Raw genomic sequence first — 212371 nt, 5'->3', positions numbered from 1 at the left:
CGAGCACTCCGGGTGCGATCTATTTCCCGAGGACGACCCCACCAATCTTCAAAACAACAAATAAATCATGGCCCTCAGCGCACACGAGATATCACAGTTACGGGCTGCACTTCAAGATGCCGTGGTCAAATGCTCGGAAAGATGCCTGTATCAATCGTCGAAGTGGTATGGTAACTTATCAACTGGTCACTCCAGCGCATAAACTGATAGAATCAGGGCCGCCGAGCTATTGAATGCGCTTCCCGAACCCGACGATGACGAAGAAAATATCAATCCAGCAGATCCCAGTCATATCTCTCCCGTATTCGCCGCGAATAGCGACCCAGAAGAAGCACTGCTCGAGGCTAAAGAACTGAGCAAGTATCTCTTGGCCAAATCCCTATTCGACTGTCGAGAATACGATCGCTGCGCCGCCGTTTTTCTTCCAGACTCGCTCCTCTCCAGTGTCCTTGCCTCGCGAGTCGACAATGCTTCCGCATCTTCTGCGGCCGGAAGGGGGAAAGGAAAATCATCCGAGGCATCGACCGCGATACCCCTCCCCAAGCTCAGCCAGAAGAGTTTGTTCTTAGCACTCTACGCCAAGTTCATGTCAGGGGAGAAGCGCAGGAACGAAGATTCTGAAATGGTTATGGGCCCTCAAGATCTTGGAACAGTGTCCAATAAGCAGTTACTCGTCATAGGCCATTTTCTAGCAACTTGGTTCGAAGAGAGAACGACTGAAGACGATGAGGTTTTGGGCAGTCAGGGGTGGCTTGAATATTTGTGAGTACTGAAATTATTGTTTCTATTTTTACTCGACTAACCTCCGTTTGGCAGATATGGAATGGTTCTCGCCAAGGAAAAGAACGACGATAAAGCATTGGAATACTTCATCCGAAGCGTGCACAAGTACACCATGAACTGGGGATGCTGGCTGGAAATGACGTCGTTAATATCTCGAGTCGAGGATGTAAGTCATACATGTGACTGTCTAACGGGCTTTTTGAGTTACTAACCTCCTCGCAGTTGAACCGAATATCCAGGCATTGTCCTCAAAACATTGTCTCTTATATGTTCCACTTGCACACCTCTCTCGAGCTCTACCAGCAAGGCCCTGGCCTCGCCAACTCTCTTGAACAGCTTCTCTCGATATTCCCTACGTCGTCTTTTCTCCTCACTTGTAATGCATTGCTAGCTTATCACGCCAAGGACTTGATGGCTGCTGAACAGCATTTTACTCGACTGCTGGCACTCCACCCCCATAGGCTGGATTCTCTAGACCACTACTCCAATATTCTCTATGTCCTCAATCTTCGACCAAAGCTGGCATTTCTGGCACATCTTTGCTCCAGCGTCGACAAATTTAGACCCGAGTCCTGTGTGGTTATTGGAAATTACTATTCTCTGCTCTCGATGCATGAGAAAGCTGTCCAGTATTTCAGACGTGCTCTGACACTTGATCGCTCATGTCTCTCGGCGTGGACCCTCATGGGTCATGAGTATGTTGAACTCAAAAATACTCACGCAGCAATTGAGTCGTACCGCCGGGCTGTTGACGTGAACCGACGAGACTACCGGGCCTGGTACGGCTTAGGCCAGACTTATGAGATGCTTGAAATGCATACGTACTCATTATGGTACTACAAGAAAGCCGCCGGCCTTCGGCCATGGGATGGTAAAATGTGGATGGCTGTAGGCTCGTGTCTGCAGAAGATGGGCCGAGAACGCGATGGTATCAAAGCACTAAAACGAGCATTGCTCGCTGATGCATATTATGATGTGGGTAGCAGTTTTGGTAGCGGAGATCTGCTCGGTAGTCGCAGCGCCACTGGCCATATGGATCCCGATATCCTCCTACAGATTGCGGTCATGTATGATCAATTGGGCGAAGAGGAGGAGGCCAGATCCTACATGGAATTGTGCGTGGCTCAGGAAGATGGTGGTGGAGCTGCAGAAGCCGACCCAGCAGAGTCAATTGCTATTCACAACGACTCTCCAGCAGGCTCTGACAATGGCGCCGAGAACGACGAGAATTCGGGCAATGAAGGAACAGGAGTTACAGCAGCCACGAGCAAGGCGCGCATGTGGCTTGCGAAATTCTCGATGCGCACGGGAGATTACATGACAGCATCTCGTCTTGCAGGCGAATTGTGTCAGGACGGTGTCGAAGTAGAGGAAGCAAAGGCCCTTGTGCGAGAGGTCCGATCACGCATGGAGGCAACCGGGATGCTTGACCCGCTGAGCTAGGAGTATCGGCGAAGACGAGTAAATGCTTTATCATGATGCCAATAAGCAACGGATGAGAGGCATATTCGACTTACGAGAAAATGTATTACGCAACTAATGAACTGTATTGGTCAGTGTGGCTCAGGAGTGGCTGTTTGTCTTGTTTTGTGGATGGAAGCATCACCCAACTAATCACACCAAGCGGTTCGGCCAGCGGGTATAACATGGGACTAACTAAATTACCTAGTCTGTTTGACAGGTGAGAGCAGGAGCAGAGCCTCCAAAACTCGTCAATTCCAGCATCGGATAAGATCGACAGGCGACTCTTCCGGATCTACTGCTGATCACATCCTGGATCATCCATTCTGATGCCGGCGAGCGGCACTTTTGACAGGAAAGATGGAGTTGGCCCGAAGATGAAAGCTTGAACTGACATCGTTAACACGATATCATTCGAAGATGTACGAATAGTTTATACCCAACAATGTAAAAAGAAATGAAGCAATGTTTGTCACCGGTCACCCAGTGACCCCGTCAGAAAACCAAGTTTGAATCCAGAACCAGTGTTTCAATTGTAGTATCACTAATGAACGACACGTGGCAGTGTTCTACCTCGTTGCATACACATATTTTGATAGAGTTCCTTCATCAATATCCAACAGACTCAGCTCTGCTGTCAACTCTTGGCTCCCATGCGTAGCAGTATTTAGAACGCATGCTCACCACATTCCTACGTCGTTCAGAGTGCCAGAGCAACAGCTCCTGCCATGACGAGAGCTCCTAGGCTCCAGGTAGCCTTGTTACCAGCCGCAACCGGCACGGCGGGAGGTCCAACTGGGGTCTCTGAAGGTCCGGAAGGAGGAGGAACGATAGGTTCCTCGGGCGTGGTAGGAGGAGCTGTTTCCTCAGGGGGGGGAGGGGATTCTCCACCAGCGGGAGGAGGAGGAGACTCGCCGCCAGCAGGAGGAGGAGGAGACTCTCCACCAGCGGGAGGGGGGGAAGACTCGCCGCCAGCAGTGGGAGGAGTAGGACCTCCAGTAGGAGGAGCTACTGGGCACTCTATCATCACCAAGTGTCAGCATAAAACATCACCAAATGGAATAAGTACTACTATGCAGCAGACATATCCGGTATATACGATTCACTTACCAGTAACAGTAATGTAAACTGGCTCTGTGACTGTGACAGGCACCTAGGACGGGTCAAGTCAGAATGGTTTCAAGTAGAATAGTAGTTTTTAACTCACAGCTGGAGGGCAGTTGGCGCCCATGCCACTACCCATGCCACCCATAGCAGTAGAAGGAGGTGGTTTGGTAGGGGCAGACATTCCCTCGCCCTTCATGCCGGGCATAGATGGGAACTCCTCACCAGCGATGACGCCTGAGAGCATCATGGCTACGGGAAGGGTCTGGATGGTCTTCATCTTGATTTATAACGAGTGAATAAGTTTGTAGGCTGACCTTGGCTCGTAGAGGAAACTTTGTCAGGTTGATTGTAAGATATCAAAGCTCACTGAGGGTGAATCGACATCTTTTATAGTTGATGAGAGCTTCATAAAGTATCTTGGAGAAGAGATGACGCCTGAAACAAGCCATGGCGGTAGAGCTTCTATGGTCAGTATAGACATCGCGGAGGAAGCCGCACGGTTGACATGTGTTTGTTCAAGCCATGAAAGTTACGATGCAGAAGTACGAGCTATGAGGCGCTGACCAGGTCGACTCTCGTCGTCATGAAGCACTTCTGAGCGCAGCAGGGGATTGTGGCAGAATACTGCAAGAAATCATAAACTTCTATTGGGTATTAGGTTTCAATATGCTTAGAATTAAGCTCAGGGGCGACAGGTACCCAGATATTGGTGTCATATGATAGGTCGATGAACAGGAGGTTGGTGATGGGGACGCCGATTGAAGATTGCGGGCAAATGCGATGGCTTTCTGGCTCTTGATTCTAATATGGATATCTCTAGTGTTTCTTTCTTGTGAATTGGGACCCAGTTGGCATATGCTACAAAGAAATCATCTTACCTCTTGGTGTAAACCATCGTTGTTTCTGGATGTAAATTGCTAGGAGGATCCGGTTTGGGGTTATGTCACTTCATCCCGTTCGATATTTCCTACTAGGTAATTGGGTAACAGAAATAAACTCCAGTAATCATCGTTAGTCGATAGAATCATATAACAGAACGATGAGATCCAAGAAGAATGTAGTTACATGTACGATGGTTGGTGCATGCATGCAACTCACTTCAAACTCAGTTTTCATCCATGGCTGATGTGTCGTTTTGATAAACTTGTCTAGAGAAGATTAAAAACTATCAATATCTTTACGTAAATCACTACAGCTCCCTTCCCACATGTCCAGTGGCGGCGCTTCAATATGTCATATAGGATCAATCAACCACTTGACAGCAATAGGGTAGATATCTTTACAGTAAAAGCACAATGCCACGTCTCATTTCAAAATCCATGCAATGAATTGGTATAGACATTTTCCGATACTCTCAGCAGGTCTTATATTATTTTCAACGTTAGCGGTCTTGAAAGCTGTTGGTGTTATACTTGTGTCAGTGAGTCGTGTGAGTGGTGACGATATTCTTGTCCTGGACATCATTCATGTTGGCAGCCAGGCACCCTACGGAGCAAAATATGCTGTAGAAATTGGGGGAAAGGGAGAGGTTTTGGTAATTTCTGACTGACAACATCAATAATGTCAGGGAGGCACCTTCCCAAACAAATGAAGCAAAAGATGTTCGTCCCTCTAAGGTAAGGAAGTCGCAACCTGATCGGCTGTACAGTCACGTGACAATTCAAGGTAGATCGGAAGGAGTCATGATCACGCGGCACTCGCCCCTCAACACAAGGGATTTGCATTTCTCTTGACCGTGACCTCAATGTTTTCCAAAACTGGATTCTTCCAAGCACGCTGCGCTTTTTGACAAGATGACCCCCCGTTATCTCTTCATGTCCCCTTTCCAGGTCCAACACGTCAAATCTTAAATCACAAAAGACGCTGCCACCACGTTTTGGCATATCCATTTCTTTTGCTCAAGCATCAGTCACTTCTACCGAGTCACCCAACACTCGGTCTCTACTTCTTCTCACCTTGAAACCAGCCTGTGCACTACCGGATCGCATGCAAAACGTGAACGTCAAGTGACGAAGTATGAATCAGCTTGTGGAAGAACGACCGCTTTCTTCAGGCTTCCGCCCGATCATGAACACACCATCTCTATCTGGCTGCAGTAACCTAGCGTTGGATGCAACGTCCGTACAAAGTAGATTTTCTGGTGATTGACCTTGATGCAGGAAGCCCGTCCTTAGACCCTACCATCCAGCCATTTATCCGGACATGAGAAAACTTACTGCATTCTTGATATCTTACCCCAACCGGTCAAGTACCATTGCACTACGGTACGACATTTGAAGCCGACTATCCTGGTGTTAGAGCTAGCACATCAGCCCGACTCGAGATGACAGATTACGGTTTATACAGTCCGAATTCTTCTGCTATGGAAGAGCCAACCACTCGCTCTACTTTCTTGACCACGAACCTTGTCCACAAGTCTGAGCGATACGTTATTGCATCACAATGGAGGGGCTATTCTTGCCCGAAGTGTGCCGGCAACTTGACCCTGAGCGGGGCTGTTTTCTTCGGTGACGGATCAGACCCAGCTCTCGGCCACACGTCACAACCGCCGGGTGGCCGGTCGGTCTTTTGAAGCTGTGGATCTTTCCTATTACTGCCTACTTTTGGATCACAGCCACTGGCACGCTCTGCGCACAACTTCAGGCAAAAGTAGCGCACCGCATAGAACTAGAGTATCTGACCAGCCAGTCCTTCAATTGTGGAACTTGCTGGATAGCCTCTCAATCGCTCTCTACCAGTCATATACGATTCATTGGCGACCTCGAATCCGAACTTGGCTAAGAGAAGAAAACTTTGCTCTGCATTTTCCGCCACGATAGCCTAAGCAAATTGGACGACAAGACCTAGACTCTGATAACATGCACGTCCTGGTATAGTACTGCATCGAGAGAATCGTCGACACCAAGCTTAGAACACATTGGACAGTACCGACGCTGAGTCTAGCCCTTCTCTTCATGCGGGCGAGTTATGAAATCGCTCACCTTCTGGCAACCGCGATGACTCGCAACGACGAACCTTTGACGGACATCACTGGCGATGGAACTAAAAAAGACTTGGTTCATGTTTGGCGGACGTGCCATCAACTGTACAATCCGCTGCAGTATGAGGTAAGATGCAATCGATCGTGCCTGATTGAACAAGCAAATTCGGTGCAAGCTCAACACAGATCGAGGAAGCTTTGGCACAATCCTTGTTCAAAGACAATGATCGACACATCAACAACAAGGCAGTTCGTGATATGAACGTCAGACTTTGCAACTGAACTCGACAAAACCTATGGCAACCAATTGCCCTAAGGAATAATACTGGATAATAGCAACAGACTAATAATCAGCACACACACAAACAAGCACACTTGGTGCTTGGCTGCAGAACGTGCAGAACGGAGCACTCTCCGGGCTGGGCCGACGATTCGAGAACGATACTAAAGCCGCGCGGCGCTGGCACCGTTCATGACAGTTTCATACTGTGTCCGACGGCCTCGACGACCAAGATGGAAGAAAGTCCGCAACGTTTTTAACGCACCAAGAAAGCGTTTTTTTCTTCTGTTCCCACTCCGTTTATACGAATCCGTTAGTTCCTTGCCTTAGTGTCGACGCCTCAGGCAAACATCTCGGCCCATCCTGCCTTGTCTCATCGGCCAACGCAATTAGCAAGGCGTAATTGTCAACAAAACAGCACTTCAAGGAAGCCCGAGCAATAATAACGCCAATATAATGACTGTATTTGCGGACCAATCCCCCACTTACCATTCTCGTACCTTATCTCCAATGTTTCTGCAGCTACTTCGCTTGGACATGTTAATGAATCAACGACCCAGCATCGATTGCAGGGATGTGAGCTTTTTTAGCAGCTGCCTTAGCTGATGATTGGTGACGCGGCAGCTTTACCCTGGTTCCCGACCAGATGCTTAGTTTTTCTCTCAAGAAGCGTGGCATTTGGAGACAATTGATCGCCAGGCACAGTCAACGGTCTGGAAGACCCGTCTGACTATGCTTAACTGGCATCGCAACGTGTCAGCATACGTATAGACCGAGTCGGGTCACTCTCGCCATGGGTGGTCAATTATTAAGGTCTGAATCATTTACTTAGGGTCTTGGCCCTCTGAAGTGGCTGTCGCCCAATTTTGAGTTTTGAAAGGACGAGCTTGTTAACGACGGCATTGCAACGGGGCCACAGTCAGGAATGCTCGACTGTTAGTGCCTGTAAAATGAAAAGTCTGTTTTGATTTTTCAGATTCAGAAAAGACGCAATAGCTCCAATTCATTGATTCAGTATCCACGTGTCACTGACAGAGGAGAAAGCCACACTGTCGTCAGTGGTTAGCCGTGACCAGGCTATTCAGAGTTTTCACCAAGTCTCAGGTTGTTGGTAATGCCAGCAAGCGTTGCGCACTACGTAGTAAGTGCTTGCATGGGACCAGACTATTCCCGGCACGAGTAGCGAAGTAGGAGAAAAGTCCTACGTTATTATTGCTGACGCGCACCTCAAGCTTGCAGTCAACCCTGCTCACTGTTTCTGGGTCCTGCGCGTTCCCTACCATTCTCACACCCATTCGGCGCTGAGCAGTCTTCGAACCAAGCCTTCCACAGTCCGACCACATGGACGCTGTCAGGTACCAGGCACTGGTGGCAAACAGACAGCCAATAAGACGACAGAAGTGGCCGAGGGAACCAAGTCAATATGCAGCTAGAAGAAAAATTAGAGCGTTTTTGTGGGTGCCCTTGCGGTAGTCGCCCGCTTGGCCACACCCTTGCAGCTTACTCTACCGGTACTGTACCCAGCCGCGGAACTGGGAGCGGCTACGCTGAATCGCTGACAGACGCCTTTTTTCTACCGGTTTGTTGGCCTAGGCTGGCAGGGGAAGCGTTGCCCTGGTTCCATTCGAAGAGGGCCCGAGAAGCTTGTATCTCGCAGAGCTGGATCCCTCTACTCGGGCAGTCTGGCAGGCTTTTGGGGGGCTCCCGTTCTGGGTTCATACTGTACGGGTAGTATTACTGTTCCGCCCTTCACATTTTGTTGTCGCGCGCTTATTATAGACCAGTGTCCAGGGTGCGAAGTCATGTCTGAAATGAGGCTCTAGATGGACAAATTGTTTCATTTCGAGACGACCAATAAGCACAACCAACCGAGTATTTCATAAAGAACAGACAAGATGAACGAAACCTTGAAGGGGACGTTGAAACAACGGCCTGACCTCCCTTTGTTCGTAAAGCTTATAGAACCGGGCCGCAGTCAACAGGCATCTCACGGGCCACTCAGCAACAGTCAAAATGAGCCCACACCACCACCACCAGCAACAGGACAGGTACCGCGGTGTATGTACACGCTGCATACGTATACGTATAGCAGTCAACACTGCAGCACATGCCATGGAAAGGACTTGCCGCCTTGGATAATTGGGAAGCGTTGGGAATAACACAGTGACTGCTCATGCGGGGGATCGAGCAGAGCCACCGGTATCACCAAGCCTGCAGATTTTGAGTGCACTGTACAGTGTTGCCGTACATATGTACTTCGCTGTGTTGGCCGATGAAGTGGTTCTCATCACATTTGTGCCTACCACCCCACAACACCACCGGGAAGTCTTTTTGTAGGGTCCGTCGGGTCAAGACACTAGGACACCCTCCTCGTGTCTGGTCTCCACTGAGGCGCCGAGCGTTTTCCTTGACAAATCTGATCTCGAGTACCTGGCTCTCAAGCAAAGAGGTGAGGTGCCAGGTCTCTGGGTGCAGTTACTCGCGTTCAGATCTCGTTTATAAAACGGGCCTCTTTCCCCCTTCTCCAGATGTTTGTTCTGATCAACACAACACAGTCCTTCCGTTTCAGATTACCTTTTTGTCTCCGGACGATCATTCCTTTGATTCAACGCTTCTCATTCCTTTTGAAGTCGAATCTACACAATCCCTGAACAATTCCACGAGCTAGTTCTCGATCATCACCAAGTTACTCTATCATTCTGAGTAACATTGACTATCACGTCCTGATTCAGTCTTTCATCAGACACTGCACAACATCAACACTCTTGTCTTGACGACAATCGAGAAAACTCCACAACCCCATTCTCACTCCAATCCACAAAAACAGCCAAAATGAAGTTCGCTACCGCTTTCGTTGGCCTCGTTGCCTCTGCTACCTACGCTGCTGCTGCCACCGTCACCTTTGTTACCCTCGATGACAAGGAGCGCACCATCATCTTCACCCCTGACCCTGGATTTGAGGGCCCCGAGTCCGTCACTGTCAGCAGTGCTAAGGAGGTTACCGTTGATTTCCCTGACAAGTACATCGGTAACTTCTACGCTGTCCAGAAGGGCCACGAGGACAAGCCTGGCATGCTCGGCGAGGTCACCTTCGGTGGCTGGAACGGCAAGACCTACTTCGACGTCTCTGCCATTGTCGACCCTAACGATAAGGACAACGTCAAGCAGATGTGGCCCAAGACTGGTGCCTCTCCCATGTCGGGTTGTGAGCAGTTCCCTTGCGACAACGCCTACTGGCTCCCCGATGATGTTCAGACCAAGGTTACTGAGGAGGTTGACCTCATCACTACTCTTGGTTCTGGCTCCAGCCCTTACAAGGCCAAGCGTGCTTAAGCGTCCCTACTGCCATTGCCCGGACGGTTCTTGATTTTCACTTCTTCACCTACCCCCTTTCTTCACCTTTACACGCCGCGGCGTTGAACACCGCATTGACGATGTCATGAATCCCTTTCTACACTACACGATTCTCGTTTTACATACCCTGAAAGATACCCCTCGTTTGTTGCAAAACCGAGGCCTTTCTTATAGACCTTTGGGCTGGAGCAGTTGGCGCTTATGGATGGATAGATTACCCAGGCAAGACAAGACAAGGACAAAACAGGACATGAGTTCCTCCAAACAATGCAGAGCGTCGTCACTCCCTTTCGCGCTTTTGCATCATCACAGGCTTGATGCCTCTTGTGTTAGCAAGAGGGTTGAGGCTGGCACTCGTTCTACATTCTACACACATTCTTACATTCGTTGAAAGACTTTTTACATAAAATTCTTTGTACATACTTGACTTGGAGCGCAAAAGCTCCCTTACAAAATGATGGGAATTATCCCTTTTTTGGACACGACCTTTAGACTTTAGACTTGGACATAGAAAACTGAACATAGATGATTGATCTTGACTCATTCGATGCCTTGAAAGAAACTTGACCAGTGAAGAACTTAGTGAAAACCATCAGACAAATTGAGTTGACTCGTGTGGTGTCACTCGGTGACAAAGGATAAGCCACATGCACGCTTGAAACAAACCCCTCCCCCTGAACGTTTCTTTTGCTAGCACACCTTGAACTGCGTTGTTTTCTCCTTATTGAGCAAACAAAGCACTGTTAGTTACAATGCATTACCAACCTTCAGCCTCCTGCTTACTCGGCACTCGGCCAACTGTCGAATCAAATCATTGTTTCTGCTTTTCGATCCTGACCGAGTTGAGGGAGACACGTCAGGTCAGCATCACGGCCTGATGTCGTGTCTGCAGGTACAAGGTTGATCCCCTGCCCGGGATGTAACGTCGTCACCAATACGTCTCTGCTGTAAATTTAGTACTTAGGTGTAGATAGCACAGAAAACCAGGATGGTACTGTATGTATTTGTTGAATAAATTCTCACAGGACGACCACTGTTGAATTGCAGGGCTTGTTGGTCCTGTACTATGAATTCTCCCTAGGGATGGGCAGGATATGCCAAGATGCTCTAAGAATAAACCCCCTTTGAGTTACAACAGATCGATAAATTGATTGATCAACACGATTGCAGATCACTACCTCATTGTCTCTCATCCCAACTTTCTTTTTTAAGGTTTACCCGTCAAAGTCTTCCCCTTGGCAATGATACAGCACAGTACATACATAGTTTCTTTCTTTGTACGACGGAAAAGCACATGTGATATCGAGATGATAAACATGGCCTCTCGACGCGGGATTGTCAATGTTTCCGCGCCCCTTGTCTGTACAACTTCGGAACGATTCTATTGACATGTGAATTTCATAGGAACTGCCTCATCCTTAGCTCCTTGGCCCGTGCTCTCGGGAAGGATCTCCAAGACCGCACTCGACTAAAGGAAGCGGCAAGATTCACGTATAGGCTGAATAGATGATCCAAATCGAAGTTGAATTACCTGAATTGATTGTATCGTTTCAGTATGTTTTGAAAATTCTGAACTATAAAAAGCAAAAAGTCATCGTCAATGACAGAAACGCCCTTGCCGGAAGGCGCAGCGCCAGAAGACCCTGCCGAGCTCTCGGAACCCGACCAAGCGGTTCCCGCCCAGATGAGACGGTTTCTCCCCGTGTACACATTCGAATTTTGCGCTGGTTGGAAGCAGGCGTCCGGTTGAGGCTTGAGACCTGGAATGCTGTGTGCTCTGGAATGCGGGTCGCGGGAAAAACACGATAAGCTTGACGCCAGCCGCCGTGTTTAGCGTACAGTAGTATAACTCTGAACTGTGGGAATAGACCCGTGGTGTACTCGTCAAATTCTGCGCAATATACAAGTTCGAGCCTATGACAGGACGGTGGAAGCCGGAAGCAGTTCCCAGTAACTGACTGAGTTGGGTAAAGCATCAACGTAAGGCGCACTTTGCACAATTGTGGTATGGTTCTTGGCCCAACAGTGGCACGATTATTCAAGTCGTCGCCATAACTAACTCTATTCCTTCTTCTCGGCAGGCTCTGTAGACTCTGCAGCCTCTGCGGAAGGACCTGTTTCGTTCTCTTTGGATTCATCATCCTTCTTTTCTGATGTGGGTTCGATAGCTGGTTCCACCGTCTTGACCTGCTTTGACTTGATGATCTTCTGAAGATATTCTCCCGTATCCCCGAACCCGTCCAGTTTGCCAAGTTTCATTGTCAGAAACTCAATATCATTATTCATACTAAGAGAGTGATTAGTGGATAGCCCGGTGGTGGACTGCATATTACATACCTCTTGAGGCCAGCTTCGGTCTTGGGATCTGCATCCCTGAGGCTTGACCCAAGCTGATCTCTGTAGCTGGAAAACACAGGAAGCATAATCATCTGGATCGATGTCTCAGGAAGATGCTTAGTCAAAACACGATGAAGAGTCGTCGTTTCCTTAGCCAATGTTTCCATGTATGAATGGACGCTCTTGCCTCCATCTGCTTCCCAATCGATTGTTTTCATCGTACGCGAATGAATGGCTGCTCGACCGCTCATAATCTCAACAAGCTTCTGGTAGATGCTGTCTTGATGCTCTTGCAACAGCCGCCTGATTTTGTCGAATTCACCCATGACATTCGACACGTTCGCTCCTGATCCAGCATGCCTTCGCACAAATTCTCTGACATGTGGAATGAGGGTAGCCGTGAAGGAGAGCGCTTGGGAGGCCAACGCTAGATGTTTGGTTGTGATGTTCTTTAGGCCAGCTGATCGAGTCGCTCCAGCACCCAGAATAAGTTGCGTGCATCTCGAGTTGAAAAGTTGAAGATACGCGATCAAGGACGTTGCAATATCAAGGGTCATTGATGGAATTCCATTAATGAGGTGAGAGAATTTGGCAATGCCTTCCAAGCACAGAATGGCCGATTTCGGTAGCATAAAGCTTTCCGAATCGATTGTGGCGGTTCTGGTCTTCTCTTTGCCGGTGCCATTCGTCTCGATATTCTCTTCTTCATTATGATGTTCCAACTCGGAATTGGAAATCCAAATCTTGGTGCTGTCGGTCCACTCTTGGGGATCGTGAGTACTGCTCCCCAGAATGATATTCAGCAAGTCCGTGTTCTTCTCATCGAAATCTTTGGCATTCCACTGGTCCGATTCCATGCCTTGAGCCAGCTTCTGCATCTCAGCGTCGCGATTCCTTTGCACGAAGTCTTTGATGTGTCCATTAACCACATTTTTCAGAGACGTGCCGCTTCGGCCGGATATCGACTCGCATTCGTTGGCAAAATAGAGATTGAGCGTGAAGTAACGCAGGAAAAGAGTTAGTGGCAGTTGCGCAGTCTGCTCTGCCCGAACCTTCAACACCTTGACAATCTTTTCAATCGCCACATCCACTGCTTGGCCAAGGAGGTTGGTAATATCCAAGCTCTTGTGCAGCTCCTCTTGAACTTCAAACACTGCGTTGTTCATCGGGTTGCTTGCGAATCTGTCTGGTCTTGGGCTAGAGATAGGCGACCTCACTGTAGGGGATTTTAGAGTGTCGCCCTGTGCACTCTCGGTGAGGGAGCTTGTGATCTCCAACAAGACCTTGACCTGAGTTGTAAGTCTCCTGAGTGTCTCCGTGACTCCGATATAGATTTTGACTAAAAGATCTTCGCCGTCTTCTGGGTCTAAAGCCCGCAGATTCCGTGCCAGAATAGACGACTTTTCTTGATTCGACAGATGGCGGCCACCGCTTGCAGTAGAGACCGACATCATTGACTCATTATCATCATCCGTGGAGCTGGGTAAAGGTCGTCTAATCAAGTTCCTGATCTCACGCAAGACAGCCTCTCGGTAAGCGATGGTTGCAGCCGCGATATGCTTCGCTCGGTGCAACCCAACCATGTTAGGCAACAGTGCAGCCTTTAATTCATCGGTATTCGTCAGATACGTTGGGAAAACTGAAGGAGACCTGACATGACCAGCCTTGGATCTATTTGCCGAAGCATCCCATCTAAGAAGAATCTCTGGAGATGACACTGATTCGACATGTCGACGCAAATCACGGATCAAAATATCCTGGAAGTTGGTCTCGTACGCCTTTCCAATGCGCGAACGTAAAAGGGCCAAATCCGCATTAACGCCTTGCAGAGCCGAAGCTGATCGCAGGTCCAGCAATTGGATTTTCGGTTGGTTGTCAGAAGTAGTGTCCCTTTCACCAGCAATAAGCTTTTCGAGCGAGTCGATGCTCGCAAGGGCCTTGTCGATTTCTCCCTCATTCACAAGCGTCTCACAGCCTGCAACACCATCCGCGATTTGCTTGAGCTGAAGCACGGCGTCGTTGAGCTGGCGCAAGTTTTCCTGCCGTCTTCGCTGGTGAACAATCTGCAAACCCTTGGTCGCAATCTCCTCGTCGAGCGCTTCGAGCTCTTTTCTGAGCGTCTTGATCCTCTCAACAGATTCCGCAGCTTCTGAGTGGAGCTCCTTCAAGGATCCTAATGCTGTGAAGAATGTTGTTGAAGCGGTCGAGATAGAATTGATGAGATGAACCTCAATAGTGTCCATGTACCACGACAGCTTTTCTTGTAGGATTGCGTTGGTTGCGAGAGCCTTCCGCGGCGCCGCAGCGCTTCCGTTGAGCGCACCTTTCGCATCTTCGGCATTGGCAGGTCGGATAACCTCGGATCGTTCGCTCACAATGTCGAATGTACGGGGATTTTCAAGATGGAACTCGTCGTCAAAGTATACAGTTGGGATGGTTGATAGCGGAGGTGGCCCTTGCGTAGATCTTCGAATAAAGCCAGCGCTTGGTCTTCGAACTGGACCCTGGCCATCATTTGAATTCATCGATGAAAGCGATGCAGTCGAGCCCTTGCGAGTTGGGCGAGGCTTTGGACCCGGTCGCAAATATCCATCACCACTCGAATCAGTTGGAGTATCTTGCCGATCGGAACGCTGCTCTTTGTTGTCCTCTTCGTCGCTTTCTTTCAATCGTTGCAGCTGGTCGTATAGTGCTCCAACCTTGGATAAGTATGGGCTAAATTCTTGAACGTCGACTTTTGTGATATTTGTCAAGGTGACCGGAGGAATATCTCGAGCAGTCGGAGGCTTATGCGCAGTCGAAGCTGGTGCGGAGGTGTGAGGCTGAAGGCCGGTTCGAACAATCGGGGGCTGAAGCAGGGTCGAGATAGCTTCCAGCGGTTAGCCATTGCGATGGAGGATTCCAAGAACAAGACAAACCATTTTGGCTTGATTCATACACCGAGGCAGCCAAACTGCTAGGAGCGCTGTCAAGCACGCCTCCTACTGAATGAATGGAGCTCGCTGTAGAGCCACGTCGCGCTGACGGGTGGGGATGCATTTGAGGATGTCTATGGTTGCTACTGCATCACATGTCAGATTCATAGCTTGAAAGCTTCTGAGAAGTATTTATGACTACCTATGAAATGGAAGCTCGCCATGGCCTATAGGGGATAAGGCCGCGAGGTTATCGGCAGACTTGGCTGCGTTGGGAGAGCTGGAAAACATGATGGGCGAAGCTCTAGATGGAGTGAGGCACAGGCCTGGGTGACGGATGAAGTTGGTAGATTATTAGGGTATCATCGCTGGAAAGATGGGAGCCAAACAGAAATACGTCAGTCAGCAGGTATTTGGACAAGATGGAAATGACAATTAAGTGAAGAGAAGAGAGGGACTGAAGGAAGAATCAAGAATGCGCCGTCATCACCAAAAAGGGTCTCGAGTAAGTTAAGTCAAGTTACTGCACCTGGGGTAGGTACCTTGTCCATCTAGACACCTTGTAAGTCGCAGCTTCCCCCCCTAGAACGATGATTGCCGTCACGTGATGAAGACCGTTTGAAGTTACGTACCCTGCAATTCTACGCGTCGCGCTTTCCAGGTCGTTAATTGATTTAGCTAAGGTTGCCCCTTGCAACTAGACCAAGCCCCTCATATCTCCCCTGTCTGAAAGTCAATTTCGGGCTTCACAACGACCAAGCAGAGGAGAAGAAGGGATACGATACGATACCTTATCATTCACAACCACAAACAACAAGATGGATCGCGGATCAGTTTACTCGACTCACGTCTATGAGCCGTCTTTCGGTGAAAACGGAGATACGCGACTTCAACGTCAGACGCAGCTTGAAACCTTCATCCTCGACTTCCGTATCGACAACAATTTCGTTTACAGGTTTGTGCTGCCCTGAGCATCATTCATGCATACACAAGACAATCACATGTGCTGACAATATTATAGAGATCAACTACGAGAGAATGCGCTACTCAAGAGATACTTCTGCGACGTCAACATTAACGATTTGATCAGCTTCAACGAAGATCTGGCACATCAATTGACCTCTGAGCCTGCCGAGATCATCCCTCTGGTAAGGAGCAAATCACAGCATCGCACATTGCACACAGCATATGTCTGACCAATACTAGTTCGAGAATGCGCTAAAGAAATGCACACACCGCATTGTCTTCCCCCACGAACCCAAGGTCGAGCTTCCTGAGCACCAGCTTCTTCTTCACTCAAACGCCGACGATGTCTCAATCCGAAACCTCGACTCCGAAACCATCTCACGACTGGTACGTGTGCCAGGTATTGTCATTGGTGCCTCTGTCATGTCATCAAAGGCAACAGAGCTCCATATACAATGTCGCAACTGTGGGCATACTCAGAATATTCCTGTCTTTGGTGGCTTCACAGGTGTCACTCTTCCCCGACAATGCAGTCGAAGCCGAGTTCCGAATGACCCAACGCCAAAATGTCCCATGGACCCCTATTTCGTCGCCCATGAGAAGTCTCGTTTCGTCGACCAACAAATTATCAAGCTTCAGGAAGCGCCCGATCAAGTTCCCGTAGGAGAACTGCCCAGACACGTTCTTATCTCAGCCGACAGATACTTGACAAATAGAGTTGTCCCAGGCTCAAGGTGTACTGTCACAGGCATCTTCTCCATCTACCAAAATAAGGCTTCCAAGAACTCCTCCACCGGCGGTGCTGTGGCTATTCGTACCCCCTATTTGAGGGCGGTTGGAATCCAGTCAGATATCGATCAAGCAGCCAAGGGAAATGCAACTTTCAGTGAAGAAGAAGAGCAAGAATTCCTGGAAATGAGCAGACGCCCGGACCTTTACGACGTCATGACTGACTGCATCGCCCCCTCTATCTACGGAAACCGTGATATCAAGAAGTCAATTCTCTGCTTGCTATTAGGTGGCTCAAAGAAGATTCTGCCTGACGGAATGAAGCTAAGAGGAGACATCAACGTGTTGCTTCTTGGTGACCCTGGTACAGCCAAATCTCAGCTGCTGAAGTTTGTCGAAAAGGCAGCTCCGATCTCCATCTATACCTCCGGAAAGGGCTCATCTGCAGCAGGTCTCACAGCGTCTGTTCAGCGTGATCAGTCCACTCGTGAATTCTACCTCGAAGGTGGTGCGATGGTCTTGGCTGATGGTGGAGTGGTGTGTATCGATGAATTCGATAAGATGAGGGACGAGGACCGAGTGGCAATCCACGAAGCTATGGAACAGCAAACTATTTCTATCGCCAAAGCTGGTATCACTACCATTCTTAATGCGCGGACATCAGTTTTGGCCGCTGCCAACCCTATTTTCGGTCGATATGATGATATGAAGACTCCTGGAGAGAATATCGACTTCCAGACCACCATCCTTTCACGTTTCGATATGATTTACATTGTCAAGGATGAACATAGCCGTGAAAAGGACGAGACCATGGCCAAGCACGTTCTTGGTATTCAGATGAACGGTCGAGGCGCCGAGGACATGACCGAGTCTGAAATCCCGATTGACAAGATGCGAAGATACATCACCTACTGCAAGACGTAAGCTATTCCCTCCTCTATCCTCTCTGCCTATACTAACCCTTAATAGTCGATGTGCCCCTCGACTTAGCAATGAGGCTGCTGAGAAGCTTTCTTCTCACTTTGTTTCCATCCGTCGCCAGGTCCATGCCGCTGAGATGGAGGCCAACACTCGCTCTTCTATCCCTATCACTGTCCGTCAGCTCGAAGCTATCGTTCGTATTACTGAGTCCCTTGCTAAGCTCACCCTCTCTCCCATCGCCACCGAAACGCACGTGGACGAAGCCATCCGTCTCTTCTTGTGTTCTACCATGGATGCTGTCAACCAGGGCAGTAACCAGGGCAGTCGCGAGCTGAACGATGAGGTCAACCGCCTTGAGGCAGAGCTGAAGCGTCGTCTTCCGATCGGATGGAGTACCAGTCTGTCCACACTCCGCAGGGAGATGGTTGAGGGTAAGGGATACAGTGAGCAGGGACTCAACCGAGCCCTGATGGTTCTGCAACGGAGAGACACAATCATGTTCAGAAACCAGGGAGCGCAAGTTTACAGGAATGGAGCTTAACGTGGAATCGATCTCAGTGTAATATTGGAAGGGTTCGTTTGCTATTTTTTCAGTAAAGGTCTTGGTGATAGACGGTGTTTACGAGTAATGAGGCGAAATCACAACCATTGTGGATGGACAAAATTTCAAAGATACCAACTCTTATCTGCATTATATATCTGCTCAAGTTTTAACGCTTGCCTCCTTTTCTATCTCCTATGTTAATATTGCTATACCATGACTTCCCAGTGATTGTCTTCCCAATCGTCCTACAATCGTCAAAAATGGCCACAGCTGTTAATGCCATATTCCATGACATTTTGTCCACCGTGTATTCAAATGATGGAAAACGAACACTAAAATTCATCGACGTTAAACAAACAGATCCAACATAGAAACCCAATGTTGCTATATCCTATTGTCATCTGGAGAACGACACAAACTCCTCGACTTCGATGAGGCCACTCAACTGATAGATCCATTCTAATGCGACTTAGTCAAGCTCCGTCGAAGCGCGTTACTTGCTCGGCGCTCCAACTCGGCCTCGTGCGCCTCTTCAGCGGCCTGGTCTTCGGTGATAACCTCATGTTTAGTGCGCATCCGCTCTAACACATTGGCCGCTTCCGATGCAAACTCGCATCTCATCCTGATAGTTTCGCCATATGTGTAGAATAGAAACGGAAAGGGAACGCAGGCGACGGCTAGAAATGCGGGGATGGAACTGGCCCAGTGAATACCGAGATCGTCGTACATGTACGTTGTGAAGAGCGGGAAGGCGGCACCAAAGAGCGAGCGAAGGACCGAATTCGCGGCCAATACGGAGGCGGCGAAGATGACATCTAAAGAGATTAGGTCGGGTCTTGTTTGGTATCTGAGGGCTACACGAGAGAACTTACATGAGTCGACGAGATAGTTTAACAATGAGAGGAAAACCAAAACCAGGCCAGTCGCAAAGAAGACCGACCCGATGATGGACACGATCCAGTGAACATCAGGCCCATTGGTCCAGGCAAACCAAAACAGTCCTACTGGGATAAGTATCGACCCAACCAGAGTAGGCGGAAGTCTGGCTTCGGGAGGTGCAGCACCGCCATTGGCCTCGACAACACGCATATATCGTTTCTGGTCCAGTATTGTACCGACAACTGCAAACACCATACCTACAGCAATGCCAATAAAGGCAAGTCCTCCGACCCCTGGGCTCCAACCGCGCCCCTGTTGGAACACGATCGGGAAAGCCGCAAAGCAAAGGTACAGTGTACCATAGATAATGGCCATATAGATCGAGGTGAGTAGAACGATAGGTTCTTTGAACAATAAAACCCATGGGCGTAGTAAAGCGATTTTAAACTGTTCCGTAACAGTATGGCGAGGTCTCCCGGCGTCGACTTTGGAGATATAGATCTTTCCAGTTTTCTTAGAAAGGGCAGCTGCTCGGCGCCGTAGTAAGTAGGGGGCGTAGGTCTCGGGGATCACCAATGAATTGATTATCCAGACAATGCCTGTGAAGATGGCCATCATGCCTTCAACCCAGCGCCAGCCTTCACTCTCTCCTAGAAACCCACCCGCAATAGGACCTATCCGAGGTGGTTAACAACGTCTATTGAGCTCTCTGTGATCAAGAGAACGATGGAAGTACCAGTGCAGTAGCCGACATACCAATAGTAGGGCCTAGGAAGGGAGCCATAGCAAAGAGAGCAGTGGCAAGACCGCGCTCACGAGCTTCGAACATGTCGGCAATGACACCGCCAGCATTAGTTAAAGGTGAAGACCCGAAGGAACCGGCAAAAAAGCGAAGTACAATTAATGCTGCCATCGTGGGGGCTCCTGCAGCTCCAGCATTGAACGCGGTCAAGGCCAGGTAAGAGAAGAAGAATGGGATCTGGCGACCATAGAGCTCGGATAGAGGTGCCCAGAATAAAGGTCCAATAGCAAACCCGAGCACGAACATCGAGATACCTAGAATGACAACCTCAGTTGATACATTGAATTCCGTGATGATAGATGTGAGACCTCCTGAATAGGCTGTACTGGCGAAAGCAACAGCGAGTGTGGCTATAGCCTGGAGGATAGTGATTATCCATTTCTTTGACCGGGGAAAATTCAACGCATTTCGTGGATCATTTGGGAGAAACTCGACAAGGTAAGGCGACTCTGGCGTTCCATTTCCAGCGTAGTTGTACTTCAGTACAGCCTCTGTGATGCCTGTTTGATCGAGTATAAAACTGAAGTGAGAAGCTTTCGTCTCGGTCCGTTGGGACTCGATGTCTGCTCCGTTGGCTGTTGTTGATGAGGCTGAAGATTCTAGGGGTGGTATTTGAGTAGCAGCAGTCATATTAACGCTGTGCAATGCATTCGTAGAGTGCCGGTATTTCGCAGAGAGTTGGCTAGGATTTCGAGCAGCAGTGGACGGGCAGATAGAACCACTATTTTCCCTGACCTTTCTGATCCAGCAGGCTGGCATAAAAGGAACTTAGAACGGCGGCCACCAAGGATTTATATAGTTCTCAGCGATATCAGCTGCCAGGGTTTATATCCGGCAGGAAAGATTAACGGCCCGTTATCACAACATCCGAGGTCAGAACCTGTGTGGGTGTGTGTAAGATATTGGACGATGTGACGCGGACCAGCACATCTGTCAATCCTCCGTGGACCTAGAGTGCCTCAAAACTTCCAGCGAACTCTGTCGTCGTCACCGCCCCCACGGGAAATTCAATTCCGTTTGAGTCCATGTCTGGTGTTGTACTCGCTCATATTGCATCCAGTCTACTACATGAGGCAGTCTTGTAAAGTGAAACGTGGAGGCTCCAGCAGCTCTGTATGGCGATGCGGCTCGGCGCTTCTTATCGCTTACAGACGAGCGGGCAGATAGGACGGATACTTCTGCTCGGGACATTTTCCTCTCTTAGAGAGAGGACAGCACAATGTCCGCGACACTGTTGCCCTGAAGGTACCCCAATGCTTATGGAGAGTAAAAGAGTGTGTGAATTGCTCCGAAGCTCCGGTTTACATGTTGTATTATCAAAAGCTTAAAGTATTGTCTGGTCGGCGATCGGTATCATCAACCCCGACATCTTTAGACCGGTGGTCCGGTTCGGGTCCGAACGTCCGGCTCTTTTCAAATCGTCTTATTGCGCATCAACATCCAAAAGCCAACAGGATTCCAAGCTCGACTTTGATAGGGCTCTTTGGTTGATACTGTTGTCTGGTCTTGCCATAGGTAAGCAAGTCAGATATAAGTCAATGTCTTCATTGGTCCGAATTGGATCAGTGCCAGATCATCCGCATCTTCCACTTGCGGGAAAAGATGCAATGATGCCATCTTACCCAATCCGTATCTTATGATATGGGATGGAAATTACGGGGTTCGGTCGCATTAAATCAACCGGCTACCGATTAGTCAGATAGTAGTCCGGCTCTGCCGTTGCATCGATCACGTAGGTTGCATAAAATCACCTGATACCACACGATCTTGATTCCCAACGTGCTGGACCCCCTAGTCCATGGTGAGCCTCCAAATTGTCGGAATGGTTCCGTCGTCCTCTGTTCGGTATTTTATTAACTCTCGGCGTGGTGTTTCTACTCATCAAAAATGGTGTTGTCGGCTCTGGCTGGCATGTTGAATCAATCTTCGAAACCATCCCATTCGTCCTCGTCACTGCTCTCATCCTCACTTGCAGACTCGTCCTCTTCGCTGCTCTCCTTCTCTTCCTTCTTGGTATTTCTCTTTTCCTCTTTTGGAGATAAGGTAACAGGCTCGCCAGTTGACTTCAGAACAGGCATGCCAATCATATCACGAACGATAGCACCACTATCGTCTCGCACGTAAGGACCTTCGTCGTCAGCAGCAGCTTCGTCTTGTTCGCCAGACCTCACGAAACCAGCGACAAAGAATCCCATGACGCCTTGTCCATCATCCTTGAAAGAGCGAATGCAGGCTTCTGCTATATCTTCATCGCCTTCACATGCTTCAGGCAATCCACGAACAGGCCATTCTCTCATGCCGGAAACTTGATCTTGTCGTAAAAGAGCGCGCCAACCTCTTCGCTTGGCAACATCGGACTGAAGAGCTTTCATAACAACACTCTCGTTTTCTTGCTTGTGAATAGAACAAGTTGAGTATGTGATCTTCTTTGCCGAAGGGAAGCGGAAAGCGTGCAAAAGGAGTGTCAGTTGGAAGGATGACAACGCTTCAAGGCGTGCTTCTAGGTCCTTTTCCGATTTGATCGCTGTTTCGTTACCATCGTCATCTATCATGACATTCTCAGGAGCGGGCTCGACCTTCTCATGTTTCCTTTTGCGATTGTTTGGTTTTGTTGACGGCGTTTTCCCGTTACCGCTGTAGGGTTCCGGTAAATGAAGATCGGGCATCGAATCCAGTCCCACAATGCCACTTCCTGAACAACTAGGATCCAAGAGCAATGCTCCGACTGACTTGTATTTACCATCTGTAGGGTTCACCTGCAAGAAGTCTTGACCAAAGCCAATCTGTGTCACAGGTTGAGAGCCTGCTATCTTGACCATCTTGTGAAGAACCTGCGCTCGTCTAGAATCTTTCTCAAATGCATAGATAGTTTGCTTTGGTGAATCAAATTCGGGCGTGTGTTCCTTGACAATAGCTGCCAGATGTGTTGTTTTATTGCCGGGAGCGGAGCATGCGTCGATCAAATCCCCGTCTTCTGATCTCGGATCCAAAAGGTAGGCGGGGAAGCAAGAAGCTTTATCTTGAAGAATGATTTTGCCAGAGGTATAGGCTTCTGTTTTAGTAAGATTGATCCCTGGAGTGATCGCAACAAGGTTTGGCACGTGAGGATCAATGTAGATATTTCTCCCAGCATTGGTGACGATCTCCTTGATGGATCCAGCTCTGGTGTATCTCGAGAAAGTGGTTTCAAGCTGTTCTTCCAGAGTACTCAGAACAGCATTGACGCGAACCCATCTAGGATAGTTTGCCTCCTCGCCTGCACATTGCCTCTCAACTTGCTCCGTGAGAGCCTCCAGAGTCGGCACCTTTCTGCGAAGTCGCGCAAGCTTAAATTCTGAGCTGATCCGTGCTTTGTGCCTTTCAATGGATGCACGCAGCCCATGGTTTTGTGCAAGCGCAATACCCTTCTTAGCCAGTAGAAGGTCATGAACAAGAAGCAATGCCAATGTCGGAGTAAGCTACTCATATATTAGTATATGGAACTCAATAATTAGTTTAGGAAATTGACACTCACCTTTCGCTCCAATTTGAGAAGTTCTGATTTCTCAATCACTTCTTTTAGAATGGGACTCCATTTGCAGCTTTCCAGTACTAAGGCGTAGACCTGGTTTGGGGGAGATTTGAGGCCCTTCTTCTTAAAGACACGGGACTTGAGACTTCCTCCTTCGGACGAAGATCCTGTCAGAATCTCAGCCGCTTCATGATAAAGAGACATAATTGAGATGATTTGTAAGGTTGTGGTTGACCAAGTCGTTGTTGGCGAGGAAGAAAATTAAAGTATGAAGTACTGGTGAAATAATTTAGCCGGGACTTAGCCGATACTATAATCGTGTAAGTCGGCAGGTGTTTTGGTCTGCGACCTCCACGGAAACGCATGTCAGTCGCATTCAAAAGTTGCTAATAAAATATTTCTGACATAAGATATACCTAGTCGGTCTTATGAATGAGGTTGTTCCTCATGTTGAGTGACATTGGTAGAGAATTCGAAGTACGTACGTTCTGTTGACCCATAACTTCAGCAGCTCATATTTAACAAACAGCGCCGTCGCTCCTGGAACACAGACCCAACACATGGCTGGTATAGAGCAAAGTACTATTTCAAAGGTGGCAGTTTATGGTCACTTGCATATGCTCTTGCTGGTCGCATGATATGAAATGGGTATATGCCCTTGATTCATAATGGGCGAAAGAAGTTGCGCCTAGCGCAATTGGATCCTCGTCAAGCAAGGTATGTCCTCCATAAATATACATGTAAAGAATCGAATCGAATCGAATTGAACCATCCAACATATTTTTCTCCCCCGTTAACTTGCCAAATTCCATTGCACCACGCAAACTTTGATCGAAAAAAAAATTGCCTTGCCATCAAATCGCCATCCTTATATTCTCCAGTCCAAAGTAAAAGGGGGGTTGGTTGAAACACCCCTTTTATACGAGATGCTTTATAACGATGCACCGTTGCGTACTCTAGTAAGAACGCTTAGTTTAGTGACGGTGGCTGCGGCGGCGGAGATGGCTGTATCCGCCATGCTGGTGAGCATGTCGTCGGACAGGATCTCTCTTGTAAGCAGGAGCAGCAGCATCCTCAGTCTGGGCGGGAACGCTGGCTGTCTGAGTGACAGTGACAGTGTTCCAGACAGTGTGGACTCTGGTGGACTTGCACTTCTTGGCCGTCTCAGGCTTGCCGAAGATGTCAGTTGGCTTGGGGGCGTTGGTGAGAACGTCAGTGGCACCAGCAGCAGCCTCGGAAACAACTTCAGGGACGGAAGGCAGAGTAGGCTTGGGGGCGGCAGTGGACTCCTCAGGCTTGTCGGCGGGCTTGGTGTACTTGGGTGCCTCGGCAGCGGTGGACTCCTCGGCAGCTGGCTTGGTAGCAGAAGGCTTCTCGGAAGGCTTGCTGGGCTTGTCGTCACCGGAAGAAGGCATCTTGGGAACATCGTCGCCGTAGGAGAAACCACTGAGAGGGTTGTTTCCGGGCAGCTTGTCCAAGGTACCAGTGATCTTCTCATCGACCTCAGGTTCGATAGTGCAGTCGTCCTTGTTGAGACCGTAGAAGAGACCAGGGCAGTTGTCCATACCAAGAGTACCAGCGTTGCAAGTGTCGATGATGTGCTTCAGGAGCTTCTCGTCCCAGCCAGCCATGAAGTCAGCGTGGCTGCTGTAGCCAGTAACGTCACCGTTGGAGAAGACGAAAGGCTGCTCGCCCTGACCCTCAGTCCAGCGGCCCTGGAATTTGTTAGTGTTCCAGTAGGCCTCGTAGAAGAGATGAGGAACGTGGATCCAGCCCTTGGGGCAGTCGAGGTAGCCGTCGTTGTCCTCGGGGTAGGCCATGTTGTTCTTGAAGTCGGTAAGGCCAGCCTTGGGGTTGTAACAAGATGGAAAGTGAACATCAGCTCGGAGAGGAGAGTAGCGACCGTCACAGGTTCGGTCAGGGAATCCAACGCCCTCGTTCTTGGTGACAGGGTCACCGACACCAGCTGTGGTACCGTCAGACTTGGCATCCCAAGAGGGGACAGTGTAATCGTTGTTGGCGCGAGGGCAGGTCATTCTCGCGGGGTTGACGGGACCCTTGGAAGGGTCGAGGTTGGGCTTAGCACCAGCCTTGGGCATGGTGCGGGTCATGGCGTCACCAGCAACAATCTGAAGACCGGCAGGGAAAGGCTTGATCTCATCGTGAGTCTTCTCGAAGCTGTCGGATGTATTAGTAACATGAGCAAAACGGTCATGGAGGTGAGATGAGACATGGGGGAGGGTTTTGTCGCAGATTGACGAGGAAATAGGGAAATTACACTTACAAGTAGTAGGCGTTGAAGTAATCGAACTCGACGTCCTCAAACTTTCCAGACTTGGGGTCATGGAAGTAGAGAGTGGGAAACCAGTAGGCGCTGTTGTCACCCTTGATCATGGCGTTACTGCACTTTGACTCCATGAGATCCTTTCCAGTGGCGCTCTTGCTGAAACCGCTTCCACCCATGATGTTGTGAACGTGAGTGGAAGTCTCGCCAGGGAAGAGAATGGGATCCACGCGACCTCTGGTGAGCTGCTTGTTGGTGAAGCGCAAGACAGCGAAAGTACCCTCCTCCTTGGTGGCGGAAGCAGCACCGGCGAGAAGCGCCGCGGCGGCAACGAAAGTAGACTTCATGATGATGATGTTGAAAATTGATGAACGATATTCAAGTATGTTGAGTTGAACAGATGGTTGAAAAAGCTGGCGTAAAAAGAAGTCTCTAGGACTCTGAGCACTGGGACGGAAACTTGCTAATTCTTCAAGAAGAAGCAGAAGAGAGAAGAGCCAGTGTAAGGCGGGGGGAAACACGCAGGTGATACCGGAACACCTGTGAGAACCTAGAATGAATGTTTCGTTTCGCAAACGTCTGGACTCGTTCAATCACTGCCGTTGAAAGGTACGTGAATCAGAGAGCGAGCGAGAGGGTTGAAGCCGAAAAATGAGGGTAAGAAGCAGTTCAGGGAAAATGAAGGTGCCTGAAACTGCTCTGCAGATACAGAATGAGTGAGTGAGTGGTATAAAGAATGAAAGAGAGGACGTGCCCAGCAGTTCAGTAGCAGTGTACAGAGTACGAGAGAAGGAGTGGAAAAATAAGAAAAATAAAAGGAGCGTGTGGAGGGGAGGGGATTCAAGAAGAAGAAGTATGTTGGACGAGGATTAGAGGTGAAGGGCCTTTGTGGGAACTGGGGGGTGACCTTGACCGAATCCTTGGAGTATCCGCCTGCTACTTGCTACTCCTACTCCGAAGGTACTCCGGCGCAACACACAGTAAAGCCAAGCACCTAAAAGTACAGCACTCCAACTAAAGCGCCCAGGCCTGCCTGACAGCTGGCCAACACTGCAAGGCCACTGTAAAACACCTAAAATCAGTAACTGCCTAGTCTGATGCCTGACCAATCCAATACGCGAAATGCCCTCAAGTGCACGTTCATTCTTAGAATCATCAATTTGATCAAAGGATATTGGCGATGGAGCCTCTAACGCTCCACCGTTGAAGGCTTGGCCTGGCTTGGCTCTATTCAGGGGCTGTCCAATCCTAAACCACCAGCCCAGGACGTTTTTTCGAACTTTCTACCGAATAGCTCTAGAACTGTGAAAGAGGATTGGCTACAGTTCTGGCGCCACATCTCACCCTAAGGCTGAAGGGGGGACGACCAACCCTTAGTCTTTGTCCTGGTTATGACAGATGACAGATGACAGAGAAAAAGGGCAATAAGATATGGATGAAACGAACGACAACAATGAGCGGTAAAAGTAAACGACACTATTGGTTATGGTTTCTTCTTTCTTCCAGACCTGAAAGCGTACCTGCATACGAAAAAACTGGGTTGCCTCACCCTCGGCCTTAGCCGCTACAGTTACCGCCCGAGCTACCAGAAGAAAGGGTGGGAATTGACAGGGGGCCCTGGCCCTGGAGGGGGCTTCTAGGGCTCAAGGAGAAAAGGGATATCCCCGTCATTTTGAGGCTATTCGTGGTAACAACACGGATAACAGCTGACATCAATTTGCAGCGCCGAGTACAGCAGAAAAGAGAAGCCAGGCGATGCGCTGGCAGTCACACCGGCTGCATACCGCCAGTAATTGAAACTCTCTGCATAAGGTGCGAGGCCTAGGCTGCGAGTTAAAGCCGCAGTCCGTTCCCGCCTTATCTCTGGTACCACAACGATCGTTGGCAGTATATTGGACCTTGCAATGCGTTTCTGCAGTACTGTACCGTACTGTACTCTGTTACACTGTGATGGTTGCTTGTATTGCACAAAGAGGATAAGGCAAGCAAGAAAGAAAGAACAAAGCCAAAGGAACAAAGAATGGAACGTTGAGACCCAAAGTCTTCCCGTAACAGATAGAGATTACAGGGTCGCCTTGTAGAGTAAAGTGCCTGCAGATCGTGACATGGCCTGAAACAACAGGGGTCTTGTTGGTGTAGCAGGGGTCGGGTCGGGGACTAAGGTAAGGTAAGCCCAGGAGTCACTCAGCTAGTCATGGGCTTAATCTAGACGATCGAGATGGTTTTTCCTAAGAGATCAACAAGAGATCTGATCTAACCCAGGTCTAGTCTATAGTTTAGTTGCTCAAGTCGGTTTTCGAATTATCGATTCTAGTTTGAGATATGCAGTCAAGTTTATAGTAGTTCCCTCTCTCTCGCACAACAGCATGATCATAGTCATAGTCATAGCACAGACAGGTCACATTAAAAACGTCAGACTCTGATCCTTGTCCTTGTACCCTCTTGAATGGACCGGGTGTTTCCAACCCTTGCAACTCAAAAGAAACAAACAAGACAATTTTCCTTTTGCAACGGTCCAACATTTGATGACCCATCAAGCCAATGGAGATGTTTTCACAATGACTATTTTCTCTGATACTGATCAATTAGTCAGGGGAAGAGGACGTTGTAATTAAAGATAAAATCACGTGGCATTTGCCTTTTCTTCGGACTTGACTTCCTGATTTCCACTGCAGAGGTTCTGAAACGCGCTAGCAAGCAACCCCTTGATTAGGTAACTCCACCTGTCAGCAAACGGTCGGTTACCTCTACTCTACTGTATGCTCTGCTTTGACAAAGGCTATGCTCAGCTTCAGCTTTGTTCAGTTATTATTAGTACTAACAGTACAGAAATCTTCACCATTTATGGTCCAGCTGTCAACACTCTTTGTTCGTATCTTTATTAAATATTCGACTCGAAACAACCATCGATAATCTTTGTGAGTAACCAATAGGTCGGTTTTGATACCCATGATATAATACCAGCAACTATATCATCTTTCCTACCACCATTAAATCTTGGGATGAACCCAATGCTCGCTTCTATCTAGTTTCAGATTCAAATCTTAAGCGACGTCATAAAGCCATTCTTTGTTCAATTAAGCTTTCCGGTGTTTCCGTTTATATTGTTCCTTGTCGTTGTATCATGTCGTCTTATCCTAGACTTCATCAACTACACCAGATATCTTCTTCCATCCTACATGAGGATGCACTCCCGAGAACTTGACTCCCTGTACCTGAACCCATCAGTGATTTGGCTTATAATGATGGGATAAATAGACTTACATTGGGGTGATATATGGCGAGTCTGCATCGTCTTCTCTTAATGCTTAACGTACTCTGCTTTCACCATAGCAACCAATACATGTAGCCCGATTCGCACTCATCTATTTCGTAATGTAACTGTTCGATTCCAAGGCTAAAGCATATAAACACACTCTACAAATAGAATGTGTAAGAGTTCCTGACCAGGTAATGCATGTCACATACACCAAACTCACCCACAACTTCCAATATACCGTCCAGCCGTTCGTATATACGGCCATGCAACGTAAACCAACCTTGGCCAGTCCTGTTCCGTGATCAGTGCGTCAATATACGCATCGCCCTCATCCCTGAGCAACGACGTCTTCGATGAAGCACTCACCCGCTTCTATATCGTCGGCATGCCGCATCTCCCTCCGATTGATTACTACGACAGCTCAGCTACGCTGCCAGAACCCGTCTGTATCTATTTTCATCCGTCCTTTCGGCCAGATACGATCGGATCTAATACACATAGGGCAACTCTAGCCGTGAACTCACCGTTGTGGTGTAAGAGACTCGAGTTATACAAGAATCACACGTGCCATGCGACTGCATGCAAGTATCCGTGCTCCAATTCATACACTTCACTGAAGAATGCCGTGTTCTCGATGTTGATACTCAAGATCGTTTTATTGGCTATAGGGTATGTAGTTGACATTGGATCACTGAGTTATTGCGTATTCTGATATTTGATTCAACTTACACAAGTTGAGTGGAAATGTATTTGGTAACTGTATTTAATTAAGATAAACTACAGTTCTCTGTGAGTAATAAGTTGGACAGGGTGGTTTGTTATGCAGCTTATTGATGCCCAATACCCTGGAGCGCATGGAAAGCCTAATGCTCAAGCAGTCACTTCGCAATTTGATGTCGAACGCACACGTAGACGAGAAAGAGACATTATCATAGAGATAGAAGCTACTACCCCTCTATACTTTAGTTAAGAGTATGCTGTCTGGAGTCCAAATACATAAGAGGGCCTCGATACATGGCTTGTGTCCTCGTATAAAATCGACACAATCTCATAAAATGGGATAACAGCTATTCTGAACTCGAGCACCATAGTCATAGATGAACATAGAAACCACGAAGATCTTCATGTCTTGCATTGTAGGAATAGTAACGTCTAGAAATAACGTGAAAGTCAACATAGTGCACCAGCTGCGTCCAAAGAGAAGTATCGTATCAACAGCCACACAGCACCACGTTTACGGCTCACGCACTCCCATACACTGAGATAATCAAAGACTGGAATCCTTAGTATTGCCACAAGGTTCATTCTGATTACATTCTATCTCAATACGTTGCTTGTGAATGAGATCCAGTATCACAGAGCACTCCATTGCTGAGCTATCACCATACTCATGTCATATCGTGGGAGGAGCAAAAGCTCAAACAGGGACGGCAACAGCACATAGACTAAACCATGGGAAAGAGCCTCAATGTGTTATGTTTCATTGATTTGCTTTACTGTAGTACATTTGTAGGTTTCTCCTAACCTAGAACACCACACAAAGCGAAGTAGACAAACCGGCATATCTTGAACACGGAATGGCATCACTTGTTGCCTTCATACGGGAAAAGAGGCTTAATATAGATGCGTTTACAGCTTCTTCTACTTCTTCTTATTAACCAGTATAGGCACGTCACTGGAATGAGAAACCATAATTTAGAACACCACTCGCATATATCATGAACATAAGTATCTACGCAACTAACTAAGTACTGACCCCATCCTATCATGTGTAATTAACGAGCTACAGGAGCATCAAAAGATAAGCCAACCTACAAATTTGAGCATGTTAAAGCACTGATAGTGACTAGGCAGTGAGAGTTACCACTATTGCAGTATACATAGCATCTGGAGTTTATAAGTGCAAACAGCTCACAAAGAAGCGACGTCGAGAGCGGCGATTGAACTCGGCTGCTCTGATCACACTCTAGACTATCCCCTACCACACAATACTTTCCGTCAAGGATCTCACCCAAACTGTCTTCCGTTTACCCGGCATATCTCCAACCGAAGCTTGGTAAGGGTGACTATTTGTCTCGATGCCCTCGTGTTGATCCTTGCAGAAACAATTCGGTCAATAGCAGAGCCCGGAGCGATACCACGACAGCGAAGTAGTCTTTCTGTCGCATTCTTAATTGTATCGTCATCTTACATAAAATCCTTGGTGATTGTTAGATCCTACTGCATGTACGTCGGCTGGGCAAGCGGCATCAAGGACGCCACCAACGGGCCAAGACTATACCGCCGTTCTAGAGTAGTATCCTAGGCACTAATGCATATGTACTGTACCTATAAGGATAGGTGAGAGCACATGATCCAGCCACTGATAGGCCTCTAAGAAGTTTCGTGCATGCGCGTGTCAATTAATGCGCAGATAGCCACATCCAGCCTCTTGTTACTGTACCCAACATCTTGCCCCACGATTCAAGCTGCACGGGGGAAAGCCTCTTATGGATACTCATGCAGACATGATCTGATGGGAGGAGATCTTTCCAGTTTTGACAACACTCCCTCAGCTCTTGTCTCGGAAAGGGATCCTTGCTTTTTCCATATCCGTTATCTCCGGAGATGGGAGATCGACAAGCTTCGGCAACGCAACCAATACTTTGACACAACTTTCTGATGTATACATACATACATCCTGTCCAAGTGTAGAAAAAGAATATTTCCGTAGGAAGATGAGGAGGCTGTGAGCCAAGAAGTAAACACAAGATGCTAAGCAGTGCGCTGAGACGATCATCGTGAAAGAGAGCAACACACGATGTGGCAGGATTGTTATCAGATCTGCTCTCGAAAGGCATGCAAGGCACATAGCTTTACCATCCCGACATATGGAGAACTGAATTTCCCTTGCCAGATGAGTGCCACGTTAGGTACTCTATGTACATGAGGCCCAAGGAGCTCATCTCCTTGAACCGCCAGGGACCAACACTTCTTCTTGACCTGTGATCCAACAGAAACAAATTCCCATGCCTTTATTGACAACTCATCTAGAGAATGAAACAAAACTGGGAGGAAACGGCTCTGCAAGGGTGATTGAGTACCTAGATCCAGTTGAAGCTAGACTTGTGACTGAGCAGCTTAGATGATCAGCCGATATAGCGTCGGATGCCCCAGTGTTCTATCTTGCATGAGAATGATGCCATCTGGAAGCTGGCGGCCTTGCATCAGGGCGCCTCAGCGGCATAAAAGGTCCTTCAACACCAGAATGTCTCAGAACACTTCAACTTTCTCCGGCCTTTGTTTGACATGGCCAACAACGAGTGCAGCCAGTGCGATTCAAGTTGACGAGGAACTATGCCAGCTCAGTCGCTCCCTTGTATCTGGATGTCGCTTCTGTATCAACATAGGTTGACTGCCATAACTGGTCCTGCTGGTCTAGGTTGGGTTGGAATGTTGCAGCATGGCATGATTTTTGGAATCCCGGCCTTGTTCCCCGGAACCGACCGAGGGCTGACCTCTGAATCAAGAACAATCACCTCGCAAGAAGCGCCTCCTTTTGACAGTTAACGGGGCCGGATCGCCACCAGGGAAGAGCCTGTCGCTTGATCTGGTATAATCTGCAGATCTCGGAGATCTACAATTCAAAAGCGACGCCATAAACCATGCCAACTTATTGACTTCCTCTCTAGTAGCCTGAAAATTGGATTTCGAGAAGATTCGAGACATTCCTGGGAGTTTTCATCCTCCCTCAATATGTGCCTCTGCTCGCATCTGTCGACGTCAGTTAATAAGACTGGCAAGTGTTGGTCCAGGGTACCGTCAAGCGGTACTGTATCCAACTGTTGTGACGTTAAAAAGGTCAGAATAGAGTAGCTCAGTTGTCTTGCCAATTGATTTAGGTAGTAGATTAGTATTGTAGAAACAGGCGTCGTGTATGCACATTAATACTGTTACTGTACCGGCGGACGTCCGGATAACGTAGATTCGCGGCCTTGTCATGTCTTGTAGAGGGGACCCTTGCTTCTCTGACCGCTGACTTACTTACCTTTCCCCTGGGGCGAAACCATCCCATCTCAGCGCTAGGTTAGTTACCGATCAACTCGAGGTAGGGTAGTATTGGGGTGCCGGCCACCAGGATATCCTCCCTACCTTTCTACAGTAGTCGTCTTTGATGGGTAACATCAATAAGTTTCAGTAACGTTGGAGATATGGCCTTTGTTGACTGACAAAAGCCACCCTTGCCACCAGATCTGTTTCTGTCATTAGCCATGGGTCAGTAGACTCGACATGTCATATCCAGCAAGTTTTGATGCATATCGTCATGTGTCCCGGATACAGTCTATTCGCAGATGTACGAGGAAGTCGACTCTATGGGTGTTCTGTAGCAGCACCCAGCTGGAATGCAACTCTAATTTGTAACCACATATTATGAGCCTTGGTTTTTGCTTCTGCATCACCAAACCCATGCTTGCCTTCCACTGCTTCATATTAGACATCTGCGGAGGGTCTGCTGGAACGTATCGGACCCAGTCCGATGAAGGTATTAATGGCACCTGGATTCGGAGTAAGTTGCAGATGTCTCAACCATGGTATAATTATACGAGTATCTTCTGTGTTAGCTGTTGCTTTGCAGTCCGTCTACGGCATGCCGATCTCTTGTTGTGATTAGCTGCCCTGCAGGCTCTCCGGACCGAGTATCTATTTGAGCATTCACATACTAGACATGGCAGTCTATATGTGAGCCGATCAAAGTTGGTACTGATTTCAATCTAATAGCCCAAGGTCCACTCATGGCACCTGCATGCATGTATACAGCATGTACAATACTTAGAGAAATGATGGGTATCCCCGCACTCTCCCTGTGGATGTACAAGACATGGATCGTATGGTCCGAGCAGTTCGTTCAATGAGGTTGCTGAGAGTGTCAAGTGACAAAAGCCCTCAGTAAAGTAACAAGCAGATTCTGTTGGTCGTGGACCGAATATAGCAAATTTCGTCAGCCGCTTGCCTTATATTGAGCCTTTTTGGTGTTAAAACGCCCTGTAGGGCTAGATTGAAATAAAGCAGAAAAGCCACCCCTGCAGGTTCAAATAGGTATTCAGGGACTAGAGTTGCAAGAGTAAACGAAGAATTCAGGAGATAGGTTGCCAATGTAATCGTCTTTTTCTTCATTCGAAGCCGTGACATGGCCACGGCCCTTCCCAGCATATAAAATAACATTATTTTATCAGAGAAGTGCCTTGCTGGTACAAAGTGAATCCATGGTATGGTCAGCGCACCGGTTTCATTGCATTTCTGGAACAAAACGCAGAAACATCAGGGCCGCATCCTTAACCTAAACAACGCCATATTTCCCAACCTTGGTCGTATGTTCCCCGTATGTGCATGCCTATAATATCAAAAAACGCCATATGTATCCTCGTGTACTTATTGTCGTGTTGAACGTCGCCGTCTCTTGCCTTGCGCGGCGACGTCTCCATCGTCTTGATCTCCGTCACTTGAATCGTCATGACCCCTAGCATTCTTGGACCGATCATTTCCTTTCTTAATGGATATGATACAGCCTTGCTCTTTGAGCCGTTTGGTAAGCTTCGTGCTTGCTTGCATGCCCGGGAAGTCCTTCGCTGTATAAACTGTGAAAACTGCACTTTGCGCTTCAGCAAGATCCGGGAAACGCTTCACTTCCTTCGCACGAGCAGGATCGAGTTTGACCATGCTGAATTTGAGCCGAAAAGATCCTGGTGTTCTGCAGGATAAGTCTGGAAAACAAAAGAATGAGCCTTCTTCACCATGCTCGTCTTTCCCAACAAAGGGAGCGCTGACTAGCGAGCCCATGAGTCGGCGCTGTTGCCGATACTCCTCAGGCATGAATGAAGCATCGCGGGCTCCTGTCTCGTCGACAATAGAACAACTCATAACATAATGGCTATAACGTAGATGCTTGGCGACGTCTTCTTTGGTAAAGTTTGGGCCCTCGATAAGAAGCTGGACGATTGGCGGGGGGTCAATTACCCTCCGGTCTCTCTCTCCAAAACCGCACGACCTAGCTGCAATCGGTTGTTGCCGTATCTTCAGGCTATATCTGATGCCATCTGGTTGCGTGCTGGACATATGACTATTGCTCTGGGTAGAAGTGACAAGATCCGAAATTCTCATGGGATCGGGTCGTTGCTCGGTTGGAGATACCATAGGGCTGGCTGATTCATGCGGTGGATTGGTACTTGTAGTAGTCCTTGGATCGTAGCGATGACCAGGGTAACGCGGAGTGCGCATATCCGTTGGTGGCCCAGGCTGCGAGTTTACCAGCGAAGGCGGTTGCTCTCCTGATACTGAGTGCAGTTGTGAAGGGTGTGTCATTCGACGACCTTGTCCGTTGTCTACTCTTTCGTGATAACCTGCCAGATTGCCAGCAGCATGATGATGGTGTAGCCCAGGTGGAGGAGGGGGGTGTGGATGCTGCGGAACAGAGCTCGACATATCGGCTAGTTGGTAGACATGGCCAGTCCTTGGGTGTTGTACGGACTGTAGTTGTGAGGGGCGGCGGTTTTCAGGTGTCGCACTGTAATAACCTGCCGGAGGATGCACTTGATGTTCATATTGAGGAAGCGATTGAGAATGTGCTGGGCCCCGAGCGCCGTGATATGCATCTGGGGTCCAGCTCGGGGCAGTCGTCGTATATGGGAGAGGCATAGCTTCCGACATATTCTGTAAGATTATGGTGGGTGAGTGAAGTGAGATCTAGGTGATAACCACAAATTGAAAAACGCATAGATGTCGTGGAAGTCGAAGAGGAACACCATAAAATTGCATGTATGTCAAGGAAGAGCGCTGACCGTCGAACTTATTAGCTTCTTGGAGGGTCAGTGGCGGCTCAGATCGGTTGCGTCGATAATGAACTTACATAGACTAGGTACCCCGTACAAGCCCTTCCGTAATGTCCAATCAGGGAGTAGGATCGTCCAAGCCAGACAGAACAAAAAGACGGGAGCGACCCAGTAGCCCACCACTTCCAGGGAGACGGCTGTAAGACGGAATGCGGATGGTTCCACTGCGTGAGCAATGGAGGGGAGGGTAGGTAAATTAGTACCAGAGTCAGAAAGAAGTATAAGGTGTATATAAGAAGAAAATATCCCGGAGGCTGATCTGCTCGAATAGTCGCTATTAACGGATGAAAGAGGACAAAGTCTTTGTGTAAGACAGACACATCAGATAGAGACTGGGGGCGATGGAAACGATGATAAGCCCAGCGGCCAAAATAAAAAGAAAGAAAGAGAGGCGACAGGATACACGCTACGGTGCAGTAAGCGCCTGATGGGAATAGTGATGTAGGATTGAGATGCCGTAGGCAACCGGTCTTTTGCGGTGTATGAGATGGAGAGAAAAACGAGGAAAGTGGGCGAGTCGTGGCCACACACCCACAGAGAGCCGGATTTGGTCTATGCCGAGCCTGAGCCTGCAGCGGAGATATGATAGCCCAGAATAGCTCCTCTGCAAAAGAACGTCCTGTACCGATAAATCGAACAGTGACAAGAGACTTGCAGCAAACGAAAATGCGTGAAAACCGATGGAACAAGATTACGCAACGGCTCCTGAAGATAAAGACGCGATGAGATGGCCGGTGAGATTATGTTAAGAGCGATGCCGTAAAGATTGTAGCCGCGAACGAGATGGGTCGAAGCCGAGAGTTTGAGACGGCTGAGGCGGACACCACACGAGAGCAAGTGAACCTTAAATCTAATCGATACTGTTTCGTGGTCGAATAAAGCCAGTGGTGGAGCTGAGTTTGTTGAGCTTTGTTGATGAAAGGTATAAGGGTGAGGAAGAGCTGAGATGGAGCCAAGAATGCACGGGTATCATTTGTGAGTCCGATTACAAGATATGATTCGATATGTGGGTTGGGGGGCAGGAGTTTATTGTACTCTGTCAAAAGATGATGTTAATTGGGAACCGTACCTTCAAGGAAGGAATAACGACAGGGGAAAAAAACTCGAGCTGGACAGTCGTAGGGAGAGTGGGATTATTAACCAATTTCCATGACCCAACCAGCCTGGGTAGAGAGGCTTGCACTGGGGCATAAAGCGTACCACTTGCTTCGTCTTAGCTTGCTTCACCTCGCATCGTAACCAATGTCAAGGACTGGTAGGTAACGGGACATACCTGCGTACGTCGCTAGGGAAGGCAATAAAACAGGTGAGTCGCTGAATAGAGTAAAGCAGGATATGTAAGTCAAGCACCTAGGCCATGACACAGACTGAATCACAAAGTACCGTACAGTACCTATGATAGATGCGCTAAGACTGCAGCAACTGGGTGGGTAGTCGTAGTCTAGCCTGCAGCTCGCCCAGGATCTTTCACCTCCTGGAAGAAGCGGCGCAAATGCAAGGCGAGTGCTGTAAGGATGGGTATCTGTGGACCCTGGCGGGTCGATCATCGAAAAGTAACTAGGCTAAGGCATCTCGACATTCAGAGACATAAGAGAGGGTTGGGACCATGATGAGAAGTTTATCGTGGTTGTGGATTAATTAAAGAACCCACAGATCTGAATCAGTTGATTCGGATGGGAAAAGTGAAAAATGAGATGAGATGGAATGGGCAAAGCACAAGCAGATGCGTACCTATCCGTACCTACCTTCCCTTCCTTCTTACTTGTCTGAGTCTGAAGGAATTGGTTGAGTTCTGTGCTTTCCTGAGTGCTCGTCAAGACCTAAGCGTGCTAAGGTAAGGTAGGTACTAAGGTAGCTGTACCTGCCTTCACGGTTCACGGGCAGGCAATCGCTAGTGTGGTATTCCTTCCATTCTTAGACCTACCAGGTAATCGAGAAGGGAAGATCTCATCACCTCTTACCTTAGTGAGATCGATAACTTGCATCTTTCATCGAAGCTACTGTACTTGGGTACAGATAGCACCTGCCAATCTGTTATAGTATCAACTCAATCTGGCAGTAGCTTCTTCCCATGTGTCCCGTCTGTACCTACTACCCAATTAAGGTCAGAAGGCTATCGCCCTCATACCTTCTGTACAGTACTGGCCCAGATTAACTTAAATCTTCCGTCGTCTAAACTTAGCCATCGACAGAAACTAAGTTCACTAAGACGACGGTAGCTGTCAACTGTCATCTGTCACGCGTCCACACCATCAGACCCGAGTTTGACTTTGATATTGGTCTCAGATCTGCATTGAACACGGATTGTTTACTCCAGCTTCACCGAGCAAGGCACTGCAGGGTTCCCAATACCGTACTGTACTCAGCGCTAACACTGACCTCCTCTAGCCGAACCGACCCCACGTATAGATCTAGTCTGCTGTACTGTACCGAAATGGACAGTACAACTCTTGTCTTGTCTAGTCGCGTTGTGCCACGATCCTACTACAGTACTGTATGCACATTCTCGCATTGAAAGTTTAGTCTAGGGACTCCTTGGCTGTCGGGTGCCCAGAACTGGCGCCAACGCCATCGCGTTTCTGTGCTATGAGATTCAGATACACGCACTCGCTGTAGGTACAGTAACTGCGTTCAATCCTGGTTACTCTACTTTGTCTTGCGTTCCGTGCCGTTTCCTCAACGGGAGAAACGCTGATTGGCTGATTTAGATACGGGAGATTCCCCGGTTGACCTTGATTCGCTACTGCACCTGCAAATACTTACTTTTTCTGGCATGCGCCAATTGGACATGAGGGAGGCTAACGTCTGATTGTGGCAGACCGTAAATTCCAAGACAGAAACGGCATTGCGTATTATGTCAACATTGCACTACAACCTCAGGATCTGGAGCAGAAAGTCCTTGCTCATGGGTCCAACATTCAATCACGATTACAGACACATAACGTCCCTCCGAGTCATCTTAAACCCTTCGATATACGTACGTCTGCAATATACGTACGTCTGCACCATTCACCCTCCCATATCGCTCTGGGCACAGCTGCAGTGCCACAACTTTTCGCTCGGACACCCTCTTCAGCCCTTTGTAATTAGTCCGGGTCTAAGTCGTTACAAGTCTACCCGCGTCAAGAGACTTGTCACTTGTCAGCCTTTTTAGCACGGACACCACTGAAGCCTAGGCTTCGAGTAAGTACTCTACATGGGTGGGATGCAGTGGTGTAGTGATGTTCACTCGATTCAGAAAGATGGTCCCCATGGACCCGGAGCGTGGGTGAACAATCAAGCTAGTATATATCGAGTAATTCGTCACTTATCCCGTCTCAGTCTTCGATTCATTATCCAAACAATCTGCGATATAATTTGCTCAAATACGGGAGCCAAGGCCCCATTCCATACGCTCTGTCATCGCCGACAAACGACTCGGGCTCAAGCTACCTAGTATGACACCCATGATGGAGTTTTACGCCCTGATAATGACAACCCAGATATAAGTGATAAAACAAGGAGTTTGCCTGCAAGGCCCTATTGGTCTGGTCACATGTACTTTGTCTGTTCCCGCTCGCCCTGAGTTATACTCCAGAATTGTGGCATGATGATATGCCAGCTGGCCAGGCATTACTTCTGCATGTGTCAGGTAAGCAGGATCTTACTGCTTGTATAGTCGGTGGCACTGTATTCATTAAGACTGGTCGTTTAATACCGCCATACGGATAAGGACAATTTCTGGACAATGGAGTGAGCACAAATTCATGTGCTACGGATCTGAAGCTAGGTCGATACACAGTGTATTGCCATTTCACCTGCATTATCAGCCAAGAAGCCGCATCAGCCATTGGACTCCGACGACTTTTCTTGCATGAGTGCGCCATCCAGTTCCATGGCCTTGGATCAGTTGTACTGGGCGTCGGTGCCATGTGGTTTCTGCGGCTCTCTCTGAGCCTTGGCTACGTTCCACGACAGGTCGGGATGCCGCTTTGACCCAATCTGCTGGTATATGCTACCTATTGCATGTACATGTTGGAGGCTTGCGCAACAACCAACGAACAGCAGCCGACTAATCTTTGATCGCAACAAACTTACGGCCGCTAGTTCTAGCGGCGAATGCTTTGCAAGCTTCACTAGAGGTCTACCGACTGATAGATGAAGTCAATACTCGATAGCTCTTGGAGCTTTGGTCACTAAGACGTCGTTGGGCTATTTTTATTTCCGACTGACACAAACTCTAGAACTCAATTCTGAGCTCCGGTTACTTTGTTGTAGGAGTGGAAAAGCTTTGATGCTGATTTCCCCGGATTAAATGCTACTCGTCAAAGTATCAGAGGATTTGACCACTGAGAGTCCAAGGGACGAAATAATTCGAGTCACTGTGTGCCAATCTTGACTTGCACCTTGGCTGCTTTATTTTGACACCCTAAGTCTGTGAGAACAACTCTTTCGCTACTTAGATAGTGGTTGTTCCATATCATCTCGGAGTCTGGGGCAATCCCATCATTATAGTGGATGCAGACAGAAACTGTCTGATCAAATCTTTTGATATCGTTCTTCTACATCATCTGGCTATGCTCTATTGCAATGCTTTCTCTGGGCATCATGGGCGCGATGAATCATGCTTGCTGTACAGACAATCGGCCACTGATACGCTCAGTCGTCACCCTTTCCCCTCTCCATCAAGAGAAAACCTGATCCTCCTCTATCCCACCAACTCCCCGTTGGTACCTCTGCCATGCATCTAAGGCTCCCAGTCTATCTATCCACCATATCCCAACCACACTGGTCACCCAAAAACCCGCTATAACCAACCAATGCCGCTGTGAAGAAACTCCGGGCTGTGCTCGCTTTTATGTTTCTAAAATGAAAACCAATCCTTTCTAGAACCCAGTGAAAGAAGATGCCAAGTCGACTATGGCAAGAAAAAAAGGGGAGTGGAAGGCGAATATCCAACTCCCGTAAACTTTTATTATAGTTGTGATATCGCAGACCGGGTCTGCTTCTGTGTCTATGGCTTAATAGATTGAGCCATGTCGGAGAAAGAGAATAAAATTAAAAGAGTTGAGGGTATCAAGTCATAAAATATGCCAAGTTGCGATCGTGAGAAGAAGGCACAAATTCCAGGCATGTAGAATTCGCAGTCGTAACGTATTAAAACAAAATTGGACGAAAATCGGCCGAAAAGAATAGATGTGGTTAAAATGTCGTTGCACAGGACCATTGTTCTATAACACGGCATTGAATAACGCGACACTGGCGAGTGTGAGTACCAAGCCGACCCAAGATGGAGCAAATGCATGTGCGACGTTGGTTTCCTCTGGAGGCAGGGTGCTGTTGACAAAATCCGGACCGCAAAGAGTGTTAACTTGTCGAGCTGCAGACTCGTAAGTGAGAGCAATAGGTTGTGAACGGTCTTCGGAGGCGGCGTGGTAGATGTTCATGGTTTCTTGAGTACAGAAACCGCATGAAGGGTTGGTACTGCCAGGCAGGGTAAGATTGTACGGGAGATAATAGAAGTAGGCGTTGGCGGCGGTTGAGGTGTTGGTGACCGCGTTGGCGTAGCAGTACATATCGTCCTTGGGAGTTTGAAGGCAGGTGGCCTTGTACATGACCTCGTATGTTTTCAAGCCCCTCATAAACTGCTTGACGATGCTGTTGCCCGAATCCAGCTCGCTCTTGCAGTTCTCAGATGTTGTGAGATTGCGCGCTGCAGAAGAGAAGAAGTCGGTACAGTACGTCACGTTGGCACTGCAGGTTGCGTCAAGAACTCGCACGATGCTAAGAAGTTGTCTTTGGGCTTCAAAGAAGCCTCGAGATGTCTATGGGGGCTTGTCAGAACTCAAGGAATCCTAAGCTTCAACCAACTATAAACTTACCTGGAGCATCATGGAAAGAGGGTAGCAAGTTTCATAAGAAGGGTCACGGAGGATGCCATTGAGAAATGCGGGACAGTTGCTGTCCGCCGAGGTTGAAAGTTCAGCAGCCAAGTTTCCGTCGAAAGCTTGAGGCAAAGGTGTGGAAGTTGAGGCAGCGGTTTTGGCGGTTCGCTGGACGGTAACAGTGGTAGGCTTGGACCCGCTCGCTGTCCTGGTAGGAATTATTGACTGGATAATCTCGACTTCTTCGTCCTCATCTTTGCTTGATTCCTTGCGGCGGTGTAATTCATATCGGTTGGTCGGAGGTATGCGATGTCGGTGTCGGAGTGAGAATGACGATGTCTCAGTACTCGCTAGGACTGTGGAGGTAAGACATGCCAGCAATAACAGTAATGACAAGGTTATCGGTAAGCGAGACGCGCGGGAGTGTGAGGATCTTGGTCGATTTTGGGCCACTGAGGCAGGTCGAGATGTCGAGGCCATTATAACGAACGAAGAGGCGGCGTCCGCCAAGAACGAGTCTGGATGGAATTCGTTTATGTACAAAAACTGCGTCTGGGGTGCTGGCGACGAGGCTGTACAAGGTTCAAGTGAATTGGCAGCACAGACAATAACAAGATTGAATGTGTTTCACTTGAATGGGACCCGGAAAGACAAAACAAGGAAGCGAGGCGTCGGACCAGAATTCGATGATGAAGCACAAACTGTAGCGGGTGCAACGATCGACGGTGACAGCGACAGCGACAGTATTAAGTAAGTTGAGTAGAACAGAGCAGAGTAACGTAGCGAGCGACTTGGTTGGTTGGTATTTGTTTTATTAGTGGTGTTGTTGCATGGCGAATCCGGTGAGGTAGTAGCAATGGAAGTCGAGCCGATTGGCAAGCAAGATTAATGGGTAAATAAGAATCTTGCGGGGACTTCTGCAGGGTCGAAGAGGTCGAGAACGAGCGTGATGCAGTGCGTGATATAGCGACTGCGAGATTGGATTGGTGTGGCCAGGGGGGTTGAGGTGAGATGAGATGGCCAAAGAGTTGGTTTGCTATTAGGTAGTGTAGTAGTCTAGATGACCAAGGCTTGCACGTATTGGATAGCGTACGGCAAAGTTGGCTGCGACCTCGGTAAAAAAGGGCAAGTCTTGGTGCCAAGAGGAGATTATCGATTGATTGATGCAGGTAAAAAGTATAAGAGAAACGAACGAGTGACTGTTGACTGTTGGCAAGAAAAAAGAGATCGTCGTGGGAGTAGATCAAAAAAGGAGTGTAGGTTGGTTAAGGTTGACAATGGCTGTAACGGTAGGCGGGTCTAGAAACGAGTGATCGACGCAACCTGAGGCTCAATTGTAACCGGAACTCTCTCAGCTCGAAGGGCAAAAAAGGAAGGGAAGGGAAGGGAAAGAAGAAAGAGAGGACAGGAAGCAAACAGAGAGGGCGATCCCACCAGTTGATGAGAGATTGAATTGAGTGGGTAGAGAGAGAGAGGAAAAAGACAGGGGATGAACGATAATAACTCCCCCATAAGGTTAAGTTGGAGAGGGCCCGGGGGGGAACGACGGCCGATTCCAGGCCTGAACTTCCCTGTAAAAGATCCATTTCGATCATGGATGGTTGATGCTGCAATGCACCTGAGAGAAGAAGAAAAAACAATGGAATCCATCCATGACAAAGACAAGGATTAATTAAACCCTCCTCCGAGGCTTGCAGTAGTGGCTATTTAGTGTGCGGGTTATTGATCGAATGGATCCCAGTATGACCTCTGTCCTTGTGTCACGTCATTAATCTGCAGAGTCTGCAATGGGGCGACACTACATTTACTTGATAGATATCCGTATACTGGTCATGGAAGCAATGGGGACTGCGTGTCATTGGCTTGTTTAGGTAGAAACTATTGATTAATCAAGGTTTGGACAACTGAATATAAACCTCCATCGAGAGTCTACTATACGTACATACGCGCATTCGCAGTCTACCAGGATCATTCTCATGTTTCATGCCGGTCTGTCTACCGATGTTCTAGAGAGATCATCCTCCGAACGGCACTGCATGCATGCAGATACATACATACATCACGGTTCCCATGCATATTCTCCGGGTTACACAGCTAGTTGTTGAACCTGCTGCACATGCACATGCAATAATCCGTCTACAACAAATCTCCAGTCAGTCCATGTCCCCAGTATACCGCTAGCTATAACACCGGTGCCTAAGAACCCGGACCTTGATACGTAGGCGAGCAGTCAAAGTCAAAGAAAAAGGAAAAGGGGAGGGGAGCCCTGGTACGGATAGCGAAGAGCCAATTTCGCTTCCCCATGCCGGACCAGCCACCATACTACAGGTAGGATAGCATAGCCACAAAAATAGATGCACTATCTGTATGTACAGTCGGTATCGGTAATGTCATTCATAACTGATCACCTCATTCCAGGTGTCTTTAAACGTATATGGCATGGTCAATTGGTCCAACACGGATGCATGTAACCCAATCCAGAACATACAATTGACTATTTACGGTAGGTATCTAATTAGAAATCCATCCTCACCGTTTCGTTTCGATCCCTCATGTTTCGTTTCTTCCAACCCCGAACGGTGGTTCTCAGCTTCAGGCCGTAGTCTACGGATTAGCAGGTCGTAATGCACTGCCAGTTAACGGTCGTTCAGGTGAGAGACGACGTGGACGGGACTTAATGGCATCACCATTGACTCTCCCCACTGGCGGATCCGTTCTTACTTCTCGCGTACCTTGCAGAATTGATGGCTTTCCAGGCAATTTCCTTGTTTCTGTCCAATCAAAACACTCTCTCCCCTGCCAAGAGATCCCTGGCTAAGCCTAAGTTGAGCTAAACTGAACTAAACTCAACTCTGATTCAGTGCGATATTTATTCATCGACCGCGTCAACCTCTACGGATTACACGCGACTCTTAACGTCTACTCTCTAAGACTCTGGTCTCCAAAGACTCTCCATCAAATATCGTTTCCCTCCCTTTCTCAGCCGCGTGGCTTTCAGAGACAATGTCTAAAACAATCGGAGGACTCACCATATCTCCATCGTCTCATCACCAAATTCACCGTCGAACCCCCCCGCTGAACCGTTCAACTAAGAGGCCGCCTGTTACTAGTCCAAATAGTTTCTGCCACTATCCGTTTACTGTACCCATCATCGTAGATTGTCTAAAACTCTTTGAAGCCGCGCTGCTGTGCTATCATTTCCACAACTTTGTCCTACAGTCAAGTCAACTCAGGTCAACAAACTCAATCTATCGAATCTCTCAGCTGCCATGGCCGAGACCGCTTCTCCATTCCCTGCTTTGTCGATCGATGCTGCTTATGGTTTCCTCTCCCTGGCTATTGCCATGTGACTTGCACATTAGGTTTTGTTCCACGCGGTTGCCATGTGGCGCTCTAGAAATTATGGGAACATTCAACCTCCAAGTATTAAAGTGCAGAAACAAAATATCTCCTGAAATGGTCTAAAATGACACAGACTGACTCACTAATCTCGTCTCGGAGTCAAATACTCAATCCTCCGACGGCGTTCTATCCCTCAACGGGACTTGGCACCAACCTCCATTCAATCACAGCATAGCAGTCGCATATTTATAGTATTACAATGTTGAAAAGAGTTGATTGATCAAATGATACACATCAAGTATTATAAACAATAATGGCCAAGTAAATATCCCTTATTCTTCATCAAGGGAGGGTGGAGGGGCATGTCCTCTTTTGACATCAAGTCGCCATAACGCCAGTACAATGCAACAAAAATTCCTGCCAAATAATCACATGTCTTCAATCTGTCTCTCTACCTCTGCTTTTCGAGGCTTTGCAAGTTGACCAGCTCTGCATAACGTCCATTCTTCTTCATCAGCTCCGTATGCGTCCCTTGCTCAACGATGCGACCCTGGTCGAATACGTAGATGATATCAGCCTTCTGAATCGTGCTGAGACGATGGGCGACAGCAATCGTGGTTCGGCCCTTAGCCGCCTTGTCCAACGCTGCCTGTACCACATGCTCAGACTCAGAATCCAGGGCTGATGTCGCTTCGTCAAGGAGCAGGATCTTGGGATCACGGATCAGAGCCCGTGCGATAGCAATTCGCTGCTTCTGACCACCAGACAGCAGCGCACCCTTGCTGCCAACAATGGTGTTGAACCCATCAGGAAGTGATACAATGAAATCGTAGATGTTGGCCTCCCTGCATGCATGCTCAATGTCAATGTCTGGGACATCCTCACGTGGGGTACCCAGAAGAATGTTCTCCTTGATGGTTCCTTGGTAAAGTGTGGGTTCCTGGCTGACAAGGGCAATGTGTGATCGGTAGTCGTTGATGTTGAGCTGACTGATTTCACGGTTGTCAACGTAGATGCCACCGGAAAGCGGGTCGTAGAAACGCTCCAGGAGTGCGATTGTAGTACTCTTTCCGCAACCTGAGGCTCCTACAAGGGCGATGTACTGTCCAGGTCGTACAGTAAGGTTGAGGCCACGGAGGACGGGCTGCTCGGGTCTTGTTGGGTAACGGAAGTGCACATCACGGAACTCGAGAGTACCCTCTACATGAGGTAAACGCTCGCCCTTGTCTGACCATGTGTCTACGACAGGTTGCCTGTCAAATAGCTTCTTAAGTTCGCCGGCAGAGTGGTGGGCTTTGCCCATATCAGGAGCAAAACTGAAAATTGTACCTGGAGACACAATATTAGTATTATGGAAAACCGGAACACGCAAAGTTTCCACTTACCGGCTGACTGGGCTCCAAAGATGATACTCATAAAGCAGAGGAAGAACTGGAACATCGAGTATTCGAGCTTTCCGATCAGGGTACCGCCATACCAGAAGCCAAGGGCGAAGCAGGCGAACAGCAATGATTGAGAGGCGGCGTACAACGCCGATGACTTCAGAACAGAAAACAAACTCTTTCTTTGCTGAACGGCAAGAGAGTCCTTGTATTGTTGCAAGACATCTTGCTCTCGTGTCAGGGCGGCGACGGTTCTGATAGCGGAAATAGCCTCCGAAGCATAACTGGCTGAAGAATCGTACGCAGCCTTCGAGCGACGCTGGAAGTGGGCAAGCATATAAAATCGGAAGAAACCACATCCCAGAAGTACCGGAATGGTTGAAATGCACACAAGTGATAGTTTCCAGCCAATAGCTAGAGACAGCGCCATGGCAGCAACCAGTGTGGTGATGACCATCAGCAACGTTCCCAGAGTAACGCCGCTCAATCCAGCAACATGAGTCGTCTCGGTCGACAAGAATGAAGTCAGCGCACCAGCGGTGTTCTCATCCCGGTCAAAGAAGGCAACGTCCTGGCGAAGCATGGTTCTGAAAGCTCGGTCACGAACTCGATGAACCAATCGCTCGGAACACCTAGCGAATAAAACACCCTGGATAACGAACGCGAAGAACTGGACGAACGCAAGCATGAGATACATGGCGCTCCAAAAGTCGGAATCTTTCTTGACTTGGTTGCGGTTCGAGTCGGTAATGGGCTGGGACAAAGTCACAATCTGCTTGGCAAAGAAGACTGAATCGAGGTTAGTTATCATGAAACGCTCAGAGGAACATAAATCATTAACTTACCAGCTTGTGTCGGGTTACCTCCACCACAAACAGCAGAGAAGACGAGACCGATGACCATGAACTTCCACTCAGGTGTGTTGAAAGAAGCAACAAGCCTAATCAAAGTCCACAATCCATATTCTTGTTCGTCTTCGGGCTTACGGCCTTGGAGAGCCAGACTTGAAGCTGATTTCGAGGTAGTAGTGCGGTTCAGCTTTGCAGCAATATCGTCGTTGGGGTCGTCGATGACTGCAGCGGCCTTCTCACTAGTCATCTTGCGCATAAGCTCCACTTCTTCCTCGTCAATAGCGGCTTGCTCCTCGGCAGACATTTCTTCGGCGGCGGCAATGTTCTGAGCTGAGACGAGCTTGTAATAAGCACTCTTCTTCTCGAGAAGTTCGTTGTGTGTTCCTTGTTCAATGATACGGCCGTCGGACATGACAACGATGTTGTGGGCATCTCGGATAGTTGACAGACGGTGGGCAATGGTGATGGTGGTACGGCCTTCAGCAGCGTTCTCTAGAGCAGCTTGAACCACACCCTCCGATTTGGTGTCGAGAGCGGAAGTGGCCTCATCAAGAAGCAGAACTAGAATCAGGTTAGTTGATGCTCAAAGTAATGGAATCGATAACTTACTCTTGGGATCGGAGACAACAGCACGAGCAATAGCAATTCGTTGCTTTTGGCCACCAGAAAGGAGAAAACCTCGTTCGCCTACATTGGTTTCATAACCTTCAGGAAGGGCGGAGACAAAGTCGTGGGCGTTGGCCTTCTTGGCTGCCTCGATTACCAGTTCACGTTGCTTCTCTTCGCTTGCATCCTGGTGAATAGTACCAATCAAACCGTGACGAATGTTGTTGAAGATAGTAGTACCAAAGAGTGTGGGTTCTTGACTGACGAGAGCCATTTGCTGGCGCAACCATCGGAGGTTGAGTTTCGAGATGTCGTGTCCGTCCAAGTAGACAGATCCCTGAACAGGGTCGTAGAAGCGCTCAACCAGTCCGACAATGGTACTTTTACCAGAACCAGATGCACCAACCAGGGCAGTAACCTTACCGGCGGGAATCTCGAGACTCACATCATTCATGACAGTAACTTCGGGTCGGGAAGGATAGATGTGCTTGATGTTGGACAAGCGGATAGAGCCCTGAATGTTCTCGATCTTCTCGCCCTCGTCGCTTGAAGAATCGAGTGGAGAAACACGGTCGATGGTGTTGAAGATCTTGGCGGCGGCGGCAATGGCGTTTGTAAATGCCTGAACGTTCGGCGCAACGTTTCCGAGGTTGAATGCTCCAATCATCGTCGCCATCAGGATTGTAAGGATGTTGGAGAGAGCGGTTTCGTTATCAACAATCATCTTGCTGCCCTGCCAGAAAGCCAGGCCATAGTTGAGGTACAGAACAAGCATCATGCCGGAGATCATGCAGGCAACGGCAGACTTGACACGGAAACCATAGTACTCGGCGTTCTTGAGATGATTGTCGTATTGTCGGGCAAGGCGTTCCTGGGTGCCAAAAGCAACGGCGTTTCGGATGGAGCTGATTACCTCATCCGCAAGATTACCTCCATGGGCGTAAGCTTCCAGACTCTGCTTGTTGTACTTGAGAATAAAAGTAGAGCCACCGCCCATGTTGATCAGAAGAGCAACGACAGTTGAGAAGAGGATCAGAGTCAATTTCCAGTACTTGACGAAACCGATAACAAAGGCTGAGACGAAGGTGGCGACAGCGGCGAGAGTCAGAGAGACCTTCTCTGAGATACCATCTTGGATAAGATTGGTGTCGGAAGTGATTCGAGTAGTCACTTCACCAGCGCCAATCTTGTCGAAGAAGCCAATATTCTGGCGCAAGCAACTCTCGAGATAATGCTCGCGAATCTTGGCAGAGATATGCTCTCCGCTGTAGATGAAACCGCAGGTCGAGATGTACACTACGACAAACTCGCCAATACCGAGGTACACAAAATACAAGACGAATTCGACCAACTTGTCGTTGAAGGCACTTGAACTCAGACTTCGGTTCACAAAATAGTCCTGGAAAACACCTTGGAGGTTACCGAAGACAACGGTCATAAGAGGAAGCGCAGCGCCACCAGCGATAGCGCAGATACTAGAGATTATGATGATGATAATGTCATTACGGGAAGCATATCGGTACAGAACAGCGATACCCTGCTTGACTTCTGGACTCACGACTTGGCGTCGCAAAACCTCGGCTTCATCTGGTGGCAAGTGTCGATATTGATCTTCGAGAGAGTCGGCTTTGGGAGGAACAATGACAGCTGAATCTGCCTTCTTTAGGTCCAACTTTTCGTTTTCGGGGTCGCTCGAGTTGGGTTTGTCTTGGCGAACTGCATCTTGATCGGTTGAGCCACTGCGGCTTGATGATGATGGTCGCGAAGGGTTGCTGCTACTTGTCGCAGCAGCAGTCTTTTCCGACAATTCGGCCATGGTGATGGGGATGTTCTGGTTCTCAGACCAGGAGGATTATTTGAAGAACGTCGACTGTTTATGGGGTGAAGAGCACCCTGGGAGTGAGTAGGTGACACCAGAAGGTGCAGAGACAGACCGAGGTCAATGTCGACGTCGATTCAATGTCGCAAAGTATTAGCGGATCATGTGTATCGTTTCGCTTGGATAGAGCTTGGCTGGTCGGAAATGGATGGATATCAAGAATGGACCCTGAAGATTAGGTAGGTAGGAAGGGATTTTGTTTATGTAGCATTCATTATCCAGAACAACAAGACAAGACAGGATGAGACGAGACGAGACGATTAAGAGCAAAGCAGAGCAAAGCAAATGCGTGTTTGGAGTCAAGAGCACGAACAATTTATTTAAATAACTTGGACCAACACAAGACTAAGACTTGCCTTAGCACCAAGTCAGGACCAAGACCCCTCGAGTCGGACTACCTTAGCGTACCTTGCTGTCGGACGGAATACAAAAAGAGTACCGGGAATACCTTAGCTTGGATGCCTGTAAATTGTACTGTAATTGATCCTGGTCTGGTCTTTCCCCCACTACCTACCTACCAGGTAGATGCCCGCTGCAGATACGCTTGACGCTTTCCCTATTCTTCAGGTTGTAAGCGACTGGCTGTTTGGACTTTCAAGCCCCAGAATTATGGATCTTTGGTTCATCATCAACTCCTATTTACTCTGTAATAGTACTCTCATGCGGACTAGGAAAAGGACCAGACAAAGGTCCTGGACCTTGAATCTAATCCCCGTAAGCCGGAGCGGACTTAGGATCTATCATTTTGTCTTGGCCGTCTGTAGATCGATCTGTTTTCTGGTGATTGCTGACTGACTGTAGTGACTGTACAGTAGTGGCCGTTTGAGTCATCTCACCACGTACATTTGTCTCTTGACTGTCCGTTTGTCTTGAATAGTTGGGTCTCGTTCCTCTCGGACTCGTGCAGCAGTCCGACAGCCCGTAGTTCACAGGTACCTCTCACCTACAGTAAGCCGTTGGATTGGATCCATAATCCATTGTGTAGGGACCGTCCTTAACTTGCATGCAAGTATGAGCGGAACGGAGCGTCGGAGAGTCGGAGGCAGATAAAAGGCTCTGCTCTGTGCTTACGTCTTTCTCCACTTGGATTCGAATCTCCTGCCTTTTCTTGCCTGCGGCTAATGCTGATCCTGGTCCATCGCATTTTGAGGCGTCGAAACGGTTGCTGCTTTTGGAAGAGAGCCCCGGATTTCTCGCGATTGGCTCCTCGCTTTCGCTTCCATCTCTCATTGACTTCCATTCTATCAATATGTACGTACAGTAGATTACTCACTAACAGCGGCGCAGAATGATACGGCTGTTCGGCAATTTTATAAGCCACCTTTTGATTAATTGGATCCATGTTTTGCAAACTATCATGTCGAGTCGATGGATTGATTAATTAAATTACAAGAGTCAATTTCTGTTCTCCAAGCGATACCAACTATTAGGCACTATGGATTCATAGTTTGCTCCCACTTTCCTGAGATCCATCCATTTTACAGAAGGCCCTACAGATGTCTCCAGCATATCTAACAACGCTGTATGACAGGGGCTAGTATCTCAATACACAAACAGTTGTGTAGCGTCTTCATGTCACCTCGATGAGGTTCGAGTATCGAGCTATGGTTGTACAGCTTTGGTCACAGTCACAATCACAGTCACAGATCGAGTACATTCAGACAAATTGTCTCTCCACGATTTGATTACAGAATGAGGAGACGAATAACTGACATGTCTAATCTCGTTTCAATGGCTGATTCTGTCCAAACAAATCCCGATCGATCTCGAACTCGGATGTCGGAGGCTATCAAATCCCGATCTCCGACTGTCAGCATGTTGATTTTTGAGTCCAGTCAGCCACTGAGCCTCAGCGGCCGGGCGAACTCCAACCCGAATTCCGGGTGTTGAACCCTTCTGTATTTTCGTATCGAGGCTTTTGAGGTGCATCCATCCATCATCACGCCGCTGTCATGAATGCTGACCACCACTTCATCCATTGACTGCTATGAGTCTACGTTTACTGCTCATACAAAATGCCGATTAGTCACACTTCACAGAACAAAGTGCTGTTATACAAATGGTGGAAAACTACATGTGATACTCCTCTGACTCTCATCAGGGATCACAAGCTCCAGTTCTTCATGATCCTTCGAGACAACTAAACGGTCGGTCTGCAAAATCAGCCCTAATCTCTTCGACGATCATCTTGTAAGATGTGTGCCGTCACAGGTAGATTTTTGTGGATAATGATTAACATCACCGACCATTCCTTCAGCATCCTGCAGGCCAAAGGATCATGGCTGAGTACTCGGAAGTCTTGAGTGAATCTCGGGAACATGTTGCCCTGTAGAACCCTTGTGCAACTCGCGTAATGCTGCTGATTTTTTCATGGATCTTCATGCGTATTCAATGGATCCTTTTGCGTGTTGGTAGTTGAGCTGCCTCAGGGTGTCAGAAGAATTGACCCCGAGGAGCATAAGAGATGAAATAATCTAATCATCTTATGCGAGGTTAGGCTAGCACTTAGGCTGCTTTATTTCTGTAGCCTAAGTCTTTGAGAATAGCTTTTCTGCTACCCACCTGGTTGGTTGATACGCAACGATACGACCAACACCATCAACAAGGGCTTCAAAAAGAGAGCGTTTATACGAAACAAAGGATTTGACAACATAGGCCGTATCAAAGCTGGTCTCGTGTTGATGGCACCTGTACAACTTGATCATCAAGACACAGAGCTTGTCGTTTCGCACAAAATCCTGTTTCAAGTATATGAACAACGATCGAGGATGTTCCTTGCGACCGAGAAGCAATACCTATCTTGGTGGGGAACCATCAAAATAGCTACGGCATTGTGCTTGCCGGTAGGAATATGCATGTTCTCGAAGGGTAAGCGAAGCTGTGACTGTTCTCTGGGCCGTTTGAGTATCAGTTGAGACACGAGCCAAGGTATGATCGACAAGTTATAATTAAGGCAGGGTTTAATCAACTCGATGTCAGCAATATACTACTGTAGATCTTGGCGCCCGTACAATCGTGACCGACCAACAACTAGTCTATGCAGTGCCCAAGTACTTACCTACAGAGCGTTGTTGTTAGCATGGCTGCAGTGCGACAGACAAATACTCTATGTGCAGCAACTGGATAGCATGTGAGTTGAGCAAGCCACGATTGTTGTATTAGCATTTCAACATCCTCACTTGGCATTTCAATAGTTACCTTGATCAACCAACTCTCAGGTCCAGTAGGTAGAACCCATCCTATTTGCCGTTCTCTGGAAACTTCTATGAATGATCTAGAACAATGGAATGAACCCCTGTGGGTCTCGAAATCCCAGGAGTGCCATGTCATGACGGCATTCTGGCTTCTTCCATCATGAGAAACCCGTATCTTAACATTTTCGCATCTGAAATCCTATTGTAAATATCTACAGCGTGTTGTTTTCTGTATCGTCGACTTTCAAAGTTCAGCCATCTAAGCTCGCCTGATATTTTAGAGCCTTAGGCAACAGCCAAACGTGTTGTTCAGCTTCTTATTGGATGCTGTCGCACGCCAAAGCCAGCACAGCTTGCCGATTATTCGCCACATCATCTTGTTCTGCTTCAGCTTGGCCAACTGTTATCGCCACGGCACGTGTCAAGCTCGGGCAGTTACACCTTTCTTCCATTTTCCTACCCAGCCAAGCCTAACTTCAGCAACCTCAACTCAAACTCAGATCATATATTAACGCTTTGCTTTCGTCAACCTCAATTCTGGACCTGGCGGAAACTCGTTACGGACGGGTTTGGGCTCCTTATCATTTGTATAATCGACCTATAGCGTTATAGCATCCCCAACATCATGATACCCGGTTCATTCGCATGTCTTCTTGCGCTACCCGCTCTCACGCTGGCCGCTCGCCCAAAGGATGCCATCAAGCTATCTGATGTGCAATCTCTCACTCTCCGTGGCAATGGTGCCATGACAAACCATCGTCGCGTTGGCGCCATTCCCCAGTTACAATGCGTCTCCAAGAAGGCTTTGTGTGAACTCTACAACATTGATGTAATGCGCTGCACAAACGAAGGCGCCGGTTGGGGCGACGAGGATGTTCAATGGAGCTGCACTGCGTCCCTCCCCGAAGAGCTCAAGCTCACCAGCACAGATGTCATTTGCGAAGGCTACAACTCTCCTGACGACCCCTACGTCCTCAAGGGCAGCTGTGGTGTTGAGTACCGAGTCGCTTTGACGAGGAAGGGTGAACGCCGTTATCCCAACATTGCCAATGGAGGCTGGTTCAGTGATGGCCGCGGCGGTACAGATTGGGGAGCTTTGCTCTTTACTATTATCTTTGTTGGTGTGCTTGGCTGGATCATCTACTCAGCATGCTACCGGGCGCAAGAGGCTGGTAGCAACCCTAATCGAACTCGCGCTCGCCGCGATGGCTGGTCTTCTGGTGGATGGGGTCCTGGTTGGGGCCCCGACGGCGACGACCCTCCCCCTCCATACCCCGGAACCAAGCCCTCTCATCAGACTAACAATACTTGGAGGCCTGGTTTCTGGAGCGGTGCGGCAGGAGGAGCTGCGGCAGGATACATGGCTGGTAGCCGCAACCAAAATCGGTACAACAATCACAACGACGGGTACGGTAGCTTCGGACGAGGAGGATCAGGATGGGGTGGCCGATCAGGATCCTCTTCGAGGTCCAACGACTCTAACCGTCACGAGAGCACTGGTTTTGGTTCAACCAGCCGCAGGTAAACCATCTGTGAACACCACGAGTACTTAGTCACGAAATTGTCATTATTAGCATAATCGACGCTTTCCATTATCCTGCTATTTCATACAACGTTTCTCGGCCATCACCCAAATCATCTTCTTCGCCTACAAACAGTATATACATGCGTGCAACGAGGTTTATAGGATATCCCGCTGCGCAACTTAAAAGTACACGGGTGACTTTCCAAGAGTAGCCATCTAGCCCAGAGAAGAAGAAAAGCGTCAAGATGTGCTATTCAGATCATGCGGCCAACGTCATCCACTAACAAGTCGACATGACGGGCCATCCAATGCCTGAAAAGGTATAAAAGTGGTGGAGCATTACTTGACGGAAGCTATTAATGAAGAAGAAAGAGGTATCGCAGAAAGTATCGTGGAAAGGATGGCAAGTTGAGTCGTTTCCGTGGTGCTCTGAATGCGTTTAATGGTGAACAGGCATAACGTCCATCTTATCAAAAGCACGAGAGCAAGTGGGACATTTGCGCATGCGGTTAGAGATGCGATCGTCAACACACTGGCTACAGAACAAGTGACCGCACTGCTTCAAGGCTGTGTTCTTGAAGTTATTGCGGCAGACCGTACATAAAGCAAACGTCTAGTCGTCATGTTAGCAAGAGACTCGTTATCAGGTTATCTTTTCGTTCACTTACTCGAAGCATTTCTTCCTCTTCGGAAGAATTACTCAGCGCCTTGTTCTTCCAATTGTCGCGATCCTTTTGTGCATGTTCAAGTCGTACTTTCATCTTCTCCACCTCTGCTTCTTGCATAACGTTGCGCTCGCGAACCACGGCAGACGCGGCATCCTTTGACTTGACCAAGTTCGTCAGGTCAGCAACTTGCTTGTTCAAAGACTCGGTACGTCGGACGGCGTCAAAACTCATTGCTTCCATCTTCTTGTTCTCGGTCATCAGGGAAGCATTTGACTGCTTTAGGTCGGTCAACTGCTTCTCTAAATTGCCCAGCAGCGTGCGGTTCTGCGACTCAAGATCCTTAAGCTGTGCGATAATTTCTGAGCTCTTGCTGTTCTGGTGTCGCAATGATCGTATCTCGTTGTTTCGCGTATCCGCATCTTTTCGGGCAGCAAAATATTTTTGGTCGGCCTTGCTCTTCTCAGCGATCAACATCGACATGCGCTCTTCTGTAGCGCTGAAGTCCATTGCCTTCCTATGAGCAAGATCCTTCATCTTCTTGTATGCCTTTTCAATGGCAGGCAACTCTAGGTTGATCGAATTAAAATCTTGCTGTAGCTTTGTATACTTCAAGCGAAGTTCCTCCACGGTAAGCGCTTCGATATCCGGGTTGACTGCTTGCTGGTCCTCGGTCTGCTGAAGACGCAAGAGCTGCGATTCGAGAGCTGTGATTCTGTCCTCCTTGGCAGATGCTAATGCCTTCACCTGCTCAACTGATGCTCGCTCCTGATCTAGCCTAGCTTTATGTTGCGTCGTCTCCGCCAGCAACTCGTCTCGGGCTGAACGCACTCGAGCCAGATCCTGGTCCCTTGATATGATCTCAGCTTCAAGCTCCTGCGTCACCTGATTTGCGTCTGCTTCGAGTTGGGTTCGAAAAATTGATCGCTCCGCCTGCAACTTCTCCGCCTCTTCTCGTAGTTGCTTGTTTGTAGCCTCAAGCGTATTGATACGTTTTATCAGGTCCTCGTTCTGGTTCTTGAATTGTTTAAAGACGTCGGTCCGAATGAAATCCTCGTCCGTCAGGGTATCTCTTTTCGCCTTGAGAGTCGAATTTTCGTCCTGTAGAGTCTTGATCTCGGCGAGAATAACATCGAGTTGTTCCTTTTGCTTGGTAGCTGCTGCAGTCGCCTCCTCGTATTTGAGAAGTAGCTCGCCTGAGTTTCCATTTGTCTCACCAGCATCGGCATTAGCGTCGCCAGAGGCGGAAGGTCGAGTAGCATTGGCGAATGCTTGTTGTTCCATCTTTTGAACTTGGGCGCTCTTCGCACGATCGAGTTTCTTTTCCGCTTTGAAATAACGTAAAGTCGCAGCATTGAGTTGTTCTGACAGTTGGTCCTTCTCGGTCTTCAAGCGGTCCAGTTTGAAAAGATATTCCTTCTGAGCAGCCAGCAAGCTTGCAAGCTTGTTCTCCAACTTGGCAGCGTCGGGTTCAATCTTGCCTCGTGAAGAAGCCAGGCGCCCAAGTAGCGCTTCGGCTCTCGATTTGATCGCTTTGCCCTTTTCCGATAGATGTTTCTGGAAGTCGTGAAGGTCCTTGAAACAGACACTACTGAGATATGGAGGCTCTGGCCGCAGGTTAGCAGATGGGTGATAACTGGTTACAGATGCCATACCTGAGGGTGTTTGTGAATTGACGTCCGATTCTGACAGAAGTTCCAATTCATCGAGAACCTATATCACAGTGTTTTAGCGACGTCGAAAATAGTGGGCGTTAGGATTAGACCAACCTGTCGCCACCAAGCATCAATTAGCCTCAAATGGTCATCATGATGAACAGATCGTTTATGGAGCTCTTCGAGGCGTGACTCGTATGTCGAAGCCTTGCGACTGTATTCTTGCATCTGCCGGTAGATAGCGCCCTTGGTGTAGGTCTGATAATCGAGTCAGCGACATTCGTTTATACGTCGATATTTTTGTGTGATGTTTTTGTGTTGGGCGGAGTGGTTCCTCATCAAATGCATTCGTGATGCACCTGGGAGCCGACTACTGCTGTCGCACGGAGCAGGCTAGCATCATCACTGGCTTGGTGAGCACTGCCGTCCAGGACCATCCCAATAAGAATGGCATGAAGCCTGAAAGAAAATACATGCTCGAAAAGCAGAGCGTAGAAGGAGATGGGGCGGTTGGACACCCGAGCACTCGTAATGGAATATGTTGTCGTGTGACTTACCTCAACCCAGCTTTCCTCCTTCATATCAAGGGGGTCATCCTTTGCCTTTGAGCCATTGACAGCAACTCTTTTACTCGGAGGAGCTATTTCATCGGCGCTGCTGATGGCAGGCCGCTTTCTATCCTCCATCTTTGCGATTGTGGATGGACGAGGAGAAGCAGAGGTAGTCGTGAGAGGCATCAGAAGTCGCGTGGTACAGAACAGAAAGTTGGACGCGAAGCCCAAGAAAAGCGACGGGTCGGTCGTGCGAACGCTCTGAAACCAAGTCCCGTCGCGAACAGAGACGTGCGAGCGGTCATCAAGCGGTTGCGCGGGGAAGCGTGTTGTGATGATGGAACGTTCCCTCGGGCCAGGAGTTGAAATTTCGAAGTTGAGTCGCAGTCAAAGAAGCGCGGCGTCTCCACCTCAAAGGGGCTTAGTGTCGGTCTAACCATATTGGGACGACAGTGGAGTACCCACTTATCTTTTTCCTTCGCCCGCCCGCATTTTATTCTGAGTCCCGCCCAGGCGCTCGCTGAAGATAATTTTCAGTCTCGACTTTCTAACCTCATGGTCGTCGCGAACCAGAAATGTCAACCCAGCTACCATATCACAAGTCGCATACAGTACATGCATAATAGCACGTTCTCGTCATGAGTTCTATGTTCAAAAAGAAAGGAGGGCCTGCCTTCAAACCAAAGATCCCCGCTGCTCGACGCCCCGCGGCACCAGCGTCTTCACAACCACCAAAGCCATCGCCAGCTTCTGTTCCTCCACCGGTGTCCGACGAGTCTCGATCTCAGCAAACCTCAAAAGAATCCTCCGAGTCTTCGTCACCGAAAGAGACTGTAACTGCACCTGTTGAGCCCAAACTTCAGGATTCTCATCATGATGGCCAGCCTCCTACCCCGCCATCGACAAATCCAGAGCCCGCAAAGCCCTATGACGCTGCTACAATTCAGAAAGCTTCTCAAGAGAAGTCGCCAGAAGAATCCCACCAAGTAGCAGAAAGTCAGGATGTTGTTACCCGGACAGAAAAGGTCGTTGCGCCGGTTGCGACTGAACAAACCCCAAAACCTACCGTAGTCACGGAATCAGCGACAGAACAAATACAACCCAGAAGCAAACAACAGCACGATCAGTCGCCAAGCACTAGAGAACCCTTTTCGCAACCCAATGTATCTCAAACAAGTGACTCAGAAAGTGTGGCCTCTCCGGTGCTGCAAACTCCCACTCCTGATGATTCGGAAAGTCCGAGTGGGACTGAACCTTCTACAACGTCTTCCCCTCCAGCCGGTGATTCTAATGAGTCACAGCCCGCGCCTTCCACAGAAGAACAAAACATCCCCAAGCCCACACGGAAAACTCGGGCCAGGAAGCAGACCACTCAGGCGACTCAAGACGAAACTGGCACAGAAGACGCTCCGCCCAAGAAGCGACAGAGGAAGACTGCCGAAGATGGTGCAACACCTAAGCAGCCAAGGAAACGAAAAGCGCCAGCTCAAAGCGGTACTAACACGCCTAAAACCAGAAGGGCACGCTCACTGACACCAGAAGACTCAGAATCTCAGTTGGTCGATCTTCAAAAATTGAAAATGGCCGATTTGACCAAGGATCTTCACATTGGCAAGAAGTTCAGCAGGCACGACGAATTACGAGAGCGAGAGCGACGGGCCAGGATGAAAAACAAACTTGGAACCAACGAGGAACGTGATAGTTCGGCAACTCCTGACGCTAGTGGTCAGGTCGACAAGACTGGAAGTCCAGCTGCATCGCCAGCGCCATCTGCTCCTGCCCCAGCTGCTCCTTCAGGACCTCAATTCCGAATTGTGGATGGACAAATCGTGATCGATCAAAGCTCTCTGTCCGTTGATCGACATGCTCGAGCTGCTGCCGCCGCCGGAGATATGGAGACTGTCGAAGAAAACGACTTCACTCGCCTTATCACCAGTAACTCATTCATGAACACATCCAAACTCAAGGGACCCAACATTTGGACTGAAGAAGAAACAGAGCTCTTCTACCGTGGGCTGTGCATGTTTGGGACAGACTTTGAGATGATCTCCAAAATGTTCCCTGGCAAGCAGCGTCGCAATGTAAAGCTCAAATATAACCGTGAGGAGCGGCATTGTCCTAGGCGGATCACTGCTGCGCTTGTCGGCGAGAAAACCGTCAAGATAAACATCAACGAGTACAAGGCATTTACCGGGAGTGAGTTCGAGCCAGTGGATGCCATCGAAGCCGAGCAACGCAAGATCCAGGAGGAGTACGAGGCAGAGGAGAAGCGTCGTGCTGATGAGCAGGCCGAGGTCATGCGCAAGAGGCGTGAGGAGCTCTTCAAAGATGATGAAGACGGCGATGCAAAGAAGAAAAAGAAAAAGAAGAAGCAAACAGTCATTTACGGACTTAACGGCGAACCCATCGTTCAAGAGGAATGACGAAAGGGTCAAGAAATATACCAGGCCGAGACAAAGATCGAGGTCAAGTCCAAAATACGGGGAAAGGGAAGGGTTCAGGCGCAAAGGGAATAACAGGCATGATACCCACAGGGTTTTTTTTTGGTATTTGCTTATGAATGCAACGGTTATATGGTATCGGATTGAGAGCAGTCTCTACAGAATAGTCGGTGCTCCTATGTTAAGTAGAATACACTGAAGTTTATATTTATGGTACATTCACTGGGATGTGGGCAGGTGATTTATAAGTAGTGCCGTTGTTCGCTCTAATCCTCCATGACATGGCTCAGTTCCATTAAAACTGAGACTGGTTTTGGTGTTCATGAATTTCCAACATGACCAAAACACACAGGTGTTTGATTAAAGTCCTCAGCAACCGACAGTTTTGGAGTTCGTCAATTTCATCAGCTATCTGTGTTTGCACATAGAGATGCCAAGCAAAATTCCCATGGCATATGCCGGCGCATTTCGTCACCATGGCGGTTACGGGCCCTACGCCTAATGACTACCCGTATTATACTGGGAATGCCTCGTTTTGTTGTATATCCTCCACTCGTAATCATAACATCTGCACACTTAGCCCTAACCCACCTAGTTGTTAGGACCAGGCTCTTCGTCTTCCGGTTGGTCGAAAAGGAAGTTGGCAGCGAGTTCTTCATTCTTATCACAAGCAAAATAAGCTTGGATGGCTGCATCTCTGTCGAATCCGAGGCGGCAAAGCTAGGTCGTATTAGTAATGAGTACGATTTGATCAAATTAGAATCTTACCCTCTCGATAGCGTCACGCTCCTCCTCAGTAACAGAAATAGCCTGAGCTCCAGGGGGCAGGGGAACGTCGTCGTCGGCGTACTCGCCGAGGAGCTGAAGAAATTGGTCGGGATTTGAGGCTATCAACTCGGCCAATTGAGGGTTACCAGCACCAAGCTGCTGGAGGATGGGCTCGAGCATTTGTGGTTGTTGCTGAACAACCTGACGAAGTTGCTGGAACTGAGCGTTGTGTCGTAGAAAGTCGAGGTTACCCAAATCGCCACCCTGACCAGCAGCAGCCGCAGCGGCCGCCGCTGCTGCAGCCGCCTGGTTTCCACCGCTTCCTCCTCGGGCACCGGAACCTCCATGCTGGGCAGCAAGGTCGAACAGGTTCACTCCACCGTCGTCACCACCTTGAGGAGCGGCAGCGGCGGGCTGAGATGGTTGGGAAGCGGGGGCTGCGGGAGCTGCCTCACGCTGTTGCTGTTCTTGTCGGATGTTGTCGGGAATGCCCTGCAATCATGGTAAGCAATCGCACCTCGCTGTAGTGATGGGCTACAAAACAAACATTAAGTAGATATTCAACCGCGCGGTCGGGGTTGTTGAAAGCTGCGCGCATGGCCGCCTCGATTTGGCTTCTCTCAAAACCCATAGCCTCCATATTCGCAATCGCCTCAGTACGCTGAGATCCCATAGCAAGAGCCGAAGGCTCCTCGGACTGAGCACCGGATCCAGCATCAGCAGAGCGCTGGGGAGTGGGAGTCGCAGGCACAGCAGCCTGATGAGATGCGGACTGTGCAGGGGCAGCAGGGGCGGCGGGAGTTCGAGCAGGAGGAGCGGCTGGTGTAGCAGGAGGAGCGGCGCTGGACTCGGCAGGCTTGGGCTTGGGCTATTACGAGATGTCAGCATTTGGGCTCCTGTCACATAGAATAGTGCTGCTAACCTTGTTCACCATGCAGACCACGAAACCCTTCTCCTCGATGTTGTAGGAACCGACGGTCTCTTCATCCTTGAGAATTTTACCTTGGAATAACGTCAGCGAGCTGTGGGGTGGAACTCAAGAGGGTTTAGCAAGTACCGGAGTAGATCAGCTTCTGCAGCTGAGGCTCCCATCCCTTCTCGGCGGAAATCTTCTCCTTGACGGCGGAGATCTATCATGTGTTAGCTGTCTGGGTGCTTTGCGCCAGCAGCTGTAGGCATCAACGCGGGGCACACCTACCAGCTCAGATGGCTCGACGTCGAGCGTAAACTTTTGCTGCTTGAGATCCTACAATAAATTCAGTCAATCTCTGTTGATTAGATGCTGAGATTGGGCCAGCGGCGAAGAAGCACTCGGTCGTGACGTACTTTAAATGTGACCTTCATGATGGGCGAAGAGTCTGCCGTTGATGTATGTGTAAGGTGGGGAGGTGGATGAATTCGTCTCGCTTCGGGTGAGGGCTCGAGCCAGGATGATGTTGAGACGAAGTGTAAGTATCGAAGAAGGCGGGGGGGAGAGTCGAGGACGGAGAAGAGACGTGGAAGGTATTAATTCCGTCAAAGTCTGCGAGCAGTTAAGTTGTAGAAGAGAAGAAAGCTTAAGGTAGGTAGGCCAGTAGGTAGTTCAACTTCTGCAATAGCCAGCCTGCGTTGACGTTGCAAGCCTACAGACAGTGAGTGTGAGTGGCTAGAGGTTGGTCGCTGAGGGAAAGGGTGGAGCATGACCCTGCGAGTTGAATGCTCTCTCCTCAAGAGGGTTAGCGTTACTTTGTCAGCCACTCCAGGCTACCAAATGACCGGAAAGAGGCGCGTACTTTCCTTCTGCCTGAGATGGAGAATCACAGGCAAGCAGCAGCAACCTAACCTACCTAACCTAGGTACTAAGGTACCAGAGATGGAAGCTTTACATTGTGGTTGGAAAAGAGTAAAAATAGATGGCAGTTCGCCTTAAACTATCCGTAAGTGTCTGGTTAAAGAGTAGCATAGGATTAAGCTCGGCCTGAAACATGACCTGGAAGTTTTGTTGATGGCATAGACGAAATCAAAAACCATAAGAATTGACATGACCAACAGTTATGCACTGCACTATCTATCCCAAAAATTGGCCTATATTCAAAGGTTAGATGGTGTTGATGAGAATATTTCGGTAGATAAAGTGACTTGATGATATCATTGGAGCTTGAATAAGCGCATCATCAACACCATGACGTATGGTGAGAAGAATCAGAGATATTTCCGTGTTGATGTAAGAGAAGTTTGGATTGTCCGAGACAAGTTTGCACTACCAGACTACCTTATATAAGGTGCTACATGAGTTGATACTGAATCATAATGGACTTGTCTCTGAGTGATGCTAGATTGTCGATGAGATGAGATATCGTCATGACATTGGTAGTAAGCAGTTCACCATCAAAACACACATATTGATTAATTTGAATTGTTTTGATATTTCTTTTTTGCTTTCTATTTTTAATCTACCCTTATTCCCAGGTCGTCTCTGTCATCCATCCTCGCGCCTCAAGCGCAGAGGGTTCCTTGATCTTGAAGTCAGTCGTTATAAAGGCGCCTCGCTGTGTTCCCTTTTTGTTATACATGTTGTTGAAAAAAGTCCCTCCCATCATCCGCCGTAGGTATCTGTCATCTACTTGCATCTAGTAATAGTAGGTAGTAATAAGAAAAGTTGATAATAAGAAAAATGGAGTGCGTTGTCCATATCATAGTCGCCCGCTATGTTTTCCTCCCACGTGAATCCCTTTTTTTAAATCGTTAAAACGTTAATTGTTTGTTTCGTGTGTGCTTTCATTGTCCATCTTGGATCTTCGGTTGTTATAGTCGGACCAACTTGATCGAGCACCAGCACCCATGACCCATTGAGGGATGGGAGGGGTGAGTGGTCGCTCAGCCGACGACCGTGAGGCTGTTTCCACTTCCTGCTCCTCCATAATGCTCTCCTGTTCCTCCCTGGCAAGGGGGCTCTGGTGCACGGACACAGAGGTAGAGCGCAGGGAACGTACGCTCTGGCGGTGTGTGATGACTTGGCCAGCGTTGGGTGAAGCAACGACGACAGTGCCAGGCGTTGCCATCGGTGCAGGCGTGGGAGAGTCGGATCGGAAGAGAGGGTGAATGTGAGATTCACTCAGTGATGGCTCGGGGAGGTCGGTCAGTGATGCTGAAGAGCTAACTAGCTCGCGGCGAATAGACACCGGGCTGTAGCTGCGACTTCTCCTGCGGATCCTGGGAGGCTCAAGAGGCATATCGAGAGTGTTGTTATTGGGTGTTGATGTCCTACTTGGTGAAGGGCTGCCAGGAATTGTCTCGAGGAAGTGACCTTGGGTCTTAGGAGGTGGAGTAACAGCTTCTACAGCTTCGCGGTTGTTTGTATCGACGGAAGAAGTGTCCCAGGTATCGAAAGCATCTTCGCTGGCTGGGTACGCGGCAGAATCAGCAGTGATAGGTCGGCGGAACTCGCTGGAAGAGACGTGGCTCTTCACGGTGGCAGATCGGATAGCATTGGAGAGTTGAGCCTTGATAGAACTGGCAGTACCAGACCTGGAACGTCCACGAATGGATGAGGCAGGTGTGTGGAAATCGAATGAGTTCATCTTTCGGGGCAATGGGTCGCGGTCCGAAGCTGTGTGGCTGTATCGCAGTGTCTTGAGAGATGACTTAGATCGGTACGCGGCCAGACCCCGACCTTCCTCGAGGGTGTGAAGAGAGAAGGCCTGCTGGTCACTTCGTCGAGTGAGGAAGAAGTGGACAGACAGGAAACCAGATTGAAACATGAAGCATAGTCCGAGAGCAACTGAGAGGCCGATGAGAAGGCTGTTCTTGCTGGCGTTGAGTAGGTCGTCCTCCTTCTCGAGAGTTGATTTGCTAAACTGAATGAGTGTAGCTACTGTTGAGACGGTAGCAAAGAGAATAGACAGAACGGCAGCGCCAAAGTCAACACCGAGACATCGAGTTGACCAGCTGCGGAATGAGGTTGAAGGGTAAGTAGAGAGAAACCACCCGGTGATGACAAGCATCACAGCCTCGAGAGCGACGGACACTTGTGAGAGAGTTCGACCACTTGACTCCTTGGGGATATGCATTGTGAGAACAATGAGAACCGCCATCACAGCCACTGTTGCCAACAGGGCCAGAGCGCCTAGCGAGATCGATAGAGTGCGTCGCATTGTGTCGAATGTTTGCAAAGAAGACGTTGTTTAGGTGACTAGTTGTCTTTCAAAGCCCCAGTATGATGGCTGGTAGGAGGCTAGCCTCGAACTAACAGTTCGCTGGGAATCGTGAGTCGGAGCCAGAGTAGTTGATTCTGCTGTTGATATTCTTTGATGATGGTAGTAATGTTGGATAGCACTGCATAATCCGGCCTGTTGGCTTTCGTCGATCCTGATCGGCAGTGAGAAGTGAAAGTCGACGATAGATCTAAGTTGATAGTCGATATCTAAAGAGTCGCCAAGAAGGAGAGAATTCCACAATAGTCGTCGACAATAGACTTATTTAGTTACCGAGGACAAATAAAGTTGTGGTCGGCGGTGTAAGTAAGTCGACCTGAAGCCCAGACAAGGGACAGAACAGGCGAGGCGGTAAAGAGAGTGTAAGTTGATATAAAATCGGATCCCCGGGTCAAAAGAGCGTAGTACTCTGGAGACAATCGCTGATTGTTTCAGGTTGAGCAATTGATGGGATACAACCAGAGAGTATATACCGAAGCAGCAGTCACGAAGCTTTAGTATAAGTCAAGGATGGTTGATATAGAAACGAGAGTGTGAGTATGTAAGTGAGCGAGTGTGAGAAACCTGAGGAGGGGAGGGAAAGAAAGACGGGAGAGAGAGCAGAGGCCAGGAATAAGTAAAAGAGTAGTAATAATCCAAACCAGCTTTGTGGATGCGGACGGACGTTTAACTTGGGGTGTCTGGTCTGTGTGGGAGTGAGTGGACTGGGATATTACTTAGACACAGTAAGCCCAAGCCCAGGTCCAAGCAATAGGAAAAGCACTAGAAGTCACCCAAGAGAAAAAAGCAACAGCAAAAAAAAAGTGTCAGTGAGTCTGTTCCTTGACGTTGGTGCGTTTTTCTTGCTGTGGATATTGGCGTTGCGTGTCGTTAGCAAAATAGGACCGGAACTAAGCAGGGGTGTGATGAACAAGGTCAAGACCCCCCAGTCAAGTCTCTAACTCTCTCAGACAAATAGCACATGCAACTCTCAGTGAGAAGAGGGGGGAGATGGTTTGACAAGGATTCCCCTTCTTTCCGAGAAGGAGTTGGATGGTGAGGGCGAAGGCGTGAGCCAGTTGAGAGTAAGTGGCTGAAAGTTTGGCTGATTTCTATTATGCAAGTCATGGGCAATAGCCGACTTCCTTGTCACTCCAATACGGTACTGTATTTCTCTACCTACTTCACTTACTGTACAGTAGTTTAGTGTAGTGTACCATTGAATAGGTGGAGAGTTGTGGATGTGTGGATATGAAAAGACTTCTGTATTGGGTGATGGTTGAGAAGAGTAACAGAATCAGTTAGAGACGAGAGTTGAGTTAAGCTGAACTAAAATGTATGGACGAACACCTTTCGGCATATGTTTGCTTTTCCCCTCTCAAGACTGCCTCACCATGGACAAGAGGGTGTGGCCTCCAGCCCAGGATCAGACCCCAGGATATTTACAGTGATGCATGTCGGGCTTGAGATTAATAGGCATTGGTATCTCGTTTCTTGTCTCTTTTGAAAGTAGGTTCAATCAGTCATAGTCACAACGGTTCCCAAGGAAATGATGCCCTAGCCCCCTCAAAAGCCCTACAGTATCCATCTTGGTCATGGCTAGTATGGTAGCGGTATAGCGACGTTGAACTGGCAAAGCTTCTGCCCTCCATCTTCCCCGCTGCCGTAACTCGGTCAAGGCAAGACAGAGCTTCTATTGGACAAGAGACTCCCCCATAAGTACGAACCGGATCCGCGGGTACCTGACTCTAGCCTGGCCTGGCTTGGTTGGCGTTGCAGTAGATTGACGCGATCTAATGCCAGCCTACAGTTAAAATTTTATGACCTGTAAAACCAGGTTCATTATTTGTTGACGTTGCATCCGAGAGCTGCTAAGGCTAGTGAATAGCAACGGTGACTATACATTTTGGGAATAACTCGGCATATAATGCTTGTGTTAATTATGGGTTGAGCTGGAGTAGACGCAAACTTGGCATTCCGAGGTTATCGTCACGATGCGATTGATCTTCTGAAAATCGAGAAATGCCCCTGCACCATCGACATTAGACGACTAAAGCCCCCAGGGCTATGCTTTCCAGCGTAAAATTACCCACAAGGACGAGGATTGAATACGGTATTGTAAGTCATTAACTCACCAAGGCTACTACTGTATGCACTGCTTGACTGAGAGGGAGACAGAGAAAGAGAGACAGAAAATAACTCAACTGTCAAAGCTGTTCTTCGCTTGACTCCGAAATAATTAACAAGGAGTACACTACACTACAGCAAGGTAAGCAGAGGCAAGGAAAGCCCTTTCCGCTGAATAATAATTATCTTGCCCATTACTCGCAAGCCGATACCAACAACGGATCCATGCCCGGACCAAGCACGGCCATAATCCCTGTTGTTCGTTTCACCTTTCTCTTCCCCGGGCTACTAATCAATCTCTTCTCTTCCTTTCCTCTCTCTTTCTCTCTCTTGGTCTCAAAGGCAGACGGATGCAAAACGTGGCAGAGCAAGCTTCGTCCTTGAAACGAAAAGTCTATTTTGGATTGATAAAGTAGCAGCAACAAGGATACCACCTAATTTAACATCTCTCTGCATATAGTCTACATATTAATTATTTATCGTTCCACTGATGATGGCTGAGTGGCAGAAAGAGGCTGACACATGCAATGCAATCCTGCGCCGTCAGCAGCAAAAGAAAATAACCTCCGTAGGATGAAAAGAAAAGCAAAAGCGTAAGAAGACGAACCACAGAGAGACAGAGATGCCCGACTCGTTTTAACGCTCACAGCAGCCTACGATCCGAGCCCCTTACTTTTTTGTTTATTAGAATCTGCCTACAATGGCCTCTCGTTCGTTGCCATGCGAGACACATTAACCTCCAAATTAATTGTTATCATACCCTCCCTCGCTTCCGAAAGGTCCGTGGCCCTGGGGCTTCTTTGCCTTTTTTGTTTTGTCTCTGATAAATCCAGACCCTGAAAGTGACCCTCTGCTCTGAAGTCATCGTGGTCTTTGCTCAGGCACAGAGTCTCAGTCTTTGTTTCCGGACTCTAAGTTCTGTTCTGTGCCGCCTCCGTCATTGTTTGCAGTGCCCCTCTCTCTCTCTCTCTTGCTTCGTACCATGAGACATCAGATGTTATTCCGTGATAGGTAGTCAGTTGTCTTGGGTTTCCAAGACGTTGACTATTGGGCCCCATGTTCTTAGTTTACTTAACCTGAGTAGAGTAGTAACACCACTATGTTACCCTACCTTGAACTATTTCCATCTACTGAGATTTGTTTACTTTAGAAAACCAAGGTTTTGTATCAACAACAACTTGATCAATCATCAACTACGGTCGGCTAGTGATGCTTCCGTGAGCCAGCCATACCTATTACTGCGTATATCCCGCCCTCAACTCTCCGTCTGCCGTGTTACCTATAGGTACCGTATAACATAACGCCCGCGCATACATACGTAATATTAGCTTACAGCAGAGCGGGAGTATCCTCAGCCTTATTCATCCATTGCAGTAATTATCGCAAGCTAAACCCAACTTCCCTTTGAATGAAGCGGACTTACCGAACCCTTTTTGCTATGACATGTTTTCCTTCATTTTTTGTCCGTTCGTTCAGACAGGACAATTTACAAGTAACGGACGTGCACTCGAAACAGGAGAGAGAGAGTCAGAATGTCTTGAAACAAGGTACCCTTGTCACGGTATTTCCGGGGGGTCGGATGAGATCTTACCTCGCTGAATTATACCAAGTAAAGACTAATGGTTGCAGGAACCTGAATCGTTTGTATGTTTCTTTCTTCTTTTTGTTTGAAGATTCATGAACTGTCTCCTGATACAGGTTTAGAATTGATTATATTTCCGTATGGTTGGGTTGAAGCGGTTGGATTGGATGGGAACCATTTCTTTTTCTCTACTGAGTGATTTAGAGAGTCATCCTCTGTAGGTTAGTGAGCTCGGCTGCGTATTACTGGATGTTGATCGCTGATTGCCCTGTCCTTCCAAGCCCAGGGTATTGGCTTCCATCTGTTCTTCCAATCTCCAATCTCCGCTAATAATAGTTTAGCGACTATTGCGCGTCTCTATCTTTTTTACTGCGTTTATCCCAGTAACCAAACTCTGTGGGATGAATCTTGGTAAGCATCTTGATGCTCATTCGTGCTCTGGGTTTTCGAGACTCATCATCTTGTGAGAGTACCAGGCAATGAGATGCTATTATCACCACCCAGACTGTACAGTACGGTACAGTAGGCCTCTGCAGGTCGAAATGAATACGACCTACGTTCAATGCTTTAGCCATTCAATCCTATCAATTGTCCTACCTCGGGCCTTTTTGATAGGAAGGCATATGCATCCGCAGCTGCCGTACCCATGTAGATCACTTAAGTGCTGTACATAGGTCTCGATGACTCTGTCCTAGTCTGTCCATCAGATCATTGGGCATCGTCTTCTGCTTTAGAAAGCATATATACCATTATTGTTTCAATCTCGTATTGCGGGCTCATCAGCACTATCGTGGACTGGACACCAACACGTCTATGCTTGGGCCGTCATGCCCGAGACCAACACCAGTACCAGCACCAACCCACGTCATTATCTACCCAGTATAGTTCATCTCTACTATGAAAGTTCATGCTGTTCGCCTTATCAGTGAGTGAGTCTCTGGTCAATGATCTGCAGAACCCCCAAGCTGTCAAATCGTCCAGAGACATGGTTTGTTCAATCGGAGGACGATCTGGAATCACATCACGCACATGCCGAGATCCTCTTTTCTATAATTGATTGTCGTATTTTATATGATCGTCAAAGCTTGATTGGTTATGCCCGGCAGCAATAGATCTTGAGGTGATTTTACTAACAAACTCTCATCCCAAAAACTAATGCACAACATAGCTCAACCGCCGTCGACTGCCAATATTGCATCTGCATCGTATCGAGAACTTTTGAGGCTCAGCTCAAGCGCCCGTTAGAAACAGGCTTTCTTTGGCTTAACTTACTAGCTAATTCATCGTGGAAATTAGTGATGGCGTCAAGCTCCCGCTCTTGTAGCCAACAACGGCCCAAAGGTCCGGTCTCAATCGGCGCTTGTTAAGCGTCGGTCAACTGGTGTTTACCTGTTTGTTTACTTGGAGCTTCATTGGGATATTTATTTTGTTTTTAAAGTAGCTCTTGTTTGTTTAGATCTTCATCTGAGATGCGGGGATATGGCTGAGGCTGAGCTTGTTTAGTGTCTTGTCCAAGTGAGCGTAAGTAAGAAATGATGACATTCGACCTGCAGGAAGTGATCTCGCTTGCTGTGTGGCTGCATATTAAGCTACCAATAGTTGATGGGATTTGTCTTTGACCTCTCAGCAACACGATATCTTGAGCCTCAGGAAATGAGTGTCCATCATCAGTCTCTCTACTGCAAGTCTAAGACTAACATATGCACACTCCTCGATCTACTGCTCAGCTTTTTCATTTGAACATCTGGATTGCGGGCCAATAGTTTGTGTACAGTTCAGCTGTTCATCAAACTTACCAAGGATCAATAGCTTTGGTAGACACATGATCCATGGATGTTGAGATAGGCGGAATAATTCTATCGATCGGCTGCTGTATGTTACCCCACTGTCGGGACTGGGAAATTACACAAAAATCCATATTTTTCATCGATCGACTCGAGTGACATGCTTTTGATGAGTTTATGATCATGGCACTCGGTCCATCACTATGGACACATAACGTGGTTTAAGCTTTGACGCTTATCAACACCATGTTCGGTAAAGTAACCGTTTACAGCCTCGACCTGACAGATGACTCTTGACCGGTAGTGGAACAGGGTCCATAGCCACGAAAAACTCAACTTGGCAGTTCCAACTTTGACCAAGCTTGTCTCTGAGAAGCTTCGTAATCAGGATCCGCTGGTTATGGAACAAAGACCCTGGGAAGCGGAAGTAGAAGTGGAGGTGACGGAAATATTCTTGACATGAGACATCAGGACTTTTCAGAGACTGGGCAAAGACAAATGTTTCGTCTCGGATACAGGTCAAAGAGTAACAGTAACACAACAAAGAAAAAACATAAACAAAGAAGGGGCTGTCATGACGGCTCCCTTGGAATTATCCACTGGCTATCAAAGATTCGTTCTTCAACAAATCTATGCCTGTCGCTGTCTGCAAAATCTGACTAGAACTGCATGTCCCAGTTGTAGTTCGTGGTTTGGTTCAACTATTGCTCACACTGTTAGTAGCTTTGCCGCAGTTGAGTGAATCATGTCTCGGTATTGTGTCTTGACTCCTGAGATGTTGTCTCCGATGAAGCGGTCTGGTACGCCAAGGACCCTGCCATTATTTTACACTGATCTGCTTCAGGGAATGAGACTACATCGTGGTTAGATGTGTTACTTTTACAGGTCCGTCCACTGTAAACCATACCGAGTGGTCGATGAAGACAATGAGTTCTCATGCTGCGGTATAGGGTAGCTTATATCGACTTGACCCTGATTCCAATGCATTTCGCTGAACATTGAAGTGGAATAATTAGTTGAAATTGTATTACATGAGTTAATAAGTCCCGAAATAGTAAAATTAACATGCTTGTGTATAAAGTTTGCGTTTTTCAGTGCATCCTTCATATAAGCCAGTTGTAAGGACGTCTCTGTTCATGTAGCAGTCATGGCATGAATTGATTGATTATTGTGGATGAGATTCATATACTCAAAATTACATGAAAGAAGCCATGAAAGAGCCTTGACGAATTTTGATTCTCACTTGATTATTATTCCAATGTAAATATCACCAAGTCAATGATGTTGGTATGCATGTTAAACCAAACCAAGTCTAAGTCTGGTGGCTGGGGTGACCACCAAGTGTTGACATCATGACTTTACTTACTTCTCAGCTTCAATGACAGCATACAACCACCACCAAATCGACTCAATCTCACCTTAAGGAAGTACCGCGTCAATTTTGATAGAATGACAAAACCTCGTGTGATTTACTGGTTCCGTACGGATCTTCGACTTCACGATTCACCTGCTCTCAAAGCTGCTTTGGACCTTGATCCAGCTGTACTTTGGCCTATCTTCACATGGGATCCTCACTATGTCTATCGCGCGAGAGGAGGACTAAATAGATGGCAATTTCTGTGAGTCGATTGAATTATAATATGTTACACTGCTGATTATGCATAGACTCGATTGCCAGAATGATCTCTCCAAGTCCATCACAAAAATCAACCCCAAATCAAAGCTCTTTGTCCTCAGAGAAGCACCGCAGACTCTCTTCCCAAAGCTCTTCAAAGCATGGAAAGTCACACACATAGTCTTTGAAAAAGACACAGACAGCTATGCCCGTGAACGCGACAGTGTCGTCACCCAAGCAGCTAAAGATGCTGGTGTTGAAGTCATCGTCCGTTCAGGAAGGACACTATGGGATAGCGATCAAATAGTAGAGAAACACGGCGGAAAGCCTACCATGTCTATCAACCAGCTTCAGACCGCAGGGAGTAAGATTGGCGCAGTCAAGAAGCCGATACCTGCGCCTAAACATCTCCCAGATCCAGGAGATATGCCTGTTGACTTTGATCAAGAGGAGCCAGAGACCAAACCAGACTTCAACTCTGAATTCAGAACGGAAGGAGATAAAGCCTACACCAAAATCTATGGACCAAAAGGTGACTTCGCCATTGAAACAATGGAGGAACTTGGCTTTCCGCCTGCAACTACTCCTCATCGCGGAGGAGAGACGCTTGCGTTGAAGGATCTCGACAAGATCATCGCAGACAAGAAATACACAGCTACCTTCCAGAAGCCCAAGACGAGCCCAGCTCAATTTGAGCCACAGGCGACGACTCTGCTATCACCTCATCTGCACTTTGGCTCACTCTCTGTGCGAGAGTTCTACTGGAGAGTAAAAGACGTCGTGGATTCATACAAGGGCTCTTCCTCACCACCTGAAAGTCTGATTGGACAGCTACTCTTTCGAGATATGTACTTTGCTGCTCAGGCAGCAATGGGATATGTCTTCACACAGACTGCGAACAACCCGTACTGTCGCTTCATTCCCTGGCATCTACCCTCAAAAAGAGACCCAGAGACCGGTCTTGTCACAGGAGACCACCACATAGACTCGGAAGAGGCAGAGGTCTGGTTCCAAAGATGGAGGGTCGGCATGACCGGATTTCCCTGGATCGATGCTCTTATGCGGCAGCTGAAGAATGAAGGCTGGATTCATCACCTCGGCCGCCACTCCGTAGCCTGCTTCCTGACTCGAGGAGGTTGCTACATTGATTGGGAACGAGGCTGCGAGGTCTTCGAAGAATGGCTTATCGACCACGAGCCAGCTTGCAATGCAGGCAACTGGCAGTGGCTATCCTGTACTGCATTCTTCTCGCAGTACTTTCGCTGTTACAGCCCTGTATCGTTTGGCCAGAAGTGGGATAAGAACGGGGACTTTATCCGTCGATATGTGCCTGAGTTGAAGAGTATGGACGCCAAGTACATCTATGAGCCGTGGAAAGCTCCTCTACCAGATCAGAAGAAGGCAGGTGTTCGCGTCAAAGGCGATGGGCTGAACAACGTCGAAGAGGGTACATACCCAAAACCAATGTTCGACTTTGCCAAGAGACGCGATGTGTGTATTTCGTCCATGAAGACTGCATACCAGGTTGGACTTCATGGGAACGATGGTCAGGCACTCGATGGAACGTGGCGCAAGCTGTTTCCTACAGACCGTGGTGAGGTGCAAGGAGACATCGAGAGTGATTACGGAGAGCATGCTGATTATGCAGAGGATGGAGAAGGGAAGACGGATAACGAGGCCAAGGAGGAAGGCGAGGGTATGGCAGCTGTCAAGAACGAAGACGGCGCAAATGGTAAGCGAGGGAGACGGCATAGCACTGATAAGGTTGCAAAAAAGAAGAAGGCATAGACGTCTTCACATACAATATTTTAGTAATTCTAGCGATAACACATCATGGTCGTATATTGCACTCCCAATCATCTCTTACCACTAAAACTTCATATTAGGGTCAGCCAGTTTCGACCATTCCATGGCCCAGAGATGATGCTCCTTCTTCAAATCCTTATCTGTCTCCCTCGCCTCATTCTCGAATTCTATCTCAGCCAACTCCCGAAACGCCTGCGCTCTCCCTCGTAACCCTTCACTGAACAGCCGCTGCCTCTTGTCCACGACACCACCCGCAGTAAGCATCGGAGCAACCTCGGCATCCGCATTAGGGTCCCCCAGCGTTTTGAGTGTCTTCTTGGCCTCTTCGACCTTTCCAAGCCGCGCGTAAGACTTTGCGAGGTATAGCAAGCACATATCCCTCCACTCAAAGATTCCGTCGTCAACGCTGAGAGCTTTTTCCAGTATAGGCGCGGCAGCGGTGAATTTGTTATCCAGGAAGAGCTTTTCTCCATATACGGCTAGGGCGTTGCAGTCTTTTCCTTGAGCCACAATGTCCATGAAGCGCTTCTCAAGGAGCTTGAACCTTTTTTTCTTGCCCCATTCGTCTTGGCGGAACAGCAATCTTGCATAGGTGATGGTGGAAGGATCGTAGCCTGCTGCCGAGGCAGATACAAACATCAAACTGGCAACGCCCTTAGCATTTGCCTCCTTTTCCATGAAGAGCAAACATCCCATTTCGTGCGCAATCTCTACAGGAATGCCGATTTCTAGTAACAGTATGTCAGTCCGGTTGATTCATTCATAGCACAATCACTCAACTTACCAGCAAGGTTCATGTTATGAGCCTCGTCCACATTCTTCAGGGTTGTTAAGTACTTGTCTGCGTAATCAAAATACTCATTTGAGCTCCGCCAGTTAAAAGCCCCTTGCCATCTTTGACGTCCATTTACGAGAAAACTTTCATCAAATGATATCTCAACACGACTGAGATCCGGGATTGAGGAAGGTCTCGAGCGATAGGGCTTTGGTGCTGGTGGAGGTTTCCTAACAGGGGCTCTTGGTCCTTTAGGGGAAGCATAGGAACGAGTCTGATGGCAATTGAAGTTGGTTATTGCTGGTCTGTTCTGAGTAGAGGTAGAGGTAGATATGATAGCTGTCCTTGGTGTTGAAGAGGTGGCGCGTAACAACTGGCGCACAGTGTTGGGCTTTACATGGCATGAGGCAAGTGACATATTGAAGTTTGATGGAAATGAATGAGCAAAATGTCTGCTCTTATTCAATCCTCTTGAGTTGAGAGTCGTTTTCCAAGTCTCATTCATGTTGATAGAAGCTCAAGACAGTTGATGGGTCCAGTCATGATTGGTGGGGACATATTCGGCCAATCATTTCGCTCAAACTTTAGGGGTGCAGGTTCAGTCTGAAATTTTCATTTTCATACAGTTCAAAAGAGAAGAGCTTCATCAACAATCATTAACATTCAACAGCAGCTTAAGCTGTTAATTATTCATTTCGACCACTGAGGCCAAGATATTGGACTCTGCTACTGTCTCACTACATTATTCTACAATACATTGCGATTTGAAGTTATCGCATCTGTTGGCGCATCGCAGCATATTCACCCAAAACTTTTTGTCAACCACAATACTCAGCAGCAATGGCACCTTTAACACGCAAGAGAAAGGCCGAACAAAAGACCACAAAGGCAGAGGAGACTCCCGTTGAGACAACATCATCAGAAGAAAAGCGCAAACTACCTGTGAGAGCCAAGGATGGCGAGCCCAGTTCACCAGTACAGCCAAAGGCTACAAAGGTCGTTTTCGGAGATGACGATGATATGAGTGCGCCAGTCGCTCCTGTGAAGAAACCTGCACCTGCACCCAAGAAGGAGGAGATAGCGGACAGCGATGAAGACAGCGACGATGATGCTCCTGAGGCTGTCTCAACTTCCAAGGTGGCGTCTGAGATGAAGAAGTCCAAGCAAGCAGCCCAGAAAGCAGCTCAAGAGTCAGTCAAACTTTTCTTTACCAATTATTCAAAACATTGCTAACATGCGAATAGACAAGCTGCTGCAGAGAAGAAGAAGCGTCGGGAGAGGGATGATTTCTTCAAGCAGCAAGCCGAAGAGCGCAAAAAGCTAGAGGAGGAAGAGAAAGAGAAGGCCGAGAAGGAGGCTCCCGCTGAAGAGAACGACGAGGAGGATGAGCCTGCCCAGTCACTCGTGCAACAGAAGGCTTTTAACCTGCTGCCAGCCGAGCTGTTGGAGGACTCAAGTGAGGACGAGGCCGAGGTGGAGGAAGACGACCAACAAGAAGAGGAGCGTCCCAGAAAACGTCGCGTCGCCACTGTGGAAAAGGATCTTGCTCGCCAAAATAGGGGACCAAAGGATGAGCGCATTGGCTCGACAGTGTACCGCGTGGCGAAGAAGACAGACCAGAGGATGATGCCCAAGTTGAACAAGCAGGGAAAGAACCGCAAGGACGACCTCTTGAAGAGAGGACGAAGCGCTGTGAAGCCAAGATCTGGCTTCTTTGTCAAGTAGACTACTGCAAGGGGATGCTCAAGTGCCAGCTCTTTATTTAATGCCAGCTTTGATACCAACTACAGGCTGAGATACCTACAACACCACAAAAATCATTCATCCAGTTACTTTGGCTACGGGAATTAACATTTCACGCACATCTCTACATAGATCAAAATTTACACGCAGGCTATTCAGCCATCAGCCTTGTTTCTCAAGCACTGTATAATCCTACCCAGTCAATGGACACGCAGTCAAAAGTCAAAGTCAAAACTCCAACCTTGTACAGCACATGCGCCTCCGGGATATACCTATCCGGGCTATCGCAGACAACCTTTGTAACAAAGATCCGTCCACTCAAACATGTTCTGTTTGCCTCGAAAAGTCAGCCATCCTGTACCTTGTTTGGTCTCAAGGCAAGACACGGCACGGCAAGAACGAGAGCAGGCATGGCAAGGCGAAGATAAGACCAGGTAGGGCCCTGATGTTGAAGGGCTTTAACTCTAACATCCGAGCACTCGATTAGCTTGACCGATATCGAGATTCATTGCGCTCAAGCTCTGATGTCCCGGTTAGTTACCAGATACGTATGCTACGCCAGCAGGTAAAGACACGAGCAGCAACGTGAGAATCCTTCGTCGCTTAGCTTGGATACCTCTCGTCTGAATTCCTAATCATAGAGTCATACAACAGCCCACTTGGAGACTGCCGGGTCTTGTCTTGAATTTTGATCCGCAAGCGAGATCATGGATTTGCAGAGTGTACGACGCTTCGGTAGTGGAATACTACGTGACCATCGACATTACCCACTTCCTACAACAGGGGAATTGAGCCTGACGAGCACATGCTGTCCTTGACGATACGCAAATTAAGACGATCAGCGATACCCAAAGCCCAAAGCCCAAAGAAGGAGCCTGTCTTGAAGCTGCAGAACAAAAAAAGAGAAAGAGAGCCATAACCAGAACCAGAGAGGCAATAGAGGAGTCAACAACGTCACCGAGAGTTTCAAGATGAAGACTACTCTGCCTAGTGAAATCCCAACAACAATGCAAGCTGTCATCCGAACCCTCCTTGACCTTGTTCAGTGCCTGCAGCTTGCATTTGCATTGCAGCAAAGAAAAGGCGAAGCATTTTTGATTTTGGATCCCCGCGTCAGAGTGGATATTGTTGATTGAGAGGGTGGGAACGCCCATTTCCGACCGAGACGTTGGCACGCTTGAGGATGAAGCCTGGTCCTTGTCCTTGTCTCTTCTCAGTTCAGGCAGATGGAGACTGGAGCCTCTCGCCTCTCGCAGGTGGTCTTGGTGTCTTTGTATTTGTCTTTACCGGGGAAGAGGGGGATGAAACGTTAAAGGTCAGAAACACATGGCGAATGCCGGTCTCGGGTTTCGACAGCGACGGATGGTGGTTATCGAATACTACATTGAGTGTGATTCGGCTGCTTTCGAGATATATACCTAGGTGACTATCAATAAAATGTCACAATATCGCTCACCGGTATATATCTATAACTGTTCTAGTCGTCCGCTGCAGATGCATCTCTGCGGTGCAGCAACAATCACATACATACATGTAGTATCCAGTAGTGGTACAGAAGAAACATATGATGGGTCACCATCCGAATCAACGGTCCCTGGCCGCAGTTGAAGTGGGCATATGGATGTATAATATGGGCACATATAGGGCATTCGCGGCATTGCTATTGAACAGCTTTACGAGCCGAAGCGACATTGAAGAGAGGACGATACAACATAGAACATTTTTACTTTATCGCTTAGAAGCGAGTGAAAACAAAGCGGGTATTCATTTTTATGACCCTGAACGCTGCAAGTTTACTTAATAATTAGTGTATCCGTAGCCTTGAAACATAACTTGTAGATGTAAGTATTTTGTGGTAGTGATGATTGCATAATTTAGTAGGTATTATGGAAGTCCATCACGATTGATTTACACGTCTTTTTGGTCTATCACATTCTCAAACTTCACTAACTAGAGTACGGATAGAAGATGCTGACAATACGGGAGATCGACGTGAGTTATTTCGATTTATCTTAGTCCTGACTCGTGCCTCTTTCTCACAGACTCAGCTCAGTTTGATCTCACTTTTCTTTTCTGGTGGTGATCAGAATAAAAGTCCAGTCCAGGTCTCTGGGATAGACTACCTAGTACGGATGGGCCCTAAACTAAACTAACGTTAGCGCAAGCTTCAGCCTCTGCCACTAAAGGTAAGCCCTGGAAAAGAACGAGACTGCTGAGCTGCAGGTGGTTTTTTAGTGAACCACCAAGCCACGTGGGAGAAGCGTGATGAACAATCAAGTACCGCAACTGAACTGCCACCAACAAAACACATGACAAGTTTGTCTCGTATTCAACCTCACAAACACGCAGATACCGAGTCAGGAATGTTTTCGTTTTCTGAATGACATTCATACAGTAGTACCATCACCAACAAGAGAAACAAGGCAGGATGGCAATCGAGCGGAGAGAATCGTCATTGTGATCCATCAAGGCCTGGCCAAGCCATGCATACGAACGATACAGTATCCGTACGGACACAATGCGGAGAGATAAGTCACCGTTTTGTGCGTCGAAAAAGAAGGGTACATGTACCGATGCCATACAATCGTGATGGGGTTCTGCCAGGCTCAAAGAGGAGCCCTGGACCATCGATTAGGGTCCTTTTGAGACACGATTCGCCCTACTACGAGCCCAAGAGGAGCTTAGCTGATGAAGCACCTCTCAAGAGCACGAGACCGGCCAGAACTACCAGAAAAAGGGTCCGTGTCGTTATCCAATCCCAGTGCCAAGATGCCAGCACCACGAGTCGTTGGAAACGATCTGAAGTGGTTGCGTGGCGTTTGAGTTTGCCCACGCCACGAGACGATTGCCTGAATGGTATCCGTATTGAAGAAACAGATCCAAGCCTGCAAGGATTGACTTCCAAAGTTCAAGGGGTCCTCTTGTTCTGGGGGACTCTTTAGTCTAGATTCGGAGTGATAGCCTCATTATGGCATGTAGATATGTATGTTGACGCATATCGTAAAAGTGATATTACCAACAGACAGGACCCTATTTTTTCCCTTTCTTATTCTTGTCACTATGAATACGACAATAATTTGGAGATACCGACAAGCTTTTTCGTCTTAAGACCAACGGTCAATTAATATCAGGCTATGCCGTAGCATGGGTCTCAGCTTGACGCCTGCGCTCGGACATGGACCCTCGACAGCTTCACTATAGAAGCCTGTTGTGATATTGAGATTGTAGACAGGCTGCAAGGTCAGGGTAAACTCAAGATATGGAAGGTATTGTACGATATAGGCAGAGAGTTGAGTTGGCAATTGTCGTGGAAATTGTGTTTGAGGTGAATCAAATATGTGGTGGTTGACTTTCAGAGGGAGGCTGACTATCTTGTTGGTTGGTCTGACTGACTCAACTTCAGCTGGAGACCAGATGCAGCGGCCCGTCATGGCAAGACAACAAAGTGCTCACTGCTTACTCTGATCTGACACTGACACTGACTGAACTTGACCGGGACCGTTCGCACCATCTCTTCCCCTCCATCCACTACGAATGAATAGAACATCTGCTGGAAGCGACATGGAAGCGCGCTAACCTCGACATCACACCCTTTTCTCTCTCTCTCCTCTTTTTTATTTCTCTCCCAATGACGCTTCCATCCCGTATTACTCTATCTGACCGCTACTGACAAGTTCTCTCTCTCACGGTAGGCTGCTGTCAAGTTGCCTATTGTTAGAGTCAAACCCCCTGTTGGTGATCATTTGCTTCCAAGACAATACTCCCTAGGCGAGATCACAACCCCATATCGGTACCACAGGCCGTGCGAACCATTTTTGGGAGGTGTAGATCATTTCCGTGTCCTCGTGAGAGGGTTTGCTGATGCAGGTGAAAGTGAAACCTGGAAAGAATCATCTTCATTATCAATCTTGATAGAAGGGCCCAGTCTTGCCAGTGACTTACTGTACGACGCGAGCACCAAGAACGGAACCGCAACGCAACTGGGTCACACTTTTCCTTATGTAGATGGAAATGTTCCATTTGAGAAGCAGAGGGGAATAGTCCGGATGGCCCATGACCCGCTACATCAGGGCTAGGTTGACGTCTACATACATATACCCACAATGCATACAATCACTGATGTGCTTTGAGTATTGATATTGTGCCAGGTTCTGCAGATTGTTTCCAAATCAACAAAAACTGCAGTGAATTCTTATTGTGAGGCTCTTGGCTTATGCAATCATCCAACCTACGGATAGTCACTCACCACCAGAGGATCGCTCACAATCACCACGCGTCTGCATGTTTTAGGTTTCTTTCTTCTAATGGGACCCAAGACAATAACTGCAGGCACTTATCCGTCACGGAAGGCTGCCGGATTACTCCCCCGCCCAATCACATCACGTATCTAGTCCAGAGACTTGGAGCCCCTCAAACGAGGGCACCCTGAGCGACAGAGACCAGGTCAGGGGCCTCTCGGGACGCTATCGAAGTTAACCGAAACCAAGAGCACAGTAGAACGACCCTAAACTAGGTGCAGGGCGCCGTCTCCAGGACGATTCGAATCGATTGCTGCTCAAAAACACCAGGTCGAAGCTATGATTGCGATTCTAGCATGGACCATTGAGGGACCCAGATCTAGAGAAAGGCCTTTTCACTTCTCCTTGTGTGTCTCTGTACCTCTCTATGACGTTTGTGGCTTTGATACAACCAAGAACAGACCCTCCTTTTCAAAGCCCGGAACCTGTTCTAAGTCAGAAACCGTTTATTCTGGCTGTGCTCTGCTGCACTGCGCCGTTGCCAATACCGTTCGTAGTCACGATGATCGTTTCTTGTGCGTTTCAGATTATCTGTTTGTCTCCAGGAGGAAATAGTTAGCCAAGCTAGACTCTCGAAATGTTCAAAAGACAGGATCTCGTTCTGACAGCTATGTCATGTCATCCACTTTTCCTACCTAAAGCTTGAAGGTGATTTGTGTCTCGGTGTTATACATGAAGTAATAGCCTACAGCTGCACCAGTTTGGATCTGGTCACTGCCAGCTTTTCTTCCTTGTCTACCCTGCCGCAGACGTGATGTTATCATCCATCGCATGCGGCCGCATTTCGAGTTAAGAAAAGAGTCAGTGCTGGTTTAATAGCCAATAATGCAGGGGTGAGACGAACTTGAGGGGTTTACATGTAATGAACAACATCGAGCAAAGTCCCTTTCTCCCAGTTTGCAAGGTATCTAGATGACCAAACATCAGCAATCAACATTTGACAGCCAAAAAGTTTCATCTTGCACTGCCTTGCTGTCTTTCTTACGGATCTGATCTCAGTTCTCAGATTTCCTACGTGACTCAGGAAGTGGAACAGGGAATTTGCACATCCGGCAACTTAGCCACGGCAGATCCGTAGACTTTGTTCTGATCTGTCACAGTTCTGGTCGATAGTTTGGAATCCATCATCAGATAATTGCTACACAGTCTGTCTCTTGTTGCATCAGTAACGGGTCATCGTGATGCTCCAAATTCGCAAATGGGTACTGTGCGGCCAGTTGGCTTGGCTTGCCAATCAACACCAACCGTCGACAGGCCACATGAGTCTGCGACCTGGCTCGCACGGCCTCTATTCTGGTGAAGCGGAGATAAGTCAATTCGATAGTACCAGTTGACTCTTTTCTATGAGTCGACACCAACGCACGTATGTATGTAAATGCACTGACTGCTATGGCCGTGAGACGTCAAGACATTCTGTGTGTGGAGAAACAAGTGAGACAAGACGCTGTGGTATCTGCAAAGAGCGTAGTCTCAGCATTTGATCTACCACACCATGATGCTAGTCTTGGATGCTGATGATGATCAGTGTCGGCACGCCAGAAGCCACGTGAATCAGGTACGGCACGAGTTGGCTATGAGGACCCCTGATTTTCCCCTGGGAGGGAAGGGAAGGTTTTGGTGGAAGGTCCCTTTAGATCCAAACGGCCTGAAGCACCATGGATATGGACTTGAACAAGAGCAAGAACCCCCCCAGACTGAAGACCCAGACACCTGGCTTGGCCTGATTTCCTCATACAAGGGGGCTCCGCCAAACGCCATCAACAAGCAGATAGACGGTGCACTGACTGCGTGGTGGCACGGGACTGAAATAGAGCAAAACGGATAGGCGTATCAAATCATTGATCTCCTCTCAGAGCTGAGATTAACGTGGTCAGGCTACCAGGCTTTGCGGGCAGAAGCAGGCCAAGTTCTCGCTACTATAGTTAGCTTGAAGATGCAAAGCCGTGATTGACCCTTCCATGACGGTACCTAGCCTAGAATTTGGATCGACTTTTGGTGTTCGGAACAAGGTAAGGTGCCTATAGTACGGAAAGGTACTCCGTCGCATGCATGCGTTTTCGACTCGAGTCAAGAGATTTGATAGTGGGTGGAGTTGACCACCAAAGATGAGCTTTCTCTTCCAGTTACGTACTCAGGTACATGTTACCTCAGCTAGGTAGGTACTGTATATCAATCACCGTTTAAAGCTTACAATTCCCCGAACATTGTCCCTGAACGGGTCATGTCGTCGGTAAAGTTCCCGTCCATCCATCTCACTGTGCCAGGGACCTGAGAGCTGGAAGACGGTATTGCTACGCCGTACCGTACCGTAGGAAGGATGAAAGCCAATTACTGTAATTAGGTGTTGGGATCCCAGAGACGAACTGAACTGAATCGAATTGCCGGGGGAGGCGCCCCGGGGAGAGGGGAGGATGAGGAGGCCACCAGGGGACCGCTGCAACTTGACGTGAGTGAATTCGGCCTGGACCTGTGAAGGCAGCCCTGGCCTTGGGCCTGCCTGATCCTGGCTACCGGCGACTGGTTCCCTGGGGGCCCCTTGTAAGAAAGCCCGGGCCTTTTTTTGTGAGGTTGAACAGGGGCGGCCCCCTGCAAGCTTAATGGAAGATCCACCCGGCCACCGCGAAAGACGTATCCTAGTCCCCGGAAGAAAAGGGCAAGGGGTACAGAATGGAAGGAAGTTTGAACGGTAGCGTACCGGTGCAGTCAGTCCAGTGCAAGCCATCAAAGCGCCAAAGAGTAGGCCAAGCTCTGAAAGGGAGGACCTCCGTCTGCTACTGGTACCTACACGTAGGAAAGGAAGGTACCGTAGACCTGGATTCATTAGGATTGGCTGGGTGCCACCACTCAAGCCTCAAGGTTAATGGCCCGGTCGTACGGTGCAGGTGCGAACGAAATGAAACTACCATCCTCATATAGCCCACCACGCCCATATACTTCCTTCCACTTTGGCTCTTGGTTCTTGCTCTTGCTCGTGCTCTTGACGCTCTGGTAATTTCGTTTTCCTTTCTCGCTTCAACTATTTTTTACCTCAACCTTGACCTTCCCAGGTACATCTTTACCTTACGTTTCTCTCTCCCTCCCTTTTCTCCTTCTCTCCCCCCTCCCCTCATCTGCACTGCAAAGCAGACTCTGGGATCGACCACCCTAATAGGTTCCCGGAAAGAAAAAAGAAAGGAAGGATTCCTGCCTATCAGCGAGCGAGCGCAAATTCGACGAGTCTTATCGCCTTCCACGACCAACTCAATTTCTCCACCGAAAGTCTTCATCTTACGACACCCTGAGAAGGCAAAAAAGCAATTACATTCTTCGACGAGTTTGGCGGTGATACGATTGCGGCATCCTTCTCTCACAGTGGAGTAGTGTTTCGACGGCCATTCCCAGAAGTGAGTGACAAGTCCAGACCAGCATCACATCGCGTATTGCTAAAAAGCAAAAACAGACACATAGGCAGCCGACTTGTCGCATATCGCAAACAATTTCAAGCGAATTCCAACAAACTCAAGCCAATCTCGTTCGATAATCAGCATATAATATCTCTTTGCTCTTTTCGCACGCCAAATCTTGTTTCCTCACCCCTTTGATTGGCCCCGACCTCCAATTCTCAATTGCCAACGAAGCTCGCAATCTTCAACTCTATCTATCTCACTGAAACATTTCAAACCCGCATGGATCCCCCGCCACCAACCGTTTAACTTCAACCGACTTTCACCAGCAATTCCTGGCCGTTGAATACACATAACTGGTCTCGAATAAGTGCTTGATTTGCACCAATAATCAAAAGACACCCTGCAAAAAAGGTGTCGCTATTAAATGTTTCGCCGGTTGCGCAAAAACCAGGACCACGATACTGCATCAGTCAAGACGCGGGACGAGGATAGAGCACTTGCCACAAACCTTCGAGAACTAGGCTTGGCTGGCTCCCGCGCCTCTAGATCAGGCAGCCGAAGACCACAAACTGGTACAGACTCCAGACCATTTACAGAATCACATTCCATAAAGTCGAAATCCCTTCGTGGGCAGGACTCTGTCTCTTCCGCTGGCTCAGTCAGATCGGGACTAAGCAACAATTCGCGTCGAGTCGGTAGTATCGACAACAACGTCATGTCTTCCAACAACGATCGAACCCGCTCAAGGCGAGAGCGTACCTTTGTCGGCAGCGAATGTGCAGTATGTGAAGAGCCTCTCGAGCACACCTTGCGAGGCGAGCGCATCCTGCAATTCTCTTGTACACATGTCTCCCATGAGGCTTGTTTTTACGAGTTCATTCGCGAGTTCGAGTCACAATATTGCCCAACATGCGACGCACCCCTGCATTTGGACACTAGCAGAGGAGGAAACGTGATTGATATTGGTAGGCCACCAATCTTTGCACAGTCGGACAGCAAACTAACAACAAGCCAAGAAAAAATCAGCAACATGGTGCGGTCAGTCGGCACGGACTCGAGGTCTGCTATGACACCGACACCGACACCGGCAGCAACACCATGGGAGAACCAAACAGGTCGTGCGCCCAGTGTTGAGAGCAACCAGAGGCGCCCTATGCAGCAACAACAGCAGCAACAGCATGCTGGCGGCCGTGATAGTGTGGCTCGAGGCAGCATGAGAGACAGTCGCGATGCACCATCGTCGGATCGATATGGACCTTCACGACATGCTCGCAGTGATAGTGAGGCTACCGGAGTGGCATCATCCGGAGGATACCCTGAGACAACACAAAGCGGACCTGCCAGACGCCATGACTATGATGTCCAAGCGATGGAGACCACACCGACCAGCCCACGAGCAGTCACACGTAACCCGATACCAGCACCGATTGTTACTGTCCGCTCAGAGTTCCCGACTCTCAGCAGGTCACGTCAACAACAAACACTTACCTGTTTGGTTACTGTTGAGGTGCCTGACAACAAGTGGAGGCCCGACCCTGAAGACTTGGGGCCCCAAGCTCCTCAGCCTCCTGCCGGTAACCGTGCCGAGGAGGCCTACGGCCGTCCACCCTCGCCCGCCCGCAGTGCGCCTCGCTTCTATCCTTATGAGTCTACGGACGCTTTGGAGGAGATGACAGATAGCCTCCGCAACCGTGTTGACAACTGGCATGGTTTGGACTTCAGCAGATTCGGAAAATTGAGACTTTATGGCACCCTTAGAGTGGGCAAGGACAAAGTTTCATGGCAGGAATTGGAGTGTTTCCTCTTTGCTGAGATGCTCATTTGCGTGAAGGAGAAGAAGATTCCGCAATCCCAACAATGGGATGAGAACGGTGCCCCCCGCAAGGCGACTCGATGCACTCTGAAGGGCTCGATTCTTATTAAGAAGCACCTCAACGAGGTATCAGAAACGGGAAATATCGACGAGAACATTCTTACACTCAGCCTCTCGGTTGCTGAACTGCCTCAGTTCCATCTCCGCTTCGAGAACCGTAACCAGCTGAAGCTGTGGCAACAAGCTCTTCTTGACCTCAACGCTGTAGAGACTTCCCCTGTCCGCAGCCCTGAGTATGACCGCGGCGAGTCGGAAACTGACGAAGAACTCGATTGGCAGCGATCTCGCCCGCAAAGAGTTTCCTCGGTAGCTTCATCGTGGAACGGCGCGAGATCTACCACCACAGCCCCTACAGATTACACCAACTTTCCTCGAAGCCCGGCCATGGCCAAGTCTATCCATGTTCCCATTGACGTCGTTGTCGTTGTACCCATCTCTTCCTCCATGCAGGGCGTTAAGATCAACCTTGTTCGGGATGCCCTCAAGTTTATGGTCAACACACTTGGCGAACGCGATCGCATGGGCTTGGTCACGTTCGGCTCAGGTGGCGGCGGCGTGCCAATTGTTGGCATGACTACAAAGGCCTGGCCTGGCTGGAGCAATATTTTGACTTCCATTAAGCCTGTTGGTCAAAAGAGCCACCGCGCTGATGTCGTTGAGGGTGCCAACGTTGCAATGGACCTCCTCATGCAAAGGAAGTACAACAACCCTATCGCCTCTATTATGTTGATCAGCGACGCGTCTACTTCGGATGCTGACAGTGTCGACTTTGTTGTTTCACGAGCGGAAGCCGCTAAGATCACCATTCACTCGTTTGGCTTGGGAATGACTCACAAGCCTGATACCATGATCGAGCTGTCGACAAGAACCAAGGCTTCCTACACATATGTCAAGGACTGGATGATGCTTCGGGAGTGCCTTGCTGGATGCCTGGGAAGTATGCAGACTTTGTCTCACCAGAACGTCAAGCTCAAGCTTAGACTTCCTGAAGGATCGCCCGCCAAATTCCACAAGATCAGCGGCGCTCTGCAAATAACCAAGCGAGCGACAGGTAGAGATGCAGAGGCGTCTCTTGGCGACCTCCGATTTGGTGACAAGCGGGATGTTCTTGTTCAGCTGGTCATTCTTCCTGATAACACTTCTCAAGAACAACTCCCTCAGGATCCCTGGGATAACATTGTGTCAGGTCTTGAGGCTCTTGGCGGCCCTATGGACAACGACAATGAAAGGGCCCTTTCTGTGGAAGAGGTCCCATTGATTCAAGCGGATCTGAGCTGGGGAGACATCTTGCGTGAGGGTACCGTTACGCATATGCCTCGACCATCTCTTCTCGCCATCACTATGCTCCCAATGAGCGGAAGCTCCAAGAAGCCATGGCAAAACTCTCCTCCTATCCCTCCCCACCCCAGTATCGTGCAGAGACGTATGGAGCTCCTTACTTCCGATATGCTTACCCGTGCCCTCACTCTGGTAGGCCGCGGCCAGCATGATCGGGCGCACACCCTCTTGAACGAAACCAGATCGATCCTGAAGGGTCTGGGTAAGGGCGGACTTCCCCCGATCCCTCCATCTGGCAAGGTCAACCCGTCAGCCCCCTCAACTCCTCATCCTGGCAATGAGGCTTCGCCAGGACTATCAACCACTCCTGATGGCAAGCGGAGTCCTTCGCCCCCCGCTTCGGCGATCTCTGGCACCAACGGCTTCTCTTCGCAGCTTGGCCGCAGCCGTTCTACCGACGGTCTCGGCCTCGGTGCCGGAATTGATGCCAACACTGTGGCCGCTCTAGACGCCGAACTGGAGAGCAGCCTTGAATGGATCAACCATCCTGCTGTGTTCAGCCGCGACAGCCGCAAAGCTGTTTTGCAAGCCATTGGCGTCATCAGCTCCCAGCGCGCCTTCACCTATCGCACTCCTATTGAGGGGCTATGGGCGTGCCGTGTTAGTGGCGTAAAGAAGCTTACAGAGAAGAGCAGAGAATGGCGTGAAGATGGTGGCGGCGAGGGCGGCATCACTGAAGAGTCTTAATCCTTTATCCTTCGCCCAGCCTCTCTCTAACAACATCATCACGACGAGAATGACCATCCGGTTCCTATTTTCATCTTCATTCATGACCCGTCACGACCCAAAAACACCTACACATTTCCCACATTATCATTTGCTACTTCTTTTCTTCAGTTGGTTAGAGATACCAGCATTGTCTCTCGACTTATCTCTGGAATTGTTCGATACCCCTTGAATCTACCAACTATCTGGCGCAACTCCTACTTGATGTTATTTGTGTTTACTTGCTTTGCATTGCCGTGCATTATTAGAGCCCCCTGTGACTCATTAATATCGAGCAATCACAGCTGTAACTATTTCTCAGCCATACTGCTTTGACGATGTTTTCGTGGTCTTATTGTTTGGGGGAGTGGGACTGGAAAAAATGCCCGAGATATGTCGATTACGTTTCTTCAGGCTCCCTTGTATGATTGAGTCTTGTCATAGACAGTTTGAATTGTCTTTTATATACTTTATTGTTGGGGATATAGGTACTAGCCGATGTATATAGCTACATGCGCTAAAGAGCTTTACGAATTCAATGCACGAGTCCATTCAATCTTCGTATATCCTGTTCCCGATAATATGTGATGAGCCTGACAATATGTGTTCGACTTTCTAAACGTAGACTATAGGCCGTAGAAGCTAAGTCTGATCATCAAATATTGATCAACGATCTTGTGTCACCCCCATTGTAAGGGGTGAACACCTCATCAAGCTTCAAGCACCCAATCATCGTGGTGTGGAGCGAGTACGAGTTTTCGATTGTGATATTAATCCTGGGAGGATTGTGATCTAAGTAGGGGGTATGGTACAATCTACCCATGATCATCGGGCACGCATAATTACATGTGCACATGTTTTGACTCTCCTATCTGCGAGGATATCTCTATAGCCATGACACCGTATAGTCATCTCACATATCATACTCTTTGCCCACTTTATCCGTTTTGAACATAGCATTATCCATTTAGTCCTCATCCCAGTTCTGTGATCGTCAGTTAGATAAGACTTTTTGCAGCAGGAGGAAGGGAAACAAACAGGGTTGGGACCTGGGGGCTTTGGTCCACCAGCTTGTCGTGCCACGATGATCTGGTCAACGGACAGAACTGTGCGGGCAGCCTCGGTGGCAAGCTTGATAGCCCATTGCTTGGAAATGAGGAGATCGAGGATACCCTCATCCTTGGCATCAAGAAGGCCAGTGTTATCGTCGTTCTGCATTAAAGTTAGAAAGCTCCTCATGATTCGTGGCTTGAACTGAAACAAACCTCAATATCGACACCAATGTCCCACTTGTCACTGTTGGCATGAGCAGCGTACAGTCGGCTCAGAACCTCGGTGGCGTCAAGACCAGCACTCTCTGCGATAGTGCGAGGCACAACCTCGAAAGCCTCACCGAACTTCTTGATAGCGTACTGGCTAAGACCGGGGGTCTTCTCACCGTGAGCCTGTATCCTCTCAACAAGCTCGACTTCTGTGGCACCAGCACCAGGAACCAGTCGAGGGTCGCGAGTAATGGCCTTAACAACATTAACACCGTCGTCGACAGCACGCTCAATGTCGTCAAGATGGTTCTGGGTAGCACCTCGAAGAACCAGGGTAGCCGTTCGGGTAACCTCATCCTCCTGACGGAAGACTGTAACTCGGTCGCCACCAATCTCGAGGGTCTCAACAACGTCGATGCTTCCCATCTCATCGGGCATGGGGGCTCCTAATCGCGCCAAGGGGGTGGCACCAACCACACGGCAGACTCTTCGAAGCTCAAACTTGCTGAGAATTCGGATGCACAGGATGCCAAAGCGGTTAAGGTAGTGCATGGCCAGATCACCCACTCGCTCACCGCAGATAACGACACGAAGGCCAGAGTCGTAAAGCTCCTTAATAGATGTCTCCAATTGAGACTCCTCGCCCTTTGTGAAATCCATCATCTCCTTGGCGTTGTGCAGCAGAACAGTTCCCTTGGTCTCGGTCTGTCCAGCATCGATGGGGCAAGTGAAGACACCGACCTTGGCGCGGGTGGCCTTCTTGACCGAACCATCGGGCTCCTTGGGGAAGACCATACCCTTGACAACCTTGCTCTGCTCCAGGCTTCCACCCATGATCTTGACGACGCGGATGTTGTCGACGTTGAAGTTAGCGGGGTTCTTAGGAAGGACAGCAAGGACAGCCTCAGCAACGAGATCGGCGAGGAAAGTCTCGTTACCGTTTTGCTTGCTGGCAATGACGGTGCTGATGGCCTTGCTGAGCTCCTCCTGATCCCGCATATCCTCAACCTTATCGACAGCAAGCTCCTCAAGGGTCTCAAGGGCGAACTTCTGAGCCTTCTCATAACCAATAACAATATCTGATGTCTTCAGACCCATGCGTAGCAGGTCCTCAGCTTTTCGAAGCAGCTCGCCAGCAAGGACGATAACGAGGTTGGTGGCATCGCCCATCTCAGCTTCTTGTTGCTGACTGGCCATGACGAGGAGCTTAGCGGCGGGGTGAACGACTTCGAGTTCTCGGAGGATGGTGGCAGCGTCGGAGGTAAGAATCATCTTTTGCAGATGGTTGATAACGACCTTGTTGCGGCCATAGGGGCCGAGAGAGGTCTGGACGGTGGAAGCAATTGCCCTGCAGGCGTCGATGTTACGGAGGACAGCGCCATCTTCAGAGTCGTAGCTGTAGAGAGGAAAGAATATTGGTCAGTTTGGTTCGCAAGAAGAAGGCTGCAGCCATAAGGGTGGGATACGGCGAGAGACACATAAAGAGGCGGGGAGCTGCCAGCAACAGCAGAAGTAGAAGAACAAGGAGGGGATCGAGACAAGACAAGACAACTCACTTGTTATAACCCTGCTTGAACAGGCCCGAGTTAGGGGCGTTTGGGATATTGAGCGACATTTTGAATACCACAAAGCGCTCTCGAAGTGTGGTTGTATTCGAGTCGTCGCAAGGAGTGGATGTCTTTGGTAGAAAGATGAGGTTGATGCTCCTGATAGATGATTTCGCCCACTAGCTTCAGTGTCCCACCACAAAAACTTCCATGGACAGGTGTGGTGGGCGGTCGGTTTAGTGGGTAGGTACGTACCCGGCTGCCTGGACCGCCTATTTTCCTGAGTCTCAGGTATCTGAAGTGAAAGTGATGCTACATTATGGGAAATAGTGATTTATATAAGTCATTTGTGGTTGTATAATACCTGGACTATAGTACGAGTATGAAACTCGAATTGAGCTCAAGAAAGTGAATATTTAACATCTCCTGTAACAGTGGCCATGAAGAGGTAGCCTTGCTTAATATTTCGAGGGGCATCTTTCTTAGGGGTCCATCTGTCCAATCACTTTGGAACGCCACAAACCCCTTACAGCCTTGCAGCCGTGGCTTGTGGCGGAAGAAATGACACGCTCGGGCAAAGCTTCCATTGGTGACGGGAAGACACTGCGTGCCTGTCTAGGCCTGGCCTGTCTAGGCCTGGCCTGTCTATCGCTAGAGCCTCGCCCAACCAACCTAGCGACGGGCGCGGCTCCTGTCGCGATCCATGGCTGATTAACGCGGGTTTCAACTCAAACACTGCATCTCATCTCATTTTATCTAGACTTCTAATTTCAACACCTGCAGTCAACTGCGCAGCTTCACTTGTTCTTGCGACACTTGAGTTATTTTGGGTTCAACACTATTTCACTTTCTATTTCCACGAATCTACATGCGAATCAACTCAACTGATTAACAGTCGCTACATCAAAGCACCCGACGCTTAGCGATTCAGCCAAGTTGGTTGACCTTCATACGTCAACAACTGCGCCAATTCAATTGCCTGCCCAAAGCCTGGAAAGTGTCCTTGTTGGAGACAATCTACTGGAAAACAGAACTGTCAAGTACCAAATTATACACATCAGTCATGCCTGGTAAGTTTGTAATTGCCAAAGTCCAAGTCAATCAATAGTCGACATCCATTCTTTGATGGATCGTGGTGGGTTCTATCTGTTGGTAGTAGCCTGGCTTGCTGCAGCTGCGACTTCAACGCCTATGATTAAGGCTTAAGCACATCCCTTGCACTACCACCAACACACTATCCTTTCACACTTCCCTCTCGGTCGCGCACGTCGCCTTCAATCTCAGCATCAACATCAACATCTTCGCTGCTGTCAATTCCGCAACGCCAATCAACCGCCCACGATGACCATAACCATCAAACGAAAGGCACCTTCAGCTGACCCGCCTCCTCCTTCAACAGCAATTCCTTCAACTCTACCTCCATCCGTCGAGGAAGCATACCGACGAAAATGCGTCCAGCTCAAGAATCGCACCAACGAGGTTGAGGAGGCCAACGACGCCGCTCGTCTTCGCCTCGCCCGCATAAAACGCCAGGTCGAGAAGATGCGAGTAGAGCGCGCCTTCTTGCTAGAACAGCTTGCAAAGCGCACAAGCGCAAACGTCGAAGATTCAGATGGCAGTCCTAGTCCGCCTCCAACAGTAAGCACTCCCCATCTCCTAACCACAATTCTCCCTCCCCTTCACCTGGCAATCCTTTTACCTGGTCTGCCGCGCCTCCCTTCTTCACGGCACCCGGTTCAATGTTGATGTTTTTGCGCTTGGATTAGGACTACCAATTCAACACACCCAGTGAGTTAGCTGCTAACCACCAGAAGCCAAAAGATAAGCCTTTGCGTACAAAGCGAGGCCATCGCAAGTCCATGATGCCCGATGCCGATGCCAAGACACCCGCCGGTGCATCCTTTGCCAATGCTGCTGGCTCTCCTACGTCCGATACCTTTTCACACCCACCTGAAAGTCAAGCCAAGTCAGAGCATGCAAATGGTGTCTCTTCGCATGATGACAAGAAGCCTGCCAGTGCCTTCGAGCTATACTGCATGGACAGACGGCCTGATCTTGAGAACAAGGACAAGGACGGTGACGGAAACATGAACATCGACGATGAGCTGGCGCAGATGTGGAAGTCACTTCCTGAAAGTGAGAAGGAGGAATTCGAAGCGAGATATGAAGAGATCAAGAGTGCCGAAGCAAAGAAGTCTCCTGTGCCGGAAAAGAGGGAGGACAAGCCTAGCGAATCCAAGTCTGCAGCCCTCGATGAGGATGTCGAGATGGGCGATGATACCGAGGACCAGGACACCCAGGCTGGTGAGAAGGCTGAAGACTGAGCAGCTTGAAATGCATTTTTCTAAGGGGGGCGTTTTGGCGGGTTCACAGTTCTTCGGTCACATACGATATGGGCCATTGTAATGTACTAGTTTTGGAGTTGTCTTTCACAAATCAAAAGACAGCCAGTCTGAGAAAGGATTAACAGCATAGATTTAACCAAGAAGAGACAACTTCTTCGCGCGCATAATCTTGAATCCTGCCGCGAAGCCCGTCTATCTAATACTTTGAAAGTTTTGCACCGTTACTCCCGATCCCCTGCGTTTGTTTTGCCTGGGTTCTTGATTCCAATATCGCACTGAAACACATAAGCTCAACATTATCAAACTACGCTGGAATAGATGTGAAATGAAAGGACAAAATTAGCTTGATCGGGAAGACCCTTATTCGCCGACGTATAAATCCACCACAATGTTGATAGCAGCAACGAGAATCTCGGCTGCAATAAGCACAATCACTGGGGGCGGTTAGCTGGTTTGACTTGATGATGGGAACGCTGAAAACCTACCAATCCATTCGAGCTTTTCGTCATGACCATGGCTGAGCTCTCCCTTGAGCACAGCTAACAAATCTGCTATGACATCGAGACGTTCCGTCAAGAGACCAACACGCTGATCCATCTCCAGATAGCTCCTGACAGCTTGGTAAACAGGTTCAAGCTGCGGCTCGACCCAAAAGAGCTCAGGCGTATCGAGAACAGATCCATTAAGATGGATATTAATACGCAGGATGAATAGCTCTCCAATCTGCATGTTGATCTGCGACCTCCTAAGTGCGATCTTTCCTGTCGTGGCTATTTGTGTGGGGATGTCCTTGCAGGTGTCGACTGTCGATGCGATCAACTCTTCGAATAGTGAAGTCTAAAACGGTTAGCATACTCAGAATTTGCAGAATGGTAGCTTCACTAACCTTGACACTCTGCGCTAAAGCATGAGAGATGGCAAGCTTTGTCATGTAGTTGTTCTTGTCGCGAAGAGTGATGAAATCATTGTAAATACGAGCCTGGTAGTCCTTGGTGTAGTAGAAGTTGAACAGCTCAGTCTCGACATCATCTGGCGCAAGCTTCTCAGTTTCGAACTTGGCAATCTCCTTCAGGAACCGGGCCTCCTGAGCCTCGGTCATTCCCCAGATGACTACCACACCGTAGTCGAACAAGAAAACTTCGGGCGTATGAACCTGTATGTCAAAGTCGGGGTTGGTCTCGCTTATTGAGTCGTGATCCTCCACCGCAGACCCTAGCAGGTCCGCGCTCTCAATGCGAGAGCCATTGCCGTTACCATTGTGTCCGTGGGCTTCCGATGCAGCCTCTTCCGCCTGTAGATCTGCTCTCTGTTGCTGCGCGACTTCGATAGCGTCACCTCCAGTGGAATGTCTGCGCTCATAGTTCTGAACCGGGTCGCGACTGCGCGCGCTTTTTGAAGTGTAGTTATACGGTGTGTATATGCATTCGTCAATGAGTTTGGGATTCGCGCCTCGAGTCTTTCCACGTCCTTTCAAGAACCGCATGAGAGCCTCCATCTCGTATCTGTTTGCAGTACAATATGCGGTGACACGGGGCAGGCGATCACGATCCGCTTTGCCCAGTTTTGCAGCATCTCTACGCGCAGCAGGATCCTTGATACGTGTGTATTGAGAGTAGACATCTCTTCCGCTCTCCTCGTCTTCGGGGTCGTCCAGGTCAGGGTTGGGAAGCAGCTTAAGCTTTTCCGTCTTCTTGGTGCTGCGCTGAGGACCAATCTTGGGTCCAAAAGCCAGATGGGCGACCGCAGGGACTGAGCCCTGACTGTTTCGTCTTCTTAGCTTGTTGTTGAGAGCTGCGAGCATGGGAGGGCCACCAGCGGCGCCGCTAGCAGAGCCAGCAGCATGATGACCTGGAGCTCGTTGAAAATGTTGTTGTCGACCGGGTTCAAAGGTTTTTGTAACAGGATTGTCGCTAAAAGTGACGGATCGAGTTCCTTTGGGACGATTCTCTGTGGTCGGAAGTAGAGGCGACGACTCGTTGGGGGTAGCGTCTGACGACGTGGTTTGGGAGTCCATTTCGGTTTATGCCGGCGAAGCTTGAAAGTGATGAGGTCAGGAAGATCAGTCGAGATAATTAGACGGCGTGCAATGAAGTTCCAGTCGCGCGCATCACTCTTTGAGAGAGTCCAGATCCTCAAATTAGGAGCAATCCCAGAATCGCGGTTAAAAATGGACGATCAAGGTTAGCTTCTGTTATGGTGTCGAGGTGAAGAACCTTTCTGGAGTCGAAGTCTCGGTTGGTATAATGGATGGAAACTCTACCAATGATGTCAGGCTCAAATTCATTTCCGCGTCGACAGTAGCGATCCACTTCCTTGGGTCGCACGAGCTTCTTGCGGGGCGCAGATAATAATAAGCCACTAAAACAGCCTAGAACGTCCTGCAAGCAACGAACATGCCTGGAAGAGGTATATGAGGCTTCGATCATCGATGCATGATATTATATGGAAGTAAACATTGAGCGAAAACAGTAATTTTTATATATAAGCCTGCAACTCCCAATATACTATACCTCTATATAAGCAACTCTCCCACCCATAAAATTCGTCACCCCTCACCCCGTCATTGCGTCACATGTAAATAGCCTAATTCTGTTAACACGCAAATTTACTCGTCAATAATCTTGACGTCCAACTTAAGCCCTGACTTATCCAATCGGTCGATCAGGCCTTGGCCCAAGCATGCAGGAGTATAAGATCCTCCATCAAGCTCAATTGGGTCTTCGAGGATCGTGGCAGCAATCTCACCAAGGAGAACAGCAGTCACTATGAATAATCATGTTAGCACACAGCCCAGAAGCTTTTCACACGACATATCCAACTCACATAAATACATGCCACCATGATGCCACATGCGACTAAAAGCAGCTTTACCAGCATGTTCCTTAGAGTCAGGATGAGCAATGCCACGGTATTCGACATAGTCCTTCGCTGTCTCCTCGCGATTAGCACCTTGACCAGGCTGAACCACTCGCTTCTTGAGGAACTCTCTCAATGGCGCAACTGAGACAAGCAAAACACCACCGATGATTAACAGCCAATGAATGAAGATTCCATGAAGCCAGTTACGGGCTTTCATGCGCTCTTGCCAGACAAAATTAGGACCATAGAACTCTTCTTTTCGGGATGGCGTCTCAGATAACAGACCCCAAGTACGCTCAACGACTGCAACATCAGTCGAGCCTGCTACAGATGTAGTCAAGAGTCCCAGATTCGGTACACTTCCAACACCAAGAATCATTTGCAGGATAGAGCTTTTGGGTCTTTTCGGTTCTTTATGGGGAATAGGCGATTGCGCATATGGACTGCTGGCCTCTTTGATCTCGTTGAGTGTGAAAACATCCCAGATACTCAGAGCAGTAGCAAGAGTGCCTCCGGAGGGTGAAGAGCTGCGAGTTGGTTAGCTGTGCTGGTTTAAGAATTGATATCAGAAGTAAACTCACTTGACTTCGTGAAGAGATATGGTCACGTCCTTTGTCTGAGAGCCCAGCTCAGTACGAATTGCCTTGGCCAACGCCCATGTGCTGAGATCAGCGGGAGATGACTCAATTCCAGCTTGTGGGATGAGAATGGCGCCCGTCTTCTTGGCTGTTGCCTCATACTTTTTGATCATTTTGTGAACCCAGGCAGCTTCACCCGTGACGTCCACATAGTGAGTACCCGCCTCAGCACATGCCTTGTAAGCATGTTCGCCATAGAGACTGTATGGCCCAACGGTGGTGAGGAGGACACAAGTCTTCTTGGCGAGTTCGCTCAACTCTTGGTCATTCAGGTTCGCAATCTCAATGGCTTCATACTGCTATCAGTCCCTAATCTTGGAAGTGCGGGCACATGGTTCTCTTACCAGGTGCAAGTCGGTCAGGGTTGATCTTCTTGCATTCTTCAACAACATCTTTCAACTTGGACTCATTACGTCCTGCAACCGCCCATTTGAGATCGGTTGACAAGTGTGTCGTGATGTACTCAGCTGTGAGCTTCCCAGTATAACCTTGATATAGTCAGAACTCTATATTTACCATTGCCCCTCAAATCGTAATTGAGGACTTACCAGTAGCTCCAAAGACAACGACGTCGTACTGGCGACCATGATCTTTGATGAGTGGCATGATGGAAGACAATGATATGTGCAATGATAGTATTTGAGCGGTGATTAGTCTGCAGCAATGGCCCAGCAACAGTTTGTAAGGTTGAAGGTATGTAGATCAGTTTAAGTTTGAGGAGGTTATTTGATGTTAAGACATTCCGCCTTTACATCATTGAAGCTAGGTACCTCTTTCGACAGTTTCCCAATAAAGTCAACGGTGACTGGCTACAGGGATCCTTGCATGCACATCTTGGCCCTGCCATCGCCATCAGCATCTTAATTCGATGTAAATGAACCTCGACTTTGAGGTGACAAAGGACACTTGACTAAGTACTGATGATACAAAAGACAGAATTAATCAGTCATTTTATTACAGCTTTGGCCAGCTCTTTTCATTTTATTTGTTGCAGTCAAGTTTCTGTGAATATTCTCATGAATAGATTGATCACCCCAAGCAAGTACTACGTAAAGATACCTTCAAGATCATATTATTATACAGGAATAGACACTTATCATGTGAAGATTTCATATTCTTCGGTGTGGCTGATCAACACCTCTTCAAGAGTGATGATGTTGAAGACTATCTTATCACATGAATCATGCAGACAATAGACAGACTCAATAAATTGAATTTGTACGAGTCGGAGTATCAAAGGCCCCAAAATCACTGTCCGGTGTTTATCCGGAATCAAAATTCGGAAGGTGGGACCCACTCGCGAAAGTCGGGTGGGCTTGCCCTAAGGACCACAAGTCGCTCTTTCCATTGCAACATTTTCGGTGTCAGCCTCCCAACCGCAGTCGAGCAACATTCACCTCCGCCCGACCATCTTCTCGTCTTCATCCTCCCCAAGACGTCCCACACATAACCTTCAAGATGACCAAGCGAACAAAGAAGGTCGGTGTTACGTATGTATCGTCCTCTCGATGTGATGAATCAAGTGCAGAAGCTAACATTGCTACAGCGGTAAATACGGTACCCGGTAAGTTATCACGACGAAAATCCATGCCCGAAGCATTTCGAATCCGACTACTCTCCCCCGGTCTGAATCTGTTGCGGCTTCTCTGCTGTCCGAGACTCTGTTTCCCGTGTCGACGTTCCACGACCAAGCGATGCATTATTGATCTCATCAATTCGACCCAACGGATTTATTTAGTGAAGGGATAAACAGGGCAGGCCTAGGACAGCATGAGACAAGCAACAGAATCGAAGTGCTATGGCTGGATAGAATCAGACGACCACGGAAACTGACATTTTCTAGCTACGGTGCTTCCCTGCGAAAGCAGGTCAAGAAGATGGAAATCACCCAGCACGCCAAGTACACTTGCACCTTCTGCGGAAAGACCACCGTCAAGCGCCAGGCTACCGGTATCTGGGACTGCAAGTCTTGCAAGCGCACCGTTGCTGGTGGTGCTTACGTCGTTGCGTGCGTCCTTCCGTTCCTGCTCCGGCATTACAACATACGACAGAGTACTGACTATAGAACAGCACCCCCGCTGCCGCCGCTATGCGATCGACTCTGCGACGACTCCGAGAGATTGCTGAGGTTTAAGGTTGGACTTTAGCGAAAGGGGAAAATGGCTTTGCTTTTCGGTATGGTGTACGGGGGGATATGATTTCGTGCCTACATTACGAGGTGACGATCTGGACGTCGACACCCGAACTTCGGTCACATAGAAGCCGATCGAATAGCAATGAACAAAAAAGAATTGCATGGTTTCGGATCCATTCAACGACCCGCCAGCTGCCATAAAGTGCAAGATTTACCAGCTCGTGAGGTCGTGGACAGCCAACGCTTGTCTACCATTCAAAATTTGGATTCAACCACAATAAAATTATGCTCACATCCTTACCGACTTGGATGCCACAGTTCTTCGCATATTTCTGACGAACCTGCTGTATCTGTTTCTATCTTACGTCACGAATGAAGCACGAGCTGGCTTGGTATGACATCCTTCCCTGTATTCGTTCCGCCTTGACATGATTCGTTGGGCCACCTGAATTGCAAGCGAACCATGTCTTTCCAGCATTTGACCGAGAGTAAGTTTCCTCTACAGTCTTGACCGCGACGACCTGCCATCTAGGGCAGGTCTGGAATCTATCGTGGGTGGACTCATTCGAGACCGGTGGGAGCCATACATCTGCAGCCAGTGACTCTCATATCTTGATAGGGTTAATTCGCACAATACAGTTTATTCTTCTGAGGTAAGATGAATTTTAGGTGGCTCGGAGACGGTCAGCCCTTCGGCCCATATGTAGGTAGCTTGGATGAGACTAAGACCCATAGTGGAGGTTGGTTGGTGTGCAGGCGAAGCCCAAGCTGGGTGGTATATGTCACGAGGTCGTAACACACGACACGCCAGGATTCATGCCAGTCTGTTTATCCCGAGCTGCATATCCTGTAGGTGTCAAGCATGATTCTTCTGTGTGTGCGGGCGAGCTGATTTGTATGCACGCTATGATATGCGCTCAGTGAGAGGCTGTTTCTTTACTGAGGAAGGGGATTATTAGAAGTCTAGAAGTGAAAAGCATCATCTGAGTGCCTAAATAAAGTCGGCACACCCAGAAGGTTTCCAGAGGTTTCCAGAAACATGAGTGGTTGTTGTATTGAACTCAAGCATAGATCCTTCATGATGGTTGGGTTCTTGAAGATGAATATATGTGAAGTGAAGGCTTTGACTGCACGATCCCAGTATGTGAGTTCCTGTCGTACAACAAGGATTCCGGGTCGGGTGGGGTGTCAAAAGAAATGTTCTCCAAGACTTAGGCTACAGAAATAAAGTAGCCTAGATGCTAGCATAAAGTGATCGAATTATTTCGTCTCTTATTCCCTTGAGGGCCAATTCTTATGACACCCTGGGGCGGGTGTCAACTTATTTGATGAACGTATCCCATCTGCCAGTCGCGTTATCATAACATAGGTGCTTTTGTCTTGGCAAGGTGCTCGAGATATCGGATATTCAATACACATGGCAATACCTTGAGAGTTAAGGTTGGTAGGCAAATGGTTCAGTGCCGCACTTCCTTCTCGGCGAACCTTGTAGTAATTACATTAGCTCTTTACTCGCTCATTCATCAAAGAGCACTTTGAGTCTGACGAGTGGGTATTTACGTGCCCGGTGGACTGTAAATAGAACAAGGGACGGCCAGTCGCGCCGCGAAGTTGCCCGTAATAATAGAGTCACCAGTTATGTTCCGAGATGAACGGGGGTTACAGGTAATTTATCGACTCCGAGACTCGGGGAACAAAGGAGTGAGTGAATGTGAGAGTTGTGAATATGCCTAGGTACCTTACTTTGTACCGTTATTGCTATACCTATGACTGGGCTGTTAGAGATCCAACACTCAATCCATACGGATCAGATGGATCTCAAGTTAACACAAGTAGATATAATATTCAGGTCATGTCATCAGGGTCTTTACTCACGTATTATAAAGTTATGGAAGCTGCAGGTAAGGACGTGGCGCTGAACCAAGACGGACAAGCGCTCATTGGTCCCGGTCACGTCCAGTCCAGTCCCTGACAGGCCAGAGCCGTACCTAGGTAGAAAAACATCCATTAAGTAGCGTTAAAGCTGGAACTCTTTCCTCTTATTTTCTCCCGTCTGCTGTTGCAGTTGCAGTTAGTTGCAGGGACTCTAGTCCACTAACGCATCACCACTCAGGTGTCAAAGCCAGCACCAGCCCAGTCCTGCTTTGCCCCCCCATCCCGCCTAATCGACCTCCCATTTTAACCATCATCACCGCCCTCTTTGAATTGCAATCGACTCAACTCGACTCTACTCTACTCTAACCCCGACTCGGTTCGATTCGATTTATATTCTATTTTACATGTTCTCATCTAAATACCGTTTCTTTTATCAAACCAAACATCATGGCTGAAGCGGAACAGTGCATTATATGCCTGGATCCTCTGCCTCGACCCTCGGCTTCTCTCCAAGCTCCAGCTGCCCTCACTATAGCTGCGAGTGATGCTGCTTCTGCTGGTGGTGTTTCTGCCGCATCTGCATCCACATCCACCCTTACGTCTGAGCCAGCACATTTCCCTGCCACAACCACTACAGCCACAGAAACTCTCGAGGACGATTCGAATTATTTGAATATTGTCGCTGAACTCGACGGATGTGATCATGTTATTCACGATGCATGCATTCGTTCATGGGCAAAAAAGACAAATACATGTCCAATCTGTCGCTGTCCATTTCATTCAGTTCGAGTATACAATGGCGTAGATGGTAAGTTTACCATTTGATTTAACGGGCTTAATCATGCCCACCATCTTTTCCCAACGCAATGCACCTCGACATTCACTAACCACTTTATTCTTGCAGGAACTGCCATCTCCAAATACGATGTTCAAGATAAAAAACAGGTCGCCGAGTTCGATGTAAGACAGTGGCTTGGCGAAAACCCCGAGGAAGACGAAGAAGAACCAGGCAACCCATGCCCTATTTGCAACTCGTCAGAAAGAGAAGATGTCCTACTCTTGTGCGACAGCTGCGATGCCGCCTATCATACACATTGCATAGGTCTCGTGGCTATTCCTGACGGCGACTGGTATTGCATGGAATGTGCCCATCTGTTCCAACTTGTGGAAGAGCCAGAAGCTACCCAGGTTGGAGAAAGGTCGCCTCGCCCCTCCAACGTACGTCGCCCGAACCCTCGAAATGTGCGCGGTTACCATGTACGAACTCGAGAACGATTAAGGCGAGCTCGTCGCCAAGCTCGAAATGTCGAGTGGCAAGGCGCATGGGGCCAGTTCTCTGGTCGATTCTACGAGATGAGCGACTTGGATTTGGATAATCACGATGATGAGGACGAAGAGCTCGAGCAATATCGGCGATTCCAGGAGCTTGGCCGACGGGAACTCGAACGTTGGCAACAACGAATGGATATCGCACGTCGTCTGGGCGCCCGCGACGTTTTTGCGAACAACATTCCTCAGGCTATTAGCGAACGACTTCAGCCAGCGCCTGAGCCCGTGCAAGAAACGGCAGACGAGAGACGAGCTTGGGGCGCCTTGGATCGTGCACGAGAAACTGAAGAGCCTAGCACCAACTCCAGAAAGCGCAAAGGGCGGTCTGTAACTGCATCGCCCCGCGAGCCAGCCCAAGAACCTGAAAGGAAGCTCAAGCGTCCACGAACACGTCGCCTGCCAACCCAGAACGGCGAAGGCTCGAGCTCTGTGTCGTCCCCAGCACCTGGGCCATCGACAGCAAGAATCAACACCAATGGAGCATCTTCCAGGAACGGTGTTGCCGATCATGGCAGTATTGATCCTCCATTGGTTTCCTCATTGTTGAAAGAGCTTGAACCCAGCATTATGTCTGATGATGATACACTAATAACCAACAATGGGTGGCGACATCCACCAGATGCCTCGTCGCCTGCCCTTTCTCCTGTCATGTCGCCATCTCCGTCAGCCTATGGCAGTCCGCGGGCTCTTTCTCTTACCCCTCCTCCAATGCCGAATTTCAATGCTCGACCAGGTTCTCCGACACTCTTGCTCAGTAGCACTATTCAACCACGATATGCGCCTGCGAACTATTCACCTACACGAGCAAACCATTCACCCACTCGTGGGAACCATTCACCTACCCGTGCAAATCATGAACGTATGAACCATGATCACAGTGACTCAGAACAGCCCCCAACAAGACATGTACCAATCAACTTTTCACCTACTCGCTCAAGTCGTGGGCGTACTGGTCGTGAACATACAAGCCGCGAGAATAGCGACTCCGAAGTGCGCCCAGCCCTACTCCCCGAAAGCCGACCATTAGAGCTACGACAACCCCGACCACGCCGCCCAGACGAGGTCCCGGCTCAAAGAAAAGAGGAACCGCCAACAGAACTCAACCTTACCCAAGAAGATAAAGTTAGCATAAACGAGATAGTCAAGGGTGCCCTGCGACCGCACTGGCGGTCTCGAAAGTTGACAACTGAACAATACTCGGTTATCAACAGAGACATCTCAAGAAAGCTTTACGACGAGGTCAAGGGCGCAGCATCGCTAAGCGATGAAGCCCGTCGACAATGGGAAAATCGAGCTACCAAGGAGGTGGCTCAAGCAGTTGCAGAATTGTCTGCTTAGCTTTACGATAGAATGAATCAAGGCGGAAACATAGTTAAGCAGGCGTTCAGGCAAACCCGATCGGGTGGGGTTCGGTTCCATATGGTTTGATACCCAGCAATCAGCATCATTTGAAAGGCGGGCATGATTCTTTGCATTTTGATAGCGCGGTGTCACAACGGAGTTGAGTTGGACGATCTAACAAAGCAGAGTTCGGTACAGGATCAAGATTTGTATAGTTACCTATATAATAGGTTTGTGCCATTGTCGCTTCGCTTCTGGCTTGTTTATGTATCTAGGTAGTCTCAAATTTCAACATCATCTCAATGGCAGATGCCCATGAGCTGTTGACATTTATATGAAATTCATGAGCCAAGCTCACTCTTCGACTACCAGTCAACACATGCAGTTTATAGGTAATGACGACATATCAAGTGGTGATCATTGCGCTTTGCTAGAGGTTTCGGTTGAATCCACGCGAAGCAAGTTTACAGTTGTTTTTAAACATACAACACCAAGGTGTTGGAATGTCAGCAGTATCTATCTAACAGAACCCGGTAGGATAAATTGCAGGCCCCGCTAGCGAAAAAGACTGCGGAATCGCTCTCGGCACGCGTAAATGGTCGAGACGTTCTGGAGGTGGAACAGGTCTTGACGATAAGGAATGGTGCCTTGAGAGAGAAGGGAAAGAAAGAGTGAAAGAAAATCCAAGGCCGAGAAATATTTAAAGTCGGTCGTTGCACCCCACCTCGAATTCTTATCGTCACGTGGGTGATAAGACACTCGAACGGGAATTGCAGCGGCAGGTACGTACCGAACTGCTAGCGGGAAAAGTTCGAGAGTGAGAGGTTGAATATCATATCCCATCCCGCTTTGCTTCTCGTCACCCAATCGCAACGTCTGGGGTCAGCGAAGATAGCCAGAATGACAGCTTCAAGTCGGGGTGGACGGGCCGTTAAGGCTGTGCTATCCAGTAAGTTCATTTGCCCTGTTCACCAGGTTCAATTGGCGCTCTCATGAGCCCTCTTTAACCCTCTTCAAGGCCTATAAAAACTGACCATTGAACCACTATAGCTTCTCCCAACGTCTGCGCCCGATGCGCATCCTCACCTTCCGCTCTACCTAGAATCCCAGGACGCCTCTACTCTTCCGTCGCTGCAGCCGTAGCCAAAACCCCAACCGATGCCACTCCCCCCTCAACCGCACCGAAGTCGCCGCCATACGATGTCCGCTCCGGAGTGATTCTTACTCGACCACCGCTGGTGACACGAAAACTTCACCCCTTCGAGAATGCTTTCTTCTTCTACCAGAAGCGTCTTGAGGAGCGTCTCAATACCCCCTTCATCACGAGTATCTACTTCAAGCCTGATACAGCTCGACGTTTAGACTGGAACATCAAGGTCGAGGAGCGACAAGGCACAGTGGCCAAGGAGTTGGGTGTTTACCATGGCAAGAGCTCCAAGGCATGGGATGATGAGCTTAAGGTCGGCGATGAGCTGAGCAACCAGGAGACCATCGTCAAGTCTCTGTTGAAGGATGCTGAGGCGCGTGTCAGTGATGATGCTGAGGTCATTGCTGCGGATGATGTTGTTCCTGTTGAGCCTCCTGCGGATCGTGTTACAGAGGCTGATAGTAAGGGTGATGTCCGAAGACTGGACCGTCAGCTTGACCGAACTCTGTATCTTGTGGTTAAGGGCAAGGATGGATGGGGCTTTCCCGCGGATGTGATTCCCAAGGAGGAGAACCTTCACGAGGTAAGGACGATTGACAGAGATATTATGAATAACTGCTAACTTTTCTCAAGTCCGCCAAGCGAGTTCTTGACCAGACTGCTGGCGTTAACATGAACACCTGGCTCGTGAGCCGCATACCAGTCGCTCATGTCGTCTCTCGACCCAAGCTCAGCAAGGAGGGTGCTGTTGAGAAGAAGGGTGAAAAGACGTTTTTCATCAAGGGTAGAATAATGGCAGGCCAGGCTGATCTAAAGGATAACCCCTTTGGCTATACTGAGTTCAAGTGGTTGACTCGCGAAGAGTTGGAAAAGGAGCTGCCCAAGGCGTACTACAAGGGTGTGCGCAACATGATGACTGATCGGTAAATCTAGAGGATTGGGTAGATATTGGCAGTAGAGATAGCTACTGCGTGTATAATTACCATGTATACTTTGCTGTACAGAACAATGAAGACGTCAAGACGTATCGTTACGGGCTCCTACACAACGCGACGAAGCAATGGACCAAGTTACCATCACCGGGTGCCACGACTTGATCAAATAATGCCATGGAATTCATAATACTGCAACGCCTGCACATGCAGGAAACATATGCCTATCTTTAACGCCTCACAAGGCCGCTCGTCATACTATATCGAAGTTCTGTCTCGTCAAAAAACCCGACAGCTAACAAAGTAAGCACTTAAAATAAAAGGCTTATCGTAATCGCATAAGAGATTGGTATTAAGCAACCCAACGCCAGTCCACCACCTCCATGCACAGTTTTACATGTAATCCGAAAAACGACATCACGGTCCCTTCGTTCCGCTTAAGCAGGCTTGGCTTGACCCTCGACGAAGTCAAGGGCTTGCTCTGTACTGACGCAGTCGATTGAACTGGTCTTGTTGCGGAATGTGACACCATAACATCTGTCAGCGACATGAACAATCTCAGGTCGGAAAGTGGTGCAGATAAATTGAGTGCCGATCTCGTTGGAGATAGAGTCCAGAAGAGCTGCGACCGCCGTACGGTATTGGGCGTCTAAGTTGGCATCGACCTCATCGAAAATAACCATAGGGCTACTCTCAGTAGCCTGGAGAGCGAAAATGAGGCACAGGGCACACAAACCTGCTTATGTTAGTTGCTTGATCCTGAAAAAGATACGAGGAGACTTACTCTTTTGGCCACCACTGAGCTGTTGGATTTTCTGTTGTTCATCAAGGTGTTTCGAGTTGAACGACACACTGATTCCAACACCTGTGTAGTTTTCAACGGCACCTCGAGCCTCCCCATCAGATTCGTCTGCAGGTTCTTGCCGACGGTCCGCCCTTCGCTGAATTAGCAGGCGACCATGACCGGCGGGTACAAGCTTGCCAAAGATCGTTGTGAACTCTCTTGACACTTGCTTGAATGTTCTTTCGATGGCCTCATCCTTTCGACGATCAAGGTGCTCAACCAGTTCCTCAATAGATTCCTGAGACTCGTCCAGCTCTTTACGTCGCTTCATAAGCTGTTCCTGCTGCGTTGTGAAATTGTTGTACTGTTCAAACGCTTTCTTGTTGACGTGCTTGTATTTCTTCAGTGCATCGTTTACCCGCTTGATCTTGGATGAAACCTAGAGATATGTTAGTGGTTACCTACACTGGAGTTCAACAGGAACAACTTACAGTCTTGGGGTCCATGTTCTCGTACTTATCGAAGGCTTCTTCCGGGAGAACACCCAAATCACGAATGGTCTGGGCACACTCCGCGGCTTGTGTTGTCAGGACGGCTTTCCTTCGGAGACTCTTGTCCATTCTCTTCTGCTGTTTCTCAATCCTTACGGAAATCTCTTGCTGGGCCTGCTCCCGCTGAGTTCTCTCGTTCTCCAGTTGCTCTAGACGGGCTTGCGAGTTGTCCAGCTTCGATTCAATTTCCTGAAGGCTTGCTTCCACTGCTTTTTGTGCCTTTTGCGCCTTCTTAAGTTCCCTTTGAGCCTCCTTCAATCCACCAGCGGAAGATCCAGAAGAGGAATTTTCAAAGGCTTGGCTGTTGAGCTGGTCAAGCTTCATTTGCAGGTTCTGGCGAAGGTCAACTTCAAGGAGCTGCTTCTGCCTTTCCAAATCACGTCGGGCTTTGCTAAGCTCGTTCCATTGCTTCTGGAGTTCCTGGATGCTGTTGGTAAGCTCCTCCAACTGACGTTCTTCTGCAGAAGTCAAGTTCTTCTTAAAGTCCGACTTGAGTTCTGTCTCATGGCCAGCAAGATCTTCCAAAAAGCTGTTCATGTTGCTTTCAACTGCGTCTCGGCGTCTCACAGCTGCATCAAGATGAGTTCGCTCGTTCTCAAGATGTTTCGACTTGTTCATCAATTCATGCCTGAGCGGCTCGAAACCATCAACGGCTTGTCGTAGCCTCTCCCTAGCCTTCTGGAGCTCCGACATAGCTGCTGTAATTTCTTGGTCCTTGAGCTCTGTCTGTCGTCGGATGTCCCGGGACTGAGCCAGAAGTCTCTCGTATTCGCCTCGCCACTTGTTCACGGCCTGAACAGCTTGCAAGCGCGACTTTCGAGGATCGATGTATCCACCAGTCATAGCACCCCTCTTGTTGGTTGTATCACCTTCAGCAGTGATACCGTCCACGCCGTGGCTTCGTGCATATTGGCTTGCTACGGTTAGGTTGGGGCAGACAACGACCTTGCCAAACACTTGTTGAAAAGCCTTCTCGTACTCGTCATCGTATGAAATCTTACTGAGGAGAGGTACAGCATCATTGGACCTAGGGAGGTTGATTTGCTTCGGTCGTAGTTGAGCAAGGGGCATGAAAGTGACTCGACCGCCCTGCTGTTTGTACAGAGTGTCTGCGAGGTAGGTGGCGGTATCAGCGTTATCAACAACATAGTGGAAGAGACTTGCGCCGGCGATCTGCTCTACAGGTAACCTGTAGGCATCGCTTACTTCAAGTAGCTCCGCCAATGTTCCATATGCTCCTGGAATATCACGTTCCTGTTTCAATCTTCGGATCGTTGCTAAACCACGGGCAGTGGCTCCATCCATAGTATGCGACAGCTCGCGCTCAGCAGCCTCCTTCTCCTGGCGAGAATTGGCTATGACTGAATTGAGCTTGTCATCCTCACGTCTGACGAGTTTCCTTTCGTCGTTGAGCTTTTCAATCACGTCAGTCGCCTTGGCTGCCTCCTCTTCGAGGGTTGCTCGCTCAGCGCTGAAGTTAGCTAAACGATTTCGCAACTCGGCAACCTCCTGCTCTGCTTGAGCAATTGATTCGTGTACTCTTTCAACTTCCTCGTCTGCATCGATCTTGTTGGCTTTTTGTGTACTGATATTGAGTTCGAGTTCTTGGATTTCTTTCTTCAGCCATGCATCACGCTCAGACTTGTTTCTGAACTGGGAACCACGACTCTGCTTAGCAAACAAGCGGTTGCGCGTGGCTTCGGCATGGTCGAGTTGTCGTCGAACATTGTCCTCTTCTTGTTTTTTCTGGTTATATGCTGGTACAATTGTGGACAGCTGCTGCTCTTTCGAAGCTATCTCGTTCTGCACAGACTCGAGATCAGCAGCATGCTGGGCTCGGGCTTGCTCCTGAGCAGACTGGCCTTCTTTCAAGTTCTTGGTCTTCATCTCAGCTTTGGCCATAGTCTTGGCAGTGTCACGTCTGTCTTCCTCCAGCTGTCGGCGGTCGATTTGTAGAAGTTCCATTTCCCTCTGCAACTTGTGAATTTCTGAGTCAAGCCTTGAAATCGCCTTCTCTCCCTCGGAAAATTCTGCGCGGTTGGTGTCGGAGCTATCGATACCATCCTGTCGAGCATTGTCGAGCTCCTCGAGGGCTGATTGAACGTTGAGCTGTATGTTGTGGTAGTATGCGTACTCGAGACATCGTCTCTCTCTGTCCTTGTCCTGGAAGCCTCTGAGCTCTTCCTTCTCCTCTTCCAGCTCACTAAGCCTTTCTTTGATGTAAACCAGAAGCTCGTCAATCTTTTCTCTCTTGTTGTTTGTCTCGTTCATAATTTTCAACGACTCTGCACGACGTGTCTCGTACACTTGTGTTCCCGCCACCTCCTTCAACAGATTGAGCCTGTCGGACTCCTTCATATTTGTCAGGGCGGTAACTCGTCCTTGCGGAACAATGTAGTACGGATTTGATCGCGAGAATCCAGCAGCTTCAAGCAAGTTCATGACATCGGCCTTGGTGACTACCTTGCGATCTACCGAGTATTCATCCTTTTTTAGACCAATGGTACGACGCAAGATGACCTCCTTGTTTCCGGTCGGGAATCGGTCGTCGCTATTGTCGAAAATAATTTCGACGTATGCTGACATAACGGCAGAGCCTGAGCCTTCGTGGAGAAGTCCCTGCCGCTCTTCGCGACTCATTTGGGTATAGGCATCGCTAAGAACAAAGCGAATAGCTGCGAAGAAGTTACTTTTTCCCGAACCATTGCGACCGACGATTACGTTGGTCTTTGAAGAAAAGGGCTCGATGACGGTTTGGTCCTTGTAGCTGTCGCAGCATTAGCATTCAATTGTTGGCGGAGGGGAAGCCCAAGGCTGAAATAGTGCTAGCAAACATACCTTTTAAAGCCCTGGATGATAATTTGCTTGATATACATGATGAGCTGCGCCGGCGCTCCTGCGCAACATGCGAGGAGTTATAATTATTAGATTGTAGGAGGTTGCGCAATCTCGAGTAATTTTGCGTGGATGACCTACGTGATGCGACTTGATGCGCGTCTTTGGGTACCGCGATCAGTGGCTGTCTTGGCGCGTCCTGTCGCGGACTGGATTAACCGGAACATCATGCCTTCCGACTCGAGAGCAACGATAGTGGTCCGTGCGTTTTGTCTTTGAGATCCCGGTCAATGATCCAGTCGTTGCTTCTTGGGATATCGTTGCATTGGTAACCTTGGCGGATGTGATGTATTCGCGGAACTTATGATTGTATTTGTTGAAATCTACAGAGTAAAGCATATACAGTCCAAGTTTTACCTCATTTTCCCTATCTGTAGCATATAACACATAACCGCGTTACCATCGTGTATTTATACTTGCAAGCTGTTGCATGTACAGTGTTTCCTGCCATCTCGATTCGACGCGGCACTTATCGTAGGCAAGCAACCTGCGACTGCAGCGTAGTATTTCCTTGTTGTTTCATGTTACGGATACCGATTACGTTGTCATGGTCGTCAATTTTTTGATACAAGTCCTGTTCTCAATATCGGAGAAGTTTCATGTGTACCCAAATTAGGCTTTGTCCTTGATGACGGAATGGACACGTTTCTGTTCACTGTAAGCACCAACAAGGGAGGAATACAACTCTGTAAGAAAGAAACATGCAGATATAGCAACATAAACACTAATATGGAAAGATGGATATGTTTGAATGGACATCAAGAACAAAGCCGTGAATGGAGTGTTGCTCACAGCTGAATTTACACATAATACAGGGTAGGAAGGAGCTCGACCAACGCACCAATCAATAGCTTGCAAGATGTACAATATTGATGGATCATCTTTAAACCGACCACTAAAATCTAGATGGCTTTTTAGTGCTCAGCAAAGATCTTCGCGATTTGACCACATCTAAAGTGGACCCGCTGGCGTACTTGAGCCAAAAGTGGATAAGTGTTGCTGCACCTGACCAAAGGTAAGCCTAGGAGAAAAAGAACAGGGGCATATGTGACGCTAAAAGGCAACAGGGAAATTAAGCGAGCGCAAGGAAAGAAACCGTTGGCCGTGCTTCCCCAAGCCGCGCCGCGTTTATAAATACAAGCACTCACTTATAGAAGACCTGGCCTGCCCTCCACCCCGATTTTCCCAGTTGGCCACCCGGAACCACAGCAGTACTTTCTGTACCAGCACCAGCACCGCACCGCAGAGCACCACCGTCAACTTGCGCAAGCGGAAAGAGCGACCAAGCACCAGCACCACTCCCACCCATACCTACAGGAAAGAGTAACCTTTAATAAAAGGACGGATACAGCAAACAAACTTCGGCTGAACCCACTTTTATTTATTTCGCATCGCATCTCTTTTATCCCCGGTCACCTCCCCCCTATCGTCGCTGGGTATAATACGGCAAGAAACGGACACTTGGCTGCCCAGTCCATCTACAGTCTTGATTGACCCAGCCTTTTTTCCCCCAAGCTCCTGCAACCCGGCCAACCGGAGTCTTCCTAGGAACCAAAAAAAAAATCGCCGACAAATCGTCGCAACTGATCGGCTACGTCTCATTGCAGCGTATCTCTCTGCATAACATCCCATCTCAACATCCATTTTAAGTGCCGATGCTGCATGCGCTCTAGACAGGGGGATCTCTGATACTGGATCTTTTTTTAAAGACCGGGAGCTTCGGCAAGCAACATCTGTAGTTGACAGCTTTGCTAAGCTAAGCCTTGCCTTGCATCCATTGCATCCATTGCATCCATTGCATTGCAAACTCAACCTCAGGTGTACTTGTTCGCGTGTGCGTGCGCTTTGGCTCTGAAGGCTTGACGCCGCTTTTTTATTATCGCCAACTCACAGTAAGTGATTGAACGCCTTTATTTGCATTATACCCCGGCATCTTTTTCTTTTTCCCACTTCTCCCCCTATCATATTTGATGATCGCTTGATATGGTTCCCCCACACTTGATTAGGCTGCGTCATGCATGATTCGCTGCCTTTCTTTGGTTCGTTTCTTAAAATGTCGGCACTTCTCTTATATCCCGTTATCGTCTTTTCAATCTTCCCCATTGCAGAAAGAACTTGGACACTTGCGCTTGCACCTGAGTCTTCGGCCTTGTACTCCGGATGCATGCATCTCACTCCCGACGACCCACCATCACGTCGCGCTACACGATCCCGTCGCGCTGGATAGCACATTAACACAGCTTCCATGTTACCATCTCCTGTTGATGACATGACACAAGATTTCACACAGTCCAATTGATTCAAAACTAACATTTGTCCTGTAGCGAGCGAGATGTCCTGATACGCGCTTATAATATTACCCCCCATCTAATACATTCACAATGGCTTCGAGGTTAGTTTCCCCCACATTCTCAACAGCAACATCATGGCATACTAATCTTTTAATAGACTCGACAGATTAGTCACGTAAGTGAATTTGACTTTTTCATCCTCATGGTTGACAAGGTTATGGATATGTTCAAAAGTAACTTTGGCAACCATGAGGTTCCCCTTCATGCGCATGAGGGGATGACTAACAGCTTTTTAGTATCCTTGAAACAGGGAGTACGAGGTTAATCCGTGATACTGCCGTTAATCAGCTTGCCGACTGGCAAAAACAACACCCGGACGAACTTTTTAATCTCCTCTCTCGTGTTGTGCCCTACCTAAGACACAAGGAATGGGAGACACGGAGAACTGCTGCTTCTGCTATCGGCAAGATTGCAGAGCATGCCCCCATCTATGATCCGAACCTCGGAGATGCACCCGCAGAGCCTAAGAAGGAGGAGCATGTCCATGAAAACGGACACATCAAGAAGGAAGAAGAAGATGAGACCAAAACGATACCTCAAGATGACGATCTCTTCGAATTGGAATCTCTCGACGTTGAGATGATTCTCAAGTATGGTAGGGAACTGCTACGTGGTGGTGGTATTGAGTATGGACTAGCGGCACTCGACCCTCAAGCACGACTGGCTCACCAGAAGAAGACGCTCGTTGGGCGACTAGGTCTTCTCGGGAGGAAGTACGAAGATGAGGAGATTGCTTACACAGGTGGCGATAACCCGGCCGCGCCTGGGACCCCAATGGACACCACGAATGGTCATGGACATAATCGCACCGATGGGGTTGGAGCCCAGGCTCATGCACCTGAAGAGTCCCATCTGAGTTCTCGACAACTAAACGTGCTGAAACGAAAACGCAAGAGAGAAGCAATGAAGGCATCTCAAGGCAAAGGAGGATTTGGCGATCTTTCTGTCAGACGTTCAATGACATCAGGTTCCGAAAATATTGGGGATGACTCTTCAATGCCCGACAGCGAATCCAAAAAGAACAGCAAAGTGAACGAGTACTTTAACCTGGAACGCCCCTCCGATGTTGACGAAGACACCAAAGTCGTGAGCGAATTCAAGGGGCCTGTAATCCCTATTAAGTCCGAACTTGAAGCAGAGGAGACGATGGAAGGAGCAGAGTGGCCATACGACCGACTGTGTGATTTCTTGAAGGTTGACCTATTCGACTCCTCCTGGGAAACCCGACATGGAGCCGCGATGGGTCTCCGCGAAGTAATCCGAGTACACGGTGGAGGTGCCGGTAGACTACGTAACAAGTCAAGAGAGGAGAACGATGCACTCAACCGGAAATGGCTCGACGATATGGCCTGCCGGTTGTGTTGCGTACTGATGCTAGATCGCTTCACCGATTACAGCTCCGATACTTCCGTGGCGCCAATTCGGGAGACGATTGGTCAGTCTCTTGGATCTGTCTTGAAGCACCTCCCTTCATCGTCTGTTTACAGCACCTTTAAAATTCTCTACAGAATGGTTATGCAAGAAGATCTCCAACTTGAACGACCAGTGTGGTCTGTGTGCCACGGTGGTATGATCGGTCTCAGATACGTTGTTGCGGTAAGAAAAGATCTTCTTCTTCAAGACAGCGACATGATCGACGGCATTATCAAGACAGTCATGAAAGGCCTGGGAGATATGGATGACGACGTCCGTTCAGTCAGTGCCGCCACATTAATCCCCATGGCGAAGGAGTTCGTTACTATGCGACCCGAACAGCTCGATGGTCTCGTCAACATCATTTGGGAAAGTCTATCAAATCTTGGCGATGACCTTAGTGCCAGTACTGGGCGGATTATGGATCTCCTTGCTACCCTTTGTGGTTTCCCTCAAGTGCTGGAAGCAATGAAAGCATCGGCAGCACAAGATGAGGAACGATCATTCACCCTGCTCGTCCCCAGACTTTACCCCTTCCTGCGCCATACCATTACCTCCGTACGCGTGGCCGTCTTGAAAGCCTTGTCGACCTTTGCCAAACTTGATGCAGAGACTTCGCAGGGTTGGCTTAACGGAAGAATACTGCGATTGATCTTCCAGAACATCATTGTAGAAAGAGACAGGGATGCGCTCAACATGTCTCTTGACTTGTGGGTGTCGCTTGTTGAAAGTCTCGCCACCAAACCTGATGTTTTGGCAGATGAGTTTGCCGCTCACATTGACCCCATGATGCAGCTGACCCTGCACCCTATTGGTGTTTCGAGAAACCCAATTCCTATGAATACGGCCCTGTTCCAGAAGCCTTCTGGCGGCACTTACACCATGCCTGGTGCCATTCAACACACACCTCGCAAACCATCTTCTCCTGATGGTTCCGATCGTGCCCACAAACGCCGACGCAAGTCCACCAAGGTTGATGATACTCCCACTACCGGCCTGACCCATGATGTCGACGGCCATATGATGCAAGGCGACGTCGATCTAGTTGGTATGGATGTGTTGATTCGCTCTCGCGTGTCGGCTGCCAAGGCCATGGGCTTCATAATGTCTCGAGTTCCTTCGGCCAGCCTGGACGACTATGATGCGCTCTTGATCCCCGGTCTGGGATCTGCGTTCTCCTCCAGTCAGATGACCGCGTGTGTGGTTATCGACGAGTATGCCAGCAACAGCCAGAGCCTTGGTGAATCCCCTCGCTACCTCGAAAACCTCCAACGCATCATCGACTCTGAACGACCAGCCGCCTACAGAGATCTCGTAAACTTCATCCAGCGAGTTCGATCGCAATGCCAGCAGTTGATCCATCTCTTCCGTGACCATGGTAAAGTCTCGCACAGCAAGCTCCCAACACTGCCTGTCGTGGTTCAGGGAGAAGCCGAGGCTGGTCCTAACGCCTTTTCCATTGCGATAGCAGAGAAGTGCATCGGCGAGGATTATGAGAAGCTGAATAAGGCAATGCCACCAGGTCAGCGCATGATTGCCAGCCAACAACTATCTGAAGCCCGCAATGTAACATTCCTGGCTATCGAAGAAGCCAAGGCAGCTAAGGCGGCTCGCGATATCCGTGTCAAGGCAGCGGCAGCATGCGCTATTGTCGGTATGAAGGCACTGCCCAAGAAACCCAGCCCGCTCATCAAGGGCATCATGGACTCTGTCAAGACGGAAGAGAACCAACAACTTCAAGTTCGCTCAGCCGACACCATCGCAAGACTCGTCCAACTATTTACCGAAAAGGGTCGAAAGGGGCCAGCAGACAAAGTGGTTTCCAACTTGGTCAAGTTCTCCTGTGTCGAAGTGGCAGAAACCCCCGAATTCCCTGTTCATGCCCGCAAGACAGATTGCGTGTTGTCCATGCAAAAGGAAGAGGATCGTGTCGACCATCCGGATGCTGCCAAATGGGCTCGCGAAGCAAAGGCTGCTCGCATTACCAGACGAGGTGCCAAGGAAGCATTGGAGATTCTTTCCAGAACTTATGGTGCTAGCCTACTCGAAACCGTGCCCAGCCTCCGTACGTTCATGGTGGAGCCTTTGGTCAGAGCCTTCTCTGGTGACTTACCCGCAGAAGCGAAGGATCCTGAACAGACCTTTGGGCAAGAAATTGTCGATGCCATGTCTGTTATCCGCACAATGACCCCAACGCTCGACAAGGCTCTGCAACCTTTCATCATACAAATGATGCCCCTGGTCATCAAAGCCCTTCACTCAGAATTGTCGGTCTTCCGATACATGGCCGCCAAGTGTATGGCTACAATTTGCAGCGTTATGACAGTTGAGGGTATGACCGCCCTTGTTGAGAAGGTTCTACCATCGATCAACAACCCTGTCGACCTCAACTTCCGACAAGGCGCTATCGAAGCTATCTATCACTTGATTGCCGTGATGGGAGATGCCATTCTACCTTATGTGATCTTCTTGATCGTACCGGTTCTGGGACGAATGAGCGACTCGGACAACGAAATCCGCCTTATCGCAACGACATCTTTTGCCACCCTCGTTAAACTGGTTCCCCTCGAGGCTGGAATTCCGGACCCACCAGGTCTGTCCGAGGAGTTGTTAAAGGGCAGAGACCGCGAAAGAACCTTTATTGCTCAACTTTTAGATCCAAAGAAGGTAGAGCAGTTCCAAATTCCCGTGGCCATTAAAGCCGAGCTACGATCGTACCAACAAGAAGGTGTCAACTGGCTCAATTTTCTCAACAAATACCATCTTCATGGTATTCTTTGTGACGATATGGGTCTAGGCAAGACGTTGCAGACACTTTGTATCGTCGCAAGCGATCACCACCAGCGTGCCGAGGAGTTCGCCAAGACACAGGCACCAGACGTTCGAAGATTGCCATCTCTCATTGTCTGCCCACCCACGCTTTCGGGCCATTGGCAACAAGAGATCAAGACATATGCGCCATTCTTGAGCGTTACTGCATACGTCGGGCCGCCTGCGGAGAGAAAGGCTTTGAAAGACAGACTCGGCGAGACTGACATAGTGGTTACATCTTACGATGTCTGCCGTAACGACTCTGAAGTTCTGGACAAGCACAGCTGGAATTACGTCGTATTGGATGAGGGGCATTTGATCAAGAACCCGAAGGCTAAGATTACGCAAGCTGTCAAGAGGCTGGCTAGTAACCATCGTCTCATTCTCACAGGCACTCCAATTCAGAATAACGTCTTGGAATTGTGGTCTCTATTTGACTTCCTGATGCCTGGCTTCTTGGGTGCTGAGAAGGTTTTCTTGGATCGTTTTGCTAAGCCAATTGCCGCAAGCCGATTCAGCAAAGCCTCTTCGAAAGAACAGGAAGCAGGTGCTTTGGCTATCGAGGCACTTCACAAACAAGTTCTGCCATTCTTGCTGCGTCGTCTCAAGGAAGAAGTCTTGAACGACCTTCCACCAAAGATCTTGCAGAACTACTACTGCGACCTGAGTGACCTGCAACAGAAACTCTTCGAAGACTTCACAAAGAAACAAGGCAAGAAGATCCAGGCAGAGGCGGGCAGGGAAGACAAGGAAGCCAAGCAGCATATTTTCCAAGCGCTGCAGTACATGCGGAAGCTGTGCAACTCTCCCGCTATGGTGATGAAGCCTGGCAGCAGCCTTTACGACGATACACAGAAGATTCTTGCCAAGCAGGGAACCTCGATCGAAGATGCTCAGCATGCACCAAAGCTGACCGCGTTGCGAGATCTTCTGGTGGACTGCGGTATTGGCGTCGAAGGCCACGACTCAAATGATCCCCTCTACCAACCGATCAAACCTCACCGCGCACTCATCTTCTGTCAAATGAAGGAAATGCTCGACATGGTGCAGAACAAGGTTCTCAAGGAGTTGTTGCCCTCGGTGTCGCATCTTCGACTTGACGGCTCCGTGGAGGCCAACAAGAGACAGGACATTGTTAACAAGTTCAACAGCGATCCATCCTACGATGTGCTGTTGCTGACAACCAGTGTGGGAGGTCTCGGCTTGAACTTGACAGGTGCTGACACAGTCATCTTTGTCGAGCATGACTGGAACCCCCAGAAAGATCTTCAGGCCATGGATCGAGCTCATCGTATCGGTCAGAAGAAGGTGGTCAATGTTTACCGACTCATCACCCGCGGAACACTGGAGGAAAAGATTCTAAACCTTCAGCGCTTCAAGATCGATGTTGCCTCGACTGTCGTGAACCAACAGAACGCTGGACTTTCCACAATGGACACGGATCAGATTTTGGATCTGTTCAATGTCGGCGATGCCGCACCGAATCTTTTGGCGGACAAGGAGAAGAACAACATTGAAGGAAGAGAGGAAGACATGGTCGATATCGAAACGGGTGACGTACGAGCGCCAGGGAAGAAGGCATGGTTGGATGATTTGGGCGAGCTATGGGACAACAAGCAGTACGAGGAGAGTTTCGATCTGGACGACTTCATGAAAACGATGTCGTAGAAGGGAATGTCTTTGCTTAAAAACTACAGAGGCGTGGAATGATGACTTTTGGACGACACAACGGAGGATGCTAGAATAGGGTATTTTGTAACTTCGTCAATAACTTTCTGTACAACAGCCTAGATCGTACATTTAGCGAAGGCGTCTTTTGTTTATGGATTAACTTGAAAAGCCCCAAGGGCATAATCTTGATTGGATGTTTCTTTTCGCTGTCTTGTCTTGTGGTGTCTCGTGATTTGCAAGAGTTTGAGCTGCTTCATGTGGAAATCATCCTTGGAGAAATGCAATATCTTGTCACTTTTGCCGTATACTGAAGTCGATGATGTGTGACTGTTGGTTATAGTTAGAGTTGCTGTGGACGATGAGTCTGAACGTTGATCTGTCTGGAGAGGAAACCTAAAACCACAGTGATGCCAGATAGTCATTAAAGTTGATGATCTATACTCCATGGAATTCTCATACACATCGTATAAGCTAAGTGCAGGAAAGCAACCAAAAATTCGTACGTTAGGGGAATATAGAGACCAAAACGATGGTCGACATCACAAGCGAGTTCGTTAGAAACTTAGCATCACCGCGTAATTGGTTTAGTGGTAAAATTCTCCGTTGCCATCGGGGAGCCCTGGGTTCGATTCCCAGATTACGCATTGATTGTTTCTTTTTGCGCCTTGAAGCTCTTGGTCAGACTTATTATCAATCGTTGGTTGTCTTAACCATCTTTCTTCGTTTTTGTGGTTACTGGTGATACGAGACTGAAGGTGTGTAGTTAACCCTGCAGGTGGTGGGTTAAAGAAAGAGCGAGACTTAGTTAAGGATATCGTAAAGATTAGGATAGTCTACTCTACGCTTCAGTGCCTTAGCATATCTAAGTTGATACGCTTCTGTGTCCTGGTTATTTTCGGACCGCCTGCCCTAGAGCGGAACCTAGGCAACTAATAGTATATAAAAGCCTGACTGTAAATTTGTCAGATGCAGATGAAAAGAACATGTTAAAGCATCATCTTGCATCTAAGCTTTATTGTATCTGTGTATATATGTATCTAGTCTTTCTGCTACGTCTTGTGTTAGTAGACTTTTCAGTGTAGTGTTCCTAATCTCAGTCAACCCAATGAAACTGATATTGGATGGAAGCTGTCAAATGATGAGCTAGATGTTAGTTCAAAACGGCGAGCATATCTGTCGCCTTATAACCGATTTTCATTCTGGAGCCAGCTACCAACAGCTGGCTGGGACACCCCCAACTCCATCTTACTCCAATTCAAAATAATTACCAGTGCTGAGTGTAGCGAACATAAACAAATGTAGCGAGTTCCACCGTCAAGTTAAACCGACGGTTTCGTGGTCTAACGGTTATGACTGCGGATTCTGATTCCGCCAGCGAGGGTTCGACTCCCTCCGAGACCTTTCTTTTTGCCTGCTTCATACCTAGAGTTCAGGAATTCAACGTTTTTGTTTATTCGTTGTGCTTCTTAAGACAATCGAACCGGTGCACAGGGGATTGGGTGTAACCTATGGATTTTTGTTCCTCTTGCAATCATACGATAATAGAAGTGGCATATAATCAAAAGTTACCTGGATGAGCAAATACCTTCAGTCAGTCATGACACAATGCGCCAATGAGAAAGATACAACATGGTAATAATAACCTATTCAAGATATAAAATATCAATTGCTCAGATAAGATGTGAGCCTTGACTCGGGTATCTTCCCTAGAGATCTAAGTTCTCCATACAACCAAGGGATCATTCGCCAAGATATACAAAATGTGTCCGTTCTCTAAAACCAAATCTATATCCAAACTTTTCTAAGCCCCCAAGTATGATATACAGCAAGACCCTTTGGTCTACAGTGTCTATATTTGTACAAGATACATATCATCTCCTTTACAGCTTGCCCTTGATCAAGTTGTTGATCATCTCGCGACCGGTGATGCGAGTGGTGTCCCAGAGGGTAGGGAAGTCGAGGGTGCTGGAAAGACCGTCGGCGAAACCAAAGAAGAGCATGGGAGGGATCCAGCCACGAGCGTACTCGAGAGCGAAGCAGCCCTCGGGCATCTTGTACTGCTTGACATCGCCGCGGCGAAGGTGGTGGATGCTACCAGCAGGGTAGACCTCGGGGGCGTACTCGCCAGGGACGTAAGCCAGCTGAGTTCCGGAGAGGATGTGGAAGTAGTCGTCGGCGGTGTGGCGACCGGTGTGACCCTCAGTACCAATGGCAGTGCCTATAAATGTTAGTTGATGAAGTCTGAGAGCGAGGGCATAATGACATACCAAAGATGATGAGGTACTCGGTGACACTGGCGTGGATGATGTACATGGCACCCATGGCACCACCAGCGTTGTTAAAGACCCATTCCTCCTTGACGTTGATGTGCTCGGGGTTCTTCTCGCTAAGCTCATCCACAATGTGCTTCACAACAGCCCTGGTGTCCTCTCCGTGCTTGGCGAGCGCTCGCTTAGACAGATCGTCGAGGTGCTTGAGGTCGAAGATGTAGAACTGCTCGAGGTTCTGCTCGACAAAGTAGACGACGGAGCTCAGGAGCGCGGTGAGGAGGCCGAGAACCAGGAGGAGCTTGCTGAGGCCGCTGCCCTGAGACTTGGAACCCGACGAGGGCTTGGTGGACTTGGACTTGCTCTTTGCCATTGTTGCGACTCTCTTCCAAGTTGAACAGGTAACAAGTTCAAAGTGTCGTGTGAGGTGAAAGGGGAGTAAATAAACGGCGGCTCGAATTTCTGTTGAGCCCCGGAAATTAAGTTAATCAGCCAAACGGACATGGACCCTGCGCTGCGAGCTTTCGCGGGCCCGGGACGGGGAATCAGGCCGTTTTTCACCGCACTCCGCTAGTAAGAGCCAAGTCAGTCAATTGGATTCAATTCAGGTCCCTTCAGGTCCCGGATCATGTCTCTTGGCATCCATGTGAAACCCCATAGACTAGACTATGCCACTTCACAGCTTCGTTTTCGTATTTGTATTCGTCAACCCTCAATCCAAACTCAAGGTTACCAATTATCTTATTCTATTGGCTGTATCTGTAAACACAAGCTATCTAAAGAAAAAGCAACTGCTTTTCCCCAATTGTTCATTGTTCCCTCACTGCACCACCCTGACTATGGTATGCGTGTTTCTTAAAACGCCATACAAATTATTCCCATCGAAACGAAATCCACGGCAAAACGTCTGCGCACGATACGACAAGCCAACTCCAATGTCCTAACCCCAGCTGCGATAGCTCCTGTGAATCGCTAACCATTCGTTTTCCTTTCCCATACAGTTACACTGCCAACCTTGTTCACCTGGCATATTCTCTGTCTCCGTTGGTTCAAGCCCAACGTGATGCCGAAGCCGACGCCGTCCATGACGCCTAATCAATGTCGGAATCGCCCATTACCTCTGTTCGGTCTGCGTCGTCCACATCATCGTCATCGTGAAGAACTGTTTGATCCTCAACTTCGGCGTCGTCCATTGTAACGTCGCCCATAGTCATGTCTCCAGCTGTCATGTCTCCCACTGTGACATCCCCAAGTGTAACATCTCCAAGTGTCATGTCGCCGTTGAGATCTCCGTCATGTTTGTCTCCGTCAAGATCGTCGTCCAAGTCCAGATCCAAGTCATCGTCTTCAGCCTTCTTTGGCCTTGGTCGCTTGACAGGGGCAATGACACCCAGTTCATGAGCCTGCGGTCTCCAACGAGCTAGGCGTCTTGTTGCCCTTCTTAAAGCAGCAGCATAAGCGCTGACTTCTTCACCAAAATCATCTTTTTCTTTCGTCAAAAGGCAGAGTCCACCCACACCCTTCTCACGGAATGGCCCTGGAGTTTTGTCTCCATAGGTTAGGTTTCGTGGTAGAGAAGTCTCATCGTCACTGTCCTCAAACGGATCTTCTTGAGCATTGACTCGCTGATACGCTCGGAAGATAGCACCATCCTGCTTTCTGAGTTTACGACTCTTATGATGCTGGCGCCGAAGACCTCGATCGAGAATGTACTCGACTCTTTGACTCCTGTTTCGCTCGACGGCTAGTTGGTGCGCTGTAGGAGGCCGAGGTTTTCTGGCCACCACACCCTCGTTGACATGATGTGCTGGTGATGAGCCCTCGAAGATCTGATACTTAAGCGGGGCACCTCTGCGACTCGAGTTAAGACCGCGACCGCCTAACGCTCTAGGTGGCGGTGTCGACCTGGTGCTGTCCATATCAGACTCGTGTTTGGATGGCCTTATGCGAGGAAGAATTGCAGGGCCGTCTTCGGCGAATGATGGCCGCATCTTGCCTCTCTTGGTGTCTCTCTCGTTAAGATAAGCCTGGTCCATTTCAAGTATCTTGGCTCGCATCTTCTGCTTGGCGCGACCAAACTCGATTTCTTCTTCAGTGTCGATATTCTCCTTGGCTTTCTCTTCTTTCGTCATCTCTACAAGATGGGGCACTCCCTGGTTTGCTACATCCAGCCCGTAGTCGACACCAGGGCCGAAAGGGTTCTCGTCACAACCTTCTTCCGTGAAGTCAGACTCAAGATAGAACCACATGAGCCACAAGAAGGCATTGGCTCGAGACTGGCTCGTGTACTCGGTCTTCATGATCAGATCATGAAGCTCGCGATGGCGAGGGAAATGAAGCTCTGCAATCTTTTGAGCTGCGTTGCACATCACAAAAATGAGATTGACAGGGTTTGTGCGAGGGGTGTCCAGCGATTTGATCTTGTCCAGGGAGTTTGGTTCTTCTCGATCATCTGCACCACCTTTCAAAATGGATTTGAGACGAGGTGCATCCTGGAGCTGCTTGTAAGCATGAGGGTCCTGGCGAGCCTGAAGCGAAGGAATGGCATGATATGTACGGAGCTGAGCTCGCATCTCAGGAAAGACTAATCATGTTAGCAAAGGCGAGTTGAGCACAATGACATCCAGCTTACAGTTTAGAGTCGTGTTCATGCGGCCCATGTTGACAAGAAGACAAACCATTGCCATTCCCTTGGCAGCCTCTCTATCGCTGAGGAGCTTGTCTCGAAGTACTTTGCTGGTTTTTGAGCTGCGAGACATGGTATCAATGTAAAGATCTGCAAAACATTGTCGCTGTAGTCGTTTCGGCTCGTAAGAGTTGGTAAAGACAGACTGCTCGTTATCGAAAACTGCCTTGAGAAAGTCGTATTGGATGTCTTCTCTCCAAAGGGGCTCGCCATCCTCCTTCTTCAGATGGCGTATCTTGCCAATCGTCGGCTGATTCGCTGCATCCTTATCCTTGTCCTTATCCTTGTCTTTGTTCTGTGATGATTTGCTTTTCGCACGAGACGACTTTTCTTGGGGGTCAGGAGTGGCATTGCCCATCTGAGTATCGTCGTCCTCGGTCATGGCTCGAGAAGCAAATGATTTGGCTTCGGGTTGACCAGGAGAACTTGGGGGGTCAACCTCTGAGGTCGCGGCGAGCGAGACAGGAGACGCCATGGTGTGTGACTGTAGTTTGTAGGTTTACCAGAAAATGAAGCTATTCGCGATAAGTCGTAGAAAATCGAAATTGAGAATTAATCGTTAGGGTAGATCAACGGCGCATCGCGAAGGAATGTTTGGTTGAGATAGGAGAGTTCGTCAGGGAGACGTAGAAATTGGTGGGGACCGATTGATGATGATTTAATACCAGATTGCGCGTGCGCAGATTGTTTGCGAATGCGATGGTGATATGGAGCTGATGGAGTTGCTTGGGATACCAAGAAAGAGGAAGAAATCAAATAGGAAAAAATGGCTAAGTTTAGGATTGTGAGCTTGAACGATGCTATTGGAAGGAAGGAATGGATGGTGAGTTTAGTTTGAGAAGCGAAGTTGCCAGCTGCGCTGCTCTCTCCTACGCCTTTGCCTTGTCTTGCGTTAGTTTGCCTGGGGCAGCCGATGCGCCCACGAGCCGGGAAGTTGCTGAGGCGCGTCACGGTAACTGCAGGAGCACTCAGCATTTCACGACCAAGGAAGGTACAGTAGGGAGTCAGTGGAGCCTGTAATGACCTAGAGTCAGCTTAGGTAGAAGGGAAAGAGAGAGAGGCTGGATGTTTCTGTGGCTTGAAAGATTCAAGTGTGGCGTAGCTTCTTACATCCTGGCACTGTCAAGGTCCGTGCTGGTCGCGCTGCAACAGACAGAGCTAAAGCTACAGTAGAGCCTAGGCTTTGTGTTTTCCTAGCAGGGGAGCCGCTCTCCCTCATCTCTCTGGTCGCAACGTCAACAAATCTCATAACCAAGGGAGCAACCGAGCTCACCACGGCTTCGGCCAGGACGATACATATACTAACCAACAGGGACATCATAGCTGGGGATTGTTTTACTGCATTTGAGTTTGAGCGGGAAGTTGAAAAGATTCGGGCCCCCATATCTTGCAGAACATTCAAGATCTTGACGTTTGACGGACAACGCATAAAGCACCACTACCAGACCTCCTCAACCAACCTCTTCGTGTTTACACACTTCAGAAACTCGAAATGGCTACCCCAGTTCGGACAACTACCATTGACGGTCCCTCAGTCACCGATAGCCCTGGTACCTGGCGTCACCCGCGACTCAATGAGATTACTAGACGTCGTAATGCGACGACCTTCTCCGAGAAGAATGTGCGCCAGATCGCCTACAACGTTATTGCGCTACTAGGATTCTGGTCCGCGCAGCTCCTAGCCAGGCTGAACATTGGCTCTCAAGCGTAAGTTGTTGCCCATTGCCTTTGCGACTTTGTCAGAACTAACTTCGTCGTTTAGCGTTCCCGGTTCTTTTAGAATATACTTGAGCTGGACATGGTTCATTCTTCAGCTCATACCGTTTGTCAACATTGGTATCGCGTGTCTGCCGTTAATCCGACCGAAAGACGACCTGTCCGACATTCCTCTTACACCTGCTCAGCGCCAGTTGCTGGGTCTGGATCCCTCGTCGGCCGCGCCAACTCCCGACGCCAAGTTCAGCACCCCCCCTCGATACTCCCGTACACCTTCCATCGGTGGCTCGGTTGGAAGCCGTGGAAGCTATGGTAGCTCACCCCTTTCTGGTCGAGGTAGTCCTCTTGTTCAAGGATCGACTGGCTCTCCATTGGGTAGCCCTCTTTTCAACAAGAGTGTCAACAGCTTTGGCGGAAGCTTCAACAACAGCTTTAACGGCAGAAGATCATCTTTTGGATCGACAAGCCCTTTCGCCGCTAGCTCTTCTTCAAATGTCTTCTCCGATCCTGCTTCTCCTGGTACTCCTGGTGGTAAGCGTACAAGCGTTGGACTGAACAGCAAGTGGCTGTATGAGAAGGGTCGACGGCCGTCTGGCAACGCCTGGGCCAAATAAGTGGTGGCTTTCCAACGAAATGGGGTGTTTGAACAAGCATATTTGCAAAGCAGCATCGTATGCATTCTGGTCTACTTGGTAAAGGGTTTAGTCTGTTGCGTGTGTACAATTACTGAGCTGAATGAATGACCCAACGTAGATATATACTTGGTAGGGGGTCGGACTGGAGTTATTGGAAACTCTTGAATAAAAACAAATTAATGACTGTTCTAAGTGCGGCCAGATTTGATATTGAACAGACATTCAGAGAAGTCTTGATCCGCTGAACAACGGCGTTACCCCTTCATTCATACGTCAGTTTAGTCTTCTGAGGACTAGTTGGAGTGACTTGTGTTAAAATACTGATATTTTCATATCCAGAGCCTCGTATCCAGCTAGTCCTTCACTGACTCTACTATCTTTGAATCTTGACAACTGGACGGCCAACTAAGGCATGGGCCTGGGACTTGGTAATGATATCCTCTGCCTCCTCCATCGCAAGCAAGCTCAGATGGCTGCGAATGCCATGTTGGGTCACAAACTCCATCATCTCCCTTGTTTCCTCCATGCTGCAATGAACGATCCCCTTGACTACAATCTCCCTCAACACAAGGTTCATGGGGTCAAATTTGAATCCATTCTCTGGAAAGCCTGCTGCGACTAACACGCCCCTCGGTTGCAGTCGCTTCGCGGCCCAGTCATTGGCATCATCATCGCTGTTGCATACGACAGCAGCTTTGAGGCCGATCTCATCTGTGAAATCCGATATCTTTTGGATCGCTTCTGGGTCGTCGTATTTGAGGATGAGGTCCGGTTTGAGATGGGAGGGCACCTCTGATGCGAGCTTCAGTCCAGTTTCATGGTTGTCGATAGCCACAACTCGAAGACCTCGAGCTTTTGCAAATTGAATACCCAACACTCCAAGACCACCTATTCCAACGATGGCTATGGTCTGTCCCGTCTGTACATCTGCTTGGTTGATAGCATGCCATACAGTTGCCTTCTCTTGTTAGTATGGTGCAATACCTTGTTCAAAGTTCAAGGACTTACTCCAGCACACATCAAAGGTGCTGCTTGTTCGAAACTCATATCATCAGGCAAATGAACAAGTGCGCCGTGCCAAGCAGTCATATACTCAGCGAACGCCCCATCGCGACGAAGGATACCACACATTGTCCTGTTATCGCAGAACCTTGGATCAAGAGATCCGATAGTCTGGTTTGCCCATTTGCAGCCTCCACAACTGTTGCAAGGATCCATGAAGTTTGTGACTCCTACACGGTCTCCCACTTGCCATGATTCTGATACTTCAGATCCAAGGCTGACTATGGTACCGGCTGGCTCATGAGAACCGATGAACGGTAATGGTACCTGTGTTAAGCCATGATGTACCATAATATCGCTGTGGCAGAAACCAGCAGTAGCCACACGGACGAGAACCTCGTCTGGCTTTGGTGTCGGCACAGGGACATCATCGCAAAGTTCATAGCTCTTGTTGTACTGCGTAATCGTTATGAGATGGCAAACCTCACTCCTTACCCCAAATGGTTCTTACCTCGAATAATCTCAGCGCTCTCATCTTCTCAGGAATAGTAGATTCGTTTGACATCGTTGCGATAGTTTTGGTTATGATGTGTTGTCACGAACCTTTGTCACTATTTAAAGTCAAGAGATGGAATGCTGACAGGTGAAGACAGGAACGTCGTGATTATATCTCGACAGACAGTCTTATTTATGTAAGTGGTCAATGAAGTGGTCATTCGTGCAACCCTAAAACTGATTGGGACAGGAGATTCGAATTATGAGGGAGCCGGAACCTTCGTAAAGGGCTTACAAGAGAGACATGACGGCTCGACGTGGTTAGTGCTCACTCAGACACATCTTGACTTTGTGAAAGAGGGGGCTATGCGGCGCAGAAAGACCAGTATTGAGGCATCAATAGTATATTCAAAGCAAGACGTCAGTTTTCTTACTATTACGATATTCTAACGAAAATATAGAAGTGGTTTCTGTGTTGAAGATTTCACAGATGACATGGTTATATAGCTGCAAACGTTTACAGCTTGGTCAAAAAGCCACTCTTCTCGTTTTCGAAAATGTTGGTCAGTGTTCCGATGTGAGGCAGAATCTCAACTGCAAATTCGTCACCATGTCGCAGAGCGTCCTTGGGTGTTCTGCCCATTCCAACACCAGCGGGCGTGCCGGTCACGATGACAGTTCCAGGAGGAAGAGTGGTGCCCTGAGACAACCAGCTGATGATCTTGGGGATAGAAAAGATAAGATCACTAAAGACTGGTTAGCATATAAGTCCTTTTACTAGCATGGAGGTTACTTACTCAGTTCCGCTCTCCTGATACACCTCGCCGTTCTTAAGACCTCGCATATGAAGTTTGGCGGGATCCGGAATCAAAGACTTCAAGACAAGTGTAGGGCCTGCGCTTTTGTTAGCCAGGGCTCGTTTCGCAGTTAAAATAAACTTACCAAGGGGCAGAGCTCCGTCAAAGCTCTTAGAGAAGGACCACTGAGACTGGTTCAATTGCTGAGTGCGACTAGAAACATCATTGGCGCCAGTGTATCCGAGGACATAGTCCAGAGCCTCAGCTTCAGTAACATTCTTGGCGGTCTTGCCAATGACAACTGCCAGCTCGGCCTCGTAGTCGCCAGACTCGTCAACCTGGCTCAGCTTGGGGACAATTCCCTTAGCAGGCCAGGGGTCCACAAGAGATGTGCTGGGCTTCCTATCTTGGTGTCAGTACGAATTCTGAGAGAGCACTGAGAGCGACTTTACATGAAGATAACAGGAATTGGTGGGGGCTCAAGTCCGCACTCAGCAGCGTGCTTTCTGTACTATGGTAGAGAGTTAGCCCGGGCCAGTACCTCAAGAGTTGCATTGCACATACGTTCAAACCAACACATCTCACAGTACCAATCTCGTTCTGCGCAAGAGGAGACAAGACGCGATCAATAGTCTCAGTAGCACCAGTCGATGATCCTGGGGACAGAACTGATGAGCCTGACCAGACATTGACAGCAACCTCTTGACCCTTGCGCAGGGCAGCACCGACATCAATGTTCTTGTCAGCTGGTTGGCCGATGAGGATCTTTGAAGGGCTAGATCTAGGGACAAATCGCACAAGGCCTATTGATGCTTGTTAGCATGATGGTTTGATGACAAATAGTGAGAATAGCAACTTGCGCTGGAGAGTAGTCGAAGCCATATTGTATGTTCTATTAAGGATGATTTGCAATTGATATTCCTAGGGCAGAAAATAATATAGGAACGAGAGATAGGGGACTGTGCTCTTTATAATAATGGAGTTAAAAGCTACGGTACTCGATACGGCCGGCTTCGGCTTTTATTTATGGCAACCGTACTATGGTAACATCAACAACGTGCGGGAACTGGGGCCGGATCGCGGATACTCGTGGCGGGGCCGTCCAGTCGGTCTTCTATCGGTTCGGAACGGTGAATTCAATTGCTGGTATTACATAGTACCCAATAAGACAAAGAGATGTACGAGTAAAGACATGAGTATCATGTTAACAAGTCCAATTGCTTTCCTTAATCCCGTGATCTACATACCTAGGTATGATTCCCATCAGGTCGGTCGTCATGCTATGGATGTAGAGATAAGCAGCTCTCGTACTTAGCAAACTTAGCCAGCACGCTACCTGAACATCTGAACAGCACGTCATAGAACCAAAGCCTACTACTATATGATCTTTCACAATCAATCATATAATGCATTTAAAAGCTCCAAAATGCAAAAAGATACTGCGCGATCCGGGAATCGAACCCGGGACACTCCTTTTCATCTATTTATCCCACCAATTGGGGGAGGAGAGTTTTACCACTAAACTAATCGCGCTGCTGCTGCTGCCTGTTTGCCAAGATGATCGAGTTGGACACCCAAGTAAGATAGCGACGGCGAGGTTTCCTCTGGTGTAACGGGACGTGTCTAAAGAGGTTCAAATGATGGGATGCTGAGCTTCTTATACTCGTCCAAGTTGATAGGGTCCGCTTGCATGACCTGCTTCAAGGATTATCGTGTGGGGCACATGGGCGAACCTTACTGCATTGGTTCTAAACTTTGTCTGCTTACCTGCTGGCATCTAACATGTCTTTACCTTGACTTACACTACCTATATAGGAGCTCAATTGATACTTGCCTTGTATGAGGAAGTTGATATTATTCTCATCTGGGATTAGAGGACAACGATCCAGTCAAGGTTCTGGTACAAGGAGCAGTAGTTTCGAATCGAGTGAGGGGGCAAAATGTGATGATACGACACGATTGGGTCTTGGTATCAGTCATCGATGATATACCTAAAGAGCATGGAATGCGTGAACAACTGTCTCGTATCAGCATGCTGTTGGTCATTCATACTCTGGATTAGACGTACATGTATGATGAAGTGAGGTTTGACAAGAAGAAAGTGCCTGCAACAGAATTTTGTCTCAAGAGTTTCTAGAGTCCCAAAAGTGGAACTCACAGCGGAGCTCCAAGGTAAGCTTGGGTACGTAGTTCTGGTCAACCCGACCCCTCCAACACTTCACCCACCTGAGAGCTGCGACAACTTGCCTCTTGTCTAAGATATTCTACGTCACTCTCTCACATCGCATCGCCATTCCCTACCCGAATTCCGCACCCTTATCGAATACATTCACAATGGCCAGCAAGGTCGACCGCATAGTAGCTCGGCTACAGGCTAAAATCGAAGAGGGCGATTACTACGAGGCTCAGCAACAGACCCGTGTCGCCGCATCCCGCTACATCAAGACTTCCAACTGGCCTGCCGCCATCGATATTCTTTCCAATGTCTCCCAAGCACTGCTGCGTGCTGGACAGGGTGGTAGTGGAGGTGATCTCTGTGCCATGCTGGTAGACGTCTACAAGCAGGCAGAGCTCAAGCCTGACGCTGATTCGAAAGGCCGACTACTGGCTTGTCTGCGATTATTCCCAGCCGGCGAGCCCACAAGGAAGAAGTTTGTTGGAGAGATTGTTGCGTAAGTAGGATCTTGTCACATAGAGAATGCTCTGCACGGAAATTTCTAACATCAGAACCAGCTGGTCAGCCAAGTTTGGCGAATACCCTGCCGGAGACCCAGAGCTTCACCACGTCGCCGGATCACTCTATGCCGAAGAACACGATACGTACGAGGCCGAGAAACACCTATTATTGGGAACCAAAGACTCTCCTGAGGTTTTGACAAAGATGGAATACTCTTGGTACAAGGAGGGCGAACCTCATCAAGCAGCTCTCTTTGCTGGCCGTGCTGTGCTCCCTTACCTCCTAGTCGGCAACGTGCGAGCCGCCAACACCTGCTACCGCCTCTTCACCAGCTCTCTTTCCAGTGACAACCCGAACCTTGGCGTCCAAGATGTATCTAGCCCAGCTGGTGATATCCGCATCTTCCCAAGCCTCCCTCTCCTCAACTTCATTGGCTTCCTCCTCCTTGCCATCCAGCGTGGCGCACCCGAACTCTATCGCGCCCTGGTGTCCAAGTATGCGACACAAATCAACGAGGTCGGAACATGGGGCGAGGCCCTCGAGATGGTTGGAGAGATGTACTTTGGTCTTTCCAAGCCTCGGCAGAGCAATCCTCTGATGGACATGATGAGCGGATTCTTCGGAGGCGGTGATGGCCAGCCCGAAAAGCCCAAGCGCAAGCAGGTTACACAACGGCAGGACGCTCCTGCAGCAGAGGGTCTGGATTAGAAGAAAGTCCGTCGGTAAGCTTGGGTGTTAGGTATACCGTATTGTCTTGAGAAGAATACATAGACAGCAGGCGTTGTAAGGTAAAATAAAAGACTGGGTTAACCGCGGTGTTGTTCTTCAGGCTCAAACATCCAATTGTCTTCACTGAGGGCTGCTACTTTGGCTCGTAGACTCGCCCTAACAGCTTCAAGCAGTTCTGAACCGTGTCAGTGTGATGTGTGTAAGATGGATGAGAGACGCACCTTCGGGCTGTTCGTTGGCTCCATGCCGATTCAACTGATGATGCTTAACGACTTCTGCGAGCCTTTGTCTCTCTTCTATTAGACGTATAAGCTTTCTCCATCCTATATCTGAGACAAAAGCGGTCATCTCTTACTCTCGCACTCTTGCCTATGATCTAAAGGCAACTCATCCTCATCCTCCATTATTGGTGTCGGCGGATCTCCAAGCTCGATCTCGCCATGCTTATCGCGAACCACGATCTCAGAGGTATCAGACAAGACATCTACATCCAAATGCAGTGTCTCGGCAGACGTAGATGTAGAACCGGCTGTAGGTCGCCGGGTCAACTGGCTCTGGAACAGATTGCGACGGACGCCAGCAGAAGAAGCACCGTTGCGGGTGTGCGAAACACCGTTCCCGTTTGTAGTTGCCCGTGAGCGATCAGCCATTATATGCAGTATGACTGGAAACTTGCGGTGTAAAATCAGTATTTTCTATCCAGAAAATTGATGTTTACTCAAGATGTTCTATGCCAAGTCAGATGCGTAACCAAGTCACCTATTGTTGACTTTGTTTTGTGGGGATGCGCTGGGGTGCTCTCGTTTTAGTAGTGATCTTAGCCACCAACTTACATATACCAGTTGCACCTCTCTTCTTAGCGATGGAAAGTGACAATTATGGAGCACAGTCTGAGCATTCAAGAACAAGGTATTCGTGCTCTTATGGTTTCTACCCAATAAACGAGCTTGGCATTCTCATTTGAAGCGGCTTACGTTGACTCCGGCTAGGCAGATTATAAACATGATTGCATCTCAATATAAAAGCCTACGTACTCCGTCTTTAACGCTAATTCTAAACCATTCCCAGATTCAGATTCAAAGAAAAGATACTCAACAAGTCCCAGAAAGTCGGCTTGTTCAGGCATTCCTTCATTCAATTCTGGTTATCAATCGCTGCCACGTGGAACATCAACGTTGCAACTCATTCTCCCATCAATATGCTTTGACTCCTGATATTAATCGTACACCCAACATCTGTCTGTAAGAAATGAGCTCGAACCGTCAATGCGCCCCAATGTCCCCTTGATCTTCATGCTCGGCTCGCGTTGATTTATGTTGTCTACAGGGAAAGGTTGTAGGAGTACTCGTCTTCCATGTTCTGGCTGACCCAAAGGACGACGGAGCTAAGAAGAGTTAGTAAGGACGGGTATTGCATTAATAGTAAACGGGAATCCTACCTCACGCCCACCAGAGCGTTGCTGACCACGTTCTCAATGCCCATACCCAGAGCAGGCATGGAAACACTGGGGACAACAAACTTGAGAACAAAGACGGTTACACCGCCAGCCATTCCACCAGCAAGAGCAGCGAATCCAAGGAACAAGACGACGCGAGCCTTCCAAGCTACCCCGTTTCCACTATAACTGAAGGAATCGGCGCTCAAGCGTTGTTTCTCGACCGAGTTGATAATCAGCATGCCCAAGCTGGAGAAGATGAAAGGTAGCCAGTCAACAAACTTGACATGGATATCGGAGCCGTTGTGCGGAGATTTGGACCAAACGGCGGAATCGAGCATAATGTAGAAGGCGATGGAGAACTAACGCAGACCTAGTTAGTATGGGTCAAGTATCATCAAAGCTGTCGCATGGAGTCACGCATAGCCGTGTAGTGATGGCATGAAGTAGAAACCATGCCGGAAAACTAGACAGCGACATTTCGAAGGGACGGAACATACAATAGCTCCTGCGCCGTAAACTCCAGCGTTGCGGGCCCAGACGGTGTTAAGCCACTCAGGCCGTCGAAATTTCCAGAGTCGCTCTTCTTCCATGTTGATAATTGAACAGCGATTGATGAAAGTCGGGTTACGGGGTTCGTAGGAAGTTGGTGTTGTTAGATTGGTTGTCGTTAATTGATGAACTTTGAAGCAGGCGATGCTTGGAACGGACGCTGACAATGACGAGGCTCGCGCGTTCGACGGGACCGGCCTTGCTGTGGCGCCGATATCGAGTCACGTGATATATACGTATCTTTTGGATGGCGATTGCCCGACGGGCAGTGGAGAACTTTCTCGCGTGGCTGGTGTGATGAACTGCAAAACACAAGAATCCACCTGCGGAGACATAAAAGATCCCCGTCAAGGACAAACGCTCCAATGTCACGTCGCTTACCCCGCTGGTCGGTGCTAGGTTTCCTCCGCTCTCATACAGGGACCCTGAGAATAACAAACTTGGTGCGTGGAGAAGTAACAAAGTATCACCATGACTCCGGATTAAGGTTATCATGCACACAGGGTCCTGTTAAAGCATATTGACTTTTTGGATATTCAGGGCAGCTGTAAGGAACCAAAACATTGCCCTGTGGCGTTGTTGATTATCGATGCCATTCAAACTCTAATTTGTGAATCTTGATGGATGATCATTGAGTTGATTTTACCGTGCATATGTAAAGTCGTTGGAAACGCCGTCTACCGGCCCGAGCCCGCATTTTTCTGCAGGATAACGCGTCAAGAAGGATAGTCACAGAAGCCACATCAAGCACGAGGAAATGCTGTGAACCGACTGACAAGTAGTTATACAGACGCAGACGTGGTTGACGACTGACAAGTCGGGAGAACTGTTGACAATTTGACAAGAAAACAACCAGCCAGCCAAGCAACAAGGTCAATTGATTGCCTATCATATTGACTTGGAACTGCCTGGCCTTCTTGTGTGGGTGATCGTCGCTATTCCACAGCAACCAACCACTGGATCAGCAGAAGGAGCACAACTAAAGCACCCTTCAATGTCGTTCAAGATGAACAGCCAGTTGGATCAATAAGCTGACCACCAAACAAACGTGGCGGTCGGTCGTGATAAGTTGCACCATAGAAGATGCAAATAGGCGCTGAAGACATGTCAATTTAAAACCCGCGCCGCAGTAACCCTCTCCTAATAAAAGAGACATCAGTCTCCTGAGCTTTGCAGTTCAGGCACTATCGAATACGAGCGAATGGGATCCTCTTAACACAAGAGAGTCTAGACCTATTCCATCTTAACCGTCACATCTCTCACTGGTCCATCAGGTACACTATTCCCCTTTTTCTCTTGGTCTTGGTCCTAGACAAACGCCTGGCCCACGCACTGACAGGCAGGCATTAGGAAGGTGCATTTCACCCCAGTCCCTGCCCTTCGGTCGTGCGACCCCGTCTTCTCTCAGTTCCTCTCCATCCTGTCGCTTCAGCCCGATCTTGTCTCTATCAAACTCTACGATTTAATTGCTAACGCGGTTTATGGTAGTGCGTCTCATCCACTCGCTTGGTTACGCACACTCACTCGTTAGCCCATACCGTTATTACATTCTTTCCTTTTCTTCATTTCTGTATCCGTATCTGTATTCTTCCTCGCAACAACCGGCACAGGGAAACAACACCATCGGCGGCTTAATTTAACAGTCCCTCGCTTCCAGTTTTCACTCTCCGCGCCCCTTGATAGGCGATAGACGCGAAACTTCCTTTCGACAAAATACGCAACTATCGAAACACATTCGACGTCCCCTCTCTCAAATATTGGGAGGAAAACACTCTAGTCTTTCCGGGCACTGTCTATCCTACTGCAGGGGTGCGCCTGGGCTAAATCGCTACTCAATCTCCCTTTGGCATTCCGAAGCGCCTTCGATATACGTAACCTACTCCGGTCGCCCTTGATTGCCAGTCAGGAGATACTGCTTGTTGTTACCGGCCTTGATAATTCCCGAAGTATTTCGATATTTACAACTTCTTTCGAGCAAGTGCTTGAGAGATCGATATACTCTTAACTCAACATGCGGCCTGCCAACTACCTACCGAGGGCAGACCTTTTGGTCTCAGCCTTCGCCTCCATCTCTCTCTACAGTGCTGTTGCGATGGCTCAAGACGACAATAAAGACGATGCTAAGGATAACGACCCTTCTGCTGTGCCGGCTCCTGCACCCACCGACGCGAAGAACAGTGATGCCGACAAGCCCACTGATGCTGCCGAGACTGCTAAAGAGGCCAGTGACGAGAAGAAGCCTGAGCCTGCCAGTGAAACCAAAGAAAGCGCAAAGCCTGCATCAACCCAAGAGACCAAAGATGAAGCGCCTTCCAAGACGGAAGATAAAGACGATAAACCTACTGCTACCGAGGAGGAAGAGAATGCCTCAACTGTGACAGGGGAGGGCCCGACAAAGACCCAAAACATTCAGACCTCAATCACGGCCATTGCGGCGACTGACATGCCTACATTGACGAGGTACAAGCCAATTCCTACTTATCCAGCTCCTTCTGTTCCGCCTACAAACAATGCACCTTTTATGCGACACTCTAGTGCCCCTGAAGGAACCGTATTTATTGCTGTAGGTGCCATTCTCGGCGCACTTGGCCTTGGCATCCTTCTTTGGCGTCTCATTGTTGGCATTCTTCTTCATCGATCAGTCGAGCGAGCTGCTAAGGCCCAGCATGATGAGAATGCAAAGACCGGCTTTCCTGCACCTCCTGCGCCTTTCTATAAGTACACCGATACCGGTTCCACTATGTCACTCTCGGCTGGACGTGGTGTACGACGAACCACCAGAGGACCCGTTCTTTCATCAACCCCCAGTGCTTCCAACTTGTTCTTCTCGCCAACAGCTGCTGCCTCAAACAATGGGCAGGGCAATCGTGGCTCTGCATTCCTACCTTCTGGCTTCTACGCTGCAGGCACAAGCTCTCCTGGCGGCCAGGGTGATCACAGTATCAGCATGACTAACCTGCGTCCTGACTCTCATGGCTACTTTGGTACCCCTACACGTCCTAGTCCTCCCGAGTCACCATCCTTCCAAGCTCGCAGAGATATTAGCAACTCAACTCTCAATCTAAACCGACCACCAAGTCAACGTGCTCCTAGTGCGTTCCTTGAAGACCTTCTCGCCGACGATCCTTCAAGCTTGCCGCCTCCTCACATGCCTGGCGCTGCTGCGAGGCGCTCATCATATGGCAGTGGCTCTCCCGGTGCCCACAACCGGGTTTAGATCCACTTCGAACGATTTATTTTATTAATGTAAGAAACATATGACCGCCACAATAGTGGCTTGTTCCCCTCAGCGGAAAGTCACCTTCTATTTCACAGCGGCGTCTGGAGAGAAATCTTTATCATTGGGATGCGGCTTCTGGATAATCTGATACTATTTCATAAGAGGATTCATGTAATATTTTGCTTTATGCAGTTCTCACGAGACGTTTGGCTTATCATGCATAACTTGGACAGACAGTTGAAAGCATGGCCGATGCTCTATGCCTCGGCGACATTCGTTTGTACATTCAAATATCAGATCAATCATACTTGGGATAGCCAGATGGAGTTCAAAGGATTTGGTTAATACTCCAGAGTTTTTCTGGCTTTATCTGTACATAGTTCCTCAACACGACAAACTCATTGCCAACCTTGATCTCCTGAAGTCTGAATGGATCGTGTGATTGCGAGATGAGCCACCTGCGATTCTCAAGTTACGACTCGGAATACTTGGTGTAGTTAAGAATAACATGTACAACGCTGGAAATGTAACACGATACAAGACGTAACGGCTGTGTCTGTACATGCGTCACATGAAATGAGTCAAAATAGAGCAGGGTTAGACTAAGTGGCGGTAGACAATGTCTTGGAAACTGACGAGATTAGAAACCCCTTTACATCTACCCAACCCTCAGGGTGTCATAAGAATTGGCCCCCGACAGCACAAGAGACGAAATAATTTGATCACCTTATGCCACCTTAGGCTAGCATTTAGGCTACTTTATTTCTGTAGCCTAAGTCTTGGAAGACATTTCTTCTCACACTCACCTGCCAACCAACCGATGATGAATGATTGCATATATTTCAGTGCCTATCGGTGTGATATTTCGATAGACGTCTTGTGTCAAATATTAATAGTTGCCCTTCCATGGTTCATAGGCGAATGAAAGCCCCTTTTTATTCCCTCCTTGCACCAACAACGCCATTGCCCAATGTTTATGCCCAGGTAATATCCAACATGGCTACCTCTATGTCCTGTAGCTTGTAACGATCCCCCAAAATTATGCATCGTTCTTCATTGCGCATTACAGAGACTGCATATCTCTCTGCTATGCTTTGCCCGTGTGATGTCATGAAGAGAAAGGAGAACAAAGGATGAATCTAGCAATGCGAACCCTCTTTATTTCTTTGGTTTGTCGCCATCTGATTCATCATGCGCGTTGTGCTTGTCGATAGACCGTCTTTCTGAGCCCTCGTCGGTTGATATACTGTAGACTGAATCGCGGTCGTTGTGCTCTGTTGCTTTCGCTTTTGACTGCTCTCTCTCCTTCCGCTCTTCCTCTTCCTGTTGCCTTTCGAGCTCCACAATCTCTTGAACCGTTTTCTTGCTTGACTCGACGTCTTCTTCTGCTTCAGCCAACATCAGTCTCACCCGCTCGATCCGAGACATGGCTCCTTCTAGCTTCTCCAGTCTTCTTCGCTTCTCCATGTCTCTTCGCTCGAGCTCATCTACCCGCTGCTCCAACTTAGCACGTGCCCGTCTTTCTTCAGCGACCATTTTGTTCGCCTCCTCAAAAAGAGCAGCACTGAGCTCTTCAACTTCCTGGCTCGTGGCAGCAACTTTGCCTTCAGCTTCCTTTCGAAGGGACTGTTCCCGGTTTAGTGCTTCGAGAAGATCTTCAGCTGAAGGCGATGGCGGTGCTTGGGCTTGTGATTGTTGCTGCTGGCGGTGCGACTGGCTGCTTATGGAGCGTACATTGGGAGGTCGGGAGGGATTGGTGTCGATTTGGGGAAGGTCGTGAAATTTGCGAGGAGAGAGGAATGACGAGAGTCGACTGGTGCCGCTCTGGAGAAATGACATGCGAGCATTTGTAGGAGTAGCGGGAGTCTGCTTTTGCGCTGCGGCCGAGGAAGGGAGCTGGGCTCGTAGGTTGGAGAGTTCGTCTTCGTAGTCGGCCCATCGATCGACAGCGGCTGTAGCCTTTTCATTGAGTAGACGGACCTGATTCTCGAGGTCTTCGATACGGGCTTGCGCCTCAAGTAGTTGAACCTGGCTGTGATCGAGAGGTAAAGAGTAGCCGCAGCCTGGGCAGCATGGCGTGGAATCGGCGGAGAGAGTAGGCGCTGCCATTGTCATGACCATTGTCGTTGACATGGCCGGCGCATAGAGGATGAAGGCGACGGATGTAAGCGCCTGAAGATGACTAAAGACGACAGTAGTGTGATCGAATAACAAGACGTGTATAGCTGTCTATTGAACAGAGTAGGAATATAGACAAACGGAAGATGCTTATAGAAATATATGGCAAAGCAGCAAAATTCGACGATCAAGGGATGAACATGAATCAAATCGAGCTGTTTCAAAGAAAAAAGGCTTCTAATCCATGGATAATAACAGGGGTGGTCGGTCCAAGTGTCCCTATTTTTGTCGCTGGACCGAATGCGGGCAGTGGCTTTGACGCCTGCACTTGCGATGGCGGGGAGGCGCTTCGGCGGCTGAGCAGGCCTTCTCAGTGGCGCGTTCCTTGTTGATCAGGGTCCATTATGTGGCAGGGTACTTTAGAGTTGGAAACCAATGGCGTTTCTTGCTTGACCTACGTAATTCTTCTGATCAGATGCATTGATTCTATTCGTTTTTGGTGTATCACGTATAGTCTAGAGAGAACAGGGGGGTTGGTTATTGTTATTGTTCTTTTTTGCTCAAGTTTCAGTAGTGAAGCTTAGATTCAAGGAGTCAAAGGGTTAACGAGAAACACCAATTACTCCATGGCCATATCTTGTAACAACTCCCTGCTGGAACCGATGGATACAATCGATATACCTGAGTAGCGATCGCGATCGATATAAGAGTACAATATGATGAAATGCTCTTTCAAATTTTTTGATATCATTAAGTTTACTTGAGACTTCTAAGTAGATTCTAGCGCAGCCTGGCTCCAATCCATGCAGTCCTTTGAGCTCAATTCTCGTCATTGTGGATTTCCCAAAAGACTATTCTATACCCAATTGAGTGTATCGGACTTGAGCGATGAGCCCGACCAGGCGGATCATGGCATTTTTCGAGCGTTCCTGGTGGAAGCGTCACGCCACGAGACGACCAACGAACACGATTGGAACTTTGTGGCTGTGACAATACCATGGCGTCTTGTTTCTCACAGAAACATATGTGGGCTATTATTGCTTCGTATTGGGCGAGTTTGCCCATCGAGATTATGAAACAGACGAGGTCGCGTGCCCTTGTTGCATTCCAGAGCGTCAGGCAAAGGCGGCGTTTTAACAAAGCGGGAAGCTCAGCTAGGCTTTGCGACCTTTCGAGGCTCACTGATGCCTGTCTCGGGGTCTTTATATTCTTTCCAGCTGACAGGAACCATGTCATTGCCAGCTTCGCTTGTGGCCAGGATAACTCCCAATTCGTTAGATGCAGTCGATAGATAATAATTGGCCTGATCACCAAGAGAGATCTGGCATATATCGTCAGTGTCAGTGTGGCATGACAGAGTGAATAAAACTTACCACTTGCGCTCGTACAATATCACCAGGCTTAAACGACTCGTAAATCTTGACCTTGTCTTTTTCTGTTGCCCTCACATCCTGCACTCGAATCACACCCTGCCACTCAGTTTGCAGGACTGTGTTGCCCACTTGTTGAATTACCACAATCGCCTGCTTAGGCATAAGACGAAGCACTCGCGCAAGGACAATGTTATTGACATCGGGCAGGATTTCGCGCTTGCGTCCATGGCGGGACACGGAGACGGTGGCAAGCTCTTCTGTCGTCGGGGCGGTGATCTTGTTTAGGCGCTTCTGAGGTCCTGGGCCCTTTGCTGGAGGTGTCACCGTGACTTGGCCTAGTAGAGAGGAGACGACATTTCCTTCGTAAACGTGTGTACCGGCGCCGGGCGCGAACTTGGATACTGGGCCCAGGACCTTGCCGGGCAAAGCAATGGAGGGGACGTCGTCGATGGCCATGGCACTCGGAATTAGGTGTAGATGAGCGTACAACGAATTGAACTCTTTTCGGACACCGCGCGGGTGAAAATAAAATGCTTATCCAAGCGCTACAAGCCAGTCGTCAGCTTGGCTGCTTACGAAAACCGATATCGAATGTGTTGGATGACGAAGCTCTCAGCCTTGCAGTTCAGTCTGTTCTAGCTCTCTGGCTCTGGATTCTTTTGCTTGAATTTCTTTCCACATCCCGTCGGAGCGGACTTGGAGTGTGGGGCCGACATGGGATCGATTCGTATTATGTCAGCATGAAATCCAGTCTTAAGTCCCTGCCGCTAACTCCGGTTCTACACTACAGTATCCATCTAGACTGCGGCCGGATCGGAACCGAGCTTTCAAAACCCAGGAAAGTGATTCTTGAGTGATTCTATTGGATCTTTTGTGTTATTATCCTTCCTCGCTTACACTACACGATGCAACAGCTTGCAGTAGTTCAAGCTACTGGCAGATGCGAGAGCGGGGAAAGACGATCAGATCAAATCGGAATCTTGTCTTCGTCATGGATAGAGAAACTTCAACGGTTAACCTCCAATTAAAGGTCACAAGACTCGGAGACCACCTCTACTGTATTATCATGCATGACGAAAAGGTTATGTTGACTCACCATCTGGAAAGCTTAAGCCAGAGATGGCAAGCGAAACGTGCAAAACGTCTGTCACATTATAGCTGGGCCTAGAATCCAGCCACAGTTTCGATGCTGTTGTTGACGTTTACTGTCAAGCTGTTGTCAGTTTCAAAGAGAAGAGTCGAATGTTTTGGCTGATGGTCATTCGATACTATTGTATACGAACACCACTGATGACCTCCTCAATCTACACGAGGTTATAATCTCACATACTTTTGACGGCCAGACAACAACGCTCATTGCCTTCGTGATACATCAGGAATCTGCTGTGACATTCACCGACACCAACACCAAAGACCATGACTACCATCAGGCATGATGACAAGGTCTATTACGCAGATGTTTCTGTGCCTGGAGTTGAAGGGAACCATGGGCAAGGGTGTTGCCAACGGGATCTCCACACCCACACACACACTTGACAGAAACTGGCTAATGAGAGAGTCTTCGTTTTCGCTAAACAGGTCCTAAGGGGGAAACTCTGCTGGTCAGAGCTTATCTAATACGCGGACATTATTGTTCAGTTCGTTCATGGCGGAAAGGGATTCAATTCAGCGCGACAGGCCGAGCCGAACAGTACAGCACACGACAGTATCCATGATGTTATTATTAACGAACCGAGCCACTTTTCGGTTCAGATTTCTGTTTCAATTCTTCTGATCTCTCTCTCAATTCTGTTCAGTCAAAATAAGACTGACAATTTTGCTCAATTACTCGTCGTTACTGTCGTTCTCATCATGAGCCTGTCATAACCGTCATTGACATCGAAACGAATCCCGACCCTCTTTCAGTCTCCCGTAACGAAAAGAGGAAAAAAAGTTCCGACGACCCCCTGGTGCTGACACCGCGTGGCAGGCATCTCATTGCCGTAGTCCGAGTCTATCGCATGTCGGAGTAATAAAGTCCTGGATCTTTACATTGCTTTGCTTTGCGGTGCTTTGTAATCCATTGGATCCTTTGTTTGCCTTCACCAACAATCGACGATACACTACGACGGATAGATCAGTCCGCTTCTGCTAATGCAACCACCCCCATCCATCCTTATTGGACGGATTCTTTTACGACTATCATATTGACTTGGATCTATTGCCGTACTTCCTTCCCTGGTCCCTCGGTTTCTTTTTCTTTTCTTTAATTTCCCATTCACTTGTCTCTCTAAATCTTTTTCTGGTCCCTCCTTACATCACATCACTGTCTTATAGTGGGACGGACCCTTTCGTCTATTCTTCTTACTCTTGGCAGACCTTTTCGAGGCTGTATCACACCGTTTAGACGAAGGTCTCTCGTTTCCGGCCCAATCCCGTCTTTGGTGCCATTGGTATCGTGACTATTCCGTAACACTTGGTATCACTTGTGAACTGAGACGAGACATCATTCGAATTTGTATCTAAAGTTGTCGGCCTCAGGGCTTGATTTGTTGTTAAACCTCGAGGTTATAAGAGGTTGACACAACGCCAATATGCCAGACCCAGTGGATAAGGAACTTCAGCCTTCTGATGCTCAAGTAGCTCACCTTCCTCCAACCAATTTCGAACGATCTGGTGACTCAGATGAAGACCAAATAAAGGAGTTTGGCGAGAAAGGGAACCAAGAAAAGCGACAGTCCAGCGAGTTCAATGAGAAAGACGAATCCCGACTTGCAGATCTTGAAGAAGTCAAGACTGGCGCATCTGAAGCGCCAACAATTTCACCGTCGGCACCGGGCCCAGATCCTCCCCAGAAGAAACCATGGCACAAGAAACTGAACCCTCTTCGATGGGGTGCACCACCTCCGATTCCTGAAAAGCCACTTAAGAGCCGGGAACATGATGCAGGTTTCCTTAGCAAGTTGACGTTCCAATGGATGGGTCCTTTAATGCATGTAAGTTTACTGTATCCATGTTTCAACTTAGATGACGATCTTGTTGGATCTGCAAGCCACCATTATCTGGCTGCGGCGCGGCCCGTCTTACAACACTTTATGCTGACGAGATGTCCTTAGGCTGGTTACCGAAGGCCGCTGGAAGCGAATGATATATGGACAGTCAATCCGGATAGATCTGTCGAGCCTCTGACTCTGAAAATGAAAGAGTCATTCCAGAGACGGGTCGAAAACGGCGAAAAGCACCCTTTATTCTGGGCTATGCACGAAACCTTCAAGGTCGAATTTTGGACTGGCGGCGCATGTGCACTCTACACCAGTATAATTCAAGTCATCAGTCCTTTCACGCTCCGATATCTAATTCAGTTCGCCGCCGATGCTTACGTTGCTAACCAGACTGGGGGGCCACCACCTCATATCGGTAAAGGTGTTGGCCTGGCCGTTGGTATTACCTTGATGCAAATCACCCAGAGTCTGGGAACCAACCATTACATCTACCGAGGTATGACAGTGGGTGGTCAGAGCAGAGGAGTTCTGATTGGTCTTATCTACGAAAAGTCGCTGGTCATCTCTGGTCGTGCTAAAGCTGAGGGTGCTCTGCAAAGTAATGCCCCTGGCGCAAATGACGATGCTCAAAACGAGAAGAAGGCAAAGAAAGCAAAGAAGGCAAAGAAAGCAAAGAAGGCCAAGCCGGACGCTTCAGATGGTACTGGTTGGGGCAACGGTCGAATCACCGCCCTGCAGAGTGTTGACACATACCGTGTTGACCAAGCCTCTGCTCTGTTTCACATGGTATGGACGTCGCCAATCCTGTGTCTTCTTACACTGGCCCTTCTCCTGGTAAACATTACCTACAGTGCCTTGGCTGGTTACGGTCTTCTTGTTATTGGCATGCCCTTCTTGACAAAAGCGATCCGAAGTCTGTTTCATCGACGACGAGCTATCAATCAGATCACCGATCAACGTGTATCTCTCACCCAAGAAATTTTACAGTCTGTTCGTTTTGTCAAGTATTTTGGTTGGGAAAAGGCCTTCCTGGAACGTCTCGGAAACTTCAGAAACAAGGAGATCCACGCCATCCAGATCCTGCTTGCCATCCGAAACGCTTTGAACGCCGTCAGCATGTCGCTACCCATCTTCGCCTCCATGCTTTCCTTCATCTGCTACTCTCTGACACATAGTGGACTTACAGCTGCCGAAGTCTTCTCCTCGCTAGCTTTGTTCAACGGCCTCAGAATACCCCTGAACCTGCTACCATTGGTTTTGGGTCAAGTAATCGACGCATGGGGCTCCGTTCAGCGAATTCAGGAGTTTCTGCTTCAGGAAGAGACAGTTGAAGATATGATCTTTGACAGTACTGGAGATGATGCGATTCGGCTTGAAGATGCCTCATTTACTTGGGAGAAGTCTCATAAAGAAGAAGCCAGCAAGGACGAGAAAACCAAGAAGGAAAGGGCCAAGGACAACCATGCTCGTTCTCCCCAGAATGAGTCCTCTGGCGATGATACGAGCACTCTTGTTGAGGAGCGGGAACCCTTCAAGCTTCAAGATCTCAACTTCGACGTTAAAAGAAACGAACTTGTTGCCGTCATTGGATCAGTTGGTAGTGGCAAGAGTTCTCTGCTTTCTGCCCTGGCTGGAGACATGCGAAAGACAAATGGCCAGGTCACATTCGGCTCGTCAAGAGCATTCTGTCCTCAATATGCCTGGATTCAAAACACCACACTGAAGAACAATATTGTGTTTGGCAAAGATCTTGATAAGGCTTGGTACAACAAAGTCATTCAAGCGTACGTTTTACACCAGTTGAACTTGTTTTCCTCAGAACACTAACGTCTCTTTTTAGTTGTGCCCTTCAAGCGGATATTGATATGCTCCCTAACGGTGACTTGACGGAGATTGGTGAACGTGGTATTACCATCTCTGGTGGTCAGAAGCAGCGTCTTAACATTGCCCGAGCTATTTACTTCGATGCCGACATCGTTCTCATGGACGATCCTCTCAGCGCCGTCGACGCTCACGTCGGACGCCACATCTTCGATAACGCCATTCTTGGCCTTCTCAAGGATAAATGCCGTGTTCTGGCTACTCATCAGCTCTGGGTCCTTAGCCGATGTGACCGCATTATCTGGATGGAGAATGGCAAGATTCAGGCCATCGATACCTTCGAGAAATTGATGAAGGACCATAAAGGTTTCCAAGCACTAATGGAGACGACTGCCGTTGAAGAGAAGCGTGAAGAGGTCAAGAAGCCTGATGACGGTGAGGAGCCTACCGCAGACGAGAAGAAGAAGAAAAAGAGGAAGGGCGCTGCACTCATGACTCAAGAAGAGAGGGCTAGCGCCAGCGTCTCGTGGTCTGTCTATGCTGCTTACATCAAGGCATCTGGATCGATATTGAATGCTCCGCTGGTATTGTTTCTCCTTATCATATCTCAAGGAGCCAACATCGTTACAAGTCTATGGCTGTCGTACTGGACTTCGGACAAGTTCAATCTGTCAACAGGTGTGTACATCGCCATCTATGCAGCACTCGGCGTCGTACAGGCTATCCTGATGTTTGCCTTCTCGGTCGTCTTGTCTATTCTTGGTACAAAGTCGAGTAAAGTCATGCTTCGAATCGCTGTGACTCGCGTTTTGCGAGCACCCATGTCTTTCTTCGACACAACTCCTCTAGGTCGTATCACGAACCGCTTCTCGAGAGATGTTGATGTTATGGACAACAACCTCTCAGATGCGCTTCGTATGTTCTTGCTTACTATGGGTATGATCACGTCTGTTTTCATCCTCATCATTGCGTTCTATTACTACTTCGTCATCGCCCTTGTCCCTCTATACGTTGCGTTCGTCATCGCAGCTATCTACTATCGTTCATCGGCTCGAGAGGTCAAGCGTTTCGAGTCTGTTCTTCGATCGCATGTCTTCGCTAAGTTCGGAGAGGGTCTTACTGGAGTAGCATCTATCCGAGCATATGGCCTTCAGGATCGCTTCGTTAGCGAGTTGCGCGAGTCAATCGATAACATGAACGGTGCATATTATATCACATTCGCCAACCAACGATGGCTGTCTATGCGCATTGATCTCATCGGTGTGCTTCTCGTTTTTGTCACAGCCATTCTTGTTGTCACTTCGCGTTTCTCCATCAATCCTTCTACTGGTGGTCTCGTTCTGAGTTACATCTTGTCAATTGTGGGCATGATGCAGTTCTCTGTTCGCCAGCTCGCTGAAGTGGAGAATGCCATGAACGCTGTGGAGAGACTTTACTACTATGGCACGGAGCTTGAAGAGGAGGCCCCTTCGCATACAGTTGAAGTACGCAAATCATGGCCTGAGAAGGGTGAGATTGTGTTTGACAATGTCGAGATGCGATATCGAGCTGGCCTTCCGTTGGTTCTCTCAGGGTTGACAATGCACGTCAAGGGCGGCGAGCGTATTGGTATTGTCGGACGTACTGGTGCTGGAAAGAGCTCTATCATGAGCACTCTCTTCCGTCTGGTAGAGATCTCTGGTGGCAAGATTACCATTGATGGACTTGATATCTCCACCCTTGGTCTTCACGATCTTCGATCCCGTCTCGCGATCATCCCGCAAGATCCTACCCTCTTCCGAGGAACTGTTCGTAGCAACCTCGATCCTTTCAACGAACATACCGATCTTGAACTATGGTACGCACTTCGCAAGGCAGATCTTGTACCTGCCGATGCCGAAACACCCGAAGAAGCCCGCCGTACAAACGACCCTTCTCGGATTCATCTCGACACACCCGTCGAAGAAGATGGCCTCAACTTCTCGCTTGGCCAACGGCAGCTTATGGCCCTTGCGCGAGCTCTTGTCCGAGGTGCCCAGATCATCGTCTGTGACGAGGCCACCTCCTCAGTCGACATGGAGACAGACGACAAGATCCAGGCTACCATGGCGGTTGGCTTCCGAGGCAAGACGCTGCTGTGTATTGCTCATCGACTACGCACCATCATTGGCTACGATCGAATCTGTGTCATGGATGCTGGCCGCATCGCTGAGCTGGATACTCCACTGCAGCTTTGGAAACAGGGTGGCATCTTCCGCAGCATGTGTGATCGCAGCGGTATCAGAATGGAGGATATCAACGGCGCAAGGGAGGAACTCGGCAGTGCGGTGGGAGAGTCGAGTGGCCAGTGAAATTTTGACAATACATGGTTGAGCAAAATGCGATATTCAACATGATAGACATACTTTACAGCGCATATTTAAATATTTAGGAGAAATCCATCAGCATTATAGTCACAACCAAGTCCGGGATATTCATTCAGCTTCAATAATACTTATATATGTTCTTTTAGGCCCGTAAAACCAACAACGCCTGGATAATACATGCCGCTTCCAAAATCTCTAGAGTCTAACCACTCATCAATGGACATTGGTAGCTCTCATGTGGTCTTGCTATATACACTGCACTCACCCTGAGTGACCCTTCGCATCACAATTATCCTGGTGGACATGAATGGTCATACTCCTCGTTCCATACCTGTTCGTCAAGTCTTGTCTTTCACATCAAGTCGTACCCACAACTCAATCTTCGATGCCGTTCCATGACTTCTCATCATCGGAACGGTTACCGGCGTCTGGCTTGGGTTCCTCCTTAGGCTCCTTCACGGGCTTGGAGTCTTGCTTGGATTCAAGGGCCACCGCCTTCCTATGCGGCGATCCTGCCCCATTCGGGGAGCTTGATCGTCGGCGCTTCTCGCCCTTGTTGTGGTTTTGGTGCTGGTCCTGCTTTCGTGAAGGAGAACCGCTCCTGTTGTCGTTCTTCCTCTGGGACCTCTCTGAAGGGCCAGCGGGACCACGAGGGCCGGCTCCCTTGCCGTTGTTCCACCTTTCAAGCATTCCAGCGACCTTGGGGCCCCAAACATCTTCACCCTTGGCGAGGTCCTCATATTCGAGGCAGTTCTCTCCGCCAATCTCGAAATCACTTTGGCGTGTTCGCGAGAGCTCTGCCATGAGACCAGCTGAGTCAAGTTTGGCGCCTAGATCGTGGCAGAAACTTCTGACGTAAAATCCAGATGTCACTGTCAGTCGCACTTTGACAGCAGGAGGGCCTTGGTCGCTCCATGGAGGTGGAGTGCTCGTGTCGGGTGCTTCGGGAACCAAGTTCTGCCCCTTATTAGAGTAGGTCGGCTGTGGTAGATTTCCCAGAGCGCCTGACATCATGCGTGGCTCTTTTGACTTTCGCGATTTCTTTGAAGGCGCATCTTTAATGAGGGAATCCTGTCGCTCTTCAAAACTGCGCTTGAACGATTCATGCGCCGCTATCGCTTTGTCGTCCTGCTGCTTCTCCTCGGGACTCAACGGCTTATTGGTTTCCTGCTGTTTCTTGACCCTCCAGACCTGCTCAGCCAGGTTCCGCTCCGCAGCTTCGGCCTCTTCTGTAGGCCATCGATGGTTGTGCTTTCCAGGCTCGTACCACTCCACCAGTTCAATATCCTTAACCTCAACTTCTCTGCCTTCGATTTGTCGAGGAATGGGCTTGCCTTCGCGCGCATACTCGTAAAGAGGCTTTCCGTTCATCTTGAGCGCAGAGAACAGAGGTGGGATCTGGATCTGACGGCCATGGAACGAAGCGATCTCCTTCTCGACCTTTTCGCGGGTGATGTGCTCATAGGGCCGCTTGGTAAGAACGCGACCGACTCGGTCATAACTATCAGTAGCGGCGCCGAACACAATGGTAGTCTCGTAGGTCTTGGTGCATTCGAGGAACTGGGGCAGTGCCTTGGTAGCGGATCCTATGCCTAGGATAAGAACACCAGTAGCGAGAGGATCGAGAGTTCCTCCATGGCCGATCTTAACTTGGGAAGCCTTCTTAAGAGCCTTGCGACGGGCGGACTGCTTGTCGTTTTCGTTGATGCGCTTTGCGATCTCGGACTCGATCAATGGCTTGAAGAATTCCGAGGGATTGAAGGCCTGTTGGCACTCGCGAATTATCTGTGCTGAACTCTGACCGCAAGGTTTGTTGATGGCTAGATAGAAGCAATCGTGTTAATACGCAGGGATTCTCTGAATGATCAAGACAAAGCAGGCAGGGTCAGTAAATGACATACCAAAGACGCCTTCCCGGATAGAACCCGTGGCCATCCTAAGATACCTTTGTGGAAGGCGCATGCAAGCGCTTCCAGTGACTAAATTATGGCTGATGGGATAAGAGAAGCAGGAAGAGGAACAAGGAAGAAAGCAGAGCTTGAGATGCGGTGGAGCTTGTTAAAAAGAATCCATTCACCACCCGCCTCTGCAATTGCACCCTGGGGACTGACTTCTCGAGGAGGAAAAAAAAAGTCTTATCAGCAGAGTTCCCCGCTAAAACTAACTTTAGTGGCCTCTGGGCGACATTAAAAGCTCTGCACTTTATTAGACTTTCCTCTGGACTGAAAGTGTCGAAAATAATTAGCTCAATGTCTAGTCTAAACCTGCTCAAAAGCTCATCTATTATTTCGTCTCTTATGCTTCCAGCGTCTAAGTTTTCCCGTACCGTGGATGATGAGAATCAATGGGCAGATGACAGGACAACGAAATACTACCTGGAAGATGATATCAGCTTCAAACCTAAGAGAGCAAGTATCCCTCTCCAAGACTTGGGCAAGATATATCTCTCTGCAACCTACCTAGGTACCTAGTCAAGCTGATATTATTTCATCTGCCCAGTAAAGACGGAAGTGCCTGAATGATTATGTCGACAACCTTGAGCCCGACCTATGATTATCGGAGTGATCTGATTGGAGCGCGGGTACTTTAGAATTCGCGTTTCAGTGGGCCAGTGAACCCATGAAATGCAGCTGCCCCTGTAGATTTGGGAAGCTCCTAGTGGCCGCTGCCCCGCCATTTCCGCCATTACCTTAGGTGCAGCGCGCGAACGACCGCGTTCTGTTGCACCTGGTCTACAGCGATCATGGTACCTACCTAGGCACTAACTCCAATGTGTCTGCAACACTAACATTTAACATCTACCACCTTTCACACATCCAACATTGGTGATCGCTTCACACAATACAGGATAACTCTATAACTCACTGTGAACCGACCTATTTACAACTACTTTCAACCGGACCATACAAACACATTCAAACCCGTTTTCACCATCGTCCACCCTGCGCCCGCTATCGAGTACCCGAATCGACGACCCCAAGCCAAGTGCATATTCGAGCCTGGCCATACAACCATGGCCGGGCGCCGCCGCCGTGTGTCTTCTTCGAGCGTTGACACCGAAGACGAGAGTAGAATCTCATGGCGCCAAGAGAAGTCGGTTCTGAGGTTCAACCATTCCGGAGTAGACCCAGAAACATGCTTCGAACTCAAAGATGCCGTCGTTCTGAACAAGGATGGGCAAACCCTCGAAGATGCTCTTGATGTGGCCACCCGTGGACCATACATCATCCGGGGTACCCTTCTTGTAGAGGATCCGGCACAGAGAGCCCACCGTTGGTTACCAGATTATTGTACCACGCATCACCTTTAATAACATGTTTTAGTTATCATGAAAGTCCGCAGATCAATCGAGCTAGAAGTCAGAAAATGCGGTCAATACTCTATTGGAGAAGACGAGAATGGTTCACCGATTATCTGGGTTGCAGGCCAATGTGCTTGGTACGAGATCAACCCTTCGCCAGCATACGCACCCATTTTCAGAAAGATGCGAGAGGCTGTGGCACTTTACTATCGCATACTGGCCATATACAGCGATAAACCACCCAAGAAAGCAAAAAAGAGCAAAAAGGATAGCGATAAAGAACTGAATCAGGTTTTCCATGAGGTTTGTGCCTAGAGCCCTCCGTTACAGATTCCCAATTTTGTTAACTCTGTCCAAGTACGCTACCAGGATTGGAGACGGTTCAACTCTTGAAGAGGTCATTGCGCGATGTGATGAACACGCATCTTTCTTAATTTCGCAGTGTACCTCAGACCTCAGTGAACTCGATTGGCCGACTACGCCTTTCTACCAGTGGATAATCAAGAGACATGATGTGAGTGAAAGACCATCAGTTTCCATGGCAAGCAAAATTAACTTAGGACTTAGGAGACTTACAGAAAAGAATTGGAGCGTTTGCGTAAAGGGCCTCAACCCCAGCGGTCTCCTTCCGTGGAGATCAGCGGTTTGCCAGTACCTCAGACACTTCCTTCGAGAACTCGCAACGGCTCGTCAGCTCCATCAATTGCGCGTAGCAATGCTACCCCTGAAATCGCAGAACCCAACGGAAGTCCGCCACCACGACGCTCGTCACGGCCACGCTCCATAAGTGATAGAGGCGGACATGACATCATCGACTTGACAAGCTCCCCTCAAATCTCGAGGGATGCGTCCATGGTCCCAAGGCCAGCGAGCGTCCGTTCGTCAACAAGCGCGCCATCAGTCGCCCCTCGCATGAGTGAAGTTTCAAACTTGGTGGACAGCACTGACGAGACCCCCTTCCAAAGTGTCCTAAATGCTATCGAATTGGCTTACGAGGAGACAATACACTCCAGGGCTGGATTCAGTGTTTCGGCTGTCATGAACAAGCTCTGGACTAAGTACAAATTTCCTAACTACAAGAGTGACCAGAGGGCATCCTACAGAGTCCCAATTGAGGAAGTACTTCACTACAACGCTGTGCCACTTCTTAAAGAACTCGACAACGATAAGTACAAGGGTCATGACTTTTACATCTGGCTTGAAGAGGTTTCCAAGAAACCGTTTAGACCGATAGCTATCAAGCTATCTGACTTTCCTTACCGCGTGGTACGACGCAAGCAGTCAAGCAATGCCGTTTCTAGCAAGCTAGCTATGCCAACACCTGCAGCATCAATCAATGAGGAACTCTCAAGTCCGGCCCTTTCAACGCCAGCAGGTAAAAGCATCAGAAGACCAGGCCGCCCATCGGGTGTCAAATCCAGCCTTCGTTTAGTAGCCGCCTCCAAGAAGCGAGCCCACTCTGATGTGGACAGCGATTCACAGGATGAAGAGGCAGAGCCGAAGAGGTCTCACTATTTTTCTGACGAGGATGGTGATGCCATGGAAAACGACGGCCCAGTAGGCTTGTCTGAAGATGAACCGGCTAGCAGCACGTCTGAGGAACCTATTAAGATCTTCCTCAGGGCAGACAACATACCGACGACTGTTCCACGTGGTCCGGACGAAACGTGGGTATGCGAAGAAGATGATTGTGGATATGTAGTCCGCGGTGGTGAAGTTCGAGATTGCCATGAACGTATCAGGCAGCATTTCAACGAGCACGAACGACAGATGAACCGCGTGAACCTCGCCATGACCGAGGGTTCTCGTGGCCATCTGCCTGTCAAGTACGTATATTTCCGACCATTCTTAATACTTGTCGGGTTGAATAACCCTTCTTCCCATTCCGCCCCCACAAGCCCAGCCCCAATCCCAGAAACCGTGGACGAAGTCGACACGGCAACGTCGACTCCAACAATTGCCGACGCCCCTGTGAGAGTTCACATATATCAACCCCAAACTCCCACATCCTCCCCGAAGTCCTCCAATCCTGTGACCACACCCAATTTCAGGTCGATGGTGGACGGGTTTCGCAGACGCCCTCACCCTGTTTCGGACAACATAGAACGACTAACATTCGAAAAATAGTCATCTCATGGACAAGCTCAAGAAGTTGGGTGAAGCGTCCCAGGCTGCCGAGCAGCTCACGATCGACAAAATCGTACTGCCTCAGCGCATCAAACGAAATCTTCTATTGTGATTACATTAATCTCCGGCCTTTCGGTCCCATAGCCCAATCTGCTTTTATTTTGCATTAGACTGGTTTTATACCCTCATTAGCTCGGCGTCGGATAGGATGGACCATCTATTTGGTGGACTCTTGGCAGCATGATGATTTTTGGAACGGTTCACCTCGATTTTAGAACCTCTTTGACACTGCCACAAGTTGTAGTGCTGAGTGTACAAGTGCTGTAGGTGAATGGAAATGAGTTATGAAGGAATGACATCAACCGTGTGCACCTATGTTGTCAGTGTACAAGGACAAGTTGCTAGAGCGGAACAGTGGCTCGAAACAAACATCATAGTGGCCAGAGAAACACGAATTACGTGTTGGCAATACACCGGTATAGAATCCATTGTATCACCGTGAGCAGTAGATGTCGTTTCATAGGAAAGTCCATGAGAACATAGGTAAGCTATCACAATATGCCATAGCACTGTCCTCCTCCGTGATACTTTCTGTGCAGTCTTTTGTGACAAACTTCATATTATAAACTTCACCCTTGTTCCTATCCCTTGAATATTGGGAGACAAATAAGCATACCCAGTTAGCTCCTTTTTAGCCCATAACGATTTCTAAAATACTTCCTCTCTATCACCACCCAGTTCCATAACCTTGCAATTATCTCCTCTAATTCTCCGCTCCATCAGTTACCATCTTGTCCTTGCCAGCATTCTTAACAGCCTCAAGAGCAAACGCTTCCTCGACAGCACCCATTCTGCTGAAGACACGCAGCCATCGCTGGCCCCATCGTCGAATCATGGCCTCGCGATCACTTGATCCATCGCCCGCCTCCATCAGCTCGTCCTTGCTTCCGCCGGCCCAGCTGACGAGGGCATCATTTGTGGCGCGGAAAAGGTCCTGATTCGACTTGACTTCCTTGGCACGCGTTTCCTCGTCAGTATCAGGAGAAGCAATGGTCTGGCGGCTGCGGGTGGCAACCTTGGAAAGTGTGTTAGAAACGAGCTCGAAGATGTGCGGCTCGGCTAGACTCTCGCCTCCGTTGGTGCCGTTTGCGGGTGTGCTGGCTACGAGAGCCCAGTCTACCACGGTCAGCGGTGTAAGAATAGAGAAGTTGAGAAGCTTCTCAATGATGGAGAGGGCGATGCCGGGGTGCGCATGCCAGTAGCTCATAACCGCTGATATGATCTGAGCACGAGCTGCCTCTGAAGCGTTACCAGCGTCAAGCAGTCTGCCCTTGGCCCGGTCAATGCAAGCGAGAACGTGGCTCAGCGACTTGGAGCCAACCCAGCAGATGGCGGTCACGAAGACATCCGTGCTAGTAACCAACGGATCCAAGGATTGCTCCGAAGCTTGTGACTGAATGCTGTCGATGGAAGCCTGGAACTCCTCATCCGCAGCCTTCTTTCTCAGGAGACCAGCAATCTCCATTCCCTCTTTAGAGAACGGGGTATCTATAGCGTATGTCAGTTATTTGAGCTTTTATCAAATGGCAAGATACATACCAGGATTCTTAAACTTGAAATCAGGAACATCCTTCTCCTTCTCAGGGCCGACCAATGGTAGATAGGGTTCGGGGAGAGTTTTCTGAATTCTTTGAGCGAAACTGAGTCTCACCTCCTTATCAAGAGCTCCCTTCAAGAACCATTTGCTGGGGTGGTAGTCAGGCAGTTGAGCGTCATCTATCCATTCGGCCCACTTCCAGGTGAAGCCAAAGTTGCTTAGATGGTGCGAAAACCAGTCCATGAAGCGATAGCTCAGTGCCAGATCCAAACGGGGGCTGTTTCGGTAGAGATATCTTATAGCCCTACCAAGACTGGGCGCAATAGCTGCTGGTGCCAGCTTGCACGCTTCAGTAAGAACAGAATGGTAGTAGACAACCTTTCGTTCGGGTGTAGGCAGTTGGAACAACTGTGAAAAAACGGTATCGACAGCAACATCCTCCGGTTTCCATGTGTTCTTCCCTGTTGGGAAGTTCTTTAATTCATCAAATGGCGTAGCACGTTTGACAAAAGTACCATCAGCGAAGTAGCAATCCAAGTCCATCAAGTAGCGAGCAGTGACGTTACGGTTGAAGTCCAAAATGTTGATAGTGTCAAGAAGACCGTCCCGGATAAGAGTCGAAGCAATATCGGTAACAGCAGGAACTGAGGGTACGTCCTGGTCAGTGTATACGGAGAAGTAGATCTCTGGAAACAGGGGGCGAGGTCCAGCGATGACTGTCGCAGGGATGGCAATGGCCGGAAGAGCGTGCTTGGGCGCGCTCGAAAGCTTGTCTTGCGCATCGATATCCTCCAGAGGCATTTCCCAGGGTCGCGGCAAACATGATAGCTTCCAGTCCTCGGCAGCTTCCGACTGAAGTTGCTTTTGGAGCAACATGCACACGCTCAACGATGTGCCGGGGCTCTCCTCCTTGCCTTCAGGATGATAAGGGTCGACGAGGGCCTGGAGGGCATGGGGCTCTGAGGCGATGATGTCCGTCTTTTCCATCAATTCGGCAGCTTTCTGCTGGAATTGTCCTGGGGAAGAAACCATGATGTAGGGAATAGTAAGAAGAATGATTTTGACGATCTCGGTACCAATAGTCTACCTGTAATTAGCACATGGAACCAACATTACAAAAAGCTTTGAACTCACATCATCCGAGCTAGCTGTCTGGAGGTCCGCAGCTCGGCTGAAGAGCTCCTCCAAGATCGGGAAGAGCCCATCTCCCTCGAGCAGAGACTGTAGGCAAGCCAAAAACTTGAGCAGCAGCTTCACATCACGCCATTCGCCCTGCGCGATCTTCTCTGCCGTGTTTTGCGCAATGCGTCCAAGGATCTCGTCAACGAATTCGGGTTTCAAAGTGTTGATAATAAGTACGACGGCGGCGACGAAAGGTGTCTTGAGAGGCTGCTCGAGCAGAAGCTGTGTGACAAGGTCGAGGAACATCTTGCGAAGATTCTCATCGTCGTGGTTTTCGGCCACCATATGCGCGATGGATTGAACCTCTTCGGCCCATCGGCGCAAAGGGGAGTCTGCGATGCTCAGAAGCTGTCGTCGGACGCGCACGGGGAGAGGTGCGGAATCAACCCGTCTTCGCTGATTTCGGCGATCGTAGTGGTCATCGTCATCTGAACAGCAACATGTTAGCAGGCGCAACAAGGGCAACGCGACAGCTTCGCGTATCTTGAATTAATTGGAATCTACTTGCCTCGATATCTTCGCTTGCGGTGACCGCCCGGGGGTCGTCTATCGTAGTCGGCCATAATGCGCTCTTCGTCCTTGACGGTATAACAGCTCGACGTGTGTCAATGATAATTGGTGTTGGTGGGAGATGAAAGTTTGTGATGGAGGTGGAAGTATGAGGCTGCGTCACTGCTAAAAGTTCACTAAGGGAAAGAATACCTACCTGCCCGGTAACGACCTATGGATAGGATACCTCCACTACAGTGCACGAAGCGAGCAAGCTAAGGTGCATGAACTAGCTTTGGATTGGCGCATGCGATGCTACAGGGGGCCGAGTCTCACGAGGCTAACACGCTAACACCTGAACGATATTAATGCCTGAGGTATCCTTTCAAACCACATCAACCTCGTAAATCATTAATTGTGAATTGAGAACTGAGGTATCCCATCAGTCTGTGGATTTAAGATGTTTAATATAGTAGCTAGGATTCTATGCATATTCCTTTGGTATTTCTACATCCCCCTTTCATTAACAAGATCATACAACAAAGACAGTCATCAACTTGATGGTATGCAGATTCACATCTTGGTAACTAAACGGCCCTGACGTGATGGTATAATGTATAGAAGGATAGGTACAGATACATCACATTAACACAAGATGGGAAGCCGATTGTTAAAACAATCGTATAAATTTAGTCAACTTGCGCGTTTGAAGTCTAGAAATAAAGCTCATTGCTGTTCAAAGACGTCAAAGTCACCCAACGTCCTTCAATGCGTCACATCATTCATTCTTTCTGCCTTTTATTTGCAATTCATAACCAGTCCCTTATTCTTTATATCGTCTTGGACCATCGACGACTAGACCAAACAATGCCAAACTCCTCCACGTCTTTGGGAAAGCGAGAGTGAGATGCCACAAGGCCATCCTTAGCCAGCTTCAATTGATAATTTCGTTGCAGCATCGAGAACAATATCGGGTACCGGGCTGCGTCTTCTGCAGGGCAAACCAGGCCGAGCAAACCTTTCGACTCCGTTCCGGCGGCTCCAAGCAACAACAAGGTCGGGGCCCTCCGAGCAATCATGGCGAGGCAGAACGCGTTACCAAGAATAAGAATTCAACAAATGTTATCCTCATCATTTCCCAAAGCCAACCATGACCGCAGCATTAGGCTCCACCCTTGAGGCGCATACAACAAAAAAAGAACAGCACCGGCCATTATCCGCCATGCATCGAAACGTGGTCTAAAAACGTAATTCCCTGTGATATGCATCAACGGGGTCATCCCTTGTCGTAACTAGCCTTAAGGCAAAACTGAGAGCGGATTCGTATAAAGGGCAAGCACAACGCCCAATCCCCCTCCCTGCCGGGAAAGACTCCAACGCTCGCCAGAACAAACAAGCCTTCTCAACTGGCCCTCGACGCCTATACACCGTGCCTTGTATTAAAGACCGACGCTATTAGCTTCAGGGCTGTATAGCACCTGCTCGCCATTTGACCCGGCCTTGGCCTGGGCCCTTGCTCCCAGCCATTTTTGCTCAGCTCGGTACTGGGAGTGGACGAGGCAGGTCTCTTCCAGAGCCGTGGAGAGCCGTAGAAGGGTACAAGCGTATGCCAACTACCCTTTGCCTCGACACGAGGCCGGCTCAATCTAGTTTCGCCATCATCTCCTGCTCCGTCAAGGGTGTGAAGTTGTCGATATCAAGACCTTGCGATGCGAGTACGGGGCGAATGTGTGCTGGAACAAGCTTTTGGTTCAGGCTTGGAGCAATCGAGAGTTCTGATGAATTGTTAGCTGCATTGCCGGTTAAAGTGATTCGTTGGGCATTCTCATACCGTGACGAGTAAAGTCGAACAAGGCGGGGAGTTCGCGGAGCTGGCCGCTGCCATGTCGTGAGTCAGGAAGCTTGGTGTTGGGGTCGCGAAGCTCATCGAAGAAGGGGTGAACCATGGCATCAATTGCAGATTGTCGCTCGGTTGGGGTGTACTCAAGCAGTCGAGCGATAAGGTCGATAGCGTTGGCGTCGGCCTTTCGGAAGACTTTGTTGAACGGGTGGGGTTTGATTTGAGGAAACTTGTGCTCCATGTAGTTGGGGTTCATGGTTCGAATCTGTTCCCGAGTGGGAGTACCCAGAACTTTGATGATCTCGACGAGCTGGTCAATACCTGACTCGCCAGGGAAGAGGGGTTGTCCAAGCATAAGCTCAGCCATCACACAGCCAGTTGACCAAACATCTAATCACAGTCAATAAACGGATCGAGAAAGTACGTCAGATGCAAGGTCTTACCAATCTTGGTAGTATAGTTCGTGGCACCAAAGATAAGTTCTGGTGCACGGTAGTAACGGGAACAGATATACGAAACGTTAGGCTCATTGGGAACGAGAATCTTGGCACTTCCGAAATCACAGAGCTTGAGGATGCCGCTGTTGGGGTCGAGAAGGAGGTTCTGAGGCTTGATGTCTCGGTGACAGATGCCTTGAGAGTGGATGTAGGCCAAGGCTCTGAAAAGCTGGTAAATGTAAAGCTTGACCTCAAGGATGGGCATGGTGGTCTTCATCTTGTTGAAAAATCGAGAGGCTCGGTAGACGGTCTCGGGCACGAATTCCTGGACAAGGTTAAGGTAAACCTCATCTTTCTATGAGGGAATTAGCGAAGAAGGCAAGAATAGTTGGATAGGCAGGATTGCATACACGTTCGCCATTGGAGTAGTAGAAGGCCTTGAGCTGGACGATGTTGGGATGGCGAACGATGCGCATAATCTGGAGTTCACGGTTCTGGGAAGATAGTTAGCTAGCAGATCATAATGCGCTATGCCAATTGCACATACCTTGAACCTCTTGTCTTGAAGAACCCGCTTAATGGCAGCATCCTCTCCAGATGGAGACAGCTTGGTCTGAAAGACGACACCGAAAGAGCCATTTCCTACGATCTTGCACTGCGTATACTGCAGGTCCCGGGTCTCTCCAGTAATTCCATCTTGAACCTTCTCGCGGATAACCTCTGCAATTGTGTCAGTTGGAGGGTCATAGGTTAAGCCCGGCCCAAGCAGGCCCAATGGCGGGGGTGATATACTAACCTCCCATCCGGAGGCTGTTAAAGGCGTTTGGCCGATGAGCCGACATAGTTTGAATGCTTGAGTCTTAATCAAAGCGCGAGTGCAAATAAAGTTGAACGAAACCGCCTGGGCGTCTCGATGGAAGAGAATATGCGAAGAGCTATTAAGTGGGCCGTGATGGGCAGAATAGAAGGAGCCAATGCTTGTAGGATACTGATAGGCAAGCAAAAGCTTGAATAATGCTTCTCTCTCAACGGAGAGCTAGATTTGCGCAATAGACAAGTGTACGACACTTGAATGACGATGGGCGAGTAATGTCTCGGTCGAGCAGGGTATCGGCACGGGCGCAGAGGGGCGGCTCGTGAGGTTATTTCTGCACGTAAAGTTGGTCAACCAAAGGATGTCTGGCTGGCGAGAAAGCGATGCCGTTTGCCCAAGTAGACTATAAGCTGATTGTGAGTCGAAGGCAACAACGAGGACGATGCGCACGAAATTGGCAAGGCCAAGGGTATCTGGGGAAACAAAGAGAAAACCGAGGGGAGAGTCGGTGGTGTTTTTGGTGGCACGGGACAGGCTGCTGGAGGGGGGGCGGGGCAGAGGGGAAGGGAGGGGAGGAAAGGGAACAGTGGGCGCGAGAAAGTGGGCAAGGGACGGGGTATAAAAAGCTGCTGGTAGCGAGGGAAAAAAAAAGGACGCCGGGGGGGAGGGACAGGGCCTAAAGATAGATCGAGGTACTAATGGGAGTGAATGGCAAGGTAAGGTACTGTGTAAGGTATGGTACAGCCAGAGGTGGCGACGTAGACGTAGGTGTATGTAGGTGCAGGTGCAGGTGCAAATGCAAATGCAAGTTTAGGTGAGGGACGGACAAGCCGTGTTGGGTCAGGTCAGGCAAGCTTCGAGTTTCGCTTCTCCAAAAAAAGCATGCCAGTGTGCTGTGCTGTGCTGACTGACGGCGCGGGGACAGGTTGGGCCCAAATTGACAGACAGATGGGTGTTTTTGAATGAGAACAAACAAGAAATAGACGAGGCAGGAAGAGTGAAGTCGTCAACTTGACAAGCAAATGTGCGTGTGCGTAGGCACGAACGTGAGTGCGGCAGGATGCGCTATGCTACGCATGCATTTACCAGCATGAATGGACTGGATTGTTTGGGTAGGAAGGTTTATTTTCCTGTCACTCTCATGGTTTTTCTTCTTTTCTTTTTCCCCTTTTCCCGCCCGTTTCTCACTTGGAGCAGTTGACGTTTGGATGCCAGTGATGTGTAGTTGAGGAGCAGCTCCAGTTACCGTCGCTGTTGACTTTGACTCCAAGAAGAGGCTGGCTACCTACCTCTAAGTAGGTGCCTGTCCACACTCTCAACTTTGATGGACGAACTCTTTTGGTTCAGAAGGCCTCGAAATGATCCAGCCCAGGCCAGGGAACAAGGCAACGGGTAACAAGGCGTGTATTCTCTCGGTGCTAGGGGAGTGAATGCTTAGGGAGTGCAGGCATGGAGGCTGGCACCAGGCGGGTCTGAACTTAGTGGGCGGGGTGCTGGCTCGATGGGGCACGCTCGTGACAGCCCATCGACAGAATGCAGCAGACAAGACCAAGGATGAAAATAAAGGCGTTCCGAAGGGACGACGATTTTGATAGTAGAAAGGGAACAAGAAATGCATACAATGTATGGGAAGGGTTGGTAGAGTAAAGCGGCATAGAGTCAAGGACTTACTATGTAATGACACAGGCGACACGAAAAATGATGACGATACCGCTCAGCTGGGAGTGAGAGCTGCGCTGGTGACCTCGAGATCGATCTTGGGTACCTGAGGTATGGAGGTATGTATTTGCGGCAGTTAGCACTGAATGAAAGATCGTGAGATGCGTGAGGTTATCAAACTTATTCAATAAGCAACAAAGTGACAAGGGCTTTCTGGTTTCGATTTGATTTTTTTGGAGAAAAGATACGGATGGGCGTGATCAGAACAATTTGTTACGAGGCACGGCAAGGTGGTTGCTGGGTACGGATGTGTTCATGTGAGTGCAATCGGGTGCGGTGCAGTACCTTCTGTACTGTGCTGTGCTGTGCTTTTGGCGGCGTACGTGGTGGTGCAGCGGGTAGGTACTGTAGCAGGGTCACAGGCAGGGAGGAGCGAGTCTGATTTCAGGTGCTGCAAACGATACGATACGATACGATACGACGAGGACGAGCGAGGCAACAGCGGACCTCTTGTTTCCAGATGTTTGTTTGAGTTTATCGAAGGTCTGCAGAAAACGGCGTCGAAGCACGAATGAGCGCGGCGGGCAGGAGCAGGAGCAGGTAAAGAGGCAGGTTAGGCGGCTCGAACGACGGGCGTGATGCGAAACAGCCTAGAACGGAAATTCTTAGGCTTGGAGAGAGTCTGAAAGCCCTCGAGACATACCAGGGGCAATGGAGGAAGGTCGATCAAAGTTGATGATAGAAGAGGAATGTTTGACGTATGGTGGAATGAGCTGAGCTGGACTGGATTGAGCCTTGTCTATGGTGGTGCTGAGCTTGATTGCTTGCTTGCTGAGATGGAAGCTGTTCTGTCCAAATGGGGCTTGACGAACAGAGGTAAGGTACTGGAGCTCTTGGGAGGTAGGTACCTTGCCTATCAAGTGACCTGAGCAGGTGGGTGACAGAAGAACTACCTAATCTTCTAAGGCTTCACCTACCATAATAAAGTTGTCTAAGTGTTAGTCTAAGCTAGCATGAAGTAACCAAATTAATTCGTCTCTTATGCTTTTCAGCCAATTCTTCTAATACCCTGAGGCTGGGCCAAGTTAGAAAGCCAGTGTTTCAAACGGTATTCTTCAATTGCAAATTGGAAGGCTGTATCCTTACTAACTTGCCTAGTACTGCAGCGGGACCTGAAGGTGGTGCTAGAAAGCGTGCACGGGGCGGCTATGCGGGGCTGTTTTCTGCTGAATCGACACAGAGTGACGGCATGGGCAGTGAGACGTCAACGAGCACTTCGATATACATACATGGCACTTGGAGGTATCTAGACTATGCTTGTTTGTACTGGTGGTATCGATGTGCAGACAGTTGATAGTCTAGTACTGAGGAGAAAAATACATTAAACCTCTCTCAAGCTAGTTTACAGAAACGAGCAATCAATTTTCAAATTACTTGGCCGAATACTTTCGCGGAGGTAGGTATCTTGGCAATTATGTTTTTGCGATCTGAGGAGTACTTTGGGGATGGGGATGAGGGGTTAAAGAACCAGCATGAGGTGTCGTTCTGTAGCTAACTGAAAAGAAAGACAACACCACAAGCTCTGCAACTTGGCCCAAGGTAATAGGTTTATTTTGACTCTTGATGCACTACGGTTTCGGAAACGAGAGACGAGTTGGGAGATATGCAAGCTGTTCGTGACAGGGGCCTTGTATCGTGAGGAATACGGGAGACATGTGAGACTCTTATTGAGCCTTAGTACAGAGAGTGAATAATGATGATGGTGGTGGGGGAGGGGAACATTGATTGGTAAAACTCATTGTAGGATATCTTCAGAGATGGGAGGGTTCTACTCACTTGGTACTGCAACAAGCAGATCTTATTGACAAACAACATAAACCTGACCATACGGAGATTTTCTCTTGTCTTGTGTAAAAGTACACCTCTCAACCGACAAAATCGTGTCAACCATGGATTAATTGGTTTCAAGTTCGAAGCAATTGGCTGTAAATATGTGACCGTCTTGTGAGCAGTTCGACAGCCACTCAAGAGGACCCGCAGCGTTGGGCTTGCTCATGTGCCCATCTCAAGACGGGTAAGGTCAGGGAGCACTTCCTAGGTGAGGTACCCAGGCGCTAGAGTCCGGCAGGCGAGAGACCTCTGCCATCCTGTGGACGGATGGATCCATGGGTAGTGGACCGGGGATGTCATGCAACCGCGTACCTAAGGTACCTGAGCAAGCCTTAGGGTAAGGTACCTACGCAGCATGTAAGGTTGAGCTCTACATTACTGCAGGTTATGGCTACCTATCGGACAGTCGCCATTGTCGTCGTAAAATATTGGGATTCCGTATCTGGTATATGCCTCGTCCTTGACCTTCCAAGGGTATCACAATTCCCGTTGTACCCTTGACGGGCTGGATCCATATCGGTGAGACCAAACAATCAGTCTGTAGGGAAGTGATCCATAGGCGTGCCGAATCGGTTGCTGCATGACAGTTAGCCTTGACCCTTGAAAATCCCCATCCAGCAATATCCCTACTTGCATTACTCTGTTGACTGAGATGCTTGGCTCCAGGGTATCCGAAGAATGGTTCAAATGATGCAAAGCAAGTGCGGCCGGGGGGCCTTCCTGAGTTTGACCGGCCTGTTCATTGGGTTGTAATTTAATGGCAGGAGAGACTGAACCGCGATTACCTGATAGTGCATGGTCAGGTACCACTCTTCGTAGCCCAAAAACTGATTGAGCCTTGTCATCTCCTACCTAACCACGAATAACAATTGCTCATCTATGTTGATATTTGCAGCTCATAGCCTATGCCGAGCAGATATCGACTGATCGAGCTTCATTGTCCAATCAACAAGTCCACTGCCAGGATCGCTTCCTCCTGTTAAATAAAAACGCGAAAAAAGCAAGCGAGGACCAAGACACAAAAGATCTACAGTTCTGCCAAAAAGAGACGTGCAACTATCCATCGCATCTGGGTCCCCCTGGTGGGCTCGGCAGTGAAAGCACTGACCATACTCTGGCACCGATGCAAGTCAAGGCATCCCGAAAACCACATGGCTGTCTTCAACAACGCAAGCAGACAGTCTAGACAGTTCAATATCTACCTAGTTACTATACTTCTACCCATGGTCAACTTCAAGATACTGCACTCATTGAAAGGCACTATGAAATGGCCGGGTCTGGCTCAAACGATTTTGCCTGCCACCTTCTTCACACACCAGAAGCTGAGCATTATTACTTCCAAATATCACTTCGGTTCATATACATGGTGACAAGAACAAGGCCCGACTGACACTATACGCCAACACCCGGTCAGAGCCTCAAAGGGTCACGTCACATCACCTCACTCGCCGTTTCGCATCGCCTCAGCTGGTTTTCTATCTTACAAGCACGGCCATGAAAACGGCAATACGTTGGCAATAATACCGAGAGCCAGCAGCCCCAACCAAAATGTCACGAGGATCCAACTGAACTGAACCCATCTACAGTAAGCGTTGTCTCGACCACGGTCTATAGCTACATCGGGACTGTAACACGTATTCAGGGATTACTTAGATCTTTGGATTGTCCCAACATCAATGTCGTCGAATTATCGATCAAAAAGCTACGTTGAGTAACCTACCAAACAAGGGGCATGTTTGGCAGGACAGAGCAACTGCAGCCCCTCCCCTGTACCTTGCCTGGCATTCAGATTGGTCCATGCCAACCGGGTTTCGGTTGGTTCTCACCCGCCGTTGCAGACGCAGAGCCAGAGGTCGAGATGACGATGGACGCTCTTACACAGAGCACATGCGCCTGCGGGGCCGTGGCACGGCGAGGCTGGGTGGATCCCTGACGTCTGAAGCTCTGGATACTCGAGATCCAGAAATCAGGTGTCCAATGGAACGGTACGATTGATGCTTGTTGCTGCAGTTGTTGTGCCCTAATTGAAACTCCACAGAAATTTGCATCTCTGCGATGTCCTCATTGTCCGTAGAAGAGTCAAGTTTGGGTTGCTTGATCGGCATAGACGCTACTACCATCGAGGCTGCGATGAAATCAAGCCTTCGCCATCTGATATTAGATCTCACCCATATGCACATGGCATATGTACATCAGTCGTCCTCGGGTATTTTTGGTTTCAGTGCTACCGAAGTGGGCAGTTCACTGTCCCGCCAAAGCCCTAGAGTCGTTGGCGGCCAGTGATGGTAGGATGTCAGTTGGTGGTGTCGAGGCGTGATCAAATGGTGTTCAGTGTGGATACATGGTTACTAAGTGTCGACGCCAACGGTGATCTGCCTTTGGCCAATGGAAGAGCCAGCAGACGTCATGCTACGGACGTCATCTGTCAAGGCCAACAGTACAGTACGGACATGTTCGCCAGTGTGTTGGGCTGAGTTAGGCTGGGCTTACAGCAAGTATAAGACCACAAGTTAATCGCATCGGGACGGGTGATAGATGCTGCGAAACGGGATAGTAATGTCCATACCGTTTTGGCATGACAGGCGATCAATAAAGATGCGGCCACGGCACACGGATGGTAACTACGCGACATGTTGATGACGCTCTCCCAACGTGCTCGAACTAACTAACTACAGTAGCAGCTTGAGAACCGAAGATTCGGAGTCCATCGAGCCCCTGGCAGGCTTGCACCAGTTCCGCTAGTAGCAACGCTGACCACAGGGTCAAGCAATGGATGAGCGGCTGCAGGCCACTCACAGGCTACCAGTCGAGGAAGCTGGAGCTTTCCAGGTGGTGGGCAGTCATGCTTGGTGGGTAGACTTTGCGGAATGCAGATGGTCATGAGACCCTCGCATGCAACGCTAATGACCATGGTCGAGTTTTAAGTTCATGGAAAGTGCAAGACCCATTTGTTCAACGAAAGGGAAAAAAGGGGTCGGAAATCGTGCTTGGACCAATCATTGAATTCGCCAAAGCCATCAAGCAAGAAGTTGAAGCTCCAAGCTCTTGAGATTTGTGATGGCCAGGAACCAACCAGCAGGGCCTGAATTCAAAGCGGCATAGTACAGTACCGTGCATAGTCGAGAGTTGATTCCTTCAACGTCCGAGCCAATGCTTCACCATACTATGCTCAGCTAGCTTTCCTGAGGCTCAACCAACGACGACTGAGTTCATCAAGTGCACCATGGCGGAGGCGCTAACTGTCTTGTCCAAAGTTGGCCTTCGGCTTAAACATATTACGGTCATACCGCAACATGATTTGATGTTGAGAGGTTTAAATCAGACATCCGCCTCCCGGCTGCGGCTCTAAAGCTTAGGGAAAAGGGCCAACGCCACCGAGCATGTCAGCATGACTTGTTGGGTGGCCAAATCTGGACCTCGAGCTGTGATGTTTCCTGTCCAGCACACCTGACATCAATTGAAATGGAACTAAGAATTTACCTGTCAAGACAGCTTGAAAATAGTACAATGCTAAATAAGCTGAGGCAAAACAACTAGTCTAGTCTAGGGCTGTTCCGTGAGCTTGCTAATTTGTTTTTGCAGATTAAGACCGGATTAGCTGAGATGAGATGAAAAACCCCTTCAACTTATTGGCATTGCAAGTGTAACTGCCATTTGATTAAAAGGACATCTGAAACTATTCCTACATAACAACTACATGGCTTGAAAGGTTGAATAAAAAAGACCTCTATGTCCAAGAATTTTGAGAACAATCCGCATACTCATCTCTTGCAGAAACTAACATCGAACAACCAGTGACTATTCTATCTTTTATCAGGACCGTTCAATATCTATCAGTTCGGATATCTGCACTCGCCAAGCATCGATTGTTAACCCAGGTACTTGGGTGTGAGTGTTGAGAAACCAGTTCGCTTTTCAGCCTCATGTCTTGCCTTGGAACGACATGTAAGATATCTCTTACGCGAAGACTCCAGAATCAAAGGTCAGTGTACTTTCGTTTGTCATGGTCGAATGGCTTTAGCCTCTGGTTGTCCAGCTAACAGGAACCTGGCTTTTGGGTCATCATCTGAGTGTATACCACTGCCAGTAAGTCTATACAACTCTTGATAAAGACCTTCTTCAACCCCTCACACAAGTGACAAGGATCGCGTCGGGTCCGGCGATCCATGACACGAACCCAGCTGAGATCCGTGACACCCCGTTTCTCTGATCAACCTTGCAGGGTCCGAGACGATAACTGTTTATTTAACTCAAGTGTGTTCTTTCATCTTGATACCAGCGTCACCCATGTTTCGAGGCGCGGCGCACTGAATCTAGTAATACCAGGCTTGGTCAGGCTCACCTGTCACAAAGAAAGCGCCTTGGGAGCTCAAAAAGCATGTACTGTCAAACTTCAATTACGCCTCATTGAGGCATGGCCAGGCCTCGTCGCAGAAACAATATACTATCTTGACGGACAAGCTACCTACTTACCACAAGCTGATCCTTCTCGTGACTACTATGTGGCACATATTATGTCCAATGACCTGCACAAGTTCCTCAACTTACTTTTGATGCCCCTGGTGATTGTTGTCAGGTAATCACACAAAGTTCTGGATCTCAGAATCTATGACTGGTATAACGAGGGATATACAGGAAGCCACAATATATGCTGCATCGCCGAGACGTGCGATGGGAAAGCTGTATCAAGTCGAAGCCACTTGGCAGAAAGCGAGGTATCTTGAGAGCTTAAGGGCTCGGTTTTGGTTTCAATGGCCGCCAAACTCACATACGCAAGGTTGAGTGCTGCATTGCGGCATTTCTCAAGTGGGTGGGCAGTATTTGCTGTTCGTGGTGCCAAAGGAGCTGAGAGCACAATCCTTCGTGTTTGATACACACAGGGACTGCCGAATACCTGCCGTGCTGACATTCCTCCTTACGGTAGGTACACAAGGCATGGTTCTATTGCTATTGACCTACCGCCTCAAAAACCATTGCCTCAGTTACCAGTTTGTGCTGTTGATGAACCAACACCATATATTCCGAAACAATCTCGACTGACAGCCGGCTGAAACAACACTGACGCAGGATATTTGACCATAGTGCCAGGTTGAGCCAGGTTCTACCAGTGTTGCTTTAGATATTGCGATACTTTACTCAAGTGTTGGGACATCAGTCCGGTACTGTCGTAGGTTCTGGTTCTCTATGCAGGTGATGGTGTCGCTGCTTGTCATATATGACCGCAGACCGGAGGTTCTTCAGGTTCCCCGAGCCACAGCTATCTGTCAACGCATGATCTGACAAGAACTCAAAGTCCCTAACATCGATGTATGTAAGTAAACTGATCGAGTATGTCATATGACCCTACAACAAAGAGACACTGCACATCGGCTGTCGTGTACCCTCATTCAACCATTGTCAGTCAGCATAATCGCAATGATCATCACATGGCCACACATCAGCCTGCGTTTTCTCAAGGCAAGAAAATCCTCAGCCAGCCAAATTCACGCTCATCTCGTCACTCCTTCAGAAACGGCTCACGGTCCCCCCTGACCCCTGTGCACCCGCTTCCACATCCAGCGACGTGCATCTGCTTTGATACAAAGCCCCGGCTGTTCTCCAGGTACAAGGCATCGGGAGGCCGCCGCGTTGTGCTTGCGCAACGCAACCCAATCCGATCCAACTCCTTTGACGTGAAGGCTGATCCTTGCTTGACTGTAATGTATGTTACTGTAGCAGGAAGTCTGAGCTATGAGGCGAGTATCGCATAATGTAACAGGCTTAAAAGTCTATCTAGCTTCTTATATTGCGACACGCCTACTTTGACGCGGTTCACCGGGCATCCTTCCAAACTCGACGCTACATAGGAGGGCAATTGTGCTGTACTCGGTCAAATTTGATGATGGAATAAACACTTACGGGCGTTCCCATTACAATGATGTGCATTGTCTTAACCTATGTACTAGTATTGGAGCTACAAATAAAGCATACTATCTGTTGGGACAGTTCGATTGCTGTGCCATATATTCAATACACTGGGCATGAGGTAAATGGCAATCAGCCTTTTGAGTAAAGCCTGAGATCCTACAACTCCATGTAGGAACTTATCCTACCCTATGTTCTAGGAACTATGTTCCGCCGCCTATCATAGGGTCGTTATAAAATGTTCATGGCTGCGCATCATGCAGTATTGACGCATTTCTGCACTGTCATGAAACGGACAACCCGTGTTGTCGATCAATACAACATCATTAACTTGGCTCCTCAAAGGTTCAGGAAGTAAGAAAGCATGGGACCTACGAGCAAGGATATTGCTTGATAATCGAGTTCGATAACTTGGTTTGGCCAGTCTTCATGCACGTTTAAGAGGAAGCAGTAGAGCCTCCGAATGGATCATGTGATTGATCATGAATCATACTGACATTCAGCCTGTCCTTTCTTATGTGTCAGATTCCCGGTCTCGTGACAATGTCTATCCTTCCGGACTCAGAAATAGACAAGCAATCGATGATTTCGAGTTCCAACAAAATGACACTCTTCCTTCGAACTTGCTACTACTCTCCTAGTCTTCGTCGTTGACCTTATCCGCTACCATATCTTTGGCCGTGTTGATAACCTTCTCTGGTGGTCGCTCAGTATGCTCCGCTGGAGTACCAACACCACTTGGGATAGGGGAAAGCTGTGCGCTCACGGCTCCGCTGCTTGGAACAGGAATTTTGATGTCCTGGGGTGAGCCAGGGACGATCTGAGGGTTGAGACCCGGGATGTGGATGCGCTTGGCCTCATTTTGATACGCCGCTGGGATGATCTCAATAATCTCGTCGCGCGGGAAATTGATCACTGGAATATCAGTAGTAGAGCAGTGCATCAAATAGGCGTAGAGTACACGAAGAACAGATTCGTGAGCAATGATGAGAAGATCGGTCTGTTCTCGCTCCAACTCGAGGATAATAGGCTCCAACCGAACGGCAAGATCGTGATACGACTGTTTATGGTCAATACTGTAATCTGATTAGAACATCAAGCCAGGGAGTTTGACATACCTCGGCGCGAGGGTAACGGTGGTGGTAAGGGTCCAGCTCATGCTTCTCGACTTCATCCGGGTAGATTTGACGGATCATACGCTCAGACATCTTCTCGCACACGCCAGGGTTGATTTGACTGAGCTGTGACCGCTGACGGACCTTGTATCCCTTCTCCTTCAGAACATCGGAAGTCTGCACCGTACGCATACGAGTCGATGTCCAGACAGTGAGTGGTGGCAGAGGAGCATCCTGGCCACCCTCCGCAATGGCTGTAAGGCGTTCCTGTTCGCGGTGCTTCAAGAGTGCCTCGGACATCTTCTGAGCATAGTCCCTTCCTTCCTGAGACAGGGGAGCATCGGCTTTGTATGAGTCCTCCTCTGCTGTCGTGCCAGCTCGGGCAAAGAAAGTCTTTCGTGACTTGATATGCAGGTTTGTAAGGTAGAAGACAATTCTATGAGCAAGATAATTGAAGCTGACGTTGTTGTAAAAGAATTTGGTTCCTGCGTTGATCATCTTGATGTAATTCAGCTCCTTCTCGTTCATTGTTTCAAACACAGGAATCTTCATCTCGATCCTCTGGAGGTATAATTTGGCTGCTTCGTCAGGCTCCATTCCGGCAAACTAGATTCATCGTTAGTATCGTCTTCGGCAATCTTGAAACACACTTACGTCTGGGGACGAGATTTTGACGTTTCTCGCATTCTCTCTCAGGATGCGTTCGTCGTCAACGAACGATTCAATGAACAGAGTCTATTGTACGCATTAGCTCTGAGCGTCAACAGGGTTGGTTAATGGTCTCTTTTTACTTGAACGTCGTGCTTTGCGAACTCTTTGGCCAGGGAGCGTCGTCCATTAGCGGTAGGGTTTACTGCGTCGTAGATCGCCACTTGTCCATTATCGTGGTTCAACCAAGAGTAAATGTCCTCGCGGCATTTCTTCAAGATCTTCTGACGCAGAATGACAGATGCCGGCGATGCGTTTGGAAAGAAGTAATCGTCAGGAATAGAGCCATCGGGACCAACAGTTGCTCGGCGGTAGTCTCCAAGGTGAAAGATGCGAGATTTCACACCGAGCCAACTCAGGTATCGCGCCATAGAGACACAGATATGACTGGAGACTTGTAAGCTTTGGTCACCACTCGGCCAACGAAGACTTACGTTTTGCCACGCGCAGGCGGCCCAACCATGACAATGGCGATACGGCCAGAGTGGAAGAGTCGACCTGACATGGTACTGTAGAGCTGGGCCGGGGCCAAATCCTGGCCATGGGGAATATCATGGATGGCGTCGATGAAAGTAGAGCTCTTGCGGCGGTAGCGAGGGGCGTTGGCCGCAATTTCAGCGGTTCTAGGACTGTTAGTTACACCAGGTCTTCATAGATGAAATAACCACTCTTCGAACATGACTTTTCGGTCATATAAATGTTAAGGCTCGAAAGCCATGACATGATATGGTTTGTTATGCCAAATCGCATCAATATCCGATAACAATGAAAGCCTTGGAAATAGGAGACCGCCACGCAACATAGTAGCGTTTGAAGAAGCAGAAAACACATACAGAAGAGTATCCATTTTGAACAGTAGCAGTGAGACTCCCTCCGGTATGATGATTTGCAAATGAAGTGTTGTGCTCAGGAGCCCTAAGCTTAAGAAGTTCAACCGGTAACTTTTGAGATATCCCTGGTTCTGGGAAGGATTTTGTCTCGGTATATCGAGAATAGCCGTACAATGAGAGGAATCGAGGATATAATGGCCTTAGTAATATGTTGTTTATGAGCCTCCTGTAGCTCTTATCTGAGCTTGATGCAGCTTCAACAAGGGTAAGATGAGCCTTAAGATAAAAAGCTAAAGGAAGAAGCCGGTGGATGCCGGCGGGGTCGACGGTCAAGATGTCGTGTTTTATAATTGACCAGCACAAAGAAGTTTAGCTCAAACGAGGATGTGTAGAACCGACCCAGACAAATGTTGGGGGAGATGACAAGGAAGATGAAAATGAATTCAATCGTCAGTGCTCTAGGCTCATGTTGTAGTGAATGGATGGGGAGTAGGTTTGGAAAGAGTCAGGTGCAAGCAAGTACTATCTCGGGGAAGGAAGTATCTATACTCACGCAATCTGAACGTCATGCCTAAGATGCGGTGTAAAGTAGTGCAAGTAAGCCCCAAAGTCTTGGACAAGGGTGTCAGCTGAAAGTATAGGATACTTTGCACTACCAAACTGCCCGTAGCCAAAGATCCATCCGATCATTGGATGCTCTAGGGTATCCTTCGGCCGGCTGCCGCACCGGTCACTAGCCACAATTCTTTGGCATCATCAGTGGCTAGTGTCTCTCCACTACAGAGCTTCCAAGCCAGATGAAAATTATTCTCCATCTCCATCTAACTGCGCTCGTCATCACGTTCCTGGCGTTTAGAGGCCTCGGGATATTAATCGCATACGAGGTTGTTTCACACAACTTCCTTATTTTTCATTAATTCTATCGTCGGCACAATCTCTACGACTGCCTGACCCTGTGCATCGTTATCGTCGATTAACCCTCGGCTCGATCCTCTTCCGTCATCATCTCCATCCTCGCTTCGGCACTCCTCAGTCACAATGGCCTCCGCCGCCGCATTGGAACCCGTCAAGACGGCTCTTTTCTCCAATCCCCTCGCTAGCGCCCTGGGAGATGCTCTCAACTCTTTCAACGAGCGGAGGGCCAAGCTAGGCCTCTCCAACCCAGGAACTATCGAGAGTCTTTCCAAGGAAGTCCAGCGCGATGTCTTCCTCAACAACTACATGTTCACCGGAATCCGCGCCGACCTAACCAAGATCTTCAGCATGGCTCCTCTATTCCAGGTTTCTCACCAGTTTGCCATGGGCGAGCGCATCAACCCTTACACTTTTGCTGCCATGTACGGAACAGGAAAGGTAGCTGCTACTTGAACACCAATCGTATATCCGAGGTTGCTAATCCTTTTTACAGGTCTTCTGCCAAGGTAACCTTGATAACGAGGGCTCTCTGTCTGGTCGATTTAACTGGCGATGGTCGGACAAGCTTGTTTCCAAGTCTCAGCTTTCCATCTCCCCAGGTGGTCAAGATATGGCGCAGTTCGAGCACGAGTACACCGGAAACGACTTCAGCGCATCCCTCAAGATGCTTAACCCCTCCTACCTCGAGGGTGGTGTTACTGGTATCTTCATCGGAAGCTACCTCCAATCCGTTACTCCCAAGCTTGCTCTGGGTCTCGAGACTCTTTGGCAACGACCTTCTTTGTCCCAGGGCCCCGAATGTGCCGTCTCATACGCCGCCCGCTACAAGTCCGCCGATTGGATCGCTACCGCTCAGCTCCAAGCTGCTATGGGTACCCTGAACACCTCTTACTGGCGACGACTTTCCGACAAAGTCCAGGCTGGTGTTGATCTGAGCCTCGGTCTTGTTCCTTCTCCTGGTGGTCTTATGGGTGGTGGTCTCCAGAAGGAGGGTGTCACCACCATTGGTGCCAAGTACGATTTCCGCATGTCTACTTTCCGAGCTCAGGTCGACTCCAAGGGCAAGCTTAGCTGCGCTCTCGAGAAGCGAGTGGCTCCTCCTGTAATGATGACCTTTGCCGCTGATATCGACCACTTTACGGTAAGTACATGATCCTAGTATTTGACAAGCGAAGAAAATGCTAACAAATGACTGCAGCATCAAGCCAAGATTGGTCTGGGTGTTTCCATCGAAGCTGCCCCCGAGGAGCTCCAAGAACAACAGGAGGCCCTCGGCGCTCAGCCTCCTCCCAACATCCCCTTCTAAGCTATGAGCTTAGTATACTCCCCACTACACCCACAATGACCTGACTTTCTGCCCTCAGGTGGACAGAAAATCTTAATGATCGCCCACTGTTGACCAGGCCAGGACCGAGCCTCGACCTCCGCCACCCCCATTTTTCGCCATTTTCGATGTCTTATTAGTCGTCCCTCACCTCCTATGATGCCATGATTTCTGGATGCTTAGGGGGAGACCGGTACATATATTCTGGTTTCTGAATCTCTCCCTGTCCTCATGGATTTCAAGCATCTGTGTATATTATTGTCGTGGACTTGTATTGTCCTGGTCACCTGTATGAACTTTCTGTAACGCATGCAATGGAGAGGCGAAGGGGAAAATTTCGGTCATCTTACCCCGTTCTTGCTTTTGCGAATCTCTTGAACAAACCTCACTCATGGCGCTCGTTGGGCGCCGATTTTGTTCAATTTGTTGATGGGATGGGATGTGGGTTTTGAAGGCAAGCTAACGAAGTGATGGCCACGCCTGTTCATGTAACCTCTGTATAAGAAAATAGACAACCTTGAAGCTATAATGTGGCCCATGATGACGTGTATCCAGTTCAAGCATGCCTTTCCTGTGTTGTGCAAACAAGTCACTTTTGTAAATCACACAACGTCACTGACAATAAATCGCTGTAGCTGAATGGTATTGTTCGCTTCGAGCGTTACCTATCCTAACTGTCCCTTCCATGTATCTCATCCTTGCGTGTACCATGCATCAAAAAGCTCTCTGTGTAAGCTAGCCATCTAACAACTGTTTTGCGTTGCCATGCCCGTCCCAAAACGCCATGCTAATAACAAATGTTCTGGTGCCAACTCTGCTTTTCAAACTCCTTTAGAATCCGAAAAAGCTATGCAATCCTGTTCTTACTGCGCCGACTATTGTGCGGTCATTTTGCTGTCCAACTTGTTCAACTTCATTACGGCAACCGAGAGCACGCGCTGCTTCTTCGGTAGTCCACCTGATCAGGTCCATGTTAGTTCCTCCCTGTAAGCGAAGACTCCTGTACATAAAGATGCTCAAAAACCGAAACGGTGATAGCATTAAACACGATTTGGAGAGTTCTTGATTTCCCTCCTGCCTTTTAGAGGTATTGCCATCACTATCGTGAAAGCACGTTACATCACCGTGCATTCACGTTCGGGTTGGTCGCTGCTCTTGTTCTTGACCTTGTCCTTCGATCTGACCCGTTTGTGATGTTTGTGACCGTGGTGTCGGTGATGCTTTTGCTCTGTTTCAGGCTCAGCTTCTGCTGGAACCTCTGTTCTGTCTGAAATTTCCTTTGACTCCCTCGACTCCTTGGACGTTTCTGCGGTCAAGACGCCTGTTGAGTTTGGTGAAGACATGCCGATACCATTAGGCTCATCCTTGGTTTCTGAAGAAGGCTCTTTGTTAGGCCGCATAAGACCTCCTAGCCTGCTCATCGAGAAGCTAAGGCGATTTTCTCCGTTTTGGCTGCTCGGACGACTCCTATTGACTAAAGTAAAGCGAGATGCTGCGCGTGACAGCCTTGATGCGGTCGGCTCTTCGCTGGGTGTTATGGCTGGAGAATGGGAATTAGGTGTATGTGGTGCTGATTCAGTCCAAACAGCACTCGGGCGTCGTGAGCCAGTGAGCGATCCTGGAAAACGGTCCGCACCATCCTCGCTCCTCCTTGGCTTTTCGCCATCCATGGAAAGCCGAATACTGGGCGGTTTGCTGGATAAGCGCTGCGAGTTCTCGAGAGTTGGTGTGCTATCGAAATAGCCTTCTTCGAGACTGCCGAGCCGGTTGCTTCGCGAAGGAGTAGGAGGCAACTCGATACTGATCTTGGAATCATTGTACGAAGGAGGCTCTGTGTCTGGGTCATCTACTGAGGGAGGAGCAACCTCAACCATAGGCATGACTTGATAAAACAGAAGATATGGCATCTCCTCTTTGAGAGCGGTTCTGATATCATCCACGTAAGTAACTCGGTTTTCTATCTGAAGATCGTCGAACTTGACCCATTGTGCTTCCTCGTAATCAGGAGGTGGGTCAAAATCATGTCGTCGATTGTCTTTCAACAGTTTGGGAGCTACTCGGGCGAAGGAAACGTAATGGCCGCTTTGTAATGAGTCTCCCCGATGGCAGATAACGGACTGGAGGACGAGCTTATAGTCCGTGTTGAGAACGTTTTCATCTTCCTCAGTTTTCGGTTCATCGGCAAGCATGAAATGTGGCAGCCGCAGACTATCGGGGATATCGATAAATGTGTTGTGACGCTTAGGCTGGCCAGACTCGGTCATTGCGTAGCGTTTGAGACAGATACCCACGACGGGTCTCTGTTCGAAATTCAGTGCAACTTCCGTGTTGTTTCGAGGCTCTGTGCTTGAAAGTGCATGCCAGGCTTGCGATTTTGTTAGCAGGTGTACTAGTATTAGTTCAAACGATTTAAACTTACGGATGAGCCTGAAAAATTGCCAAGCAGGAATAGTGACTGCCTTGACAACTGTTGAACCCTTGCGCATAGCCTTTTGGAGCATTGTTGGAGTGTCGGGTGTAGAAGGACGGCCTTCCTCATCCAGAACCACACGTTGAATGACACTTGTTGACCTTCCCCTCAAAGAAGGCTTGTTCGGTACCAACTCGACAGTGGTAACCTCGCCTTCTGCTTCGTCATCTGGAACGTTGCAATTTTTGGCATCGGAATCTGCAAGCGAAAGAATGGGCGCCTTCTCCAAAGTTGGTGTTCTTTCCACCGGGGTAATTGGCAGTGGGGATGTTGGTGTTGATGACTCGCCGCGTTCTTCGGTGAGGATTCTAATCGTATCCCTGTGCTTAAGTGTCGGCGTCTCGCTTCGGTTCTTCTCTTCAATCCCAAGCTTCTTTCCATCTTCACTGTCTCGTTTGACGTCAACCTGAGCGTTGAAGTACTCCTCGAGGCAATCTTCCAGTTTAAGCCCCTTTCCTTCAGAATCAGGGGGTATGGCCAAGTTCAGGAGACGCTCGTACACAACTTTGTGGTCATCCTTATCCTTCTTTCCTTGGTGGAAAAGATCGACCTGTAGAGATAACAGCGGTAGCTGTAAGGTTTCTGTGATAAAAGCAAAAGCTTCTGACGTATCCTGTTGCTCCAGCATTCGTGCATCAGACCAGCCACAATCGGCCAACGCATCTTGTATTAGTTTCGTCTGTTTGTTTTGTCAGTTTCAACAAACCAGGAGGCAAAATGCGTAAATGTTACCCACCATATCTGTATGCACCAGCTTTCCTGTTCTCAACATATTTACCCACATCCGTAACAGGTTGACAAGCTTGTTGCGATTGTCTTCTTCGGGAAAGTCGTTCTTAAGCATGCACTCGAAAGCGTCGATTTTGGCAAACATGGAGAACAAGAGCGCATCTAGATAGCATGTAACATTGCCTCGGTTTTCGGCGCCCACCATATCCACACTGGGATCATAAGGGGTGATGATCCCAGCGGCGGCCTTTTGTTCCATATCGATAAACTCGACGGTCTTATCGGTGTCGTGGTCTGCGAACTTGGTTGCCATAATGTCGATAATGTGGTCGGTGGTAACGTTGGTTATATGGAGTTCGTCTAATCGTCGTAGGATCTCCTCGACCTAGTGCGAGCAAAGGTTAATGTCTCGATCGTTTAAGTCGTGATTCGGTTCGTACTCGTGCGTTATCCTTCTCTTTGTCTGCCTCTGCTTTTGCACCTTGCTTTGAACTATCGTTCTTGAACATGGCCATGAAGGCCCCAGTAGAAAGTGGACGAGGCTACATAGCTACTTGTTAGGACACCTGATCCTCGGCCAGGGCATAATTCGGACATGCAAAAAGGAAACGGCAGATAACTCATCCAGCAATTGCAAAGTCCTGATGGAACATACCTTGTTCTTGTCTGAAACCGCTGGTAAGGGCGCTGGCGCAGCCGACTTGGATCGACGGCTAGAGCCATTCTTGTCGCGCAAGCTGAGAAACTTTCTAGGAAACTCCTTCATGATGGTCGATTTCGTGATGTAGAGGAAGAATATTTCGTTCGAAGGTGAAAGAGGGACTCGTCAGGTTTAACGAGGTAGTAACAAGCCACAAGCATTCATTATCGGGGGCGCATCCGTTGTTGGTGTAGGTTATTTGAGATGGACCGGGAAGTGGCTCGAGTGCGACGCGCGCGAGACGGGGGAGAGGTGAGATTGGTTTGATCGGTGGTGATGGTAAGAGCCGGGGGCGACACGGAAAACAGACACAGTAGAGAGATGTTCTGTTGAGCTTGGAAAGTGGGTTGAAAGTGAAAGTGAAAGTAGAAGTAGAGGACAAAAGACAGTTGGAGGGGAAGCTGTACTGGAAAAAAAAAGGCCGAGACCTGCCCTGCCTATAACGAGTGATCGGCCTCGGAGACCAAATCTCAGTGGCCGAACAGCCCACGGGAGCGGTTGTTGAGGGGAGTGACCTGAAAGATACTGCACTAAAATAGAAAGATAGACAGTGGCGGGGGTGGATACAGCATGGACCCGACCTGAACCTCAGCCTACAAGATGAACTAAGGTTGGATGAAGTAAGGTTAAGGTAGTACTGTAGTAGTTGGACCCCTGTGCCCTGTCCTGTCATTCTTAAAGTTTTCTCTGGGCTTTCTTTCTTTTTTTTTTCGGTTTTCGGTCCCTTGATTCTTGATTATGCGAACTGCACCCTTGATTCCATCATGACCCGATTGATTAACCATCAACCAGATCTCGGACTATCAACATCAGGTATCCGATATTAGATGGGTATTCTAGTACGGTAGCTTAGTAGGGTGGCCAATTCAACGGTTGAATTGGATCCTTTTTTTATTACCCATTTCCATATTCCGTACCAACCCAAGTCAATCCTTGGAGCCGATCCTAGCCAGTTTCCGCGTGAATTCGGGAAGTGACAAACACAAAACGGCCGCCTTGCAGGGCGAGCTAATGCCAACGTGGAAGTTAAAGTTGATTTTTAGGACATAATGTCGAGTGATTTTCGATTTACTAACGGAAGCCTGTTCCACTACTAGGCAATACCTATCATTAATTATTTATACTTGCCATCCTGTGTATGCGTGATGTATTACTCACGTACCTACATCAGCTCCCCTCGCCCTGCGTGATCTGGGCCACAGCATCATTATACATGGGTAGTAGGCTCCTGAAACTTACTCCAAAATAACCTAACCCACATGATTCTGCCTCAGCTAAACTCAGTAAGAACTCTACTAAACACCCCCAAACGGGCAACACTGTACGCTGTAATGTGGCTCTGCTCTGCTTTGTTCTACACAGGCTGTCATCATCATCATCTTACCGCATGTCGTCAGGTCTTTTCTATTATTACCGCCTGGGTGTGTAACTTTTAGGCTGAGATCCGCAACATGGGTACTACAGAACTGGTGACCTGAGTAAAAAGCGGACAAAGTAGGCGTGTGAGTAAGTCAGGTCATCAATTGAAAATCGGTGGAAGCCTTAGATAGATCGATCGAAGACTGAATCTTGAATTCGTACTCGAACACGTATGCACGACGAGTCTGGTGCCTGACAAGAACGAAAGTCCCCTGGAAAATCGAAGCCTAGTCCAGTCCGTGTTGCATATCACCAGCCACACCCTGTGTAAGTAGGCAGCCTGTTTACCCAGAGGTTGGTGGTATGGTAGACAATCAAATCGTTTTCTGAATTGCCGTTTCTGACTCTGACGTAGGTTCTACATACCGCCAATCACATTTTGGTTGCCCGTCGACACCATGATCAGATGTTATCTACTTCCTTTTCATTCGATCAACGTATGCTAAGGTTCAAGTCTTCGGCCCGCGATCGAGAAACCTGGTCGCCCGGGAACAACAAACACTATCGGTGACCATCCTGGACTTGTCGGACCTTGCTTGTTGAGAAAGATGGAGATAAATAAATCGGGTCACGGGGCCCACGAACGTCCCGCGCCCAAGCGTTTGGGTCAGCTCCATAATTAGTAGGCGGTTTTGGATTCAACTTGAGATGTTTCGGACTCGGACTGAGGTGAGTCGGACAACGGTAAAGCCCGAAACCCACGGAGGATACTGACCTAAACCTCCGCTCTTGGGTTTGCAGGTGCTGAAAGTTATCATGCGTTTTCTCTTTAGATAATACCATTGGCCACCTGCCTACTCAGGCTCTGAGATTAAGCACTTGCATTAAGCTATATGTTCTAGATCTGGGTAATAGAGGGGCGATCGCAGTGCTTGAAGAATGGTAAGATGATCAAGACTGCCATCGTATCATTAAAGCCACATGGTGTGGCAGCTCAACTGGAAAATGAACACTAGGATCATAGCAGGCGTGAGAAATTTATAGCACTGAAAATAGTAAGAAGTTTCAAACGGTCTTATCTCTTACGCCCCTTTGGAAACAAAAGCATCTGGAATAACACTCACTCGTTCTTTCGAAGCCTGAATTCCGGGATATTGATAGTCAGCTAAACGACCTAGTGACCTCTATTTTGCGGAAGGCTTGAACTACGTCATGGGTGATAGCAAATGACCATGAGCTAGGAGGGAATATGGAGAGCATACTAAGTTATTATGACTCTTATTAATGGACTAACTCGATCTCTTGTTGTTGAGTTCTTAATGCAAAGATAACGGTGAAGACTTGCACAGCCACTGATCAGTACACTAGCCACATGTGGCGCTCATCGCCGCTAGCCGCTTAGATGGAAATTTCCAAATCCACGCGACAACCTCACATCTTTTTGTCGACGAGTAATTCCAATACCCCACGACCCCGAAAATGGCCACGGTACGAGAAGGAGCCCGCATGGCGAGCTCGCTGGGAAGAAGACAATTCCCTCTAAGGGCTGCCCCCCTCTGTGCACGACGATATGCCTCTACTGGAGCCGAGAAGTCCTCGTCCGATCTGGCAGATCTCGACAATGCCTCCTCTTTTGCGACAGGCACTCCCGACCAGGCCGCTATTGAGGCTTTCAATGCTAGGGAAAAGGCCTCTGGAACGGGCAAGAAGCTCCCTGGTAACAGGTCCGTAGCCCAATGGCTCTATATGATCGAGTATACGCTAAATACCTTACAGATACCAGTACCATCCTCCCAAGTACTACCGTGGACCCCTCCATCCTGTCCAAGTTCCCAAGTCCTCCGACCCGACTGCCCGAGACTTCGTCCCCGGTCCATTCAATTTCCCTCGGTTAAGACACACATACGAAACCACGATTGCTCCAGATCTGATTACTATGACCTACCAGCACATCCCACCAGGCACAGAAGTACCCGTTTCCAACAAGGGTAACTTGAGAGAATGGGATGGCTCCTCGCCTTATCATAAGAACCGACCTCGTCGTGGACCTCGCGGAGGTGGCTCTTCAAGACTGGGACTGGTCGAGCGCCCTATCGGATGGCACAATGTTCCTGAAATCGAGGCTATTACCATCAACTCATTCGCCCCTCTGAGTTCCCAGAACAAGGAATACTTGCACGTTTGCCGTGCTGTTATCCAGGCTATCTCCGGTTCTTTCCCCGAGGTGACAAGGGTTAAGAACGGTGTTGTTCAGTGGGGTGTCAAGAAGGGCGACAAGACCGGCTGCAAGGTGACACTTCGAGGTGCTCAGGCCTACGAGTTCCTGGACAAGCTGATTACCCTGGTGCTGCCTAAGATCAAGGACTGGCCCGGTATCGAAGCAACCACTGGCGATAGCGCAGGTAACCTGGCGTTTGGTCTGCAGCCTGCCTGGATGGCATACTTCCCTGAGATCGAATTCAACTACGATGTAAGTTCACATGTGAAATTGTGAAGAACCGGCGAGCTAATTATGAATAGATGTACCCTGCACGACTGATGCCTGGTTGTGATATTTTCATTAAGACAACCGGCACTTCGGATAGGCAAGGCCGTCTCCTCTTGGAGGCTCTAGGTCTTCCTTTCTTCGGCAAGGCCAGACATTAAAACACAATAAAGGGGTTGTAAAGTGTTGAGTTGGAAACGAATATCATCCTCGAACGGCTGATATGTAGTATAAATCATGTACCAAGATATATGTATCATAAATGAACATTCAAAATCTAGGGCTAAAAGTGCCCACTTCATTCAACCTATTGCTACCGTTTTTTGGTCTATATCATCTGTGCCGTAGTAAGATGTACTTCCAACCGACGCCCCAACTCCGTCCCAATGCATCCATTCGTTATGGGTTGTTGATTTATCCGCCGACTTTTTAAGCTTTGCCAATCTTCTCTCGCAGTCCGTTAACGACCTCGTCCACAGCCTCCATACTTGTAGCATCGACCTTGTCGGTCTTGTGACCCTTCTTGGTCAACTCTTCAGAAAAAAGATCCATGGCAGGCTGGTAGTTGCGCACTGCCGAGCTGAGGGCATAAACAGCCTTGCGACGGACATCGACAGGCTCATCTTCCTTTGTAGCCAGGTCTACCAGCATGGGGACTCCTCCAACAGCAAGCAGACGTTCTTGGGTCTTCTCGTTGTTCTGAACAGCAGTACCGACACACCAAGCGGCCATTTTGCGCATCTCGCGCTCATCATGCTTAAGCTGCTCGAGTAGTGGTGTCCAGAGGCTGAGGTTCGCAATGTTGTTGGCATTATCAAGGTTCTCGATTAGCTGCTCAAAGTTGTCGAAGGCAATGAGCTTATCGTCGAGTGAGACCTCCTCGGTGTTATCCGAAGTGATAATTTCCATTGACGCTTTCATGAGGTCCGCATCGGACGGGCCGCCCATAAGCGATGCCATAAGCTCTGGGGTGAGTTGTGTCTTGGGAGGAGGGGCATTGGGGTCGTTTCTAGTAGCCTCAGATTGCTCGATGCTCCATTTGAGGAGCTCGTTAAGTCTGGGATCATCCATATTGTTGGTTTTATGAAAAGAGATTTGGAAATAGAGATGTGATGCGTTGTGCTTATTGTAGAGTCGATAAATGAAAATGGAGGGAAAAAAGTCTTGATGTTGGATATCTGCACTTGATTTTCAACTTTACCAACCATATCGATTAGAATTTGCCCATTCTGGAATCTTCAAGAAGACTCTATTCCACAAGAGGCTTAGCGTGTGCATACTCACAGGAATTATCGATTCTCCGTCTACCGACCGATCTCTTCTACCACAGCTCGATATCAAGAGATTGCAGCCCAATGAGTGCCTTATGATGACTTGTACATAATACTGAGTCAAGTATCAGAGTTGCAGCGAGCTTTTGTTATGACTAGACACCGCAATCCAGGTGATTGCAGTCCAACGTGGCAGAAGAATATTTCATCATAGCTCCCCTCCAGCTCAGCAAAATTGCCCCACCTTGCAAGGTTGCCCCTCATTGTCGCTGCTTTTACAACGAGCAAGCGAGCTCAAAAGTGAGAGCGAAAAAAAGAGAGAGAGAGAGACATAAAACAAAAATGCGGCACAAAATAGCATCGACCCAAATCGATTGTGGCTGGCTAGGGTGACGCGCGTGTATTGCGTTGCATGTCACCATTGTAGCAGCCTGGCCGCAAGGCTACCACAATTATCAATGACAAAATCCAGTGCCCAATATCAATAGAGCTTAGTGGACATTCTTCATCTGAGAGGCGCCGGAGATCCCGCTGTTCGTAGGTAGGTAAGCGAAGGCATTCAATCTCACGGTTGGCTTACTGGCCGAAAGCTCCCGCCGGTGGGTTTCCCCAGCTGGGTATGGCAGGGGCAAGAAACAGGGGTCTAATTAAGAGTTAGGAGATCTATTGAGCGGCCAGTAAACGAATGACAGCCTCGTGGTTCAGGGGGCGATCAGATAGCGGTGTTGATGTTGGCTGTCGAACGAAAAGGATCTCGCTCAGGCTGTCCAAGAAGCATGGGTTCCAATGGAGAAGAGAACCTTGTCTTTGCCGGGGCAAGAAGAGCCCATCACCGCCTCATTGCTTAAGCAAAAGGGATTCTGCCACCAAGAAGGATTCTGCATAACCTGACAACACGGGGCACGATAAAGGTAGCTGCTCAATGTGAGGCTACTCTTGCTCCCCGTCAAGTCATCTTTGGTCAGGATGCCTGCTGCTTGGCCAGTCGGAAGGGCTGGGTGAGTAGCATGTACAAACAAGATCCGCGCGTATTTGACGTGGTTCGTCAGCGAGGAACTCGTTCATAGACAGCTGCCTCCGCGTAACTCTGCCCTGGAGGAGCGCTTGGTAAAATTAGCCGCTTGTACTAATTATGGAGTGGAACTCGGAAACTGGAAGCTGGTAACCGGTTCCAATCTGCGGAGCATCTGGAAATTTGACTTGGAGATACCAGCCCCCTTTTTCGTTGCTGGCTTCAAGGGTTTGGACATTGAACGGTGAAGTGATGCTTGAGATCTTGGGCTTGAGAGGTATGGTTGTCCGTACGTCCTGCTGTTGCCCGCATCCTGTACAGGAATTTTGAGTGAGACGGAATCTTCTCAAGCTCCTTGTGGCTGAGGCTGACCTGAATTGCCGTCTTTGTCCTAATTAACGCTGTTGTTGATAGACAAGAGCTTGACTGGCATGCTGTTGCAAAAGGTCCTCCATCTTGCCAACATAAAGGTTGGTGGATGTTAGAGAATTAGCAGGTAACTAAACAACCAGCCATTGAAACACTGAAATGCACTGCCAAGAGAAATAAAAGGAAGCCTCAAAGGCTGCAGCTTTGACAAAGTTCCCTAGCTGACGTCGTCCTCGTCTGCTCGCGTGGCGGTGGAAGTGAGGTTCTGCTTACGACGTCACTCTGTGCTGGGAAGATAAAGTCGAGACGGTGAAGCGGCCCGTTATACTGAGTCGGTATGTGATGCAGAACCGTTGACTGCAACCCATCAAATAATCATTGCTGTCTGACAGTATCTACCAATTCTACCTACATTAAAACCAATTGCTCCTGCAAAAGTCTCCATATCAATCCTCTCAGAGAATTGGCTCTCACGAACCTCTCTAGTCTACCTAGTAGTCCAGCCCATCTACGGATAGTCCTCCTTCTACCGTCCAGTTCTAGGTAAGCTCCCCACCTCAGCCACCGCTACCGTCCATCCCGTACTCCGCAACGATTACCATTCCACTGCCACCGCTGCAAGCAACCACTGGGACAAGTTAGTTCCAGGTCCCTTCTCAGGGCAACGCACTCTGCACTACGGCCGCTACGAACCAATCAGTAAAGCGGCGAGTAGTTTGGAGACCTGTTTTCCCTGGTTGCCCCCGCCTCTTTCCAGTAGCCAGACAGCCAGAGAGAGGTAGAGAGGTAGCTCCTGCTCTAGACTGTGCCTCGTCTGCTCAGTTTCCCTACCCAGTTCTGGCAGGCGGTCTCTACCCCCCTTGTCCCCAAAGTGTCCACCTCAGCAATTCGGGGCCCGCCCACAACTTTCTTGTGACAGCGTCGCCCGGCGATACTTGTCTCCTTTCCCCCTCCCCCATTCTCCCGTCTCCGTCTCCTTCCCTCTCCCATTCCAAACCACTTCTCTTCAACTCTTCTATCTTCCGACCTCCGTCTCCTTCTCCATCAACGTCTCTTCTTTTCCCGTAAGCTTGCTCTTCACTAATTCCAGCATCTCATCTCATTTCTCTTTATAATTCTTCGTCTTTTCTTTTTCCTTTCTCGCCTTGGAATCTTGGCCGCTAATCCCGTTTCTGGACAGCTTTCCCATACACACACCGTAATCCACAGCCATGGAGGGTACGTCGCATCATATCGCGTCGCTGCATCGTCGGATCTGCTCAATCGATCCGTTTCGAGCATTGCGAATGTCACCTAGGGATTCACGCTGACCTGTCTTTGCTTTACAGAAGAAGTTGCTGCTCTCGTCATCGACAATGGGTAAGCTCCCCCGCCTGTCTCACCGACCTCTGGACAACCTCCCCGCCTCTCTGCCCCCTGCTTGGCCAGATCTGCCACTGCATCGTCCGATGCCCGAAACCGGCCACGACTGTGGTGCTCAACAGAATTGGCTTTGCAGGCGCAAGACATCTCAACATGACCATGATAGCTAACTTGATGCCAGTTCGGGTATGTGCAAAGCCGGTTTCGCCGGTGATGATGCTCCCCGAGCTGTTTTCCGTGAGTACCCCACTTTCTAACCTTTGCCATCGGAGCGTTGATATCGCAACGCCTGGTCGCAATTCAATCAAAAACTCAACGCTAATACCGTAAATAGCTTCCATTGTCGGTCGCCCCCGTCACCATGGGTAAGTTGAAGCAATCGCGGCAATTCGCCGCCTTTCTCGGTGGCTGGCCACTGACAAAATCTCAGTATCATGATTGGTATGGGTCAGAAGGACTCGTACGTTGGTGATGAGGCTCAGTCCAAGCGTGGTATCCTCACTCTGCGATACCCCATCGAGCACGGTGTTGTTACCAACTGGGACGACATGGAGAAGATTTGGCACCACACCTTCTACAACGAGCTGCGTGTCGCCCCCGAGGAGCACCCCGTCCTGCTCACCGAGGCTCCCATCAACCCCAAGTCCAACCGTGAGAAGATGACCCAGATCGTCTTCGAGACCTTCAACGCCCCCGCTTTCTACGTCTCTATCCAGGCCGTCCTCTCCCTGTACGCCTCCGGTCGTACCACCGGTATCGTTCTGGACTCTGGTGATGGTGTCACTCACGTTGTCCCCATCTACGAGGGTTTCGCCCTTCCCCACGCCATTGCCCGTGTCGACATGGCTGGTCGTGATCTTACCGACTACCTCATGAAGATTCTTGCTGAGCGCGGTTACACCTTCTCCACCACCGCCGAGCGAGAAATCGTCCGTGACATCAAGGAGAAGCTCTGCTACGTCGCCCTCGACTTCGAGCAGGAGATCCAGACTGCTGCCCAGAGCTCCAGCTTGGAGAAGTCCTACGAGCTTCCCGATGGTCAGGTCATCACCATCGGCAACGAGCGATTCCGTGCTCCTGAGGCTCTCTTCCAGCCTTCTGTCCTGGGTCTTGAGAGCGGTGGTATCCACGTTACCACTTTCAACTCCATCATGAAGTGTGATGTCGATGTCCGAAAGGATCTCTACGGAAACATTGTTATGGTAAGTTGAGCAACTCGGCAATATCTGAATTATACTGACATCTGCTTAGTCTGGTGGTACCACCATGTACCCCGGTCTCTCCGACCGTATGCAGAAGGAGATCACTGCTCTTGCTCCTTCTTCCATGAAGGTCAAGATCATTGCTCCTCCCGAGCGAAAGTACTCCGTCTGGATCGGTGGTTCCATTCTCGCTTCCCTGTCCACCTTCCAGCAAATGTGGATCTCCAAGCAGGAGTACGACGAGAGCGGTCCCTCAATCGTTCACCGCAAGTGCTTCTAAGGTATGTTTGGGTTATCTTGCCATCATGATTAGCTTACTGACTTCTGTAGCTACCCGATCGACAAATTAAATCCTCCCACTCGCGCAACGACAAGATCATGGAGGTGGCGACAGACGCTAAGCCTTGGGTGGTTGGCCAGCGTCGAGGTCAAATCTCATATTCTCGAAAAGTTTTTGACATGGTCAAAAGAGTGGGCGTTGCGCTTGTTACGAAGAGATGTGATGGCCCCTTTCTTGTAGTTCGCGTATAATGCGTGCCTAGGGGTAGAAGCCGAGGTTGACATACAAATACTTTTTTACTTTCCGCTTAGAATTGTTGAAATCAAACGAGGTGATGACATGTGCCGTTCGCTCCTTTGCTCTGTACGTCAAATTGGTCTACGTATTTGAGGTTATAATTGAGATTGTAATTGAGTTCTTATAAACATTAATCGTGCAAGTTTGTTTGGGATATTGGAACTACCAGTTGTTTCGGAGCTCTACTTCGTCTGTTTCTGCGTCTGTTTCGAAGAAACCCTTCGGAACTTTCACCTGATCTTGAACTTAGCAATCTTTCCTGATCTCTTGAAGCTTCTTGTTTTCACATTCTTTAGCATTTCCACACGGTCGTCCTTGAACAAATACTCTACTCCTTTCGTGTTTCTTTCTCTTTTGGCTCTATGGATTCCCGTATTGGATCGGGCCTTGTTCTATTTCCTGTATCCTCTATCGGCACTTCGGGTTCAGCTGCTGCCGCGGCTTTCTCCTCCTCGAGCTTCTTGTACTTTCTGCGACTCTTTTTGGAGGCACTGGCAGCTTTCTTTTCTTTTACCCGACCAACGATGGCGGATCGACTCTGGTCACCATTGTGAAATTCATCAACACGCTGGGCGAGCAATTCCCGGGCATGCTTTCGATTCTGGTCTCTTGACCGGGTTGCCTGTGACTTGACAACTATACCGGTGGGTATGTGTTTAAGCTGAACCGCAGAGTTGGTTTTATTCTGCATTGAAACGAATATCATGTGAGCTATCAGAGCGATATATCGGGCGGTCTTCCTTTCCCTTGGACAGCCACACGTACAATCTTTTGCCCGCCAGGACCGCTGCCTTTGACATATGCTTCTTCGATTTCGGACTCAGGTGGGGGTTTTGGCCGGGGAGGGAGAGCCTTTGCTAGATGAATAGATGTACTAGAAAAGGTGCGTATTGGTAATGCGAATGGTGAACGAGGTGAAATCGGGCGGATATATCGGAAGAGACTAAAGACGTTCATTGCGCTTCCATTGGACATAAAGGTCCACGTAAAACCACGAGATCAAACAGACTGAGCATATGGAGTAGAGTCGTTGTGATTGAATCAAGTCGATAGCTATTCGTCGCATGCGAGGCTGCGCTGAATTGCATGTGCCACGAACAAGCCACAACCCCCGCCACGAATGAATCAACCAGACCAGTAAATTGGACACCCGCACCCCCCTGTAAGACCAAGTTAAAGCAGGTACTTGTGAATGCTAGCACTTTACTGCGAAAACCTTGGTACCTGATTTTCGGGAACGCCGGTACGATTAAGGTACCATTAGAGAAAGGAGGGAATCCTTATCCTTATCCTTTATTCCCCGTCGTTTCAACCTTTCTCCTGGAACCATTACTTTTAACCCATCAATTAATACTGCGGTCAACAACTTCACGACGACGAATACCGAGATTCAATACTACTCATTCGCTTCGACTTTACATATTCAACACAATGGCTGTCTTTGGATCGTTCCGCAAGTGGCTTGCCCTCAAGCAGTACCAACTAGAGGTCACTTTCAGCGTTTACATGTTCACGCCATGGGAGAAGTTCTTCTTCAGTAAGAGCCTCCTTACGTTTCGCGGCCTACCAGGAATACTAATTTGTTGTCTTAGGCTCTGTCGTTTTCCTTCTCTTCAGCTTGACCTTCATCGCCGCCTGCCTCTACCTCCCCCATCACATCTCCTTCCTCGTCGGTCGTGCATGGTACTACATGAACGGAGAGCAGATTGACGTTGCTGAGGTAGTGCAGGAGGCCGTCAAGGATATGTCTGCTAGCGCACTATCAGGTACAACGGCAAGTGTGGTGGACGTTACAAAGGAGACGCTCGAAATTGTTAAAGAGCTATAAATTCGAATGGCGATTGCTTTACGGAATACTGGAAACGCATCGGATTGCGACGGAGGCGCGACCTAGTGCTCGAACGATAAAACTTTGACCAGCTGAGTTGTCGACTCGGCTCGAACCTTAGACCAAGAGAACCGCGAAATACGACTCGGGGGTTCGTCTGGCATCACGATATCATGGATATGGATCTTCAATACATTGGCTAATAGATGGCTATAATGATAATAACACACTGAACCTGGGAACCTCACGATCGAACTCGTTTGACTGGCAATCGTGATGTGTAACGGGGTCTCAAGTTCAAAAAAAAACTGATGGCCGAGCAAGCATGTTCATTCAGACGTCAATCATAACTTTTATTACTACGAGTCTGCAGGTACTTGGCAATATGCCTGGCTAAAGGCATACACTCGGAGTGAACTATCTTCTCCTGCAACAGCCAACTCGTATGGTCTGTCCGAGCCATCTCTTGCCACAGGGCGCCAAGCAAGTTGGTGTACAGCCTTGGGTAGACAGTAACTAAAGAATAAGTCAGCACTATTCTGTCTTTGCACGTCAGGAGGAACTCACTCTTCACACGCGGGTTTCTCAACAACATCGGTTCCGTCCTCCTTGATAAGACAAAGACTAATTTTGCCCAGTTCTGTACCGACGGCCAAGACAAACCTTTCGTCAACCGCTTGAGGAATGAAATCGACAGAGGTAACAGGCGAAGCTGTTGCAATAGAAGCTGTCTGCGTAAATTGCAACTTTCCATCCTCATTGGGCTTGGCCGCCCAGATGCGGACTTGCTTATCACGACCAGCGGTTGCAAAAACAGGGGCTGTAGAGGGGGCAGGCACCCAAGCCGCATCAAGAACCATACGTGTGTGGCCCTTAGGGTTGATCTGGAGGAGCTTGTAAGCAGCGTCTTCTTCGGGTGCACGCTCGAACACGGCCCATTGACGATCACGACCAACACTCAGGAGAAATTGGTCGTCAGAGGAGAATCGTAGACGAGTGGCTGTGAGAGAGTGTGCGGTCAGGGGAGGTCGGATCTCAGTCCAGCGGGCTGTCTCGAAGAGACGGATGACGGCGTGGTTGGTTGAACTGGCTTTGCATGCACTGGCAACGAGGGTACCATCGTGGCTGGCTGCTAGGCAGGAAATTTCATAGCCATGACCGTAAAGCTTTTCAGTTTCCGGCCACAAGGTGTGCCGTGAAAGTGTTTCCTCGAAAGGAGGGTGGTCAATCTCCAAGTGTGACTTCTTAACAATGGATGCTGGGTCCATGGCTTCACGATCCCGGTCATCGATGGGCTGAATCTCCTGGTCATCCTCCACGGTGTCGATGGCTTTATTGGATAGGCCCAGGACGGGCATGTTGGCAGCATCCGGCATGTTCTCGACGTCCATGCCATCGCCGATACCAGCTAGGCGGTTCAACATTGATGCCACAGCCTTGGGCTCACTGAAGACTCGCATGAGCTTCTCGTCGGCCCCTGAGACAAACTGTGAAGCTCCTACGGAGTCGATGCAGTTAAGATCATAACCGTGAATTTGAGGTCGGGACATCTCGTGCCATGTCTCGGTTCCTGGTCTATTCCAGCGAGTGTGAAGTCGTGTAGTTTGGTCTGTGCTTGTTGACAGGAGATACTCGCCGTTCTTGGCCCAAGTGACACCTGTAACTGCTCTGGTATGTCCCGAGATGGCCACGCAAGGCCGCCAAAAGTCCTCGGAGGGGATATACTCCCATCGTCTCCAGCTACCAGTGCGGCCAAGACAGGCAACTGACTTGCCGTCATGGGACCAGAGTCCTGTCCAGAAACCACCCGTACTTCCTGTTGCTGTTGTAGCACCCTTCTCTCTGCTAATCTCACCCAGTCTCGCCATGCTGATCCAAATTCCAGAACTTGGATCGGCCTCCCAGATAGCGAGCGAGTTATCTGCTGATGTGGACAGAAGCTGCAACTTTCCATCATCTTGTCTTTGCCAGCGTGCGCTGTAGATCCAGTCCTCGTGACCTAGAAGCAGGGCTTCAAAAGTGACGGAGAAGTCCTTGCCAGCCGCCTTGAGACGATGAGCCTTGTTCGATGGAGATTTTCCAGGCAAGTAGGCGTCACTCGAAGGGTCTGAGCCGTTGGCCGCAGAAGCAGGCAATTCTTTGCCCTGGTGGAATCTCCAGATACGAACGTACTTGTCTTGACTGGCTGAGGCAAGGAGCAAATCGCTGTCAGGGGCAGTCGTCTCCTTGGCGAAGCTCAAGCTTCGGATCCAGCCTTCGTGTCCCGTCAACGTCGCTTGCACCTCGAACTGAATCTTTTCGGGCTTGGCCTCTGCAGTGTGTATCTGTACAATATCTCTTGTGCCGGCAGATGCTAAGACCAAGGCATCATCTGCGTCTCCGGCGTAGCTGAGCGATAGGCACATGGGGAAGTACTTTGGTGTGGTCTTGACATTCTGAAGGAGCGAGAAATTATCATTCTCGAAGCTCCAGATTTTGATGGAAGCATCGGCACCTCCAGTTGCAATAATCCATTTCTGGGTACCCTTGATCCTTAGAGACGCAATGCAGTTGATAGCAGCAGTGTGCTCGGTTGATGTATGGATGGGCTTGAAGTCTTCACTGTCTCTTTGGGCTTTCCAGACGATCAAGGTCTTATCATCCGAGCCAGAGATGAGATAGGAGGTCTCATCTGAGTCTTCTTCAGGGAGGAAAGTCAGGGCCTTGACAGTGTTCTTGTGGCCGCCGAGCAACTTGCTAACTCCCCTAGGAGGATCCAACTTGAGCGCACATGTTAGTATTGTTTGAACATGTAAAATAACAACGACTATAGGAAACAGAGTATATTGACTTTAAAGCAACAAGGTGACTCAAGTACTAACCAAAGGTCGCCATAGCGCAACATTGATATCAGCCCCGAAAGCCAAAATACCACATCGACTCCAATCAGCAACAGCTGTCTGTCTGTTGGCCCCGGAAGCGAGATACTCGACAGATACGGGTACTGAGCCCATTTTCTATTTTCTTCGTTCTGTCGTTATCTTCTCTTCTCTGATTGACTTGCAGTCGTATATTTTTGGAGGGGTCTTTGAGATGAGTCTGAAAAGTGTGTGGTTCTTGAATTCTGATTGGCTGCCATGACGTCCTGCTGAGATTTTCCTGTGAGAATTCTGCTTATGTCATCTGTCTAAGCGCCTTTGCAGTTTGGCAATTGCGGGTGGCTTCGAAACACCACATTAGGAAAAGCAAATAATATCTACAAATTACAGACTGTCTTGATCACGATACTTTTTATCTCCTATCATCAAAAAGTACCAACTAAATTCTTCAAGACTCTTACTGAAACCTCGGAGTTTAACTGATACAGACCTTTCAGAGTTCTCCTTCTCCCCCCACCATCATAACAAAAGCAAATATCGCAAAGAAACCCAGAAACTGCAGTTGACAGCTGAGAAGGAAAAAGCACTGTACCGTCAACATCACGTCCCTGAATCGTCACTCCGCTTCCATTCTCCTTCCATTTCGCCATGGCCGAATCGGCATCTTCCCCCCAGCTCAACATCGACGTGGAGTTCTCGTAAGTTCGTTTCACCAACATCCTCATCTTATATGGATTATATGATCTATCAACTGCAACCCTCACTCCCAGCCTCGACCCAGACCCGGCTCGACTCAGTCTTGGGCGTTAAATCAAGCCCACGCCCTCTGTACCAGATTCTCCTAGGCTGGACTGTTCCCCCACCAGCCTGAACCAAGCCCTGTCCCTGAGTTCCCCTTAGACAAGTCCCTTCTCGGCCCTCTCTTTGGTCCCCTTGCTTTTTCTACTCTCCTTCTTTAGTCCATTTTCTTTGGAGCTAACATCGTGGCACTGACAGTGGCGGACTGGAAATGCTCTTCTCCAACAAGAGACAGCATGCTCTGTCCATTCCCGCGGCAGACCAGGATGGGAAACCCGTCGACATCGCGTACTTGATAGACCACCTATGCCGAAACGTCATGGACGACACTCGCAAAGACCTCTTCGTTCTTGAAAATCATCTGTATGTCTTGGCCACTTGTTTCTCCTCTTCGTCTTCTATGCCTGTCTCTGCCTCTCTTTTACTGTACTTGCAACTTGGCTATGCACACTCCCCATGAACTCGCGGCCACACACAGCCACGTCGGTTCAAAGAAGCGCCTCTTATATCAACTCCTACTTGGATTTTCATGGATCTCGTGGCTGACAGGTGTGGCAAACAGTCGACCGGGTATCCTAGTTCTCATCAACGATGCCGACTGGGAGCTCGAAGGCGAGGAGGCCTACGAGATCCAGAGCGGTGACAATATTCTGTTTGTCTCGACGCTGCACGGAGGTTAGACTGCTGTAAACTACTGTACTCTACTTCCTTTATGGCCTCCGCGGAACACTTGGTGCAGTACCGGCTTCTCGGGTATTGAAGAATTTCTACATACATGCACAGATAGGGACGCATACATGCATACATACATACGTGTGTATACAGAAAAAACAGCACAACTAACTCCCTTGCATCAAGCTGTTGGGTTACGGATATGGACGTGGAGGACTTGGACTTGGACGTAACCCATAGACATGGACATGGTAGGCATCAACTGCATACACAGCCAAGCCCACATCAAGAATGTCTCGGCTTTCTTTCAAGTTTCGACGAGGCAGGACGGACGGGTCAGATACGCGGATACTAGTTGCAGTACTTTCTCCTCCGGGTGTTTCTGTCTTGAATCAGTTGTCTCTCGCCTCGCTTTGTCCGGTTTCGCCACTCAGATGAAACGGACTTTCTCCTGAGGACAGTCGTCCAGTACGGTAGAGGCTCGCTTGCGTGCGCTCCCCCGCCTCAACCAGCCCTGCAACGGTTGTTCTGAACCAACGCCCCTCGTCTCGTCTCCAGATTCGAGTCTGGGCGCGCATCGATCTTTATTCCCAGCAAAACCCCATCGTGCATCTACAGTACGGCACATTCAACGTATGTACAAGGAACGTGCATTTCGTGCGTGCACAAACAAACGCTTTTAACGGCTTTGTGGATGCAAAGAGATGGAAAAAGAAAACTGGCTGTAGAGGGCTTACATGCCTCACATCTGCAGTCTTGTTTCTTTGGGATTTACTCTGCAGAGTGAAGCAAATTCATACATTATGACATGACGGGCCGGTCCATTGCAACGTTGTTTACGGCGGTGAAGGCCTCGTACATAGGTCCTTCCGAGATAGAGACTTGGAAATGAGGCTTCATGCATAAGCATATGCATGACAGTAGATCCGTTTTTGCACTATACACTGTGAATTGACTCTTCAGCGGTTGTCCGTCCAGGGCATACAGCGAAAGAAGAGAGCAGAGGAGGTACAGTACAGTAGAGGGGGCGGTGAATATTGAGAGGGAGGGGGGGTTGTCGATCCAGCCAGAAAGAGAGGCATGCAGCCCTAATCTACATGAGTATAGTGGACAGTTTTGTATCCTATATACAGAACTACGACTCAGTTAACAGGACATCTGGGTACTGTATAGGACTCAACGTATTATGTCTCGCAAGTAAATCCAGTTGTTGTACTGTAGGTCGTGTCTAGTTGGCCAGTCTAAAAGAATCTAAAACTCGAGTTATAATTGTCCACGCACAAAACAGCAACAATTGGCGTCATAATATGCAGGTCATGGATGTCCTCGCCTGTGATATCAGCCACTCTTGCATTCCTCCAAACACAAGTGCTGCCTCACCTTGACATTTTCTCATCAGCCTGCATGGAATTATGTTTGGCAGTATATACGTATATACACAAGATATGCAGTCAACCAACAGTACAGTACTGTATGTATCCGTAAACGTGACCAACTCACCAAGCCAGAAAGGTTTTACCGAGATACTGTTTTCTCACCCAACGCTCACTTGTCACTTGAGCCCCTGGCAGCAGCTTCGATCACGGTGCCAGGATCGCCATCCTCCATCGAGGCCTTACGCCTTGGCCCAGCTGAGTGCTCTGATATTCATCCCATAATCTGGGGGGTTTTGGGCATCACTATGGCCCCCGTGGAAATAACTGTCCCCTGCCTTCTCAGCCAACACCGTAGAAATTCGACTAGACCATCCCGTTAAAGAAACCATCTCATCATGTGCCCCTGATAGCTCGTCTGCGTGACAGGTCTCTCGAATACCAATCCTTGCATTCTCGTTGGTTCATTGTCTATTAGTTAAGTTGAGCCTATCGCGAACATGGCTGAGTTCTCAGTTCGGCCGTTTTATTCCGAGCCTGGGACAAGACCTCACTTGAGAGTACTCGAGGATATCGAGATCCAAGATATGTTCCTGTCTCAGCGTTTAGTTCCTCGCACAATATTCTGCTTCTGCATCGAGATCTTCAATCTTGTAGTCACCAGGCTTTTCTTGTAGGTAGGTATTCTGATTTGAGATATGTTCATTCGAATTGCAAGTCATATACTATCTAAACACTAGTATTCCGATTTCGCCTCCAGCGGCTACTCTCGCCCTTTCCACTCCTATTACGAAAACGCTGTCTTTCCTGTTGTCCTGGGTCTAATAACCCGGTGCAAAATGCTTCAACGCCCGTAGATGGTCTGATGAACAAGAATGCCCCCAGCCACTGCGTCTCAATGCCGCGATATAATACATTCGAAAACCAAATAGATGATAACCATGAAAATGAAACAGTACACAGAAACCTTTTCCCAGTGGACGATACCACCTTTTTTCTAGCCTCCATTAAATCATGAACAAACCCACACGCTCTCCCTTGCATCCGTCTAATACATTAGAAACGGTAAAAAGAAATCTCCTCCTGTAAAAAGGTTTTTGAGGAACATTTGGAAGGCAGGAAACAATTGGTATCAACGCAGCGAAAACAAGAAAAAAAAAAAGGGCGAAACCCCTGCACCCAAATGTTCAGACAACCACCCAAAATGTGCAACACCTTCCTGTGAGCTTCGGGAAGCCACATATTTTCAACTCCTTCGTAAGAAAAGACACGCCATTGAAAGTTTTTTTTTTTTTTTTTTCGTAATGTTTGCACTGTTTTGCCTCCTGTGTCGTACTGTTGTAGCTTCGTAAAACAAAATGCGTAACGCTGTCGAGTCGTATCTAGTTGGCATGATGATGCCATGTCATGTTGCATCAGAAAAGTCTTCAGTACATGCGCTCATTGTAGCCCATCTCGCGCACGTGGCTGGTTGCATAGAGCATGCCGTGGTTGTGAGGTGGCTGGATGTGGTGATGTCCTCCCTGCATATCATAGACTTCATAGCCAGACTCGCGAGGCATGTGACTGATGCCATTGGGCTGCACACGGCTCATACTGTAAGCTGCGAGGCTGCCTGAGACGGGAAGACCATGCGTCTGGTGAGGGGACGGAGTCTGTTGACTTGAGGCAATTTGAGGAAGAGGGTACTGAGGGACACTCGTGATTGAGTTGGCAGCAGGAGACTGAGAGGGTTTGGGCTTGCGTTCGGCAACCGTGCGGGCCTTTCCTCGGCCCTTGATACCCTTGTTGCTGTTCTTGTAGTGCGTAGCAAAGTACTCGAAAAGCTCCCGATCGACTTCAGGCACTGCTTCGCCTGAGTTGAGAATCTGTGCGAATCTCATGGTGAGGTTCTTGAGGGTCTTCTTATGGAAGTTGTTTTGGTGAGTCTGTGACAATGTTAGTATGGAATTTTGCTTGATAAGACCGCCAGTGCTCACCTTCATGTTACCAAGCTGAGAGAACGTCTTGTTGCAATCATCCAAGATGCAGATGTATGGCTTGAGACCTTGGTGGGTTTGCAAATGGGCACGCAGGTTTCCACGTTGCGCAAATTGCCGATCACACTTGTCACAGGAGAACGGGCGTTCACCAGTGTGGCGACGTCGGTGAGTCTTCAGATTGCCCAGCTGGGAGAAAGTAAGTTCGCAGCCAGGAAAGTCACAAGACTAGAGATGTTAGAACAGTCCATCCATTGTAGGTAACTTGGACTTACATATGGTTTCTCGCCACTGTGCGTTCTGCGATGGATGTCGAGATGAGTCTTTTGAGTGAAACTCTTCTGGCAGTTAGGACCGTTGCAACGGTATCGCTTCCTTGATGCCTTGTTGTCCAAAGGAGTGGGTGTTCCATGGCTTTCTAAGCTTGCATCGGAAACAGGCGACATCCCAGGAGTGAGTGGCTGCTGTCCAACCTCGGAGTGCATCTCTGCCTTGCGTTGAATGGCTTTCATCAGCTCGTCTACTTCAGTCTCAAAGTTGATCTCTTGACCACCATTGAGGGTTTCATTTGAGATGATAGTCTTGGAGGCAAGTGTTGGGTTGGTGCCTGTAGATCGGGCAGTCGAGACTTGTGAATCGCTTCGTGCAGGAGAGGGTGCTTGTTCAACCTCAACGTATGGGTATCTTGGGTATGAAGGAACTCGGCCGTGGTCGTTCATGTGTCCCACAGGGCGGCGGTCATCGTATTCCACTTTGAAAGGCGTAGAGTGATGCGGAGGTGTTGGTGGACCTTGGTAGGGTGAGAACTGGTACGGGTTGTGGACCTGGTAGTGAGGCGCCGTCAAGCTGTTCACGGGGCCTGTGCTGTAGGAGCCCTGTACCATATAAGGTGACATGGCAGGACGTTGAACGGGAGCAGTGTTGTTGGTTCGCGAGTCAAAGGGGAGCATAGCCGATGATTCCATCATGGTATAGTCTCCAGGGAGTTGCTGAGGCCAGCGTCCCCAGTTAGGGGCGCCTGATGTTTGCGATGTAAGCGCCAGTTTGCCGGTAGAAGTCAGTCTCGCTCTCAAAGCAAGACCGACAGCTTCGTTAGGGTGAATTGGTCCCGGAGGAAAGTGGAAAACACTTTGTGGTATGGTAGAGACAAGTTGTTGATCGACGACCAGAACAAGATGTCCGAGGGCAGTGAAGAGAACAAGTTGAACTTGAGTAAAACAGAAAGTATGTGTGTAAGAGTGAGAGTGAGAGTGATTGTAATAGAAAGGCTCTTTGAAGTTGAGAGTAAGAGTTGTTGGTGAGACAGAGTTGAATGGATAGTTGAGATCATGGAGGAAAGCCCCAACTACATATATTCCTTTGCTTGTGTAGATAAGTTGATGTGCGACAAGGGTCGAAATCTGTTGTAGCCAATCGTGCGGTAAAGCTCAGAGATCCTCTGTAAGGCGGGTCTAGGAAGTCTAGTACCTCTGCGACTAGGCCCTGGAATTGTAACAGAATGTTAATCCAGGTCTCGTCATAATACTTCCCTGGGTCGTGGACTTGAGATGCGATACCCTCCTCCCCACCGGCGGGCACTAGGCATGGACCCGGGAGAGGGGTGAGACTAGAGGTAGATCTAGTCAGAACGTAACGAGACCAGGGTATAGATGGGATTTCTGGGTCGTTGGAAGTGATCAAAGAGGGGGGTGGGGGATGTCACATAGGGACGAAGGCTGCCCCATGTCTAGCTTCTCTGTCTCGACTGGGCCGTGAGAAGTTGTCTCTTTCTTTTTCTTTCTTTCTGATACTGATGAGATAGTCAAAGTTGAGACATTGTAGCGAGAATCAGCAAGGGGAAACCCTAAAGCGGAAATTTCATCGAGAAAGAGCTGAATCGATGTCTCTCTTTCTTCAATGCTTGATCGATTCCACTTGATCATATCGATTTGGACAGCTGCAGAGCCATCAGGTAGACAACAGCAGTGGGATACTGTTTACTGCCCGTATTTTGGGCTCCCTGCCATGGGAACTCTGACACACTCTGTGAGTACCTTGTCTAACTGCTACCATATTAGAAGCAAAGTATAGCTTGGAGCTCAGTATATGTTTCGACATTCTCAATATCAAAGATGTGAAGTTGAGTTTAAAAACGTGGGTGTGGCATTGGGACACGGGATCGTGACAAGGGTCTCGAGACGCTAATAAGGACGCCTCTGCTGGGGAGAGCTTGGGGCTTGCCAAGACTTGAACAGGGGTTGAGGGGGCGTCCAAGGTGTGCGCTCAGGTACAGCCATGAGAAAAAACCTTCCAGGGACATCCCTGAACTCAGACCCTAATCTCGAATTTTTCATCCTCTCATCAAGGCCTCACCTTGTCCGGACGGCGCCGGTTGGGCTTGAGCTTCAGGGCAGGAAGTACCCGGCTTATGACCCGGCTGCTGGTGTTGACAGGCTGTGGCTAGAAGTTGTTCTTACTGGTACTGACAAAAGTTGCGAACTGGAGTCGTATGCTGTCGTTATGCCTGCTTTGGTGATGCTATTCTTGTGATTGCTAGCTGTGCCTCGATTGTACAAGCCCGCTTCCCAGTTTCACTTTCGACACCAAGAAGGGCTATTGATAGCTACTGATTGCAGTAATCAACCAGAATCTCCTGCGTTACGAGTTAACACAGGGTCCGCTTCGCGGCTCCGTGGTTAAAGCTCTTTGCTAGGCGGGCAACTTTATGATGGCTTCCACTAGCAAGAGGGTCTGCTATTTTGGCGTGAATGCCTAAAGATCCTACGGGCTGGCAAATAGCGGGTTTCGTTCGGGGCCGTTTCTCTTCCCTCAGCTGCTATCTCTGTATGGCATCCCAGATGAGTTGGGCGTATCTGTACAATATTATGCTTTGCGGAGTTGTTCCGGGCAAGGAGAAGATATCACCACGTCTGGCTGCGGCTGACCATTGGCGAGACTAACAAACATGGGATCCCTTGCGCAGGTTTTGTATACCAGCTCTTACGCCGCAGGGCCGCCTCTCTATACGTGTGGATCGTCGTGGAGTTGACTTCGTCTTGGTCTGAAGCGTCGTATATCATGCCTTGAGAAGAAAGTGAAGCTGAAGCGACTGCTGGATGTTTCCCCTCTTGGAAATGCAATGTGATGTTCAGCATATCATGTCGTGGCGCTGGATCAGTTGGCGCCAAATTGGTTCCTGCAAACACAACGGCCAAACGTCGAGAGCAAGCATTTGCTCCGCAGCACTATCTTAGCCACCTCAACGGCTGAAGGCTAATGGTCTAATAAGCGTTGTAAGACAATTGGGTCGAGACAAGTGGACGTTAACCAGCTGGTGGTTGAGATTTGAGTCCCTGAATTACGGGTCCTGGCGAGGAAATGATTTTCTTTCCTGCCTTGGGGCGTCTTGGGCACACTTGCCTTACCCTAAGGTAATGTGTCGACGATCGCTGCTTCCTTTTATTTTTTTCTGTTTGAAGTCGTACCTGCCTTATGGGTGTTGAATGGAAGTTGCGATGGAACATTTAGACTAGCCTAGTGTGCATTGCTCCTTCTCTGGTCATGTATCCAATCAGGTCAGGTGCAAACAGTCGGATCCAACAGAGCGGGAGCCTCCAAAGCCAGTATTGTTCCCCATCAACACCAAAGTATCCGTCTGCACAACCAGGAATTTACGATATGTACGGCCATTGGTGACGAATCCAAAGAGTCTCTCATCTTGATACTTATCTTTAACCATAACGACCATCATGTCTGCTATCAATTGGCATGGTACACAAAGTATCACCAAACTGTCCAGTTATGTGATTGAATCTGCAGTTATTTCCGATTAATATCCATCAATATAGCAGTTGGTCGATGCATATAGTTACCCAGGTAGGTTTTCAACGTATAACAACCGACCTCTATAGCTTCACATCTTTTACAAGCTGTTGTGCTAATGCCTCCCTCAGCTTGACTAGGGTCCAAATGTGTTAAGTTCATGCCTATTGCACCCTTTTGTGGTTTGAGATGCGACACACTGCTCACTTGCAGCTGAGAGGCCACACGACCAGGGATCATTTATTTATTTTTCGATCGCGTTTAAGGCCCATGAGCCAGGATCATGCGTCTTCTTCCTGCTCAATCACATCTTCAAACACTCACTCGAACGCGAACCAATCGAGAAGCCACTCTGATATGCAAACGATTCTGCCCGATCTGCCCACTGGTTCTTCGTCTACCTCTGTAAAATCGGCGCTATGCAGGACTTCCCAACAGGAGCGAGTAGGAACGCAAGGTCAAGATCATGCTGGCAGGTTCCACTGAGAGAGCATCAATGGCTGAAGAGCAAACATCTACAGTTTGACAGAAGACAAGCAGAAAGAGCCAAAGTCTAAAAAGCTACTTCCACTCGCAAGCGCAGTGCATCGTCTTAGCTCGAATCGTGCACAGGATGCAACTTTCTAGCCTTCCACCAGATCACTGTCCCTGCAGCCCAGTTGCGTCAATACAGCGGTAACGATGCCAAAACGACACATCCTTAATTCTGCACATCTCAGTTATACAATGTCTGCCTTCCAGCATTATCAAGAAATCACGGGACAAGGCTTGTCAGTTTGGTAGGTGAGATTAGTGGCCGCGATTTCGTAATGCCGTCCCTGAACGGAACGGCGTTGTTCTCTCCGCCGACGGCGTGAGAAAACATTGACGGTCGTTATTAACACACCCTGGCTGCTCAAAAATGACTGTGGGTGTGGGTGAAAGGCATCTATTTTGGGATAGAACCACCCTCTGCGCACCTCATTTATCATCAAGAAATGATATATCACTTCGCGCGCACTTCCCAATGGGCACTTTACGCTCCCAGATCTCGCTGCATCAGGATCTCGATTTTCCAACCTCTGGAAGGGCCTTGGAATCTCACAAGCAACAGCCAAAGAGGAAACAAGAGCACTTGGCTGAGAACCATATGTCCGACATAGGTGGGCGCTTGATTCTTAGTGCGATGCGCTTATTGAGGCAATAGCACCTCCGGCTCTCTGTGGGGGTTATTACGTCTTGACACAACTACGCAGACGAGCGATCGTTATCAAAAACTTAGCCAAGTTGGCAAGTCCAAACCACCAAGCTTTGTCTGTCTGGAAGGGTGGGTCAGAGCAACAGGTCATCTGAGGTGATTCTTCAGCGGCTTTGCAGCCTTGGTGCCCCGATCTGAAACTCGACTTTTGAGATGAGCAATCGAAAAGATCACATTGTTTGTTGATCTACTGTACAATTCCCTTTTTACACCACGACTGTTGGGTGCCTGGCTTCGCTATCGTCAACGCTTTGACTCTTGGACTTCGCTCTAGGTAAGGACCGGGGCTCTATTGAAGTGCCGATTTGTAAAAGGCAGTGCGCGAGTGCGGCAATCATAATGATCAATACCTCACGAATGCTTCGGATCATCAAAGAAGATGCAATAAGTCTTACCACTACCTTTGCCATATCCGGGGAAGCTTGAGAGGGCGAGGGAGAGCCCGCGAAATACCAGGGTTTGGGTAAGGATATTTTACGAGAGAATGGCAAGGAGTAGCGACACGGTGGAGACTACGAGCCATAATGCTAGGCGTCTCTCAATCTCAGACTGCCGCGAATCTCGTGACGGCTGGCAAATAACAACAAGACTTGTTATCCAGCTTTTCAAGTCGCTACTTGAGGCGAAGGCATTCGTTAGCATTTTCTCGATACCATCCATGTCCCTGCAGTTATGCCTATTGCTGTCACTTTAACAACAGCGACATCAGAAACCATCGCCCGATGTTTCTGAGCTGTACCAACATTACGACCTCTCCTGCCCCTCCCTATTGATGTCGATTCGAAGTGACGTGCTGAGACTTGTTATTGGGTAAAAACAACTCCTCTCCCCGAGGTGTGAGTTGCTGTGATGGGTTCTGGTACCTGAGAAGCAAATGTCTTGCTAGATCAATTGGTTGTCCTTTTGCAGCAGAGGGGACACATCTTTGATGTCAAGATGAAGACCAATACAATTCCCCTACACACAGCCCTGCCTATTGATCAAGTCAATCAATTTGATAGGTAAGGTAGGTGGTGCCAAAGATTAAACGCAATACTGTTCAGGTACAATCTCGAAGAGCAGAACAAGCATAGCTCACAGAAAGCAGGGTAGAAGAAGACCCAGCGAGCGTCAGACAGGGGATCACCTTTCCCAGGGTCTCTATGGATTCAAATACGTATAGGGCAGTTCCAGGGAAGATAAAGCCGGCAATGGCGATGGCGGGGCTGTCTCGCACCATCAAGACCGGCCGGCAAGCCCAGCCTGAGCCGAACATTTGTTTCCCCGACCTTACAGCCGCCGTTTTATCCCCGTTATCGGCTGGCGCTCGCTCCATCATCCGAGCGATACGCATCTTGTGCACGTGTTTTATCATTGACGACTCGACTGCTTGCTGGTTCTTATCAACAGTCAGGCTCTAGTGGAATACGTTCCCAGTACGTTATCCCATCTTGGAAAATGCAAAAGATGTCAGGTTTGGCCTTGTCGCCCACCAACCAACTCAAAGAATCAGGATCCTTGAGACCTGAGCACAGAAGCGTTGGGTTTGGAAACGTATAATCAAGATTGCTCATTTTGATGTCCAGTCAATTTTGGGCGGCATGTTTGAGATTGAGAGAAGGTAGTATTTCTCGAACGATACGGGTTGTGGAGATAGCTGACAACGGGGGCAGCGGATATGGCCGTGATCCGTAAACTGAGGGTCGAAGGATGAGATTCAGCCCTGATAATACAGGACTAATGAAAGGAATTCCTCATCAAGAATGAAGACTGGGTCTTGGTCGCTTTTCAACGGCTCCCATGCGCATCAGAATCGACCGTCACAATTGTGCAGTCAACCAATAGAACACCAAACTGTTGTTCAACATGAAGGCTATTGTTGGACTGAGCACCAGAAAATACCCTTGCTGCCAAGATCAGGGACACCCACACAGTTATGATACTTGTACATGCAACATGAAACAAGAGAGGGCTGCAAAATTTAAGCCAGCACTACTATGCAAAAGTATGGCCAAGCCTGCACATTATTATTGCAACCCTGGCCCTGGGTTTCTTAGTGATCGAGCCTCACACTAGCCTCATGCATGCACAAATTATAGCATGCAACAAGTACCAAATATGAGCAACAGCTCTATCAGTTATCAGTTTCACAGCATGAGATGCTCATTCTAAGTTGGACTCGTTACTTCCCTTTCATCTCATCTAACCTGTCACTTTACCTCCAGTCCTTTCTCTCTCCCCTTTCTTTTTCTTCTCTAAAACCTTCTCGCTATCAACTGCTCGTCTCCCTATAGGACAGGTTGCGATGCGAACTTCAATGCGCCAGCTCCGGGGTCTGGCATTGCCTCGTACTGTTGCTGTGTCCGAACCGACCAATGCAGGGACGTGTTGAATGCAGGGGAATAAGCAAGAGGCAAGTATGCCTAATTAACTGTTGGCCAATTTCTGACAGCGGGAGTCCTCGTTTCGCTTTCAGTTGGATATGTTTCTCACCGCGGATAAAGATCGGTGTTTAGCCCAAAATCTAAGATTGACATAGTACCGATCGAGGGGGGGAGCCAAGAAGCAACTTGATCCCATCATCGACGTTCCTTTTTCTTCTCGTGGCCATGATCACAATGGTGTGCACACAGGCTAGAGCCTTGACAAGGGGGGCTTCTGTGTATTGTTTTGCATGGGAATTAAGAATCGGACCAGAAATGACAAGAGGCCCCAGAGACCCCGAAACAGCTTTCCAAGCCAACAACGGCGAAGAACCATGCCGTTTCTTTTTCGTTCTTTACGTCTTCTTCCCTCTTCTTTTCTTCAGCACACGCAGTTTCGGAATTTGCTTGTCTCACGACTAGAATTGGAACAACCCTGTACTACCCCAAAGACGCGATGCCGACACATGGCACGAACTTACCGATTGGCCACCTGGTTGAGCAATCTAGCAATCAAAGTTAGAAACGCCAAATGTTTGCTTTAACATTAAAGCAAAGGTTGAAGAACCAGCCTGCAGGTGCTCCGTGCCCCTACCCCCAGCACATGTGTTCTAATGAGCACGATATTACTATATAAAGCGGTAAGGGGAAGTTAATTTTACCATGATGGAGCGGCTGAAGGCCCTGGCTTAGACTTGGGCTGAGGATGGTGAGAAACAAGATGTTTCCGGGTTGATGTGGACCGGCCCTCGGATTACCCGGCAGTGAAACCCCAGAGAGATCGGAGGACGGGCGGAAGGGAATCAAGTACAGTATAGTACAGTGCAGTACTGATACTGATTGGTGCATCAACGGAGACGGCTGCTCCCGAAAGGTTAGACTCAGCCCAAATGTCATTGCCAATATCCAATACCACGGGACTTTATGCACTTGGTGCGCTGTGCACCGCGATTATCTCGATGAAAAGTTGAGACACTCGACAACACAAGAGCAAGGAGCATTAATTGCTCACGGCCTTTGTTTTAGCCCAACAATTTGGGTTCACTCTTTGTGCTCGGGCTTGATTGAACCTTGACAGCGGGATGGCGGCTCGCTGTTAGTTGACAATGTCAGTAACCGTTGACTAAGTTAATTAGCTCGTGGAGGTTCACGGGAGGTGTGAACGTAGCTTTGACTCCTGGTGATGGGATGAGAGTCAGTGCCGCCATCAGGTCAGAGTTCTCTCCACCGCAGTGTCGGGTTCAACTAACAGGGGTCCCTAGCTCTGAGATGCCTTGTCTTGGTGATCTTCATGGCTTGCTGCCCTGATCAGCTTTAGACCAGGCCAGGCGATTGATTCTTCAGTGCATGCGTCACCAGGTTTTACCATCAAGGCATTCTATAATGATGCATCTTATTATGTTTGTCTAGCTGCCTGTCTATCTGATATCAGTTCCCTTCAACCCTGTGAACTACTTATCAATGGTTGATTCCTTCAGGCGCTGTTGGTCGATTTGGTCACTATGAATACGGCTTATGAGATAAACTAAATCAACGGATTACTTGAATTGGCAAAGATGGAAGACGTCGAAGCCAAAGCGCAAGCGCGGGGAGACGCGGCGGACCATGTCCATCCGTGGAGACTAAAAGACTCAGTCAGGGACTCTTCTCTCTTGGCCAGCCTATAGGAATGGGGACACTCTATTGATTAGGGTATCTGCTAATGATGCAGAGTGTGCCGATGACCCTGGACATGGTAGCCGTTGGTCTGGCACACCAACTTTAGTATGGCTTTGACATACTTTGAGTTGTTGCACAAGTACAGCACGTTTGTCTGAATTGTTGCACTCTTAACCGTTGAAAAAGAAGTCTTTTAGGTTTCGTTCATGCACTTTCCAATCATGTCGACTTGAATCCATTCTGTTGTGCATTGACGAGTCCACATGGCGTCCTGATCATACAACAAGACTTATGTACGTAACAGCAAAGCCCAGCCCAGGACAGACTCCGAACAATTGGGTTATTACGATATATCATTTTTTCGGTGAATCTTAGATCCTCGGTCGGTATTCTCAGATGGGCACCGCGCGAATGCGACCCTGCGGCAATTGGCTGGACAAGCGACAAAGAGCGGGCTTTCATGTGATTCAGTGTCGGGGGGTTGTTGTCTCCAGTGTCAAGGTCATGGCCTTGGCCAAGGACAAGCCCAAGCCTAAGCTTCAAGGTTGCAGCCGTACCTTGCAGGAGGACAACATTCATGTACGAAATAGGTATGTAGCAGAATTCTGATGCTGAGGTCCCCACATGATGTACTGTCCTGTAGGGTAATGATGATGCGGCCGCGATAGAAGTAAGGGAGTTTCACTGCTTGAGCTTAACATTACTGTACAGTACCGTACTGGACGAAGATGCTGTAAGGGAGGCGACTGTACTCTGTACTAACTTTGTCTCAGACCAAGAGATCCGGCTCGAGTGCCGCTTGGTCCGGAAGTCAGTAGTGCTCATTAAGCGAGAGTACGTATGATTAATATTTGATAGTCTGAGCAACACGGACAATCGAGCAGTGACTAACGGTTAATGTCGAAGCAGAATTTGCTTCTCTACGGCACTTGTCGCACGCCATAGGTATTCTATCGGCATCTTCAGGACCTATCCATACAAGAGAAATAAACTGGCGGATGTCGCAGGTTATCCGCGATGTGGCTGGTAACCAGCCCCGGTCGATCGATATATCATATTTTTTTCTTGAACATGTCCGTCCGACTGACCATATCCATCCGGTTCATTTGCCTTTTACTGTATGTTCCCCTTACAGGTAGTGGAAAAGACTCAATTATTCATCGCTACCGCCTGCTTCAGTTACAGTTCCGTCAACAACTTCTCACCGCAACGGCATTTCCCATCGAAAAGACCCACTGTATTGGGATTGAGGTTCGAGATGAGCCAGGGTGAGAGACTCAGGCGAGGCAGACCACACTTGCTATGTAGTATTGGCCCATAAGATCAACAATTAGCAGAGACGCGTTGTAACGCTGATTCCAAGAAGGGCATCAGCTTGCGAGCTGTAAGTAAAGTAAGCATTGGAACATCGACAGCAATAGATACATAGTTGCATTTGTAGGGTCTCATTGCTGCGTTGCACCCCTCGTCGGTCACTTTTCTTTTTGGTAGATCTATGTTTCGCTGCTCCGTATTTATTCCCATGTCAGGTTTGATCGTCCTATCAATATATCTAACACTAGACAGCTGGACTAGAGTTAGAATGTTACTCTGTATCTGTAAACTCGCAAGCATTGCCAACTGGGATGACCGTGGTCGGGGAATCCGAACCGGATGAAATCTATGTATGGGTATCCTTACATTTTATTGTCAGTCAGGTGGGTAACAGAAAAGCTGTCCTCTGAAACTCAGGCTACATAAATAGAGTAGCCTAAGAGCTGGTCTAAACGAGCATGAAATGAGTAAACTATTTTGTCTCTTATGCTTACGGGGGCCATTTTAGATGCCACGACTTTCGCTTTGGCGTTGCGGGAAGAACCCTGATTACTAACACAAGTGACTTACTAAACTCTCCTAGTAGTGAATTAGAGGCAACCGGGCGGTTAAATCTGGGGCATCTTATGGCAGGTGCCATGGCATTTTGCTTTTGCTTTTTAGTCTTGTATGAAGAATTTATAGAACAGGAATGGAAAGAACCACATAATTCGTACAAGATACCGAATATGGTGGTTTGATGGTGGCTCAATGGTGGTTTCTCCATACCGAAGACGAGTTTATGACACCAGATGAGCATCTGGCGGTCAATCCCAGGGAACGCATCCACTGATTTGCAACCGAACGTAGCAGAATCTGTACCTGAACGGCGCAGCAAGAGGGAGGACCTGATGGATGAGTCGCGCTCAAGTGCACGGTTCTTCTCTATCCACTATACGCCTCGTCATGTGCATGGCTTCTACCAAGTTACTTACCAAAAGTCTGAGATGCCGTATGTGTGTCATTGAACGGTTGAATCGAGCACAGGCGAGGCCATGGCTTTTCCGCATCAACACAGACGATGACTTAGTGTATATCTGACAGAACTATATCGAAGGACTGCACTGGGATTGGGCAGGCTAACTATTGATGTCGCACAACCTGTTCCAGAGACACGGCTCGACGGTTGACTCGACTTGATATGACATGCTGTAGCTGTAGCTGTATGTAGATCCTCGAAACAATAACGTCATCTTCGTTTAACTTGGTCCCTGCAAGGATATCCTTCGACTCGTGTCGACCGTCCCTTTCCATCCCACCACATAGCTTCAGCTTGGTCAACTCTAGGCTACGGCGCAGCAAAACCATAACTCATTGATTGGACCATGATGGCCAGAATAGCTGCCCCTACTCGACGGATCATGACCCGCCGAAGTGGTACTGTGCTATGCTCTACGTTGCTGTACTCTGGAACGGACCTCTTGTCTCAAGAGTCTATTATCCCTGGCGAATAGTATCCAAGTTATAGGTCTATCCAATGCCCAGACTATGACCTGCATGATGACTGGGAAATGATTATTCATCGCCAAATTCGATCGCATCTAATCGTATCGCTCGATCGACTGTTGCAGATTCGAGACACAGAACCATCTATCGATGAAAGGAATGTGCGATTGAGACAAAAAAGAAAAGATAAAGAGGAAAAGCAAGGCAGCCGAAACCATGCAGCAGATGCGTTCCTAACCTGGTATCCAGCTGGACGGATTACGCCAGTCTGAGCGCGCAATGCTAAGGGCAAAAACTAAAGCAACCTATTCAGGTACAGCACAGCCAGTGCTCCAGTGCCAGTGCTCTTAGCACCTAAGCTAGGCCCCTAGCTGAGCCCTTACTCGTCCGGCCCGGGACGGTAGGATTTTCTTTTTATTGTCTTCCCAATTGGGTCAAATTTGGACACACGGACGCTGATTGACGGCATGGGTTTAATACGAATCAAAGCCTGAAAGGGGATCCCCCTGATAAGGCTGTAACCACTAAAACCACTGCTGTGAGCACTGGAATATCCGTGCTGTATTTGAGCCTCAGCACTGAGCATTGCGCCACGTTCATCTCGTCTGGACTGTGAAAAGGTGCACGGCGCACAAAATGCAGGAGCAGAAGCTACGGCCTCCAGGGAAGGAAAGAAACAGGTCAATGCTGTGCTGTAGCTGCCGTAAAACAGTTTTACCCACTGCGTTGGGTTACCCGTCTCCCGAACTGTCGGGGTAGGAGCAAGATCCGATCGCCCAGAAGGCAGCCACCATCTGAACAAGACCAAGACTTTCTTTGTACGACGCCACACAAAGAAAAGAATACAAGATACTGCACAACAATCAATAGATTGTGATACGCGATATTTGACGGAAACACATCTGCCGACCTCACGTTACATGTTACATCTGCATTCTCATCTCTTCATCTCATCAGCCCCCGCCCGTATTGAGCGGAGAACGCAACAGAGACTGCACGCCACATCATGTATGCGAAAGATGATATGTCTGATTTCGCCCTGACTGAATGACTGACGCCGGGTTAGAAAGAAGGGTACGGATAATGACGACTCCATCGAGATACGCTCAAGGTCTGGCATTACCCAGCCAAGATGAGGAGGGAATGTCGTGAACGATCCTGGTACATACCGCGCCGCCCCGCAGCCTCAGTTTCAACTGAACTACAACTCAACTGCCAGACTTGGAAACCAGGGGAAGCCATCCATCCCAGGATCGGTGCCATGGATCTTTGCAGGCTTCGTTCGACCCCTCCGGTCTTTCTGCAAGATCTCATCTCTTCCCCTGCTTACCAGAGCAACTCGTCATGCCCCGCACCGGATGCCATCGACAATCCCGGCTCTTCTAACCCACCAAGAATCGCAAGCAATTCCTAAAAGGCAATACAAAGAGTGACATGTCAAAAAATCCGATACAGGTACCGCAAATGAATCGTCAAGACGCAAAAACAATCAATCAGAAACCTCATGTGGTGGTGGTGAGGTGCAGATATTACACGTGCGCATCAAGCATGTGTGTAATCTCAATTTATCGATCAAGCAATCGATCAAACCAACAAGAAACAACGCCAGACCTGTCCGTAAATTGACGCATGGGATATCGTGTCAAACATAAACGATCAAGAAGCCTTGTCCTTGCGCACTTTGCATACACCACCATACATATGAGAGGCTCAGTCGAATTGAGATTTAAACAACTCGTACCCTAGTCCTGGTTACGGCGCCTCTAGAAAGAAACCAAAGGCCAATGACGCTGCGGAAAGGTCTTGTCGTCTCTTCTCTCGTCTGTTCCCCCAATCCTATTAGAGCATGTCCAGTTCCAACTAGGGGACCCAGCCATATGTACATTCAGCCAAACCCCTCCAACTTCGCGACTAATGCCGCTGCTATATTACCCTACATACAGTACGCGGACACTGCTTAAGCTGATCATATATCATATTTCCTCAATGAATCAGGCTGTTCTTTGAAAGGAGCCCCCTCAGGGTATCAGAAGAAATGACCCCAAATCCTAAGAGACGAAATAGTTTGGTCACTTTTAGCCGTCTTAGATCAGCAGTCAGGCTACTTTATTACTGTAGCCTAGGCCTTAGAAGACAATTCTTTTGTCGCCCACCTGGGCCCTAAGAACTGACGCCAGACAGACCGTCAAGGAAGCATACCTGGGATGCAGCTTTTGAGATCGTGGCTTCTGCGCCTCTGTCTTGCGCAATTGGCCATTTCTCGATCCTGGCGTCACTTCCAGCGTATCGGTATCGATAAAGCCAGGGCCAATTGTTCAAGACAGCACGCAAAGTGGTTTCAAGCCTCACTTTACCATTCCGATCATGATTTTCGGTAGGGCGAACGTTTCAGAAGGCAAGGCGATGAGGCAAAAAGCTTATTAGCCTTAGACAAAGGTGGCGATGCCCTCTTGTGGCTCAGTAGTTTGGTAACAAAACGATGAGAAACTGAGCTTGGACACGATATTACGCAATTTCGAGTTCGTACAATGGCGATATGGAGAACGCTCTGTATTCCGGGCACTGATCTTCTCCCATCTCCCGGGTCGTCAGCTATCCGGACGAACTAGAGCGACAAGTCGCCGTTGGCCAACGTCCTGGGTTCGTGCGATCCATGAATGGCGTTGCTAGACTTTCTGAGATGTGACGAGAGAAGATCTGATGAGAGATTGAGTCGCTTCTTGCATAGAATCCCCCGAGAGGGAGTGTCCGAAATTCGTCGGTGCCCTCCATGAAAGCTCCGATGGACTACAAGCACCCTGCCTGATCGACTTTTGTTTCGGGGACAACTTTAATCTGCATCAATGTGATGCAAGATGGAGGGCTTGGTGACATCGGCTTTGTTACGGCTATAATTGCGCGGCGCAAGGGGGAATTCGCTATCGAATCCAGAATTGGCCATGTGCAGAGTGTATACCATGCTGTACTGAAACAACAAACAACGAGTGACAACTCCCGCACAGGAATCAAGGCCGTTTGCCATTCTTGTTGAAGTCAATTGCATATGCACGATATTCTCTCAAGGTCATCATATGTATGACCAAGTTGACTGATCTCTTGTCTCCTGTCCCGAGACTGTGGTGTCTGAGATTCGTGGCTGAACACCATCGGCAGAATAGGGATGTTATCCCTCCTAGCGTGACGTCTCGCGGGTAAACAAGTTCAGCTGAGGGTAATTAATCTATGCAAGATGCGATCTTGGAGGCTCTGGTTGGAGCTTGTGGGAGACGTGGTGCGGAGCCGACCAGGGTCTTCACAGGTGTCTTAGGTGACATCGCGCGCATCTTGAAGAGGGCCCTCCCCACGAAACCCGGGTCCCAGCCTCTGATTCTTGAGGTCATTCGCACCCTGCTTTCTGTAACTTTGAAGGTGGATGGCCTTCGCAAAGTTCACCAACAACACTCCCATGTCTTTGTTCGCATAGCTACGTACAAACAACGATCCCCATGCGCCCTGGTCATGATCCTCCTCCCTCTCGCTAGATCATAGATCTCTCTTGAGGCGGGACTTGGCTTGGCACTGGTTGTCGACATCGACAAATATCTCGAGGTCTTTAGAGATGGAGGGAACAGGGAAGATAGATTTCTTGTATTGCTTCGAAGCATACGGGTAGATGTCCTCCTGCGAATCTCGGTCTGACCGGGAAATAACAGGGGACAAGAGTAAGCGTTCTGTCATCCCAAGTATTCGGGATCCGGGGGTGCAAGCGATCAACCGAAGATGGCCTGCAAGTCTGTCTGCCTCCCAGTGCTTCGGCTCGTCCCGTAGAATTCGCAAGATTCGCCGTATCTGGAACGGCTTGACTTCCTTTTCGAGTCCCAGAACCCGAGGTCGGTAGTATTCTGGGACTTGACAGATATTCTTGGGTACAGGGAACTATATGCATGCGACTTTGTCTTCCAACTCTTCCTTTCGTGGGCTATGAGACGATACGACGCCATTCTGAGAATCCTACCTGCTATCGCATGGAGTGTCTCGATAACGCGAAAGTCCCCATAAGCTTCTTTTACCTGTCACAATCGACAGGATTATCACGAGACCGTACGGTCTATATTCCCCCCTTTGATATACCTATTGAGGCAACAATCGCGAATATTCTAGGTGTTTGGTGGGCCTTCTTACTTGTCATGGCAACACTTTCTCTACGTACTCGCCAGGCAATACTGACGATGTTTAAATGGGTTATGCGATGTTACTGCATCGAAATTCAACGTAGCAGTGAAGCAACACATGCATGGTTTTCACTCATCGTACCAGAATGCTTCGGCTTAACAGTGACCAGCACCTCCGGTACGGGGCAAATATCAGAAACGCATGGGTTTTGTCACTTACACAAAGCGCGCAAGATAGTTCTTGCCGCATGGAATGGGACCTTGATGAGAGCTAAGCCTCTTGAATGATCAATCCTCGTCAGTCGCGAGATATTCCTGATCAAGAAGCTCAGAATCGATCTGTTGTGCTTTGGTTTCAAACATTGGATGGAAAACGAGAATGCACATGGCTATCTGACCCCGACGGGTACGAGGCACGTTGTCATCTCCGTGCCATCGATCTTGAGTTGAGTTGTGATGCTTGTCAACCTCAAGATCGATGCAGCGCCTTTTTTTTTTTTTTTTTTT

General features: G+C 48.8%; 56 protein-coding genes across 56 annotated transcripts; 23 read left to right on the top strand and 33 right to left on the bottom strand.

Annotated features, from left to right (window-relative positions):
* Nucleotides 1–67: 67 nt before the first annotated feature.
* FIESC28_07507 (uncharacterized protein) lies at nt 68–2226 on the top strand (the record flags this gene model as incomplete). Its single annotated transcript, XM_031161647.1, has 4 exons — nt 68–165; nt 217–762; nt 817–949; nt 1006–2226. The coding sequence occupies 4 exons, from the start codon at nt 68–70 to the stop codon at nt 2224–2226; spliced, it is 1998 nt and encodes a 665-aa protein (XP_031014349.1).
* Nucleotides 2227–2944: 718 nt separating this feature from the next.
* FIESC28_07506 (uncharacterized protein) lies at nt 2945–3628 on the bottom strand (the record flags this gene model as incomplete). The annotated part of the gene is made up of 3 exons (XM_031161646.1): nt 2945–3264; nt 3355–3397; nt 3452–3628. The coding sequence occupies 3 exons, from the start codon at nt 3626–3628 to the stop codon at nt 2945–2947; spliced, it is 540 nt and encodes a 179-aa protein (XP_031014348.1).
* Nucleotides 3629–9443: 5815 nt separating this feature from the next.
* Nucleotides 9444–9944, top strand: FIESC28_07505 (uncharacterized protein; the record flags this gene model as incomplete). Its single annotated transcript, XM_031161645.1, has 1 exon — nt 9444–9944. The coding sequence occupies one exon, from the start codon at nt 9444–9446 to the stop codon at nt 9942–9944; it is 501 nt and encodes a 166-aa protein (XP_031014347.1).
* A 2082-nt stretch (nt 9945–12026) lies between these two features.
* Nucleotides 12027–15508, bottom strand: FIESC28_07504 (uncharacterized protein; the record flags this gene model as incomplete). The annotated part of the gene is made up of 4 exons (XM_031161644.1): nt 12027–12252; nt 12303–15171; nt 15221–15363; nt 15420–15508. The coding sequence occupies 4 exons, from the start codon at nt 15506–15508 to the stop codon at nt 12027–12029; spliced, it is 3327 nt and encodes a 1108-aa protein (XP_031014346.1).
* Nucleotides 15509–16035: 527 nt separating this feature from the next.
* FIESC28_07503 (uncharacterized protein) lies at nt 16036–18374 on the top strand (the record flags this gene model as incomplete). The annotated part of the gene is made up of 4 exons (XM_031161643.1): nt 16036–16172; nt 16239–16365; nt 16424–17832; nt 17882–18374. 4 exons carry the CDS (start codon nt 16036–16038, stop codon nt 18372–18374), a joined length of 2166 nt encoding a protein of 721 aa, XP_031014345.1.
* Nucleotides 18375–18836: 462 nt separating this feature from the next.
* FIESC28_07502 (uncharacterized protein) lies at nt 18837–20688 on the bottom strand (the record flags this gene model as incomplete). The annotated part of the gene is made up of 3 exons (XM_031161642.1): nt 18837–19192; nt 19250–19930; nt 20013–20688. The coding sequence occupies 3 exons, from the start codon at nt 20686–20688 to the stop codon at nt 18837–18839; spliced, it is 1713 nt and encodes a 570-aa protein (XP_031014344.1).
* Nucleotides 20689–21977: 1289 nt separating this feature from the next.
* On the bottom strand, nt 21978–23773 carry FIESC28_07501 (uncharacterized protein; the record flags this gene model as incomplete). Its single annotated transcript, XM_031161641.1, has 2 exons — nt 21978–23516; nt 23573–23773. The coding sequence occupies 2 exons, from the start codon at nt 23771–23773 to the stop codon at nt 21978–21980; spliced, it is 1740 nt and encodes a 579-aa protein (XP_031014343.1).
* A 770-nt stretch (nt 23774–24543) lies between these two features.
* FIESC28_07500 (uncharacterized protein) lies at nt 24544–26200 on the bottom strand (the record flags this gene model as incomplete). Its single annotated transcript, XM_031161640.1, has 2 exons — nt 24544–25747; nt 25854–26200. The coding sequence occupies 2 exons, from the start codon at nt 26198–26200 to the stop codon at nt 24544–24546; spliced, it is 1551 nt and encodes a 516-aa protein (XP_031014342.1).
* Nucleotides 26201–34521: 8321 nt separating this feature from the next.
* Nucleotides 34522–35796, bottom strand: FIESC28_07499 (uncharacterized protein; the record flags this gene model as incomplete). The annotated part of the gene is made up of 1 exon (XM_031161639.1): nt 34522–35796. The coding sequence occupies one exon, from the start codon at nt 35794–35796 to the stop codon at nt 34522–34524; it is 1275 nt and encodes a 424-aa protein (XP_031014341.1).
* A 5392-nt stretch (nt 35797–41188) lies between these two features.
* Nucleotides 41189–42322, bottom strand: FIESC28_07498 (uncharacterized protein; the record flags this gene model as incomplete). Its single annotated transcript, XM_031161638.1, has 2 exons — nt 41189–41782; nt 41840–42322. The coding sequence occupies 2 exons, from the start codon at nt 42320–42322 to the stop codon at nt 41189–41191; spliced, it is 1077 nt and encodes a 358-aa protein (XP_031014340.1).
* Nucleotides 42323–45635: 3313 nt separating this feature from the next.
* FIESC28_07497 (uncharacterized protein) lies at nt 45636–49839 on the bottom strand (the record flags this gene model as incomplete). The annotated part of the gene is made up of 4 exons (XM_031161637.1): nt 45636–46513; nt 46570–47355; nt 47412–47978; nt 48027–49839. 4 exons carry the CDS (start codon nt 49837–49839, stop codon nt 45636–45638), a joined length of 4044 nt encoding a protein of 1347 aa, XP_031014339.1.
* A 3882-nt stretch (nt 49840–53721) lies between these two features.
* Nucleotides 53722–54621, top strand: FIESC28_07496 (uncharacterized protein; the record flags this gene model as incomplete). Its single annotated transcript, XM_031161636.1, has 1 exon — nt 53722–54621. One exon carries the CDS (start codon nt 53722–53724, stop codon nt 54619–54621), a length of 900 nt encoding a protein of 299 aa, XP_031014338.1.
* A 439-nt stretch (nt 54622–55060) lies between these two features.
* On the bottom strand, nt 55061–57627 carry FIESC28_07495 (uncharacterized protein; the record flags this gene model as incomplete). Its single annotated transcript, XM_031161635.1, has 5 exons — nt 55061–55234; nt 55290–56893; nt 56942–56999; nt 57056–57199; nt 57499–57627. 5 exons carry the CDS (start codon nt 57625–57627, stop codon nt 55061–55063), a joined length of 2109 nt encoding a protein of 702 aa, XP_031014337.1.
* A 503-nt stretch (nt 57628–58130) lies between these two features.
* FIESC28_07494 (uncharacterized protein) lies at nt 58131–59915 on the top strand (the record flags this gene model as incomplete). The annotated part of the gene is made up of 1 exon (XM_031161634.1): nt 58131–59915. The coding sequence occupies one exon, from the start codon at nt 58131–58133 to the stop codon at nt 59913–59915; it is 1785 nt and encodes a 594-aa protein (XP_031014336.1).
* Nucleotides 59916–60524: 609 nt separating this feature from the next.
* Nucleotides 60525–62045, bottom strand: FIESC28_07493 (uncharacterized protein; the record flags this gene model as incomplete). The annotated part of the gene is made up of 7 exons (XM_031161633.1): nt 60525–60653; nt 60702–61193; nt 61249–61569; nt 61624–61703; nt 61759–61831; nt 61900–61947; nt 62028–62045. The coding sequence occupies 7 exons, from the start codon at nt 62043–62045 to the stop codon at nt 60525–60527; spliced, it is 1161 nt and encodes a 386-aa protein (XP_031014335.1).
* Nucleotides 62046–63433: 1388 nt separating this feature from the next.
* FIESC28_07492 (uncharacterized protein) lies at nt 63434–64834 on the bottom strand (the record flags this gene model as incomplete). The annotated part of the gene is made up of 1 exon (XM_031161632.1): nt 63434–64834. The coding sequence occupies one exon, from the start codon at nt 64832–64834 to the stop codon at nt 63434–63436; it is 1401 nt and encodes a 466-aa protein (XP_031014334.1).
* A 6981-nt stretch (nt 64835–71815) lies between these two features.
* FIESC28_07491 (uncharacterized protein) lies at nt 71816–73769 on the top strand (the record flags this gene model as incomplete). The annotated part of the gene is made up of 2 exons (XM_031161631.1): nt 71816–71985; nt 72032–73769. The coding sequence occupies 2 exons, from the start codon at nt 71816–71818 to the stop codon at nt 73767–73769; spliced, it is 1908 nt and encodes a 635-aa protein (XP_031014333.1).
* Nucleotides 73770–73850: 81 nt separating this feature from the next.
* On the bottom strand, nt 73851–74980 carry FIESC28_07490 (uncharacterized protein; the record flags this gene model as incomplete). Its single annotated transcript, XM_031161630.1, has 2 exons — nt 73851–74515; nt 74572–74980. The coding sequence occupies 2 exons, from the start codon at nt 74978–74980 to the stop codon at nt 73851–73853; spliced, it is 1074 nt and encodes a 357-aa protein (XP_031014332.1).
* Nucleotides 74981–75402: 422 nt separating this feature from the next.
* FIESC28_07489 (uncharacterized protein) lies at nt 75403–76287 on the top strand (the record flags this gene model as incomplete). Its single annotated transcript, XM_031161629.1, has 2 exons — nt 75403–75752; nt 75807–76287. 2 exons carry the CDS (start codon nt 75403–75405, stop codon nt 76285–76287), a joined length of 831 nt encoding a protein of 276 aa, XP_031014331.1.
* Nucleotides 76288–84413: 8126 nt separating this feature from the next.
* FIESC28_07488 (uncharacterized protein) lies at nt 84414–87887 on the top strand (the record flags this gene model as incomplete). The annotated part of the gene is made up of 1 exon (XM_031161628.1): nt 84414–87887. The coding sequence occupies one exon, from the start codon at nt 84414–84416 to the stop codon at nt 87885–87887; it is 3474 nt and encodes a 1157-aa protein (XP_031014330.1).
* Nucleotides 87888–88872: 985 nt separating this feature from the next.
* On the bottom strand, nt 88873–90782 carry FIESC28_07487 (uncharacterized protein; the record flags this gene model as incomplete). Its single annotated transcript, XM_031161627.1, has 4 exons — nt 88873–88890; nt 88944–89117; nt 89171–90563; nt 90724–90782. 4 exons carry the CDS (start codon nt 90780–90782, stop codon nt 88873–88875), a joined length of 1644 nt encoding a protein of 547 aa, XP_031014329.1.
* A 1273-nt stretch (nt 90783–92055) lies between these two features.
* Nucleotides 92056–93038, top strand: FIESC28_07486 (uncharacterized protein; the record flags this gene model as incomplete). The annotated part of the gene is made up of 2 exons (XM_031161626.1): nt 92056–92352; nt 92481–93038. The coding sequence occupies 2 exons, from the start codon at nt 92056–92058 to the stop codon at nt 93036–93038; spliced, it is 855 nt and encodes a 284-aa protein (XP_031014328.1).
* Nucleotides 93039–93419: 381 nt separating this feature from the next.
* FIESC28_07485 (uncharacterized protein) lies at nt 93420–95073 on the bottom strand (the record flags this gene model as incomplete). Its single annotated transcript, XM_031161625.1, has 3 exons — nt 93420–93493; nt 93545–93896; nt 93946–95073. 3 exons carry the CDS (start codon nt 95071–95073, stop codon nt 93420–93422), a joined length of 1554 nt encoding a protein of 517 aa, XP_031014327.1.
* A 591-nt stretch (nt 95074–95664) lies between these two features.
* FIESC28_07484 (uncharacterized protein) lies at nt 95665–97162 on the bottom strand (the record flags this gene model as incomplete). Its single annotated transcript, XM_031161624.1, has 5 exons — nt 95665–95822; nt 95883–96445; nt 96500–96845; nt 96901–97044; nt 97105–97162. The coding sequence occupies 5 exons, from the start codon at nt 97160–97162 to the stop codon at nt 95665–95667; spliced, it is 1269 nt and encodes a 422-aa protein (XP_031014326.1).
* Nucleotides 97163–98014: 852 nt separating this feature from the next.
* Nucleotides 98015–98690, top strand: FIESC28_07483 (uncharacterized protein; the record flags this gene model as incomplete). The annotated part of the gene is made up of 4 exons (XM_031161623.1): nt 98015–98046; nt 98103–98120; nt 98400–98564; nt 98627–98690. The coding sequence occupies 4 exons, from the start codon at nt 98015–98017 to the stop codon at nt 98688–98690; spliced, it is 279 nt and encodes a 92-aa protein (XP_031014325.1).
* Nucleotides 98691–101012: 2322 nt separating this feature from the next.
* On the top strand, nt 101013–103232 carry FIESC28_07482 (uncharacterized protein; the record flags this gene model as incomplete). The annotated part of the gene is made up of 3 exons (XM_031161622.1): nt 101013–101262; nt 101350–101373; nt 101470–103232. The coding sequence occupies 3 exons, from the start codon at nt 101013–101015 to the stop codon at nt 103230–103232; spliced, it is 2037 nt and encodes a 678-aa protein (XP_031014324.1).
* Nucleotides 103233–104135: 903 nt separating this feature from the next.
* On the top strand, nt 104136–105309 carry FIESC28_07481 (uncharacterized protein; the record flags this gene model as incomplete). The annotated part of the gene is made up of 3 exons (XM_031161621.1): nt 104136–104184; nt 104286–104965; nt 105016–105309. 3 exons carry the CDS (start codon nt 104136–104138, stop codon nt 105307–105309), a joined length of 1023 nt encoding a protein of 340 aa, XP_031014323.1.
* Nucleotides 105310–105751: 442 nt separating this feature from the next.
* Nucleotides 105752–109525, bottom strand: FIESC28_07480 (uncharacterized protein; the record flags this gene model as incomplete). The annotated part of the gene is made up of 4 exons (XM_031161620.1): nt 105752–106050; nt 106099–106537; nt 106590–109416; nt 109488–109525. 4 exons carry the CDS (start codon nt 109523–109525, stop codon nt 105752–105754), a joined length of 3603 nt encoding a protein of 1200 aa, XP_031014322.1.
* Nucleotides 109526–111925: 2400 nt separating this feature from the next.
* Nucleotides 111926–117787, top strand: FIESC28_07479 (uncharacterized protein; the record flags this gene model as incomplete). The annotated part of the gene is made up of 3 exons (XM_031161619.1): nt 111926–111936; nt 111993–112010; nt 112132–117787. 3 exons carry the CDS (start codon nt 111926–111928, stop codon nt 117785–117787), a joined length of 5685 nt encoding a protein of 1894 aa, XP_031014321.1.
* A 1883-nt stretch (nt 117788–119670) lies between these two features.
* Nucleotides 119671–120430, bottom strand: FIESC28_07478 (uncharacterized protein; the record flags this gene model as incomplete). Its single annotated transcript, XM_031161618.1, has 2 exons — nt 119671–120008; nt 120058–120430. The coding sequence occupies 2 exons, from the start codon at nt 120428–120430 to the stop codon at nt 119671–119673; spliced, it is 711 nt and encodes a 236-aa protein (XP_031014320.1).
* Nucleotides 120431–121148: 718 nt separating this feature from the next.
* Nucleotides 121149–123218, bottom strand: FIESC28_07477 (uncharacterized protein; the record flags this gene model as incomplete). The annotated part of the gene is made up of 2 exons (XM_031161617.1): nt 121149–122641; nt 122690–123218. 2 exons carry the CDS (start codon nt 123216–123218, stop codon nt 121149–121151), a joined length of 2022 nt encoding a protein of 673 aa, XP_031014319.1.
* Nucleotides 123219–124235: 1017 nt separating this feature from the next.
* On the top strand, nt 124236–125073 carry FIESC28_07476 (uncharacterized protein; the record flags this gene model as incomplete). Its single annotated transcript, XM_031161616.1, has 2 exons — nt 124236–124450; nt 124506–125073. The coding sequence occupies 2 exons, from the start codon at nt 124236–124238 to the stop codon at nt 125071–125073; spliced, it is 783 nt and encodes a 260-aa protein (XP_031014318.1).
* A 394-nt stretch (nt 125074–125467) lies between these two features.
* FIESC28_07475 (uncharacterized protein) lies at nt 125468–126661 on the bottom strand (the record flags this gene model as incomplete). Its single annotated transcript, XM_031161615.1, has 3 exons — nt 125468–126052; nt 126103–126552; nt 126608–126661. 3 exons carry the CDS (start codon nt 126659–126661, stop codon nt 125468–125470), a joined length of 1089 nt encoding a protein of 362 aa, XP_031014317.1.
* A 447-nt stretch (nt 126662–127108) lies between these two features.
* FIESC28_07474 (uncharacterized protein) lies at nt 127109–128667 on the bottom strand (the record flags this gene model as incomplete). The annotated part of the gene is made up of 7 exons (XM_031161614.1): nt 127109–127337; nt 127389–127485; nt 127534–127790; nt 127841–127899; nt 127953–128191; nt 128245–128249; nt 128636–128667. The coding sequence occupies 7 exons, from the start codon at nt 128665–128667 to the stop codon at nt 127109–127111; spliced, it is 918 nt and encodes a 305-aa protein (XP_031014316.1).
* Nucleotides 128668–129722: 1055 nt separating this feature from the next.
* Nucleotides 129723–130773, top strand: FIESC28_07473 (uncharacterized protein; the record flags this gene model as incomplete). Its single annotated transcript, XM_031161613.1, has 2 exons — nt 129723–130060; nt 130122–130773. The coding sequence occupies 2 exons, from the start codon at nt 129723–129725 to the stop codon at nt 130771–130773; spliced, it is 990 nt and encodes a 329-aa protein (XP_031014315.1).
* A 98-nt stretch (nt 130774–130871) lies between these two features.
* Nucleotides 130872–131444, bottom strand: FIESC28_07472 (uncharacterized protein; the record flags this gene model as incomplete). Its single annotated transcript, XM_031161612.1, has 3 exons — nt 130872–130969; nt 131016–131090; nt 131150–131444. 3 exons carry the CDS (start codon nt 131442–131444, stop codon nt 130872–130874), a joined length of 468 nt encoding a protein of 155 aa, XP_031014314.1.
* A 670-nt stretch (nt 131445–132114) lies between these two features.
* FIESC28_07471 (uncharacterized protein) lies at nt 132115–132822 on the bottom strand (the record flags this gene model as incomplete). Its single annotated transcript, XM_031161611.1, has 3 exons — nt 132115–132178; nt 132233–132591; nt 132730–132822. 3 exons carry the CDS (start codon nt 132820–132822, stop codon nt 132115–132117), a joined length of 516 nt encoding a protein of 171 aa, XP_031014313.1.
* A 1970-nt stretch (nt 132823–134792) lies between these two features.
* On the top strand, nt 134793–135998 carry FIESC28_07470 (uncharacterized protein; the record flags this gene model as incomplete). Its single annotated transcript, XM_031161610.1, has 1 exon — nt 134793–135998. The coding sequence occupies one exon, from the start codon at nt 134793–134795 to the stop codon at nt 135996–135998; it is 1206 nt and encodes a 401-aa protein (XP_031014312.1).
* Nucleotides 135999–137159: 1161 nt separating this feature from the next.
* On the bottom strand, nt 137160–138110 carry FIESC28_07469 (uncharacterized protein; the record flags this gene model as incomplete). The annotated part of the gene is made up of 1 exon (XM_031161609.1): nt 137160–138110. The coding sequence occupies one exon, from the start codon at nt 138108–138110 to the stop codon at nt 137160–137162; it is 951 nt and encodes a 316-aa protein (XP_031014311.1).
* A 1159-nt stretch (nt 138111–139269) lies between these two features.
* FIESC28_07468 (uncharacterized protein) lies at nt 139270–139948 on the bottom strand (the record flags this gene model as incomplete). Its single annotated transcript, XM_031161608.1, has 2 exons — nt 139270–139440; nt 139493–139948. The coding sequence occupies 2 exons, from the start codon at nt 139946–139948 to the stop codon at nt 139270–139272; spliced, it is 627 nt and encodes a 208-aa protein (XP_031014310.1).
* Nucleotides 139949–142065: 2117 nt separating this feature from the next.
* On the top strand, nt 142066–146624 carry FIESC28_07467 (uncharacterized protein; the record flags this gene model as incomplete). The annotated part of the gene is made up of 3 exons (XM_031161607.1): nt 142066–142467; nt 142588–144257; nt 144314–146624. 3 exons carry the CDS (start codon nt 142066–142068, stop codon nt 146622–146624), a joined length of 4383 nt encoding a protein of 1460 aa, XP_031014309.1.
* Nucleotides 146625–147014: 390 nt separating this feature from the next.
* FIESC28_07466 (uncharacterized protein) lies at nt 147015–148574 on the bottom strand (the record flags this gene model as incomplete). Its single annotated transcript, XM_031161606.1, has 2 exons — nt 147015–148459; nt 148541–148574. The coding sequence occupies 2 exons, from the start codon at nt 148572–148574 to the stop codon at nt 147015–147017; spliced, it is 1479 nt and encodes a 492-aa protein (XP_031014308.1).
* Nucleotides 148575–149652: 1078 nt separating this feature from the next.
* FIESC28_07465 (uncharacterized protein) lies at nt 149653–152179 on the top strand (the record flags this gene model as incomplete). The annotated part of the gene is made up of 5 exons (XM_031161605.1): nt 149653–149911; nt 149963–150243; nt 150299–150454; nt 150508–151766; nt 152068–152179. 5 exons carry the CDS (start codon nt 149653–149655, stop codon nt 152177–152179), a joined length of 2067 nt encoding a protein of 688 aa, XP_031014307.1.
* A 651-nt stretch (nt 152180–152830) lies between these two features.
* FIESC28_07464 (uncharacterized protein) lies at nt 152831–155131 on the bottom strand (the record flags this gene model as incomplete). Its single annotated transcript, XM_031161604.1, has 3 exons — nt 152831–153615; nt 153667–154747; nt 154799–155131. The coding sequence occupies 3 exons, from the start codon at nt 155129–155131 to the stop codon at nt 152831–152833; spliced, it is 2199 nt and encodes a 732-aa protein (XP_031014306.1).
* Nucleotides 155132–156976: 1845 nt separating this feature from the next.
* On the bottom strand, nt 156977–158454 carry FIESC28_07463 (uncharacterized protein; the record flags this gene model as incomplete). The annotated part of the gene is made up of 6 exons (XM_031161603.1): nt 156977–157110; nt 157167–157565; nt 157619–157967; nt 158023–158106; nt 158160–158332; nt 158409–158454. The coding sequence occupies 6 exons, from the start codon at nt 158452–158454 to the stop codon at nt 156977–156979; spliced, it is 1185 nt and encodes a 394-aa protein (XP_031014305.1).
* A 10062-nt stretch (nt 158455–168516) lies between these two features.
* Nucleotides 168517–170549, bottom strand: FIESC28_07462 (uncharacterized protein; the record flags this gene model as incomplete). The annotated part of the gene is made up of 6 exons (XM_031161602.1): nt 168517–168939; nt 168998–169600; nt 169649–169729; nt 169786–170089; nt 170137–170325; nt 170536–170549. 6 exons carry the CDS (start codon nt 170547–170549, stop codon nt 168517–168519), a joined length of 1614 nt encoding a protein of 537 aa, XP_031014304.1.
* A 1021-nt stretch (nt 170550–171570) lies between these two features.
* On the top strand, nt 171571–172753 carry FIESC28_07461 (uncharacterized protein; the record flags this gene model as incomplete). Its single annotated transcript, XM_031161601.1, has 3 exons — nt 171571–171885; nt 171941–172588; nt 172646–172753. The coding sequence occupies 3 exons, from the start codon at nt 171571–171573 to the stop codon at nt 172751–172753; spliced, it is 1071 nt and encodes a 356-aa protein (XP_031014303.1).
* Nucleotides 172754–173886: 1133 nt separating this feature from the next.
* On the bottom strand, nt 173887–176736 carry FIESC28_07460 (uncharacterized protein; the record flags this gene model as incomplete). The annotated part of the gene is made up of 5 exons (XM_031161600.1): nt 173887–175136; nt 175191–175920; nt 175978–176355; nt 176411–176512; nt 176626–176736. 5 exons carry the CDS (start codon nt 176734–176736, stop codon nt 173887–173889), a joined length of 2571 nt encoding a protein of 856 aa, XP_031014302.1.
* Nucleotides 176737–179508: 2772 nt separating this feature from the next.
* On the top strand, nt 179509–180675 carry FIESC28_07459 (uncharacterized protein; the record flags this gene model as incomplete). The annotated part of the gene is made up of 3 exons (XM_031161599.1): nt 179509–179753; nt 179806–180499; nt 180550–180675. The coding sequence occupies 3 exons, from the start codon at nt 179509–179511 to the stop codon at nt 180673–180675; spliced, it is 1065 nt and encodes a 354-aa protein (XP_031014301.1).
* A 268-nt stretch (nt 180676–180943) lies between these two features.
* On the bottom strand, nt 180944–181585 carry FIESC28_07458 (uncharacterized protein; the record flags this gene model as incomplete). Its single annotated transcript, XM_031161598.1, has 1 exon — nt 180944–181585. One exon carries the CDS (start codon nt 181583–181585, stop codon nt 180944–180946), a length of 642 nt encoding a protein of 213 aa, XP_031014300.1.
* Nucleotides 181586–184377: 2792 nt separating this feature from the next.
* Nucleotides 184378–186010, top strand: FIESC28_07457 (uncharacterized protein; the record flags this gene model as incomplete). The annotated part of the gene is made up of 6 exons (XM_031161597.1): nt 184378–184384; nt 184495–184525; nt 184710–184765; nt 184863–184893; nt 184959–185730; nt 185780–186010. 6 exons carry the CDS (start codon nt 184378–184380, stop codon nt 186008–186010), a joined length of 1128 nt encoding a protein of 375 aa, XP_031014299.1.
* Nucleotides 186011–186635: 625 nt separating this feature from the next.
* Nucleotides 186636–187264, bottom strand: FIESC28_07456 (uncharacterized protein; the record flags this gene model as incomplete). Its single annotated transcript, XM_031161596.1, has 2 exons — nt 186636–186992; nt 187073–187264. 2 exons carry the CDS (start codon nt 187262–187264, stop codon nt 186636–186638), a joined length of 549 nt encoding a protein of 182 aa, XP_031014298.1.
* Nucleotides 187265–187738: 474 nt separating this feature from the next.
* Nucleotides 187739–188135, top strand: FIESC28_07455 (uncharacterized protein; the record flags this gene model as incomplete). Its single annotated transcript, XM_031161595.1, has 2 exons — nt 187739–187844; nt 187900–188135. 2 exons carry the CDS (start codon nt 187739–187741, stop codon nt 188133–188135), a joined length of 342 nt encoding a protein of 113 aa, XP_031014297.1.
* Nucleotides 188136–188494: 359 nt separating this feature from the next.
* On the bottom strand, nt 188495–191128 carry FIESC28_07454 (uncharacterized protein; the record flags this gene model as incomplete). The annotated part of the gene is made up of 3 exons (XM_031161594.1): nt 188495–188651; nt 188703–190894; nt 190997–191128. The coding sequence occupies 3 exons, from the start codon at nt 191126–191128 to the stop codon at nt 188495–188497; spliced, it is 2481 nt and encodes an 826-aa protein (XP_031014296.1).
* Nucleotides 191129–191641: 513 nt separating this feature from the next.
* FIESC28_07453 (uncharacterized protein) lies at nt 191642–192471 on the top strand (the record flags this gene model as incomplete). Its single annotated transcript, XM_031161593.1, has 3 exons — nt 191642–191691; nt 191990–192154; nt 192270–192471. 3 exons carry the CDS (start codon nt 191642–191644, stop codon nt 192469–192471), a joined length of 417 nt encoding a protein of 138 aa, XP_031014295.1.
* Nucleotides 192472–195263: 2792 nt separating this feature from the next.
* On the bottom strand, nt 195264–196780 carry FIESC28_07452 (uncharacterized protein; the record flags this gene model as incomplete). Its single annotated transcript, XM_031161592.1, has 3 exons — nt 195264–195764; nt 195816–196043; nt 196091–196780. The coding sequence occupies 3 exons, from the start codon at nt 196778–196780 to the stop codon at nt 195264–195266; spliced, it is 1419 nt and encodes a 472-aa protein (XP_031014294.1).
* Nucleotides 196781–212371: the final 15591 nt, after the last annotated feature.

The sequence above is a fragment of the Fusarium coffeatum genome (genome assembly GCF_003316985.1).
Source record: "Fusarium coffeatum strain FIESC_28 chromosome Unknown BRIP53273_contig_166, whole genome shotgun sequence".
Lineage (NCBI taxonomy): Eukaryota > Fungi > Ascomycota > Sordariomycetes > Hypocreales > Nectriaceae > Fusarium > Fusarium coffeatum.
Note: the sequence above shows the minus strand (reverse complement) of the source record. Positions and strands in the feature narration are given on the sequence as shown.